The 240,879-nt window shown below is 41.3% G+C and overlaps 2 protein-coding genes across 2 annotated transcripts; both read right to left on the reverse strand.

Annotated features, from left to right (window-relative positions):
* Window positions 1–3,234: 3,234 nt before the first annotated feature.
* COPG1 (COPI coat complex subunit gamma 1) lies at window positions 3,235–28,969 on the reverse strand. The gene is made up of 24 exons (XM_083355339.1): window positions 28,738–28,969; window positions 26,182–26,234; window positions 26,010–26,090; window positions 25,650–25,721; window positions 24,652–24,731; window positions 23,237–23,312; window positions 22,906–22,998; window positions 22,359–22,445; window positions 22,089–22,246; window positions 20,877–21,010; window positions 20,201–20,268; window positions 19,388–19,576; window positions 19,177–19,272; window positions 17,862–18,105; window positions 16,868–16,943; window positions 16,129–16,232; window positions 14,131–14,256; window positions 13,653–13,721; window positions 11,829–11,971; window positions 10,392–10,563; window positions 9,879–9,976; window positions 6,558–6,696; window positions 5,663–5,761; window positions 3,235–4,283 (listed from the first exon to the last, which is right to left on the reverse strand). The coding sequence occupies exons 1-24, from the start codon at window positions 28,772–28,774 to the stop codon at window positions 4,153–4,155; spliced, it is 2,625 nt and encodes an 874-aa protein (XP_083211465.1). The 5' UTR covers window positions 28,775–28,969; the 3' UTR covers window positions 3,235–4,152.
* Window positions 28,970–40,268: 11,299 nt separating this feature from the next.
* On the reverse strand, window positions 40,269–174,792 carry COL7A1 (collagen type VII alpha 1 chain; the record flags this gene model as incomplete). Its single annotated transcript, XM_083353344.1, has 118 exons — window positions 40,269–40,372; window positions 40,489–40,668; window positions 50,590–50,709; window positions 51,978–52,073; window positions 52,574–52,606; window positions 53,584–53,632; window positions 54,700–54,753; window positions 55,253–55,330; window positions 56,516–56,632; window positions 57,837–57,899; window positions 58,635–58,697; window positions 58,789–58,842; window positions 60,306–60,359; window positions 61,106–61,186; window positions 61,270–61,305; window positions 61,401–61,472; window positions 62,454–62,525; window positions 62,952–63,008; window positions 63,588–63,623; window positions 64,657–64,692; window positions 64,775–64,819; window positions 65,604–65,663; window positions 65,979–66,014; window positions 66,171–66,242; window positions 67,370–67,495; window positions 68,190–68,249; window positions 68,633–68,668; window positions 69,168–69,212; window positions 69,344–69,388; window positions 69,484–69,525; window positions 70,640–70,675; window positions 72,339–72,407; window positions 73,055–73,135; window positions 73,270–73,305; window positions 73,391–73,453; window positions 74,830–74,862; window positions 77,065–77,109; window positions 77,390–77,425; window positions 78,766–78,801; window positions 78,989–79,024; window positions 80,671–80,715; window positions 82,670–82,732; window positions 84,221–84,265; window positions 84,752–84,817; window positions 85,673–85,717; window positions 87,399–87,434; window positions 87,883–88,083; window positions 90,327–90,443; window positions 93,307–93,342; window positions 94,425–94,472; window positions 94,816–94,851; window positions 96,804–96,839; window positions 98,360–98,464; window positions 99,579–99,614; window positions 101,467–101,502; window positions 101,685–101,729; window positions 102,738–102,809; window positions 103,052–103,087; window positions 103,746–103,826; window positions 104,177–104,212; window positions 104,353–104,388; window positions 104,942–105,022; window positions 106,772–106,813; window positions 107,758–107,802; window positions 107,888–107,959; window positions 108,794–108,838; window positions 109,125–109,160; window positions 109,755–109,835; window positions 110,313–110,348; window positions 110,905–110,964; window positions 111,603–111,674; window positions 111,948–111,980; window positions 112,557–112,592; window positions 114,770–114,814; window positions 115,378–115,413; window positions 115,895–115,939; window positions 116,360–116,395; window positions 118,936–118,995; window positions 119,643–119,705; window positions 120,000–120,053; window positions 120,737–120,763; window positions 122,019–122,114; window positions 122,466–122,534; window positions 123,884–123,937; window positions 124,896–124,967; window positions 126,621–126,713; window positions 127,793–127,837; window positions 127,945–127,971; window positions 129,614–129,649; window positions 130,433–130,593; window positions 132,701–132,847; window positions 133,090–133,216; window positions 133,875–134,008; window positions 134,705–134,851; window positions 135,579–135,698; window positions 137,843–137,989; window positions 138,103–138,225; window positions 139,236–139,382; window positions 139,852–139,977; window positions 140,086–140,229; window positions 143,656–143,781; window positions 144,322–144,468; window positions 148,763–148,888; window positions 149,213–149,359; window positions 152,123–152,251; window positions 152,357–152,506; window positions 158,590–158,700; window positions 159,226–159,378; window positions 161,418–161,537; window positions 162,539–162,688; window positions 164,547–164,669; window positions 167,505–167,634; window positions 168,864–169,021; window positions 169,392–169,550; window positions 170,999–171,092; window positions 171,587–171,746; window positions 173,351–173,531; window positions 174,708–174,792. The coding sequence occupies 118 exons, from the start codon at window positions 174,790–174,792 to the stop codon at window positions 40,338–40,340; spliced, it is 9,150 nt and encodes a 3,049-aa protein (XP_083209470.1). The 3' UTR covers window positions 40,269–40,337.
* Window positions 174,793–240,879: the final 66,087 nt, after the last annotated feature.

Genomic DNA, 240,879 nt, shown 5'->3' on the forward strand with positions numbered 1-240,879 from the left:
GCATTGGATACATACACACGAATAAACATTTCTAACTTAGTTGACAACCAGTGCTCATCCATATGTCTACAACCAGATATGGTAGCTATAGGTTATAATTAAATGCACGTTGTCAATTTGTTGCCAGCTTTGTCTTGTAATCATTTCTGGAAAAAAATAACCAGCCAGTACATTCAATAAGCGTGCTTCAATGTGTCCTTAGAACCCTTATACTATAGTTTTTACTACAGCTTCCACTCTTAAATCAGAAGGGCTGATTTAAGTGTAAAATATCATATGAAGTGAAATCGTGACTTTTGTTTGCCCAGATAAAAAAGCTCATGGGTTGATGCACAGGAGATCTAACACTTCACCCATTCACTTCTACACTTCCTTAAAATAGACTCACGGTTTCTATTTTGTCTGCGTTCACAGTGTTTTGCAACTTACTATGAGAACACAATTCCTTTCCATACGCTACAAAAGTTATATTTTGTCCATGTCACAGAATATATGAGGCAGCATTCTGAGAGATGTTTTAATATTTGAGATACATGCTTCTAAGATATTTTCTATATAAACTGAATATAGGCCTCTAATAAAAAACTGATGTAATATTACTGATTTAATTTTAATATATGTATTTTATTGATATGTTAGTTGCTTTGAAATCTTAGTAATAGGATTGTCAATAATTGCTTCTTTCAATTTTTGAAAACTCATGCTACATCAGCAATACAATTTAGCCACCTTGAGTGCTATTAATCTCTTTATCTTACGTTGACTTTCACTTTTCCAAGCATTTGAGGGCTTCTCCAATGATTCATATTATGAATCCACCTTTAAACTTCAGTTGCCTGATTATTGCTTCCAGGGAGCAGTCTGATTTTATTCTGATATCAAATGATTTGCTGTTTTTGCTGTCCAAAGTATTTTCAAACCTTGTTATTCAAAGGCGCCAGCTTTTCTTCATTAGCTTTTGGATGATCCAATTTTCAATCATATGGGAAAACCATACTCTTGACTATGTTTTTGTCATCTATGTGAAATCTCTGCATTCTTAATATGTTGTATAGATCTGTCATAATTTTTCTCCCAAGAAACAGATGCATTTTGTTTCATGATATACAGTGAATACCTCAATTTTGGAGCCCAGGAAGATATAATCTACATTACAGGTACTTTTTTTAACTTATGGCTGTAATTGAGACTGCAATTTCTTTCATAAGTTGTGATAGTCATTAAATTAGTTAACATGTGACCATGTCTGATTTTACAAACTTTTTTTGCAGTGGTCATTAAGTGAACACAGCAGTAGTTAAGCAAACCCATTGTTTGCTATGGGAATTTTTTTTTGCTGGAAACTGGAAGTAAAAGTCGGCTTCTAACAAAAATATCATAAATCACAGACACATGACTATGAGGCACTGCAAATAGCTATAAATGTGGGGCAGTTGCTGAACACCCAAAATGCAGTCATGTGACCACGGGGAGTGGGGCAGCCATCAGAATTCGGAATCTAGGTCATATGCAACTTTTGGGGGGTCTGTTATAACTTCAAATAGTTGCTAAGTGAAGGTCAAAGACTACTGTACTACTACTTCTTCACCCATTTGCATTGGGTTGGCATTACCAACCTCAGATGTGATAGTGGTATCAATCAACTTGCTGGAAGCAAAAAAAACTTAAAATAATCTTTTGTTGAAGGTTCTTCTTTCACCTTCAATAAAACAGCTCTTAAGTCTTTCTTGTGTTCAGCAGCCAAAATGGAATTATTTGGATATCTGAGGTTGTCAGTAATGTACAGTATTTCTTTCAACATTTGTAATGCTATTTTTTCTAGTCCCTTTATATATCTGCTTTTACCGGTAAGTTAAATAGGTTAACATATAACTTTGTCATACTCCTTTAATTTTGAACTAATTAATTGCTCCATATTCCATTTTTATTGTTGCTGATTACCATACAAATTCTGCAGTACATAGAGGTAGCTGGAGCATTTTTAACACTGCCTTACTGGATACTAGAATTCAGCTTAATCTTTTTCAGTTTTTTGACCTCAAGTTTTTCCATACCTGTTTACCAATTATAAGCAGTACATTAACAGCATAATTTTGCAAGATTTTAAACTAGGGTTCCCCAGAGTGAATATTGACTCCATAGATTATGGGACTATCCAAGGGGTTGTTGTATCTCTAGTACTATTAGTTAATTTATTAAACTAAAGTAATATTTATTAAATTATTTTCACATAATAAATATTTAGGGATTGATGAACAAATTTCATGAAAGGGTCAACAAGCTGAAAAGTTAGGAGGCTTCTGTTCTAAACAGTTCTGCTGGCATTTCATCAACTCTTGCAGTTTTGTGGTCAGCAATATTTTGTAGAGCCTATTTTACTACACTTTCCAAAATATTTGGGTCTAGCTTTATGTCTATCAGCAATTTGGGGGGGGGGTCTTTTTGTATACGTGAACAGCCTCTCTTCTTTACCTCTGTTGATTATCTTCTTTGTAGTATTGTATTATGTTCATCCCTGTGTAAAGCGGTGTCTCATCCTTCTTTACAGTATTTAGATATATTTCTCTGCCTCTTCCTACTTTTCTCTGTAATTAGACATTGCAAGGCAAATTTTCCTCTGTCCCTGTTGTCTTTTGCTGTTTACTTTTCCTTAGCTATTTTAATGGATCAATAGAAAACTATTTCACATTTTTTTCATAAAGCAGAATACTTTTCATTCTTCATCTTTAATGATATAATGAATTTTGCTTCATAGTTCCTTAGAGATTCTGTCAAATCTAATTAATTCAGCCTAAACTTTATCTTCACTGCATAATCATACGGAATATTGCTCAAGTCATATCTTGTTAATCTGATAGATATTATTTTTTAAAGTTCAAATTTAAATTTTGCAGGACATCCATAAGTAGATTTGCAGTCAACACTGAACAAAACTCTAGTTTTGCTTGCACAGTATATAACCCATTCAACATCAAACTTGTCCATTCAGCAATGAACAAAATATAAGTTTCTTAATTTATATGATTCTATATCTAGTACAAAATTTGTAAAGTCCTTAAACTTTGAGGGGTATCAGGTTGGAGAAGCTGGATTAAAATTTGTTGAACGTATAGTATTAGCATAATAGGTGATTTTATATCTACATCTTAATCTATTTTTTGCTAAAATTATGGAGAACTGAAATCTAGTACATACAACTAATTTTATCACAATGCTGATAATTAGCTATGCAAATACTAAGAAAAACACTGTTTATTCTTTAATTATATGGCACAAATTTTATGTATAAAATCTAGTCAGAATAGAACAAACACAGTACCAGCCTTTACAAAATCAAAATCAACAACACTTAATAGATGCCCACTCATAGAACAATTTAGGCTGTTTTACTGACACAAATGATTTTTAGAAACATGAAGTAATATGAAAATGAGCAATTTCCTTAAATATCCCCTTTTCTAAATATCAATGACATGATTTGAAACAACGGATGCTTTAGCATTTTTTTTCACTCTGGCTTTCTACTCTAGATTACCTGCCAGTTTCTTGTGAAATTCATATTCCTGTTTTTTTTTCCACCCTAGCACTTTTTCAATTCAGTCTGCCTACAAATATTAACAAATTGAAAATGAAGGCAAGTTTGATATAAATCAATCAAATCAACTAGACCTGTGTGTTGTGAATATCTTTTCAGTATCATTTGCCTAAGAGATAAAATGTATTTATTTTCATATTCTTGAGAGTAGCAGTGTTGCTGGCGTGACGTCCGTATTTTTATTTTATAATATATATGTAAGGGTTTAGAAAGGTGGTAAAATATAACAATTGCCCCAGTTGAAAAGGGCCTGGCTAATCACATAATGAATCTGACACATGGTGACCAGAACAGGAGCTAGTGCCAACTACTTTAGTGTTCTTAGGCACCTTGGTATAAAAGGGATGTTCTTTCGAAGTAGCCTGGAAAACATGAAGAAATAACCAATTCAGTATTTCACAGAAACATTCTTGTGGTTATAAACCTACACACTTAGCTTTCATTTCTAATTAGAGTAAAAACTGATGCCAGTGTTCTAGTATTTCTTCCAATGTCCAGAGCAGTAGAAAGAGGTCTCTTTAGCCTTGGGGTCTGAAGCAGACAGCCTTAAAATGAGCTTAGCCAACAGAAGCCATGACAACATCCACAGGAAGTTCTTCTTTACTCCGAGCTGTCACTTGCATTGTCACAATTTCTGTGAGGACAAGGCGAGAACGAACCAAGAGGTCATGACCACCTCGAAATACACCTGTAGCAGATCAAAGACAGGAATACTTTTGTCAGCATGTATGGCTGGAATTATATATTTCCATTCTTGAAGGAATCGAAGTAAATTACCAAACTAAACATGCTTTTTAAAAAGGGAGTTAATTATCCTCCTGCTTTACCATTAAGAATATTTAGTACATTGATGGTGTTTTGGTCAATGGCCAAACAATCTTATAACTGAACTGTAACATAAATCATTTGTAGTGTTTTATCTCTTCAGTGGGATTATAGTGAAAAAGGGGGCAATCCCCTTGCAGAATCTGGGGCAACTATGAACCCTACTATTATCATTAATCAAACAATGGGCTCATATAGTTTAGTTTACAGGTCGCCAACCTTTCTCGGTTGGCGGAATGGAGGGAAAGGAAGGGGGAAGCATTTTACATGCGTGCACCCATGTGCACATGGGGCCGCAAGCACACGTGATGCAAATGGGACTCGACTAGCACCCATGTGATACTCACTAGCCCTGTCCTGTTCTTGTGCGGCACCCATTTTCGCACCCCGAGGTGCAGTAGCATCCCGTTTTCACATCCTGAGGCATGGCGGCATCCCACTTTCGCACCCCATGGTGCGGCGGTGTCCTGTGTTTGCGCCCCAAGGTGCGGCAGCAGCCCGTTTTGATGCCCCGAGGCACAGCGGTATCCCATTTTCGCACCCCAAGGTGCATCATTATCCCATTTTCGCACCCCGAGGCCACAGCGCTAGCGCAAGTGGGTTGTGCACGCAGATGTGCGCACACTGGCCAGCCTGTCCCGTGGCCCAGTGGCCAGGAGGCCATGGCACTCTCCCGGGCTGTGGACCACAGGTTGGGGACCCCTGGTTTAAATATCATTTACGGATAGAGATCATATTCCACCGGGATCTCTGGCATTAGTGTATGTCTTACAAATATCCACATATATGAGAATAATAAAGCTTGAAGAAAATTTATGATACTGCTTCCACATCTGTGGGACTATTAGGATGAACTATCTTTTGTATTAGTGAGAGCATGTGCTACATTCATATTACCAAGGTAGATTGAATGGCTGTATAGTTCACTGAGAAAAAGGAGTGACTTTACATTAAGCTAATATTATTTTTCAGACACTTTAGAATGGATTCAACCAATTAGAAGAATTAGTCTGCTGAAAAGGCACCAGGCTAGAAATTGGGAGACCATGAGTTCTTCCCCTGGGTTAGGCAAGTCACTCTTACTCAGCCTTAGGAAAAAGGCAATGGCAATCTACTTCTGAAATCTTGCCAGGAAAACTGCAGGGATCTGTCCTAGCAGTCGCCAGGAGTCAATACTGATTTAGGCATCGCAAAACAAAAAAACCCCATTGAGATCAGCCAAGAGGGCATACAAAAACTCACCTGCCAGGTACAAAGTGTGAGAGTTCTTGTTATCTGGGACTTTATCTGACCGCTCACATGGTTGCATTCCCAGGAATTTCACAATATTGCCCACTGCCTCTGTGGAAATAAAAATACTGGACCTCATATTTTTTTTGTCCTTTATGCTTGCTTCTGTTTAGTTTGCTTACACAACTAGATTACTATGGTCCCTATTCCCAGAGAAAGTAGATGTCATTTTCTCCAAGAAACAAACAGTAAAGTACAGAGACCAGGTGTCTTCGTTTGTAGCCATTCAACAATCCCTACAATCTGAGTCCCGAGAAAGAGTGAAAATTCAGTGAGAGCTCTTGCAGGCTGGGTCTCACCATCTTCAGCTGTATTAATTTGGTGGAATCGGCAAGAATTTTAAACCTCAATTTGTATGGACATCAAAAACAAAGATTCCGTTTTCTCTCCTGTCAAACACAGTCATTTATTCTTTTCAAAGGGCTAGGGAGGAAATTTTTCAAGCAGCCTATAATTGCTATAATTTTTCAAGCAGCCTATAATTACTGAGATCTTCACTGTGGTTCCTAGAGGTGCTGGTTCTAAAATAATTACTTTCGATCTACTTTTGCAATCATATTAACAGACAATGGAATTTTGAACTATCTTTGTAGATTTTTTTCCACCCTGCCACTAGGAAATCTTCTTCTCAGACTGTTATCAGAATTCAAAGATTTCCACTGAAAAAAGGAATAGGAATGTTTAGTTCATGCTATCCTAAAATACATTTCTATGTGATTATGCCGGGTCTGATTTGAGAAGGCTTCCAAACGCTTACAGGAAATCATGTAACAATCCAGTTTACAACATTAACTTTTCTAAAGCATAGGAATCAAGAGCTGTGCACTAGCGTGTTCTCTTTACCTACCTTCCAGCGTTTTAACAGTGGACAATGTGAAAGTCTCTTCTTTTTCAAATTCATCACCAACTTCTTCCCAGGCTGCTCCAAAATTTGGTTTCAAAACCCTCTGGATGTGATCTGCTACGGTTACTTCCAGATCTTCTAGCTAATGAAGACATTTGACAGTGAATTACCCTGGAGCTTCTCTGTGAGCTCTTTAGAAAACTGACCAGATTTTAAAGCAACAATAGTTATTTGAAGACCTCTATCTTATCTCTCCTGCAACACTGATAAATTTTAAAGGGCAGTAGAATAGGGGTGCAGGGACGCGGTGGCTCAGTGGGTTAGGACGCTGAGCTTGTCAATCGGAAGGTCGGCAGTTTGGCGGGTCGAATCCCAAGTGCCGCGTAACAGAGTGAGCGCCTGTTACTCGTCCCAGCTTCTGCCAACCTAGCAGTTCGAAAGCACGTAAAAATGCAAATAGAAAAATAGGGACCACTACGGTGGGAAGGTAACAGCCTTCCGTGCGCCTTTGGCGTCTAGTCATGCCGGCCACATGACCACGGAGTCGTCCTCGGACAAGCGCTGGCTCTTCGGCTTTGAAACGGAGATGAGCACCGGCCCATAGAGTTAGAAACGACTAGCACGCATGTGCGGGGGAACCTTTACCTTTAGAATAGGTAAAGAATCATGTTGAGAAGAGCAGCACGGCAATGTGAGCTATGCCCACATTCTACAGATACTGTATGTAACACATGTGCCCCAAAAGTACAACTTGGCTTTTGTCATTCTGACAAAAGCGATAAAAACCTGTGGGCATTACTAATAATAGTACTGGGTTTTATTGCTGAGTGGTAGTACAGTAAATTGAGTTTGAAAAACACTCAGTGGAAAGATCTCCCATCCTGAATGTTTGCAGAGATTTAAACTATAGAATTACAATTTTACTTACTGTAGAGTTATAAAATTATATACCCATAATTATATAGTTATAAAAAGATATTACTCAAAACAAAAACAAAAAAGTTTCAGCCGGAGAACCACTTCTAGCCAGCAGAGATTGGTTTGAAATTAATGGAGCAATGGCTTAGCTCAGGAAAGGCAGTTTCAAATGTTACATTTTAAAGTGATCAAAACTGGCTACTTAGTGGAAGTCTGCTGCAGGCTCTTTTCTTCTTTTCCTCTCCAAGCATTAAGTGGGAAATATATTTATTTGCAACGATTTCACCGGGTCCCTCACTAAATGTGGAATTGGACTAGTTTATCTCTCGTGCAGAGTATGGCAGCTTAAGTTTTCATTTCTTTTGAGATGAAGTGTGGGGGAAGAAGCGTAAGATATTTTTAATCCATACTGGGAAGTGTTTAATCAAATATAGCAAATGATGCTCAGGAAGAGGCTTTCAGGGCTTTACAACGTTTGATTTCTACAGTGTTCAGACACTACCTCTTCCCTTTTAGGAATCCCAGAAGTTCAGCATCTGATTACAACACGAGACACTTCAAAAGAAAAAAAAACATACTTTAACCATATTTATTTTTTTTTAAAAAATCTAATTCTTCAGCATTCTTGTGCTAAAGTTTTCATGAATTTGATGATTTGGGTACAAGCTCTAATAAAAGAGAGTATCTGTAGCTTGGAGTTGACATGAGGAATTCTTGGTGCTCTGTGAGCTTGCTTGTTTTCTTGCAGACGTTTCATTACCCAAACTAGGTAACGTCATCAGTACTAGGAAGGAGTGCACTGAAGATGTTACCTTGTTTGGGCAATAAAATGTCTGCAAGAAAACAAGCAAGCTCAGAGAGCACCAAGGACTCCTCGGGTACAAGCTTTAAATCTCCAGAATAAGGAACTTTTCAAACCCCAACTTCATGCACACACACCAAACTTGGATTATGCATTCATTGGAATGGAAATCTGAAACAGCATGGAAAAAGGCAGAGAGGTATGCTTGCTTCCCTGTGCATACAATGTTATTGTCAAGAAGTGCATTTCACAAACCTTGTAATTATAATACACTGATCAGGAAAAGGACAATGGTTCGGCCCTGGCCATTGTGCATCCGAGCCTTCCCATCTTCTTTCCAAAATAGGCTAACTGATAAGTGTTGTTTTTCCACTGACATTTCAGATTGGTGATAGTTCCTGATCACCAATATACTTAGCAGGCACTTTGACTCTAGACAACTCCAATCAGCTTACATAAAGCTGGATTGTTCTTAAGTCACCTATTTTAATTCATTATGGCTTTGCCAGAATCTGCACGGTCCTGAACTTCCATATGCTGTCTGGGAGCAAACCAACACCTGCCTTTCCAATTTAAGAGTTCACAGTAGCAATTCCACTATACTTAAAGCAGACAGCAAATCAATAGCTTCCAACACAGGAATAAATCTAGTGATCATTATTGCTCTACACTCAGCTTGTAAGTTACATTTTCTGGAAAACATATAACGATGTATTCTTATCGCAGACAAAAAGAGAGAGAGAGAGAGAAAGAAAAATATTAGTTTAACGTGTAGCTTAAGTGACAAAGGAATTTCGTTACAAAAGTATTCTGCTCAAACTATTACATGCAAAGACAATTGGAACAAGCCACTTTATTTATGGCTAGCTTAGAGCACATAACCCTTCAAGATTATGTCTGCAAAACCAGCTGGCTACTAGCCAAGTCAGGCAGAGCTCCAGCAAAAAGCTCCAGGGCTGACCCTGAGACATCTGGACATGCTGAGACTTATCCACTTATAAGCTCAGAGTCTTCATTAAGTTCATTCTTTGGCCCAATAAAACCAACTGGTGTGCAAGGTGGACCTGTTTCTTGGTGTAAATAATAAAATCATTCATCAGATCATGTCATGGGGCTCCACTGATGAAATAAGGTAGTCCTCAAGTTATGAGTGTAATGGAGTCCAGCATTTCTGTTGTTAAGTGAGACGGTTAAGTGAATTTTGCCCCATTTTATGACCTTTCCTGTCACAGTTGTTAAGTGAATCCCACAGCTGTTAAGTTAGAGACATGGTTGTTAAGTGTATCTGGCTTCCCCATTGACTTTGCTTGTCAGAATAAAAGGTGCGCCTGGGACACTGCAGCCATCATAAGCATGAGTTGGTTGTCACGAGTCTCAATTTTGATCACGTGACCTTGGGAAGGCCGCCACAGTTCTAAGTGTGAAACACAGTCGTAAGCCATTTTTTCCAGTCCTGCTGTAACTTTGAAAGGTCACTAAAGAAACTGTTGTTATATTTTATCAGTGGCTCACACTGCACCCTATGGTGACATTGAAGTGGATTATCACCTGACTGGTTGACAATGGAAAGAGTTGATATAACCTGCATTGAAGTTCTTTCTTACCACATATTCATCCTCATAGCCCTCTTCCTCAGCTTCACCAGTATTTGGATCACAATCTTTCACAGTGAATTTCATCATGCAGCTGAAAGTGCAAGCCACTGCAAAGAGGACAAAGCAGAGGTCACACAACAGTGAGCCCTGGAAGTGAATGTTCTTCCTTTCTTACCACCTTGGCTTATTCTGTTCCCATTTGGGGTTTTTTTTAAAAAAAACATTGTGCATTGTCAGATTTGCCTGTAAAATTATCTATGTTTTCTTTGGAGGCATAATGATCAGACTGCTACCTCTTTTTGCGTATGCAAGTTTGTTTATTGAAAGGTGTGTACCAATTTGAACAATCTCACTTAGAGTGAGTTTTCTTTTTAAAAGATTAAGCTTTGATTTTTGAAATGAGTTTTTTTTAAAATCCCACATTTATTTTGCACCTATAGAAATGAATCTACCTATGACTCCACCCAATGAGCAGATGAAGTAGGGGTGGATAAATTAAGGAAAAAGATAAAATATTGGCACCTGCTGTGGGATCCTCTTCAGGCAAAGCAATCAATGTGTAGCATGTACCAGGCTGATTGTACAGCAAGCTTTTGGCAGGTATATAAGCAATGACCTCATATCCCTCCGTTGGCTCCATCTGCACTGTGACATTTTCCAGAATCTGATCATTCAGTGTATTTGTGCAGTCAAACTATCAGAAAAAGTAAAAGCGTATCAAGAGCATAAAACAAAACTTTCGGCATTAAGAAACCAAGCATCATTTTTTTTAAAAAAAGAGGCAAGCAACGTTTGTCTGCAGTACTGTATACAGTCTGTGCAACTTACAAAATGATATTTCATGGTTCATACTTTATATATACTGTATATTCAGCTGAAAATCCTCAGTTTACAAGATCTCTCTAGAAGGCAGTTTCCAGTTTCTTCAGTATAACTAATAATTGTGAGTGTTCGATCTGCAGTGCAATTATTTCTGAGCAAGTTGCCCAGTGAAGTTTAATAGTATTTTTGGAATGATGGCTTCTTGGACTATCATGCTTATTACATCCAGTCAGAGCTGAAGAAGCTTCTTGGATGAGAAGCGAAACATCTTGAAAGAAAAACAAAGTCTAGTTGCCGCCTGAAAAAAGCAACTTCGGGACAATCATGACCTAGATGACTGAGAATCTCCATAGATACATACAATATCATTTCAGAGTCCCTATATTTATTAGCTTCACTGATCTACATTTGAATAATGATAAAATGATAAAATTTTCAGTGGCTTTAGTAGAAACATTGCAGTAGAAGAAATTCCATTTATTGAAGCCTCTCTGTATCACAGAACTATAATAAGAACTTCTGCTTGTCAATTGGTTTAATCCTCTAGTCACAGTTTCAATTTATCAAGCTAAAGGAGATCTTCAGACCTCTAGAAAGTGTCATGCTAAACAAGTCCCTTCAGTGAATGTGAATTCACTGAATTCCAGAATTCATACAATACTGGATTGTACAGTCCCTTTGCTTTGAAACAGCAACAAAGATTGACAGCCTTTTGTTTCCATTTTTAATTAACTTTACTCCCCGTTGTTAAAATCTGGGTTTAACAACCCTGGACATGCTGAGGAAATAAATCAAGGTTTAAAAATACGACTTATTTTCCTAAACCCTACACTTGGATGATTCAAGAAACCACATTTAGATGAAAACAAAACAGAATTATTTTCAAACTTCCCTTTAGAGATGCAACTGGAAAATTACTGTGAGGCTCAGTTTTATGCCAATATCATTAGCTGGTTGGGCAACATTGCACTCAGAGAATACAAAAGAATACAAAAGTGCAACTAAAATGCACAAAGTGTAGCTAAAGAAATAATGTATTGATATTACACTGAAAACTATTAGGTACGATACATGTACATATCTTCCATCGTGTCGGTGAGATTAACTATGTGAATGCTTTTTTTCAACACCACCCACCTGGAACACCATATGACTGGAGAAAGTATGCTTTGTACAACGGATCACATATTCTGTTTCCAATTCTGTAAGTGCCTCTGGCTCAGGGGAAGACTTGAACAGTGGCCCAAGTCCCTGGAACTCTGGAATAGCAGCCAATTGCTCTGGAAGAGAGCAAAAAACATTCATGGGTTTCTGTTTAGTGTCATAACTATATTTCTATAGAGTTAAGTGTAAAAGGAGAAAGTTTTCAGATTGCATCTACTGGAAAGTTCAATGTAGACTTTTTCCATACGCATAAGCTGTAACTTCTTTAAAAAATACAGCATTCCCAGGAAAGTATGTTGAAAGTATGTCTCCAACGATGAGCTGATTTTTCTCAGAGGATTCCTTCTGTGCTAATATCATTATTATATACTCCCAAGGTGGTACACACTGTTACTCTGAATATAGTTATTAAAAATTGAAGATCTAGATTTGACTCTTTCAAAGAAAGAAAACAATTAGAAAGCAATTGGAGCAGTTATTAAAAGGTTTTAGGATCTAAGCAGAGTTTGTTGACTGGAATTTTGTTTGGGGTTATTAGACTTTTCTTTCTTTAAATTATTCTTGACTTATGGCAACTACCTGGACAATTCTGTTTTTTCAGAAATGATTTACCTTTGCCTCTTTTTGAGGGTGAGAGAGAATGACTATCCCAAAGTCATCCAACTGGCTCCATTCTTGAGGCAGGACTATAATTCAAAACCTCCCAGTTTCTAGCCCGGTGTCTTCACCAAGCTGGTTCTATTGTTGGAAATTAGTAACATGTAAGGAAAAAAAACCTCCCCCCCCCGGGTGGGCTGAAATCTATATTAAATAAAGAAGTTCTTAACAAAAGAATTTAGATGGAAATTCCTCAATTTAGAAGCTGTTGAGTATTTTGTGTCATCTCCTGCCTTTGAAGTAACCCCCAAGTACAACATATAAACAGAAGTGCTCAGTTGAAATATGTAAATGTGGTCTGGTTTCTAGAGTGCTGGATAATATCCAGATTCAAATTCCTACTCCAACATGATCTTAAAGCAGGGGTGTCAAACTCAATTTCATTGAGGGCCGCATCACCATTGCGGTTGCCCTCAGGGGGCCGGGTGGGTGTGGCCTGGGTGGGCGTGGCCTACTGGGTGGGCATGGCCAGTTGTACATTGTTCGCATCAAGGGTGCCTATGGGGGCCTGGGCAGGAGTGGGACAGATCTGAGGGTCTCTGGCAGGAGGAGGGTCTCTGGGCCAGGGCCAAGGCAGTGGGGGCCGTTCCCTCACTGTTTCCAGGATGGCCTCGCGGGCCACATGAAACCACTTCGCGGGCTGGATCCGGCCCCCAGGCCTTGTGTTTGACATGTCTGTCTTAAAGCATCCTTCTTCAGCCCACACCTTCCAGATCAAGCAAACTACAAGCCCCATCAAATGCAATACTCAAGATGGCAACTAAATTTCATTTTTGATGTGTGCCGTTGTGCCCACAGTAAAAAAAATGACAATAAAGGTTATCTTATCTTATCTTATCTCATCTCATCTTATCTTATCTTGCAATCCATTGAACCTGGAGAGTTCTAGGTTTGGAAAAAGCTGATTCAAGGCTACGGGTTTAGGTTAATTGCTTTCTCTCAGCCTCAGTTCCCTTATCTGTGAACTTGGAATAAAAACCAATCTTTTTATAAGGTGTGGTAGAAGGGGGGGAAAAAGTCTCAGAATTTTACAAGCTTCTGTAAAGGAAGTAAGATTCTAGAAATCAAACAGGCCGAATGTACAACAAAGCAACATCTTGCATTATACTTTGTTTTACACAACAATCAGTGCAAACAAACCTTGGAATATCTCTTGTCGGGTTGTTGCTATTTTCTCCAACTGCTTTACTGCAGAGGTGGGAGTGTTTTCTATGGAAGGGCAAGAAAAGCACAATAATAGTACAAAAATGCAGCAAACAGGACTGAAAGATATGCTATGGTAATTCAAAAGGGATGCAAGTCCACCCACAAGTTTGTTTTTGCAGGCTGTTTAGGAAAAAAAGGGTGGGTGGCAGGAGGAGTGGGAGATAATTGGAGCTAGAAGCAGGTTCATAACAATAATGATGCAAAAGGTTAATGGTAAAATGTAAATTACTTGCCAACAGAAGGGGAAATGAAATACTTTCAGATGTTCAATAAAATGAAGGACAAACAGTTCATAATTTCACAGTTGCTTCTGCCAAAATTTCCCCTCTCGAATCCAACCCGAAACATTTTGATAAGGATTAAAAAGGTGGATTCTATGTTAGACCAGGAAAATGGCTTTCCTTTCTCTTACCTGCTCTTTGTTCAATGATGGGGGCAGTTGCCAAGGGAACAGACTTGAGGTCAAAGGGTTTTTCAGAGGGGTCCAGAGTATACTGATGCAGAGCCCTCTCTAGGCCAGGGATAGATACTGTCAATCCTGGAAAAGAGAAAGGTTGAGCCCCCACAAAATGCAAGAAACCAGACAAGTCTTTGCTAGCTTCTAAATTAAAGCACAGGTAACTGTCTTCTTCTATGACTCTATATGGTTCGTTCTACTGAAAGAGCCTGGGGTTTTACCAGTTGAAACCCCGCCCCACACACACACAGCTTAATTTCTTGTACCCATTTCCAAAAGCAATGGCATCTATTTGTTTAGCCTAATGAATGTGTGTATTTCAAGCATATCCTCAAAAGATTACTTCTGGAAACCTCTAATCCCTAGAGGAGAAGCAGCATCTGGCATACATCTGTTTCCATTTAAGGCTCAAACATATGTGACAAGGGGGCTCTGCCATGCATCACAGTACAGTCTGCTCAGACAGCTAATGTTACTACCAAAGAGGAGCAAAGCTAGAAATTAGGGTGCTCTCTGCCTTTCCTCTTCATGCTGTGTTAGCCGCGTCTGTTGACCCACAGGCGTTCAAAAAGAACCATCAGTGTCATCAACCAAAAGGCTTCCAGCCAGTAGGCAATTGAATTCTGAATGTTGCACTACACCAGGGGTAGGCAACCTCGGCTCTTTTATGACTCATGGACTTCAACTCCCAGAATTCCTGAGTCAGCATAGCTGACTCAGGAATTTTGGGAGTTGAAGTCCATGAGGTTGCCTACCCATGCACTACACCAAAATGTGCCAGTTACTGAGAGATAAGCGGGGATAGGAAATCATGCCTTGTTCCTTTTCCAGCCCTCACATAAAGAAGACATTGATGGCTGTGTCTTAAACGTGTAAATAAAGAACTGAGGCCGCTCAGATGATGAAATGAAGGCATTCGCTCTGCTCAATGACTCTCTCAGCATGTAGACCAACAAAGACATCAGAAAATGAGAACGATGGTCACAACTGAATGCTTATCTCAGCCAGTTCAAACAAAACAGCTGTATAACAGAGAAGAAATGGTGGAAAATGAGGGAAACAGATGCTGCCCCAGCGAGATTTTAGACTCCCCAAAATACACAAGATAGGAGTCCCCCTCAGATCTATTGTAGCGGTATGAGACATCCCTACCTATAACCTGGCTAAATGGCTGACACAATCCTTACACCGTCTGACCCAGTTCTCGAACAGAACTGACTCCAAGGAGAAACATTCTTGCCTACGGCCTTTTCCCTGCTAGTGACTAACAGTATCTTCTACTGTCTCAGTCATCACTGGAGCTGGAAAGAGATGAGAAGGACTGGTTCCCTTGGGTGGTTGGAATTGGTATTCCATAAAAATCCTTCATTAGCTAGAGTGGTCTGGAGCTGGTGACCTGGAAATTTCATTAAATAAATCACCAAATCAACAGAGGTGATTTAAGGCTTGCCCTCATCACTGACACAATAACGGTGGGATGACGAGTAGATACTATGACTTATTAGTGGGGATATGACCTAAGACAAAAAGTGGATGGGATGCATGCAACGTGAAAAGTATTCGAGGTAATGAATAAAAAGAAAGTTATGAGTAAAATTGTGTGCATCATTCCAGGGTTTGGATAGAGGAAAATACACCAGCGTATGCCTTTCTTTCTAGTCTGAATGTAGGCAATTTATAATTTTATGAAGTTTGAGCGAACTACATCAGATCGCTTTCAGTTCTTAAGCAATTTAAAATTTCTGTTTTCAAATGGGCTTAAAAGCTTTATAAAACCACCACCACGCCAAAATATATTGATTTATAAATGTTATTATTCTGAGATCAAATGTTGTAAAACTTGAGGGCATTTAACAATTTTCAACCCTGACTTGTTTTATCACGTGTCAAGTTCCAACAATATGAGTGACTTAATTTTTTTTAAAAAAGCAATGAACAACGAACTTAAGATACCATTCAGAATGTAGCCAGCGTTGAGGGCCTTTTGCTTCTGCTCCAATACACTTAAATAGAAAGTAGCTCTGTCTCTGACTTCATTGTCATCATCCATCACACACCTGAAGGTTTTTGTTTTTTAAAAAAAAGAGGATTCTGGTCAGTTGGAGGAATGTATATTTCCTGAGACCCCCCATCTAGAACATTAAATCAGTGTAACCAATCAGGAAGCATAACATAACACATTACAATAACAGGGTAAGAATTAATTTTGTCTGCTTACATAAAATTGAGAAAAGATACTTGGTACCTGCAATGGAAGGAAGCTAGAGGCTTGCAAGCTACAGCTGATTTGTACCTGCTAGAGCTGGCCTAATCTCTCTTTGGGTGGATGAGTGATTGCGGAGGTGCTGCAGCTGCCATAACTTTGAACCAGGTCACAAGTAGCTTTTGGGGAGTCTGTGGGTAACTTTGAACGGTCACTAAGTCACTGGTCATAAATTGAGGACTGCTTGGATTAACACTTTTTTTTTTTTAGAAATTATGATCAGATACCTATCACTGGCCATTTAGGACAATTGGAAAATGGCTCAAAAATGTGCTCAATGTGCCTAGTGACTATGGAATCTAATCCTCTTAAAGAGACTTATTGTAATTTCAGCACAGACCAAATTTTTCACTAGCTCTACATTTTTACATTGCATGTTTTCGTTTTCCAAATTTGCCACCTGGGCAAGCTGCTACGCCCAAAGCTCACCTTTTCAGTAATACTTGGATGCTTGGTAGCATTTCCTCATTCTGAGCCCCAAATTTCGCCAGAGCACTCACTGCACCTGCAAACAAGTGAAAAAAAGCAGAAGGAGTGAGTAACTGGAAAAGACAGGGAAGATATTTAGACATCTGTCATTTATTTAGCTTTTTTGTATATAATGTTACTGCAGCCAAACGTGATTAGGAAAACACTATTACAATAGTTCCAGGGTTAAATGGATTTAAGTCCTTATCTTTAGGTGCAATTCTTTAAAGCATCTGAACATATTCCTAGCACCCGATTCCCATTAAGCTCAATTAGCACTTCTCTCAACCCATTAAACTATTTTTTACACGTGGACGAAATTCAGAAGAAATTAAGTACAATTTCCTTTTAAGAACGTGCTCATTTCAAAATGTTGTCTATTGTCTGGTGACAAAAGAGCTCAAATGCTACAACAAATTTATTTATTTTTTATTTTAATTCCATTTATATCCCGCCCTTCTCCAAAGACTCAGGGCGGATTACAAGCTTTAGCAGTAGCCTTCATTCTATTTATATGCCTGCTTATTAGGGCTTTCACACACACACACCCCCCCCCCGAAGTGGCATTATTACAAAGTCAGCTTATTGCCCCCAACTATCTGGGTCCTCATTTTACCTACCTCAGAAGGATGGAAGGCTGAGTCAACCTTGAGCCTGGTGGGATGCGAACTTGCACTAATTGCAGGCAGCTGGTGTTACTTAAGGAGGCATTAGCCCACTGCTCCACCAAGGCTACCCAAAAGAGGAAAGCTGTGCCTCAATTTGCTTTGCAAACTGACGGTCTAACATCCAGTTTCAGGATCTCTAAGCATGAACGTAAAAGATCCTTGCTTGGAGATCCCAGAAGGGTACTAGCAGTTAGAAATGATGATGGTGAAAATGGGCAGACCAGTAACCTACCTAAGTTTCCAACGTATCTTATGGCATGGTTTCCCCCCCCCCCCAGTGCACATACCTGCCCTGACTTCTTCATGTTCCAAGACGACTCTGTTGTAAATGAAACGAATATATTTTGAAGGATTGTTGGTCTTTGGCCCTTCCTGGCCCAGCAAGTGGAGAATTCGGGTGGCCAGGACAGTGAACTCACAGTCCTCAATGAACTCGCACAGGTGGGAGAGGCCGGTTTCCTTGCTTTCAGCATTTTCTTCTATGATACCGATGATACATTCAACAATGGCTCGTTTGTATTCAAAGCCACCCTAAGTAGCAAGGAGAACGGATCAGTATGACAGAGTAGGCTTTCCTTTCTTACTCGCCAGATCATTATTTTGTAAAGGAGACACACCTAGGCAAGCCCAGACTAAAATCTGTATGAACTCATGTACTGTTTTTCTTACGTGTTGGTCTTATGATAAAAGGGTACTGCAAGAATTACATAGGAGACATCTGATCAAGCTCCCCTAGGTACCGTGGATCGATTTGTATTTCTGTCCTTGGAAGAATTTACATTTCTAGAAAGAGCCCACACACTATGTGAATTCTTTTGTCTGCAAATGACTGGTGAGAAGTAAAAACCTAATTATGCTGTGAAGTCCCAGAAAACTGGCCTGTTAGTACATAAAATTATAGTTCCTAACAAATTTCCGTTACTAATTTTTAACTCAGGTTTTAATCAGTACGTATACATTGTGTTTTTCTTTGAACAATCTTTGACCATTTCTGACTCCTCTCTGCTTCATGTCTTTATAAATAGGGCATTGATTTATTCTTTTTCTATAGCCTAGGCCTGAGACTGGCCTTCAGTGTGTACAGATATGCTTATCTGTTTCTTAGGAAAATGAAAAGAAATTTCTGGAAATGGGGCCTAATACTTCCGACATATGCATCATCCCTTATGTTCAGGCCGAGACTGTCAATTGTTACTTATCAGAGGATCACTGGCTGGCAGCCTAACTGCCTGTGAACTATACAATGGTGCAGAGGCCACCTAGCTGACTCCACGGCAGGGGTGTCAAATTGCCAGCCCATGGGCCGGATGCATCACACAGAAGCTGCGCCCACCCCAGCTCTGGCAAGGGGAAAAAAGTTACAATACGTCACAACACATCATGTGACGCGGCAAGTTTGACACCCCTGCTCTACAGTATCGGCAAGAAAATTGACTGAAGGAAAGTGGCTTCTGGTTTCGCTATAACCTTCTGAAATTGAAAACTGCTCTGTTACAAGGGGTTTTCATTAGGATTTCAATGCAAGGAAGGAAGGACGGCTCTTGTTTTTCTGCACAGCAAAGAGTCAAGAATAATGACAACATTTCAAGCAGCCAAGCTTACCTCCTCTCGTAGCATTGTGAAGAGGAAATTCATGAGGACTGCATGCTTGCGTGGATATTTTTGACAGAGGGCACTGATAGCCTGAACCACCACAACCTAGACCAAATTGGGAAATTCAACAAGCACTATGAACAGCTAGAATTGTCCCCATCAGCCATTCCATCCCACAACATAAACGTGATGAAGGCCTAACATAAATGATTTTCCATGCCTTGAACTCATCCGAGATTTCAGACATGAAGGAGGAGATCTGCTTCATGAGACGGTCAATGCTACTCTCACTGCCAGTTTTCAGTAGAGTTGTGATGGCCAAAGTAGCAATGCTGCGGTTGGAGTCAGTCACAAGATTCTCCAAGTCAAGATTACAGGCAGTCACAGCAGATGGATGCTTCATGGCAACCTAATAAAGAGAAAACAAAATAGAATTCACCTCACACAGATCAGGTGACCTTGACAGCCTTGACATACAATTAAATGTACACAAATCAAATGTACATCTGGAGAGAGTGAGCCAGATACATCTATTATTCCAGGAATATGCTCCTCGTTCCCCCACCCCTTTGCCTGCCTTCTCGTATACTCAGTCTTCATCTCTTCGATCCTATTCTTTTTAAACCACAATTTCCACTAATCTAGATTCTTCTCTGTTTGGTAAAATTACAGTTTACTCATCAGGATCTTCAACCAAACTTTGATCCAGGGATATGAAATAATCTACATCTCTTATTTTTTATTTGAAATGCAGGCACCATTCTGCCTTTATCTGGAAACGCAAGAAAAGGTAGCAAAGTGTAAGAAAATTAAGCTTTCCTCATGAAGAGAATTTCATAGGTAAACACAAGCCAAGGACTGATCTCCTGATCTACCTACATTGCCACAAGAGTAGAAGTTGGACCTCTCTTGAGGATCTTAAAATACCCAGCAGCTTGAGTGGAGATGCTTGGATTCCAAACTGGGTCTTGGGAAAACAATCACTAACAGATATGCTCTAGATTTCAAATTCAATGTCTTTGATCCATCTTACCTTGTTGAGGGTTCGGACGGCTGCGTAGCGAAGAGCTGCTTTGGGTGAACTACAGAACAACTGCAACACTAGGAAAAATAACATTTATAAGAAGTTAAGCCCACCATTTTATGAAAGGATGATTCAGGTCCATTATCAGCAGCCTCGTTATATAAGAAGATATCAGGGAAATAGGAAAATTATGTGGAAAAGAGCAGCTTATCTCATTCAGAAAGGTCCAAAAGAAGTCCTAAATTTGTGTTTTACTTTAATAATTTATAAACTATCCACTGGAGATTACAAGATAGTCCCTGCTTCAGTTCCTTGTCTGTTTCCCTTATTAAGTTTCTTTCCTCCTTTGGAAAACTGTCTTTTTTAAAAAAAACTGTACTACAAGATCAGGCCCTTTCACCGAGACCATTAGATGAGATACCACATATATGTATTCTTCCATAAAGCAACAATGAGTTTGAATATCACTCTATTGATAGCACCCTGCAATACAGTCTATCATCTTTCAGCCATGTTGCTTTCAGCAACATGGCTGAAAGCAACCTTACATAAAACACAGCAACAATGCTCATTCTGCAGCCAGTAAAGCTTCATTTAAAATGAACCAAACCAAATCAAACCAATACATGTCAAGCAACTCAGCAAACTCAAGCGTGAAATTGTTTAAAAAAAAAGACATAATTACCGGACACAGCAGGAGCTAGTTCCTTAGCTGTGCATTCAGGTAAGTTAACAATGGCAGATGCTGCTTCATAGACCACCATCTCATGCTTGTTCCGTAAGCAGTTTTCAATGAAATCAAACAGAGGACTGTCCCGTCTAGGAGAAGAAACAAACAAACAAGAAATAAGAAAAAGAAATATTAGATTCAAACATTCTTTCACTGGTTCTTTTTTCTGTGATCAAAGTTTAGTTTATAAGTATTGGGTTAAAACTGCTGATCAGATAGTACAAACATCAGCATTCTTTAAATTTAAACGAAGAACTGCACAGATTATAAAACATTACTGTATCATCAATAATTATAATAATAATAAAGTTGGGAGTGACCTTGGAGGTCATTAGTCCAACTCCCTGCTCAGGCAGGAAACTCTATACCATTTCAGACAAATGGCTGTCCAGTCTCTTCTTAAAAGCTTCCAGTGTTGGAGCATTCACAGTTTCTGGAGGCAGGTTGTTCCACTGGTTAATTGTTCTAACTGTCAGGAAGTTTCTCCTTAGCTCTAGGTTGCTTCTCTCTTTGGTTAGTTTCCATCCATTGCTTCTTGTCCTGCCTTCAGGTACTTTGGAGAATAGCTTGACTCCCTCTTCTTTGTGGCAGCCCCTGAGATATTGGAACACTGCTATAATGTCACCCCTCACTCTTCTCTTCATTAAACTACACATACCCAATTCCAGCAACCGTTCCCTATGTTTTAGCCTCCAGTCCCCTGATCATCTTTGTTGCTCTTCTCTGTACTCTTTCTAGAGTTTCAACATCTTTTTTCACATTGTGGTGACCAAAACTGGATGCAGTATTCCAAGTGCTCAATTCATCCTGCTCAATCTTGTTTTATGAGAATAGCGAGTTTAAAAAAATACCAGATTGCTAATTGCTAATATCTCTGTTGATATGTCTATAATATTTTATAGATGTATCAACAGAGACTGCGGATTATGCAATTGTGGCCTTACTGGAGGCCAAAAAAATGCAACATGGTGTAGAATAAATGTTTGGACATGTATTGGTGAGTTGTGGTTTGGATATGTCTTGATGAGGACACGTGTTGGTTGATGAGGACATGTGTTGGACTAGAACTCATACTCTCCCAGTTTCTACCCTGGTGCCTTTAATCACTTATACTGAACTGGCTCTATAGAACTGGCTCTGAAGACAGAAAAAATGTCTTTTTCTCACCCTCCAGCTTCTTCTTCAAGCAGTTTACTGGCGACTCGAATCATCATGCAATAGGCAAAAGGTGACTTCAACCCATGACGCATGAACTTGTTTAGCATCTTGTTGACAGCCAAGCGATCATTCTTGCGGATGTGATACAGCAAGCCAAGAGCATGATACTGGAGCAAGGCAGCAAAGGAAGATAAGACATCAACTTCATTTCCATATTTGTACACATAAATTCATCAGACCACAGCATTACACATTCCAGGTTAGCTTTAAAGCTCTTACTTGGACCATGATATTGTCACTAGATGCTGCCTCCTGGGCTTCATTCACCCAACGTTTTACTATATCAAAACTCGTCTTTAGAAGGTGCTGTAAAGGAAAAAAGCCAGAGAACATATCAAGAAGTGGCTTCAAACGTCAAACAGAAACATTGCAATTGACATATAAGAGCTCCAAAAAAGATTAGAAGTTTTGTTGCCCAGGAGTTGCACTACATCATCATTTTTCTATTCTCTCTTTCTCTCTCATTCGTGATCTAAAAAAGTGACAGCTCATGCCTTTAAAATAATTTAGCAAGAACAAACACAGGGCCACATCCTTGCTTCTTCCAAAGAGGCAAATGGATCCATCAATTAAGAACGGTCACGCACCGCTCCTCACAGAATCGACAAAGAACTATTCATCTGTCAATTCTTTCTGTATCTGGGCCAGCTGAGGTTTTCCGTCATAACTTTCACTTTAAAAAAAAAACAACCAAGAGGTGTCCTGTCAGACAAGGAGCACTCAAAATTTCTTGCCTATTTCATAAATTCTGCAAGCGCTTACTCACCAAAGATGACACCAAAGCAGAGCTGGACACACTGGGAACCTTGTCAACGATCGCCTGCTTCATGTAGCGCTCAATAGACTGGAGCATGGTGCTCTGCAGGGAAGACAGAACATGGGAGGCTGGTTGGAAGGGACATAGGAGAACATCTGCCAAGGCTTCCAAAGAATGGACAAAGACCATAGTGAAGGAGCGAACAATGCAGGAGAAAGACAGGGAAAAACCCACTAAGAACGAAGCAAAGGAAGATGCAGATAATGATGGAAAGATGTAAAAAAATAATAATAATGACAAGGATTGCAAAAAAGAAAAGATGCAAAAGTTTCACACTTACATCTGTAATCTGGCAGAGTGCTCGCACAGCAGGGCCTCTATAGTTGTCATCCTTTCCTGTCATATCTTTGGTTAAACTGGACAAAAATGGAATAGAGATGTTAGTATTATATTTATTGTATCAGGTGTTAGACTACAAGAATTCACTTCCCTCGGCATTTCAGTTGCATGAAAGGAACATAAGGTCTTTCAGTACAAATGTGTATACCACACATACATACACAATGCATATTATTAATGTAGTATTTCATTGTATAAAAACTGAGTGAGACCAGATTCACTCATTGCACTAGATCAGGGGTGTCAAACTGCCGGCCCATGGGCCGGATGCGTCATCCGGAAGCCGCGCCCACCCCATTGCCAATGGCAAAACCGTCCCGATACGCTGCGCGATGTCACGTGACATCACAAGTTTGACATGTCTGCACTAGATCATTAACCCTGCTTTACAGATTTCCAATAGCTGGGTATGCAGCACATGCTAAGACAAGCGAAACAACCCACATGTTCTGTACCAGCCTGCTACCGGCCCTGCAGAAAAGGCAGGGACAACCCCTTTACAAACGGCAAGAGGCTGGAACTAAGCCTGCCAAATTTATTAACATAAAACAGAGCAAAACAAGACACGAACCATGAAACAGGAGCTATTCAAGCGGTTGCCTACAGCAAACCAGCCCTCCCACACATTCCCCTTTTATACAGTTCAGGGCATGGCTTCTCTCTGCCTCCTTCCGAGGTGCCCCATTGCCTTCCTCTGTTTACTCCTGATTGACTGCCTCCTGCGTCGGGCGTCCTTGAACAGGGCCAGCTGTGGGTCATCTTCATCCACGCTGTCAGGCTCACACAGCTGGGTCTGCGTCGTGACCAGGTGGGAGGGGCCTGGCTGAGGGCTCTCATCAGCAAGCTCTCCAACCCCCTCAGCAACCTCTCCAACACCCCCCTCCTCCTCCTCTGAGTCGTCCGACCCAACTGCCGAACCCACAGGCTGACCCTGAATCACAACACCACACAGTGTGTGTAACACACATATACAGGCAGTTATTGTTGACTAACATTGGTAGGCATCACTTTAAAATTTTGAATGTGGTTAACCTTAACCTTACTTCCTTATAATTATTATTAATTATAAATCATATAATTAAAAAGCAAAAACATTTGGGAAGAGAGGAAAGAGAAGGATAGCTTCACATATCAAAACATATCTTGTGTGCTTGGATTACTCAAAACTTGGGCCAGATCAATTAAATGGTGAGGTTTCTTTATATAAGCATTTCAATAATAGCCTTTTAAAGCTACCATTTATTTTTATTTGCTAATGACTCCAGTTTCATCATCTCTTTTTAGTACTGCTCCCCCCCTCCCCCCCGTTACACACTTGGAATGTTATACAGTTCAAATGATTCAAGATAGCATTACCTGCTAGTTACTATAATGACATCTTCTGAAATGCTAGACATCTCTTTGATGGTCAGGTAACACATTCTGCGGAGAGTTGACTGACACAGAGAACAAAAAACAGAGTTAGAATGTACAAATACTGACAGGACGTATAAAGTGGCCAGTATTTCAGGAAAAGATGAGGTCCCTATATATTTTGCATCTGGATATACAAATTGAATCTGAGAAGCCAACATAGGATATAAATAAATAGGAAATATTTTGTCAAGAGAGAGGGTGTGTGCAAATGCAGCCTGGCCATCAAGCAATTGTGAGAGAGAGATGCCAAAGTTGTCATCTCAGCAGTGACATCGATCCCTAGTGAGCTCAGCAAACTACCAAGACCAGCTTTTCAGAGGCCCAGTAGAGCTTTGATTAGAAACAGCCAGTTACCAAAGCCAGACATGGCAGCTGCAATCCCTTTTTGAAGGGACTGTAACACACACAAAAAAAATCATGCAATGGGGAAAGAAAGGGAACAGGTTATTTCCAAAGGAAAATTGGGAGACTGCACACAAAAGGTTCAAATTGGAGTGTAGATGTATGTCTGTAAACAAAGAAGCACATTTAGAAAACAAAGTATGTATAGAAACGTAGGTTCAAGGATATCTAAAAGCTAAAAACAGAACTAGAAACATAGGTGGATGGAAACAAATATAAGAATAGGCATACGATGACAAGGAAATTATTGTTAATAGGTATAACTTAACTGTGAAATAAGAGTAAAACATCACCTATAAGAAGTATAGACAATTCAGATGTACTAGAATATGTTCAAATATACTCAAAATTCAGTTTTCCAAGGAAGTGCTTATTTAGTTTTTAAGTAATAAACACTGATCATTCTTGGGATCAAAAGCTTATCTTGTACGTAATCTTATCCCCAGAAAACCCCCTGACAATGGACCTTCTCAACAGAGGCCCTACATCCTCTTTCCTCCCTAAGTAAATGCCAAAATGCACAATGAAAGACTTACATCATTGGACTGGAAGAGTTTGGTCATGGCAAAGAATGATTCGGTGGCTTCCATCACACCAAGATGCTCTCCCTAGAATGGAAGAAAAAACTCACATTTGCTAGTATTTGTGCAAGTAGCCAAGAGAAGCTCACAACTAGAGTTCACCCAGCTGAGAGGGAAAGTTAGTGAGAAATGATGATCACACTACAAAGAGTCAGCTTTCTCACTGCTTCAGACCATGCAGGAGCACTTTGCTAGCTCCTTCACCACTGAAAAAATAAATGAAGGAATTCCAGCAATTTAGCTTTAATGTTGACAAGCAGAGCAGGATTGTTAGCCAGTACAACAGAATCCTTGTAAATAAAATCTCCCTTTTACCTGGTTTATGAGATACAAAATCTTTGTGAGGATATGAGCACATTTCCGAGGATTTATAGGTGTCTCGTTGAATACTCGGGCCTAGGATAGAGAAGTGTAGACATAAGAATTTGGAGGCATATCCAGGGATTTATTCCTTAGAAGAAAAGACCAGCATTATTTGGAAACTTACTTCTTGCAGCACAGCACTTTTTTCCAAGTGCTGGAATGGGTTGGAACCTCCACCTGCAATACAAGATAGTCAACTTAATTAATGATCAAGACTTTCCTACGGGCAAAATTTCAATTGGGAAAATCCAGGTTCATTTGCCCCTTAATAAAAAATAACATTTCTGAAAGTTAATAACAAAAGTTGGAATGATTAAGAGAGGAAGAAATGCAGTCATTCTAGGCAATTATTAACCTTTTCAAGTGCAAATGGAACTGAAATGTCACAAAATATTAGTTTAGCCTTGCAATTAAGTCAGATCAGTTGCAATTCAGGACAAGTATAATTCTATATTTCTCAACTTCATATTCAGTGCAAATAAATAAGAAAGGATTAATGAAATTCACAAGCATGAAGATCTTTTATTATTGAAAGGCTATTCAATGTTAAAATTAAGGAAAAGAAAAAAAGAATAAAATACAGAGAAGTTTCACATGATGGAGATGAATTTAAAGTTACAACAGCATTGGAAAAAGTAACTTATGACTATTTTTCACATTCATGATCGTTACAGCATCTCTACGATGTGATCAAAATTGGGCAGCTTGGCAACTGGCATGTATTTATGACGCTTGCAGCGTCCCAGGGTCATGTGATCCCTTTTTGTGACCTTCTGACAAGCAAAGTCAATGGGGAAACCACATTCATTTAACAACCGTGTTATTAACTTAACAACTGCAGTGATTCATTTAACAACTGTGGCAAGAAAGATTGTAAAATGAAGCAAAGTTCACTTAACTACTGTGTTGCTTAGCAACAGAAATGTTGGTCCCAATTATGGTCATAAATTGAGAATTACCTATATAGCAATCACAAACAGCTATACTAACAACATTCTTCTCCATGTCTAATTCTTTTAAAACTGTCCAAATGGATACCCATCATCAGATAAATTATCTGATTTAACAAGTCTGTATTAAGTAGTAGTTCCTTTTCCTTATCCTGAGATTCCTTCCATTAATTATCACTCAAGATTTTAATTATCGTGCAAAATTAACACCTTTCTGTTATATTCCTTAGCTTTCTTCCTGCCCCTGCAGCTGAAGATTCTCAAATATTTTAACCCTTAAGTTCTGTTCTATCATCTTAAATAGGTAATCATCTGTCTCTGTGTCTATTCAAGTTATAATATCCTTTTTGATGTACTCAGCAGATTATGATAATTTCACCTTCAGTTTATTTTTGATGCTCACTGTGACTTTTGTATCTTTCTTCAAAGTTATATGGTAAAGTCAACAACTGCATGGAATTACACATTTTTCCTAGTCATTAATTAAATGCTCAGGCCCTATCAACATCAATGCTTTTTATTATATTGTGATTGCTTCTACAATCAGCCAGATGTTTAGATTGGATTTGGCATTTTACCCACTTATTGAATGCCCCCCCCCCCCAGGACCTGGGATAGGCAGATATTATTGATTGGTAGCTTTAAAGCTATTGTTGAAGGATGTAAGTTGTTTTGAGTAAACTTGCCTTTTATAATTGACTGGTGGTGATTTTGTCAATGCCAATGGTGTTCAAGTAGTCTTCAAGTGTTTTGGGATTGCACCCAGGGCACCTATTTCTATTAGTATTATCTTTACTTTACTTTGCCACAGTTATTCTACTTTTATTTGCAGGTTTTTTTTTCTCCAGTTCTTTCCCTTCTATTCTGCTGTCTCTTTAGCTTTTTCATTTTCTATTACTATGTGTAAATTTTGTAAATCCCCTTAGTTCTTGCTTGCACACAGATGGTATTTCTTGCAGATATTCCAATGCACCATTGTTGCTACTTTGTCATGCTCTTGCTTGTAGTCTGTGCAATCTTCAATTATTATTATATCACACCTTTTTAAAAATAAGATTGATAGTCCTGTATTCTTTTTTCCCCACAAAAACAATCCTGTGAACTGGATTGAACTGAGACAGAGAAACTACCCAATAATTTCTAATCTTTGTTTCAGGCCAAAAAGTTGAATTATATTTTAAATTTATATGCCACCTATCTCACTCTGGTAAATGACTCAGGGTGACTTACAATTAAATTTAAATGTTCTTTTGTTTTCAATAGCAATTTAGGAAATAAAAAGTAGATTAAATATTCCTATATTTCTATAGCAAATTCATTCTCTTATAGAGTTATCCATAAAGTAGTTCTTTCTTTTAACGAGAATTGGACTGAGTAGGTACATTCTTATTAATTGCAATAATTTATACCATATACACCTCTGATACAGTAACATTTCATTCATAAAATAGGATGGCTGTATTTTTCTCCCTTCCTAGTATATTACTAATTCCCGATATGATGGATTGCAGCTCCCGTAATTTCAGCCCCTAGATCCTGCAAACAACCTGACGTCCGCTAACTGGAAGCCAAGATATATAGAAAAATCCGAAACGTTTTGCTACTATCCGGATTTTTGCAGCCCAGATGCGGTAGCTCTTTCTCTGCAGCTGGAAACAGCGAGGAGGGAGTAGCCACGCATCAAATCTGGAGGTCGCCCCGTTGGACAACTCTAGAGTTTCTCCACTCACCTGATTCTTCGTCCTTCTTATCAAATTTCTTTAGCATCCTGTCCGGGGATGTGCTGGACCGGGTAAAGAAGGAGCTGCAGAAGATACTAGATTTAACCTAATCCTAGCCCAGGGAAAGGAAAGGGGAGATGCTGTGATAGACAGACAAGAAATTATGGAAAACGGCAGCGCCAGATAGACAGTCCGCATCTGCGTGGAAATCTCGAAGTCGCTACTTCCTGCAGAGGCGCCACTTCCTGCCAGCAAGACAAAGTTGAGACAGCTCAGCAGTCAGTGACGCGCAGCCGCACTCGTCAGCGGATGGGCTGGAGAGGGCTCTACGTAGCTGCCAGGAGAAAGGCGCAACGACGGAACAGGCGGATCGTGACGTCATCGGCGTTATAGCCAATGGTCGAGGCCAAAGCTTCAGGCCGGAAAGGAAGACTGGCAGCCAATCTCGGGCAAAGCGACAAAGGACGGAAGCGCAGAGGCAGGGAAAGCTGTGCTTTGCACCACTCTGTGCAGTGGAGGAAAGAGGGGAAAGCGCATCCCGTTTACTGTTTTCAGATTGCGTCACCGTTGCTTTTTTCTGGAATAAAAGAGATGGAGGTCTCTTTTCAGACAATCTCCCGTTTCCTTTTGGAAATCTCGATTTTTCCCCCTTTTCTTTCCTGTTTTTTGGAACTGTCTAGTTTTCTCCGTATGCTCACTGGAATTATTTTCCAGAAAAAAAATGGAAGGGGGAGGAGTACCCTGATTATTGTTCTGACCCAAACTGGCTTTTTTTTCTTTTTCCTTTTCTGTTGTTACCTATTTTTGTTTTTCTGAAAAAGTTTCAATGTCTGCACAATAAACAAATTCAGTAACAAGATACCATTTTACATTCCGTTACCTGTCAGTGGGTGGGGAATCTCTGGAGGTTTTTAAGAAACAGGCCAGCCACCTTTCCAGGATGGTTTAGTTCAGTGGTTTCCAAACTTTAAAATGTGTGGACTTCAATTCCCAGAATTCCTCAGCCAGCATGATTGATACAAAAGGTGACAGCAAAATTGGAAAATCTACTTTTATGTTAAGCAGAAAATTTTCCCGGCATTGTTTCTGTTCACCCATTGAAAAGTGCATGAAGTGAGAAAGTTTGCTGTGTTTTAAAAATTGCAATAAAAAGGGAGATACGATTAACAATAAAATAGAATAAATGATTGCTAGTTATTCATAAAAATTTTAGGGCAAATTGATGATTTTGAGTGGCTTAGAATGTTTACTAAAGATGGGGAATGGATGAAGAGATGTTCACATGCTGATAGAAAGGTAGTACTTGACATGCAGACTGTTGTAGAGTACTTGGGTTAGGACGCTGAGCTTGTTGATCAGAAGATCGGCAGTTTGGCGGGTCGAATTCCGAGTGCCGTGTAGCAGAGTGAGCGCCTGTTACTTGTCCCAGCTTCTGCCAACCTAGCAGTTCGAAAGCACATAAAAATGCAAGTAGAAAAATAGGGACCACTACGGTGGTGGGAAGGTAACAGCGTTCCGTGCGCCTTTGGCGTCTAGTCATGCCGGCCACATGACCATGGAGACGTCCTCGGACAAGGGCTGGCTCTTTGGCTTTGAAATGGATATGAGCACCGGCCCCTAGAGTTGGAAATGACTAGCATGCATGTGCGGGGGAACCTTTACCTAAGATGTGCTCTGTTCATTTTGTTTTATGAAATTGAAATCTGGTATGTCAGGACAAACTTAAGAGTAAGATGAATGCAGGACATTAGGTACATCAGAAATATGCATAATGAAATGAGAGAATCAAAAATAAAATGGTATTGAATTAATGTGAATTGAATATAAAAGTTGTGTGAGTAAAGAAATACGCTCAGGTGGTTTGAGTATACAAAGATAATGGATATTTATTCATGGAGCAAATATACAAAGAATGAATAGATTGAGAAGAAAAGGCCAAGAAAATTGTGATGGATGAAATTTTAGAACCTCAAAAAGAGAGACATAAGAAATATAAGGAATAAAAGGGAATTCATGAAATAATATATGGATATGATAGAAACAAGCATGGTTTACAAAGATAGAAAATAATAGAGAAAAATAATGAATGGTGGTGTTAACTAAAATAAAACTATGTCTCTTTTTTTAGCTTACACTTTTGATTTTCTTTTTGGTCTTCTTTTCTATATGTTGCTGACACTGATCCTAAAAGGAATAGTGTGTTGGCTATATTCATTGCATATATAAAATTACAATTTGCTTGGAAGTAGCTGGGCTCACAAATTTATAGACCTGCTATACAGGTGTCACCAAAAAGGATAAAAAGCAACACAAATTTCTGTAGAAAATTATTAAGCTTATGTATAAATGCAAAGTTACAAATAAATACTAGGTGAAATAGAAATATATTTCAATAGAACAGGGACATCTAGAGTAGGGCAATTAAATGACCTGACTATTTCACAGTCTGCTAAATCATTGATTCACTGCTAATGGGCAATTTTGAAACCTGCTTGCCATCCTCGTGATTTGAATGAGTTTGGGCCTGAACGTACCATTGACAGAGAATTCCTCTGAAAGCTGTTTAAAGCCAGACACAAAGATAAATCACTTTACACACCAATCAAAACAAACAGTAAATAAAACTAAGAAGGAAACAAAAAGACCATAACACATTATCCAGCAGCCTATGCCCAGATAAACAGGGATTAACACCAGACAAAAATCAAGCAGAAAACAATAATCTAATCAAGGAAACTACAAGAAGGAATACCACAGCCACATTTTCACTGGCAGGACAAGCTACTGTATATAAACAGGGAGAAAATTCCACACTTACTTAGCACTGATGAACGTACCTAGTCAGGCAATGAAATCTTTGCAAGCTCGGGGAGCACCAGACTCCACAATTCTAACCTGAGCTAGATATATATTCTCTTCTATTGGAGTTCTATCCTCAGTTAAATTCTGTGTATTTTCTGTTTTGTTTGAGAGATCACTAATTTTTTTGCCTGGAATCCTAACTGATCTGTCTTCCAAGCCTACTCCACAAGAGTGGAATTTTCCAATTATCACTACCCCTTGCTTAGAACTCTCGGAGTTGAAATCCATATATCTGTAGGAAGTGCTTTTTTTGTAAGAAAAAAGGTGCCAGAACTCACATCATGTTAATCTTTTATTTACCTTTTGCATGTAGTCAATCACTGTTCACACACCCACACGTCAGTTGTGCAATGAAACATAATGGTCACCGCCCACATAAGCACTCAGCACGCGACCACATGACCAATCACAAGCTGAGCAGTGCCACAAGCCGAGCAGCCAGACGAAGTAGGCATGCATTGGACTCAACACACAAGCAGCCCGCATGCACTATTTTAATGATTTTACGACCGACCTGCTAAGCTCCACAGGGCAATTCAAGTCCACGTGGACCAAACATCAAATTTTCAAAAGTTACTTTTAAAACTTGGAAAATCCATCAAGAAAAGGTGCCGGAACTCTGTTCCGGTGAGTTCTATGACAAAAAAAAGCACTGTCTGTAGGACATTAGGGTATTAGGGAAGGCTATTCTAAACTTTTTGCAACTACTCAGCTTTTTAAATAATGAAATATTGATGAGTGACATTATTTGGTATTCAGCTGTTCTGATACATAGGAAAATCAGACTGTAATGCACATAGGAAACAGATCTAGAGTTTGTTTTCAGTTTCAAACTTAAATAGTACCAGAAACAAATTTACTGAGATATGTACTGATAGGTCTTGCCAGTTCTTGTGTGTGTGATTTTTTTTTGAGTCATTGTTGATGCCTGATAACTATCTGGTGTAGTCCTTGCAGTTTTCTTGGCAAGATTTTGGTCATAGTTTGCCATTGCCTGCTTTCTAGAGTGAATGGCCCAGAGTCACCTAACTGGCTTTGTACTTAAGATGGGACAAGAACTCATGGTCTCCCTGTTTCTAGCCTGGTGGCTTAATCACTACACCACCATGCCCAACCTTTTGTCTTGCCTGGGCTGCCTTGAATGAAGAGGAATTCTCTTGGGCCGCATATAAAATGTGTAATATAGTAACTATTGCCAAAAATCACATAATAATGTTAAAAGTTTACAATCTTGTGGGCCACATTACTAGCCATCGAGGGCCACATGTGGTCACGGACTGTGGATTGGATATGCCTGCATTACACCAGACCTTCTTATGTTTAGCATATTGATTAAGATGTGCTGTTTCTTGTGCTAAGCTTAAGGGGCAAACTAAAAGAATTCCTGCAGTTTCTTTTTCTCTGATCAGACAAAATGGTATTGTCAGCTGAAGGAATTAAAAGATGCATTCCATAATATTTTTTTCTAAACCAGCTCAATTAATTCTCAGTACAACTGCTGAAAACATATGCTTAGTATGCTGTGAAAATCCTCATCTAGCCAGCACAATTGCCTGTATCACACAATTTATTTCAGCATTTGCTTTCTGAATAATTATGAAGCAGTCACTAATTTACACGTTCAAAATTTATTATTGTTGCTGTTTTATTATTAGTATTAAATGACATGGCAATAATTCCTTGTGGTTGCCAATTGTTCTCATGGAAACTGATTGGCAACCCTTGTAAACACTCCCTCCACCACTGCTATTTGATGTAAGAGGTATATACCCCAAGAGAAAGACACCTACCATAGCTTAAGTAGTCCTCAAAGAACATGTTCAACTCTGTGAGGAATCGCAGTGGTTATAAGGAGAGCCTTTTCTTACCAACGTGTCCTTTAAACACACAATGTAAATGCTCTGTGTACTTTGCACCAAACTGCCAGCCACCGTTATCTCAAAGTACTTAAAACATTGGAAGCAGGGTTCAGTAAAAGGAGGTGACAATTCTTACTTCTTTGCAACAGTATATATGGTATTACTTCTGCAGCAGATTATCTTAGAGAGGTTGACCAGTTGTTCAAGGGAAAGAATTAAATCAAATTCCCATAGCAACACAAGTGGATTGATGACACTTTTAAAGTTGCTTTTCTGATAGTTTCTTTTCATCTGAAATTCCTGAACCTAATCAGGAAGAATGAAAGGCTGATTCTGTACCCAACAGGAAGCAGTGAAACAAATTTGGTTATATACTACAGTCTTCCCCAGGCTGACAACTTGAGGACTAAAACTCTTGGTTTTAGTATTGCACAGCTCTTTTGTTCTTGTTGTCTTTTGTATTCTGGTACTTTTTTTTTACAAATTTTATTGATTTTCTAGTATTACATTCACATATTTGAAAAGCAACGTGGTTGGCTGGGTAGTAGTAATTCAATTACATGCAGATATCATTAGTACAGATTTCAAATTGCTACCATAAACATTTCCTCTCTTTTCCCCTTCATATACGGTATACTATTTGTGAATTTAAAGACAAGTTTTATCCTATCAATCACATAGAAAATAACTTTCTTACATATATCCATAGTTTTTAGTTTACACATATTCTAATTGTTTTAACATACAATCTTTTAGACAATCAATGACCTAATAGATTTTTCAATTTTAATTTCCACTAACATTTAGATTTAACGTTTGATATTTATCATTCCCAAGATTTTTAGTATACTCCCAATTCATCTATCACCATTCCTCACAAAATCGAATATTCAAAACACACATCCCGTTTACTTAACTTCTCACCCTCTATGTCAACAGATTAATGATACAATGTGATATCCTTCCTTTTTGCTAATTTTCAGGGTTTTTTTAAGTAGTAAGCAAAATTTCTTTTTATTTCAATATTTAATACTTCCTCTCTTCCTCTTTGTATCTGCTATCTCTTGCTTAAACTGATAATTTTCATTTTTAACATTCCATATAGACCTATTTATTACTTTCAACAATGTTTTAGCTTATCTACATTATTCACCTTTACATGACCTTTATGCACAAATCAATATTCAAATTAGCTATTAGTATTTATACCGCTAAATTTTAATGACCAAATTTTTTTCTTTATCTCAGTTCATAACAATGTCTTTTGTTCAACATACACATCTTAACTATTTAAGTACATTCTGTTTCAGATTTCAATAAGATGGTCGAAACTCCATTCTTCTTGAGTCTTATTTTGTCTTTTTTCCGATGCCAAACCATCTTCCATGTCCTTGTTTTTGGGTCATCGAACCAATCTCCTTGTAATATCATGTATATTAATTGATATTGGCAAAACCAACCGGTCGCCATTCTTTTGAGAGGATTTGTAGGTCTAGTGGGTCATCTCTTTATTCTTCTATATCGACATGGTTGTTCTGAATTATTTGTCTTCTCATCCAACTGTTCTTTTTCTAGATCCTCTAGTTCCTTCTGAGTTGAATAAGAAACCTTTTCCTTTTTCCAAGTTATCAATGTCTTTTCTGGATTTTTAAATAATATTTGTTGAATAGTAGATTCTTCTGTTATCGTATTTGAATGCTTCATTTTTTCTATTGTATTTTGTATTTCTTTAGTTGTGGTCAAAGTTTGGGCTTTCATATCTGGGCTGTCTTCTTGTTCCTTCCCATAGCCTCTTAGTATTTCATTGGTTGTGGTAAGAATTTGGATTAGTGTTTTCAACATAGCGAGAGTTTGTTGATCTTCATCCATAAATAAATTTTGTTCCTGGTCTTCTTCCAAATTGGTATTTTAAGCTAAAGGCTTTACATTTAGAAAATCCAAGAGAGATTTTTTTTTCTAGGTAGGGAACACAAAGACTTTCACAGCTGTTGTTTCAAAGTTCTCAAGGTTATGTAGCTTATCTATTTCCCTGGGCAGTCAGCCAGGCCCCTTTTAAAGTTTCCCTTTGAGTCCCAAAGTTGTCTTTTCTTTTTCTTTTTCTTTTCATAAAGAATCCAGATTTCCAACAGAAGTAGACAAAAAAAAAATAAGAAATAAAAAATCTTTCAGCCCACATGCTTTGAGAAATAAAGTTCCAATTGGGATTCAGTTACTTTTTCAACATTTAAAATGCCCCTGGGTATTTAGTCGCCACTCTTTCTGGAGGGAGGACTAAAGTCCCCCTTCCCTCACCACAGGGGGAAAAATGCTTAGCAGCTTAAGGAGGTACAGAAAGTAATTAGGGTGTAAAAGAGGTAGATCTCACCCAGTCTCTTCTGCACTGCTTTAAGAGTTGCCTGGTGGAAAATGTGACTTCAGCTGTTCACAGCCTAGGGATGAGCCATAATGGCCGGTCCTTTCGTCCGCTGGTTTGGAGGGATCGCCAGGTCTAACGGGAGAGTTGCAGCTCTCCCGCAATCCAGTGAGCGCCCCTCCTTGCTGGTCACCTCTTCGGGGTGACTTTCAGCCCTTTTCAGGGGCCCCCAGTGATATGAAACTGGACGGGGGAGAGAGAGCAAATCTCCCAGCCGTCCATAGCAGCTGCGTGGCAAACCGGAAGTCTCTGGTACTCTTTTTTAAAAAAAAATCTTAAAGAAAAGAAAAGAACAAGGGACAACTGTACAGGTCACATAAAGTTTCAAATGTAATGAATATAGAAATATATCCATTTTATAGCTATCAAACTCCAGCTATTGCATTGATGTTAGTAAAACTGTCCCCTAAGTATTCCACTAAAGTGTGCCCACTTTCAGTATCGGGAAATATGGATGGGACCACAGAAAAAGTATTCTGCAGCTTTGTCAGACCAAAGGCTGCAGATCAAACTCTGCAGTCTGATGTATGGGCTTAAAGGCAGGGGAAAATATCAGTGATGGATTTAATAAAGTCACTAAACACACTTGATTGAATGAGGTGCTGTATACTTTTATTTGATTAGCACATTCAGATTTTTGCACCATATTATCATTAATAGAGGAATCTTACATAGAGTAGAAAAAATTCTGCCGTGGTATGTACATTCAATATTTTGAAAATACAATAGTGATAAATAGCTATAGCACCATATATACGTACACCAAGGTTGCTCTCTTTGGCCAACATTTTTTGCTTTCTTAATCATATTGGTGAGAAGAAAATAGACATGACCCATGATAGTTTATTGTAGTTTACCTGGACTTATTATCCACATTTGGGGTAGAATTGCTGCATTTTAACAATGTGAATGAGTAGATAATTTATGTCTAAACTTTAAGGTATCACGGGTAAGACACCAGTTTTTCAGGAGGCTAAATGTAATTGGTCTTCTGGAACTGATACAGTCCTGATGGCATTCAGGAGGGTCTAGAGAACATTCCTGAAACAATATCTTTCCATGCAGAAATCTGTAGAATCACTCTTTGCCATCTCGAGGTAAAAAAGTAATATTCACACGTTCATGCCTTTCCAAAGGAGGGCTGGCTGTAGGTTAAGGCCGAGTAGGTATTGTCCTAGAGGTGTCAAGTTTTAGGAGGCACCAAAATTGAAAAGACTTCTGAACAAAAATTTAAGAGCAGTAACAGTTCACATTGTGAGCCACCATGTTTGCTTGAGGATTAAATATAATTCCACAGTGTAAATAAAATAAAAATGCCAAAGGAAAGAAAAAAATTGTCTGGGGCTGAAAATCATAAAGTGCTCGAAAATCTAAAGAAAGAAAGAAAGAAGCGAGAGGGTGCCTTTTTTTGAAATTCCTAACGACCAGAAGGTGAGCCAGACCATAGAGGGTGCCAGAACAGAACTTTTGCCTATAGCACCAAAATGTCTAGACATGGCCCTGAAAAGAGGGAAAAGAAGCAATAGGCCAGGAGTCCCCAACCTTGGCAACTTTAAGACCTGTGGACTTCAACTCCCAGAATTCCTCAGCTAGCCTGGCTGGGGAATTCTGGGAGTTGAAGTCCACAGGTCTTATCTTAAAGTTGCCAAGGTTGGGGACCCCTGCAATAGACTACAGGTAGTCCTCCACTTACAAAAGTTCGTTTTGTGACCGTTCAAAGTTACTGTACAATGGAACGGAAAAAAAGTGACTGATGACTATTTTTCACAGTTGCAACCCTTTCGGGATCCCCACGGTCATGTGATCATGTGATCAAAATTCAGATGCTTGGCAAGTGGCTCATATTTACAATGGTTGCAGTGTCCCAGGATCATGTGATCCCCTTTTGTGTCCTTCTAAAAGTCAATGGGGAAGCCAGATTCACTTAACAACCGTGTTACTAACTTAACAACTAAAGTGGTTCGCATAACAACTGTGGCAAGAAAGGTCGTAAAATGGCGCGAAACCCATTTAACAAATGTTTCAACTTAGCAACAGAAACTTTGGGCTCAATTGTGGTGGTAACTACCTGTATTTCTGTATTACTAATACTTAGCTACTGTGTCCTTAGTTATCAAAAAAATGTCTCAAAAAACCTTACATGTTTCAGTAGTACATGATTATTGAAATGTCATTCTCTCATTCACAGTGACTTTCCTTTATTGCCAAACATTCAGTGAATTGAATAGCCAGCACCATCCAGTTCTCAGTTTCAACTGGATACAACCATAGTCTCTTGCTAACTGTATTCTACAGCTGGAAATTTCAGGATGAGTGACGGGTGGGTAGGGGAACCCACAATTTATCTTAATAATTGGTTGCTTTGTTGCTCTTCCTAACATTCAACTAGAATCTTTCCTCTTGTAAGTTACTACCTTATTCTTTGTCCTAATCTCTGGGATATTGGAGAAGAAATCTTCATTTCCTCCAGGTACTTAAAAGTGGCATTATATTTTCCAATTGGGTACATTTAACATCTTCTAAAATTAAACATCCAATTTTTCCAGTTTCGTCTTGTCAACTTTTTAAATTTCAAATCCTTGTCTTCCACAGTGTTCTTCAGTAAAACATGTTCCAACTTGTCTGAATTTTTTTTTAAAAATGTGTTTGGATTGTGAAATTTTAAGTCAGTTATAAAAAATGATAGAACGTCTTTTTAAAAACTAAGTGAATTAGTAACAAAGTAGACAATGAGATCCAGCATAAATAAAATATAAAACAGTCAATGTTAGGGCTAAACCTCTGGATTAACACTTACGGCCACTGCAGTATCCCCATGGTCACATGACCAAAATTCAGACACTTGGCAATTGATTCATATTTTTGATGGCCACAGTGTCCTGGGATCATGTAATCCTCTTTTGCAACCTTCTGACAAGCAAGTCAATGGGGAAGCCAGATTCACTTAACAACCACGTTACTAACTTAACGACAGCGGTGATTCACTTAACAACTGTGGCAAGAGAGGTCTTAAAATAAGGGCAAAATTCACTTGAGAAATGTCTCACTTAACAGAAATTTTGGTTTCAATTGTGGTCATAAGTCGAGGACTACCTATAGTAAAGAAAAAGTTCACTGAAAATCTCAACTCAGTATGCAGTGGCAATTCAAAGTAAGTTCAATTCTAAGGAAAAAAATGGGGGGGGGAAATGCTTTTTTATAACTATATAGTGAAGCGATATGTGGAATAGCTCTAGGTGTCCCAGAACTCTTAGTATTTCAAGACATGGAAAATAATATTCTCCAAGGCATATGGCATTCTTTGTCAATGGATAGGATGATCCAGCCTAGCTTCAATTAATTTAGTAAAATATTAGGCATATTCACAGGATGAAACAATTGTTAGTCATATTGTTGAACTTCTACTGCTCCTGTAAATGGACAACAAATTTTTCTCAATATTCAAATTTAAATTTTCAGCTATTTTTTCATAATACAAAATATATGAACCTTTGCAACTTCGAATTTTGCCATCCTTGCCACTCTTATATTTTAATCCATAAAGTCTGGGCACAAAGCAATTCAGAACTAAATCCGACGTGTGACATTATTTTGTTCAAAAGTTGAAAGAGTAAGGGATTCTAATACTCTAAAGGCACTGGAAAACTGATAGTGGGGGAAAAGGAAATGCTTTGGGAAAAATACTCCATTCTGTGACAATTTTATTTTTGACATACAGTATCTCAGGCTCCAAAAAGGCCTGGTATTCCCCAAATTTTATTTGTTAACAATGCAATGTCATAAGTTATGAAAAAAACAGGTTAGGGGATTGCTCAATAATTTATGCTCCTAATAAAATAAATTTATGGAAAGAACTCTAGCATTGACTGTGACTCAGAAGACTTGTATCTTTATGAATGGAAAGACATTTTAGCCTCTCAGGATTAGCCTGAGTGATACTGTCTATTTGGCTTCTTATTAATTTAGTCCCAGACCCAGAGGAATAATATATAAATCTGCATGTTGCTGGCAGAATCAGTTAGGTCAGGCCACAATACATTCCACGTGTCATTAGTTAAGCCAGTATCAAATAACTTAAAGAACTCTAATTAAAAATATGTCTTTTCTTTACATTATACATAAAAGATGATATGCACATATTTCCCATTTGATTAAAAAAGCACCTTAATTTAAAAAATAATAAATCAAGAGCAACAAAACTACTGTAAAAAGAAGAGAATAGCACCATTTCTCTGCTCCAGCTGAAGCAGCCCACACACAAACGATGTACACATACACGCACACATTCGTATGGACATATGCACCCACAAGCACCTGTGTTGCAAGCAGTACAAAGGGCAGCAAGATGATTCTCAGGTCAAATGCTTGCCAGGTGTATATCTAAGACCTTATGCATGATAAGAATGGGAGGAAGCCCAAATGGCTGCAACTCTTCTTTTCTTCAGTACATCAGTTCTCCAAACTTACTTCAACATTTATACAGTTTGGTTTCTATCCACTGTGCTATTAACTGTCAAAAGAAAGAGAGAGAGAGAGAGACGGTGAAATATCATGGAAAACTGCAATATTTAGAACTATAAAGGTGTGAAGAATATGTACTTGGTGGGATGCTTTGCCAGCTCCTACCTGTATCTGCCTGGGGTTTGCAGTAAAGCTCACAGTCCTCTATGGAGTTGAAGCGGTTGGAATTTCCTCCACAGCCACTGTAGAGAAAGGGCCGACATTCCAATACTCTCTGGTTATAGTACCATTTTAGGGTGTATTTGCTGCACTGGCCCTGTTCCAGACGCAAGGTACACAGGTCAGCTGGGGAAAAAATAACAGTGAGGATGCAGTAGGCCAATGCATTAGCTTATCGATACGATACGATAATCTTTATTGTCATTGTCCCATACCGAACAATCTAAGATGCAAGAGTGCTAAGTGCTAGTTTAGGCATTACGCTTAGCTGCAATTCAACAGAAATGTGGCCCATTCTCTCTAATATTCTAGATATAGTTGTACTGTAACTACAAAAATAGGCTGGAAAAAAGACAGAATGCTGGTAGTTACACCCAGTTACACTTTGTATATTCCCATTTAGCTATTTCAGCCTAAAGACCAATGGTGAGCAGTAGAAGTCTAAAGTTAATGAACTTTAACCATCCCAGTTTATGACAGTCTTTACATATTATCTACACACTTTATTTTCCTTCTCAAGAGAGAAACAATATGGTTTAATAAATTTACTGGTAATGAGGATTGCTTCTAATGGCACTGGTACAGAATTAAAGTTCCTAGTAGACCATACCTAGTAGACCACAGCTTATTATTATTGTATAGAATGAACCAATTTTTCACTAGTGCGTTATGGTGGTTGCATTTATTCTGCATGCACAGGGTTATTTGCTTATCAGATGCAACATAAAGTACAAGGGAACAATTCAATGTGAGAAGAGCATAGAGATTGAGCCACAGATCCTTTGTGGAAGGCTTGTACTCTTTTGGGAGCTCTTGTGTAAAATATTACAAAGACATTGAGATCTAATGCACTGGATTACAATTTCTTTCATTGGTTTCTAATGCATTGGAAATAGCTTCCCTTCATGACTATGACTCCCATCAAGGAGGCAATCCATGAATAAAGATTTATCATAGCAACACTTCTCAGTTTAAAAGGGGAAAGGGAAATATATCTGTTGTCTCAGCCTAATTTCACTATCCATTGGTACTTTCAGATGCAAGACTACAAGTTGCAGAACTGAATCTTAACTTGCAAATTTTTTTAAAAAAAAATCCACTTGAGATTTAGGAAAAAAAGTGACAACAGAATCAGACACTTTTAGGTGCCAACCTATTACTGACTTCTTTTATTAATTAAATACTCCCCTGGGGCATGTTATTAACTGATAGTTAATCTGTGGTGTAATTTTGCTCAAAAGATGCCAACTGCATATAAAATACATGCTGGACTTTCAATCATGTGAAAAAAATTGATTAATTATCAGGGACAACAGTTATTCGGCTTAAACCAGGGCTTTTCAACCTTTTCAGAAATTGTACCACTTTTAGGACAAGACAATATTCAAGTACCACTAGTGCTTAACAAGGTGCCAAAAACTTGATGACTAAAAAAAAAGGGGGGGGTATTTTGGGTTTCATTGGTTAGATTCATTAGTTGTTATAAAAATGGCTAGTTTATAATATTATAGAAAAGTAAAAAGTTGAGGTTCAATGTTAATGCTTCCTTCTACTCCTGTAACAGGAAGTCAGAAGTCAGTGCCTTTTTTTTCCCTTCTCCCCCTCACTTTTCCCTTTTTCTCTCACCTCCGCTTGCATAAGCCCCCCCCCCACTCACGCACACTTTGCTCAGAAAAGCCTCCACTCGATCTCACTCAATTCCTCCGTCTCTTTCAAAGGCACCACGCTCAGTCTCTCCCCCACTCACTCCATCTCTTTCAAAGGCCTCTTGCTTGCTCGTTCACTCACTTACTGCCGTGTCACTTCCAAACGCTTCCAAATGCCACTTGCTCATTCACTCCCTCACTTTCTGCCCCATCGCTTCCATACACTTGTTCATTCACTCCCTCACTTTCTGCCCCATCGCTTTCAAACGCTTCCAAACGCCACTTGCTCATTCACTCCCTCACTTTCTGCCCCATCGCTTTCAAACGCTTCCAAATGCCACTTGCTCATTCACTCCCTCACTTTCTGCCCCATCGCTTCCAAACACTTGTTCATTCACTCCCTCACTTTCTGCCCCATCGCTTTCAAACGCTTCCAAACGCCACTTGCTCATTCACTCCCTCACTTTCTGCCCCATCGCTTTCAAACGCTTCCAAATGCCACTTGCTCATTCACTCCCTCACTTTCTGCCCCATCGCTTCCAAACACTTGTTCATTCACTCCCTCACTTTCTGCCCCATCGCTTTCAAACGCTTCCAAATGCCACTTGTTCATTCACTCCCTCACTTTCTGCCCCATCGCTTTCAAACGCTTCCAAATGCCACTTGCTCATTCACTCCCTCACTTTCTGCCCCATCGCTTTCAAACGCTTCCAAATGCCACTTGTTCATTCACTCCCTCACTTTCTGCCCCGTCGCTTCCAAACGCTTCCAAATGCCACTTGCTCATTCACTCCCTCACTTTCTGCCCCGTCGCTTCCAAACACTTGTTCATTCACTCCCTCACTTTCTGCCCCATCGCTTCCAAACGCTTCCAAATGCCACTTGTTCATTCACTCCCTCACTTTCTGCCCCATCGCTTTCAAACGCTTCCAAATGCCACTTGCTCATTCACTCCCTCACTTTCTGCCCCGTCGCTTCCAAACACTTGTTCATTCACTCCCTCACTTTCTGCCCCGTCGCTTCCAAACGCTTCCAAATGCCACTTGCTCATTCACTCCCTCATTTTCTGCCCCATCGCTTTCAAACGCTTCCAAATGCCACTTGCTCATTCACTCCCTCACTTTCTGCCCCATCGCTTTCAAACGCTTCCAAATGCCACTTGCTCATTCACTCCCTCACTTTCTGCCCCATCGCTTTCAAACGCTTCCAAATGCCACTTGCTCATTCACTCCCTCACTTTCTGCCCCATCGCTTTCAAAAGCTTCCAAATGCCACTTGCTCATTCACTCCCTCACTTTCTGCCCCGTCGCTTTCAAACGCTTCCAAATGCCACTTGCTCATTCACTCCCTCACTTTCTGCCCCGTCGCTTCCAAACACTTGTTCATTCACTCCCTCACTTTCTGCCCCATCGCTTTCAAACGCTTCCAAATGCCACTTGTTCATTCACTCCCTCACTTTCTGCCCCATCGCTTTCAAACGCTTCCAAATGCCACTTGCTCATTCACTCCCTCACTTTCTGCCCCATCGCTTCCAAACACTTGTTCATTCACTCCCTCACTTTCTGCCCCATCGCTTTCAAACGCTTCCAAATGCCACTTGTTCATTCACTCCCTCACTTTCTGCCCCATCACTTTCAAACGCTTCCAAATGCCACTTGCTCATTCACTCCCTCACTTTCTGCCCCATCGCTTCCATACACTTGTTCATTCACTCCCTCACTTTCTGCCCCATCGCTTTCAAACGCTTCCAAACGCCACTTGCTCATTCACTCCCTCACTTTCTGCCCCATCGCTTTCAAACGCTTCCAAATGCCACTTGCTCATTCACTCCCTCACTTTCTGCCCCATCGCTTCCAAACACTTGTTCATTCACTCCCTCACTTTCTGCCCCATCGCTTTCAAACGCTTCCAAATGCCACTTGTTCATTCACTCCCTCACTTTCTGCCCCATCGCTTTCAAACGCTTCCAAATGCCACTTGCTCATTCACTCCCTCACTTTCTGCCCCATCGCTTTCAAACGCTTCCAAATGCCACTTGTTCATTCACTCCCTCACTTTCTGCCCCGTCGCTTCCAAACGCTTCCAAATGCCACTTGCTCATTCACTCCCTCACTTTCTGCCCCGTCGCTTCCAAACACTTGTTCATTCACTCCCTCACTTTCTGCCCCATCGCTTCCAAACGCTTCCAAATGCCACTTGTTCATTCACTCCCTCACTTTCTGCCCCATCGCTTTCAAACGCTTCCAAATGCCACTTGCTCATTCACTCCCTCACTTTCTGCCCCGTCGCTTCCAAACACTTGTTCATTCACTCCCTCACTTTCTGCCCCGTCGCTTCCAAACGCTCCCAAATGCCACTTGCTCATTCACTCCCTCATTTTCTGCCCCATCGCTTTCAAACGCTTCCAAATGCCACTTGCTCATTCACTCCCTCACTTTCTGCCCCATCGCTTTCAAACGCTTCCAAATGCCACTTGCTCATTCACTCCCTCACTTTCTGCCCCATCGCTTTCAAACGCTTCCAAATGCCACTTGCTCATTCACTCCCTCACTTTCTGCCCCATCGCTTTCAAAAGCTTCCAAATGCCACTTGCTCATTCACTCCCTCACTTTCTGCCCCGTCGCTTTCAAACGCTTCCAAATGCCACTTGCTCATTCACTCCCTCACTTTCTGCCCCGTCGCTTCCAAACACTTGTTCATTCACTCCCTCACTTTCTGCCCCATCGCTTTCAAACGCTTCCAAATGCCACTTGCTCATTCACTCCCTCACTTTCTGCCCCATCGCTTCCAAACACTTGTTCATTCACTCCCTCACTTTCTGCCCCATCGCTTCCAAACGCTTCCAAATGCCACTTGTTCATTCACTCCCTCACTTTCTGCCCCATCGCTTTCAAACGCTTCCAAATGCCACTTGCTCATTCACTCCCTCACTTTCTGCCCCGTCGCTTCCAAACACTTGTTCATTCACTCCCTCACTTTCTGCCCCGTCGCTTCCAAACGCTTCCAAATGCCACTTGCTCATTCACTCCCTCATTTTCTGCCCCATCGCTTTCAAACGCTTCCAAATGCCACTTGCTCATTCACTCCCTCACTTTCTGCCCCATCGCTTTCAAACGCTTCCAAATGCCACTTGCTCATTCACTCCCTCACTTTCTGCCCCATCGCTTTCAAACGCTTCCAAATGCCACTTGCTCATTCACTCCCTCACTTTCTGCCCCATCGCTTTCAAAAGCTTCCAAATGCCACTTGCTCATTCACTCCCTCACTTTCTGCCCCGTCGCTTTCAAACGCTTCCAAATGCCACTTGCTCATTCACTCCCTCACTTTCTGCCCCGTCGCTTCCAAACACTTGTTCATTCACTCCCTCACTTTCTGCCCCATCGCTTCCAAACGCTTCCAAATGCCACTTGTTCATTCACTCCCTCACTTTCTGCCCCATCGCTTTCAAACGCTTCCAAATGCCACTTGCTCATTCACTCCCTCACTTTCTGCCCCGTCGCTTCCAAACGTTTCCAAATGCCACTTGCTCATTCACTCCCTCACTTTCTGCCCCATCGCTTTCAAACGCTTCCAAATGCCACTTGCTCATTCACTCCCTCACTTTCTGCCCCATCGCTTTCAAAAGCTTCCAAATGCCACTTGCTCATTCACTCCCTCACTTTCTGCCCCGTCGCTTCCAAACACTTGTTCATTCACTCCCTCACTTTCTGCCCCATCGCTTTCAAACGCTTCCAAATGCCACTTGTTCATTCACTCCCTCACTTTCTGCCCCATCGCTTTCAAACGCTTCCAAATGCCACTTGCTCATTCACTCCCTCACTTTCTGCCCCATCGCTTCCAAACACTTGTTCATTCACTCCCTCACTTTCTGCCCCATCGCTTTCAAACGCTTCCAAATGCCACTTGCTCATTCACTCCCTCACTTTCTGCCCCATCGCTTCCAAACACTTGTTCATTCACTCCCTCACTTTCTGCCCCATCGCTTCCAAACGCTTCCAAATGCCACTTGTTCATTCACTCCCTCACTTTCTGCCCCATCGCTTTCAAACGCTTCCAAATGCCACTTGCTCATTCACTCCCTCACTTTCTGCCCCGTCGCTTCCAAACACTTGTTCATTCACTCCCTCACTTTCTGCCCCGTCGCTTCCAAACGCTTCCAAATGCCACTTGCTCATTCACTCCCTCATTTTCTGCCCCATCGCTTTCAAACGCTTCCAAATGCCACTTGCTCATTCACTCCCTCACTTTCTGCCCCATCGCTTTCAAACGCTTCCAAATGCCACTTGCTCATTCACTCCCTCACTTTCTGCCCCATCGCTTTCAAACGCTTCCAAATGCCACTTGCTCATTCACTCCCTCACTTTCTGCCCCATCGCTTTCAAAAGCTTCCAAATGCCACTTGCTCATTCACTCCCTCACTTTCTGCCCCGTCGCTTTCAAACGCTTCCAAATGCCACTTGCTCATTCACTCCCTCACTTTCTGCCCCGTCGCTTCCAAACACTTGTTCATTCACTCCCTCACTTTCTGCCCCATCGCTTCCAAACGCTTCCAAATGCCACTTGTTCATTCACTCCCTCACTTTCTGCCCCATCGCTTTCAAACGCTTCCAAATGCCACTTGCTCATTCACTCCCTCACTTTCTGCCCCGTCGCTTCCAAACGCTTCCAAATGCCACTTGCTCATTCACTCCCTCACTTTCTGCCCCATCGCTTTCAAACGCTTCCAAATGCCACTTGCTCATTCACTCCCTCACTTTCTGCCCCATCGCTTTCAAAAGCTTCCAAATGCCACTTGCTCATTCACTCCCTCACTTTCTGCCCCGTCGCTTTCAAACGCTTCCAAATGCCACTTGCTCATTCACTCCCTCACTTTCTGCCCCGTCGCTTCCAAACACTTGTTCATTCACTCCCTCACTTTCTGCCCCATCGCTTTCAAACGCTTCCAAATGCCACTTGTTCATTCACTCCCTCACTTTCTGCCCCATCGCTTTCAAACGCTTCCAAATGCCACTTGCTCATTCACTCCCTCACTTTCTGCCCCATCGCTTCCAAACACTTGTTCATTCACTCCCTCACTTTCTGCCCCATCGCTTTCAAACGCTTCCAAATGCCACTTGCTCATTCACTCCCTCACTTTCTGCCCCATCGCTTCCAAACACTTGTTCATTCACTCCCTCACTTTCTGCCCCATCGCTTCCAAACGCTTCCAAATGCCACTTGTTCATTCACTCCCTCACTTTCTGCCCCATCGCTTTCAAACGCTTCCAAATGCCACTTGCTCATTCACTCCCTCACTTTCTGCCCCGTCGCTTCCAAACACTTGTTCATTCACTCCCTCACTTTCTGCCCCGTCGCTTCCAAACGCTTCCAAATGCCACTTGCTCATTCACTCCCTCATTTTCTGCCCCATCGCTTTCAAACGCTTCCAAATGCCACTTGCTCATTCACTCCCTCACTTTCTGCCCCATCGCTTTCAAACGCTTCCAAATGCCACTTGCTCATTCACTCCCTCACTTTCTGCCCCATCGCTTTCAAACGCTTCCAAATGCCACTTGCTCATTCACTCCCTCACTTTCTGCCCCATCGCTTTCAAAAGCTTCCAAATGCCACTTGCTCATTCACTCCCTCACTTTCTGCCCCGTCGCTTTCAAACGCTTCCAAATGCCACTTGCTCATTCACTCCCTCACTTTCTGCCCCGTCGCTTCCAAACACTTGTTCATTCACTCCCTCACTTTCTGCCCCATCGCTTCCAAACGCTTCCAAATGCCACTTGTTCATACACTCCCTCACTTTCTGCCCCATCGCTTTCAAACGCTTCCAAATGCCACTTGCTCATTCACTCCCTCACTTTCTGCCCCGTCGCTTCCAAACGCTTCCAAATGCCACTTGCTCATTCACTCCCTCACTTTCTGCCCCATCGCGTTCAAACGCTTCCAAATGCCACTTGCTCATTCACTCCCTCACTTTCTGCCCCATCGTTTTCAAATGCTTCCAAATGCCACTTGCTCATTCACTCCCTCACTTTCTGCACCATCGCTTTCAAACGCTTCCAAATGCCACTTGCTCATTCACTCCCTCACTTTCTGCCCCATCGCTTTCAAACGCTTCCAAATGCCACTTGCTCATTCACTCCCTCACTTTCTGCCCCGTCGCTTCCAAACACTTGTTCATTCACTCCCTCACTTTCTGCCCCATCGCTTCCAAACGCTTCCAAATGCCACTTGTTCATTCACTCCCTCACTTTCTGCCCCATCGCTTTCAAACGCTTCCAAATGCCACTTGCTCATTCACTCCCTCACTTTCTGCCCCGTCGCTTCCAAACGCTTCCAAATGCCACTTGCTCATTCACTCCCTCACTTTCTGCCCCATCGCTTTCAAACGCTTCCAAATGCCACTTGCTCATTCACTCCCTCACTTTCTGCCCCATCGTTTTCAAATGCTTCCAAATGCCACTTGCTCATTCACTCCCTCACTTTCTGCACCATCGCTTTCAAACGCTTCCAAATGCCACTTGCTCATTCACTCCCTCACTTTCTGCCCCATCGCTTTCAAACGCTTCCAAATGCCACTTGCTCATTCACTCCCTCACTTTCTGCCCCGTCGCTTCCAAACACTTGTTCATTCACTCCCTCACTTTCTGCCCCATCGCTTCCAAACGCTTCCAAATGCCACTTGTTCATTCACTCCCTCACTTTCTGCCCCGTCGCTTCCAAACACTTGTTCATTCACTCCCTCACTTTCTGCCCCATCGCTTTCAAACGCTTCCAAATGCCACTTGCTCATTCACTCCCTCACTTTCTGCCCCATCGCTTTCAAACGCTTCCAAATGCCACTTGCTCATTCACTCCCTCACTTTCTGCCCCATCGCTTCCAAACGCTTCCAAATGCCACTTGCTCATTCACTCCCTCACTTTCTGCCCCGTCGCTTCCAAACGCTTCCAAATGCCACTTGCTCATTCACTTCCTCACTTTCTGCCCCGTTGCTTCCAAACGCCACTTGCTCATTCACTCCCTAACTTTCTGCCCTGTCGCTTCCAAATGCCACTTGTTCATTCACTCCCGCACTTACTGCCCCGTCACTTCCAAACACTTCCAAACGCCATTTACTCATTCACTCCCTCACTTACTGCCCCTTTTGGAAGCAATGGGGCAGTAAGTGAGTGAGCGAGCAACAGGCCTTTGAAAGAGATGGAGTGAGTCGGGGAGAGACCAAGCGAGGTTCCTTTGAAAGAGACGGAGGAGTGAGTGAGAGCGAGTGGAGACTGGGGCTGCATAAATAAATAAATTTAGCAAGCAGCATGTTTTCTGCAAGTGAGCTGGGCAGGAGCCCAGGATCAGCGCCAGGCTACAGGTGATACAGCTGCACAGAAGCGCGGATGTGTGTGTGTACTCACCCCTTGTGCCACCATTGCTGCAAGTGTTGTGTGGGCAGCAGCAGTGCCACTAGTATCACACGGGTAGCAGTATTGCCGCGAACCTTGTGCAGGCAGTGTCACGATCCTTGTACCTGGCGGCATTGCTGCGGGCCATGGCATGATACTAGTGCTGGTGGTAGCATCACTGCGAGCCTGGCGGTGGCGGTACCACAAGGCTCACACAGATGCTGCCGTCACTGAGAGCCTTGTGCGCGTGCTCGCAGATCCGTTTTGCCCCATTTTACGTATTTCTCTTGCCATATTTGTTCGGTGAATCCCTGCAGTTGTTAAGTTAGTCCCAGAGTTGTTTAACTGAATCTGGCTTGACTTTGCTTCTCAGAAGGTCAGAAAAGGGGATCATGTGAACTCCCTGTGACAATGCAACTTGAAAGCAGCATGTTTTCCGCAAGCGAGCTGGGGAGGAGCCCAGGATCGGCGTGTGCAGCTACAGCTGATCCTTGCTTCTGGGTGGCTCCGCAGAAGCACGGCTCAGCTGTAGCTGCAGACCCTGATCCTGGGCTCCTGCCTAGCTCACTTGCTTGCACTTCTGGAAAACATGCTGCTTGCTTACTGAAGCTCCAGGATCAGTGCCGGGCTACAGCTGATCCATGCTTCTTGGTGGCTGTATCAGCTGTAGCCCCCACTACAATTAGCTAGGGTTCGCGTACCACCAGCCAGATGTTTGTGTACCACTGGTGGTACGTGTACCACCGGTTGAAAAGCTCTGGCTTAAAGTGCCTGATGTGTCCCAGATCTGACCTGCTTAACTTTTTCATATTCAGCCAAGGTCAACGAGGTAGGGTAGATTTAAAGCCATTACTTATTTCATAGAGGTTACCAAGTAGCCTATGAATGATTGCACTCTTACTAATCACTTCCACAAGTTTCAAAAGGAGTTCAGGCTTTCAACCTTTCACTATCCACAGAGTAAACCACAGGCACGCACCAATCCTTCAAAGACACATCAAAGACTAATGTAACTCACCATCCCTCAACATAGGAGTTTCAGTCCCATCTGCTACCAGGCCCTCTTCATAGTCTTCCTCTGTGTAGACATACTCATACTCAGGCTCACTTGCTTTCAATATGTTTCGTTCCTGGCTCCCTACAAAATAGAGATAGTGGATTCAAAAGATCTCACGTAAGGAAGATTTGATGGCAATGAAGGAACAACAATTATGTTGAGTCCAATGAGGTAGGGCATACTTAACAGCTGTATTCCTAGAAAGGAAAATTTATTTATTTATGAAGGTATTAAATTTGTAGGCCACCCAATATCAAAATGAGTTTACAGATTAAAACAAAAAAGGAAAACAACATTTTAAAAAGTGCAGCAATTACTATGGGGAACAAATCCTTCCCAGCCTAAATACTCTAACACAAGATCTGGGAAAAGAGCAGATTTTCAATGCTGTTTAAATACAACCACAATGGAAGGCAAACAAACCTCAGCAGGGATGATTTTCCAGAGGGCTGGTGCTGCAACAGAGAAGACATGCTCTATGGGTCCCATCAAGTGACATTACAATGGAAGAGACATGGAGCATGCCAACATTGCTTGATCGTATGGGCCAGGCAGAAACCATGAAAGCCAAATGGCCTTTTAGATAACCTGGCACTCTGCCATGAAGGCTTTGTAGGTGATAACCAGCACCTTGAATTGTAGCTAGAAGCCTATTGCAGTAACTACTGCAGCTCACAGAGCAAAGGTGTTATATGGGCATAAGAAAACATGTTCAATATTGCCCATGCTGCTGCATTATGGACCAGCCACAGCTTCTGAGTGATTTTCAAAGGCACTCCCAGATGATTCTAGGGCAGTATAAATTGTGAATGTCAATTGGCTTGATGGCTATTTTTTCTACATTTTTATGTTTCTTTTTCATTTTATATAATTGTATCTGACATATTATTATGAATTGAGCAATATTACATTACCACTACTTATTCTTATTTCTCCTGGCTTTTATCTATAGAATGGTATTTGCAACCCACCTTCCTTTTCATAAGCTATTATAGCAATAGCACTTAGACTTATACACCACTTCATAGTGCTTTACAGTACTCCCTAAGTGGTTTACAGAGTCAGCATAGTGTCTCCACCAACCTGAGTCCTCATTTTGTTCCAAGTGGAACAAAACTAATCATATCCTGCCTCTTGCTTCCAATAGAAGAATAGATTGTCAGTGTGATAATGCCTGGCTTGCAAAGTGCACTCTACTTTGGAATTCCAAAGTGGACTGAAAGGAAAAGGTGAAAATACTTAATTCTTCTCGGGAGAACATGACAGGAAACATTTTATGCATGATAATATCAAGAAGCCCACAATGTGTGCAAGAAAAAAAAGGAACAATACTAAGAAACAAGACTCACCTTCTTCTTCCTCAGCATGGGACAGTTTAAGCACAGGGATAATTTGAGCTTTAACAGATGAGTATGGCTGGGTGGATGGATCATTGGGGATATTACCTGGGAAGAAGCCACAATGCAAACCTAAATAGACACATAACTGCCATAAAAATAATTAGCACATGTTTACCTCCCCACTTCAAGAGAAGAAACCTCCAGCCAAAGTTCAAGAACCTTGACCTATCTCCTTTTGACTTTTTCTATAAAAGTTAGTGAGTAATAAATTATGTATGTAGAGAGGAGACAATTCTCAAATAAAGCTGATGTAATGAGTAATAAAAAACAACTTATTCTCCAAGGTTTGCATCTATTGTCATTACTGATTGAAAGAATACTGATTTCATCCATACTTGTGGGTGCTAAATGTTTGTAAACTGTACACAGTTCACACCTTCCTTTACAGTAGATCAGCTCTGTCTGCTCTGTTGAATCTGTATTAATCAAATGTTGTGCATATCTGGGTATATTTATCAGTGATATATTGGACACCTATTTATTAATGTCTCAGATTACAAGTACTGCAGAAAGGAAGACAGTTCATAATAATCCAAAATACTTACGCCATTCAGAAACAGAGAACTGGCTTCCACAAGCTGAAATGAAAAACAGAAACAATCCACGTCTATGGAGATTCTCAGTCACCCAGGTCATAGTTGTCCCAAAGATACTTTTTCCGGAGGCAACTGGACTTCCTTGTTTTTCTTTGAAGATGCTTTGCTTCTCATCCAAGAAGCTTCTTCAGCTCTTTCCCCGCCATCCATTCTCCACCATCCATTCCCCACCATTCAGTCGGAGCTGAAGAAGCTTCTTGGATGAGAAGCAAAAGCATCTTCAAAGAAAAACAAGGAAGTTCATGTCATAGTTTCTTTTGTCTTTGATCTGTGCAGTTCAAGTTCTCAATAATTTGTTCTTTCTCCATAACGGTGGGGTCAAACAAAAAGAACTTAGTTATAGATAGATTTTGATAACTTATGTATCATGAAGTTAGTTCCTAAATAAAGCCTATCATTTTCTTTCACATAAGTATCATTCTCAACAGTACTTTCTTACAAGTTACTCTTTGAGGATTTTTCTTTACAAACACTGCTTGTCCTGTGAAAAACTTCATGTCTGATTTCCCATTTTCCCCCCTACAGAAATTGTCTCTAGCTGCCTCTTGTGTGTATAAAAAACAAGGTAGGAGTATCAGATTTGTTTTCCTCAAGAACAACTAGATATGGTACAGGATTTTGAACAGCCCTGGAGGAAACAGTACATCCAAAATCCTCCCCACTGCTGCAAACACGTCTGCAATTTCCCCAGTAAGCACACATCCAGTTTTTAAAAAATAAAATGGATTCTAATCCCAGATTTTTAACCTACTGAGTGATTTGCATCAAACAGCACACTCCTAAAAAGAGCATTTGAAAAACACAAGGCATAGCCATCCCATTGAACAACTATGCTTCAGCATTGTCCAGGGCAGCTATAAGCTAAACTGTTTACAAGAAAATGAGAATATGGATATGAAGAGTCTACAGAGGGGAAATGACAGGGTTGAAGAGTCCAGTTAGCCTTAGGGGGGCCTTACCACAATGTTGACTCATCTCTTGCCTGACAAATTGTCGGACCTCTTCTTCCTGCAAAAAGCACAAAGCAAATATTAACAAGCTAAACTGCTCTTCATTCATTTATTTATTTATTGAGTGCACAGATACCCCACCACAATCCAAATGGACTCTTGAAAGTTTATCATAAAGCAATAATACATTTATTTCTTAAAGTGTAATGTGTTTACGTTATGACTGTTTACTTATATTATGCACCATTACCCAAGCAAAAACAGCAATAAAAACTGCAAAAAAGACCCACATAAAATAATAATAAACACTCCCTATATCCCCCTCAACTACACCGCCACATCATCAATATACAACTTTACTGTACCCGAAAGCATGTGGGGGGAACCAGCACTCTGAGGCTTTCTAGAAGGAGAGAAGGATAGGGGCCTGCTAAATCTCAAAGGGAAGGATATTTCAAAGGGCAAGGTCTGCTCCCAAGGCGGTACTCTGTCTAGTCCTCCATAAATGTGGGGAATAATCCCTTCCATTTCCTTCATCAAAACCTTTCAAAGCAGCCTCCATGTCAAAGCAAAGAACAGATGAGAGACTTCGAAAATGTGAGCAATCAAGAAGAGTGCTTAATTAAATGTAACTTTTGTCAAAGAAAGAACAAACTGCTACTGCAGCCACCTAAAATGAATTTAAAGGTAAAGGTAAAGGTTACCCCGCACATGCGTGCTAGTCGTTTCCAACTCTAGGGGCCGGTGCTCATCTCCGTTTCAAAGCCGAAGAGGCAGCGCTTGTCCGAGGACGTCTCCGTGGTCATGTGGCCGGCATGACTAGATGCCAAAGGCGCACGGAACACTGTTACCTTCCCACCGTAGTGGTCCCTATTTTTCTACTTGCATTTTTACGTGCTTTCGAACTGCTAGGTTGGCAGAAGCTGGGACGAGCAACAGGCGCTCACTCTGTTACATGGCACTCGGGATTCGACCCGCCAAACTGCCGACCTTCTGAATGACAAGCTTAGCATCCCAATTCTGATTTAGCATCCCAATTCTGGCCTTCAATTTCATTCACTAATAGAAAACTGGCCAAAACAATAAACAAATGTTCTTTTCTATTGGAAAAGCCTTTTCCTTTACCGTCATGCCAGGTACTCCTTTTTCTCCTCTTAAGCCATCAGGCCCTGGACTTCCCTGTCAACATACAAACAAACCAACGAAGTTATTAAGTCAAGAGCATTTGGAGCTTAAAAATATGCTCATTGAGATATACATTTTCATTTGTTTAAAAAAATATAATGAAGCCTATAGGTAAAATAACAACAAAGACAAATGAGCTTGACATCATTCCAATTTTGACTGGTTTTACAGATAAGGCCACACCATGGATTATTAAAGAAATCACAGTAGGTTTAAATAGCATGCCCAACCACATTAAATCTTCTGTCAAACTGGATGGACATCAATGAATAGGTGAACCTAAGAGTTTCTGGTCAATCTATTTGGAACAGACAAACTTCACAATTATATATGGCATAGCCAGGACATATTTGGAAAAATATTCAAGAATATCCAAGTAGCTGTTGAGTTAGAGTTTGCTCATCCCCCCCTCCTCCCTTAATTCAGAGATAGGGATGGAGCGAAAGCGAAAGTATTCTGGTAAGTAAAGATAGTTCACAATGTATTTACAAACCTGGTCTCCCCTTTCTCCAGTCATGCCTGGTGGTCCTGGCGCTCCTACAACTCTCTCACCTGCAGGGCCTCTTTCACCCTACAACAGGAAACCAAGCACATCTATCATCTCATCACATAGGACCCTCAAAGTGGGGTCATTTCATAGGGCCAGACACCCTCTCTAGCCTTCCTTACTTTCTCTCTCCCTCTCTCCCTCCCTCCCCTCCCAGAAACGGTATTTGAAGGGGTAAATTTTATCAACCTGTATCACTGTGCACCACTTAAATAATACTAATGATGTTAGTGATGATAAATCATAATACTAATGGTCTCTGGGCTATTTTGGACACTTTTAATGGTTTAATTTTAGGTTTTATTGCTTTCAATACAGCGATCTGCCTTGTTTTTATTTCTTGGAAGAAATGGAAAAAGAAGAAGAGAAGGAAAATAGGTTTAAAGCTAGGGACTCTACTTTTTAAAAAGAACTGAGATTAGCATATCATTTGTCTTTGTGTGGAACCGATTCATACATTCAGAGTGCTTTGGACTCACAGCACCTATTCAAGGAGCAGGTGATACAGCTGCAGCTCACATGGCTTTGCAGCTATGTCTTGTGCACCAGTTATAACCAGTTCTAAACTGGGGGGCTCTTCATAAAGCTGCTCATGTCTCAATCATCTCCCATTTGGATGACTCCAGTTCATCCTATGCAGGCTGCGCTTGATGACCCCTTGGAAGCCTCATCTGATCCAGAATGCGATGGCTCAAGCACTGGTGGACTTCTATGTAGCACCTATATTTTGAGAGCTGCACCTTGCCCAGGATATCATTAGCCAAGAGCCTAAGAATCTACTTCCTGCTAAAGGTTGGCATAGGAGTAAGCTACTAAAGGTTGGACTTAGAGTTAGTTGGTTTATGTCCACCCCTAGAGTGGAAAGGAATGAGCAAAAGAGGAAAAGGCAAAGTGTAGTCCAGCCACATTGTTCTTTCGTTGAGATTAAAATGCAATACTTGCTTATCATTTGTATTAAAAGGAGTACCAGGACATAAAAGCTTCTATCAGGCATTTTTGCAGATGATAACATACAACAGGGTTTCCCAACCTTAACAACTTTAAGACACATGGATTTCAATTCCCAGAATTCCCCAGCTAGCTAGTCTAGCTATTCTAGCTGGGGAATTCTGGAAGTTGAAGTCCACACTCTTCAAGTTGCCAAGGTTGGGAAACCTTGACCTAGAATTTTGACAATAACAATCAAATAGTGTAATGGCAAATACTTACTTTCTGCCCTTGAATTCCTTCTGGGCCTTTCGGGCCAATGTTGCCAGGTGGACCAGGAGGCCCAGGGGGTCCATCATTTCCTACAGGGCCTGGGGAACCTATAATGCCTGGAGTACCCTACCAATAGAGATTTGAAGAATTCTTATATACAGATTTTGCTTGCAAAGAAATTTAATCCTGCTTCTGTGTGGATCAATATTCTGCTAACTAGGTTAGTGTTTGTATGGAATCAGAACAGAATTTCTATTTAAACATTTGATTAATTTTTGCAGAATGGAGTATTTCAATCTTGTTACAATTGTTTATAAATATTTAAAAAGAGCAAATTTCTTTTTATTATATCATATTTTTGGGGAAAAAAATTTGAAGGCAATGTTCAAGACAATTTTGGCTTTGTCAATCCTGTTGATTGTTTCTGATTTCATGCAGAAGATTATACATAAGGAAAAGTAATCTCAATTTAAGATCTCTATGAATCAAGTAAGGATTATACTATAAAAACTCATTTAAGACTTCTAACTTTGAGTGATATCCCCTTATTTGTATAATTCAATAAACCAGGTTTATTGAACCATATAAGCATTACTGATTGTATTATCCTCATTATGCACATAATTGCACAATGACTCCAGAAGATAAGATATAACCACAAGTAATTTAATGTATCACAAGTAAACTCTGATACAAAGATTTATTTTTAAGACTAAAGCTAATAAAAGTGATCATGAAAAGAATTCCAGCAACTGCTGTGTATCAAATACAAGCCCTAGTTATAATGAAATCAAGGTTTCAAACTACTATTTTTTGGGTAGGAATTGTTTCATCTGTTGTTTTAATGTGGGACAAGTTTGGTTTCAAACAGTTCTCCTATTGTGAGAACTGGCTCTCAAAGGGATTGAAATCTAGGCAGTTTGAAATAGAAAACCAAAAGATTACTTTGTGAATTTCTATTGCTTTGATAGCAAATTAAATAGATGAATTCATCCAAAGTAAGGATTTTATGTATTCATTTATACATACCCATATCTATCTATATCAGCTATATCATGGGTGTCAAACTCGCAACGTCACGTGACATGTTGCAATGTATTGCGAATTTTTTTTCCATTGCTGGCAAAGGGGTGGCCACGGTTTCACCATACGCATTTGGCCCGTGGGCCAGCAGTTTGACACCACTGATCTATATCTATTTATCTCCAAGTACAGCTTTTAAAAGCATGGCATTTCTTTTGTTTCTGGATTTTAAAAGTATGCAGATTTTATTGTATTGATTCCCCCCCCCCTCCCCGCCCAATTATTTGTAAGTGAAAGAATAACACACCCTTTCACCCTTTTCTCCCTGATCGCCTCTGGATCCTTTCTGGCCGTCAAATCCTCTGTCACCCTATAAGGAAAATAAATAAATAAATATAAAAATGGTTTGATTTGTATAGAAGCAAATTATCTAGTCATATCCCACTCCCCCAAGTATATGTGTGTGTGTGTACGTGTGTGTGTGTGTGTGTGTGTGTGTGTGTTTATGTATGCATATCGGTGTATGTATCTTACATATGCAAAAAAGTTTACTTCATGATAACAAAAATTATAAAGGCTGATTTATTGGTGATTGGTTGAACCAATCAAAATGGAGGCAGCACCATTTCCAACCAAAATGGAGACAGCACCGTTCTCAACTTACATTTGAACTATGTAAGTTCAAATCTTACACAGACAACAATATTATAAGGCAACCTCAATCTCTGAATTGTGGGTGCGAACCCTCTCTGGGATGTGGGGCAAGATATTCACAACCTTTCCCCCCGATCAATACTTCAGTACTGATCTACTGACACCTTAGCATATACAGCAAATGTGGGCTACCTCTATTCCCAGAACTCCATAGTATTGGCATCTTTGACAGCAGCCATTAAGCTCCTTAGAGTCATATACCTTTCGTTTGCAGAGCTAGCATTTACTTTTCTTCCCATATAATCTCATTACTCTATACCAATGTTTCTCAACCTTGGCAACGTGAAGAGGTGCAGACTTCAGCTCTCAGAATTCTCCAACCAGGTCTGCCCTATACCATTCTATGCTGTATTTCTACATATTATTATATCATGTTTTCATTATTCTATACCTTTGGACCAATAAGGCCTTCCTTTCCAGGGATTCCTGGGGCCCCAGGCATGCCAATCTCTCCCTAGGGAAAAAAAAAGCAAAAGGTATAGGCTGTTCTGTCCAAATATATGACCGGCTCTACTTCCACATTGAAAGACACTTGAAACACTTACAGGATCACCCTTCCTTCCAAGAAGGCCCGTTCGGCCTGGTAACCCTGGCTCTCCCTAGAACAGAAGGGAACAAAGTTTTAGCTGGAAAGGGAAAGGCAAAAGGAAATGTGGACACCAAAACTGCAACAGGCTTATTCTATTTAGTGAGGGGCTTCACTATGATAAAGATCCCCCAAGTTATTATTTACATAATAATTATTGTATACAGATTCTGCGTATACAGAAACAATGCTTTGAAAACGTCCACAATTTTCCACTTAAGAAGGAAAGCCTTGTATGTACCCTGAGGGTAGCCGAAGTAGAAGGAAAAAAATAATTTATTTTTTACTGTTAATTTCAATTCTCTCTTCAGAGGGCTGTATATTTTCAATTCCCATTTTCCATTTTCTTACAATATTCCAAATTATCATTATACACCTTAAAAACAAATCTTTTTTAGTTTTTTGCTTAATGTCTCATAATGCAAAGCAATCAAAGAGTATGCTGATGATACCCAGCTTTTCATTTCGACCCCAAACCACCCCAGTGATGCCCTTGACGTGATGTCCCGTTGCCTGGAGGCGGTCCGGGTCTGTATGGGGAGGAACAGGCTTCGGCTCAACCCTGACAAGACTGAGTGGCTGTTCGTGCCGGCATCCCGGGAAATTCAGTTTACTCCATCTCTTGCCATGGGGGGTGAGTTATTGCCCCCCGTAGATAGGGCGCGCAACCTGGGGGTCCTCCTAGACTCACAGCTCTCTTTAGAAAATCATATTGGAGCTGTGACTAGGGGGGCCTTTGCCCAGGTTCGCCTGGTGCGCCAGTTGCGGCCCTATCTGGACCAGGATGCCTTGCGTACAGTCACTCATGCGCTCGTGTCCTCTCATTTGGACTACTGTAATGCTCTCTACATGGGGCTGCCCTTGAAGACCACTCGGAGGCTCCAACTGGTGCAGAATGCAGTCGCGCGAGTTGTGTTGGGAATCTCCCAATACTCCCGTGTTATACCTCTGCTCTGCGAGCTGCATTGGCTGCCGGTTGCCGGTGAGATTCAAGGTGTTGGTAATGACTTACAAAGCCCTACATGGCATGGGTCCGGATTACCTACGGCAACACCTGCGGCTGGTGTCAACTTCCCTCCGTCCAGTGCGCTCCCACAGAGAGGGCCTCCTCAGGGTGCCTCCGATCAAAGAATGTCGACTGGTGGCCCCCAGGGGGAGGGCGTTCTCTGTGGGCGCGCCAGACCTGTGGAACCGCTTGCCGGTTGAGCTCCGGATGGCCCCCGACCTTCGCTCCTTCCGGCGGGTTCTAAAAACTTACTTATTTGAGCAATCTGGCCTGGTTTGATGGGTTTGGGGGTTGGGGTTTTAACATGGTTTTTTAATTATTGTATATATCGGGCATAATATTTCATTGTTTTTTAACTTTTGTATTTTGTCTTTTAGTATTTATTGCCCTGTACCCCACCCTGAGTCCTTCGGGAGAAGGGCGGTATAAAAATTTAATAAATATAAATATAATATAAATCTGGCAATCACCTTCTCACCCTTATCTCCATCTTGGCCACAGGCTCCTTTCATTCCTCGATCACCCTGAAACAGAAATAAAATGAGCATCGCAAATAAAGATAACATTGATGCACTTCTCCAATAATTGATTGTACATATTTTTAGAATGTTTTTCTAAAAACAAGAAGAGAGGAAAAGAAAAGAAACAAAAATCCTGTATCAAATATAATACAAACATTAAAGAAGCTACAAATCCTACCATGACAATTTATAAAACAATACTTTGAAATCTACAAGAAATCAGTAAAATAAAAGCCTGATTAAAAAAAACCCTGAACCTCTGTCCAAGGTTTTATCTCCTGTGAAACATGATGCAAACTGGCATGCAGAGGTTAGACCTCCTTGTCAGTAAAAGGGCTAGACTGCTCTTTTTGCAGTTAAACCTAATAGCAATAGCACTTAAGACTTATATACTGCTTCACAGTGCCCACTCTAAGCAGTTACAGACTCAGCTTATTGCCTCCAACAATCTGGGTCCTCATTTTACTGACCTTGGAAGGATGGAAGGCTGAGTCAACTTTGAGTCCGTGAGAATCGAACTGCTGGCGGTTGGCAGAATTAGCCTGCAGTATTGCATTCTAAGCACTGTGCCACCATAGCATGAATAGGTAGCTTCTGACTCCATTGTACAGGTACAGGTAGCTCTTTTCTGAGCTAATATGCTCCTCTCCTTGCATCAGCTTTACAAATCTTTGTGATCAGCTCTATATGACCTGGAGAGAATCTCTTAAACTTATAAGAAGATAAAAAATAACCATGGTAGATCGCACCTTTGGGCCTCGCATTCCAATAGGTCCCATTTCTCCTTTCTCCCCTCTGGTTCCAGGAATACCATCCTTTCCAGACTGACCCTGGAGAAATAAAGATGAAGGCAAAGTGATACATGGAACTGTACAATTGTAGGCAGAAGCGGCAACACATAAAGAGCACTCACCGGCTCTCCTGGTTCTCCTGATTTACCAATTTCTCCCTGTGTAAAGGAAAACAGCCAGTATGTAGACACCTGATCGGAAAATGAAACCATCCAGTAGATACGCAACCATGAATGAAGAAATAATCTCTTACCTTTTGCCCACTGGGTCCTCGTGCACCAGGGAAGCCTGTGGATCCTTTCTCACCTTGCTCACCCTTTACTCCCTAAGTTAAAATTGCAAATCACAGACAAACATGAGTGTCAGATCAAGAGAGAGAGAGAGAGAGAAAAATGCCTATCTAATTCCTGTGCTCAAGAAAAAAGAAAGTATTCATAATTCTTCTTCATATGAAACTTGGCATAATGCTTTTAATGGATTCTCTATTGAATTGTGCTCTTGTACAGTATTCCAGAAAGTCCTTATTGTTTTGGTAGATAGATGGACGAGATACACTTAAATATACAGACTGCCTTTTTCAGTAGCGATCTACACATATTCATGTAGATTAATAAATATCTGGCAACATGCAGAGTTTCATAACTCGGAGACACAATGAGCAAACAGAAAACTCTGCAGCAGCACCAGAACTGTCGGGAACTACAAAGAGTGGGTGTGAGCTTTGAAAAGACCTAATTTTGCCTTTTGACTATGCCCCACCCCTTCCAATGAAAAAAGTTACAAAATTCAGCTAGGACATTTGAAACCTGCAGGATGAAAAGGTTCTGTATGGAATGCTTTCAGGTGATGCACAGAGATGTCATTGACCTTACCAATTCCTTCACTCTAACTCATCTTCTGCACTCTAATACAGGCACTGGTCCCTTTAGCCCTCAGTGCCTCTACAGCAGAGGTCCCCAACCTTTTGGGCACCAGGGATCGGTTTCGTGGAGAGAGGTTTTTTCCATGGACCGGAGGTTTTGTGTGCTGCCTGCATCTCACGGATGGGACTTTGCTTGTTTGTGTGGACCGGTTGCTGGCATGCCGCGGCCCGGTACTAGCCCACGGACTGGGGGTTGGGGACCCCTGCCCTAGAGTGTGCAGGATTTTTAGGAAGAATTTTAGCACTTTTGAGGAGCCAGCCTCTTGCCGTATCTGTGTGGGATACAGCTAAAGATGGGCCCTTTGCCTGCTCTCTTACCTGCTTGACACAATCTGCATGCCTTGCCTATGGTGATAAATGCAGCCCAAAGATCTGACCCAGTACCTTCTCTCCAATGATTCCGTGATCTCCTTTGTCACCCTTGTCCCCTTCCATTCCTTTTAGGCCACGTTCTCCCTAGGAAAGTGCAAAAGAAAAAAAATATACCTTTTAAATCATTAATGAGAGCCAGTTTGATATAGTGGTTAAGGTTCCAGGATAGACACTGGGAGAGTGTGGATTCTAATCTTGCCTTGGGCATGGAGCCAGATAGGTAGCCTTGGGCCAGTCACTTTCTCTCAGCCCTCAAAAAAAGCAACAGGCAAACAACTTTAGAAAAACCTTGCCAAGAAAACTGCAAGGACTTGTCCAGGCAGAATCAGACACAATTGAATGGAAGGGGGGAAAAAAACCATTGGCAAGAGAATTAATAACAAAGTTGAAGTGCTATTATGGAAGAGCATACAGATTGATTTTTAAAAAGAGAATTTTTTTAAAAAAAAAAACAAGTGATGCCATTTAACTACAGCAGAAATTAGAGTTTTTGTTTGCCATATTACTTACTGGTTCTCCTTTGTTCCCTCTCAGACCTGGTGGGCCTTCCACAATGACAGTATCTCCCTATAATTGAGAAAATATGACAATCAAGAAGATTCTAAATACTTCAATTGTTCTGTTTTCATTTCTGCTCTGAACTAATACAATTTTTCTGTAGTACAAATATCAACTGTTCCATAATAAAATATTTTGTTTGAAACATGGCAAAAACCAACCCATAAATAAATTCTGGGAAAAGTAATCAATTACCTCACAGCTAGGAAATGATCAGGGATTCATGTCATAATTTCTGCTAGTCCTACCTGGAGAAACCCAAGACTCAACCTTGCAACTTTTGCCTGCAAAATCTCTGTGTGATTGAGTTTGAATGCCTTCTCCCTTCAAATAATGCAATTTGGTAAAAGTAGGGACTTGGAGATTTCTTGCATCTTTTTCAAGGTTAGGCTAATGTCTATCAGATGAAAATATTTTTTTGCTATAACTTTGTCAGTGGGCTTGTATAGATGCTGGCTTGCTTTGAAGAGTTTGTTTGTTCAGTCATGTATTTTCTAAGGCTGCCCACTTGCCAAAAAAGTTTATTTTGGCACTGCACAGGTATCACCACTAATCACAACTTAATCTTTCCAAAACTGTGATACTTACTTTGTCTCCTTTCAACCCCATAAGTCCAATGTCACCCTAAGAGAAAAAAAGTATAATTATAAATTAATTTACATAATTATTGTCAATGATCTAGCACTCTTAGATCAGTTGGATTATAAATATATAGATGGTTGGTATTAAGGCTAATAATTATAATACATGGTACTTCACAGCAGAAACTAAGATAATAAGCCCTTGCCTCCAGGAATCTAAAGAGTTAGACTTCGGTAGGGATATTTTGAAAACTCACTGTGGCCCGGGTCCTTGCTTAAAAAGCAGCCAACTTATTATGAGGACTAGATAAGCAATGTAAGGGAAAGGGGACACTGTAATTATGCATGTTTTACAGGCTGATTCTTTGTCTATCCAAAAGGTGTTTTCTTTTGACATAATTCAGATTTGCAGCATACAGGTGCTTGGGAACAGGAAATGCCAGATGTTTAGTTACTTTTCTTCACTCATTCCAAAGCTAAAATTGTATTAATAAAGTTGTTAAGGATTGTTGCGCAGAGGTCTCCTTGTGTTACCAAAGAGTTGCACAGACAAGGAAGGGTACTGAGAGCAGTAAGAGTCACACAGTAACCACAAGAGTACACTGAGTTGTGAAGAACAAAAAGTATTTTACTTTTGAGGTGGTGTAAGAACAAAAATGCACAGTCAAAAATAAACAGTCCAGGTCATACACAATAGCAATAGTCCAAGGAATAATCTAAAATACAAAGTCTTCTTACCAGTCCAGAGGTCAATACACAGTTGTACAGGTTTATCACAGTAGTAAACCAACAGTACAGCAAAACAGAGCAAAAACAGTAACAGTAGAGAGCAGTGAATTCAGAGAGAGAGAAGCTACGTTCCTAGCTCCCTCTTATGGCCATGAGAACACTTACACACCCATTGGCCAATTAACATCTTAAAGTCACAACATCATGGTTTAATATATTTTCAACCCAACATTGTAGGCTATCACCATATGCCTAACAAAAGTGATTTTATTTTTCAGCATTAGAAATAGGACAGAGCAGGAACATTCTACTCCTCCTAACAACTGCCCCACCCCACTCTTACTTACTTTGTCACCTCTCTCTCCTCTGTTTCCTGGAGGGCCCTAAAGACAAAAGAATGCTTAAATGCAAAATGTTTATGCTTAGGACCAGATAAAACAGAGGAAAGAAGACTGAGATATTTACAGCAGGCCCCCGATCTCCCTCCAGACCTGGGCGCCCATCTTCACCCTGAGGAAAGACAAATAAAACATTCATAATAGAACAAAAGAATAACCGGGGTAAAGGAGGGGGACAACTGTACATCAAGACAAAGCTGGGAATTTCCCATAAAACTCAGACAGCTGATAAACCCCAAAATGACACACTGAAATTCATATTTTATTCCAACATTTTAAACTTCACAGTCCTTTTCTGAATGGAGAAATGCTTTTATAAAGTATGGCTTTTGAATATTTTAATAATATTTGTTTTCACCCAAAATTATATTGGGATAGAATCTCTAACCAATTTTAGTTTACAGAGTCTAAATATCCATCCTTTGCCTCAATAGGAGGAAAAACTAGATATTACAGTACTGTTAGTAAATATTTTCTGCTTCAGACCATGCAATATCTAGCACAGTTAGTTCTGTGCACTCATCTTTTGTTTTTGGTCAAATATGATTAGAATTCCAGCATAAGAGTAGGCAACACACATCATGTTTCAAACTTCTGGGCTCTGAGTTGTCAAAATTTCTCTGTTTTCCAGTTTGAAACTGTTCTTTTGATTGAGAAACAGACTGCCTTCGAAAACTTAAGAAATCTTCAGAGCTGAAAAGAGTGCGAACTTTGGAATACTCCATCTCAATCTCAAAAAAGAAAAAGAAGCCTATCTTGCTTCTCTTGAATAAATTTAATTTTGAAATGAGGAGTTTCGTCAAGTTTTGCACTCAAATTATTCAAAATATTTTACACACCCATACAATATCACCATGCCTGGATCATGATGTTAAGAGTCAGGGTAAAATACCTACCCGAGATCCTGGATCTCCTCGTTCTCCTCTAGGTCCTGGTTGTCCAATACCTGTATCCCCCTAAAAAAGCAGAATATGACAAAAGGAAAGACCTATCAGTGGATTCTGTTGCTATTTCCAGCATCTTTCTTGAATTATTTTTAGGCACGTAAGCTTTATCAGAACTGAATGATTTAAAAAAAAGAAAAGAAAAGAAAAAAGAAAAAGGTCTCTAGAAATAGTAGCTATGCAGGAAGTAGAGGCTCCTTCTAATTCCTTTAATCTCTATATTTTGAAGGTTAACACCTCATTTATTAATGGTAAATCCAAGAAATGACTGATTGCAGAATGCGCAAAAATTAGAATAAGTTATCTTGGAGAAGCAGATGTGATTACCTTGTCACCTTTTACTCCTGGAGTGCCTGAAGTACCCTACAATAAAGCGATCATAAGAAAAGGGAATAATAAAAATAATTAATATTTCAGACAGCAAAGAACATGTGCGTGTAGCAATGCAACACAGAGGATATGATTCAGACTGTACATACAGTCCTCATTAAACTGCTTTCCAACCCCCTCATTACTTACTGGTGGTCCTGGGGGTCCTGGAGGACCTGGTGACCCTGCAGTACCATCTCTCCCTGGGAAGCCAGTCAAACCCTAATAAGGAAAATATCTTTCAATCCAGAGGCTTAAGTCCAAACAGGAGAAGCCTGGTTCATGTTACTCCTAATGAAATCTATTGGAATCTGCATTCCAGTTGTATGAGCAGAGTTACACACTGGTGGCCTATACTTAAATATGGGGAAGATATAAATGTACATTATGGGGAAAAAATCATTGACACAAGGCATTCTCTTTCTATCAGTTATACACGATTAGTTTCTTCAACTTTAAAGTGGAGGACAGAATTTTAATTTAATTTAATTTAATTTAATAATATTTCTATACCGCCCTTCTCCCTGAGGACTCAGGGCGGTTCACGGGCAAGAATAAAATACAAAGTTACAAATATTAAAAGGAAATTAAATAATTGCCCGATTTTAAAACAATTGATATGCTACAATTATAAAACCCCAAAGATACAACGATAAAAATACAAGAATAAAAAACCCCACCAATCCCCCATCAGGCTAGGCCGGCTTGTGCAAACAAAAACGTCTTCAGATCGCGGCGAAAGGAGCGAAGATCGGGCGCCATCCGGAGCTCAACCGGTAACTGATTCCATAGTTCCGGAGCGCCCACAGAGAAGGATCTCCCCCTGGGGGCCACCAATCGACATTCTCTGATCGGTGGCACCCTGAGGAGACCCTCTCTGTGGGAACGCACAGGGCGCAGGGAGATTGATGCCGGCAGCAGGTGTTCCCTAAGGTACTCCGGACCCCTGCCATGTAGGGCCTTAAACACCATTACTAGTACCTTGAATGGGATGAGGATTGGAGGAACAGAATAACATTGAGGACAGAATGGGAGGAAGATTGGGGGAACAGAGTTCAGCATTTGGGCCAAGGACCCAGAATTTTCCATCTGCATAAAACCTAGTGAATCAGTTAAAGTAATGTGACATTTGTCTTTAGGCATAGGTTGAGTGCTGAGACAAAGAACAAATCTAAAGACTACTCATCATTATGGAGAAATCCAGAACAAGAGAGCAATCCTCATGAAAAAGAGGAATGATCAGTGATGGAATACTAATTCAATGTGGATTCTAGAGAGGTTGTTATTCCTTTATTCAGAGAACACACCAGGCCATGGGATTGGATGACAACAGCAATTATCAACCTTACCCTCTCTCCTGGGGGTCCAGGTTGGCCAGTCATTCCATTTTCTCCTCTCAGACCAGCCTGGCCAGGAGTTCCAACTGCACCTGGTGAACCAGGTGGGCCTGGTAGGCCAGGTAAACCAGGATCTCCCTGAAAATAAAGCACAATACATGGTGTTAGGCGTCAGAATAAGCTAAGAAGCTGCAAGACTTTTGTGTCGCTGTTCTTCAAACATTTGAGAAGAAAGAATTATAAATACACGAATATACTTCCCCATTTTGAGCATTTTCAAATTTAAGTGATTTGAAAATGTTTCTTGACTTGACCAAAACTCCAAGTGAAGAATGATAAGAATGATATATAGGATATAGCATGCAGAAACAAGACATTCTAACTTTTAAAGGTTAATCTGAGAAATTAAATCTCCAATCTACTGTTGTAGGTTTTAAGAAAATTACTCTCCAGAATCTTTTACTGCAGTGGTTCTCAACCTGTGGTCCGTGGACCCTTGGGAGTCTGTGATGTCGTCACAGGGGGTACATGAAGGTTTGAAGAAATGTTATGATTTAAATCTTCAGTTAAGTCTTGGTGGTCCGTGGCTGTAGCCACAAAAGGTATTTATAGGGGGTTCGTGGTGAAGAAAAGGTTGAGAACCACTGTCTTACTATATAGAATCACCAATTTAATTTCGCAGGAGCTGTCCACAAACAACAGTTCTGAAAAAGTTGAAAATGAGGAGTCCTTAGAAGTGTATCATGAAATAAGAAGTTAGAAGTGTATCATGAAATAAGGGGAAGAAAAGAATGGAGTCATTTTGGGACAGTAGCATAGAAAAAGAAATTACCTTTAAGCCTTGAGGTCCATCCTGTCCAGGGGGTCCCTGGATGCCAATTCCAACTGAACCCTAAATGGTACAGTGAAAGAAAAAAAAAATAATGTAATGCACAGATACATAAATTATGTGAATAAACCATGCTGGTGGAGCATTCCTCACAGACTGCACTCCCTGAGAACTCTCATAGTTCTTCCTAAAACACAATAGGTTCATGCTGTACTTCTGAAGAAACACAGCGATTCCTGGGTGCTCTTTTGTAGGCATTCCTCTCTATGCTGTGATCTCCTACCCATACTTTGAAAGACATGATTTGAGAATTTCTCAGAATGCTACGCTGGAATTAATGACTAAAATAAACACTCTAGTATTTTGTGTATTATTTAAACTTCTTAAAAATTAAGCACATATCTTCTATAGAATCAGGAACAAAATATATGACAATCACCATATACCTTTTCTCCTTTGATCCCAGGTGATCCTTTGACTCCCTATTAAAATTCAGAAATATATCATAGATTACTGTTTCCATGGTTGATAATAACGCAAAGGTAGAAGGAGGCACACGAAATCTTTCAGAATCAGAACAGAAAAGAAGACAAGTAGCCAACATATCTCCTGAGAAAACAGTCTATTAAAAGTATTTGAGATCAAATTTTAATATGTAAAAACTCTTGAACACAAGAAGTTATTTAGTGTTGGGAATACGTTGTCTCAGTATATTGCAGTCTAGATTCTATTTTGAAATTTAAAAAAACAACAACAGTAAAAGTCCTCTTCAGGAAGGGATTTAATATTAGGCATATTTTAGTGTATTTGACTAAATTAGGATATCTTCCTTTAAAAATAATTATTCATTTTCAGATCATAACTCTTCACAACTGAGTCTTTTCATCTGGCCAAAACCCACATGGGGTATTATATTTCTACTAAGCCATTGCAGATTCTGCAATCATACAATTACTATATTGTACATTCCAAAACACTTACATCTTCTCCAGGATCTCCAGGTATCCCCGGACTTCCAGGATTACCCTATTATAAAAATATAGAAATAATCTAGATAGGTCAACATTGAGAATGAATTAAAGACAAATATTTCTGTGAAGCTCACAGATGCTGGAGAATGAGAGCTGAAGTTCCTGTCTGGAAAACTGTTTTCTTACCTTCTCTCCACGAGGACCTGGTATGCCTCGATCACCTTTGAGACCCTGCAAAGAAGAAAGATCAGTACCTGCCCCGGGAACCAGTTGCCTGGAAATGGAGGAAATAAGCATGGGGGAAAAAATATGAAAAGCCAACTTACTGGCCTCTTCAAAAGTTCCTCGTCAAAATCGCCTGCTTCACCCTAAAACAGACCATGAATATAATTTATCAATATATTAATGTCCATTCAGATGGGCTTAAGCTTGCTTTTCTAGAAAGTGTACAAAAATTTACCACCTTATTTAGCAAAATTCAGGTATTTGCCAGACATTCATAGAATGTAAGTTCTTCCCATAGAAACCTGCCTGAATAAGACATACTAGCAAAATTTTCTTATATCATAAAATCAGATTTTCATTCAAGGGCTACTATTTGGTGTCTTCTGGAGGAAGAAATGGCAGAAGGAAGACAGCTTTGAAATGTGGAGCTGACCCTGTGATTTATTTGATGAAGATTAAAACAGATATGTTGTTATCTTTGTTAAGCCTTACTGGAGTTTTGCTGACATAATAATAATGATAACAATAATAAGTTGGAAGGGACCTTGGAGGTCATCTAGTCCAACCCCCTGCTCAGGCAGGAAACCCTATACCATTTTGGACAAATGGCTGTCCAGTCTCTTCTTAAAAACCTCCAGTGTTGGAGCATTCACCACCTCTGGAGGCAGGTTGTTCCACTGGTTAATTGTTCTAACTGTCAGGAAGTTTCTCCTTAGTTCTAGGTTGCTTCTCTCCTTGACTAGTTTCCATCCGTTGCTTCTTGTCCTGCTTTCAGGTGCTTTGGAGAATAGCTTGGCTCCCTCTTCTTTGTGGCAGCCCCTGAGATATTGGAACACGGCTATCATTGAAATAATGAGGCTTCATTAAGTTGTTCATAGATAACAGATGGGAAATGGGAAGAAAATAATATAGTATTTGTTATATTTTAAGAGATAAGTTACTAAAACTCTTTATACTTGTGATGAAGGTGAGAAATCACTTCTTCATATATTTCTTTTCTTTTTCTTTAATATATTCTTTTTTCTTTTCTTTCTCTTCTTTTTCATCCTTCTATCTTTTTTCAGTTTGTACTATTGTAATTATAATCTTTAATAAAATTACTATAAATATCAAGAACTAATCCTTGCAAAATGTTGTGAGCCAAAATTTGAAAATTTTGAAGCTACCAAAGAATATTTAACTGATTTTTTTTCTAAGTTCTTATGCCCCAAATAATAATATATTAATTTTCTCTATTTATCTGGATTTTTAGCTTACCTTCTCACCTTTCATTCCAGGAGGCCCCACTATAGTCTATAATAATCAGATTAAGAAGAAACATTAAAAGGAATAAATAAATGGTATCAAAACAATGTTTGCTATAAAGTTTTTTTTTTCTAAAAATGAATGCAGAAATTACATGTAGCTAAGAAAAGCAAAATAACAGTTTCTGAGACAATGGAAAAAGGATGAATCACTTTTTCTACTTTCTTCTGCAATTAATAACAAAGGACTGTCCTTTTAATTATATCATTACGTTAATAATGGAAGGAAGAGCTACATAATAATAAAAAAGAAATCCTAGGATGCTATCATGTTTTCCATACTTCAAACAATGATCTGAAAAACAAAGGATCAAAATTTTACTGTTAACAAAAAATACACTCCACATAGTTGTTCCCAAAATGTAATGGTTCTATAATCTCTCCTAAAGAATGCCAAACACTGGAAATAAAGAAGCATATATCTCTTCCATTCTAAAAACCATTTGCATCATATTTAGCCCTAAATAAATTTCAACATTCACCATTAAAAAAAACCTCCCAGGTTATTTATTTACTGAAAAAATGTATTTTGTCAACATGAAAAACCTGAAACATGGTCTAGTACCTTCTTAGTTCATATAACCTCCTGACAAATGATGGAAAAGAACAAAGAATCTCATTATTGTTTCAGAGATTTGTTTTGATAATATGATGTCAACATATTTTATAATGTCCATACTAAATAACATATTTTAAGATTAATCAAAGTAGCACACAACATAGCTAATATTAAAAATGTTTAAGAGGTCTATATTGTTTGACATAATTAATATATAGTACATATCAAAAGAAAAAATTAAGAGGACTTTGATTATATTATTATGTAATTTGACTATTGCAAAAATCAGTTTTTTAAGTGCATGATGCCCATGAAATCTGTCTTAGAAGACAACTAATAAAATATAGAGGATAACAACTATTGTGATATTTACAGTATGTCACCTCTATTAGATGAGATGTCATATTACCTCTAAGTAGCCAGTATTGGGAAACATTAGTAGGAGGATACTATTGCACTTATCTCCTACTGGAAATGTTCTACAAGGATTTAACTGGTCAAGCAATGGCTTTGGTTCGAAAAACAAAATTTAACTGCAGGTGGTCCTTGACTTACAACCATTCATTTAATGACCATTTGAAGTTACAATGACACTGAAAAAAGTGACTTATGACTGATTTTCACACAATTGTTGCAGCATTTCTGCGGTCACGTAATCAAACTTGGGCAGTTAGAAACTAGCATGTACTTATGATGGCTGCAGTGTTTTGGGGTCACGTGATCACCATCTGTAACCTTCCCAGACAGCTTCTGACAAGCAAAGTCAAGGGGGACGGGGGAAGCTCGATTGACTTAATGGCCATATAATTCACTTAACTGCAATGATTCCCTTAACGAATATGGCAAAAAGGTTGTAAAACAGGGGCACACTAACTTAACAACCGCCCTGCTTAGCAACGGAAATTTTGGGCTCAACTGTGATCAAAAGTAGAGGACTACATGTATTGTTTTGACAGGCCATCAGGTTTTTAAATAATCTGAAACTAAAGCAAAAAAAATTATTTTTTAAAAAACTTACTAACCAGAGAAGGGAGCAAAAAGAAAACATGCAAGCTGTCCATCAAGGATAAAGAAAGGAAAGGTTGCCTCTCACCTGACCTGGGGACCCAGCATCTCCAGGCTCCCCTTTAGGACCGGCAGGTCCTGAAGACCCTGAAATACCCTACAAAGCAATTAACAAGAACATTTTTCCCCTTTATAACAGAAGCAGAGATTACGCTAGGTTGCTGCATCCCACACAGGCGATGCAGTCCTGTCCATGTTTGTTTAGAGACAAGCCCCATTATATTCAGTTCATTTATTTATCAAATGTATATGCTACCCTTGTCTCTAACCTGTGACTTTGGTTGACGTATGAGATCATCTCTGTGATTTAGTGTCACTCTTGTTTTAAAAGTCAAGTTGCAAGACTGCTTACGTCTAATACAGTATTTTCTGCCTATCTTGTATGATCAAGCAGAGTGGATGTAGTCTTCCTCCCTCAAACAATGTAATATATTGACACCCAGGAGGTTTGCCTTTTCCATTGGATGCCTGTTCTGTGGAATAGTATTTCCACTGCCGAGATTTGCGCGCTCCCAATGTGCTGATGTTAGAGATCTCTGAAAACCTAGTTCTTTTCTCAGGTCTTGGAGAAGAATGGTTGTGCCCCTGTAGAATGTTATTTGTGTGAGGAATTGTCTTTTTCCCCCCCCAGATGGGCGTGGTTTGTATTTTTCACTGCTCACCACCCTAATTAAGGGAGTTAGGTGGCCTCCAATCTGCTTAAATGCATGGAGAAGAATTGTGCAGTTTCGCACAGTGACATACCATTTTCCCTGGCATTCCAGGCTCCCCTTCTTTTCCAGGCACTCCATCTCTTCCTGGTACACCTGGTTTCCCCGGCTCACCCTAGTGAATAGTTACAGTTCATATAAACATCAAAGCCTGGTTCATTAAGAAGAAACAGTAATTTGACACAAGAGTACGAAATGATGGCCCATGGAAAAGTGAAGAGCCAAGAAGAAGGAGCAGAAGCAACTTACCACTTGTCCTGGTAACCCTGGAGGGCCCTGTGGACCCTAAAAAAGAAACCCAACAAGAAACGTGGATCAGCTCAGGAATTTAATAGTTCTCTCAAACTAAAGCAGGATATTTGTAACCTACCACAGGCCCAGAGGATCCTGCTGGTCCTGGGAGTCCCACAATTCCTGGCGGGCCTGTCATACCCTACAAGGAAAAAATATATATCACTTTGATCAAAGTTATCAACAGGCATCCAATCAGATCTATTGCATAGCTTTCCCATCCTGATCCTTTCCCAGAACTTGGAAACATCAATTGTTAGAAGGGAGACCCACAAAATTTACCTGTACAGGTAGTCCTTGACTTATTTATTTATTAATTAAATTTATTTATTAAATTTTTATACCGCCCTTCTCCCGAAGGACTCAGGGTGGTGTACAGGGCAATAAATATAAAAACAAAGTACAAAAGTTAAAAAACAATTAAATATTATGCCCGATATAAACAGCAATTAAAAACCATGTTAAAACCCCAACCCTAAACCCATCAAGGGTTTGTCTAATGATGGTCCAATAATATAATGGCTCAGAAAGAGTGCTGGCCATCAAAGAGCGCTGCAAAATCACACATCTGGTCAGGTGATTGCGATGTGGGTGATTGGTAACCTGTTCACAAAACTGGATGCCAAAGCGCCTCACAATCGCATGATCACTATTTGCATTCTTCTTTGCTTGGTTCCCCAGAAAGTCAATGGGTTAGGGAAGGTTGCAAGCTGCTCTTGCCTGCTGAGAGACACCGTCTCATCTCGGGGGACTGGCTGAGGGAGCTGCTTGTCATGAGTGAGCTGCACAGCACTGATGGAGTGCAGAAATAGAGCTCAAACCCCGAAGCTCCTGCAGCCTGTTACAGCCCCCTTCCGCACATGAAAGGAGCAGAACTCCTTCAGCAGGCAACTCTTTCAGGCAGCCCCTAGAGATGAGAGGGAGTCAAAATCCAAGTAGAAAGTGGAGAGGCAGTGCTAAGAAGCACAGGGTGCATCAGGCAGGTAGGGGATGCCGAGTGCGGGCTGCATGTGAGTCTCTCTTTGCTCAGAGGCTGAAAATCTTCCTTGGATTTCAGCAGGGAGGATTTTCAGCTCCTGAGCAAAGAAAATGCACAGTAAGGAAAAGAGCATGGGGTGCCTCAGGGAATGGGGGAGGTTGTGTGCAATTGTATTTGAGGTCAAGGGTTAAAAATCCTGCTTGGATTTCAGCAGGGAGGCTTTTCAGCTCTTGAGTAGAGACTCACAGGGTCTTCCTCATCTCTTCTGAGGCACCCCAGAATCCTTAATGCTTAATGACTTGCACAATCACTTAATGAGGACAATTGGGAGTGCTGGGATTGTGCTTGTTGTGTGAAGCAGTCATGTAATGTTCCACTTAACAACTGCTTTGCTTAACGACTGAAGTTCCTATCCTAATTGTGGTTGTAGCTACATATCTGTAGTTTTTTGACAATGAAAAAATCCTTGAAATAGCAGTAGGCCACAACATTTTTGAGTTACTATAATGTGTATTTGGGAAACCTAAAAAGATACTTACTCGTATGCTGGACCCAGGTTCTCCTACATCTCCCTGTAAATAACAAATAAAAACTGAAAAATTCACATTATTATTTGTGTTTGAGAGAAAATTGAGTTTTGAATGCTTCAATTTCTGCAGAAGATAATGTAGGTTAATTACATAGCATAACACTGGAAGTTCTGTGCTAAATTTTAGAAACCATATTGTTCATAGGATAACATAGGTATGTATGCTGTGTTTCCAAAAATAGGTTCCTCCAAACAAAAATACAGAACTATTCTATTTTCAGAATATTAAGCATGTAAAACTTTGACCATATGGAGCAACTAAAGATCAACCAGGCAACATGAGAACACACACACACACACACACACACACACAGAGAGAGAGAGAGAGAGAGAGAGAGAGAGAGAGAGAGAGAGAGAGAGAGAGAGAGAGAGAGAGAGACTATTGTTCTGGTAAAGAGAACAGAGTTGGGAGGCAAGAAGACAGAAATTGAAGAAAGAAATAATGGACAGTGATAGGTGACTCAAAATGGATTCTAGGCAACTGTGACTGCTAAAGAGTTGGTTCCACAGTTGGTCACAACAAAGATCCTGAAGCAGAGTTAAGAGGGATGTGGAGACTACCAAAGAAAGAAAATGAGCAGTGATGGGATATGTCTTCCTTACACAGAGGGTATCCATGTTTTATGGGCTTCACTGATTCTGAAGCTGAAGAAGCAGACCCTTAGCCTGCACCTGGAGAGTCAACAGGTTGTTAGCCACCTGAGAATAATGACTCTCACTCTAACAATAAAACACACCATTAGGAGATACAGTGGCAATCTGTGCATCTCCTGAATGGAAAGGGATTAACCCCTCTAATTAGACAAAGCCTCACATTCCTGTTCAACTTACTTTGGGTTGGTTATTGTGGAATTCTCTGGCATCTTATCTATAAAATGTATTGGACTTCCATTAGAATTCCATCTTCCAAACATTCCAAGCTACTGTGTTTCCCCAAAAATAAGACCGGGTCTTGTAATTTTTTTTTAGACCAAAAGACCCATTAAGTCTTATTTTGGGGGGATCTTTTATTTTTCCCCCAACACCTACCTCACCCTGTGGCGGCCCCATCCAGCAGGACCCCACCTGGCCGTGGGCCCACTTCTTCAGCCCCTCGTGGCTGTTCGCAGCAGGAGGCTGCGTGGCCCGCTGTGCCGTGCCACCGCCATGAGGCAAGGCAGGAGGGGGAGGGGGTGGAGCTGTCCCAAGTGCCCCATAGGCACCCAAACACGTTTTGCCCAAAGAGAGATTGGAAGCTTTGTCTGCTTGCAGATTGGGCGCTTGGAAACAGAGCAATTAGCCCTGTTCCAAATGCCCCATATGCAAGCAGATGAAGTTTCCAGTCTCCCTCTGGAGCGCGTCCGGATTGCCTGCCTCCCCCCTGCCTCTGCCTCCATGCTCAGGCTTACCTGCGCCGTGCCTAGGGGCTGCGGCTGCTGCCAGACACTGTTGGCCCCCGTGCGCTTACAGGCACTTGTGTTGAACACACCCACTCCACGGCCTTATTTTTGGGGTAGGCCCACCCCCAAAAATCAGGCTAAGGTTTATTTTCGGGGTGGGTCTTATTTTGGGGAAAACACGATAGCTGCTTGCAGCATTGGCATAATTTACAAGGTAAACAACCTCTCTTTGCACTCTCCAAGCCTTTGTTATTCTCTCCTGATCTTTATCTTTACCTGGGCTATGGGTAGAAGATTTTTACCATGCAAATAAAGCTCTCAGGCTTGCATAGGACATTAGGAGAGGATAAAAATAGGAAAATACATTTGCCAGCCCGGGATTCTAAGTGGGGAATCTTGAAGAAATTGACACACACATAAGAGGGTAAACTATGAGAAGCAGGAAGCTTCACTTTGCTATTAGAAAAAGAGCTTAGTTATTACTGAACAGGCCAATGTAAATCAAGTCTCACGTTACTGTTTTATTGCCACTTTTCAGAAGGGTTATATGAAAGGTGGGAAGGGGATATAAATACTATTATAAATGCCTTAGGTAAATTTTGTTTGGCTTGAAATAAAAATAGTTTAACTATTTTTACAAGGCAGTTAGTTAACAGGCTAGAGAGACATGCTGTCTTTCCAGTGCTACTAATCTGAAGGAAGATTCCATAAACTTTAGAGCAGGGAGGTCCAATCTTGGCAACTTTAAGACTTGTGGACTTCAATTCCCAGAATCTCCCAGCCAGCAATCAAATCAGGTTACATACCTTTATTCCAGGTACACCTTGAGTTCCAGGTGGGCCAACAGGACCCTGAAGGACAACGAAGGACAATTATTTCCAGTAGTCAAAGCACAAGTATGACCAAGTTAATTCAACTATTGTATACAGCATGCTAGTGTATCTTTACTGTGTTGTTGGCATTTCCTGAGAAGATAAGGTTGCTTTTATTAAAAAAAAAAATCCAACGTCTTGTAAGATTATCCCAATACACTGGGAGGCAGACATTTTTCTATAAATGTTCTTATATTTACTCAATTAGGTGGATATAGTGGTGTAATATTTTTAAAATAAAAGAACCAGGTTTACTTACAGGAGAGCCTGGTGATCCAGGATCCCCTTGATTTCCCTGTTGAAATGAAAGACATTATCAGTGATAATGTGGTAAACGTCTGAGTTAGCTTTTTTTTAGAACTGAAGGACCCTAAAATAGATTTTTCAAAATACTTGACTTCAAATGAGATCTTTACCCATTCCGTACAATCCAGATTTTCACACAGACTCCAGATCACTGAAAAAACAAATGTTGCTTATCCTAGAATTTTAAATAGTATTGACTATTAAAGTCTATTACTGACAGTGTCAGCTTCTAATAATATCAGCTGATAACGGCTCTGGAATAATTAATTACTTGAGCCTCCTTACATCTGGTGAACTCCCCCATTAAGAGGAAGTTCAAAGTCATTTTTATCAACTCATTTTTGTTGTGACCCTCTTTCTTTCTCTCTATATAGAGAAAATATCATGGGAAATTAGGGTACATACATATCTGTCATGATGATTTGCATACATGACAGCAATATTTTTTGTCCAAATGTCAGTTTTCTGGGTAAAATAGGATGCTGGAGAGAGCTAGTCGAACCACTGGGCAAATAAGTGACTGCCATTTCCTTGTTGCTCTATAGTCCTTCAATTTTAAATTCTAAAATAATAAACCAGTATCAAATATTGTGAAATAAATGTACACGCATGCACACATATTATACTGCATTATTGCTATTATTAAATATTTTTATTTTTATTTTATTTTAATTCCATTTATATCCCGCCCTTCTCCGAAGACTCAGGGCGGCTTACAAGCTTAGCAGTAGCCTTCATTCTATGTATATGCCTGCTTATTAGGGCTTTCACACACACCCCAAGCGGCATTATTACAAAGTCAGCTTAATTGCCCCCAACAATCTGGGTCCTCATTTTACCTACCTCGGAAGGATGGAAGGCTGAGTCAACCTTGAGCTTGGTGGGATGCGAACCTGCACTAATTGCAGGCAGCTGGTGTTACTTAAGGAGGCGTTAGCCCACTGCTCCACCAAGGCTCTTTTACTGGTATGTAAATACTGGTATGTAATTCATAATATTTTATTACTAGTGAGACTATGCATTCATTCTGTTCACAAAGTGATTTAAAAACATCACAAGAGCTTCATTATTACATCTTGCATTTGACAAATGAAAAAAAAAAGAACTTTAAGTGGTTTGCTTTGCTCCCCTCTGTGGGAACCCAGGTTTGGTCACCGTGCCAAGGTCTCCTTCTTCCTTTAGCAAAGCGGACTGTGCTAATTAGCCCTGCAAGGGAACCTCGTCTTCCCACCCCCACCCCCCATGATTAGTAGTAAGACGCCTTGTGCCACATGCAAGGTGGGATGTGGGTGAGATACAGGGGAGGGAAAACGGAGAGGAGGCACCTACCGGTCTGCCCAAAACTCCAGGGAAACCTGGCAAGCCCTGCAAAGATCCAAAGCAAAGACCCAAAGAGTTAGTGAGACCCAGAGCAATTTCTGAAGCAAGCGTGGGATGGCTTCCATAAAACAAGAAGGCAGGGCAGTTCCTAAAAAGAGAGCGAGCAGGCAGAGAAAGCCAACCACAGCCAGGGGCTCAGGACTGCTGCAGCCTAGGTATAAAGGTTACTTACAGCTGGGCCGGGAGGCCCTCTAATACCCTGTAGGCCCTAGATGGAGGCAAGAACATATACAGACACATGTATATACAGCTATGTAAAAAAGCTGTATATACAGCTATGTAAAAAAACAACCACAAGGATGGGTGATGGACTGTTGTCATCTGAAAGAACTCTCTTAGGGAGGGTCTCTCCTCATTGCTGCATCCACCAGCATCTCCTGGTGGAAGCTGTGCAGGCTAGCAATGGGATCTCAGAAAAATGCATGTTTAGGATGAGGAGGCACCAACAATAGTGCAACAAGGTGCTTCAGACCAGCATGCACACCTGTTGGCAAACTGAGCCTACTGCAGCTATTTGGATGCTCTGTACAAGTTCTGCAGAAATTTCCAACTTTTATCTGTTTAATAGCTGCCATTCATTATACTACCCCAACTTCTCTCTCTGAAAGGATGGAAACTCAAGATAACCAAACGTTGTTCTTGCATGGAAGGATTTTAAGCTGATTCCGATACCTAAAATAAATTCACAAACTCTTAATTCCAATGTTATGATGATAGTAAGCCTAACATTTTCATTCTATAATTTCAGCCGATTATTTATTTCATGCCTTTATTATTTTTACAAATAACTCAAGGTGGCAAACATATCCAATGCAAATTCCTCCTACTATTTCCCCCCACAACAACAGTGGGTTGGGCTGAGTATTGTTTGCTTTCTAGTGCCTTGGTAGACCATATTCAGCTTAGGGAGGCCTCAACAGAAGGGTTTAGCTTACTCTTCATCACTTATAATTATGGTTGTTTCTTACTTATGTCCAGTACATCTATAAACAGACATGTGAGTCGTTGTTCAAAGTATACAGAAATATTCAAGCATCTGAACAAAAGACATGAATATATTAGAATCAATCAAGTAATCTGTGATGACACTTTTTCTTTTGTATGACCTTTTTTTTTAGCCAGTTTGGTCTAATGGTTAAGGTACCAGACTAAGAAGCAGGAGGCCCTGAATTCAAGTCTCACCTTAAAACGAATCATCATCATCATCATCATCATCATCATCATCATCATCATCATCATTATTATTATTATTATTATTATTATTATTATTAAACACGGGAAAACTAATTTCAAACCTGATTCGTAAAGAAAATGTATCCTGGATTCTCAGTGCTACTAAGACAGGGGTCCCCAACCCGCAGTCCGTGGACCAGTAATAGGCTGTGGCATACCAGCAACCAGTCCACACAAACAAGCAAAGCCCCACTCGTGGGATGCAGGCAGCACACAAAACCACATACCCTCCGGTCCACGGAAAAAACTCTCTCCATGGAACCGGTCCCTGGTGCCCAAAAGGTTGGGGACCTCTGTACTAAGACATTGCTGTTCCAATAAACAGAATGATCTTCATTGAGAGACAACTTGTTTGCAGCTCTTTCTGCCCACCCAGTGACCTTACAGCAGAGTGGGTGGGTGTGCTCCAGGTCACCCCCATTAAATACTGTCATTTTGTGAGATATAGGAAGGGTACCTTCTCTTTGGGACTTGTGGGTTTCACTGAGCTCCCTGTCATATTCTCTCATTTAGAATTCCAATGATACTCCTTTTCTTTTGCTGTGTTTTTTGTTCTTCTCCTGTCTCTCTTTTCCCCTGCACCATAGGATTTGCTCTGCCAATGCTGAACTTTTCACTTACCGCTTTCCCTTCTGACCCAGGAAGGCCTCTCTCTCCTGGAAGTCCCTGCAGAAGATAAAGAATAAGTAGCAGCCAAAAAAGGCACAGTGTAATGCAAGAATGACTGTACAAGGTGGAGAACCATTTAGCGAACAACGATCCGAGGCACGTATGGCAGGGACTGCAGCACTTAACCAACTATAAGGGCAGCACGAGGAGCATGGCAAACACTGATGCCTCGTTGGCTGAGGAGCTGAATATCTTCTTCGCCCGCTACGAGGTTAAAAGACCAGACCCCGTAGCCTCTGCTGGCCGGCCTTCTGACTCTCAGCCACTCACCCTGTGTGAACACCAAGTGAGAGCTGTATTGAAGGCTGTGAATCCCAGCAAAGCCGCAGGCCCAGATGGGGTGCTGGGGATAGTGGTCAGGAATTGTGCCGATCAATTAGCAGGGGTCCTGACAAGGATTTTTAACATCTCCTTACAAACGGCATGTGTACCATCATGCTTGAAGGCAGCTAGCATTGTCCCAGTCCCCAAGAAAACTGCAGTTGAGTGCCTGAATGACTACAGACCTATTGCATTAATGTCTGTAGTCATGAAATGCTTCAAAAGATTGGTTTTCCAACATCTTAGGACATGCCTCCCACTGGACTTTGATAAACATCAATTTGCCTACAGGGGAAATAGGTCGACAGATGATGCCATAGCTACTGCTTTACACTCTGTAGCAAGTCATCTCGAGAAACCTGGAAGTTACGTCAGGATGCTTTTTGTTGACTACAGCTCGGCTTTCAACACCATTTTGCCGAGCATTCTCATGGAGAAGCTGACTGACTTGAAATTCTCCCCCGCTATCTGCGATTGGATTCAAGACTTTCTTAGGGATCGGGTACAAACAGTGAGGGTCGGGTCTGCTTTGTCCACCCCCCTGAAGCTTTGCACTGGCACGACACAGGGCTGTGTGCTTAGCCCCTACCTGTACTCTTTATACAGTTATGATTGTGTATCATCTGACCCATCCACTGCGATAATCAAGTTCGCAGATGATACAACTGTGGTGGGTCTTATTACAGGTGGGGATGAAACAGCATATAGGGCGGAGGTACAAAAACTATCCATATGGTGTAGTAACAACAACTTGCACCTAAACATCGGCAAGACGAAAGAGATGGTGTTAGACTTCCGGAGAAAAAAGGAGGAACCTGCCCCACTTTACATCGGGGAGGACTGTGTAGAGAGAGTTCCCTCCTTTAAATTTCTGGGAGTCTACCTCTGTGAAGATCTGACCTGGAAAGTTAACACAACCCAGGTGGCTAGAAAGGCCCAACAGAGGCTTCACTTTCTTAGGATCTTGCGGAAGAACAGGGTAGAACAACAGCTAATGACCCTCTTTTACCGGTCTACCATAGAGAGCGTCCTCTCGTATGGTATTGTGGTTTGGTATGCCGGTCTGACAGCCGCGGATAGGAAAGTATTACAGAGGGTAGTGAGCACAGCACAAGACATTGTGGGCTGTTCCCTGACACCACTGGATGACATCGCCAGGGCTCGTTGCCTTGGAAGAGTGAGGAAGATTCTCAGGGATGACTCACACCCTGGACGGTATCTCTTTACTCTCCTACCATCCGGTAGGAGATATAGGAATATAGCCAGCCGTACCAACAGGCTGAAAAATAGATTTTATCCGTGGGCTGTTAGGCTTTTAAATGGGACATAATCTTATGCAGAATTGACTTGGGAGGCCGGTGTGTGGTGTAGTTGGTTCACATGGTGTGGTGGGATGGAGGGTTTGTTGTCACTGTGTGTTGGGGGGAGAGAGCACAGGGGGAGGCTCAGCTAATCTCAATGTACACATGTTGTACTTTGACAATAAAGGTTTATTTATTTATTTATTTAGTACCGGCCCATTCTGAAAGTAAGACATTCATTGTTAAGAGGCAGAATAAATGTTGATGTCAGCATTGCTTTGTTTCAATAACTGTCATCATTTTGACAATGATCCACCATTAATACTCACTGGAGTGCCATCCCTGCCCTTTTCACCAGCTTCACCTCTCTCCCCTTTTTGACCATCTTCACCCTGTAATGCAAGATGGCATGACATCACAAAGGAAAACTGACAGCTCTATGGTGTCAACTCTCCATCACAAAAGCCAGAATCACTGGTTGCATCACAATGGTCAGTTAAATTTCTGCTGGTTAGCTCAGATCCACCAAAAGTAGAAAGCCTGTCAAAACCAGGAGAGCTCTGCCTTTCTCCTCTGACTTCTACAAAGGCCACTGAAAGGCTGAGATCTGCTGTATACTCATTGGAAGCAAGTCTGAAAAAGGTACTGTATGTGTCCTAGGCAATGGTTTTGATACTTTTAACTGCCTACTTAGGTTTATGGCTGCCCAACTCAAACAATTGTGAATATGGAAGAGATACAAGCAACAAGTAAATAATACTGTTAACAACCACAAAATTTAATAAGTGATTGTCATTGTCCCTCTTCCTCTGGGTTTTTCCACAAAATATCACCCAACTGTTCCTCAACTCCTTCCTCAATACCTTGACATAACCATTTCATAGCATTTTAAATGTTTCAGACTGAAATGGAGTCAATGCATAGTTTCTAGTCTGATTCCAAAAAATTGGCTTGTAACTATAAACAACAAACAAGAAACCCCCCCCACAAAACTTTCAGTCTCAGCTCCAAAAGAAAGCATAATGTACCCGATAGCAAAAGATTCTTGCAGAAAATTCATGGTCACTAATAGAAATGCTAATACAGTCAACGGAGATTTGGGTGGACAAAGCTACTTACTTACTGCACCATTGCTCTGATGGTGAAAAATTAGAGCTGTGGAAATCATTGCATGAGATAGTGGAGAGGTTAGGCAGGTTAGTCAGATATAGTGTAATGAATTCAATGGCAGTAATAGCAATAGCAATAGCACTTATACTTATATACCTATATACTTATAAAGCACTTCACAGTGCTTTACAGCCCTCTCTCTAAGAGGTTTACAGAGTCAGCCTATTGCCCCCAATAATCTGGGTCCTCATTTTACTGATCTGAGAAGGATGAAAGGCTGAGTCAACCTCAAGCCGGTCAGATTGAAGGAATTGAACTCCTGGCAATGTGAACAGAATTAGCCTGCAACACTCCATTCTAACCACTGCACCACCATGGCCCAGTGTTAACTGGGAACAGGGAAAGGAAAGGACTGAGAAGATTGGTAGGTGGGCTGGTGATCAGGCCATGTGGAGAAGAAAGAGAGAAAGGACAATTTGCACCAGCCTTTCTATTCCTGCCCCATAACACCCTGTCTGAAACTGGGTTTCAAATAGGCTGAACCTCTGAGCCACATGTCTGTTTTTTATTCACTTTTGTGAATAAAAGACCCCTGGGGGCTGCTGAATTATTCTTTAAGACAGTGAAAGAGACAGAGGCAAAAAAATATTAAAGGAAGATCAGGTCAAGCACTTGCAGGAAAGAAGAGTTCCCTCTCGCAAGTGGAGGCATAGAACAGACACAAGGACAGCTGGAGAAGTGCAAAGATGAGAAACTTACTACATTCAGACCTTATCGCCTCTGGAGCCCTTTGCACCATCTTCTCCTGGGTCTCCCTGTGCAAGGATTAAAAAAAGGAATGATTATTCTGCCAAGCCTTTACTAAAATAGAAGCATGGGGAAAATGTCCTGCTATCAAAACAATCATCAATCGACTCTCACTAGTTGGGACACCATGTTAGTAAATCCATTTACATTTTCTGACTTGTAATGCTTACTTCAAACCAAAAGAGTTTCTGCTCACAGAAGAGAATATCTCTTGTTAAAAGTACAACTCCTGCTTTTTTTTCTCAACAATAAGCATAGTCCATCAAATGTTAAGGGCAAACTGGACATGCAGTTAATTAGTGAATATGGTTTATATACAGAAGTTTTAAAACAAAAACAGCAACTAAAAGGTGATGTACTGTATGATTGCAAGATCACAGATGTTGAATCCTTCCATTGCAATCCTATATAGACTAAACAAATGATGCTTCTCAAGCTGCACACTATGTAGGAAGATATTAAATTGAAAAAATAACAAGGGGACATTCACTAACCTTGCTTCCCTTGGGTCCTATAGGTCCACGTTCTCCAGGAAGTCCAGAGTCTATTGTTGTATCTACCTGAAAGCACATAAATATGTCAGTCTTGTCATCAGTCTGTCTGACAGCCTCTGCCTCTCTCTCATACAAACGTCTATAGATTCCTGTTTGGGACCACAATACTATCAACAGAAGTCACATTCTCAACACAGCTATAGAACCTCTCAGATTTAATGATGTTTCAACTCTACCCCCAGAAACTACATGATTATCACATACAAAGGGCTTTCACATACATATACAGTAATTGAAGCAGTGACTTTCATATTTAAACAATAAATATTGAAAGATCCATGTGCCTGATGAAATCTATCAATTTTCCTAGGCGGCAACCCAAATTTCAGTTCAGTCCCATAGAGATGAAAAAGATTGCTCATACTAGCATATGAAGCTTAGACTATTCCACAAATGCCCTCCTTAACTAAAATGCGCAGAACCCTTAGACTCAGCCATTAAATACTAGATTGGCAGTGTTCAGTATGATATCAAATACAGAGGCATCACTCTGGGCACCTCCTTTTTTCTATTTCATGTTGACAACTGAATGGCTTGCAAAAAGCATTTTCTGCGTGAATTTTATCAGTTTAGGAAAATGCTTATTACAGTAAAGTAAAATATGTTTCAAGCTGAGCTCAATTCATGAGCTCTTTTCCAGGGGAAAGAAACACAAAAGAATAACTGTCTCATGGTTCCTTGGTCTGGTCAAGGCACTCAGATATACCTCGAATGTCCCCCAGTTTCCTTTCATAGAATTATACAATATAAGGATTGGAAAATATCTAGTAAGTCATGTAGATCTCTTCTTAAAGATTAAAAGATTAACTTCTTAATCTTTTGTAATTTGGTAGCCAGGGTGTAATTTTAAATCCAACCGACCTTGGATCCTGGTGGGCCTGGAGGACCTGGTGGGCCATCTCTACCCTGTGGACAAGAAATAGCAGGTAAAGATCAACAAAATGCACCATTGCTAGAGGTCACTTCTCTTTTGCCCTTCCATAGGTTGCAGCTACAAACCTATGTTGACTTTAAAGATAAGTGATCAGAGATCGTGAGTTCTTTTTCAGACTAACCGCAGTTTACTTACAAAAAACTGTAACAGAATCTAGACACCTTAAAAAAACAAGACAAAAGATCAAGGCAAGTGATTTCTAGGTCAATGGATTTTAGATTAGAAAAGCAATGATAGGAGGGGCTTCACAGTTTCCAATTTCCTCAAACTAAGTTTGTTTTGAGCAGGGCTCTAAATGTCAATTTGTGGTTTGGACAGACACACACACACATAAACTGTATGTCAGGGGTGTCAAACTGCCAGCCCGTGGGCCGGATGCGTCACGTGGAAGCCGTGCCCACCCCATTGCCGGCAATGGAGAAAAAGCTCCGATACGTCGCGCGATGTCACATGACATCACAAGTTGGACATGTTTGTTGTATGTGTTGTATGTGGGGGCATACATATGTAGAGGACTGTGATTACTTGAAATCTGACGATAAACACCTGCGTGGGAATCTGTGTGAAAACTAAATGAGGGTAATGCAAAGCAGACACATAGAAGATCTACAGACATATATGCAATTCATTTTCCCACTGATTGTTCACTCAATTTCTAAAATATTATTGGTATCACATGAACTTTTAAGTGATGTGGCTGAATCTAGGACAGCATGTCTGGAATACTGGGATCAACATGATCTAGAGCAGGAATAGAATATTCCTAAATTCTCCCCATTGTTCCATTTCAAGAAAGTTGTAAGTTTGTATATTTAAAGAGACCACTAGAGAACATGGTTTAGCTGCAGGTAACATGAGGGATGCAACACCCAGTGATGACAGTTCAAGAATTAGTTGGATGAAAGTGTGCATCAAGTTGCCAGTACAAACAGCCAGATAAACATTATGCATGTACTTGAACATGGAGTTGCCAGCTTCGATAGCAATGGACAGGAGAGCATTGTGTGTGCTTTTAGAGTTCTTCTGATGATGAAAGGGGAGATGTGAAGCATGGCTCAGGTCTGTGAAATACAGAAAATGATATTCTCTATAATTAACACTGAGCTGCAGCTGGAACAAACCAGAGCAAGCTGTGACCAGTCTAAATCAAGTGTACAGGGTAGGAGTCAGATGTCAAAGTTGCTTCCAGCAAGTGGTGGGTTAATTTAAGTACTCTCCTAGCTATGTGTATGCAGTTGTAGAGCTTTAATTCCGGCTGCTGGAATTGATAATAAAGCTCGTAAATGTGGCAGGTCCCAGCAGGACTTATAGCCTTCTGCATAGAGCAAGGCATTTCTAATGAGGCCAGGGTGACCCTCTAAGCAGCCTAGCATTAATATCTGTGGGTGGGATGGTGATTGTCCATAAAGAAGGAGGATAGCCTTGTCAATGCAACCTCAGGAACTAGTGAAGTGCAGAGCACTCAAGCAACCTTGGCATCTCAATTTGCCAGAATCTCTTTCTACTATGCACTAGACAGGGGCATCTAAAAATATAGTGGAAGACAATAGCAAACCAATTTTATATCATTGCCAAAACAACTACACAGGTCCATAAAGTGACCAGGAGCTGAGCTTTAATCCTACTCTAAAAGGAGTTTTTAGCCCTACTTACCTGTTCTCCTTTTGTACCTTGCTCACCCCTGTCACCCTGAAATACAAAAATAACATTTTAAAAAGAGATAAGCAATCAATATAGTCACATCACTTCTAACATTCCCTTATCTCAACTTAAGTTTAGAAATGTAAAGTGGGTTCTTTTCTGGGGAAAAAAAATCACGAAGCATAGCAGGGAACTTGAGATTATCCTATGACTTTTTCTTCATTGTGGTGGGGAAATATTATGGGTATTTTTTTAACTGTTATTATGTATTTGTTCAGTTGCAGAACTGAACAGTGACATAAATAGATGCAGTTCTGTGATGAATAAATAAGCATTCAGATGTGTTTACAATAGACAATACGATTTAAGAGGCTCTCTTTAAAGCCAAGATCATCAAAATGTATAGCATCAAAGCATACATTCACATGAAGAGCAAGCCAGGACTATTTTTCTTGTCCTGATGACTTTTTCAGTTGGGGCTCATAGTTCTACTTACTTTCTCTCCAGGCCTCCCTGCTTCTCCAACTTCTCCTGCCCGGCCTGGCAGCCCTGGAATTCCAGGTTTCCCAGGATCCCCTGGCTGCCCGGGTGATCCTCTTGGCCCCTGTTCTCCGATGGCACGTCCTGGTGGTCCTTGTGGTCCTTCATTTCCTTTATCTCCTTTTGCTCCTCTTTCTCCAGGAAAGCCTATGAGGCCCTACAAGAAATGGTCAGGCTTTACTTAGGCTGCTTCTGGAATAGAAAGCTTGCAGGCAGAGATTCAAGGATATAGCTTTGATAAGACTACTTTATTGCAGATACTGGAAAAATTCTTCAGGTCCACAAAAGCAGCAGCTGGTAACTGTAAGACTCAAACTATATACACATTAGCTTCAAATCATTCTTGCCCTATGAGTGAGAAGCCACTGAAGGCCATTCATTCTGGGAGGAGACCAGTTTACAAATATAGCAAATCAGTCTGGTCTCTGCCAATCTAGCTCTTACTTCAGTACAAAGCACAACCTAGGCCAGGGGTCGTCAACCTTGGCAACTTTAAGACTTGTGGACTTCAACTCCAAGAATTCCTCAGCTTTGCTGGCTGAGGAATTCTGGGAATTGAAGTCCGCAAGTCTTAAAAGTTGCCAAGGTTGAGGACCCCTGGCCTAGGCAAATCAACTTTCTTATTATAAAGGGTACTCTGAGGAGTGTATTAGAGGTGTCTCAATCCAATGCTTCGTCTTATTTGACTTGAGAAAATTAGCACATCCAGTGGGCTCCCAAGTATGATTCAGTGGGGTCTAGGACAACTCACCACAGAACAAGAGTTATACTACTATGCTACAAGAGGGCAAAAGCCATGGTCCTTGGATACCAGCAAGTAGTCATACCAAGGGCATAATTTGGAGCTGTTCCTAAGGTTCTGGGCAGTTGTAATTCTGAAAATGGTAGCAATTTGCTTCCTAGAAAGCTCCCATTTCCACCCTTTAAAGCCCAAGAAAGAAAAGGTGGAGCAGATCTGGGGCTCTTTTTCAGTTATGGAGGCATGTAAAGAAAGGGGCTGGAAGCAGTTCATTTCTAAGAAACTCCTAACTTCCTATACTGGTCATCTTTGAAAAGCCTGAAAAGGAGGTGGGGAAAATCAAAAACATTACAAATTATTTCCTCACCTAGTAAATTTTAGCTACATCTGTTTACCAAAGAGCGATTGACAAGAAAATGAAAAAAGCCTTACTCAGAGATAAAAGGGAAAGTATTTATTTATTATGTACAGCAACATTTATGTCAGTTTTCCCTTGCAATAAAGTGGTCCAAGCACCATCTATGAGAAAATGGCTGCTGGGATGCAACAAATACTTAAATGTTTCATTTTTGTATTCCTTAACACTACCCAAGCCAGGGAAACTTTCAGATGCACCCACCTGGTGAGGTCACTATGTCATGAGAAAGCTTTGCTGCCTTCCACAGAGTTGCAAAGCTGAGTTACACTCCACAGACGTAAACTCAGGTCTGCTGTACTACAATTTACTATTTCATATTTTATTCTTCAAGTTTAACAAACATTGTAATTCACATCTGAGACCCACAATTCAAAACTTGGTATCTTCCTCCAAGTCTACTTCTTGAACTCAAATCACTGGATGCTATACCACCAGGGATTATGAAACCAAAACCAATACCTTTTGTCTAGACCAAAGGTAGGCAACCTTGGCTCTTTTATGACTCATGGACTTTAACTCCCAGAATTCCTGAGCCACCCCTGCCCTAGAGATAGGTCACTGCCCTTGGATGGTGGTAAAATTCAAAGTGATGGATGTTAGCCATGCTGAGTCGGCTATGCTGACATGAGTCATAAAAGAGCTGAGGTTGCCTACCCCTGGTCTAGACCCAAGGAGCAGCATAGACCACTGTTTCTCAACCTTAGCATCTTTAAGATGTGTGGCTTTCAACTTCCAGAATTCCCCAGCCAGCATGGGGAAACACTAGCATGGACTACATTCCCATCAGAGTCTGACGGTGCAGGTAAGCATTTGCAGAATGAGGAAATGTTTTGGCCCTGCAGATCTCAAAAAAGGGAGGAGGCGCGCAAGAAGTAAATTGATGACAGAAGAAAAAGGGGCAGTTTTAATAATTAAAGGCCTGGAGACACACGAAGAATGGATGCAGGAATTTAGACATTTAGAAAAGCAGCGAATCAGTTGCCTGTGGTCTCTGCCCCACTTTTAGCAAACTTTTTCTAAACAATACTGTAGGAATACTAACGTATAAAAATTAATCAACACTGAATCCATTTTTCTACATCGTCACCATGATATTTGGATTTAGGGCACAATATTCAGGAAAAGAACATGTATGCTGTGTTTGGAATTTTGTTTGTGTATGTGTGAAGAACTTTCCCCAGCTAGATTAAAAGGAAAAAGAAAATATGCACTTAATATTTATGTATGAAGAACTCAACCTTACCTCCTTCCCTGGTGGCCCTCTGTCTCCTGGATCTCCTCTCTCACCCTTCATTCCTCTCCGGCGGTCAGGGACTGAGCTGCCGTCATAAGTATCAGTGACCTCTCTGAGTAGGGAAATCTATGAGGAAGCAAAGAAGAATCACTGAAGCATGGTGAGAATCACAATCTAAAATGCAAACATTTATAAACTAATATTCCTTTAACTTATTTAAAGGTGAGAGAGAATGGTGGCTCTAACCTAATTCAACTTCATTATGCACTGAGGGAATTGGCTCAGACATAAACAAGAGACCCATTGTTGTTGTTGTTGTTAGCTGCAAAGTCGTGTCCGACCCATCGCGACCCCATGGACAAGGTTCCTCCAGGCCTTCCTGCCCTCTACCATCTTCTGGAGTCCATTTAAGCTCACACCTACTGCTTCAGTGACTCCATCCAGCCACCTCATTCTCTGTCGTCCCCTTCTTCTCTTGCCCTCAATCTTTCCCAGCATTAGGCTCTTCTCCAGTGAGTCCGTCCTTCTCATTAGGTGCCCAAAGTATTTGAGTTTCAAAGAGACCCATGCTTTACTTTAAACTCTATATAAGTTATGTTACCTGGGCTATCAGAATTCCAAAAAAAATTGTTAAAATGGATATTCCTCTGTCCTAGTCCTATTAGACCTCTCGGCGGCTTTCGATACCATCGACCATGGTATCTTGCTGCGGCGTCTCAGGGGATTGGGAGTGGGAGGCACAGTTCTTCGGTGGTTCTCCTCCTATCTCCTGGGACGTTCGCAGTCGGTGTTGGCAGGGGGGCAGAGATCGGCCCCTAGGTCTCTCGTTTGTGGAGTTCCTCAGGGGTCGGTTCTCTCGCCTCTCCTGTTCAACATCTATATGAAACCGCTGGGTGAGATCATTCGTGGTTTTGGAGTTGGGTATCATCAATATGCCGATGATACCCAACTTTTCTTTTCGACCCCAAGCCACCCCAGTGATGCCCTCGCTGTGATGTCCCGTTGCCTGGAGGCGGTTCGGGTCTGGATGGGGAGGAACAGACTTCAACTCAACCCTGACAAGACTGAGTGGCTGTGCATTCCGGCATCCCGGGACATTCAAAATGTTCCATCTCTTTCTATGGGGGGGTGAGCTCTTACCCCCTGTGGATAGGGCTCGCAACTTGGGAGTCCTCCTAGATTCACAGCTTACCCTGGAAGATCATGTGGTGGCCGTGACTAGGGGGGCTTTCGCCCTGGTTCGCCTGGTGCGCCAGTTGCGGCCCTATCTGGACCGGGATGCCCTGTGCACGGTCACTCATGCGCTCGTGACCTCTCGCCTTGACTACTGTAATGCTCTCTACATGGGGCTTCCCTTGAAGACCACTCGGAGGCTCCAACTGGTACAGAATGCGGCCGCGAGAGTTGTCTTGGGAGTTTCCCGGTACTCCCATGTTACACCTTTGCTCCGCGAGCTGCATTGGTTACCAGTTGTCTTCCGGGTGAGGTTCAAGGTCTTAGTTATGATCTTTAAGTCCCTACATGGCATGGGTCCGGGCTACCTCGGGGACCACCTGCTGCCGGCTTCAACTCCCCTCCGCCCTGTGCGTTCCCACAGAGAGGGCCTCCTCAGGGTGCCTCCGGTCAGGGAATGCCGACTGGCGGCCCCCAGGGGGAGAGCCTTCTCTGTGGGTGCCCCGGCTTTGTGGAACCAACTGCCGGTGGAGCTCCGGATGGCATCAGACCTCCGAACTTTCCGTCGTGGCCTGAAGACCCATTTATTTGAATTAGCCGGTCTGGCCTGACGGGGGAGCTGGGTTTTAAATTGTTGTTTTAGAATTGTAGTACTGTTTTTTAACTGGGCATTGATTTAATCTTTGTTTTAACTTTTGTATTGTATTGTATTGTTATTTATATGCCCTGTGAACCGCCCTGAGTCCCTAGGGAGAAGGGCGGTATACAAATTAAATAAAACATAAACATAAACATAAACACATAAGCACCAAAAGATAAATAATTAAAAGTATTTCCTGGGGCAGAATGTTCCACTATTTAGAAGCTAATGTTAAAAAGTTTGCTTTCCTGGTCCATCATCCTTATGTCTATCTGCACTGAGATAGATATCAAGCAGATCCTTCCAAGGTCCATCTAGAGATTCAGATATTTTCAGAGAAGATATATATATTTCCCCTGAGGCTGGAAGCACTTTTCTCCTTCTAGATCAGGGGTGTCAAACTGCTAGCCCACGGGACGGATGCATCATAGCAAAACCACGCCCACCCCATTGCCGGCAACCGAAAAAAAGTCACAATACATCATGACACATCACGTGACGTCGCAACTTTGACACCCCTGTTCTGGATGTTCACTTAGAGTCAGCCAGAAGCCTTGAGGGAAGGACAGTGATACAGCAGAGATTCCCAAACTATGGGCCGTGGCCCATTACTGGGCCGTGGCATCTTGGCCAGTGGGCTGCAGGCCACTGTTGCCGCAAATGTTGTCTGGGCAGCAGCAGCACTGCTAATATTGCATGGATGGTGGCAGTTCCACAAGCGGCAGGTGGGCTGCAGCATGACCTTGCATGGGGTGACATCACTGCAGGCCGCGGCATGAGCCTTGCATGGGGTGTCGGCGCGAGCCTCATGCTGGAGGTAGCATCACTGCAGGCCGCAGCGCAATCCTTGTGCAGGGGCAGCGGTGTGAGCCTCATGCTGGAGGTGGTATTGCTGCAGGCCATGGTGCAATCCTTGCACTGGTGGTAGCATCACCACAAGCCTAACACAGGTGCTGCCATTGCTGAGAGCCTCACGCACATACTTACAGTCCCTTTTGCGTGGTACACATGCTCGCATCCTGTTTGTACATGCGCGCACACATGTGGCCACATTCATGTTTGCACATGCACGCGTAAGGCACCTGCCCGTCTCTCTCCCACCGGGCCACCAAAACAAAAAGGTTAGAGACCCCTGCGATACAGAGATAAGATGGAGGATGTAAACTGAATTCCTACCTTAACACCAAGTGCTTCTAGGGCTCGTTCAACATTCTAGGCAAACAAAAATAGAAAACCATGAGCAAAAAAAAAAAAAAGAAAATAGACCATTGGGAATAAACATCAAACATAATGAAGTAAGATGGTAGTCGCTTTATGCAGGCTAGAATCCTTCCTCGTATGCAGCCCAAATTTAAGAAATCACTTTAATGTCTGCAAAGATTCTCAGTCATCCAGGTCATGGTTGTCCCAAAGATGCAACTCAATCATCCAAGACAACCATGATCTGCATGACTGAGAATCTCCATAGACATTTAGCTATGCAGTTTGGGATAAATACTCTTTGAATGGTACGGGAGTATAAACGGACTTCCAAAAAAATGCAGACTACAGGAACCATTTCTGCTTCAGTTTGAGATGCAGACAACACAGAGTCATACCCAACACCCTGTGCGTGTTCAACAGTGAAGGGACACGGCAGAAAACGTCCTGCAGAAAGCACAACTCCACAACACACTTCTTTCAGCAGTTCCAAGAAGTCCACACCCATTTGCACTACTCAAATTACCTTGAGGGCACAGATAAACCTCCAAGTGGCCTCAATGACTCTCTAAAAACATGCGAATGAACAGCTGTCTGCTGCAAGGAATATAAATCCTTCCATTCCCTACCATCCAGTCAGAGCTGAAGAAGCTTCTTGGATGAGAAGTGAAACGTCTTCAAAGAAAGACAAGAAAGTCCAGTTGCCTCCCAAAAAAAGCACCTTTGGGAAGATCACTTTAATGTCATGCCCATGTGTGTGAACTGCTTTTTGAGAAAGAAAACTCCCGATTGGCGAGCTCTTGACAGGTCTGTTACTCCAACAACTTTTAACTCAACAATTTCCATGGCTTATAAGTCCCTTAAATATTTTAATACAATCCTGATCAGACACTCAGCAGTAGGAATTATTCTCATCCATGAGTCAAGCCATGTTCTCAGGATAAAATTGTTCACTCTTCTCAGTTTAAACTTTTACAGGGATTGCTGGTCTGTGACTGTAATAAAATTGATTGATTGATAAACTTTTACAGGAGGAATTCCCCCTTCCTAGGCTTTCAAGGTGAAATGAGGAAATAATACTCTTGCTCACTCACTGATGCTGTCCCGGGTTCCCCTCGTGGTCCAGTTTCACCATTTCTCCCCTGAAATAAATTTTTTAAAAAATATATAGAATGAGTGAAAGATGTTGGATGATAACTTCAAAATGCATGGTATACCTGGCATAAACTGTGGATGATCCATATCAGTGACCATTGATCTGCCAATAATTGTGCCACACAATATTACCCGATTCCACTGATGAAGATCTCATTGTTAAATGACTAAAAAGGGGGCAGAGGGGCTCAGTGAAAGTCATATTCATATTCAGTAAAATGGGATTCCTGTTAACCCAAATTTTGGGTCATGAAGAAAGCCTTCATAATGTTTCAAAACTCTAGAAATAATTGATTTTGAATTATTAAATGCCTGGGGAAAAATGCCCACCTGCTCTCCTTTGGATCCTGGTTCCCCTCTGTCTCCCTGCAAGAGAATGGGATGAGAAGTCACCGGGCAGAGAACTATAAAGAAATTCCCATTCTGCTCTAGGTGATAGTAGAGCCTAAGGAAGCGCTCACAAGATATGCAAGCTGTAAATCAATATATCTGCTTCATGTGGATGCCAAAATATTCAGGTTTTCTAGGAAACCACAGAAAGTGTACCATATACTGTATACTTGTTAATGAGACCATCCATGCATAAACCAACCCCAAAATTTTTAATCAAAATACATGAAAAATGCCCCACCTATGGGTAAGCCAACCCTCAATTTTTTTTGTATATATATTCTGGAGCTCTTCATTTGTTTTCATATTTTGTAACGATAAATAATCTTTTCAAGAACAAATTCCATTTAAAATTTTTACAATGGGCTTACCCGCAATAGCACATTTTTCATAATACTTTGGTTTGGCTTATTATGAGTATACAATATATGGATACTTTTGAAACGTATTACTTTTTATGTATATTTGTGAATAAGTTGAACACAATTCTGGAGTTTATTTTGGGATGTAAAATTCTCAAATTATCGGCAAGTAGGTAATATTACTATAATTCAGATATCTTAATCTGGATTTATAAAAAATAGGTAAGAATTGGGGTTGGAGAAGAGATAAAATCTGCTAGATGCTTGTGTTGATGCCTATATATTTTTTGAACTGGCTGCTAATATGTATTTATAGTGATATTTTATGTTTTTATCTCTTGCTTATTGAGGTCAAGCTCAACATTCTTATAAACAGAAATAAATAAATAATAAATAAATAAATAAATAAATAAATAAATAAATAAATAAGCAAGCAAGCACCTGTTAACATTTATCTTGTAATTTCTATTTTAGGTATTGCCACAGATAAATTTAAGTCAATTGTTTTAATTTTGTTGGTTGTTAAACAGATTTTAATATAGTCCAGTCTGAATTTATCAAGTGCATTCTATGAAAATATGGGTTATTATTGTCATTTGTTGAATTACAATTCTTCATTCAGTGACTAGACTTATCGCAAATGATTTTGTCTCTCAACTTATGGAGTCGTATTGTGAAGCCTGATAAGGATGCTCCTGTTCTTTCCAGTTATAATCCTGTTCGTTTTCAAATTACTATATACATCAGTGCAATTTTGGGAACAAATATTATATTAAAGGATCTCAATGCGATATTGACCAATATTTCTAAAATATGGAGATTATCACCTCCCAAATAACATGGAGCATGTCAAAAAGAATAATTTTACAGAAGTGGGAAGAAATTTACTCTTCTAATTTTAGGTAATCAATGTAGGGTATAGCTACTATTTTTCAAAAATCTTTATGTTCTAAAGTAATAACATAATGCTACTTGGTCTAGATTTGATAAGCTTAATGATTGAATAAATGTTATATTGTTATCTTTAGTTATTGTATAGTTCTTTTTTTGGTTATTTTTTGTCACATTTTAATCACTATCATATATCTAGGGTTTCTTTTTCCACTATAATTGCTATTTTTTCCTCTCTTAGTGATGTATTTTTCTGTGTGTTTTACCATTGAAATGAAATGAAATGTCCTGCTCTCTAGAGGAAAGATACTTTGGATGCCTGATCTAGATGAAAAATTATTTATGTCCCAGATTCTGATATCATGTGTGATATGTGAAAGGCAGGATAACATACTATGATTGGAAGTCTGAGACCGTCAATCTATAATATACTTCCTTCACATGCCATGTGAAAAAAGGCATAGAAGGACACACCTATATATTGTGTTGTTCCCAAAACAATAACAATACCCTTCACGTGTGGGCTTGAAACTACATTTTTTAAAAAAAATCTGCAAAGTCATAGAGGGAATTCAGCTGCCATTGAGACCGAAGGGAGAACTGCAGTGTCATCTGACTTTTTTTTTTTTTACAACTCTACTGATGTGATGCAAAGTGTAGTAGATCTTTGCTTACCTTTTGGCCAGATATTCCAGGGAGGCCGGGCAAGCTCTGAAAATAGCAAAATGTACTACCAGTATTAGAGAACTAGAAAGAGACATTTATCTATTGAGTCCAACCAACATGTTCCCTAAAGAGCCACTAAGCAAGGATAGAAAACTCAAGATAACAAACAAACCACATGAACAATATCAGGACATTTAGAATAAACGTTCTCTATGAGCATTTCAGGTAAATTCTTTGACCCAGCCAAAGCAAAATTCACCAATAATTGTTTCAAAATGATTTTTTGGAAATCTTAATTCTTCCTGTTTAATCCAATGCATATTTATTTACTATCAATTCCCACAAAAAATTGTTTTTAAGCACATATCTCTTGAAAAGATATGAAATTTTGATCTTGACTCCCATGAGATCTAATGGGATTTTTTTTGGGGGGGGGGCATATTTTTATACCAAGTCAACAGGAACTGATCATGAAGAGAAGGGATGGGATTACAATCTATATAAATTGCATATTAACTGCAAACTTGGTAAATTATATTGCTGACCGTAAAATATATTGTATTCATTACCACCTTCACTGGCGATGCCCAATTAATTAGTCTGATTGAGTGTTTTTTGAAAATATTGGGAGATCCAGCTTGTTGGCTTATTGCCCCTTTGTTCCTAATAAATAAATATTGATGCAATATAAAGATTCATTCATTTCCTGTTCTTATGTGATAAACTTGCTATTGCAGAACACTTCAAAGGTAACTTATTTTAGTGGATTAGTGATATTGACAGTGTTGAAAATTGCTCTGCTTAAAAAAACTAATTCAGCAGTAAAAAGGTTTGAAAAGCTCTTGGTGGAGCAGTGGGCTAATGCCTCCTTAAGTAACACCAGCTGCCTGCAATTAGTGCAGGTTCGAGTCCCACCAGGCTCAAGGTTGACTCAGCCTTCCATCCTTCCGAGGTAGGTAAAATGAGGACCCAGATTGTTGGGGGCAATAAGCTGACTTTGTAATAATGCCGCTTGGGGAGGGGGGCGAAAGCCCTAATAAGCAGGCATATACATAGAATGAAGGCTATTGCTAAGCACATTGATTTGTGCTTTAGATTGTAAGCCTCCCTGAATCTTCGGAGAAGGGCAGGATATACCGGTAAATGGGATTAAAAAAAATGAAAATACAAGTCTATTCAATATACTAATTACTGATTATATCAGCAATATTTTAATACACTGTCCTTAACTACATAAATATGATTCTGAACATAAATGTTAAAATTCATATTTAAAATGTTTATGTTTTTCTTTACTTATATATGTGTGAATGTACATGCAAACTATTCTGCTCCCAAGTTTGTTTTCTTCTTTCTGTTTTTTTTCTGCTTCTCTTATCGGCTCCTCAATATCAGTTCTGTGTTTTTCTTTTCTTTTTGCATAGGCATGCACGCATGCTCCCCATGATGAATTTCAGCCTTTATCCATCTTCATGCGAGTTTCTGCTGAGGCTTAATTTTCATTTCCTATTGTAATTTATCACTGCCTATTGTAGATTCTGCGGGGGGGGGGGAAAGGAAATTACCTGGCCTGGTGGGCCAACTTGTCCAGGCATACCAGGAACACCTGATGGTCCTGGAGGCCCTGGAGGCCCACTCGTTCCTCTCTCTCCTTTAACGCCCTCAGGACCCTGTAAAAAACAAAAAAGACAAATGCAGTTAGATATCATGCGTAGGGAGCTTTCCTGTGACCTTTTTAAAACTGGCAACAGCTTTGCAGTATCTGAGCCAAGGATCTTATCCAACCTTGTTTTCTGAAGTGCCTTTTAACAGGAGACATCAAGGACTTTGTTGTAAATTCTTCTCTGTAGACAACTTGTGGGCTCTAATAACCTGCTACCAATCTCCCCATTTCTTTCTAAACATTAGCCGTTTTCATTTTCTTGGTATCCTACACACTTACGACTTTATTAAAAAAAAACCTATAGCTTAAATCTAATTCTCTTTTTTCCAAAATGTTTGCCTAAAGGTAAGGTAAAGGTAAAGGTAAAGGTTCCCCCGCACATGCGTGCTAGTCGTTTCCGACTCTAGGGGCCGGTGCTCATCTCCGTTTCAAAGCCGAAGAGCCAGCGCTTGTCCAAGGACGTCTCCGTGGTCATGTGGCTGGCATGACTAGACGCCAAAGGCGCACGGAACGCTGTTACCTTCCCACCGTAGTGGTCCCTATTTTTCTACTTGCATTTTTTACGTGCTTTCGAACTGCTAGGTTGGCAGAAGCTGGGACGAGTAACAGGCGCTCACTCTGTTACGCGGCACTCGGGATTCGACCCGCCAAACTGCCGACCTTCTGATCGACAAGCTCAGCGTCCTAACCCACTGAGCCACCGCGTCCCTAAAGGTAGAACAATTTAAAAACCAGGCAAGCTGACCAGAAACTTTTTACCTTAAACTTTACCCATGTGTCAGAAGAGGATACAATTTGGGAAGGGGCAAGCTGTGAGAATTGAAGGGGTGAAGATCAGTCTCTCCTTGCTTACAACCTACGTGGGGCTATTCTGAATGATCAGCATCTAGCACGCTTCTTTGCATGCATAGCATTTACTCTGCACACACACAGACACACTCCATATGTTTTACTGTGAAGCAACATATTGGCCAGATCACTGTGATTTGGAATGCTCTGATTACCTACTTTTCCAGGCAGATCACCCTGGCAGTGCCTTTGCTTAAAAACAAAAAAGATGGAATAAAGACAAAAACAAACTTGTGAAGAAAATTCAGACATTATTATGGAAAAGTACTTACTTCTTTGCCAGATGCTCCAGGTTCACCTTTCTCTCCCTAGACACATACAAAAAATCAGAAATGTATTTGTATACATCCTGGAGTTTTCTTATAGGGAAACAGCAAAGCTTTCTTGGATCCTAACATCCATCACTTTGAATTTTACCACCATCCAAGGGCAGTGACCTATCTCTAGGGCAGGGGTAGCTCAGGAATTCTGAGAGTTGAAGTCCACAAGTCATAAAAGAGCCAAGGTTGCCTACCCCTGCCCTAGGGGAACTATGGACCTGAAAGGAAAATGCTGAGAGAACTTTTCTGTTGCACTCCTCTACTGAGATGGAAATCAACAAAATGGACTACTTTCTGGATATTGCCGAGGGCCAAAATGGCCTAGATGTGTGCTGAGCCAATTCCTTAATGTTTCATTACCCAAGAAAACACTGTATTACATCTCCTAATGACCACTTATAAAGTGAAGAAATCATCAACAATGATCTGCTGTTCAACTTAAGTTGTATTAGAGGCCAGAATCAGGTTTCTCTTACATTTGCTTGTTCTTGGCTCTCAAAAGAACCTTCCTCCTATAAGACTAGACTATGGTGGACATGTCCGGAAGTGGTTAGATATTGGATGAGGATCCAAAAATGGATAGAGGAAATCACAGGGTGCTTAGTTGATCTTAAACCAGAGACGTATCTGCTTGGCTCCAGGCCTGGAAATATTAAGAAGGAAATATGGTATTTGGTTTTACATATCTTAACGGCGGCAAGGATGGGGTATGCTCAATTTTGGAAGGCAAATCATACCCCGCCGGATGAAGTTGTAATTAGGAGAATACTTGATTGTGCAGAAGCAGACACATTGACCAAGAAGTTGAAGGGTAAAGAAGAGACACCAGCATTTCTATCATGGAATAAATGGTATATTTGGTTGGATAAAAGATTAAAGAAATGAGGGTGGCTTGGAGGTTGGTCAAAAATGAAGTGATATAGTCTTTGTTAATGAATAAGCTTTGGAGTTGAATGGTTATAAGAGACTTAATGAGTGGAATATAATTGTTAGTTTAGAAGTAGATATAATGTGAAATTTTTGAAATGGTTTTCAATTTTTTGATTTCTTCGTTTTTTGTATATTGTAAATGTTTTTTTTGTCTTTGTTGGTGTATGGTGTGTTTTTAACACGAAATGTAAATAAAGATTCATTTATAATAGGAAAAAAAGACTAGACTAGACTAGACTAGACTAGACTACAATACAATACAAAAGAATAGAATAGAACAGAACAGAATAAAATACAAAAGAATAGGTAGAATAGAATAGAATAGAATAGAATAGAATAGAATAGAATAGAATAGAATAGAATAGAATAGAATAGAATAGAATAGAATAGAATAGAATAGAATATCAGAGTTGGAAGAGACCTTGGAGGTCTTCTAGTCCAACCACCTGCTTAGGCAGGAAACCCTATAACATGTCAGACAAATGATTGTATCTAAGCTTATTCCTTGGCCTGTCTAGCACTTGCAAAAATATTTATTTATTTTTTGGAAAGGGCAACAAATACTGAATATGCCAGGTATAAAACGCTGGCTTGGAAGGAAAATGGAGTAAGACAGGGAATGAAATTGAAAATGGCATCTCTAAAGAATATTCTTACTTTCTTTTTTAGTGGTGGTGGAATTAAAAGCAGTTTTCCTGGGGAAAGTCTTATTTGGATTGATATGTAGCTCTCAGAAAAATAAGGATTATAGCTGGTGCCTCTGATGGCGTTTTCTCAATTTAAATATATCCCAAAGCTGTTACTGAAATAGGGAGGGGAAAGGGGGACCCTCCTGAGGAATTTGGTTCTAATCTCTGGTTAACAGACAGAAGTTTGTCTGAAATGCTGGAAGTATGTAAGGGGAAATTACCTTTCTCCCATCTTCTCCCGGGATCCCATCTTCTCCCTGGAAAGTAAACATCTTGTTCATATTTGTGTTCCAGATTGGTTTAGAAGCATATGCCATGATACTCCTTACTAGCTCATCTTATTCCCTATGCTTTCTCCCCACCCTAACACAGTTCTTGCCTGTCAGACCTGAAGCCCCACTTCTAGCAGGAGGTCAGAGGGATCAGGCCCCACACTCACATTCTTTCCATTCAGCCCAGGTTTGCCATCTTCACCAGGCTTGCCCTGGAAAAGAAATGCAGGAAGTCAGCCAGCTAAAAGAGCTTTCACCAGCTTGACTGCAACAGGCCCATAGAATTGTTATCTAGCACAAGGAGCAAGGATGGATGAGGGTGGATGAATCCATACAGAATATATGACTTTGTTGCAACCAATGGTTAGTGAAGTAAACTCAAGAGAGGAGAAATTCAGTTAGATTCTTGTTGAGAAGGCACCTTCATCAGGTTTTGTACTTCCCCAAAATTCTCATCCAGCAGCCATTTCATGAGACCACAACAAAGAGTGGGACAGAAAACAGAATTATTCCACTAGTCTGGTGGACAGTGAGCAATTTTTGACTTCTCCTCTTCAAATTTGTTGCATTCTAGTTGACAAGACAGCTATAAATTTCCATCTGTCTAATAACCCACAGTTATAAAATCTATGTAGTATTAATAATTAGTGCTAGAGTCTTTTTTATTTTCTCCCTCCTTATCCTACATTTTCTTTGTGTGTGTTGTGTGTGTGTATGTGTGTTGCATTCTTTTAAATTGTAAGCCTAAATTTGTAGATGAGAATTCAGTCGCCAATATCACCACAGGAATCCAGTATTGAACAGAATTTAATTACCAATCACTTTAGCCCAAGCTCACTCTCTACTAAGTAAGCTTGCTCCAGTTGTCAACCTAAGTATTTTTTTTAATTTAAAAAGCAGAAGTGGAAAACTGAACAAATACATATCTTAAGTTTCTATATGGGCCTAGATAGCAAGGAAAGAGCAAGAACATTTTTTTCTCTCTACATTTTATGGCTGAGGTGTACTGTATACAGTTGCGGGCTAGTCAATTGAGAAGTCAACAATGAGTGTTGATTCACTAGATCTGTGCAATCTGCCCAATAGCAGAGGCCAGCTGTGGTGATGAATACAGAAGATGACCACCCCCTTAACAAAGGCTCCTACTGGAAAATATGCATATTGGCTTTCAGCCCCATATGTTACATATAGGCAGTGGATGCCGATCAGTGTTTACTTACAGGCATTCCTGGAGATCCCAGCGGGCCCAGTGCTCCAGGAGGACCTTGCTCTCCACGCTGACCTGGCAAGCCCTGTTTTTTTTATTAAAAAAGCAGACTGTTGTGGATATGCAGAATAGAGACCCTCCTCTTCTAAAGATATAGACGGTAGCCAAATTTAGTAGTCTAGGATAGAAAATGTACCAGCTCCTCAATATGACAAAGAATGCTAACTAAGCTCCACACAGATTACCCAGAAATCAATTAAACAAGAGGAAAATATCTATTCATCTTATAGGCTTGTCAGAGGTCAGTGGCTTTTTTTAAATACTTACATCTCGACCAGGGTCACCCTGCTTTCCTGGATCACCCTGAGAAAATAAAGCAAGGATGTAATCAGAAGTCACACATTGAACTACGCCTTGTGCTCATGTCATTGTTTTTTACCTGCAGTTCCCCAAAATATTTGTTTAAACCTATTTGCTAAATTTGTGCAACTCGCCAACCCAACCCAACCCAATCCATCCCATCCAACCCAACTCAATGCACCTCACATTATGGTGCAGTGTGATATATGAGGCCGGTTGCAATCTCCTAAATGAGGTTATTTTACTTCCCTTTTTTTTCTAGGTGATAAATGGTGACAAATGGCTACAGTGATGATCCCATAAAATCTACATAACATTTGTACAGTAGATTCAACACATCAAAAACATCCCTTTTTTATATTGTTCTGCTTAACAAATAAGGCCATGAAAATAAAACTTGCATATATAAAATCAATTAATATGCTCCAGTAAAAACCAATGATAATTAGCTTCTACTGTATATTTTGGAACTAATGATCCTCAGTATGACTCCTTTATTATGAACATTGGTATCAATACAAAATGTTCAAAATACTCTTTTGGACTTAGCGGCAGCTTCCCATAAATGGCTGACTTCGCTAAGAGTAATGCAGCATCATTGTGGCTTTACAGCTGCTAAATCCAAGAGCTGTAGTCTGAAGGTATCAAGTATCAGACTTACTCTTTGGCCTGAAGGACCTATTTGTCCAGGTTTTCCATCCAAGCCATTCCGACCATCCAGGCCTGGAGGACCTCGATCACCCTGAAGAAAAAAATGAATGAATAAGTGAATGAAAAAGCAACCATGGCAACTAGTAGAAACTGTGGGAGTTAATGAAATTGTTGCTCATGAGACCATGGACATGGGCCATTCAATAATTCTTACACAATCCACTTTTCCTGCAGTAATAAAGGCTACTTTGCTTATTTTTTTAAAAAAAAAAAGGAAAGGGAAAAAAAACGAACGTTCTTTCCAAATTCTGTACGAAATATCAGGTCTTGCATTTACAGAAGTGTAGCTTTATAAAAATATTTGGTGGGCTTTCATGGCTTTTGCCAGCGTCTTTTCTTTCATCATCTCTTCTAGTGAATGACAAAATCGGAACTCTTTACCTTCTCTCCCACTGGGCCTCGATCTCCGGGGTCACCCTGCAAAAGGAGACAATTGACATACCATGTAAGCAAAAAAATGATTGTGCAGACTGGGCCCTCTGTTATTCCACAATCCCCGAGGAAGCAACAGCATTACGTTCCCCTCTGAAGCACATGAAAAGAAAAAAAAGACTTACACGAACTCCAGGGACCCCTCTGGGACCTTCAATTCCCTGGAAGAGACGGGGAAAAGATCTCTCTGCAATTCTCTTGTGGAAAAGGAATGGCCGACACCAGTTTCTCAGACTGTAGGCCCTCCCCAAGCCTCTTCCCATTTCCCCTTACTACTGTTGACATTGCAAAGGACTTGGTCAAGCCATTCTTTCATCTTGGGCTCTTCCTATTTCATTCTCTCACTGCAGGAGGGAGTGACCGACTGCATTAGGAGTGTACTGACACTTACCAGCATATCCACTTTTCCTAATTAGTGAATTCTTTTCTGGGAGCTTTAGAAGCAGAGGACTTTTTCTCTTCCTATATGAGTCTGAAGCCCGATTATGATTATTTTCAATTGCAAGAAAATATTTCAGTATTGGAGAAGATTATATCTATTTCAAAAGCTTAACTCTGTCTGAAATCTTGGAGTGATGCTAGAAAAGGGGAAGGATTAAAAGTGCCAATGTGCCTCCACATTCCTTTCCTCGATGTTTAACTGTATGATTAGAATAGCTGAAGCAGGCGCCAGATTTCCTTGTTTAAACATGCCATGCAACACCTGGAACCTACCCGTTCTCCTGGCAGGCCAGGTAAACCAACTTCTCCTTTTGTTCCTTTTGTTCCATCCTCTCCAGGGTCACCTGGCTCCCCCTAAAATGGAAAAAGACAACTATCAGGCAAGTAGTTTTGCTTCTCATAAACTGAAGTACACAGACTAATTTTGAGGTATGCAAAGAATCCCAGTTTCTCTGAGGCCCAAACTAGATATGACATTAAATGCATTTTTACACAAATGGGCAGATTTTATTAAATTCCTTCAGCAGGTGAAGGAAAATACCTAACAAATATCATAAATTAAGCAGAAGGGCAGAGAAAGAATTAAAATATTTTCTAATGCTGTGACATTTTAAATTCAGAAAAATGGTATATAAAGTGAGTTATGATAGTAGTATGTAAAAATGTCTAGGCTGAGAAAATGAGTAATATTTTCTCAGAATAGTAGACCAGAGATATTGAAAAGGTCACTCCACACTGAGGTATTTCCCTCCCATTAGCTGTAAAGGTAGGAAGCAATTAGCTGCAACCCCAAATTTCAGAATCAAATCAGAGATGAGAGAGAAACAGCAAGAAAAAAGTGCTTGAAAAAGGTAGGAATGAATTGTACATTTATACACACACACACACACACACACACACACGCACACACACACACGATATATACAATACAGCTAGTTATTGGTATTCAGGGGACAACTGATGTTTTGTTTTGTCTTTTTTGTAAAAATTCTGTGAAGTACTGAATGGGCTGCAAAAATACCTAATTATGTTGTGAAGCTAAGAGGAATAGTGTAATAAAACCGAATGAAAGTGATCTGATCTTGTGGAGTTGATCGCTACATACAGGGAAGCAAAGATAAATAAACAATTAAAAAGAAGGTGAGAAATGGTGAAATGGTGTCATATAGATTAGTATGAGTATGCATGAAAGTAGGAATCTATGGTCAGTAGCAGTTACACATTATACTCAGATGAACAGGGTATATGGAAGAACTTTGGATTAATTTTAGAAAAAAATCATGCAGTGTTCTGAATAAATATGATCTAGAGCAGGGGTGTCAAAGTCAATTTCATTGAGGGTCTCATCAGCATTGTGGCTGCCCTCAGGGGGCCCGGGGGGGGGCATGGCCAACTGGGTGGGCATGGCCGGGTATTTGTTTTCTTCATATTTTATTTTACTTTGCTAGCCAACTTTGACTATTTTACTGCCCTCTAAACATAATTAAGCAATCATGACATTCGAAGCATCATAGCATTTAACTCAAGCTACTTAAGAACAGAAGACATAGGGATGAAAAGGAAAAAATTGTAACAAAACAAGTCCAGGTCCTACTTAGATTTCAAAAGTGCTAAACATGACAAACAGGACAAGTCAAGAAAACAAATCCTATATACTCTATTTAGAAAACAAAGCAAGAGGCATGGATCTGAGAATTCGTGTCACTAAAGACTGAGATTGTTTTTTGCAAGAAAAACAGAATGAGTAGTTGCAAGTGATATATGGGAAATGATAAACAAGGCACAGTGGATGAATTTATATACCCTCTTGGAAGGTTTATTCAAGAAAGGCCAGTGGATGAAGGCACTGTAAGATGTACAAAACTGATAGGAAGATAATGGGCAATATGTGGGCTGTCGTGTGGAATGAAAGTGTATTGAAAGAAGCAAAAATAGCTGTGTTTCTGCTGATGCTATTACAGTCAGTTCTGAGATGGGATGATGGGATGAGCACTTTGTCAGGAGAATTGTCAAAGTAAATTCAGTGCTGTAAAAATCACTTACTTAACAAGTGATAAAACAAGATGAAATACAGTCCACATTGGGACTTCATAGCAGGGTTACCTTTTCACCTTTTTGCCCTCCTTCTGCAGGCCCCACACCAACCTGCAGACCAGAAATGAAATAGTACATCAGACATATGCAGAATCAAGATTTAAAACAACATACTGGAAATAAAAATACGACACTCACAGTTTGGCCTGGAGGGCCCGGCACTCCCTGCAGAGAAAAGAGGACAAGAAAGTAGCAATAATTAAAATAAAAAGAGGCAATTTTAATGTGCTTGTAATATGTTTCTTTTTTCCTTATGGGTGAGATTATACACATTTAAGGGACGCGGTGGCTCAGTGGGTTAGGACGCTGAGCTTGTCGATCAGAAGGTCGGCAGTTTGGCGGGTCGAATCCCGAGTGCCGCGTAACAGAGTGAGCGCCTGTTACTCGTCCCAGCTTCTGCCAACCTAGCAGTTCGAAAGCATGTAAAAATGCAAGTAGAAAAATAGGGACCATTACGGTGGGAAGGTAACAGCGTTCCGTGCGCCTTTGGTGTCTAGTCATGCCGGCCACATGACCACGGAGACGTCCTCGGACAAGCGCTGGCTCTTCGGCTTTGAAACGGAGATGAGCACCGGCCCCTAGAGTCGGAAACGACTAGCACGCATGTGCGGGGGAACCTTTACCTTTTATACACATTTAATAGGTTGAAAGATAGTTCTTATTTGGCATCCACAAATCACTGGAGGCAATCCTCAAGTATTTCTTTTCTGCAATGTATAGTGATTGCCTAGATATTTCTAATTCAGACATAGTAAACCAAGTTCAGGAACCCAAGAGAAGACACAGAAGAAGAACAGCATGGAGGGAGAGCTTCTGTCCTTGCAACCTGGTTAAGAGGAAAACAGAGGCCTACTGCTGTCCCCCCAAAATAGGCTGGTTCTATATTTGTGGACAATTTCAATATATAGCAATCCAGAGACCAAATAGTAGATTTAGACTCGGAAGAACAAACACCAGTAAGAAAAAGATTCCTTAAAAGTAGCATGATGACTTACGGGATTGCCTCGATCACCCTTTGACCCTGGTGGTCCAGGGCTGCCCTGTAAAAGAAAACATTTTTGTAAACTGGACAATCTCGGCAATCAAATTCTGCAATGGCATTTGAAAATGGGAATGAGTTCTTACATTTCTCCCATCTTCACCAGGCTCTCCCTGGTCTCCCTTCTCACCAAGAAGGCCTCTGATGCCTGGTGGACCCTGTGAAATAAAAATAGAAATGAAGAATCTGTAGAATCTGATAATTTCATACATGGAGACATCTTTTTTTGGAACTGGCTAGTCAAGGATGGGACTTGAAAAAATAATGCTAGAAAATACATATCAGTCAAAAGGGAGGTGGGATTCTCCAACTTTATACAAGATTGTGGGACCTGCAGATTATAAACTTTCAATCTATGTAGGAGAAGAAGAAGCAGAGCCAGGTGGTGGAGTTAAAAGAGCAATCAGTCTGGAGTCATTACATTGCCACAAACAATCCAATTTCAGCGGCCCCTGAATTCCATTAACTCTTATGTAGTGCCAATTTAGTATTGACTGTTAGTTGACTGAATTCTTGTGCATAGGCTTAAGCAATAACTATGTTTTGAACTGCAACTTAAGTTATGGCCCTGATCCTTTGCACCTGACAATCTATAGGTTTAACCCCTGTAAGCAATGCCAATCCACACTGCTGATGCAAACCAGCTTTTCAAGCTAGATGCAGACAAGAACTTTAGAGGAGAAAAGTATTCTTTAGTTTCTGGCATAGGCTAAGGCAACAACAACAAAAAATCATTCATTTACTTAACTGCCAAACTGAAAAGATGCCTGGCAGTTTAATACATAAAAATATTAAGTGTGATATTTGAACTTATAAACTCAGCATCCATAATCAGTTCAAAAATACCATTCCCAAATGGCCTCCAAAGGCAGCCCAATGCACTGCAGTGGTGCAATGCCATCCAACCTCTGTGTATCTACTGTACAACACTGCTTACAATTCCTTTTCTCATTTTAACAGAAACCCTTGGGTTGTGCTTCTGCAATACTTACCCGTGGACCTTTCTCTCCAGGTTTCCCAGGTAGGCCTGGCTCACCCTATGGGAAAAAGAAAAAGCAGTAAATGCAATGCAATGCAATGCAATGCAATGCAATGCAATACAGTAAAATAAAATAAAATAATAAAATAAAATAAAATAATAAAATAAAATAAAATAAAATAAAATAAAATAAAATAAAATAAAATAAAATAAAATAAAATAAAATAAAATAAAATAAAATAATAAAATAAAATAAATAAAATAAAATAAAATAAATATTAAATTAAATTAAATTAAAATGGAGCATCAGAGTGAATAATAAATAAATTGAGACAATTACTTACAGGGATTCCTTCCTCTCCTTTGTCACCCCTTTCACCCTAAAATCCACAGCAGAAAGATTACATTCTACCATTGCTACTATAATGCACTCTGTGTTTGAATATACCTAGTGCCCTAGCCATTGCAATCTAACAGGTTAGCATATCAAAAGAAAAATACTTGCTACAAATTCACCTTTGGCATCTCTTTCTGCAGGTCTGTGGGATGGAAATTATTTCATGCAATCTTTTCAGTGCAGGATGTACCCTGCAGGATGCAGCTACAGCAGGAAATAGGTTCTGCTAAATAAGTTAGATTGGAAGAGGATATCTTCCAGTGATTAATCCAGTTTTGAGATCACTAGGGATGGGATGCTCAAAAGATGATGTGCTAATATGGTGATGGCACTCTCTTAAAGGTTTCTATGGAAGTCATGTCCATGCAGCAGAACCAGGCACGATCGAGGCACTCTCAATCCGTTACCTTAGTCGATAGGATTTATGATGGAATCCATTGGATCGCCATTCTAACTGAAGATTGTACTACTGACATAACAGTTAAAAAAATATAGAGGACAGTGTGAGTTTATAAGTGAATATTTATGTTACCTATATCCCAAATCCAAGGTCAGGCAGGGTTGTTCCTTTTCTTACCTCCTTTCCTCGTGGGCCAGTTGGTCCTGCAGGGCCTGGTCTTCCTGACTCTCCCCTCTCCCCTGGCTCTCCTGGGTCACCCTAAGGAAGTGGATCACCCCAAGGTGTGTGGGGGGAAATAAACTAAGTACAGCAAAATTCTGAAGCAGACTAAATCTAATGACTAACATTCAGGGACATAAGCTGGGAAACCTACTCCCACTTCGATTACTATCTAATTACTGATAAACAGTAGCTCGATTACTATCTAATTACTGATAAACAGTAGCAGCCCCACCAAAACACCTTCCAATAGTCTATCGAAAGTCTAAGCTGAAGGTAACCCAGTGCATACAACCAGACCTACACCTGAAACAGAAGCTAGACAGTGTACTGTGTCTGGTTGCTGCTAAAATCTGTGCCTCTCCATTAGCAACATCTTGAAGAACACTCCCAAACTGTCCACCTACCCAAGACTGGTTATGTATCATTACCATACCCACGTAAGACCCACCCACCTAGCCCAGAGCCCGAATCAACATCCTTTTGCTCCCTCTTCATCCAATGCACAATAGTCACCTGTGGGCCAGTTTTGCCAGCCAGTCCTGTGAGTCCCTGAAAGAAAAAAGGAAACCAATAATTGTTAAGGTTCAAATGACTAAGTCAGGAAAACTGCATAAGGAAGGTTGCTGCACAATCATGCTTGGGCGAGGACTAAGAAATACTCCATGAAAAAAAAAGCAGAGCTTTATTACCCGTTAGTGGCTGCAAGGATATATACATTGCTCTGCATTCTGTAGTGAATGCAGAGACAGACTAGGCTCATATCTAATATTTGTACAAAGAGAAAAGGATACTTGAGCCTTCTTTTATGAGATGTGATAGAGCTAGGAGCCAAAGCATTGCACTAATGTCAGCTCATTAAGCTGAAATGCAACTAAGGCAGGTGTAGGCAACCTCGGCTCTTTTATGACTCATGGACTTCAACTCCCAGAATTCCTGAGTCAGCTGACTCAGGAATTCTGGGAGTTGAAGTCCATGAGTCATAAAAGAGCCGAGGTTGCCTACACCTGAACTAGGGAGTTTATTGGGATCCCTTCCCTTTATGAATGAAAAAGGGGAGAATAACAGAGCCTTAAAGATGTACATTTGGCATGAATTTAGGACTCACATTTTCTCCTTGTTCTCCTTTTGGGCCAGGTGGGCCAGGGACACTAAGACCAGGAGGCCCCTGAATAAAAAAGTAAAAAAAACATGGAATAGAAACACTTTAAAGGATGTCATATATTCACATAAGTATATCCATATCCATCATTATTACTAAGGTGTCATCTTTAAGATCAGTTTCACAAATATTGAGAGGCTCTGGAAAATGTTCTGTAATGAATAGAAATTGAATCACAAAGAGTATTTTGGGGATATTCCTTAGTGAACTGAAATATGTCTGATGAAAGCTCTGATGAAATGGTGTTAGAGATATTTTTTTTAAGCAGGTGAATCTGAAGGGACGTATTTGGAAAGAAGAAATATATTCCCCACTCTATCAAAGAAGAACCATCATCCCATTCTAATAATAAAGCCAACAGTAACTTTCACAACCCTCAGATAGTACTCCTGTAAGGTTATATATACCAGGCAATATCTAAAACTGGAAAAAAAAAAACCTTGACAAAAATCGAAGCAGTCAACATCCCAGTTTGCTGTTCAGCAGGAAAAATTCAAATGTATTTATTTAGTTTATTTATTTATAAAGTTTATTGGCTGCCCACCTTACCTTAAGGTAACAGTAAGCAGTTTACAATCATTTTATCAGGCTGCATTATCATAATCAATGTATTATGATATCTCACCATAACCTTGAGTACTCACACGTTCTCCTTTGTCCCCAGCATCTCCTCTTGGTCCAGGTGGACCTTCGGGTCCTATAATGCCTCTTTCTCCCTGAAAAGAGGAAAACAGAATCACAATGTCAACGTTCCATAGTGGCATAACAGCATTCTTACTTCCCATGTGATACATTTAAGTTGAGCATTGCTTTTTCCTATTAAATCAAATAACAAAATGAAACTACTGGAAAAGAGAGAGCCACAATAGTCTCGTGAAATAGTTTCTTTAAGCCAACTTCCCTGCTACAACTAATATAAATTAAAATAGGATATGCTACACTTTGTATTCCTTACATCTGTAACAAGAGATTTGTTCCTGTGCAGTTACCTTATCTCCTTTAATTCCAGAAATGCTGGATGCCTAGAAGAAATATAAAAAAGATAACTGCTGAGACCTTTTCAGATCATATTCCAGAAATGCAAACTTGTAGAAAGGCACTTCCTATGCATTGTTACAGGTGATGTACAAATAATTGTATGAACGTAACTATGCCAGGAGAGATAAATAATGAAGTCTTTCATAGCTAACTAACTTGGCCAGATGAAGAAGAAATTATGGTACAATAGCCTTTGGTCATTCAATAATGATCATGTCTCTTAAGGAAGAGTTAGTGGATTTCAAATTAACACCACTGTACTTATAGCCTAACCAGTAAGCCCAATGTTATGGAAAACTGTAAACCGTGGACTGGTGAATTCTGAATGGCCACAAATTCCTCATCTTTGATATACAACTAAGCTATTGGCTATATGATGTACATGCCCAAGTGAAGTCTAGGTAAAACTCCTTTACAAAACAATAACAGGTTATACAGTCTTTTCTAGACCAGGCATTAAGCAACCAGAAAAAGAGAAAACTAGGATGAAGATTAAAGGTGTTTTACCCACTCTAGCTGTTTATGATATTTATGATGGCTGATTACATTGGGACACTTACCGGCAGACCGGGTATACCAGGCTCTCCTCTCTCTCCCTATGGCAGAAAGTGAAAGTGTTACGGCAGTCCAAATAGTTTAAGTCTTACCATAAGGATATACCACAACTGATCCCCACTGATGACTTTATAAGCTCATTGCATCAGGCAAAGCACTGTACTTTCACTCCCATGTCTCATTGTAAGACCACATCTTAGTTTTACTGGGAGTTATGATCAATAAATGACCCTCTTTTACCGGTCTACTATAGAGAGTGTCCTCTCGTATGGTATTGTGGTTTGGTATGCTGGTCTGATAGCCGCGGACAGGAAAGTATTACAGAGGGTAGTGAGCACAGCACAAGACATTGTGGGCTGTTCCCTGACACCACTGGATGACATCGCCAGGGCTCGTTGCCTTGGAAGAATGAGGAAGATTCTCAGGGATGACTCACATCCTGGACGGTATCTCTTTACTCTCCTACCATCTGGTAGGAGATATAGGAATATAGCCAGCCATACCAACAGGCTGAAAAATAGCTTTTATCCGTGGGCTGTTAGACTTTTAAATGGGACATAATCTCTGTGAACTTATGCAGCATTGATTTGGGAGGCTGGTGTGCGGTGTAGTTGGTTCACATGGTGTGGTAGGATGGAGGGTTTGTTGTCATTGTGTGTTGGGGGGGAGAGCACGGGGGGAGGCTCAGCTAATCTCAATGTACACATGTTGTACTTTGACAATAAAGGTTTATTATTATTATTATTATTATTATTATTATTATTATTAATAATAATAATAATAATAATAATAATAATAATAATAATAATAATAATAATAATAAACTGGACTCCCAAGAATCTGAGAGTAGAATTTCATTCAGCCCACAGTATTTGACGTTGTGTGGGAACAGGACATTTTCATGTTAATTTGCATTTCAGTAAGCTCTGAATACAGGAATACATTGTCGACGGTTTTCACCAGAGATACTCGCCAGCCATTCAGAACACTACAGGTTAGACCTGCACAGTTTGTGGCTCACCAGATAAGCTTGCCAGTATTCCAAATGACTGATAAATCTGAGTCAGCTTCGTAGTAATAGGAACTGGGAATTAGTATTATGGTAGTATAAACGGAAATGGTCAAAAGCAACACAAGCGTTCAACTTTTAGTATTGTTCCTACATAAATGGGAATGACAGGTTACATTACTAATTCCTTTCGGATTCAAGAGCCCTGCTGAGTAAGCATATTTCCAATAAAAATTAGAGTATTTGCCGTAGTTCTAAGAATCCTTACTTGTTCTCCTCGAGGCCCAGGTGCTCCTTGTAAGCCCTATTTCAAAAATTAAAGTGGGGGAGGGGGAGAAAATATTATTCAGAATAATCATGGATCTCATACTGGGCAGCATTAACAGGAAGAGTTCTTGAAGTAAGGATGAATCATTGACCAACATGGAAGAGTCTTTATTGAGGGATAATAGAGGCAGCAAAAGTGTACTTGAGCAATAATAGGATTCAAAGTGAATCATATTTTTTATTACTGAACAACTGAACTGTAGCATTAAGATTACTTTTTGGATGCCATTTATGATGGGCAATAATTCCCTTGGAATTGGCTTTGAATGTTCAGGTTTCAGATGAACCTACATTTAGAAACCCAAGTCTCTATCAAGAAACTGCACCGGATGGAAAATAGAAAATGTAATTTGAAGTTGAGAAATATAAAGTAGGAAGTTTATCAACCCTCCCTACAATCACTGGTTATTTTTTGGAAATCATTCTGGATCCCCACATGTTTTTTTCTCTGAAACATCAAAACATGTTTGAAGTATCTGGGAGAAAAAAATAACTTTACAAAAGAAAACAATGTTTGTCTTTTACTTCTATATTACAACTCACGATATCTCATCATCATTTGCAGTTGTTTAATAGATCCTCTCATTCCAAAGCAATAGATTCAATTTTTAGTGTAGCAAATCAAAATGCAGGTCAACATGTTTTATCTTTTCTCTAATCTTTCCTCCAGTTGCTTCTTTTTCGACTCGCCAAATCACCTTTGAACTGTTGCACTCAAAAAGAGAGACAGGAGGAGTAGAATTGTTCCCAGATAGACAATGTTTGACCAACAAGACCCAAACTCAGTCAACGCTTCTATCTCCTAGCAACAGAAACTGTTGATTTATGCCCAGATTTTACAGCATTATGAAATATTGAGATTAAGAAAAATCCCACACTCACATCACTGCCAGATGGACCAGGACGGCCAGAGGGACCTTGTTCTCCCTAAAATGAAAAAGTACTATAAGCATGTAGTTTATGTGAAATATTCCTAATTTTATCATCTGAACAAACCTGTCAGATAATTTAGACTTGGAAGCAAAACTTTCTTAGTCCAAATCTTAATTTTTAGCCACTAGACCATGCTGGGTTTTCCCCCCCCCAGAGAAACCTATCCAAATTACTATTGGATTTTAAGTTATTTCTTGATATAATATGGGGCAGTGCAGTGGCTCAGTGGTTTGTCTGGAAAGCTGGCAGTCCGGGTTCAAGACCTGAACGCCATGCGATGCGATGGGGTGAGCTCTCATCCTCGCCCCAGCTCTTGCCAACCTAGCAGGTCCAAAGCATGAAAATGCAAGGAGATAAATAGGTACCACTTCAGTGGGAAGGTAACAGCACTCTGTGATGTCATGTTGGCCACAGGACCACGTAAATATCAATGGCCTTGAAACAGAGATCAGCACTACCCCCTATAGTTAGCAATGACTAGGGGAGTAAAATCTGCAGGGACTCCTTTGCCTTTTTCGTTTGACATAATATGGTCAATTCAGAATAAATATATATACCTTCTCTCCTTCAGGACCAGGCAATCCATGCTCTCCCTAGAAGAGAAAAGATTTTTTTTTTGCAAAAGGTACATTTCAGGCAAAATGCATCTTGTTTCCATAGGAAACATACCATAGCAATAACATTACTGAGCTTTATACTTATTCCTGTTTTGATCATTCAGTAAAACTTATGAATCCAAATGAAATCCTTTTTTTTTTACTTTAAGGATGGATCTGAAGATAAATCCTAAATTACCGTACATTCTAGGCACTCCAGTTCATTAAAAATTCAGAGAACACAAAATCTCACTGGATGTCATCAGTGCATTTGACTCCATCGTAAAATGAAGGTAGCTAATTAACAGGTCATGAATTGTTATGTAAGGAATTATGAAAAATCAAATTATACAATTCACACAGCACACATAATTTGTACGTTAGCTCTTGATTTGAAAACGTGATCCAAACCACTTGCATGCAATCTTCCACCATGTACAGGAATTTAGTTCACAGCACTGCTCCACCCAAATCTCACCTTTTCTCCTGATGGTCCAAGTGCACCAGGAAGTCCACGGTCTCCCTGTTACAGGGGGAAAAAAAATCCAAATCAGATATTAGAAGCACCAATGGATATACATAATTCATGAATGGACAAAAGGACAAAAACTATAGCTGTAAATTCAAGGTTTATTTGTAAGGGCTCTCTAATTGCGCCCGCAGGAGAAGGAACCAAATCAGTTTCCTATGAAGAAACAAGTAAACAGATCTCCGTCTCAGTGCATTAGGCCGAGCCATTTGCAGAAAATTTCCCAAAATTTTTCAAAAGGAAAAGTGAAATAAACACAACTGCCCACTCCATACAGCTAGAAGATCTTTATGAATAATGCTTATCTCATTCAGTATAGACATTAATGTCATCGGTACTTATGGTCACCTTTCATATTTAGAAGGCTTAGTCTTCCAAGTGTAAATGCAGCGCTGACATTTGAGCAACACCTACCTTGATCCCAGGTTCACCTGGCGGTCCTCTGGGGCCCTAAAGACAAGAGTAGCAACATTTTTGTTTGAGGATTAGTGAGCAAACTAACACGTATTTTTCTCTTGGGACCAGTTTAGCTATTCCTTTTAAATTCAGTTAATAAAGAAATTGGAAAAACAAGGTACAGTAACAATGAATTTTAGTGCTGGTTTACTGTCCATATTATTATTTAATTAGTTTAATACGTTTATATAGCCACCTGCCTACCAATGGAATTTCAGGCAGCAAACAAAAGATAAAAGATAATACATAATCAACCAATTAATATTCCTTAATTCAGACAAATGAATACAACATAAGGAAATGACTCCTGTTGTTTGCTGCTATATTATCAGCCATGGAAAAACACTGAAAAATTAAAGTGCATCTTTGATTGGATTAGTGATATTTTAAAAGGTGGGAAATTGCTTTTGCTGAAAAATTACCAGAACAACAAAAAGTTGAAAGTACCCTAGGATTAAGGATAATTACATTGTTTGTAATCTATATTAGATTACAATTGATTATGTAATCTGTATTACATCTGAGTAGAACAATTGACCCCAGGGACGCGGTGGCTCAGTGGGTTAGGACGCTGAGCTTGTTGAACAGAAGGTCAGCAGTTTGGCAGGTCGAATTCCGAGTGCCGTGTAACAGAGTGAGCGCCTGTTACTCATCCCAGCTTCTGCTAACCTAGCAGTTTGAAAGCACGTAAAAATGCAAGTAGAAAAATTGGGACCACTATGGTGGGAAGGTAACAGCGCTCCGTGCGCCTTTGGCATCTAGTCATGCCGGCCACATGACCATGGAGACGTCCTCGGACAAGCGCTGGCTCTTCGGCTTTGAAATGGAGATGAGCACCGGCCCCTAGAGTTGGAAACAACTAGCACACATGTGCGGGGGAACCTTTACCTTTACTAGAACAATTGAATACATAGTTAGCAGGCACTTACACTGGGTAGCAGTGATACAGAAAGTTGCTGGAGGCAGATGGTCACTTTTGTGACATTGCAAATACATCAATTTACACTGTGCAGGAGTATGTTAACCACACCTGTACTTTTACTAAGAAAACCACCACATGGATAGAAAATCTGTGTGGCCATTAGGACTCAACTTGATGGTACATATTCAATCACTCAATCTCCAAGAATATTCCAATGATTTGCTGTATTTCATCCACCCATCTTATCTTTTGTCTTCCCTTCCCTCTACTTACTTCAGTCTTACCAAACCTAGCTCTTTTTTATAACCCATCACCTATTTGTACCACTTGCTCAAAGAAGAGCCAAATGCAAGTACCAAAGGAGAATATATGGATGTATCATGGTCTCAGTCTTCCCATCACTGCTCATCAGAGCATTCCTTTTAGCAAAGGACATGTACAAATCAAAACCTAAATGAATCCATGACCCAGGACCATTTTCTGTTGTTCAGTCCTATACTGAATATGTACTGCTAGAATAACCTATAAGATACTGACTGTTAATTCATTCAAGTTATTGATTTTGAATTAAAGCATAAGGGACTTTAATTTCTGTCCTTGGAAATTCTCTCCATTCCCCCCTTAAAAAAATCCTGTTGAGTAAGCCTTCTTTGTCTCCAAGTAGCTGTGGTTTGGCTATGTGGAAAAAAGGTTGTCCTACATTGTTACTATGATTATGTACTATTATCATCTAGGGAGCATCCCACATAGCCAAACAGCTGGGCTCCTCAAAACAGAGGATATCCTTAAGAAAGTTTTTCAAGGAAGATTTTAAGAGCAAGACAAATTCATAACACAAAAGGTATCTCTCAGTTATTTAGGTCAGGAATATTTTTGGATTTTAGAGATTAGACTCAATAACTTAATTTAACTTTTAATGAATGAATGAATGAGCACATGCACATAAACATCCCTCACTCTCTCACTCTCTCTCTCTCTCTCTCTCTCTCACACACACACACACACACACACCACGTGTATATGTATATGTGTGTATAACATACAGATCTTTAACCTAAGCATAATATTTTTCTGATATCCAACAACAAGAAATTTTAGGTTAGTCCCATTTACAATGCCTGGAAGTGTTTTAATCTTGATCTATGACATGAGACATGAATACTTAAGGCCTATTCTAATGTGTTCAGAAATAGTCATGAATACCACAATTGTGCAAGTTGAGGATCAAAGAGCACTCCCACACGGTACACTTATTTTCAGGGCTTGAAATCACATTTGGACAGGATTAACTTTCCATCCTTTAATATATTTTTTTCTATTACTGTGGCTGGTCTTAGTTTCTGCTTATTATAATATACTTAGACAACCCATAAGGACCCCAGCAGCTTTCTTGAACTTAAATAGCAAGAAGCAATATTACTGAGTGTCATGCACATAGTGATGAAACTTCATTTCAAAGTTTCTGACGACAACCAGTAGTTTTTCACATAAATATTAGATATTAGGCAGTTCAAGGCTGGCCCAGCTAACTTCATTAAGTTTACTCATTTAAGTTTAAGTTGGATAGGATCTTAAGAACATTAAGAGAAAATGTTTTTCTCTAAAAACTCACCCGATCTCCAGGGTCTCCAGTACGTCCAGGAGGTCCAGGAAAACCTTCTTCTCCATCTCCCTTCAACATAAAGGAAAGCAGTGACCCCCATAATAAACTTAAACAACTTTTCTGGTTAAAAGCAGGAAGTGAAATCTACGGAATTTCCAGCTCAAATTAATTTGCATCAGCACAAGTCTGGATTCATACACTCAGATACACAGCCTCTGCTGGCAATCCTTGACTTATGCCCAAATGCTTAACAAGTCAACCGGTCAAAGTTACAGTGGACTCTCCAGAGCTACTTACAAACTGTTTTCGACATTGTAACAGCCACCCACCCCTATCATAACATGATCGCGTTTTGGGCACTTTGCAACTGGGTCACCTTTACGGCTATTTCCAGTGTCACTGACTTGCAATGTTTTTTTTGCAGGTTTCCAGCATTTACTTCCAGTTTTGGCAATGGATAAAAAAAAAAGTTGAAAAATTGGGTCTGATCTCATGATGCTTCAACGTATGACCACAACAACTTACAACCACAATTCCAGGCTCAATTCTGATCGTAAGTTGAGGACTACTTCTACTCAGAAGCAGCACTATGGAAGGCTTCTATCTAGAATTTTGAATGGGAGACAAAAAAACCTTCCCCCAAACCAATGGAGTGCTCATTTGATTAATCTAGGCTCCATTCATCCTTTTAGTCAGTGAACAGATCCTTATCTTACCTTATCGCCTTTTTGTCCTGGAGGTCCAGAGGGTCCCCTGGGCCCAGGATCTCCAGGAATACCCTGGGAAGTAGGGAAACAGAGGTAAAAACAAAAGACCAAATTTTAATTCTTTGCAATTAAGCAATCATTTACTGGTTTTGTTCATTTTTCTAGGAGACTCCGATGTCATCTCTTATGGCAATACTTTTGTTTCAGACATATTACAATTTTCTAGACTTTAAGTTTTACAAATGTTCTCCAACAAATACTTTCAGCTGTCACTCTTGTTCCTCATCATATAGTCATTCAGTGTTTCTCAAGTGTATCTACATTTATAAATCCCACCTTTATAAACATGGCAAAGAATGTACTCACTGGAATACCAGGTTCTCCTCTGACCACACCTCCATCACCTGGTCCAGGAGGGCCCTAGGAAGAAGGTAAAGGTGAGCTCTGGATCTCTGCGTTTCTCCAATTTCACATTAGGAAAATAAAGCACATTTTAAAAAAAGGTACAGGGACACAAAGAAAGAAGGAACCAAATCCTAAAGGGATGGAGGAAAAAAGTAGCAGGAGAGAAACATCTATTAGAAAGGGGGAAAATAGCCAGAGAGAGAGAGAGAACCACAGAAGATAGAAGAAGCAGATCCAAAGAGCTGGGTGGGTGGAGCAGAGTGAAAAGGGTAAAGCATCCAGAGTAGAAGGAAAAGCATACTTACACAAAGAGGACTATGAGCAGAATTTTTATATGTTTTGTGCCCGGCCACATCCCTCACAGCTGCTAATTTGGGAACTTTTCACCAATCCAAATGTGTTCACAGACACCCCAAAGCTAAAGTACTACAACTCTTTGTCCTTTCGTTGCTTTCCTGAAACACACTACATTCTTCATGCTCACTTTCACTTAAAGTAGCTCTCTTCTATCACGTTTACTTAGAAGTAACATTTCCAGATTTTAGGGGAGCTTCCTCCAAGGAAGTCAGGATGGAGAAATGAATCTTACATTCTGATTAAAAGTTCTTGTTTGTCTATCATGGGTCTCTTCAGCAACTGAATCATTGACAGATTTCTCAGCAAAAGCAGAGAGGCAGGGAAAAAGAAGGATCACTTACTTGCTCACCTCGGTTGCCCTTCTCACCCTGTAAATAAAATAAAATGTTTGTATATGTAAGCATATGCATTAGGCTCAGCAGGGAAAATAATTGTGGAAAAGCACAAATAAATACTGGTTAAGAGGAAATAGTGACTATGTATACAGTTAATATGTAATTCTAGAGCCTATTCAAAAAAAGTATGGCAAAATGATATAGAATTAAGGTTTATTATTATTTTCTTCAGTTTCCAAAATTATTGACACTTGATTGTTCAACTGTCTCACCTTACACATGAGGATAATGGATATGGGTGTAGTGAAAAGCAATGTATGGGATAGGGAGACATATGAAGCAGTTCCAAATTTACTGAAAGTATCCTGACATAGCAGAAATGTTCCGGTTTCAAACGTTAGGTCAGAACACCTGTTTCAAAAACAAACAGTGTAACTCTATGAATCACATGGGGCCAATTCCACAGAAAGTATACCTGTGCAAGGAGGAGAAGGAAGGATAAAGACAAGTGTGATAGCTGCTGTTTTGCAGTTTGCTAACAGGGCACTATTAATGGACTTGAAGACAGGTGTCCAAGGGGACCTTTATAAGCATACAGATGGGCTACGTAGTTTGATTTCATATTCCACTGTTGTGATTCAGTGTCAGCCTGTGCTCCCAGTAGCTGAGTCCGATGAATCTGAGGAGGAGGAGGAGGAGGGGTTTGGAGAGCCTTTGGTGTCAGAGGGAGGCTCTGATGCACTGCAGGACTCTCAGCCTGGCCCCTCCAGTCATGTTTCTCATGAGGCTCAGCTGTGTGAGTATGAGGTGTTGGACTCAGAAGAGTCACAGCTGAATCTGTTCAGAGACACTAGAAGCAGAAGGCAATCCAGCAGAGCAGAGCAGAGAAAAATCAATGAGGCAACTCAGTGAGAGGAGGAGAAGGCAGTGAGAAGCCACGCCTTGGGACTGATAATAAAAGGGGAAGGTGTGGGCAGGGCTGGTTGCTGAAGGCAACCGTTTGGAGACATTCTAAGAGAATCCTGGTCTGTTCTTGATATTTCTGTTTAACTCTTGTTTGTTGACTCTTGTTTGATATTTTGATTCATTGAAGGAAATATTCTGTTGCTTTTTTGTTTGAACTGTAAATAAATTTGGGTTGAGTTTTTCCAGCCTATTGACTGTAAAAAGGAAAAAAAGGTTGTCCCTGACACACAAACAGTCGTAGGCTGGAACAGAATATCCATAATAAGTGTGCATGGTTTCAATTGCTAAAGTAGAAAATTACTGCAAGGAGAGGAACTTGTACCTTGATAGAAATGCCAGGAGGCCCTGCTGGCCCACGAAGTCCTGCTAGCCCAGGATCCCCTACAGGACCCCTGAGGCCTGGAATTCCTGGGTTTCCCTTCAGACAGAAAGAAAAAGACATTTAGCAAGAACTGGGTTCCCATCTGTTACTCAGCAAAAGGAGTAGGTATAAAGTTAGGCCTGCAATTCAAGATCTTTGGAAGTGAAAGATGAAGGATTTATGACCAAGTAAATATCCTTAGGATTCCTGTGTATGTTTCAAAGTGAGACCGGAAGTGGTGAAATAGCCATAGGACGTGGCAAAGAAATATTTCTATGTGGCAAGTGACACATACATGAGGACCTCATGAAGGATACGATATTTCCTCTCCCTCCACTTCCTTGGGTATCCTGCTTTCAGTGTTTTTTCTTCCTTCTCCCTCCCATTTGTCTGTAAGTTGTTACTTACTGGATTGCCAGGCTCTCCCTTTTGGCCAGGAAGGCCTCTTCCTCCATTCAATGGTATTCCAGGCTCCCCCTGATTAAGAAAAAAGTTTAACGTTATCTTATCATAGTAGAGTTTAGGAATTAAACAAGAACCTATCTCAGCTTCTCTGGATGGAAGCACAGTCCATTATTCTATAGCATATCTTATATTATACAAAATTAAGAGAAGCATGGAAATATTTTTCTAAGCATAAACTAAAGAGATCACAAAGTGTGAGTCACAATTGATATTTACCAAAACTTTTCCTTATGCTAAATGTTAAGAAGATCCCCATGAAAAAGAATAATTAGATGGGATCGTGCATAAACTCTAGCAGCCTGCCACTGTTGATCGCTTTACAATGAAATTAAGATTTATTTCCCCACCCTAATATACTGTAAGTGGGTTGGAACTGCAATAAATAGGTGCACTCTATGTTTTGGACTGGTAGAGGACAGGAAGGCCTGGAGGAATGTTGTCCATGGGGTCGTGATGGGTCGGACACGACTTCGCAACTAACAACAACAACAAATGTTTTGGACAACTCCCAAATGAGGGATCACAGTCCCACAGTGTTGTTTCAATTAAATATGCTTATTTGTATGAAAATCGATATCAATAAAATATCATTTTATAAACAGAGATGTGTTGATAAAAGCAAAGCTTTCTATTTGCATTATGATCACGCCTTTCTGATGGCGGATTTCAGCTGAGAGCATGAAGTATTCTCGGCTTTCTTTCTTCTGCCTATCCACATTTTTTCCCATTTTATTGTGATCATTGCCAGATAATTATCTCCATTCGGTACTTATGATGCCAGAACAACTGTTACTTTTGGACATATAGTACAAGGATGCTCCCTTTTTATCATTGGGATTCCCTATCAGCAATTCTGATGCTGTAGTACTGCTTAGGAGGAGTGACCAGAGAAGCTAGGGCATACATTACATACATTACATGGAAATGATACATATCCTACCACAACAAATTACCTCTATATCAGGGGTGTCAAACTCAATTTCATCGAGGGCCGCATCATCATCGTGGTGGCCCTCAGGGGGCCGGGTGGGCGTGGCCTACTGGGTGGGCATGGCCTACTGGGTGGGCGTGGCCGGAGTGCGTATGGCCTACTGGGTGGGCGTGGCCAGCTCTACATTGTTCGCATCAAGGGTGCCTATGGGGGCCTGGGCAGGAGTGGGACAGATCTGAGGGTCTCTGGCAGAAGGAGGGTCTCTGGGCCAGGGCCAAGGCAGTGGGGGCCGTTCCCTCACTGTTTCCAGGATGGCTTCGCGGGCCGCATGAAACCACTTTGCGGGCCGGATCCGGCCCCCGGGCCTTGTGTTTGACATGTCTGCTCTATATGATCCTTTTCCCAGTTCAACTCTCAAAGATCCACTTACCGGCTCACCTTTCTCTCCTCTTGGCCCACTTGGGCCAATCAGTCCACGCTCCCCCTGAAAGGCAAAAAATAAGGAGTAAATGGCTCTTCAGTTGGTAACAAGGAGTTTAATGGCCAATATTATTTTTACTTACTTGGATACCTCTGAGACCAGGAAGGCCAGGACTGCCCTATGAAGAGGGGGAAAAAAAAGGGGGGGAGTGAATAGGACTTATTTTCCTATTGTGGGAATAAGAAAAGAGAGGTGAGGAACAAGATGAAGCAATATATTTGAAAATAAATCCTAGATCTAAATAAAGTAGGATAGCATTAGACATGGTTAGAACATGAACTTAGTACTGGGTACATGGAGTATCTCTGTTATAGATAAGTAACCAGATCTTCATTGTGATCTTGGGGAATCACACACATGGGGGACCAATGTAGTATATAGATGTAGGGCAGAAACAGTCACAAAATCAGAGGCCTTTTTATTCAGTATATTTTTCTATCCCAAGCAGAGCTCCATATCCTTTTCCCCCCTTTTTGACACTCAGTCCATCAACCTGAGCCTTGGATTTTTGTACTTGCAACACCTTTAAAATAGTATAGAGTTGTAGTGGTGGAGAAATCGCAATACCAGGGCTTTTTTTGTCATAGAACGCTCAGAACGGAGTTCCGGCACCTTTTTTGGATGGAACCTTGTAGGGTAGGCAAGGCGGGTTGTATGACATGTGTGAGTTCCGGCACCTTTTTCTTTTACAAAAAAAGCACTGCGCAATACTATTGTCAAACCGAAATGCTTAACTACATAAGGTTTCACAAAAACCTTTCTGTTCTAGAAAGTTTTATTTCTGCTTAAGAACAAAAATACATGCTTCACTGTGACCATGAAGAAAAATAAATGTTCAGTAAAAAAGTATTTAATTCAAAGGTTCCAACTTATGATGGCGGACACTATCTCAATACAGCAAAGCATTAGGAATGTGTTTGCATGCAACTATACATGGCAAAAAGACAAAAAGGTTAATTACCGGCTGACCAGGAGAACCTGGACTACCAGGTCGACCAGGATTCCCTGGTGCTCCATCTGCTCCTGAAAATCCCTAGAAAATAGAAACATTAAGGACATATCTTTGCAGAAATTATTTTCACTTAAGAATCAAAAGCATAGCCATGAGAACACAGATAGTATTTCAGCTTTCTCTAAATTCCAAGTGTGATCTGAAGATAAGAGTTGAACAAATCCAGAATGGGCCAGATAGGAGAAGGTTGCAAAGGTATCTAATGAAAATTATGATGACGCCAAAATGTCAAGTGCATCAATGTAGTTGAGCATGCAACACAAATTATTTACTGGTGCCATTTTGTATCAGTATAGAAAATATTAGTGTAAATATTAAATTTACATTATTTGCACAGTGCATTCTCATGGAAGGCTGGCAAACTGGGTTCACAATTCAGAACTTGACAACTATCCATTATCAAATGATGGCTTGCAGGTCTAAACAAATCTTTACAGAGTTATAACTTTCCTCCAACCTATTGGAAGGTCCCTATGTATTCAATATTTATAGATATGCTTACCAAATTTGGTTTAATGTCATCAGGTGTTGAATAACCAAGAAAGGAGAGATTAGATTGTGTATCTGGACATTAATGGTTCCTTGACAGGCACAAAACCAAGACCAAGTATTCCACCACATAATTATTATTATTTGATTGCTCTCTACATGGCTAATGGATTCTAATTCCCATAAAACTACTCCTGTTTCATTGCTATATACTGTAACTTCACACTTTGGGTAGGGACTCACAATTGAAGGCTTCCTTATATAAAAGCTATCTTACAAACAGAAAGTTAACACATCTGTTGCAGCTTGGTCTCATTTTCCTCTAAAAGTTTACTGAAGTTAATGTACATTTAGTCATGTAAGCCTTCAATTGTAATCAGAAGTATTCAAGACACAGACACGAAGCCTTAGGTTACAGTAGATTCAAAACTGTTTTGTTTATGGATCATATCTATTAATCCAGAATTTCTTGTTTCAGAGAAATATAGAGAGATGTTAGAAGATTTACAACAGGCATAACCAACACCTTTCATTCCAATAATGATTTAGTTCAGGGGTGTCAGGCCCGTGGGCCGGATGCGTCATGCTGAAACCGTGCCCACCCCAGCTCCGGCAATGGGAAAAAAGTTGTGATACGTTGCAACACGTCACATGACACAGCGAGTTTGACACCCCTGGTTTAGTTCTTAGGACCCACAAACAAAGGACAAAGATTTTATAGCATACCAATCTGAATCAGGTCCCAGATTTACAGCAAATCTGCAAAATAAACCTGATTGCAACTGGAGTTCCTCGAAGAAAATTAATCTATGGCTGCAACCAAAAATGCCACTCTTCACATAATGGAACACCTGCTACTCACCAAGGCACCTATGAGTTCCAAACCACATTGTCCCCAAACAGACACAGATGAATAGCAAAGAGAAAGAGAATTGCAGAAGAGAGAGTTCCAGATGACTCAGGCAAGAGAACTAAACCACACATTATAAGAGAAGGCAGAAAACGTCAAAAATGGTTTATCAGTAGAAGCACTCTTTAGCTTAAAAGATGCATATAATGGAATTCACTGATTGTTGATGCAGAATTTGGTAAGTTCCTCCTTTTAAAGAGGAAAGTCTGTTAACATTCAGCTCTTGGTTTTGTCTTTCATTTAGACTACCATACATTCATCCTGTGAGAACTCACCCTCTCTCCTTTTTCACCTTGCCTCTCAACAGTGTCACCTGGGGGACCCCGAGGTCCCGTCGGACCTGGAGGGCCTGGCATCCCATTGCGTCCCTGGAGGGAAAAAAAGAATATTTTTGTTTTATAATTGGGTACACTCTGTTTCTTATAGCTAGATTCCTATGCTTAGTTCCCAATATCCTTCATGGATATACCCTTTTGTAAAATGAAAGAACAGAAGGCGTTTCATCCTCAGAACAAAATATATACATAAGGATTTAACATTACCTAAAATGCAACAGACCTGAAACATATATGAACATTCCAAGCTTTTGAGCTCTTGATTATAGTAAGAGAGACATAATTCCAGCAGTGTATCCTATAGGAAGTCGATCTCTTGATATACGATGTATGATATATGATAATCATATATCAAGAGATTGACTTCCTATAGGAGACACTGCTTAAATTATGTCTCTCTTACTATAATCGAGAGCTCAAAAGCTTGGAATGTTCATATATGTTTCAGGTCTGTTCCATTTTAGGTAATGTTAAATCCTATTTTACCAATTTATAAATCCTATTAGTAAAAACAAGTGGACGAGACAATTTTTCCATTTTTTTTAAAGAAATTGTACAACATAATGTACCAACATTATACATAATGTATAACTTACAAGTGCTATTGTCTCCTAATAGAATGTAACAAACACTCTGTCTAATGAACAGTTTTAAATTCCTTTTTGATGGTACAAAATGGAACTACAAAAATCTCTCCTCGGATGGCAACACAATCAACTCAAAAATCCTCCTTGGAAAATCTTGTATTGCAAAGGAGTTTGAGGGAAATGGAGTGGGCCAGAAATTTCTAGAAAGCTATCTATTTGAAGAGCTCTTTCCGGTTCTATCTTCTGTAATGTTCTGGAGTCTTCAAATCTTTTTTTCTGTGATAAACTTTGAACCAGTGAGACTAAATAAATTATTAAATCATTGAACTAATCTCAAACCTAAAAAGTTTACATTATTTAAGGCTTCTAGTGATTTGAATGGAGTAAAAACTCTTTGAAATTCTGAGAGAAGTTCTGCCAATGATTTTAAATATATTTGTTCAAAAAAGAGGAGCTGAATCAAACTAATAGAGTTCAAGAAATACTCCACCTCACAGAATTGTTCTCAAGAAGGCCAAACATTACCGGAGTTCCAGAAGGGCCAGGATTTCCCACTTGTCCTTTCTGTCCCTGCAAAATCATTGATAGATAAATGGTCAGTTCCCATGGAATTATCTATACTTTTCCCTTTAAAGAATCCAAAATACCTCCTTCTACAATAAATCTCAGATACTCACAGGCTCACCTTGCTCACCCTTCTCACCCTGTCGGAAAAGAGACAATAGTAGGCTTGATTGATTTTATATGATCTTCAGGAAACTACAGATACCTCAAATATATTTAATTAATTGTTTTAAATTAGGAATTTGTAGGAAATCCATATCCCTCTTCCCTAGCTACCAAAGAGAGTTTAATGATCATCTATAGAAGAAGACAGTGCTGAACCAATTTAGAAAAGAAATCTTCCCACTAAATCTCCTGATGTCCTTCTCTTTTCCTCTTTAATCTAGATTGGCCAGTTTAAGTCTCCTTGGTTGAGTAGCTACGTTTTCCTTTAGCTCTTTTTGAATACCTCTTAGAATTGGATTCTGCTCCATCCACTAAACTAATTAATAAAGAAAAGCACATTAACATCTCACCATCCCCTTAAGAGCCCTAAAGGGTCAGATGATGTCAACATCCAGGCTGTGAAACATTTTTGAGGCAATAGGACACCAAAAGGGGAGATGCAATAGAGCAGGGGTGTCAAACTCGCAACCTCACGTAACGTGTTGCAACGTATCACGACTTTTTCCCCCCATTGCCGGCAATGGGGTGGGCGCAGTTTCGGCATGACACATCCAGCACGCAGGCTGGCAGTTTGACACCTCTGCAATGGAGGGTTGCATTTGTGGAAAACCATTATGGATTTTAATGAGGACAAAGACCAGTTTATTCTCTGCTTCACGTTTAAGTTTATGCGCTTTCAATAATCTTCATATAATGCCATAGGGAGGAATTGTGAATAACTGTTACAAGTACTTTTTCTCTTCAGGCATGTATATATTTTAGAACAAATATTTAGTGCTTCTATTTTATATTGGGAATTTGAAACAGATTGGAGATTTTATTGATGCTGTGGCCCTAAAAGCTAATTCAAAGTCCTAGTATTCATTTCTAAAGCCATATATAGTTCAGGATTTGCAATATCCGGTGGAATATGTTTTCCTGTTCCTGCGCATAACCTGAGATCATCTTTGGAGGCCTTATTCCAGGTGCTTTCTCAGGGTGAGTTGTGGCAAATGGCACGTGTCAATTTTGAATGGATATTCTGTTTTACGGCCTCTTTTATTACATTATAGGTTTTGTTGTGTCTGTAGATTAATTAAATGGGCCTTCCTTGAAGCGGGAAACTCTGAGTGCAATTATTGGTCGGTGCATTTTAGGCGGGAGTTTCTGGGCTGGGGATTGGCCACTGTTTTGAACGTATCTGACTATATAAGTGGGAGTTAAACGGTTAATTGCCAGTTGACTTATGTGTGTGTTAATAAACGTTCTTGCAATAAACCTCACTGTGTCGATCGTCCATTCGAACCTAACAGGTTTAATGTCATGTTTTAATTACTATGTTTGATATGTTAATTATTTAGAATGTTATTTGGTCATTTTAATCTATTACAAGTCACCCTGGGAAATCCTGGGAGTTTACCCATTTTTGAAAAGTAAGTGTTCAGTAAATAGTCTTAACCATAGAATATTCTTTTTTTTAAAGGCCTAAAAATATGACATAAATCAAGTTGGGGCAACCTTGCCATAACAGGAATATCTCCCATTTTTACAAATGACCCTGACTTTTTTTCTTGGTTTTTAATCTTTATCTTTCCTTGCCAGTAGAAAACTTGTGCAGGGTAATTGTCAGTGACTTACCTTAGGGCACTGCACAGCACAGGGCTCAGGTCTAGGCTGAAAAACCCCCCAAAGAATAAAAAGGTGAGTATTAAGTTAACTACAATGCAAACACTTACACATTAGAAACTTGGCTTTAGACTCAGGTCATGCACTAAGTAATATTGTATTTTGGAGTTCATGGAAATAAAGGAGAAAGGGTTTTTTTTTTTGGAGGGGGGGGAAAATACTACATAGTCTCTTGCAGAACCCTGTAAGTGCTCCAACACAAAACAGACACATCTACCAATTCCTTTCTCTCACACATGGATCCTCAGGATCCTGTCTCCACATACCACTACCCTGACCACTATGTTTGCTTTTGAAAGTCCCTGCTAATCTGAAGATGACCGATCAGATGAGTGGATCAGAGTGGTCAGCAAGCCTTGATAAGTGACCTTGATAAGCCACTTTTTAAATGCAGTTGTGAAGAGATGACGAGAAAGTTGCTTCATCAGAAATTACAGGGAACAGGACAGTGATAAAGTAATTTTTACACTTTGGCAGGACATGATATGTACAGTAACTGGATAAAAGGTAAAGGTAAAGGTTAATTATACACAGCAGAAATTCCACCGGTTGCATATCTATCTATTTTCATCTTGTGGTGGAAATTCTGCACGTAATGCTAATCATAGAAGGCATTTTCCTTCAGCATTTCTTCTATAGCATGATTGCTACCTGAATGCCAGAGGCAAGTGCTTTTCCATATTGATTGTCTCATTCACATCCTCCACCACTGGATGTATAGCTAGGAAAACTGTAGGCAATCTCTCCTCTGGTACATGAGCAGTGCCTTACCCCATCTATGATGCAGAGGGCACTGGCAAGCCCCATTTCCACCTCCGGCAGACTGTTTGAGTCACGCACAAAGAAAACGTTACGTGATTCTTCACTGGTCACAAGGCGACGCAGTTGTTCACGATCAGCTCCTTCCATCCCCACTGCTACAATCTGGATTCCTGCGAGGTCCACAAAAGGGAAACTTAGAAGAGATACTCCAGGTTAACTATTCATTGGAGATCATGCAGTCCAGGTGACGAAATTAAGGGAACAAGTAACTTAGCTGATCTTCTAAAGATAAATTTCAGCCAAGGCTACCCAAACTGTATCAAAGCAACTTAAAAGATACCTGGGGGGGGGGGGGAAATCCTATTTTTTCAGCACAGTCAAGTGACAGGTTGCTCAGTAAGAAATATTTAGATCCACTCATGACATTAAGTACAAAGCCATATGGGAGTTTCCTTTAAAATCTCTCTTAAAATTTGTAGCATTAATGAAAAACAAGAAGTCATCCTCCTCCACAGTGAACATATAAAGCTATTCCTAGATAAAATTTAAGTTAAAAAAATACTAAGAAGAAATTGCTGAACTCAGTGAGTTGTTGGAGATGAAGTGTTCAAAAAGGATCATTGGTTCATGTGAAGTAGTTGTGTATTAAAGGTGCTCCCTTAAGGCCGGTGTAAATTACTTCCATTCTATTTTTCTTTTGGAAGATTCATTGATTTTTAATACTTCTCATTCGTAGTGTGCAAAATGTTCCAAATTCAGTATGTTTCAAAACTGAGAAGTAACATGCTGAGTTTAAAAAAAAAGCTTTTCTCACCTGAGTGGAAATGTTCTGACTATGCTGCAAACATATTGAGTAAAAAATAACTTTATCTGTTTTGAATTCAACACTTCCAATATGATCAGAACAGCAATAAAACATTTTATTATGGGTAGTCCTCAGCTTATGACTCCCCCAGCAGAATTGATGTGTAATCTGAAGGACTTCTATGAGGAGCAGGCAGAACCAAGGACTATAAGAGACAATTATAACTTATGCACCAATTGTATCCATTCCTAGATCAGAAGGCAAATGTTCATGGTCACTCATGTCTTTGTCACCTCCCAACTGGACAACTGCCATTCATTCTATATGGGGCTGCTCTTGAAGAGCATCTGGAAATTTCAGCTGCTCCAGAATACAGTGGCAAATGCAATATTGGTCACAACAATAATCACAATCAAAATTATAATAGTAAAGTTGGAAGGGACCTTGGAGGTATGCCTATATAATGCTGATTTTGGGGGTGGGGGGAGGTTTGAGTGTAATTCAAGTGCTGGTTGTCACTTTTAAAGCCTACATGGCATATGGCCAGGTTACTTGTAGTGCCACCTCTCCCCAATGACTTCGGCCATTGAACCAGATCAGGAAGTGTGGCGTGTTCCATTATTTACTAGGTCCTAAGAAGTAAGTTTTCTCTGTTGTGGCACCTGCCTTGAGGAACAGTCTCACCCCAAGACATGGACAGCCTTGACCCAGCTGGCCTTGCAGAAGACTCTGAACACCTGTCCCTTTCTTTAGGCATTGGGGCTGGGATATTAATGGAGCCCTAATGTGGATGCAGATGCACTTGTTATTTTGCTACTGAGAATTTGAGGGACCTCAAATGATTTTTCTTGAATGGATTATGAATACAGTTATGTTTTTATCTCTCTGCACCACATTGACAGTCTTGTCAGAGAGATGAACATATAAAAACATAAGTAAATGCTAAATTTAAATGTTTTCTGCATTCCAATGCTTAGATTCTTCTGATTTACATATGCCAGTAGTATGGAACAGAAGTATAGAAAAGATACTACCGTATATATTTTTATGTATAAACAAATAAATTGGAAATACACCTAGACTCTGTCAGTCTTACAATGCTCTGAAGAACTTTCGACGTTTGAACTAATATTGTATCACAGAGAGACTTTTACTAAATCAAGTGTAAATAATTCAATATATGACATGAACCTATGAGTTAAGTTTAAAAATAAGTATACAGTTAAATGAAGCTGCTGGTCACTAAAATGCCTTGAAAAACTTTGCTGCCCAGCCCAAGCTGAAAGGAGAAAGCCCTCGTCAGGATATGTTGACTGGGAACAAGTAGGACAGTAATTTATCTTCTACTGTTAAAAAGAAAGACAAAGAGATGTTTGGAAGAAAATTATAAGAAGATTCTTATTAGAAAGCAGCAGCTACAAATGCTTCTCTCATGTTTGCTGCATTCCAGACGTGAAGGACTGGCGACTTACCGGCAGCTTTGATTTCGCTGGCTGGTCCAGTGGCATCGTCATCACTGGATGACGCATCAGCCAATATCACTAAGGTTCCGGGTACACCAGGTCTTCGCCCTGCGGTGGGGCTCAGCATGTAGCTCTTCACAAAATTAATGGCTGCTCCTTCACAGAAAAAGTAACAACAGTTATGCACCCAGAGAAACACACACTTTAGTAAGAGCACTAGTGACACATTGCTCACTTCACGTTTTCACTAGCAATTCCCGTGAACACTGACATCATGATCACAGGCAGACTTTCCAAAGAAACAGGATTGCTTCTTTCTCTTCCTGCTGAGTCCTTTGAACAAGGAACTAGCAACTCCCTCCCTGTTCCTTGAATCAAAGGAATGGGCGACCCCTTACCAATGGCATTGCCACTAGGCTCTTCATAGCGCAGTGAGCGAATGTGCTGCAGGACAGTTGCTAAGTCATTGGAACGATTAAGCAGGAGTAAAGGGAGGCCTCGGTAGCTGTACATTGCAATGCCCACCTGGAGCAGGCAGAAAAGAAAAGAGAAAATAAATGTGATAAAAGCCGAATCTAAAGATGAAAGAGCATGCAGCCAAATTCCCCATCTTAGGAGCAGAGACAAACCAGGAGTGATATTCATTTACTTCTCAGCCTTCTAAAATAGGCAGGATTAGGAAACAAGAGTTGCTAGTAGCTTTGAAATGTATTTTAATGCAGACAGGCTATTGCAACAGAAACTGGAAAGTCCACCAAATCCCCAATCTACTTCAAGTTATACTATTACAATGAAGGTGGTGCTGTTTTGAGTTTCTCATGCTTACTACTTTCCCAGAACTCAAGTATCTTTTCTGTAATTGCTCAGTATTTTTCTCTCCGAATCCCAACATTTCACCACAGAACTAGATCCCACCCCGTCATATCCCTGCAGGGTCAAAATTTTGATTCACAGCTATTTGGATGGTCAAATAAAACACCACCACATGGAGGTTACGAAACATATCTTTATCAAATTTTACCTTTTGTCACCTTACTGACAAACTATAGCTTGCAATGATAGAATGAAAATCAACAAGGTTATAACTGGGTTCACTTCACCCAAGTAAACTAATTTCCAATGACTTTGTGCATGTGAATCAAACAAGACGGAAGAACTTCAAAATCTTGATGATGTAGGTTACCCGGGTAGTTTCAGGCCCCGGACGAAGAGTGGATATAATGTTGGAGAGTAAGCTTCGCACCACCTCTGCATTGTAGGCTTTGTCTCGAGTTGTATGTATAAGAAAAATGACATCACGCTGGGCATCTGGACAGACTGCAGAGGGGAATGTTTCAGAAAGAGTCAGAATAGCCTCAAATGGATTGGGGACATAAGCTAAAGGACTGATTTTCCCTTCCCCAGCCCACCCCAAATACAAATAAGAACTGAAGAGATTTAATTTCCTGCGAAGGTGCTTCTAATTCTCACCCGGAACATTTTTGAATCAAGTTTATTTTTAAACACTACACCATTTTAAAACATTTTTTCCAAATGGCTTGCCACATGAATCTGAAAGATCTAGCTAAATCTACTTAAACAATATTGAACCAAAGGAGTGTCATATGATCTCTCTTTAATAGGGTAAGGAAGAGACAAACCAGGATGTCCAAAGTGTAAGTTCTAAAATAGGATCATCATTGTTAAAAACAAACAACCCAGGATTCCCTCTCAAAAGTAGGACTTCACTCTTCTTCTCCCACCAAATATGGGAAGCCATTGCCATCAAGGTAATTGATCAACATCTTGCAACCATGAAGCTCTAGAGACCCAGCAGTGTCCGTGCCAAACTACAATGACACCAAAATGACAGCATGCTGTGATGACCTTCAACAAATGTTATTATTTACTTGCGGTTGAGCTTCTGACACAAGTGTGTAATTTATAGCGGCTGGTTGATCATACCTGCTTTGTTATTTGTCCTCTTGAATGGATATCCAGGTAAAGGCATCCCTCCATGAAAGAAAACCTCACCTGTCTGGCCAGTAATAGAAACCTCAGCACCAGAGATGCTCCCAAACAGCGGGCGAATCATAAAGGTGTATCGCTCCCCCAGATGCAACCCAGACACTTGATGGGATGTTTCTGATCCAGGCAATGTTCTTTGTACCTCTCCTCCCTCTGAAACAAAGGAGGAAAATGACAGAGGATTAGACAGATAATTTCACACAGATGTAATAATGCAGATAGTGAGTCTCATGATATACTGGCTTGTATGCTCATTAATTGGTCATAATACTGCTATATCACACTGCTGCTGTGGGAGCCTCTGTTCTCATGGTCTTTTGGAAGCTGGTAAAAATCTGGCTCTTCTGGATCTTTGGGGATTGACTGCAGAGTCATTGGAACCAGGGATTTTTGTGTGATTTATTAACATTCTTTATTTAATATTAATACATGCAAACTACCTAGAGTCTGAATGGATTGAGGAATTGAAAGAAAGTGTATAAATAAAGAAACCAAGTATTTTTTATTTTTTATTTTTTATTTTAATCCCATTTATATCCCACCCTTCTCCGAAGACTCAGGGCGGCTTACAATCTAAGCACAAATCAAATGTGCTTAGAGTATGAATAATTTTATTTGATATGTGCTTATATCTAAGCATGGGACAAGATCTTTTACCTCACAACAACAGTCCTTAAGGATAGATTAGGCTGATAAAGAGTGACATGTGTAAAGTCACCTGGCGAGCTTCCATTACTGTGTGAACTAAAACCTGAGTTTCCCCATTCGTAGGCCAATACATTGACTACTACCCCACAAAACATTGTGAAGGGAAATCAGAGCTCCTTGATGACTGAACTCCTGGAGGAAAAATGTGATGTACATCAAATACGGGACCAACCTCTTAGAGATTTCCATGTGAGAAGATAGCCAGAAGCCCCAGGAACTGGAGTCCAGGACAATGTTACAGAATCCTTTTGAGTATCTGTCACCTGGAAATTGGCCACCCGGCCCCCAGCTGCTGAAGAAATAAAGATAAATATGGGAGAAGTAGTTTGGTCCTTGACAGTGAAAGAAAAATCTAGAGAAGCTCTTCACAGGAAGTCACACTGACAACCACACATAGTAGATGTCACACTTGTGATCTATTGTAGAACTATGGTAGTTCCTATCATAGTTAGAACTGGTATGTACAAATGGGATACTATTTTCAACACAGGAAACATTTGTTATGAAGTTAAATGGGATAATTTCATTTGAAGGTAAATGGCCTAAATCACCCATAGTAGTTACTTTCAGAAAAAACCCTGAGATTTTTAGTTAATCCTTTCAGAAAAAACCCTGAGATTTTTAGTTAATCCTTGACTTACAAACATAATTGGGACCAGAATTTCCATAGCTAAGCAAGGCAATTATTAAGTGACTTGCACTTGATTTTATGATCTTTTTTGCCATAACTGTGAAACGAATCACTGCAGTTAAGTGAATCACATGGTTGTTAAACAAATCTGGCTTTTCCGATTTGAGTTTGTTTACTGGAAGCTGGCTGGGAAATGGTGATCACATGAATCAGGACATGGCAACCATCATAAATAAATGCTAGTTGCCAAGCACCCAAATTGTGATCACATGACTGTGGGGGATACTGCAATGGTTTACGTATGACAACTGATTATAACTCAGTTTTTTAGTGCCTTCTAACACTAATAGTTGCAAGTTGAGGACTACCTGTATTTATTGCTCTGCTTTTGCTGTTTCTTTGACCCTTTGAAGGGTCTTTTGTGCATGCACAATGTAGAAGCCATTTATTTAGAAGCAGACTGGCCTGTCTTGATGCTTGGGAGGCGGACTACATTTCTGCCAAAATAAAAGATCCCATCCTTTCCGATGCTGAAAGCAGAGCACTGAGGTGGAGGGCATGAGCTTTTTTCAAATCTGGTATCTACACACCAGAGATAGGTAGTATAGCACAATTATATACAAAACTAATGTTACTATCTGTTACACATTGGCTTGAATATTATGCTAAAAAAAGTGGAACTGTACATCAAAATTAAGTTAATATGATATAAAGGTAAAGGTAAAGGTTCCCCCGCACATGCGTGCTAGTCATTTCCAACTGTAGGGGCTGGTGCTCATCTCCGTTTCAAAGCCGAAGAGCCAGCGCTTGTCCGAGGACGTCTCCGTGGTCATGTGGCCGGCATGACTAGACGCCAAAGGCACACGGAACGCTGTTACCTTCCCACCGTAGTGGTCCCTATTTTTCTACTTGCATCTTTACGTGCTTTCTAACTGCTAGGTTGGCAGAAGCTGGGACGAGTAACAGGCACTCACTCTGTTACGCGGCACTTGGGATTTGACCCGCCAAACTGCCGACCTTCTGATCGACAAGCTCAGCGTCCTAACCCACTGAGCCACCACGTCCCTTTGTAATATGATATACAGAATAATATATACTGTTATAGGTGAACAAAGTATCCACAGCTGAAGCTCTGCTTCTTAAATTACCTTCTTATGTGTTCTACCAACAAGAGTGTGAGAGAAACCACCTAACAGCAACATTCCTGGAGTAGCAGTCGATTTGGGAGTTTTCCCTTTAAAAGCTTAGACTAATATCTAGACAAGGTTACACTATTATTTGTTCGTCACTTCATTTTAGGTGATACATCTTTAAAGAAAAATATATTTTTCTTTGTTTTTTTTAAAAAAGGACAGTATAAAAACTGTTCTTTAAAAACTGTTTTAAAAGGGAGATGCAACAGCCAATGGAATTAAATATCATGAAAGAAATGAGAGACCCAAGAATCCACTGATCTCTGGAAATACTGCAGAAGCATCTTGCCATTATATATTAGATAAAAATATAATTTCTTTAATCTGCATGAAAGAACAACAAAGCTCTAAAGCAGGGCTCTTAGCTTCAAGAAAACACAACAATGATTTCCCCCCAGAATTTGGAGGAATTGATAGATGAAAATGAACATATGCTGTGTTAAGCGATAAGTAAATTAAAACATTCCAGAGGCAGAACCTCAGAACTGATTTATCTTTGTGGTCTCTAATTCTTCTTACAAATCAAATTTACAGCCCATATATAAAAAGGAGCTACTCTAGCAACTTTTGTGCTGTAGACTTTTATTTCTGGACAGCAAGAGGGCGGGTTACCAGTGGTGGCAACAATGGCCACAGCTTCACTCTCCCGGTTGCCAATCAGACTCGTGATGCGGATATTGTAGCGCCCTCCTGGCTGCAGATCTTCAATGACATAGGTGCTGATACGGGCTGGCAACAGCTGACTCCTCTCGGGCCCACCTGTCCCATGTAAGAAAGCCAGTTAACTTCTTGGACAACGGGTGGCAAAGATAGAGGAGATATATATAGGAAAATATATATAGAGAAAGGTATATAGAGGAAGTGTTGATCACCTGCAGGCCGCCAGGTGAGTCGGTAGCCTGTGCTCCCTGGTGCTGGGTTCCATTCTAGTCGAATACGGGTTTCTGAGGATTCAGTCACACGCAGGTTTCCAATCGGTTGAATTGGGATTGCCGCTAAAAGGAAAAATATGAGGATTAACAGTGGAAAAGAAGCCAGGTAGTCTGATCTTTAACAAAGATAAAAAGATACTAAAGAACTAATCCTCTTAAGAAACATAGATGTACATCTTCAGTATGAGGTAAAAATAAACTTTTCTTCACTTTAAAATTGCTATCTATATCCTTCATGAATAATAACTGAAATATTGCCTTCTTAGTCAATAGCCTGAATAACCAACTTACGTGATGAGACCATGTATGGCAGCCTATCTTCATATATCTGGTCAGTATTTTCATTAAATAAATTATTTCTTTAGAAAATCTCTATGGGGTTCTTTGATTCTGAGGATATCTTTAAAGAAAATGCAACTTATCAATTAATGAGGGAGAATTCGGTTTTCTGAATCTGGAACCACATATTACGGTATTAAATATTAAATATTGGAAGCCAAACCATTGGTGTTAATTTTCCAATTTGGGCAAGTTTGGAATATACATATATAGCACCATTGGTTAAATGGATAGTATTAGGATCTAAACACACTAAAACTCTAGCATGCCTGGAAACAACTATGTCAATTGAAAAATTATGGAATATCTAATAAAAGAGATTTGAGCCTTTTCCCATGCTAATCTGACATTATGGAGAAACTGAACTTTAAAAATTGGGAAAAAGAGGGCGATATGAAAAAAAACTGAATGGAAGCCAAGATACTGACTTTGGAGCAATCCATAGATGAAAATGAATTTTTAACATATGCTGGGTTAAGAAATAAATAAATTAAAACATTCCAGAGGCAGAACCCCCTTTATTCATAGTTTGTGCCCTCAGAGAATTTCTCTAAGGATGACAAGTGCAGCAACAATATAATGCAGGGTGTCAAATACCATTAGGAAGTGCCACATAATTTCCCTCCAAATCTTAGCAAAGAAACCAAAGCATAATATGGCTAAAATTCCACCTACAACTTCAAAAAGCAGACTAGTAGTAATCTGACACATAAATATGGACGAATAAGTCTTACGTGTTGTGACAGTAATAGACACAGGATTCCCTTCACGATTCCCAATCAGTGCTGTGACTTTTACAGTGTAGCTGACTCCTCCTTCCAGGTTTTCTAAGTCAAAGGAATTGACGTTTCCCAAGACCAGTTTGCTGCTTTCAGGTCCCCCTTTAAAAGAAGAGAATGTGACCTTGCTAGTGAATGAAGAGGACCAAAGCCATGCAAGGTTATTATACACAAATAAGTATAAAGCTTGATCACAGCAACAGGAAGCCTTTCTTTTCTCTAATTCTACATTTCCTTTCGGCAGACAGCCTGAAAATCTCCAACTTTGGCCTCAAAATCATCTGTATTTTTGATTTATGACTGCTTTGTTTTTCTACTCCTAGAACTAAGATGCACAAATTAAGACTGCCCTGTAATAGGCATTCAGAATATGTGTGTGTGTGTGTGTGTGTGTGTGTGTGTGTGTGTGTATTCAGGTTGCTTTTAACATTCATAGGGTTTTTTTTTAAAAAAAAAACCTTAAATCTTCATTTTCTTAATAAAGCAACGATGTCAATTATTAACTTTTCAAGTCCAATTATTGCGAGGAAACCAGAAACAGAAGATCAATAAACTTCGGCAGCTTCCTTACCACTACGCTGGCTCCACACCACTCGATATGCTGTAGCCCCTGGAACACCAACCCAAGAGATGCGTACCACATTGCCCCTGGACTCAAGGACTCTGAGGCTGGTGACTGTTCCCACTGGATCAAAGCCTTCAAGGCAAAGAACAAAAAGGGATGATTGGTAATAGGATTCTCAAGGTGTAGCAAAAAGGGCAGAGAGGTATGCATTGTCTCATCCATCACCAGAACTGGTCTCACCTGTTGTAACTGTGGTGGTAGCTGAGGTTCCTTCTCTGCTGCCAACTAAGGCTGAAACCTCAATTAAATAGACAGTTCCAGGCCTCAGACCATCAATGGTATAGGAGTTTATATCAGCTGGTAGGACTCGAGAGATCTTTTGACCTGGAGGAGAAAAGGTGTGTTCAGGATGGAGGAAACAGATTACTCATACAAGGAAGAAAGCAGTGAATGCTCACATCTTAAAACCACCAGAGAGCACAAATCAGCCAATACATGCTTCCAAGCTAATAAACAATCTGGAACTCAATCACCCTTTTGCATTTCACCACATTTTGTACTCTCATTCTTTGATTAGAATTTGTACTCACAAAAATGAATATTCTTAAGAAAATGTGCACTAAAATCCCTTGATTAGCAGAACTTACAGCAACAGTTGTTTTACATATGCTGACATACAGTATGCTGCCTTGAGCTTCTGAAGAATAGGTGGAATATAACAAGTAAAATAAATAATATGTATACTTTACTAACCCATTACTTCCTTTATCTGAGTTTGTAGGAATAGAAAAACATGCATGTTGCAGAAATGAAAATTTCTGCAACATGCATGTTTCTGGAAAATTTACTGAAATGTTTGCCAAGAATAAACTTGCATTCCAAAAATTCAAAAGTTAAAACAAAACAAAACAAAACAAGTGCATTCTTGTTGTGGGTATCTGGTTACTCAAATCTGGCATCTAGGAAACCAGGATTTTCACATCTAACCAGCAGTCTATGCATGCTACAAAAACATTCTATGACAGGATAAAAGTAAATAATTATGTTTGCAATATAATGAAGTATTGTATTTCATTGTGCAAACACGAGTTCCATGTGCATAGAAGGAGAAACAAGGAAGGAAACACTGTTGTCTTAAAGAATGCAAAAAAAAAAAAAAACAGAATGGAAAGCAAAAGAATCAACAGATGGCCAGCAACAGGGTGATAGATAGTATATTACATAATACATTCCCTAATCTGAAAGGTGAAATCACAGCTAATATACTCCAGTCCCCAGAGTTTCCTGTTAGCTAATTAATTTTATTCCTGACAGATTCAATAATGAAAATCAGATTACAAGAAGATATAAAACACAGATGCCTAACTTTTAATTTCTTTTCTGCTATCATACACAACAGGAAATCAATATTAGAAAATTTTGTTCATGAGATTCAATGCTCTGTGATTGTTTTTATCAGTAGGTTAACTTTATTTTCAAACTGTCAACTGAAAGTGAAATATTGACTTTATCTGATACAAACATACCAACTAGGTGGACTACATCAAGACACAAAGTCATTTCTTCATTGGTTATTACAACAAAGACAAGAAGGCTTGGAAGGGATATAAACTACTATATTGTACTTCAGGGGTCTTCAAACCTGGCCCTTTTATGATTTGTGGACTTCAACTCCCAGAATTCCTCAGCCAGCATGGCTGGCTGAGGAATTCTGGGAGTTGAAGTCCACAAATCATAAAAGGGCCAGGTTTGAAGACCCCTGTTGTACTTCAATTGTACATGTACAATTAAAGACTTCAAGAGGCCTCTTTATAATAAAACGTATTCCACAGATTGCTAGACGACAACTAACCTCTGAGGATAAAATATCCAATTTAATTTTTCTATCTGAACTTTTGTTGCATTTTATAATCCCCCAATTTACTCAGAACTGACAGGGAGATGAAGCAAAACTTATCTACATATCATCTAAATTTCTTGGATGCAATTTCTCAGGTTGTGGAGAAGGAGGACGGCGAAAGGGACTGATGAAATCTTTCAGTTTTTAAATCTTCTAAGAAACAATGAGAAAATGTCAAAATATGCCACACACACTGCGCAAGAAACAGATTTTTTTGGCATCCAGGAAAGTAGAAAGCTGAAACTGAGCTAGCCTTCTCTAACAGCAGTGCAAGTTTCTCTTAGAAAGAAAGTTATTTTTTTTGTAATTATTCATCTTGCAAGTAAAATATATATTTAGTCTTATGTATATTAAGGCTGTGTAGTATTTGGAATCATTTGAAGCAGAAAAGATGCTTTGGAGCATATAGCACCTATTAGCAGCTCCTTAAACCAAAAATATCTTCATTGGGGTGGCCTACAGCTATGGAGAAAAGATGTGTGGTCCCAGGAAAAGATGCAGCTTTTTTGAGAAGCTGATGACATGTCCTATATAAGCATCCCTGCTCATTCTAGAACACACACATACACACAAACACACACAAGAAAAATAACTCCCAAATTCAATTTGACTTATTTTTGTGCATATATGATAGTATCTGTATATTCCTTGTCTATTTGTGAATAAGCCCATTTGCAGATAAGCTGCTTTCGGATCTTTAACCACCTGTACCCCCCATGGAAAATTGTGAAACTTAAAAAAAAATGAAAATTTTGAGGGTTGCACATTTTTCATGGTATTTTGATTAAAAATGTGAGTTGAGTTGGCTTATCTTCAAATGGGATTATACACAATAATAATGTAGACCGTATGTATGTGTGTTTATAAAATTTGTTATATAATTAAAATTTTCTCAAAGGGGAAAATCACTAATCCTGTTTTAACATGTTTCGCTTTGGGATAAAAATCCAGTCTGTGCTAATGAATGCTTGGAAATATTTTAATATTAAGAAGAGCCTTTTGCTTAGAACTGACAACTAACTGCCTAAATAGTTCTGACCTGCAAAGAGATTAGCTTGCTCAGAGACACAGGTAAGCTCTAGCATCTTATCAGATTACTAGTGTTTCCTGTTCTAAAATTATTTGGCTATGGCAAAGTTTTAAAAGCTTATTGGCTTTATCTCTTGAGTCCATTGATTTGCCTCAGTTGCAAATGATCTGTTTTGTTTTGTTTTTTTAACAGGAAGCCAAAAAACAAAAACAAAAACCCACAGAATATTTTTAATTCATAGGCAAGTGCCAAATTCTGCCCCAATGCAAAATCAATTTGAAGTGAATTTTCACTGAAGTCCTTAGAGAAGCTTAAGGTCAAATTAAAGACAACTCCCAGTGTCAGCACTGGGGGAAAACATCTATCTTTCAGAAGGATCCAGTAGGAAGGCTGTAAATTTCAGAACCAAGCTTGACTGGGTTTTATAGATATTTCAAGTTGCTTCAAAGTCACACGGTCTGCTTGCCACCAAATTGGTATTTATTAAAACAACTCTGTAGCATTAGAAGAGGCTTTCAGAGAAGGCCTTTCTCATCAAGACAGCCCTGTCTCATTTATGGAATGAAATGCAGATAAGGACATCTTCTATTTGTTACTTTTCAGTGTTTTATCCCAATTTCTTCCATATATTTTTTTCTTTCCAAGAAAAAGCCACTTAGGAGGAAAAGCTAAGCACACTATGATTTGGAAAAAAAGATGGTAAAAAGCCCTCCAATAAGAAGCATCCAAATATCTCAGGATCTGCATTTTGTTTTCTTCCATACATGTATTGCCTTGACATCATGCTGCCATCCACACTTCAATACTTAGATGGAATGAAATCCAAGTACGAACAATTTTGCAGTTAGAATGCCTTATTTTGTGACCTGTCAATACTCACCCTCTCTCAATTGCCATGTCACTTTATAGCCCGTGGCCCCAGGTACCCGATTCCAGGTAACACGCAACTGATTGGGCCCGGATGGAGCTGCCTCTAACTTGGTGATGCTGCCTACAGATGGAAGTTCTACAAGGTCAAGCATGTAGAAGACAGAATGATGAGTACAAACCATTCAAAAATAATGACAGTTACAATTATTTAGTATACATTATTTCACATATAGCATTTAGAGTTGTTCTTCTTGAAGACTTCCTCAAGAACCTGTGCAACCAACCTGTCAGAGAAGGAGGAATTCTTTACACTCTCTAGTGAGGAGCTGAGGCTGGAACATCCTACTTTACTTATAATCCTCAGCTGCTTTTATCTGCTTCTCCCATCCTGATCTTTCTGAAGAACCAGGATAGGAATAAATGCCAAAGACTAATATTTCACAATTTCGAGAATTTAACAAGAAGCTCAGAGATGCACAGTTGAAGCAACCTAAGTTTTAAAAGACATCAGAAGGAGCACAATCCTGTCTTGTTACTGCTGCATCAAATCTTACTAAGGTTTACTGCTAGGCCTTTACCAGCCATAATGACTGTGCTGTGCTGAAGAGGTTAAAAAAAAAGTTACAATACAGTTGTCAGGAGAAGGAGGTAGCATTGGCTTCAGAACAGAACGCACCAACTTGGAAAGTAAGGGTGGCAGGAATGCTTTCTTGGGTGCCCAACTGTGTTATTATTTGTACCAAGTACGTGACACCCTCCTTCAGATCTTGCAGTTCAAAGAAACTCTGGTCTCCAGGAATTCTTCTCGTTTCCTCCGATTGATCTGAAACAAGATGCAAAGGAAGCAAAATCAACCTGTGATAATACGCAAAACTTTAGTTAATGCCACAACCCCATATCTCTGTGTAAGTCGGACAAAAACATTATTTTTCAATACTGGGTTACACATTCATCTTCAGAGCTTTCATATCATTATTATTTTTAAAATTTTATTATTACCATATTTTTATTTTATTTGGGGGGTTTGGGTATTGTTTTAATTACAAGCCACCTAGAGTCATAAATATGAGAGGCAAAGTTATATATATCAAGTAAAATGTAAGTGTGTGTGTGTGTGTGTGTGTGTGTACATCTGTCAGAATCCATTTATATCATATTCATAAATGGAATGTTTCAAACATTATTCCATGGATTCAGCCATCTCCTGAAGAGAAGAGAATAAATGTGTATTGAACCGGCAATAGGCATTTCAAAGGAAAGGAGAAGCCTTTTGAACTGGGGAAACAAAAGGGGGGGCTAGCATCTGGCTTTTGTCACGGAAGACAGCAATAAACATGAAGGGTCCTAAGTTCCTTTTTCCCACGAGATGGATGATACGAGAGGAAGGATGGGGGACTGACCAAATGGGGATTAAGGGGGGTTAAACCGGGAACTCTTTATAAGGGTTTACTTCATGGAATAATATTAAGTCCTGCCTCGTTCCTACAACCAAGCATGTCATAGTAAAGATTCTTTTTGGGATAGATTTGACTCCAAGAATTTTGTCTTCCTAAGACGTGGTTTGGGGTGGGTCCTGACAGCATCTATGAGTTTGTATGTCCCTGAAGCACTTTCATTATTTCACACCCAAAGGTGCTTTTTCCAGGAGGCAACTGGACTTTCTTGTTTTTGTTTTAGTTTTTCCCCAGTTTTCTCCTGGAAAAAGCACCTTTGAGACAACCATGACCTGGATGACTGAAAATCTCCACAGACACTATTTCACGCTATTTTCACTTGGACATCCAGTTGATCCCTGTTTCTCTCCACCCTACTGTCCCTCAAACCTCGGGCCGTTTCCTCCCACATTCATAAATGTAAGGGTCGCAGTTAAAACGATGCTCAGCACTAAAGTGAATTGCTCTTTTATGTGAAAATGACTGCAGACATACATTCATACCCCGGAGTTCTGTTACAGTACTAGGAAGTGGAGAGATACATTGCATTTGTTTATTGGATAAATGTAAAAATTGTGAGAATTACTAAGTATCGAGGTTTTCAGAAATTGTGCTTTTTTATATAACGGGAAACCAAGAACCAACAGTGGCTTGTTATTGCAAAGCCCAAAACAAAGAAACTAAATCATACTGTGGCTAAGTGCAAACCTGACCACTGAGCTACTATAAATTAAATAAAGGATATACAGTTATATCCAAGCTAAATATAACTACTGCTGGACTGAAAGCACAAATAATTAATGGTAGCGCTTAAAACAGTAAGCACTGTTTTCACAGATCCAGAGATCATGGTCAGTGGCCACTAATGCCATTTCCGCCATTCCTTACTGGATGAAAGCTATACCCCAGAGGTCTTCAAACTTGGCCCTTTTATGACTTGTGGACTTCAACTCCCAGAATTCCTCAGCCAGGCACGCTGGCTGAGGAATTCTGGGAGTTGAAGTCCACAAGTCATAAAAGGGCCAAGTTTGAAGACCCCTGCTATACCCAGTAATCACTCATCTAACCTTTGACTTCATCCCCCCCCGCCTTTCCTCTTAGACTTAGACCTTTAAAGAACTCCAATTAACTCTGCTGTTTCCTCTCATTTTGCTTCTTCTCCAAGTGACTCCCTGTTTCAAATTCCTTTTATCAACTGCTTTTCTTCTTGGGGCCAGTTACTCTGTTCAGTTCAGCCTGTCTCACAGAGTTAACAACCTGCCTCCAGAAGCTGTGGATTCTTCAACACTGGAAGTTTTTAAGAAGAGACTGGACAGCCATTTGCCTGAAATGGTATAGGGTTTCCTGCCTGAGCAGGGGGTTGGGCTAGATGACCTCCAAGGTCCCTTCCAACTACTACTACTACTACTACTACTACTACTATTATTATTATTTGCTGTTTTGGGGAAAATAGGAGAAGGGAGCATTTATGTATGCATCCTCAAGTGATACAGAATAAAGCAGGATATGAAAGAGGGAGGGAGAGAGGAAGAAACCAGCATGGCTGCATAAAGAACTCTCTGACAAATTGAAAGATAAAAAGGGCAAGTATAGAAAGTGGAAAGAAGGGCACATAACTAAGTCAGAATATCAGCAAATAGCCCGAGCCTGCAAAGAGGAAGTGAGGAAAGCTAAGGCTCAAAATGAACTAAGGCTTGCGACCAAAGTCAACAATAACAAAAAAAGCTTCTTTCAACATGTAAAAAACAAGAAAAAAGTGAAGGAAATGATTGGTCCATTAGTGGGTGAAAGTGGCATGAAGGTGACAAGCAACAGGGAGAAAGCAGAACTATTTAACTCATTTTTTGCATCTGTCTTTACACAAAGGGAAAAAACAGACCAACCTATCAAAAATAGTGCCATAAAAAACAGAATAGAAACACAAGTTAAGATAGGCAAGAAAATGGCAAGGGAGCACCTATCTACCCTAAATGAGTTCAAATCACCAGGACCAGATGGATTACACCCCAAGGTTTTGAAGGAACTGGCGGATGCGATCTCAGAACCACTGAACTATATTTTTCAAAGATCCTGGAGCACTGGGGAACTACCAGAGGACTGGAAAAGAGCTGATGTAGTTCCCATCTTCAAAAAAGGGCAAAAAATGGATCCAGGAAATTACAGACCTATCAGCCTGACCTCAATACCTGGGAAGATTCTGAAAAAGATAATCAAACAACGAATCAGTGAGCACCTAGAGGCAAACAAAGTCATTATTAAAAGCCAACATGGGTTTGTCAAAAACAGATCATGCCAGACAAATCTTATTGCATTCTTTGACCAAGTGACAAAATTAGTGGATCAGAGGAATGCTGTGGATAATTTACTTGGACTCCAGTAAGGCATTTGATAAAGTAGATCACAACCTACTACTTGATAAGACAGAAAAATGTGGGTTAGACAGCATCACCACCAGATGGATTCATAGCTGGCTGACCGGCCGTACTCAGTGAGTGGTCCTCAATGGAACTTCCTTTACATGGAGGAAAGTGTGTAGTGGGGTGACCCAGGGCTCTGTTCTAGCCCAGTGCTCTTCAACATCTTCATCAATGATTTGGACGAGGGGATAGATGGGGAACTCATCAAATTTACAGATGACACCAAGCTGGCAGAAATAGCCAACACTCCAGAACACAGGCTTAAGATTTGAACAAACTGGAACATTGGGCGCTATCTAACAAAATGAAATTCAACAGTGAAAAAAGTAAAGTTCTACATTTAGGCAAGAAAAATCAAATGCACAGGTATAGTATAGGTGGTACCCTGCTCAATAGTAGCAACTGTGAGAGGGATCTCGGAGTCCTAGTGGACAATCACTTAGATATGAGCCAGCAGTGTGCTGCAGCTGCCAAAAAAGCCAACACAATGTTAAGCTGCATAACAGAGGGATAGAATCAAGATCACGTGAAGTACTAATACCACTTTACAATGCCTTGGTAAGGCCACACTTGGAATACTGCATCCAGTTTTGATCACCATGATGTAAAAAAGATGTTGAGACTCTGGAAAGAGTACAGAGAAGAGCAACAAAGATGATTAGAGGTCCGGAGGCCAAAACATATGAGGAACGGTTGCTGGAATTGGATATGTCTAGTTTAATGAAGAGAAGGGTGAGGGGTGACATGATAGCAGTGTTCCAATATCTCAGGGGCTGCCACAAAGAAGAGGGAGTCAAGCTATTCTCCAGAGCGCCTGAAGGCAGGACAAGCAGCAATGGATGGAAACTAATCAAGGAGAGAAGCAACCTAGAACTAAGGAGAAACTTCCTGACAGAACAATAAATCAGTGGAACAACCTACCTCCAGAAGCGGTGAATGCTCCAACACTGGAAGTTTTTAAGAAGAGACTGGACAGCCATTTGTCTGAAATGGTATAGGGTTTCCTGCCTGAGCAGGGGGTTGGACTAGATGACCTCCAAGGTCCCTTCCAACTTTATTATTATTATTATTATTATTATTATTATTATTATTATTATTATTATTATTATTATTATTATTTTGTTATTGTTATCAGACTCTTCTATATTTCACCTCCGACTTGAAAAATGAGATCTCCCCCCTTTTTCCTTCACTAGATCCTTTTCTGATCTAGTGAAGCTTGACTCCTCTTCAATCAGAATTATCCAGACATGCAGAAGGTCCTTACCCTGAGTGTTGATAATCACCAGTTTATAAGCTGTAGCCCTGGGAACAGGAGTCCATAGCAGCCGAATGCGACCCACTCCCACTGGTACCATGCGCAGGTTTGTTACGCTGACCACTAATGGTGGTCCTGCCACAGATGGGAGAGAAAGTAGGATTAACTGGAAGCATGTAATAGATGGCTTGGGCTTATAGGGAGAAACAGTTGAATAAGTTCTTGAAACAAAGAGACAAATCTCTGGCTCTTTTTTTTAACATACCAACTCAAATAATTGTAATAAGAATGTCTCCTTGTTTTACTCCCCTATAGTGTTGCTCAAGTACATTATCTGAGGACAAAAATTATTCTCTTTATTATAAAATCAGAAGGTAAATAATTCCAAAAGTGATTCTGTGTGGGGAACAAGACAGCAAAAGAGGCAGTGGAGCATAGAGATAGGGTTAACATGCTTACGGATCCGGATGTTGAGAGGAACAGCACTACCCTCCTGACTGCCAATAAGAGTTGACACACGAACCACGTAGGAGACGTTCTCTTTCAGATCCACTAAGTCCTCTGTGGTCTGGGAGCCTGGGATACGTCGAACCCTCTCAGTGCCATCTACAGCAGAAACCACAATAGTTGTGAACATGAACTCATAATTCAAATAAAAACAAATCTTAGATTTTGTGATCACAGCATCAGGCTACAAAGACGATATGACACTGGATAAGGAGAGAAGAAGAGTAAATTAATAGTTTAATTTCTCACAAACAAATCACTTCAGCTTTCAACAGAACATTTATTTTGCTATACTCTTCTAGTTCTACTTAGGTGTGAATCATCTCAGTGTTGTCACCTATCTCCACCATCCCCATCTCAGATGCACCAACAACAGCCAAACCTCCTACAACTGACCCCATCCCCTTGGGGCCCCCACCTCTGGTGATCATAGAAAATTATATGCAAGGTCTGTTTCACAGACAAAAGCCTAGAAAAGCACCAGGCCCAGAGAAGATAACTCCTTCTTGCTTGAAAACCTGTGCTGACCAATTGGCTCCCATCTTCACCCGCATCTTTAATAAATCACTAGAGATGTGCTATGTTTCTTCTTGCTTCAAATGCTCTACTATCATCCCAGTGCCAAAGAAACCCTCCATCAAAAAATTGAATGACTAAAGACCAGTTGCTCTGACATCCATAGTTATGAAAACCTTTGAAAGGTTAGTGTTGGCCCACCTGAAAACCATCACGGATCTGCAGATCAGCAGATGATGCTGTTTTTATGGCTCTGCACTACATCCTACAACATCTTGAATCTCCAAAGACCTTTTTGTAGACTTCAGCTCGGCATTTAATACTATCATTCCAGATATTCTTCTCACTAAACTAAATCAGCTAGCTGTGCCTGACCATACCTGTAAGTGGATTATAAGCTTTCTAATAGACAGGAAGAGCAAGTGAAGCTAGGCAAAATCACATCAGATACCTGTATAATTAGTATAGCCCCCTCCCAGGGCTGTGTGTTCTCTCCACTTCTTTTCTCACCCTATACCAATGACTGCATCTCAAAAGATCCCTCGGTTAAAGTACTGAAGTTTGCAGACGATACAACAGTGATTGGTCTCGTTCGAGATAACGACAAATCTGCATACAGACAGCAGATTGAACAACTAGCCTTGTGGTGCAGCCAGAACAATCTTGAACAGAAGACTCTCAAAACTGTAGAAATGTTAGTAGATTTTAGAAGAAACCCTACTATTCTATTTTACAATACTAGACAACACAGTATCAAAGTAGAGACCTTCAAGTTTCTAGGTCCATTTAAAATGGACACTTAGCATCAAAAATGTCATCAAAAAAAGCACAACAACAAATGTTCTTCCTGCGCCAACTCAGAAAGCTCAGTCTGCCCAGGGAGCTGCTGATACTGTTCTACAAAGGAATTATTGAATCTGTCATTTGCACCTCTATAAGTGTCTGGTTTGGCACTGCAACAAAACAAGACAGGCACAGACTTCAACGAATAGTTAGAACTGCAGAAAAAACAATTGCTACCAGCCTGCCTTCCATTGACGACCTATATACTGCACAAGCAAGAAAGAGGGCTGTGAAAAGATCTACAGACCTCTCACATCTGGACATAAACTGTTTCAACTTCTTCCATCAAGATGACACTGTAGGGCATTACACATCAGAACAACTAGACGTAAGGACAGTTTTCCCCCCTGGCCATCACTCTGCTAAACAACTAATTCCTAGAACACTGTCAAACTACTTAGTAAAGCTGTATTGCTATTAGTCTCCTCATCTTTCCTATTATCTATCCTTACCTTTTTATGACTATAACTTTGTTGCTTGTATCTTACAATTCATATTGTTTTATTTATTATCCTAGTATGATTTATGTTGTTTGCTTAGCTAGTATCCTATGACTATCACTAAGTGTTGCATCTTATGTGATGAAGTGTTATATTTTATGATTTATGATGAATGTATTTTTATGTTGTCTATAATCATGATTTATGACTATTACTTGTATGTACAGAGAGCTTATGCACCGGAGACAAATTTCTGGTGTGTCCAACCACACTTGGCCAATAAAGTATTCTATTTCTATTCCTATTCCTATTCTCACCCAGGTACCATCTCTACACTCTCAATGCTGATAACTTGAATACGTTTTGAGGGTGCTTGCATTAATGTTCTTTAGAACATCATTAAAACTATTTAGATCAGTGGTTTCCAAACCTGAGTAAAATACCTAAAATTGGTAAAAGTGGTTTCTCTTTACGTAACACATGAACCCATTATCTAATGACAATAGGGACATTTAAATTGACTTAAAATGCTTTACTTACATGGGATAAAAAAGGCTTTTTGATAAGTGGTTTTGAGTAAAAGGAAAAAGTTTGAGAAGCACTACTGAAATGATTAGAGATGATGTTTTATCAAGGTTCTGTAACTTTCAAGAAAATCTCCCTTCAGAACATGCTGTTCAACCCAGAAAAAAAGAGAAAAAAAGAGGGATGCTCTATTTATTGCTTGGAAAGGCTTTGCCCCAAAGGTGTTTTTTGAAGAGGCAATGAATGGGCTTTCTTGTCTTTCTTTGAAGACGTTTGCTTCTCATCCAAGAAGCTTCTTCAGAGCTGAGAAGCGAAATGTCTTCAAAGAAAAACAAGAAAGTCCAGTTGCCTCTTGAAAAAAGCACCTTTGGGACAACCATGACCTGGATGACGGAGAATCTCCACAGACATTTGGAAAGGCTTTGTTCTTCTGCTCCTTTTAGTACACTTCTGTTCTTCCACGTGCTCCCATCAATGGATACTTCTGGATTTTCAGCAAGCCGCCACTCCTATCAACTAGCTGCTCCTGTGTGCTCACCTTGCATATTGCGTACTACAATCTTATATTCTGTGGCTCCTTGGACTCCTAGCCATGATAGCCGGACTCTGTTTCCTATGGTCTCGATGATCCTCAAGTTGGAGATGACTCCCACTGAAGGGGCCACCCCTAAAAGAGAAATTTTGAATTCAGCAAAGATGATGTGAGAATCAAAGGCTCAGCCAGGAATGTGACTAGCAGAATTAAAGGGAGCATGAATTTCCTCTTACTCACCTGTCTCTGAAATAGTAACCGGGGTGGCTACTTCTTTTCCATCATACAAAGTGTAGAGGGTGATATGATATTCTGTGCTTGGCTGCAGGTCACTCAGAGTGTAGCTGTTCTCATTGGTGGGAAGAGAGGCAGTCTTGGGAGAATCCACTCCTTGAAATCAATACAAGATAGAAATTAGCACTGATCTTTATAGATTTGAAAACAAATGGGTAACAGCAACAGCAACAAAGATGATTGGGGGACTGGAGGCTAAAACATATAGGGAACGGTTGCTGGAATTGGGTATGTGTAGTTTAATGAAGAGAAGGGTGAGGGGTGACATGATAGCAGTGTTCCAATATCTCAGGGGCTGCCACAAAGAAGAAGGAGCCAAGCTATTCTCCAAAGCACCTGAAAGCAGGACAAGAAGCAACGGATGGAAACTAGTCAAGGAGAGAAGCAACCTAGAACTAAGGAGAAACTTCCTGACAGTTAGAACAATTAACCAGTGGAACAACCTGCCTCCAGAGGTGGTGAATGCTCCAACACTGGAGGTTTTTAAGAAGAGACTGAAGTAGCCGAAGGACCACTCGGGACGACAGGCTAGTAACAACAGGTTTATTTAAGAGCAAGGCAAACATAGAATAACTTGTCCGGCTTTTATAGCCGGCAGCTGGTAGCGAGGACCAATCAGCGGTGTTTATTTTGGCGCCGTGTCAGGCAGGGACCAATCCGCGTCGTCTTCCGTTGACAGCTCCGGCTTCCGCGTGGCTTGGTGTTTTGACAGCCGCGAGCTGTCAGTGGTGGCGCCTGCGCTGTGCGGGGAACTTTGACAGCTGTCAAAGTTCCCGCGTGTTTTTCTGTCAGGAGGCTTTTTAGTTATACACTTTGCTGCAGTAGTATTGTTTGAACTGTTAACATATATACATATCTATTACGGGATTGTTTACATATATAACACACCCCTTACCCCTCCCCTGGTGCGTTTCTTTCCTCTTGGATGTTTGAACCTGCCCACTGATAGTCTTTTAGGTAGGTGGGTGGTCTCCGATTCCTGGTTGAGCGGCGAAGGGGTGGAGGGTGGTCTGGTTCTGGATCCTCGTTTTGGTGTTCTTCTTCCTGGTTTGGGATAGGCAGCATTTCCGGTGGGGGTTGTATGTCGGCATTGGTTGGTTGCTCAGAATTGTGTGGTGGTTGTCTGGGTCTGAGCTGATCAATATGGCGGCGTATGATGCCTTGTGTTTGCGTAGCTATAAGGTATGAGATGGGCCCTGTTTGTTTTATTACTGTCCCTTGGACCCACTTGTTTTTATCTGTGTATGATCGAGCCCAAATCAATTGACCTGGGTTGAGTGTGCGGGAGGGGTGGGGGTGCTGTTTTTCTTCTGGATATGTATCGGGGTGTAGTCTGTCCAGACGTGTTATTAGCCTTCTCCCCCATCTCAATTCAGCTGGTGATTTGCCGGTTGTAGCGCATGGAGTTGTGTGCTGTGCTAATAGGAACTGGCTGAGGCGCCTCTGCCAGTTCCCTTTAACGAATTTTTTTAACGCTTCTTTTGTGGATCGTACCATAATTTCAGCCATTCCGTTTGACGATGGGTGGAACGGCGCCGACGTGACCAGCCTAATACAATTCTTCATAGCGAAGATCTGAAATTCACGAGAGGTGAATTGAGGTCCGTTGTCAGAAACTATGGTATCAGGTAGGCCGTGTGTAGCGAATATTTTTCGTAAAGCTTGAATAGTGGCTTGGGACGTTGTTTTTCTAAGGGGTGTGACTTCCAGCCATTTAGAGTGGCTGTCTACTACAATTAAGAAACTTTGGCCCTGGATGGGTCCAGCAAAATCTATATGTATACGTGACCAAGGGTTCCTTGTAGTCTCCCATTTATGGATTGGTGCCTGGGGTGGTTCATTCCTGGTCTCTTGACAGGTATAACACCCACCCACATACTTTTCTATTTGTTTATCTATGCCTGGCCACCACACATAACTTCTAGCCATCGCCTTCATTTTTACAATTCCAGGGTGGCCTTCGTGTAAAATTTGTAATGTTTGGTCAATGTTTTTCTCGGGTATGATGACCCTATTTCCCCACAGCAGGCATCCTCTATGTGTTGAGATCTCATTTTTCCTGTTATAGTAAGGTTGGAATTGAGGTTGTGGATTTTGAGCTGGCCATCCTGTTGTGGCCCATTTGAGGATTCTGGCAAGTATTTTATCTTTAGCTGAATTATTAGCTATAATGTTTGCAGTCAGGGGGCATTCTGGAAGTTGGGAGATTGCTAAAATCTGGCTGGCTGGGGCTGGGTCTGAGTCCCTGGTTTGTATGGGTAGTCTACTGAGGCAGTCAGCATGTCCCAGTTCTTTACCAGGTTTATGTATTAGTTGATAGGAATAGGCTGCTAAGAAGGTTGACCATCTTAGCATTCTCGGAGAGAGAATTTGTGGAGTAGGTTTGTTCCACGTGAAAATGCCTAGCAGGGGTTTGTGATCTGTAATTATAGTAAATGGTCTTCCATATAGGTAATCATGAAATTTTTTGACCCCTGCTACTATTGCTAGGGCTTCCCTGTCAATTTGTGCATAGTTTCTTTCAGCTTTGGTTAGAGTGCGTGAATAGAAGGCTATGGGTCTTTGTGTACCGTCCTTGAATATGTGACTTAAGACAGCCCCGATTCCATAGGGAGAGGCATCGCAAGCGATGCATATTGGGGTGTCCTCTCTGAAAAGAGTGATAGTTGAACTGTGACAGATAATCTTTTTTAACGATTGGAAGCTACTCTCATGTTCTTTGGTCCAGGACCAAGTTGTACCCTTGTCTAGGAGTCTATGCAGAGGCTCCGCAATAGTGGCTTTATGGGGGATGAAGGCGTGGTAAAAGTTTAACAATCCTAAAAAGGATTGAAGCTCTTGTTTATTCCTAGGGCTGGGTGCGGTCTGGATAGCCTGAAGTTTTTCTGAGGTGGGGTGAATGCCCTGGCTATCTATTTTGTACCCTAGGAATTCAGTGGATGTGACTCCAATAGAGCACTTTTCCCGCTTAAGTTTAAGGCCGGCTTCTCTGAGCCGGCTCAGCACAGCTGACAGCCTGTCAGCTAAGTTCGCTTCGTTTTCTCCGGCGATGAGAACATCGTCGAAATAGGGGCAGACCCCGGGTATTCCCTTCAGGGTCTTCTCCATGATACCCTGAAATATACCCGGGGCCGCCGATATGCCAAATTGGAGCCTCTTTACCTTAAAGGCACCGCGGTGGGTGACAATTGTCTGGGCCTCCGCAGTGTCCTCAGTGACAGGCAGCTGCAAATACGCCTGTGTGAGATCAAGCTTGGCGAAAAGGGCGCCAGAGCGGATGGAAGCAAATACGTCCCTTACCGCTGGCACCGGGTAGGCATGGGGGCTGAGGGCTAGGTTGACTGTCGCCTTATAATCAGCGCACAGTCTCACTTCACCATTAGGTTTGATTGGGGTAACAATAGGGGTCTCCCAGGTTCCCCCTTCTGTTGGCTCAAGCACCCCTAGTCCTACGAGGCGATCAAGTTCGTTTTCGATTTTTTCCTTAAGGGCAAAAGGTACCCTCCTGGCTCTTATCTTAATTGGTTGGATTGCAGGGTTTAGCTGTAAGGAGATGGGGGGACCCGTGTATTTCCCTAAAGTGCCATCGAAAACGTCGGCGAACTTATCGCAAACGGCTTCTAGGCTGGGTGTTAGAATGGTGTTAACCCCTGTTAAAGCGATGCCTAGTGGACTGAACCAGTCTAGCCCTATCAAATTGGTGCGGTTCCCTGGTGTAACTAAAACCTCCAGGGGACCCTTGAACCCCTTGTACTGCACTACGACCTTGGCTTTCCCTTCCAATGGAATGGGGGTCTTCTGGAAGTCAGCTAGGTGTACCTGAGTTTGTTTCAGGGGAATTTGTCCTCGGCCTTTCTGACAGATCTCCTGATAGGTTGTCAGCGAAATTAAGGAAACTGCTGACCCAGAATCTACTTCCATGTGGCAGGGCACCCCCTGAATTCTGACCCAAATCTTAACCTTGGAGCTTATGCTGTTTACTCTGTCCACTGTCTCTACCAGGGGGCCTGGGTGGGGTTCTCTGCTGGCTTGGGCAGCCGGCCTACCTGGGGGGTTTGCCTCCACCTCATTGATGTTGTCCTGGCCCTTGCTGCGGCACACCGGCTTGATGTGGCCAGTCTTCCCGCAATTGTGGCATTTCGCGTTCCTAAAGCGGCAGCTTCCTCGGGCATGATTGCCCCCGCAGCTGGCACAGGCGGCTCGTTGCTCGTAACGCGGTGGTGGCGGTGGAGGGTTCCTGGACCCCCGGCGGTCCGACGTTCTGCCCCTTCTCGGCTGTCGGTGCTCCATTCGGTGCTGTAGGGCTTCTCCGTCGGTGAAATCTACCGACTCTCCACTGTCGCTGAAGGCTGCGCTTTCCTGGTAGACGGTCGCGGGGGTCTCTGGGGTCGTGTTGGTTGGCTTCTTCTTGTGGCTGTGTTCGTATGCCATGATCTCCCTGGTCAGCTCGGCCAGGTTCATGTCGGGTTTGGACGTCAGTTTTTTCTGTAGCTTCTCGTCCCTCAGACCGATCACCACCTGGTCTCTGATGCGGTCTTCCAGGTCGGGGAAGCAGCAGTTCCTTGCGGCGTGTCTGACCCCGGCGATGAACTCGTTGGCGGGCTCGTCCTGCCGTTGTTTCTTTTGTGCGAATTGCACCCGCCAGTACAGTTCTGATCGAGCCGGCATGTAGTATTTGCTCAGCTGGTCCACCAAGTCTGCGTAGGAGACTTCAGTGATGGGCGCTGGGCTGAACAACCCGACGGCTGCATCGTACACCGGGGGCCCGCTGATGTACAGCAGAGCGGCGGCCTTTGCTCGGTCGTCAGTGATTTTACTGACGAGGAGGAATCCCTCGACTTGGCCGAGGTGTGATTGCCATCTCTCGGGATGGCGGGTATCAAACTCCCTCACACGGCCGAAGTTTGCCATGTCGTCCGGTCCTGGGTTGCTCCGATGGAAGTTAAAACTTCCGTGACAGCTCTTGCCGGGAACTTCCTTCCTCGGCCGTGACTTCAGCTCCGGAGCGATCCCACCTTCGTCGCCAGTGAAGTAGCCGAAGGACCACTCGGGACGACAGGCTAGTAACAACAGGTTTATTTAAGAGCAAGGCAAACATAGAATAACTTGTCCGGCTTTTATAGCCGGCAGCTGGTAGCGAGGACCAATCAGCGGTGTTTATTTTGGCGCCGTGTCAGGCAGGGACCAATCCGCGTCGTCTTCCGTTGACAGCTCCGGCTTCCGCGTGGCTTGGTGTTTTGACAGCCGCGAGCTGTCAGTGGTGGCGCCTGCGCTGTGCGGGGAACTTTGACAGCTGTCAAAGTTCCCGCGTGTTTTTCTGTCAGGAGGCTTTTTAGTTATACACTTTGCTGCAGTAGTATTGTTTGAACTGTTAACATATATACATATCTATTACGGGATTGTTTACATATATAACACAGAGACTGGACAGCCACTTGTCTGAAATGGTATAGGGTTTCCTGCCTGAGCAGGGGGTTGGACTAGATGACCTCCAAGGTCCTTTCCTCCTCCTCCTCCTCCTCCTCCTCCTCCTTCTTCTTCTTCTTCTTCTTCTTCTTCTTCTTCTTCTTCTTCTTCTTCTTCTTCTTCTTCTTCTTCTTCTTATTATTATTATTATTATTATTATTATTATTATTATTATTATTATTATTATTTTATTATTATTATTTTATATTATTATTATTATTTTATTATATTATTATTATTATTATTATTATTATTATTATTATTATTATTATTATTATTATTATTATCCCTACCTCTCACTATTCTGACATAAATACTGGAACTAAGTCATTGCCTAACTTTCAGTTCCCTTCAACATTAAGGCATAATCATACTTCATTCCCCCCAATGTATCAAAAGCCATAATGATACATATTTTGAGAGGCAATTATTTTAAAATGTGCATCTTAAAGCCAACATTCCCATCACCTCTTGCTTTCTTAGATAAGGTATGGAATTATAATAGTACATGCTGGAGGATACCAGGTCAGAGAAGCTTATTCTAAAACTTACCTTAAAAGAAAAGGAAACTACATAGAAACTTTTCCAAAAGGATATCCTGGAAATATTTGGAACTGACTGGGAAAGGAACAGATTCTCAACATTACATTTATAAGTGTCCACAATCCCTGTAACTTTTCCTACTACTCATTGCAGAAATTTAGCCAGCCTACCTGTTGCTTTTCTCCACTCCAGACGATACCCACGAGCATTAGGAATGATATTCCAGGCAACTTTAATTGATGTTGGGTCAACAGCAATAGTCCTAAGAAGCTGGGCTATTTCTAAGAGCAACAAAAATAAATTGTAAAATTGTGAATGATTAGGAAATTGACTAATAGCCCCTCAGTTATTACAATCTTTGGCTCCAAGCCTAATTACTATGGGACAAGTTTATTCAAAGAAGAAAAAAAGTAACAATCTATATCAAAATTTACTATTATACGAAGTCCCAGCACTTTTTCTAAAGATGGGCTGCATAAATAGCATTCATATATTGACTTGAACATACCTAGACATCGGTTTCAACTATAATTACCATATAATATCTGTTGCATTTTTTCCTCCCAACTTGAATACTTGATAAAGAGTACACCATCTTTAAACTTGAATCAGAAAACTTCTCTAAACCAATGTTCATGTTTGATATCTTCATATTTAACTGAATTATTATACTATAAACTAGCTCATAAATGAAATGCTAACAGTGGACCTATTTTACCTGCAGTGGTGGTGATTGTAATAGCAGCACAAGCAATATTAATTGTGGTATCACTAGTAACATAACAAAAATAATCATCAGCAAGTACGCATACCTGTTTTCCTTCTAATAGAGGCCTTGGGACCTTCTACCTGTCCATAGAGTGGCGCAACAGATACCAGGTAATCAGTGTTAGGCTGCAACCTAGTTAACAAATATGAATTCTTGCTGGCATCCACATCAGCTGTTTGACGACCCTGACCTAAGAAATTTCAAAATATAAAGCAAAATGCAACAAAGCTGTTAGCTATTATCCATACAAAACATGCATTTGTGAATTACATGACCACATGCTGAATTGCAGCAAACCACCTTTATTACTTTCCTTTCCCATTCAGCAAGAGATCCTCAATTCTTCACTTATGTCATTCGAAGTGATATTTCCTGTAGACATTGAAATTACCACAAATATACAACATCTTTTTAGATACAGTAGACTTTTAATACTACTCCCAACTTCTTAATCTATTAATGAAGTGGAAAACTAATTGTAGTAACTGTTAAGTTGTGAGCTCTGGACCGCATGGCCAAGATGGACGATGCAGGACAACAGGGTTCAGCATAACATTCTTTATTGATGAAGCACAGACTTGGCAAACAAAGGGGCAACTGCCCCTCTTATGTACCTAGCCAGGTATACTTGGAACCAATCCCATTGTCCGGATTTCCCGCCAAAGACTGCCCTGCCAATCCTGACAGGGCACCCTGCCACCTGGTGGTGTCAGTGGCTATCTCTGTGTAACATCCCCTATATACATATATACTGTACATAACAGTAACTTGAAAGTATTCTAAATAAGGAGCATAGGAGTTAATTAATAGATTTCTTACAAAAAGAAAAATCACAGGGGTTTGGACCTTTTATTGAAACACTTAAAGAGTGCAAGTCTGCCACTTTCAAGTTTTGAATTGTGGATAGGTGTCATCATTCCATCTAAGACTCATAATCAGTTCTTAATGGACATTACATTGCTTGGGTGGGAAAAAGATAACTTCTCCCTAGAAGTTCTCAATGTATAATGATGCAATGTTGCTTTAATTTTGCAATATTTCTATCTATAGGTGAGGAGCTATAAAGGAAATTGCTTAGAAATAACTATGTGTGTCTTTCTTGAGTTTTGGAGCCTGACTTGTAGTGATTTCTGGATAAACCTATAACTAAATTACACAGCAGCCTATAAAATTATTGTAAAAGTGTACTTAGATTGGAAAATCATGCATATCAGGACTACCTCCCTTCTAGAAGATATATTAATTTATCACACATGGATAGATTGTGTAGGTGTATTTTTTAATATTAAATATTATAAGAATATAATGTTAAATACATTTTTAAAAAGAAACTCTTGCTTCATACTTTGTGCCTTTCTATATTCGTTTGCATTTGTGTGTTTGTGTGTGTGAATACACACACACACACACACACAGAGTACCTATTTGTGTAATATTATAATGCTATTTAGAGCCTAGTCAAATTATTTTCAGGTCTTGTTCAGGTCTGCAAGATTTATATTTGCCATCAAGTGCTCCTGTTTCCATTGATTTTTCACTGTAACAATTAGGGGGGGAAAACCATATAGATGCCTAATTAGAAAACAGTCTCATTTGTTATTTAGAATGGAAGTGTCAGAATCCATTTATATCACATTTCATAAATGTATAGGTAGAACAATGTGCTTATTCTGGGGATTCTGCCATCTCTCTGAAGGGGGGGGAAAGGATAGACTTAAGGTGATCTTCTAACAACAGGGAACATTTGAACTGGGGGAGGGAGGGGGAGAGACAGATCTGGATTGCATCTTCATTTACAACTGAAAAAGGAAAGCAATAACCATAAAACCAAGGAGAGTTCCCTTTCCCACGGAAGGGCCTGACACCTAAGCAAATGATGAGAGCCTGACCAAATGGATGAGGGGAGGGGCTGAAATGGGAATGCTTTATATAGGATTGAAATGTAACTTTGTTAGATTCCATCTTGTATTGCCACAATCGATTCCATCCTAGTAAACACTTTCCTTTTGGACTAAACTTGCATCCAAGAGTTCTTATTTCCTAAGATGTGGATTGAGGTGGGTCCTGACAGGAAGTTTTGATATCTTGAAAATCATTTTCAGTCTGTCAACTGCATAGTATAATTAATGCAAAATTGTCATTCAGTGTCTAAATGGAGAACAGGGTCTTACTCGATATGTGAGAAGAAATATTTATATAACATGAAAAAGTACCAGTGAACAGATATACCTGAGGGGAGTTCCCAGGTAACACGATATGCAGTAACTCCACTCACACCCCTCCAGATCACCAGCATCCCTTGAGAGGAGATGTCCTGGGCACTCAGTTGTTGTATTCCTGCCAAATTCACTAGAAAGAGAGAGAGAGGAAAAATCAAACAAGATGAGCAGAAGGATGGTTCAGCTATCTAATTATCAATAATTCTAGAACCCAAATTTTCGTGAGCTTTATTTCCTCACCGAATTCACGGTTATGCTTCAAGATTATGAAAGGCAAAGACATGATTTTCCTATTTAAGTTATGAAGTTAAGGATGTTTTTATGGTTGTACTAGCTGATAATACCCACAATCAGTATCTTTATAGTAGTAGACTATAAAGACTACTAAAAGAGTTCCAGATAAAGACAAGAAAGTCCCAATCCTGGCACCTCGCATTTCTCAAAGCCTACTTCATGTATAAACTAAACACTGGAAAGCCTATAGTTCCTTATGTACCTAATCAGGGCTGGATTAACAACAGGCAAATCAGATAGTCCTTGGGTTACAGCCACTCGTTCAGTGACCAAAGTTATGATGGTGCTGAATAAGGGGGGACTTGAGAACAGTCCTCAAAGTTGAGGTTGTTGCAGAGTCCCAACAGACAAATGATTGTGAGTCAGACACTTGGCAACTGGCTTGCAAAACAGTTGCAGCATCCTACAGTCATGTGATCACTATTCGCTGGCTTCCCACAAGCAAAGTCAATGGGGAAGCGAGTAGGAGGTTGCAAGTCATTCCTATAAGTCTCTCCCATGCCCCCTTTTTCACCTGCCTGCCACCTACGCTCTATAATGCCTAGTGTGGCACTGCCTGCCTGCACTCTGTAGTGGCCATCCATGGTACCTATCCACCTCTGCTCCACTGCTTTTGCCCACAGTACTCATCCGTTGGCACTCCATAGTGTCTGCCTGAAGCAGCTGTCCAGCCATCCATTCTCTGTAGTACCCGCCCATTCATAGTCCGCAGTGCTTGCTGTGGCACCCACCCCACCCTCTTTAGTACCTGCTCATGGCACCCAGGCACCCTCCTGCACTCCGTAACACCTATTCCAGGAACAAAGCTCTGCTTCCCTTAATTTAGGCGACACTTACATGTTCGACTACGAACTACAGCAGGCACTATTGTATGATGTAGGAAGATTGGATGCAATGTTATCACATAGTCAGTGTTAGGTCGAAGGTTGCTGAGCAAGAACGAAGTAGAACTGGCATCAAGATTCACTTCTTCAGCCTGAGCTTCACCTTTCAGAAGGAAAAACAAAGGTAATTTTAGAAATGTACATAAAAAACGTACGAGAAATATATAGGATCACTGGCTAGTGCTACTTCTTTAAAAATGTTGATAAAATTACAACTCAAATTCTTATTGGAACTTCATTCTTCATTTCTTAACATTGAAATTTAAAGACTGAACTATATCACTAATTCAGGAAAGTAGAATTATTGATAAATGAGGGTTGTTTCCTTTTAAAATAGTCTTCCCCAACCTTGTATCTTCCACAGGTTTTCCAGCTATTCCAGCATTCTGGGAAATGCAAGTTGAGAGTGCCTGCAGTGGTTAAAGCATCAGGCTAGAAACCAAGTGACTGGGAGACTGTGAGTTCTAGTCCAGCCTCTGAGTGATCTTGGGACGGTTACTCTCAGCTCTAGGAAAAGGCAATGGCAAATAACTTCCAAAAAAAATCTTGCCAAGAAAACTAGAGACCTTGGCCAGGCAGTTACCAGAAGTCAAAAGTGATTTGAAGGAACATATACACAGTTGGCCAGCAGCCACATGCTGGACTCAAAGAAAATACTTAATAAAGTCAGAGCCAAAAGTAAGGGAGAATATTACTGTAAGTATCTCACTGGACCTTGTCTTAATCTCTCTAATCCATTTTTCCTCTTTTTCTTACTTTCTTTACTCTCTTCTGTCTTCCCCCGATAGCGGATTGAAGGGATGAGACAGATACTTAACAGAAATCGGAACTGACCCTTTCTGAGAGCTTTGAAAATTAAGCCACATGCTATACGGAACTAGGCTGAAGTCTGTAGGACTGAAAGTCACCCACACTTCCTTGTAATACAGCAGCTACAGAAGTCCAGCTTACATGTATCTCCGGACTGGGCTCATTTGTTTTCTACTTGATCCCATGTATATCTCCACCCTCTATTTCAGAGTATTTAGTATTGCGTGGAACATGAATCTTTAGCTGCTGAACAAGGAACGGAGACCATTTTAACATAAACCATTTTTACTCTAAAGTGGATTAGAACAAATATCTAGAGAGCATTGATAGACAAATGACAGTGACAGTTACTACAGGACCCTTTTTTTGCACAGGCTTTCTTTCTGATTGAGTCACACCAAGCAAAGCCGCAAGCAAAAGGAACAGTTGGCGGTGATCTCATCAACATTCATTTTGGTGCCCACAGGGCCAGCATTCTCTGCTAGGCAGATGAATTCCCTTGGCAGCAGGTGTGGCCAGACACTGGGTGAGGCACTGGGAGACTTGCCAGGGCTATAAGCACCAGCATGGCTGCAGGCTGAGGTGAGGCAGCTCCAGGTGCAGCTTCTGACAAGCACATCACAACAAGTCATGGGGGAATATTCCAGTAGGGTCCACTTTCCCAAGCCTGGATTTTCTTACCCAGGAAACCATGAGTTCTGACCCTTGCTGCATTTGGTAGTTAGAACTGATGCTTGGGAGCAGTTGGGACTGGACATAAAGTTACCCTCTCTCCAACTCAATTTGTTCTTTTTAAAGTCTGCAATCCTCAACAAACAAGAGCTGTTACAGGACAGGGATGTACAGTACAGATGTCTCCATCCCAGACAAAGTGCTCCATTCTGATGAAGGACTCACTTTTCTGCTAGAGCACAAGCCCATTATAACCTAAAGAAACACAGCAATTCCTGTTCTCCCCTCATCCCTGTAAATCAGGAGATGAAGAACTACCAATCAGGTTAAAAGGAAGCTGCAGCCATGTACTGTACTTCCTGTTCCACTTCAGCTCCAGTACTCCCTGAAGCAACTGAATTAATTGCTGATACAGAAGCCTTCTGAGGCTTAGCACTTCTAACCCCAAAAACCACCCCTGTGATTTTTTTTGCACTGACCTCTAGCCACATAAGTGAGCCTGTAGCCTTGTAGGGCTTCATTCAGATCAGCTGTCCAGGACAGCCTGAGGAAAAATGGCCCTGTTTCCAACACCCGAAAATTTGTCACTCCAGACAGGATCTCTGTAAGGAAAACAAAGTATTGGGATCTCTATCAGGAAAATAAAGAATCGTTGGGGTGGGTCCTTCACATTCACATTTTACTTGAGTCCCAGACACGTTGTGTTATGAGAGAATTTATACTAATAGGATGGAGTCATTTTCACTCATAGTGGAATGAACTGCATGAGCAAAATGGCAAAGCCATCTCCAGCCAGGGTCCCTTCAGAATACCAGGAATACAATACCAGTACCCCAACCATTAGGCTGCCTGGAACAAATGAAAGCTGGCAGGATCATCATTGCAGAAAACCTGGCATTGTAAGGTTATGCTGGCAACTCATTTGAAAATTATACAGGATAATGACAGCAGACAGTGGAAGTTATAAAAATGGTGCAGACAATACACATGTGAGAAAAGACAGTCCTTAAGCACAAAGTCCAAAAGCTGCATAGGGCTCTAAAGATCAATCCCAGGACTTTGACTAATACTTAAAATGGCCTTGTAGTCAGTGCAGTAGTTTCAAAACACACATGAAGTATTTTCTGGGGTTTAGCCCAATAGCAGCCTAGCTGTGATAATGTGTGATAGCTATAGTGCATTCAGAAAGTATTCAGACCCCTTCACTTTGGTTAATTTTGTTACGCTGCAGCCTGATTCTACAGTTGTTCAAATTCAGTTTTTTTTCTCATTAGTCTATACTCACTAATGACAAAGCGAAAACCGAATTTTAGAAATGTCTACAAATTTATTAAAAAGGAAAAACTGAAATGTCACATTGGCATATGTATGCAGACCCTTGCAACAACACGTGAAATTTAGCTCTGGTGCCTCTCATTTCTCTTGATCATTGCTGACATTTTTCTACACCTTGATTGGAGTCCACCAGTGGTAAATTAAATTGATTGGACATGATTTGGAAAGGCACACACCTCTCTATAGAAGGCCTCACAGCTAACAATGCATACTGTGGCAGAGTAAAAGCCATGAGGTCAAAGGAACTGCCTGCAGAGCTCAGACAGGATTATTGCAAGGCAATGATCAGGAGAAGGCTACAATAAAATTTCTGCTGCACTGAAGGTTCCTAAGAGCACAGTAGCCTCCATAATTCTCAAATGGAAGAAGTTTGTCACAACCAGGTCTCTTCCAAGAGCTGCTCACCCAGTCAAACTGAACAATTGGGGGAGAAGGAATTTAGTAAGAGAGGTGACCAAGAACCCAATAATCATTGAGCTACAGAGATCCTATGTGGAGATGGGACAGAGTTCTAGAAGGACAACCATCACTGCAGCCCTCCATCTATCTGGGCTTTATGGCAGAGTGGCTAGATGAACGCCTCTCCTCAGTGCAAAAGACATGAAAGTGTGCTTGGAGTTTGCAAAAAAGCATCTAAAGGACTCTCAGACTGTGAAGAACAAGATTCTCTGGTCTGATGAAACCAAGATAGATCTGTTTGGCCTCAATTCTAAAACTTATGTCTGGAGGAAACCAGGCACTGCTCATCACCTGCCCAATGTCATCCCAACAGTGAAGCATGGTGGTGGTGGCAGCATCATGGTGTGGGGGTGTTTTTCAGCAGCAGGAACTGGGAGACTGCTCAGGGATGAGGGAAAGCTGAATGGAGAAAAGTACATGGATATCCTCAATGAAAACCAGTTCCACAGACTGGGCCGGAGGTTCACTTTTCAACAAGACAAATCCTAAGCACACAGCCAAGACAACACAGGAGTGGCTCAGGGACAACTCTGTCCTAGAGTGGCCCAGCCAGAGCCCTGACTTGAACCCTACTGAACATCTCTGGAAGGACCTGAAAATGGTTGTCCACCAATGTTCGTCATCCAGCTTGACTGAGCTTGAGAGGATTTACAAGGAAGACAGGCAGAAAATCCTCTAATTCAGGTGTGCAAAGCTTGTTGCTTCATAGCCAAAAAGACTCGAAGCTGCCAAAGGTGCTTCAACAAAGTACTGATTTGAATACTTATGCCAATGTGATATTTCATTTTTTCCCCTTTTTACTAAATTTACAGATATTTCCAAATTGCTGTTTTCACTTTGTCATTGTGAGGTACTGAGTGTAGATTAATGAGGAAAAAAAATGAATTGCAACAACTATAGAATCTGGCTGCAGCATAACAAAATTGACAAAAGTGAAGGGGTCTGAATACTTTCTGAATGCAGTCTATATTGGGGGAAAATATTCTGATGGGTATAGCACACATTGTATGATGAATTATTACATTAATTTTTAATATGAAGTTAAGTTTTGAGTACAGCACAACTCCTGATGACATACATGGACATATACATTCAGTTGCTTGTCATGATAACTAAATAAAGACATCTTCAAAAGCAATATAATGCCCTGTAAGAATGTATGAGTCAGGTACCCAGGATTAGCCAAAGAATTAGCCAAAGGCTAGGAAAAAAGATGGTGGATGCATACTTGCCCTGGAGGCTATTTAGGACTCCAATGCCACAATGGAAAAGGCTTTAAATTCCTGTATTAGCAGGGTTTCTCAGACATAAATTCAGGACAATATCAGACTTTTCATTATGGCTTTTACTTGCTTCCCAGAAGATAGCCATCAACTTATTCACCAGCTCTCTGACTCTGCAATCAAAAAACTGTGGCTATGTCCTGAACTATTACACATAAACTTCCTAACTGTAAATTCTAAATATTATACATGATAAGGCTACACAAACACCCAAAGAACCACAAATGGGAGTTTATACCCGAGAAATCTGAAGGCACCAAATTCTGGAATTATTTGGGAGGAATTTTAAAAGGAAATATATCAAGAAATGTCAAAGAAATTACAGAATTTCAGTACATCAAAGATGGGCTTATTACTCACGTGTCCGTCCTTTGCCAGAAACTGATTCTCCAATGCGATTGGCATACTGAGCTATAATAGTGACCTGGTAATCTGTCCCACTTTTCAAGCCACGAAGTACAGTGCTTGTCTCACCAGATCCCACACTGATCTGTTTAGTATCCAGAATGAATCTGTTACTACTCATTAATTGCCACCATATCTAATCATATATGCAAATACCATCTGTATGAATTTACATTCTACTATTTCTGGTATTTCTCAAATAAAAATGGCTTGAGGAAGGACAAGTAGTACTTAACTCCTACCTCTATACTATTAACCTGATAAAAATTTATCACTACAATACTAAAGCTAATTAGTTTTACTAGGAATAAATAAAAAATGTCCTTTTTTCAAAACTGCGTTGTTTTATGTAAAAATAAAAATCTCCTCTTCTAGGCAAATAAAAAAAGAAAAATACTTTACAAGTCTTGTGTTTACTGCACATTGCTTACAAAACCTCTAACATGTTTAATGTTCATTTTATACTACTTGCAAACCATGTCACATGTTCACCTCACATTCCTTGCACCAAAGAGTTGACCGCAATTTATTAGATGGAGTTATTGCTTAAAACAACTTTAGACAGAATAACAGAGTGATCAAAGCTGGCCAACCCCCTGCTTCATTATTATCTAAATTCGTCAAAATAACACTCCCCAAGTTTCTCTTCTATTATCAAATACTATAATATTTGATAATAGAAGGGAGGGACTTTAAGTAAATAAGAACTGGGTGATGGTCACAAGAAACTGATGGGGTAACTAGTTGAAGAAATAAGCTACATTCTGTGATGAGACAACTCCCTTAGAATGCAGGGCGGACACTGGACCTTTCATCCTTTTTTATAAACAAAAAGTCAATATTATTATGTCAACTATAACAATGTGTATCAACTAAAAGAGCACTCTGGAACATGGGCTGGTCTGAAAACAGACAAAGCCAGTTAGTGTTTATGTTGTTGTTTTAATTTGGAGGGGGAAGGCCATTAATATAGCATGACCTTGATAATGTACCTTCAACCTCTTTTCAGACCAATAAGGGCCTTACTCCCACATTAGTTGTATGCATAATATTTTATCCTGAGAAATGCCACCCCCAGAACACCGCAAACCACTTCTTATTCCAGAAGTTTCACTTTTAGAAAACTGCTATGTTAGCCACAGAATGGGTTGACTAATGTGGTCTTGGATGAAAAATAGGACAATTCAGATTTCCCCAATAGTGAATGTTTTGCACATATGTATCTGCCACACTAAAACTGCCCTGTTTTATAGCTGAATTTTGCTAAATTTACTTCTGAGAAAGCATGACGATTGCACTATAAAAAGTACTCACCTCCTGCCTTTCTGACAGGATTTGTTGCCCCAGGCCAGTCAAAGGTACATACTGGACTTTATATCCAATTACAGGACCACCAGCTGCTGTCCAACGGATCCTTAGCATGTCTGTTCCTTGTTCCACAAAGGCCAGGTTGGAAGGACCATTGTAGGCACCTTAAGGAATAATAGCAGAGAGGACAACATAAATCAGGTTTACTGTTGACATAGACCACTTTAGAAAGTTGTAGACATAGAAAAGAAAGGCTAAGCATTTCAGAAAAGCTGAAAGGATCTATGAAATGAAGAGTGACAGCGTCGACATCAGTGGGGGCTGGGACCTCTAATGGAAGAATGGAATGCTATCCACTTGCTGGGTCAAATCAAATCATCAATAAGATGGGATCAGTGGCCCTGACCTAAGCTTCCTTCAATATTGTTTCCATGGAAAGAAGAAAAGAACAAAATTCAGATGTTCACTGAAGGGAAAGTTCCAAAGGTTATATAGCATATCAAACTGAACACCAAAGTCCTCCAAATCCTTTACCTATTGTTTGGAGGATGCCTCCTGTGCTGGCACACACCTTCTGTGACACCAGCGGCAGGAGGGATGCCAGGATTTTAAAATCAGTAACATAGAAGGAATAATCTTCTGTGGGTGTGGAAGCCACTCGGTCAAGCTCCTTCCGGTCTGCATTTTTGATACCTGGGTGAAGGAGAGAAAAAAAGAAACACTCTGCTTCAGCTCCGATCCTCCATTAAACAATTGCTATATTATTGTGGCACTCAGTCTTTTTCACACTGGGAGCAACTCTCGGAATAAACTGAGCTTTGATCGCTAAGGTAAGTTTTGCCATTATTTAAACTGAGATTGAGAAACTGGCATCCTTAGACATTTTGGGTTCCACTCCCATCAGCCCCCTGGCCAACTTGACCAAAGGGAAGAAACATGGAAGCCTTAAACCAAAACATATGGAGGCCTCCTGAAACTATAAACCTGATTTAACCCTTGTAATTTGGAAAGCTACTATAACCTGAGCTCCCTGGAAGGGCACATCTTTTGAATGCACTTCAGTACCCAACATCTTAAGATAGGGCTGAGAAAAACTCCAGTCTATTGCCCTAAAGAACAGTTGAGACCAGTTAAGCTCTGCCAGTTCTTGTCCTAGTTGTTTTTAATCCAAAGTTGCAAAATTTCCACCACAGTAATAGTTGCTCCAAGCTCTCTAGGGATATATTTTGTCCTCCTTCAAAAAAATGCTTGGAAAGTACTAGAAGTCTTCTATGGTTTTGCTAAGAAAAACATGCTTCCACACATATATTACACACAAACATTTGTAATTTGAAATCCATATTAGGACTATGCTTTTCTTAGGCAAATGCCAAAAATGCATGTAACTTTCTTGCCCTGCCCTTTGAGATTTCTTCAGCGGGCAATACATTAAAAAAAGAATGGGGAAAGATAGGAGAAGAAGCATTATTAAAGACATTAAAATGGCAATGTCTTCATAATCGGGTGGTGAGATGAATATCTTGCTTGATGAAGAAATGTGGAGATTTTGAAAGCCTGTACATTTTTGTGGCTTTGGAGTTGATTTAATAAAAGCAATGATCTTCAAGGGATTTCTCCTGCCAAAATAGTACTTGTGTTTCTGTATAACAGAAATTGACATGGCCATCTTTTTTAAGCACTTCACTTGCTTTTATTTTTTTTAATTTTAAATTCTAATCTGGAAAAATATTTATCTATGCATCAAGAACAATGCACCGATAAACAATTATTTTCTGCAACAATTAGCCTGGGAGCTGTATTATAGTCGTAGAACTGAATTCTCAGTTTGCAAGTGCAGACTTCCCCAGGCTTATTGGAGACATAAGCAAAGTCAGGGGGGTGGGGTGGAGAGGGGGTTCCAGGATTAATAAACCTAGAGGGCCCATCCCGTGCTTGCAATGTTCTCAATCTCACCTATCCCTAATCTGGCAAGTAGGAACTGGTTTATGCATTTCACGTACCACCCATCCAATATGTTTTTCTTTCAGCAAACAGTTAACAACAAGCAGGAGATAATGGGACCTAGTGGCTGGTGCGGAGGGAGAACGTCCCATTAAATTTGTCCTTATTTGATACCCATCCTACACTGCAAGATCACTCACCCACAGCAAAGACTTTAATGCCTTGATTCTTCAGTTTTAAGGCTGTCTGCTCAACCTCATCCTGAGACTTTCCATCAGTAATGAGAATACAGATCTAAGGGAAAAGAAAATGCAATAATAAGTAACACAAATGACTTAAGGTCAATTCTTTTTGAAGAACAGCTCAGTGTATGCTCAGCCTGACCAGCTGCCATTAAATGACTGAGGCAGAAATAAAGATCAAGACTGCTAAACGTGTTTCTAGGAACCAATACCCTTATTTCAGAACACCAGTAAGAGTTATTTTTTAATGTCGGTCTATTAACAATATGTAGCGTTTAAATGTTCCTTGTGGGGTGTTTTGCTTACTAGAATAGGACAGATATTGCTCATACAGCCCTTTAAGTTCAAAAAAGTTGAGGTTTAAGTGCTACATCCATTCAGCATTCAGGAAGCAACAGGTCATACTTCCACTGAAAAACATGAGTTTGCAATATTATAAGAGACCAAAAATGGCTGTAAGAATTGGCAAAACCTGTAGGATTATGCCCAGGACTCTCTGGCCATTCCCTTCTCTTTCTGTTGGGGCAGAAAACGTTTTCACCGTACCTTTGGAATGTTAGGCCGGAGCTGACTGGCCCCAAATAAATTATCTGCTACATAACGCAGGCCTGCTCCTGTGCGAGTATTTCCACCCTTGAAGGCTATCTCTTGGACAGCCCGTATCACTTCCGTTCCATTGAGAAAGTCAGAGAATTCGAACTCAGTCCTGGAATCGGAACAAAATTAAAAGTAATACTATTATTTGAAAGTCCATCAGGTGACAGGAAGTATTTCTCAGATTACTGCTCTGTAACTGATTTTTGTAGTTGTTTTTTTTAAATCAATCTCTGCGAGGTTTTTTTGGGAGCTTTTCAATGTTATAAATAGAGCACTTGGCTCCTCTAACAAGTAACAGGCAATTATATGTCATGAATGCAGTTTTGTTTGTCTTTAGAGCGAATACGAATCTCAAGAATATGTGCAAGATATACACAAACAGACATAGACACAAACAGCAGCCCCTTTTGTGCCCAATACGTTACTCAATGCACATTTTCTAATCAAATAGATTTACTCTGCAAATAGAATAAAAGAGAAGATTAATATTTTTCCTTCTCTTGAAAATTGCAGGCTGGTTATTTTGAGGGTCATCCTTCAGGAATAAGGGACGGGGGTCAAGAGGCTAAACCAGAGATCTCCAACCTTTCTCGGTTGGCAGACCGGAGGAAAAGGGAGAGAGAAGCATTTTACGTGTGTGCGCACACACACAAACGGGCCGCGAGCACGTGTGATGCAAATGGGGCAGTGCTAGAAGCCGCGTGACACTCACTAGCACTTTTGCCACGCAGCACCTTGTTTTTGCCTTGTAGTGGCATTTTCGACAGACAGCATCCCGTTTTCACCATGCAGTGCCCCATTTTTGCCACGCAGTGCCTGTTTGCATGGCGGCAGTGCTAGCGCGAGTGAGGTGAGTGTGTGCACTGGGCAGCCTGTTCTGTGGCCCGGTGGCTAGCAGGCCACGGCCCGGTAGTGGGCCACGGACCACAAGTTGGTGATCCCTGGGCTAAATCATAAAAAGAACAGTTGCTGGAATTGGGTATATCTAGTTTAATGAAGGCAAGGATGAGGGCTGACATGGTAGCAGTGTTCTAATATCTCAGGGGTTGCCACAAAGAAGGGGGAGTCAAGCTATTCTCCAAAGCATCTGAGGGCAGGACAAGAAGCAACAGATGGAAACTAACCAAGGAAAGAAGCAACCAAAACTAAGGAGAAATTTCCTGACAGTGAGAACAATAAACCAGTGGAACAGCTTGCCTTAGAAGTTGTGGATGGAGGTTTTTAACAAGCAATTGGACAGTCATTTGTCTGAAATGGTATAAGGTTTCCTGCCTGAGCAGGGGATTGGACTAGAAGACTTCCAAGGTCCCTTCCAACTCTGTTATTCTGTTATTTTGGATGGTTAGAAGTAAATAGAGTTTTAACTGCAAATGAAACCAGTAACAGTTCCTTGGAATGTGACATCTCAATTTTCCCCAGACCAGTATCTTTCAGGGAGCATTGAATTCAACTCCCAGCTTGCATGGCACCAGTCTTGGGGAAGGCAGGCTATCTAATATATTGAACATCATGTTCCCAATTGTGGCCATCTAGAAAACTCAAAGAATTCTACATGCCATGAAGGCAAACTGATTGATCCCAGCATCTAGCATTTAGTGAAATTATGTCTTGGAATACAGCAGCCCCATTTAATTATCCAAGTCAGTAACACAGATGTTCTCCAAGAATTCATCTAAAGTGAGTAAAACTAAAAGCAAGAAGACTAGGACTCACCTGGGGTCATCACTGTACTGCACAGCTGCATAACGTACCCCATTCACACCCACCACATTGACAAAAGGAACAACCAGTCCTTCCATGAAGGATCGAATCATGCGGAAATTTCCCCTGCCAATGCTAGAGGATCCATCTACTAGGAATACAATGTCAGCCAGGTACACGTTGGTGCAGATCACTGCAAGGCAATATCAACTGATCAGAAAGCTTATCTTCATCAGTGGATCCCCTCCATCCATTTATATTACAAGGCAAAAGAACAGCACAAGCTGGGCTTGGTCTACACACAGTTACATACTAGCTTGAACCTTTAATCCCACAGAGCCAGACTGAATCATTCCTATTCAAAAAGGTCTACAGCTTTTGTGCACTTCATACAATGAGTCCATAACTTGATTTGACCATTGAAGTCATTACACTAGAGAAGAGGTAGAAAAAGCCTTGGCTTAATAACTAGTGTGAGAAGACTACAGATAGTCTTTGATTTACAATCACAATATCATGATTCAGTTTGGAAGTAGTGAGTCATGACTAAGCCTTGGCAAATAAAATTTTAGAGTCATCAATTCATAGCCCCTACTCCATAAATGCATAGCTTTTTTCTATTGTGAGCTGCATTCCTTCAGATGAGATCTCTTCAGAAGACTACATGTATGGCACAGTTAAAGCTAGGTACACTCTTTCTTATTACACCCTCTGTTCTCTCTTTCAAGCAGCAGGTTGCAAGGAAGGGAGGAAAACGTTTATCAAGGCTTCTGAAATTAGGTCCAGGAGCAGAGGTTTCCTATCCCTAAATTACCCACCATCACCCCCCACAGTCAAAGGAATTATTAGTATTATATGGCTAGAAAATTTGTAATGTTGAGGAGAAAAAAAATAGCAGTGTTCCTTTCCTCTCATTGCACAGCTGTTATGAAATTATAATTAAGAACTGTGTGCCAGGTATGTTCTGTAACTGGTTGTTTTTTTTTTAAATGAAAATGCTTTCAAATACACAAAGTTGTGAAAAATAAACCTGGCCATGTTCAACTCCACACGTGAACTCTCATCCCCCTGTAGTTGCTGGGGACTCCCAAATGAACTCCAGCATCTAATCTTTGCTCTCCTATTACACCAGGTGTGCTAGAAGAGAAATCGTAACATATGGCGCTTTGTGCAGCTCTCCAAGATTTTAAGTGGTGTTTTGACAAACCCTTCTCTCCAGGGGCCTTCTCTAACAGATGGACAGCTTTACCTCTTAGCTTTCCTGAAGTTATAGCTTCCTGCTATAACTCCTCTAGCCAATGCAAAAAGACAGAAGTTGGTGTTCCAATCTATAGGGCTGCCATGCAGGGTTAAATTAACCGTGACTCACCTCTCTCCCTTTTTTGAGCCATGACTTGTATGGAAGCAAAGAGTACAGCATGGAGTGCTGCGAGGAACAGCGTTTCCCTTCTCATTATGAGAGTCTGAAATAAAGAATATGAGATGGAAGCATGCTCGGTTTTTCAGATAATACTGAAGTATTACCCTAGTCTCCAACCCAAGAAAACAGATTAGGGGAAAAAAGGATCTCCACAGTCCTTGCTTATTTATATACTACTTTTATATCTCATTGTTTCTCTGGAAATTCAAATAGGCTTCCTATAATTTTATGTTGTTTGCTTACCCATGGCCAAAGAGATGAAGATGACTGCAAAGACCCGAGTGCAGTGCATTTAATAACAGGAAAAATCAGGCAGTACAGAACAGAATATTTAAGAGTTCATATACTACTCTCAGCTATATATCAGCTTCTATATATCTCTATATACTTCTCCAAATCAGTAGCCTTCAGAAATTCAGGACTGCCGTCTCCAGCAGCTCTAGCCAGTATGCCCCCAAATTTTCAGGAACAATAGATATTATAATGCAAAATTTCTGAGAGACATGAAGTTGAGGAACTGCTCTTTAGTAACTTACTGATGGAAGAAGGCAGTTGGCTACAAGACCAAAACTAGAAAGGAAGGATGAAGACATATGCTTATGAAACCTAGTGCCTTAGTTAAAATGCCCACTGTTTCCTGGGAAATTATCAGCATGAGAATTTGGTTTCCACCTGCATTTTGGGAAAGAATAGTCAAGCTGTTATTAGCCCACATGCATTTATATTGTACATTGGTACATTCCATCTCTTTTGCACACTAAAAAATATTTAAGCCACACAAATATTGATATTTAAATAAATGTATTTTATTAGAACTATACAGGTCTAAATATATTTCATTCAAAATCTCTCCTTTTAAATGGGTAGTTAACTGAGAACTACCAGATGAGGCCGAAATGCAAAGAATGATAGATGTATCTTCCCTTTAATGCATTAATCTTCCTTTATCAGATCACTTCATTATGGAATTTTTAATGTTTGAATTCTTAAAGCATTTATACATCTTCATTTACTATTCATAGAAGCACAAATCCACACATGCGCATAATAAATGATACTTGATCCTTTTGGATCAATGAAATTGGAAGCTCCAGATATAATAGATGGATTAATCTGGAAGCTCCAGATATAAGTGATTGACTTTACATGCAGCAATAAATCATGCGATTTTTTTTTGGACTAGGCTTAACACATATGTGTACCTGGCCATTGTGGTTTATAAACCATGGCTTATGGCTCAGCACAATGTGTAAATCAGGTCACTATAATCTATTTCATACATACTGTCATTCCAGTTTGCATATCATAGCTTATTGAACAAATCACTGTTAACTTGTTGACATCTTTCCTCAGAGAGAGTAAGGAAGAGAACAGGATGTTAAACTCTCAGTTTGTATTATACAAGAGGAAAGTCTTAGTTGACAAAACAGAATACCCATGCTTAAACAAATCATTGTTTAGCATAATGGGTGAACCCACAACCATCACTTATATAAGCCTTTATTATGGGCCAAACCAGATGATTAGGTGAAAAAGGAAGAAATCCATTCTAGTGGAAACAAACCTTCACCTTAATCATCTAGATACTTAGTGGTTAGATCACACCGCGTACATATTTTCTCTTTGTAATGATCTCCTTTCTTAAAAAAACAACAAAACAGGATTCCCCCCCCTTTTTTAAAAAAAAAGGAATTATGCAAAACTCTTGGCTTAGTTTCATCAATTCCACTGAATGGAAACTTTTGAAACTTCTAAAATTAAATAGCACAGATCATTTAAATATATACTATATATAGGACACTTAAGTATTCATCGTTCTTATAATTTAAGTTCAGACTCTAGCTGGATTTTTCATGTGGCATTGTCTCTCAACCTGAAGTAACGGAAATAATAATGAAGTACCTTGCTGGGTTTATTCTACTAGACAAATAATTCAGAACTATATTTATTTATTTATTAAATGTATTTGCCACCCATCTCATTTCAAAACAACTCTGGGCAGCTGACTGTTAAAAGTACTGCACAGGCAGTCCTCGATTTACAACAGTTCATTTAGTGACCATTTTCAAAATTACAACGGCACTGAAAAAAGTGACTTATGACAATTTTTCACACTTATGACCATCACAGCATCCCCATGGTCATGTGATCAAAATTTCAGACACTTGGCTGACTCATATTTATGATGGCTACAGTGTCCCGGTGTCATGTGATCACCTTTTGCGAACTTCTGACAAGCTAAGTCAACGGGAAAGCCAGATTAACTTCACAACAGTATTACTAACTTACCCTCTGCAGTGATTCACTTAACAACTGTGGCAAGAAAAGTCGTAAAAGGGAGCAAAACTCTCTTAACAAATGTCTCACTTAGCAACATAAATTTTGAGCTCAACTGTGGCTGAAAGTCGAGGACTACCTGTAATCATAAAAGATAAATATTTCTAAAACAATGAAAATAAAAATTACAGTCCAAATAGAACTATAGTTAAGAGAGGGGATGGAGGGAACAGGATGTGTGGGGTGGGCAGGAGGGATTGCTTTTTATTTCATCAACCGCCTCCAGGGCCATGCTCCCACACCAGAGCCCCATCTGTCTGTCAGACCCAGGTATTCAGGCTCTTGGGGCAGGTCAGAAGGGCGGAAGCCAATCTCACCTCAGGGGTAAAATGTTCCAAAGGGCAGAAGCCATGCAGAGGCGGCCATTTTCCTAGACCCCGCCAGCCAGAAATCCTTGACCAACGGAGCCTGCAACATGCCTCCTCTGACGGCACGGTTGGGGTGGGCCAGTCCAAGTTGGATGGGATGGTTCCTCAGGTCATCTGGACCCACGTTACGTAGGGTAATAACCAACACCTTGAATTGGCCACTAAAAGGCCACCAATGCAATGGCTAATTTAGAGTGCAGGGGTAATACATTGTGACTTTCACAATGAAAACTTCCTAGCCACTTAGATCTTTGCATCATCTGCCTTCCGAAGTTTCTCTTGTCTTTTTATAGCACACACATCCTTGGGTTAAATCAGGGAATTCACAGGAAAGGCATTTTGGATCACGTCAAGAGCATTCTCCCTTTCTTACTATCCTAGAACAAGATCAGGTCTTTTAATAGGAAGTGGCAGAGTTGGAGAGCACAATCTGTGAATCAGGTAATTAAATGTGTATGTACATTTTCTCGTATTTTACCCTAGCAGCTTCAGGGAAACAGACGAATCTCTATTCAGTACAATAATGGACAAAACAGCAAATGGTAAACAGTCTGCAGCCTGCGGGTGTTCCCTCCGTTGTCCTAGATTATGCCACTGAAATGTAGCAGAATGTCTTTTACCCCTTTAAAAAGAGGGGTGGAAACCTCTTTAATTTCTCGCACTCGTTCCTCAAACTTGAATTTATAGCCAGAGTGCTTACTGAAACAGATTATAAATGCAATATTATGGGCATGCATGCAATACTTTGTCAGATAAATAGGCATTCAATATAAACTTCATGCATATATGAAGTCTCTTGTAGTTGAATTGGAGAATTCACTAGAAATGAATTGTGCAAGTTCCCACATGCACATAGGAAAAATATGAGTTCATAAATTGTATAGAGCCTAAAGAGCAATTGCAGCCATTGGAGGAAAATGACTGTCTCCTACATTTAGGTCCTATTTGTTCACACTTCATAATAAAATCAAAATAAGGAAACCACATTACACTTTGATGCAAAGTACAACCAGGCATGTCTTACAAGTAGCATAATTAGAATGAGGTGGGAAAACTGAGACCTTGCTGAAGTGTAGCTCAAAACAATGTAAAACAACATGGTCTGTGATGCTAAGGGTAAATTCACACAATATGCTAAGCCATGGGTTAACTAATCATAGCTTGCTGAACAAGCCGCAATTGCCTGCGTTCATGCACCACCTATCAGTCATAAATGTTCTAGACTGAAAATCAAATTTGAATTCACTGTTCTTGTGTACAGAGCTTTCCTCAAGGATAATTATTTCTGGGCTCTTTTTGGTCCCAAGGAAAGTGTAATTTCTTCTTGCCCCCAAGTTACTAAAAACAGTTTCTATCCTGGTGAACTCCAGCCAAGCTACTACCTCCCTGCCCAGCAGCTATGAGGAAGGAGATAAGATAGTTCAGCATGTGCAGGTACTTCAGAAATATTTATAAAATGGAGGGAGGAGCCCCAAAGGTTGCATGAGGCTTTATATACCCTAATCTTTAAATATCCAGCCTGTCTTTCAAAAGTCCAAAGGTCTTCCTCAATTATGATGGGACCACCTATTATTGCCTTTTAAAGCGTTACTAGCAAAATCAGCCTGCAAAAACAAAATGTAGCATTATTTTTTATTATTCATTTATGGATCACCTACAGTATTTATGGATCAGGGAAGCCAGCATTTGAATCTATACCAGTTATAATCCTCACTAGGTAACCTGACCAGGTCTTCATCTCAGTCCAATCTATCATACAAGCAGGGTTTTTTTTTGTAAAAGAAAAAGGTGCCGGAACTCACACATGTCATACAACCCACCTTGCCTACCCTACAAGGTTCCATCCAAAAAAGGTTCGGGAACTCCATTCTGAGCGTTCTATGACAAAAAAAGCCCTGCATACAAGACTGTTGTAAAGTTTTCTGCTACCCTCGGTTTGCTCCTTTTAGAATAAAAATATGATTCTGGGCTAGTAATCTTTTTTCAGTGAATCCTTCTCCCCTAGTTGAGCAGTCTATGGCAATGGTACCAAATCTAGAGTTGGCTGATGTTTTTGCACTACAGGTCCCAACGGTCAACCTGCTGCTTAGGGTGATGGGAATTAAAGTCCAACAACCGGGGGAGGAGCGAATCAAGGTTCTATGATTAAGTTTCTTTGAACTGTCAAAAGCTGATTTAAGGCAGTGAGTCATCAAAGAACAGGAGGAAGAGAACAGTCACCCCGTTCATGGAAAGCCACTGAGCACGGCCAACAACGTGTCAGTGGCTGCTGCCCAAGTCCCAGAAACAGGAGAACCTTCCTGGAGAGGGCTTCCAGATGACAAGACGCATAGAAAGGAAAGCTGATTTCTGAATGATTAGACAAGTGGAAACAAGAGTTAGAAGCAGCGCAGGGCAGAAGAAGAAGAAGAAGAAGAAGAAATATAGGACTTAGTTAGAACTTGTCCAGGCGGCACCTGGTTAGCCGTTTTCCTTTTAGCACCAGGGAGCAAAACCCCCAAGGTGTCTCTGAGCATGTGCAAAGTAAGGCTTCCTCCCCACTGAACGTAACTCCACGCGCGTACAGTGCAGGATTTTAAGGCCACGGCGCAGGTGTTACTCAGAAGTCAGTCCCCTCGAAGTTTACCGGCCGAGACGCCCTCTATAGCTATTTTTTTAAATTTTATTTTAATCCCATTTATATCCCGCCCTTCTCCGAAGACTCAGGGCGGCTTACAAGCTTAGCAGTAGCCTTCATTCTATGTATATGCCTGCTTATTAGGGCTTTCACACACACCCCCAAGCGGCATTATTACAAAGTCAGCTTAATTGCCCCCAGCAATCTGGGTCCTCATTTTACCTACCTCGGAAGGATGGAAGGCTGAGTCAACCTTGAGCCTGGTGGGACGCGAACCTGCACTAATTGCAGGCAGCTGGTGTTACTTAAGGAGGCATTAGCCCACTGCTCCACCAAGGCTTTGTAGCCAAGGGGTTTGGGCTACAATCCCAGCGAATTCCGCGCTCCTGACTTTTGAGTAACGACGGGGAGGGAAAGGCGGCGGGGATGGGGGGGGTTCAGCTACGGCGTGGCTCCCCTCCCCTAGCGCGCCTTCCTTCGGATGTCCGTGTGTGTGTGTGTGTGTGTGTGTGTGTGTGTGTGTGTGTTGTTGTGTTGTGTGTGTGTGTGTGTGTGTGCGCGCGCGCAGACCTGACCCCCCCTCCCGGGCTCCGCACCGCATCTCTCGAAGCCGAAGGAGGCGGGCGGCGGCGCTGCCTCCCCTGCCGGGAGCGCCCTTCTTTCGCCGCTGGCCGGAGACCTGCCCGCTCCTGGAAAGGAGGGGAGTTTTACCTGCCGCTGCCCGCGCGCATAGCCCGCCGAAGACCTCGGACCTCTCTCCGCCTGCCTCTCTTCCCCTCAGCCGGAGCTCCCCGGAGCGTCTCCCGCGCTGCTCATCGGGGAAAATAAGCGAGAAACAGCCGGCTGCCTTCCGAAAAGCAGCAGAGAAAAAACAAAACAAAAAAGCAACCACGAGAAAGTCCCGCGACGCCGTTGCCAAAGGATGGGAAGAGGGGAGGGGGCGTTGTCTGTGGACGCGGTTCGCCCCTCCTCCGTGGCTGCGCCCTGCTGCCGCTCCGGCTCTGCCCACCCGTCCCCCCTTTTCTTTCTCCCCCCCTCCCCACGGAGTCCAAGCGCGCCTCGCTTCTTTGCAGAAAATGGGAGGCGGGGAGGGAGTGTCGGTGGGCTGCCCCTCCAGCTCAGCCCCGGCAGCGGGCGTCGGGCGATGGCCGCCTCAGGTACTTTCCTGCCTGAAGGGATGGGAATAGCGTGGAGGAGCCCTTGCCTAGTTCTGCGAGGGACGGATAGTCCTCGACTTAGCGACAGTCCGTTTAGTGACTGCTGGAAGTTAACGACGGCACTGACAAAAGGGACTTATGACCGTTTCTCACACTTAACGACCGTTGCAGTGTCACATGATTGACATTTGGATGCTTGATCCGTGGTTCATAACAGTTGCAGGGTGGTCCGAGGGCTACCTGACAACCTTTTTCCCACCTTCTTAAGATTCACTTAACCGTGTTACTAATTGTAACAACTGTTGAGATTCACTTAACAAACTTGGCAAGAAAAGTCGTAAAATGGGGCAAAACTTACTTAACAAGTTTCTCACTTGGCAACATAAATTTTTGGGCTCGGTTGTGGTCGTAAGTCGAGGACTACCTGCCTTAGTGTTGTTTAGGGAGGGTTTTTTCCTTCCCTATTCCTTATAGGACAGCCCTTTAAAAAAAGGGGGGGGCTACCTATTCTGTGAAAGTTGGACCATAAAAAAGGCTGAGCGCCAAAGACCGCCCTGAGTCCTTCGGGAATAGGGTGGTATAAAAATTTAATTAATTAAATAAATAAAGAAAGAAAGAATTGAGGCCTTTGAACTATGGTGCTGGAGAAGACTCCTGCGAGTCCCTTGGACTGCAGGGCGATCAAACCGGTCAGTCCTAGAGGAGATCAACACTGACTGCTCTTTAGAAGGCCAGATCCTGAAGTTGAAACTCAAATACTTTGGCCACCTAATGAGAAGGAAGGACTCACTGGAGAAGAGCCTAATGCTGGGAAAGGTTAAGGGCAAGAGACGAAGGGGACGACAGAGAATGAGGTGGCTGGATGGAGTCACTGAAGCAGTAGGTGTGAGCTTAATGGACTCCAGAAGATGGTAGAGGACAGGAAGGCCTGGAGGAACATTGTCCATAGGGTCGTGATGGGTCAGACACAACTTCGCAGCTAACAACGACACCTATTCTGTGTACCAAGCTCCGTCAGTACACTCTTATGTTTTCACGGCAATCCCTTAAAAATAGTGCCATCAGCATTGCAAAGTAAATTTGTACCTTGAACTTGACCTTTTATATAAGTGGGCATGGATTCCCTACTAGACCATTCATTCTGTGCAAAAATTGCAAGTGTTGTCTGTTGCTTTGAATGGGAAGTTGGTGGATGGGACAACCAACCTGGACAAAATTATATTCAGAATTCATTTGGAACCTAAAGGAAAAAAATGTTAATGTTTTTGCAGCATTTTAATTCAATCCTAGAATTAAAAAGAACAGCTAATACAAACCAAAAAAATAAAAGAAAAAAAAGTGCAGAAAAACAAAAGAACAGAAGAAAACCCCTTTGTCAAAGCTGTAAACAATTTTAGTAATTACTGCCTTGTAAAACAACAAATCCTCTTTTTCCCCCATACCTTATCCCTTATCTATAAACAAAACTTTAAAATATTCTCCTTATCCTGGTTAACAAAAATCCATTAAGGGTTACCAGAGACAGCAGCCTATCTATTTTAACCTTGATCAAATAAACTAATGTTGTATTCCTTCTCTTTATTTTTAACAGTCTTGGTATTTAATCCCATCAAATAAGGTCCTAGAACTTGATTTGTTTTCCTTTTTTTATTTATTCACATAAAAACTTTCAAAGCCTTTTTTTGTAAAGGCAACATAAGGAAGTTATCCAAGTCACTGTCTGGTTTGTTATTTGTGTAGGATCTACTGAGGGCTCAGTTTCTCTACTGAATGCTCTCTAGTTGGCATCTCTTCCCCTCATCTTCCAAGGCCAGCCACACATTCCATTACACCCTATAGCAGACATGTCAAACACAAGGCCCGGGGGCCAGATCTGGCCCATGAAGTGGTTTCATGTGGCCCGTGAAGCCATCCTGGAAACAGTGAGGGAATGGCCCCCGCTGCCTTGGCCCTGGCCCAGAGACCCTCCTTCTGCCAGAGACCCTCAGATCTGTCCCACTCCTGCCTAGGCCCCCATAGGCACCCTTGATGGGAACGATGTAGAGCTGGCCACGCCCACCCAGTAGGCCACACCCACCCTGGCCACACCCACCCGGCCCCCTGAGGCAACCGCAATGCTGATGCGGCCCTCAATGAAATTGAGTTCGACACCCCTGCCCTATAGGGTACATTGTGACTGTGAGCTTAAATGGAATCTCTCGACTCCCAGCTGCTTAGCAAACCAGCCAGCCAAAACCACCCCCGTACCTGCAATCTACTTATAAGGAGCAGCTGCCTGGAGTACAAACTGCATGTCTGATCTTACAATCTCTCCTTTCTCCAAAGAGATTTTGGCAACCAGAATCCTCCCTCCGGCTGCCAATCATTGCCATAATGTTGTCCCTACTCTTTCAAGGGCGTCTGTCTTAACTGTGTTCTTATGAGAAGTCTCTGACACTACAAAATTTTTCATAAACCGCACACAAGAAACTTGGTGTGAAATGATTTGTCTCCCATTTTGATCCCTGAAACTTTGCCCACTTTTTCTCGGAGACTAGTTCAAACTAAATAACAAATTGAATAATTATAGATTTAAGGTACACAATTAAATTTCAAAAATACATCAATACAAGAATCCTGACAAGGAGCCTCAGAAAACAATTGAAGTATGGCTAGGAACACTGAAACTAAACACTCGCCAAAGAACAGAAAAAAAAGAATCCTCGCAAAGAGCTTGGATAAAAAACAGCAAGGTCTTACTTAAAAGCAGGAATTCCACAGGCTTTTTAGTGCAAAATTCTGAGAATTAGGGCACTTCTCTTATCCCAGTCCTTTCAAAGCAGTGGTGGAGTTTTTCAAGGCATCACTGAGCAGAAATTGGTTTTCTAAGATTTTTTTTCTTGATTGAACATCTTAGAGCAGGGGTGTCAAACTCAATTTCACTGAGGGCTGCATCAACATTGCGGTAGCCCTTAGGGGGCCGGGTGGGTATGGCCTGGGTGGGCGTGGCCTACTGGGTGGGCGTGGCTAGAGTGCGTATGGCCTACTGGGTGGGCGTGGCCAGCTCCACATCGTTCGCATCAAGGGTGCCTATGGGGGCCTGGGCAGGAGTGGGACAGATCTGAGGGTCTCTGGCAGGAGGAGGGTCTCTGGGCCAGGGCCAAGGCAGTGCGGGCCGTTCCCTCACTGTTTCCAGGATGGCTTCACGGGCCACATGAAACCATTTCGCAGGCCGGATCCGGCCCCCGGGCCTTGTGTTTGACATGTCTGTCTTAGAGAACCCTCAACATAAAAAAGGTAAAGACATTGTGGGACTGAATTTGTCTCTTTCTAGTGCCTACAAGGATACCTGCATGCAATTTTCTTGGCAACAGTTTTGGACTAATCTAGTCCACAGGCCAGTGTTCCTGTTATTCCCTATCCAAGCACTAACCAAGGCTATCTCTGCCTAGTTTTCAAGCTCCTTAGAATCCTCCACCTTTATTTATTTTAAAGCTTGGGTGCCCATCCTTCTGGTTTGCATGGGCTGCATTACGTGAAGAGGAATTGTCTTGGGCTGCTTATGTGATATAATTAATGTATATAAATGACAGAATAATGTTTAAAAAATTATAATTTTATGGGGCCACATTACTAGCTGTCCAGGGCCATGTGCAGCCCATGGCCCATGGGTTGGAAACAACTGTTTTAAAGGAATTGATTTTTTCCTAAAAGAATAATGCACATTCTCCTATTTATGAACTTCAATTCTACTGAAATTCATCTGAACACCTAAAAACTGGTTCCAGATTTCCTGGAAATATGTGTTAAGTAGAAAAAAAATGTTTAAATAAGCAATATCAACAAAGTTTACACTACATCATCTGAAATAATTACTGTCTCTTTCATAATCACTATTGTGCTTTGGGGAAAATATCACCTTTACTTATAATCATGGCCAATTAAAGATGTGCACAAAAATTACCTTGAATTCAGAAGACAGCCCAATTTTACTCAGAGGCCACCCAATTCAATCTGGGGACATAGCCATTAGCCAAGGTGAAATCTGTCAATCGGAAGTTTCATATATCCCATTGCATCAAAGGAAAACTATAACATACAGTAGCTATAACTTGATTATTTTTTTAGATTGGACAGACTTTGCAAATATAGTAGAACTTAAGGGATGAATCTGCTTACATTTCAGAAAATAGGCTTTGGTGCTAGGTTCCTTTTGATTTATGTAAAAAAAATCTCTATATTGTTCCTTTTTGACAGAAATAGATTATACTTGCTGTTTTCATTGTTCTGTGCTGATAATTGATAGTATATAGATAGATATATATAGGGCAGGGGTGTCAAACTCGCAACGTCACGTCGCATGTCGTGACATATCGCGGCTTTTTTGCCATTGCAGGCAATGGTGTGGGCACAGTTTCGCTATGATGCATTCAGCCCGTGGGCTGGCAGTTTGACACCCCTACTATAGGGGGATTTTATGGACAAGAGACCTTTTTGATGTTAAGTTTAACTTTTCTATCATTTCAGTGACCAATTTCTATAAAATAAGCATAGAGATTCATCTTGGTAAGACTCTCACCAGATCAGTAGGAGTTTTCCAGTTGAAGATTGGTAAGGTCTTTATGGTAAAGACCATTAAAGCCTGCTTTGACATTAGCAGAAAATAGAGCTACTGTATCTATTAAAAACACTTGAAGAATCAGTTTGGGGACAGACCTTCCTGGAGAAAATCTCTCCATACCAAAAAAGTTAACTCTTCATTTCTGTGCATGTATTCCAGATGCAGTGGTTGAAGTGAGAACTCTGAACAACTTGCTTCCTGCATATGTGTGCACGCACATACACCTCTGTGTGACTGGTGACCACACATGTATATGTAGTATTTTTATATCATGCTAAAGGCATAGCTTGTTTTATTCATTTACATAAAAATAAGAGGAAGTCTTACTGACAAACTTTATAAACTAAAGTAGCTTTAACCACTTCCTAATCAATTTCCCACCTTTTCAGCTGCTTTTGTGTAGGTCTCCAGAACTGATTAAAAAGTTTGATCACCAGCTGTTTTTGCTGCCTGGTTGCAATCCCCTCAGGTGACCCACAAGTTGGGGACCCCTGCTACAGTATACTTGTTGGAGCCTGTGATGGTGATATTGGTGTAGATGTGAAGGGTTGTTCTTACCTTTGTCTTTAAGGTGCCAGGGTTAACAAAGCACTAGATGGCAGCAGAATTATATATAACTCTTTACTGCCTCTAGTGGTCATGTAGATATTGCAGTACAGCTCTGATCAACTCTTTTGTGGGATCCTTGGTGTTCTCTGAGCTTGGTGATTCTCTTGCAGATGTTTCGTTCCAAAATAGGTAATATCCTCAGTGCACTAGTTGGTACTAAAATGTCTCCAAGCATCCAAAGGGAGCATCAAGGACCCTGAGCTACAAATATTCTCATGTAATGGCGCATTGCTTTTACTGCCACAGCTAACAAACAAAAGTACCTGTTAAAATGGTTTTAGAGCTGTTGCTTGCTAGTCAAGTAAATTTTAGTTGCATTATTCAAAAATCAGTCATATAAACTTAGTCATGCAATTTTATGGCAAACCTGGTTGCCTTGGAACCTAGCAAACTATTGCTTGTGATCCAAATGCAACAACATTCCAGATCTGATCAGCTGTCATGGGCTCTTATTCAGCACAGTTGGTCACAGTGTCAAATTGTAGCTACCAAAGGACAAACATTCATCCCAGAAAATGGAGGGAGCATTTTAACTGGTGAAAGATATGAATACCTACCAATTCTGAGGCATACATAAGAAAGCCTGACCTTTTGCAACCAATAGAGGGTGTAAGGGTCTGTTACCTGTAGCCAGAACATTATTCTTCTTCATATTACTTAACATTTACCTATTTTCTAAGAGAATCTTAATATTGTTAGTTTTCAAGAGAGGTCTCTATTTCTATTGAAGCATTGCTTTTACAGTATTTTATTTTGTTGTTGTTACATAATTGTAACTTATATATTACCATATAAGTAAAGGTTCCCCCGCACATGCGTGCTAGTCGTTTCCGGCTCTAGGGCCCGGTGCTCATCTCCGTTTCAAAGCCGAAGAGCCAGCGCTCATCTGAGGACATCTCCGTGGTCATGTGGCCGGCATGACTAGACACCAAAGGCGCACGGAACGCTGTTACCTTCCCACCGTAGTGGTCCCTATTTTTCTACTTGCATTTTTACATGCTTTCGAACCGCTAGATTGGCAGAAGCTGGGACGAGTAACAGGCGCTCACTCTGCTACGTGGCACTCGGGATTCGACCCGCCAAACTGCCAATCTTCTGATCGACAAGCTCAGCGTCCTAACCCACTGAGCCACTGCGTCCCAATATTACCATATACTGCCAGCTATTTCACCTCCAGTTGTATGAATTGTACACTGTTTGTGTTATTGTTTGGGAAAATCTATTGTAATGATGAAAATGATCTTATTTCAGCAGGTAATATTTTCAGTTCAGCTTTTTGTCCCACAGTAAGTGTTCCTGGTGAATTATTATGAAGTAAGTGGTTATTATATGTACAATAAGCAACAAGAATGTATCTTTCTTAGTGGCATCTGTAACAGGCTACAATGATGTTCAGATTTTGACATGTGATATCATGATATCATCACACAATTCACAGATTTAAATGTGGCATGATGCCTGATGAAACTCATGACATGTGTTATCATTTGTTACTGCAGATATCCAGTGTCCCTCTCCATCTCCTATGTATCCTACTACAACTGCTAAGCTTGGGTTATTTTATTATACTACTTTTATTCTGTACTTAATTTTTGTATCTCAGATGCTTTCCTGGGTTAGTATATACTTGAGCGCTAATAAAATAGCAGAGGAGAAAACATGGCACATGAGATGTTGCTTCAAATTCCATCAGCCTTGACCTTGATCATGCTAGTAAAAGTTAATTTGTGGGGCCCTAGATAATATGGGCATCCTCAGCTCAAGCCCTGGAACAAGATGGAACAGTGGAAATAAGGGAGACATTTTCATTAAACATATGGAAGCAATTCCAAAGTTTGTTGAAGAATTTTAACTTTTTTTATTTTTTCCAAATTAACCACCAGACAAAAGACAAACAAGAAAAAGCCATAAGGATTCTTCAGTTTGATTGCTTGTTCACCAGCCTGGCATGAAAGAAAAGAAATATGTACAAAGGGGAAAACTTATTTTCCCACTTTTTTAATATAGGAAAAGCAGCAGTAAAACAACCCAGAAGCTTGATTATAAAAGTATAACTTGTGCAAAACCATTTTTTTCTCAGGCAATAATAAAACTAGGGAATATGTAACAAAATATAAAGCTAAAGACAAATTCTAGAAAACAGTGTTATAGGGTCACTGTTCATTAAGCTATAGCATAAATTGCTTAGCTATAATTAATTGAAGAAATCATGACTGTTTTCATTTACAACATAGTGGGTCAGAATCATGGTTTCTAGACTAAAGTGCCTGGAATCATAGGACTTCATTAACTACTATGAAGACAAAATACCAAAGGTATGCTGTGATGCTCTTAGACTTTGCTTGTTTAATTATAGTCACTAACATCCTTGAAATGAATTCCCTTCAATTTGATATCCAGAATGGTGGATCATTATCATATTTTTCTTAGCTAAACACATAAGTAATACCTTTGTGTTCTGCCAGGAAGTATAAATTAAAAAAAATGAGTATTATACAAAGAACATGTGTGCTTAAAAATAATGCGTTTAACAATTATATTTGCATATGAGTAGAACAATTTTGATGCAAGAAATGCACTTTAATTGTATTTATAGATTCTATTTTTTATTTGTTTTATCATAAAAGGTAAAATACAAAACAGAAAAACAAGCAAACAAAATGAAACAAAACAAAAGCATATTTTCAGCACTAACAACAACAAAAAAGAAAAAAATGGCATACAAAAAAAGAGAAAAAGGTCATCCAAATACCCAATAAATTTAACATTTAACATATAGAATCCACCCCAGCTGGGCACAGAAAAAAATGTGTGTATATGTATATTTGTGTTGGCAATCCAAATTTAATACACACACACACACACACACACACATATTGAAAAAGCAGCTTAGCAGGTTAAACTAAACATTACATCAGGGGTCCCCTGGGCCATGTCCCACTACCAGGCCATGCCCATTTGAAATTGGGGCCCCATAGAGATGGGCAAGCAGAACCTCCCCCGGCTCCGGGCTGGGATGCCCAGCTGGAAAAGTTGGGGACCGCTGCCTTATCCCAATCTTCAAATCCCTCTTTTAACCATCTGTTGTTGTATTTAGCCTGTATAAAGTCCACAAATGGTTTCCAGTCTCTTATAAAACTCTTTAGTCCATTATCTCTAATCCAAGCAGTTAATTTCATCATCTCTGCTTAGTCAATTTCAAAATCCGTTCTTCAAAAGTCGGCATCCCTTTTTCTTTCCAGTGTTTCCAGTGTTTGGCAAGTACAATCCTCATGGCTATCGCCACGTGAAGGAATTTTACTCCTGCCTTCTCAATCTATCTTTCCATTCCTGCTATTGTATGTCCTTTTCACCTCAATGATTGTATCAATTCATTCCACTTAAATTCTAAAAAAAACTGTATTATTCAGCCAAATTTCTGGTGGAACCTGATCCAAAGACATCCTACCGTTCACTCCAGGAATCTTGAAATGGGGAATCCATGATTGTAAGATATGCTCACTAGCATAATGCAATTGCTAGAACAGTTTTATTTTTAAATCGGAACTCTTACTTTACCATTTACCACCCATTTCTTCATTCCTGATCATTCTTGGCAACCTTTAACCAAAATATTCTTTATTTGTATGTGGGTTAATTCCTTTACCTTGTCCTTGCTATTAAAAAATTATCTTATTTTTGACTATGAGAGGTTTTGGGATGGGATGAATTAAATTGTCAGTTTTTTTATTTTATTTTAATTCCATTTATATCCCGCCCTTCTCCGAAGACTCAGGGCGGCTTACAAGCTTAGCAGTAGCCTTCATTCTATGTATATGCCTTCTTATTAGGGCTTTCATACACCCCCAAGCGGCATTATTACAAAGTCAGCTTATTGCCCCCAACAATCTGGGTCTTCATTTTACCTACCTCGGAAGGATGGAAGGCTGAGTCAACCTTGAGCCTGGTGGGATGCGAACCTGCACTAATTGCAGGCAGCTGGTGTTACTTAAGGAGGCATTAACCCACTGCTCCACCAAGGCTCTTTTTAAAGAGTTAAATGGGATTCAGATATATTTTTCTCATAAGATCAGAACAATGTGGAATGTTTTTTCGTCAGCATCTAGTATTACCAAACTCTAATATGTCTTTAATTTCCTTTTCTCCAGCAGTATGCTTAAAGAACACAGAATAGCACATCCCTATTTAGATCAGTATCTAGTCTATTGTAGGCATGAATCCTAGCTGCTTGCATAAATATAGTGGCTAGTTTCATATATGATATATAATTTGATTTGGTTTTGGCTTAATGCAGTGCATGTATCCAGCTCTTGGGTTTGCAGGATGTCTGAACCCAACCAGCTGTGGATTATTCAAAGCATGGTAAATTAAACCTTGACAGCATCATATGTAAACCTAGCAATAAGTTTGAAGATAGAAGCAAATATAAAGGTAAGTTCTTATTACAAATTCCAGCAAATACTGCTTTCTAAGCATCTTACACTTTGGTCCTAGGCCTGAAGCCATATCCAACTCTCTTAGCAAATTCATCAGTCTCTTGTTTAATGAAGTTGTTTTGTTTAATTGGTACAAGCTTCTCAAATGCCTTCCTTCATTAATTATTTTTCTAACATGAAAACCATTTCAGTTGGATGACCTATCAAATGATGATGAGAGGACTGTGTTCATTACAGAACTGAAAGTAAGATTGATTAACAGTGTAGGAATAGTGATTTTTAAATCCTCTGAAGCATGATCCCAATCTTGGGGGGAAAAAATTAATCTGAGCAGCATAAGTTCCTTGCAAGAGGTAGCACGTTTTAAGCAAGCAATCCAAGCAGGACACTTTATATGTTGTTTACAAGTGCAGAATTCTTTGGAGCTTGAGATGGTTGGTATTTTGGAGAATATTTAGAATATATCAGAGATCTAACATGAGCAGCACTATTCAGTGTTTAGCTCTTGTTAATTGCAAGCCACAATTTTTTTTGCTAGAACCAGCACCTCTATATGTCTTCAGACATTAATCTGTGTTTTCAAAAAGGGACTCAAGAACTTACACTTCACAGATATGCTACATTCACTGCTTGGTAGTGTAGCTGGAAAGAATTCAAGATAAAAGATTATTAGCATCAAAAAAGGCACTATCAAATTTGCTTTCTAGATTGTACTGTAATTGGGAAATAAATCACTCTGTTTTTCACTGTAACAGATGAAAAGGAGATAGAAATGTATTTATTTTTGTATTTAGAAATATGGAAATTTTTCTATCAAATCCTTTAAATAATTTTCTTTCTATATATATAATTAAAACAAAAACTTTAATAACTGTTTTATGCCAACATACTCTTATTATATATTTATTGTTACTGGAATCTTACAAGAAAAGAATTTTATAAAGCAGAAGCTTTTATCAATCCACCTGGAAATAAATAAGGTCAACAATACCTTGCAATTTCTTTTTCCAGTACTTAATTTATCTTGCTTCCACTGCTGAATATACTTTTAGGAACAATGTGATTTGGTTCACTCACTGGGCAGGTTTTGCAATCTTTCTAATGCTATTTTGCCTATTCTCTGCAAAATAAATTTAAATCAAACCGTTTTAATCTATTCTAACCCTTCCTGATTTTCTGCAAGATCAACAATGTTTTCCAAGGCTTCTCATGCAGCAGCCGTAAGTCCAAGAAGACACCCAAATTATGAACCAGTTATGAACTCTTCCAGCCAAAGATAGCACTTGAATTGAAATTAAGCAGGTCAGTCACCAACAAACAAGAACTCCGTCTTCCAGAAATTTATTTTGAATTGTTTTAACACATCGTAGCCTTTATAACCTTCATGCACTTGGCCATCATTTTGATAGCATTGCTACTTCACATTGGGTGAAGTATATCACTAATGTGTAGTTGATGCCTCACCTGAAATTAATGAATGAACTTTCCTAGACCTTTCTGCACTTGCAAAAAGAGTATCTTCTATGGGGAGAATAAGTCACTCACAAGCCCCCCCTTCCTCATTCTTATTTATTGAAAACTCAAGGACATAAAAATGGGATAAGTATATACCATTTTATATATTTTTAACATTTTAATTAAGCTTTCCCAAGCTGATGTTTCCTAGGACTTTTAATAATGCATCTTGAGGATTTTCAATTTGCAGGACTATTAGCTAGTAATTTTGAAAGTTGTAGTCCGAAAATGTGGGAACCACCAGGCCGAGGAAGGCTACTTCTTTAGATACTTCTAGTGTCCATACTAATAGACTGAAGCACAATTTTAACATATTCTAATATGTTCCTCCCTATCAGCAGATCTGAGAACTTATCACTGAAACATCAACATGTATAGCAATGCAAGAAAGTTCTGGGATATAGAATTACAGAGCGAGGAAGTCTTAACTGCTGAACATGAATAGGAGGCCATCATTCAGGAAGCATGAATAGAATATCAGTATCAGGGAAGCTGATTGGATAGCTATAACTCTGAACAGAAATACATGATTTGCAGGTCCCACAGTATTGTGAGATCTTTAGCCAAAACTTCAATTATATTTGATAGCCTTCCTGGAGGTAATTCCTTTCAGATGTGCTCAAAGAGGACAATTGTATTTGGGATGCAAAACTCCAGGGGACCAATAAATAGAGAAAACTCTTTTTGCTTCCAATTACTTGCCATCCAGAGTTTTGCACCCCAAATATTATTAGCCTACTGAACTACAGTTCCTCTTGCTTCCAGCAGTAAACAATCCACACATCTGGGGAAACCAATTTTGAAAAGGCAGATCAGGTGTTTAAGAGTATGATCTGTGAGCCAGAAAAAAACTTTGATTAAGTCCGAACTGCCAAAAAAGTAGCAGAAGATTTTGGCAAACTTATATTTTCTTAATTTAATATCTCCAGAGCACAATCTAATTGACTAGCAGAGGTTTACAGTGTTATGGAGATAATGTACTCTATATGAAACACTTGGAATAATCAACATCTTAAATAAAACAATATTTTTCTAATGTTAAGTACATAAAGCTATATCACCAAGCTGTTCTTTGTTTTAATCATAGTTTGTAAACCCACCACAACTACAGAGCTCACACCAAAGGCTAAGTAAAACGAAATAAGCCACATAGTATACAGACTTTACTTTTCATTACACATTTAAGTTAAAGGCTCTGATGATTGAGAATCCAAGTTTGCTCCAGATGTTTTGAACCACCACTCCCACAATTCCTGACCATTGGTCACAAGGCTGATGAAAGCTTTATTCCAAAACATTTGGAGGAAAACCACTTGTGGGGAAGTGATGAAGACAATAGAAATGCCATTTTGTCTGTAGGCCCCAATCACAGTTTTGGCCCCCCAGTATGTTGAGTCAGCATTGGCAGGCATTTGCTGAATGATTGACTTCTACCAAAGTCACTATGGACAACAGCGGATGTGTATGTGTGTGTGTGTGACAGAGAGAGAGAGAAAGAACATAAACTAGGAGGGAAAACTCTGATTTACAAAGTGGGCTTGCTGCTATTAGAGCTTAATTAAATATCTAGTAGCATCCTTCATGACAAAGATTATGGCTGTTCTAAGAAAAAAAGAGCCCAGAAATATCTTTTTAATTTTGTTTTAATATCCTGTGCTAAACACATAAGCACTTTTTAAATAGGATTACTTTATGACCAATTTTTCACAAAAAGGTCTTTAAGAAGCTCTTGCTTACTGTCCTGAGAGTTTATTTTCATATTGATGTCTTTTTTTCTTTTGCAAGAAATTTTGTAGTCAATGAGATATAAGTTGGAAGACACACATTCATTTCCCTATGAAAATGTCAGTTCCAAAGACCGGAACATCTGATTCTGAATATCACAATGAAGCAGGCTTATTCCTTCTTTACCTACCATTGGCTTTTTCCTGGTGCTGCATCCTTCTTCCCAAAATTGATAGTTGCAGCAGAAATATTTTCATTTCAGTCTAATGAGGAAGTAAGGTTCTTGGAAGAGGGTTCCAATGCTACAGTCAAAGGGGTGTGTGTGAGAGAATATGTTCATTACTCCTAATTCTCTGCTTTTGGTTTTCCTTCAGCAGAATGCCCCGTTCCCTGAAATTGAACTGGGGAAAAAAAACTCAGGATTTGGCAAAAACACTATGTTGTATGAATTTAAATAGTTCTGCTGGCATTTCATCAACCCCTACAGCTTTGTTGCTAATAATATTTTCTGGGTCCTACTTTACTTTCCAGAATGCCTGGCTCTCTCCTGTGATCAAAACTTTGTATGCATCATTGATTTGGGGATATTTTTTGTATAACTGTTCTGTGACATCTTTTCATTTTATTTCTCCAGTAGATCCTTGTGTATTTTGTCTTTTATCAATAACAATAACAGCAACTTTTATAAAATCTGCCAAGATCAGATTTTTAATAAATAAAATTGACTTCACAAAATATAGCAGGAAAAATTACACTATTACCATAATATAAAAAAATTCGTTGCTACCATTTTAGTCATATTAAATATTTTATGGGAACCTTATTACTTATGAATATGTTTCTTCCTTATATCACATAGGGCAGACATGTCAAACACAAGGCCCGGGGGCCAGATCTGGCCCGTGAAGTGGTTTCATGTGGCCTGTGAAGCCATCGTGGAAACAGTGAGGGAACGGCCCCCACTGCCTTGGCCCTCGCCCAGAGACCCTCCTTCTGCCAGAGACCCTCAGATCTGTCCCACTCCTGCCCAGGCCCCCATAGGCACCCTTGATGCGAACGATGTAGAGCTGGCCACGCCCACCCAATAGGCCATACGCACTCTAGCCATGCCCACCCAGTAGGCCACACCCACCCTGGCCACACCCACCCGGCCCCTTGAGGCAACCGCAATGCTGATGCGGCCCTCAATGAAATTGAGTTTGACACCCCTGACATAGAGAGATTGCAGTCTGTCATGGTTTTCAAGGCACCAGAATCATAGGGGAAAATACCACTGGATTCTTTGAGAATCTCTTTTGTGTGTGTGTGTTTTTTATCAGGCTTTGTATTAAAAGTTTCCCTTGCTTTAATTTTTAAAGGTCATAAAACTCTTTCCCATTTGATTGTTATCCACAGTTTCCTGCATTGCTTATTTATATATAATGCCCAGTCTGTTCTTCTCTGGAATTTAGAGTTTTGTTGGGTAAATTAGCAAACACCCATTTTGCCTCCTTTTGCTTTTTGCACTTGGGTATATTTTTGATTCATCTTTAATAATGCTATGCATTTCAATTCAGACTTATTCAGGCACTCTATTGATCAAATCTAACTCTTTAAAATATACTTTATCTTCACAGCGTATGTAATGCTGCTCAGATTATAACTTGCTAGTCTGACAATTTTATCTTCTTTCATTTAGACCATAATTCTGCAAAATCTGAGCCGCACTCAACATCAGGTCACATTTTTGTAGACTGAATAGAATTCACTATTTTGGCATGCAAATTATGCAGTCAACTTGAGTTTGGTCTTCAGTGATGTCCATATGTAGAGTTTTCTTTTAAGTTGTCGGAAGCTGGTATTTATTATAAGCATTGGTTTTTCTTGGTAGAACTCTGTGTCCTCTTTGTTTTGTACATCAAGGCCAAACCTTTGCATTATTCCAGATGCATCCTATTCTCCTACAATTAATAAAATGCCTTTTTTTTGATGTTGTGTCAACAAAGTGTCAAGTTCTTAAAGAGATGGGTGTACCAGACCATCTTATTTGTCTCTTGAGAAATCTATATGTGGGCCAAGAAGCAACAGTGAGAACTGGACATGGAACCACTGATCGGTTCAAAATTGGGAAAGGAGTCCGGCAAGGCTGTATACTGTCGCCTTGCCTATTTAACTTATATGCAGAGCACATCATGAGAAAGGCAGGGCTAGATGAATCAAAAGTTGGAATTAAGATTGTCAGAAGAAATATCAACAACCTAAGATATGCAGATGATACCATTCTAATGGCAGAAAGTGAAGAGGAACTGAAGAGCCTCTTGTTGCGAGTGAAGAAGGAGAGTGCAAAACTTGGGTTGAAACTTAACATTAAGAAAACCAAGATCATGGCATCCGGCCCCTGGCAAATAGATGGGGAAAAAATGGAGGTAGTAACAGATTTTATTTTCCTGGGCTCCAAGATCACTGCAGATGGGGACTGTAGCCAAGAAATTAAAAGACGCTTGCTCCTGGGGAGGAAAGCCATGGCAAATCTAGACAGCACACTAGGTGGCTGGATGGAGTCACTGAAGCAGTAGGCGTGAGCTTAAATGGACTCCAGAAGATGGTAGAGGACAGGAAGGCCTGGAGGAACGTTGTCCATAGGGTCGCGATGGGTCGGACACGACTTCGCAGCTAACAACAACAACAAAGTATTCTGAGTTCACCAAGAACAACTCAACTTCTGCTTTATGTGCAAATTTGGAGTAGATATGCATCATAAGCCAGTTGGCTTGCTGTGAGCTTGAATTAAAATAATTTGGGGAGTTGCATGTGACCAGTGACTTCATCGCCACTTTGAGAATGATGACAACTACTGTGTTTCCCCCAAAATAAGACCCAACTGGAAAATAAGCCCTAGCATGATTTTTCAGGACGCTTGTAATATAAGCCCCCCCCCCAAAATAAGCCCCAGTTAAGATCGCCAACCAGATGGATGCATTTAGTACCGTATTTCTCAGAATATAAGCTCTAACTGAGAAATAAGCTCTAATGCATCTTTTGGAGCAAAAATTAATATAAGACCCGGTCTTATTATCAGTGTTCGCTGATATGAAGTGACTCATTTCAATCATTTTCAGTTGACAGATTCCCAGAGTGTCAGTGGTAAGTTTTGATATTTCTAATATTGAGTTTGTGATTCTGATATTCCATATAACAACGGAATGCATATTTTTACAGTTTTGATCTTTCCTTTTGTCTCTAGATAGCTCAACAGACTTTTGGCTTTAATCCAACCATATCATAAGTACTTGTGTGCTACTTGTATTTGTTTTTTTGGCCTTTCTTTACTACCCACTGGATACCTTCTAACTTGAGGGGTGTTCATTGTCTAGTACAGGGGTAGGCAACCTTGGCTCTTTTATGACTCATGGACTTCAACTCCCAGAATTCCTGAGCCAGCCAAGCTGGCTCAGGAATTCTGGGAGTTGAAGTCCATAAGCCATAAAAGAGCCGAGGTTGCCTACCCCTGGTCTAGTACATGTAGTCCTCACCTATAAGAGTTCATTTAGTAACCATTCAAAGTTGCATAGCATTTCTGACCATTTTTTCATACTTACGACTGTTGTAGCATCTTATGGTCACATGATCAAAATTGGCAACTCATATTTATGACGATTGCAGTGTCCCAGGGTCATGTAGTCACCTTTTGCAACCTTCTGACAAACAAAGTCAATGGGGAAGCCAGATACACTTAACAACCATGTTATTAACTTAACAACTGTAGTGATTCACTTAATAACTGTGGCAAGAAAGGTTATAAAATTGGGCAAAACTCACTTAACAAATGTCTCTCTTACCAACAGAAATTTAGGGCTCACCTGTGATCATAAGTCAAGAACCACCTGTATTATGTTGCCATTTTTCTGGTTGTGAATTCCCTTAGCAGAATAATTGGAATGAGTTGCCATTCTTCCGCCAATGAATTCTATTTAGTCTGATTCCTCTGATTGTCAGTCATGGGTGATGCTTCTGGGAATCTGCTCACCTACAGCTATGTTCATAGCAAGACTCTTCATCACTACAGGGCATGATCCCTGAAAAGAGTAAAATAATTAGGTGAAGATTTTTGCTTCAAGCATATCAAATAGTGAAATATGGCAAATGAACCTCTGTGTATGGGAGATATAATCAATTGTACAATTCATGTAACTTAAAATGGATTTAGAATGTTGTTGTTGTTCAACAAAAATAGAAAAAGGTAATTTCACCTTTATTCACACTACCTGTTTGGTTCACTCTGTCTTCATTCAGTCTTTAGAGGGAATCCAGATGAGATCACTGCCAAATCGCTGCATTCCTATGCTGTCTCTGTGGTCTTATCTTTCCCCACCCCCAGACCTAATTTGTGGCAATTTTGAAATGATAGCCTGCTATGCTATGCGATGCTGTGCAATGCAATGCGATGCGATGATATGGTGTGGATTGGCAAAGTGTTCTTCAGTCTTGTTTATGTAAATTATTTCATTAGTAGAAAAGCAGGACACTCTAGTCTAAACAGTACTTATTTTGGATTCCAAATAAAGATATTGCTCATGGAATGAGCATTTTATAATGGAGAATTCATTATGAATTTTTTAAAAAATCCTCCCTCCCTCTGATTGGGAACCTGACTTTTAAGTTTTTGATGTAAAGCAAGTAAAAATTGTTGGTGATCCCAGACTTACTCATAGGAGTTTTTCAGACATCTTTTCTAGTTTATTAACAAAGTATTTGACCCTGCCTCCTGCAAATTTTCGTGATGCAAAAATCATCCCAGATCTAATGTAATATATGCTCCACAGATAGTAAAAAGGGGAAAGCATTTTTACCTTTAAAATCAGCAATTTACTATCCTAGCTAATACATGAAGTTTTCAGCTGCATCTTTGCAATCTATGGGATCAGTCTGGTTTACATAGAAGAAATTCTCACAATATTCTCCCACTGTCCTTGGATTCACGAAAGCAGAATAATTGGCCCAGAATATCTTGGTATTTATAAATTTATTCATTAGAGAGATTTTATTTCTCTCAAGCCTGCCCCACCCCACACCCCCTTTCAATAAGAAGATGCTATGGTTAACTGTTATTCAGAAAGACAAGGCTTTTGAATATACATTTGCCAGCATACTGGCTGCACACAATTCAGGCTTTGCAACTATTTAATATGGGCTTGCAGCTATGGCAACAACACAGCCATTGAAAAATGCAGCCATTTACATTTTTACATTCAATTTCACCCACTCCTGTACTCTTTTGGGAGAGATTCTTTTTCAAACCATTAGACAAACTCATTGATGATTGCAATCCACAATATAAGCAACAATAAAACTATGCAAAAGAAATAATTTATTTTTTTTTCATACCACTACCACCACCACTACTACTACTACTACTACTACTACTACTACTACTACTACTACTACTAATAATAATAATAATAATAATAATAATAATAATAAACCTTAAAGAACAAAGGGAACAATCAGGCTATAAGATACTGTCCTATTTGTGCCAGTAAAACAATAGTTTTTCACTTACACCCAAGGACTGACTAATGTCAGTGCGTGACTAAGTAACCTGTGGTGAAACCATATATAAAAAAAATCCTCTTCTTAATGTAAAAAGGAGTACTGTATAGCTGGCTGAGGAATTCTGGGGGTTGAAGTCCACAACTCTTAAAATTGCCAAGTTTGAAGTCCCCTGCCTTAAAGGAAAGAGTTCACAGTACAGTACTTCAAAATAATCCAAGCAGAAGTTACTAGAGCATAGGCTACTAGTCCATTCAAATGCTGGATCAGGCACAGATGTAGAGAGTTTGTTGGAAACTTTAGGGTCATTAAATCCCATACCGTGTCTCCAGTATGCATTGACTATGACCTTTACATATGCCTTTAGATGAAAATAAAGGCAAAATAAGATGCTTTCTTGAGGCATACCTGTAGGGCAAACAAGATGGTAGTATTTTGTTCACAACAGACTGGATGATTCTGGGCTAAGACTTTAAATACAAAGAACTAAAAGCAATGAATAAATCCTCTAGGCAGACAGGGAACATAGCTCAATGTGGGTGTATGGGTGTGGGGAGCAGAAGTGAATAGGTGGTTGTATGTGCTAAATGCTAGGAGCCCTGACGGAGTGACTCCACAGTGGTGCCACACGCAAAGCCTGAGTGGCAGCACTAATTACTTAAAGTTAGGAGGAAGGAAGCAAAATTAAAGGGGGCATCTCAGACAGTGACATCTTTTTTTTTACAAAGATGGCTCCCCTAATTACATCTCTGCTGAGCATCAACAGTACCTCACATTCCTGCAGGCCCTGGCAGTCTCCCAGGAGACACTGTGCCCAATGGAGCCCCTCCATCTGAGAGAAAGAGAGACGGGGTGGTGGGAAACTCTTCATTCTGTGCATGAAAAATTAGGACACAGCTCCAGCATAGGGAATCTGGCAAGATCAGGAGACAGTCATTTTCAGTCATCTCATTGCTCCTTTCAAACAGTTGCCAACACATCTCATCTGACCTCCTGTGCAGATTATAATTTAAATCATACCCCAAAACTGAAGGAAACAAAACACAACAAAACACTGTTTTGAAAAGATATTTGTTCACTGCCCACCAACCCACACTGGAAGTTTCTGTAACTTGGTTAGTTTATGGAGAAATGTTTTTTCCCAATTTTGGTACATGATATCCACATTGGGATTTTGTACTAATGTAAGGGCAAGAGATAGGCACAACTCATAGCAATAACAAAATCTAACCTATTGCGTGTGCTCTAACAATATTTCCATTTGACTCTGAAATTTGGAATTATATTTAACTGCAGCATGTGTGTTTTGTTTCTTTAGCTCTGTTTGCACAACACAGATGACTACATAAGTCAGACACCGCCACAGTATAAAGACTTGCAGTACATGAATCAGTCTTCCAGAAAGGAGGTTAGGAGACTTATCTCTTGGTTGTTACGACATCCAGATTAGGAAAAAGAGGGTAAAATGTACAGAAATACACAAAATTCATGCCAGTGCACCTAAGGGCAGAGTTGGAAGAGTTCCTCTTCTCATTCCTTTCTATCTCTCACCTTTGGTCCCATAAGGTTCCAAAGTAAAATGAGCACAAATATCTAGTACTTGAACCTGAGTGTATGTCAGTAGACTGCATGCAGCTCTTGGTTGTTGTGTTGTGAGTCACAGTATGTTGGTTTTCAAGATATATTTGGAGATTGTAACTTAAATAGAATTGTGTGCATGCTTGGAATGGTACAACTATAGCTGAATCTTGCGTTCTATGAAAACCTTGATTGACCAAAACCAAGAGATCAACCACTATGGACCCACCTGCTCATAACAAGGCATGCTGAAGATTGTGATTTCAAATGTATGAGGAGTCAATAGTAACAGCAAATAAAAGAAAATAGATATGGTAGGTCTCTGTGAAAGTAAAAGGGTAAGATGTCCTTCTGAATGAAGGCAGTCTATCTTCTGGAGAGGTGATGATTACTGTAAAAGCACAAAAATGAAGTATAAGTTTAATTATTAATAACACAAAAAACTATGTCAGAAAGTAGGAATTAGTCTCATTTAGATTCCTGGGAGAGTATATGAAAGAAAAAATAATAATTCAAAGGCTCATGATTGTTGCATGTGAATGATGATAATGAAAGAACCAGAGTTATGTTTGGGGGGGGAGGAATTGTGCAATTTTATGTATAAATTGGAAGGAGGGATTGCTAAATATCATGAATGTATGGATGAGAATCGGAACAGAGAGTAAAGAAGGAATTGAGAGAGCCCGAAACAGTGACTGGTGAATGCTGATTTGGAAAAATATGCAGTATTTAGGGACGTGGTGGCTCAGTGGGTTAGGATGCTGAGCTTGTCGATCAGAAGGTCGGCAGTTTGGCGGGTTGAATCCCGAGTGCCGCATAACAGAGTGAGCGCCTGTTACTCGGCCCAGCTTCTGCCAACCTAGCAGTTCGAAAGCACGTAAAAATGCAAGTAGAAAAATAGGGACCACTACGGTGGGAAGGTAACAGCGTTCCGTGCACCTTTGGCATCTAGTCATTTATTTATTTATTTATTGATGGGATTTATATCCCGCCCTATCTCCCGAAGGACTCAGGGCAGCTAACAATAAAACATATAATAAGTACATAAATCAAGATAAAATGAAATTGAGAACATCAGTGCAATAAAAAATTAGAGAATTTAAAAATGAATTAAAAATACTAAATATAAATTAATTAAAATGCCTGTCAGTCTAGGTCAGCTTGGTGGAACAGGTGTGTTTTGAGGCCGCGGCGAAAGGATTGGAGGTTTTGGGCTATCCGAAGCTCAGGGGGGAGCTGATTCCATAGGGTTGGTGCTCCCACAGAGAAGGCCCTCCCCCTGGGGGTCGCCAGCCGACATTGCCTAGCTGACGGTATCCTGAGGAGGCCTTCTCTGTGTGAGCGTACTGGACGATGGGAATTTGTTCCCGGCAGCAGATGGTCCTGCAAGTATCCCGGACCTAAGCCATGTAGGGCTTTAAAGGTAAGTACCAGCACCTTAAATCTCACCCGGAGGGCAACTGGTAGCCAATGCAGCTCACGCAGGAGGGGTGTAATATGGGAGTATCGGGGAGCTCCCATCACAACCCGTGCAGCTGCATTCTGCACCAGCTGAAGCCTCCGGGTGGTCTTCAAGGGCAGCCCCATGTAGAGAGCATTACAGTAATCAATACGGGAGGTAACGAGTGCATGGGTGACTGTACGTAGGGCATCTCGGTCCAAAAAGGGGCGCAATTGGTATATAAGACGAATCTGTGCAAATGCCCCCCTAGCCACGGTTCCAATGTGATCTTCAAAACTGAGTCGTGAATCTAGGAGGACGCCCAGATTGCGTGCTTTATCAATGGGAGGTAACATCTCTCCTCCTATAGTCAGAGATGGAACCTCTTGGACTAAACGAGATGACGGTATGTACAGCCACTCAGTCTTGGCCGGGTTGAGTCGAAGCCTGTTTTCTCCCATCCAAATCTGTACCGCTTCCAGGCAACGGGACATCACATCGAGGGCATCACTGGGTTGGTTCGGGGTGGAGATGAATAGCTGGGTATCATCAGCATATTGATGATATTTCACCCCGAAGCTACGGATGATCTCTCCCAGCGGCTTCATATAGATGTTGAACAGGAGGGGCGAGAGCACCGAACCCTGAGGCACTCCACAATTAAGAGGCCTAGGGCTTGACCTCTGCCCTCCTGCCAACACCGTCTGTGAACGGTCCGAGAGGTAGGAGGAGAACCAACGCAGAACGGTGCCTCCCACTCCCAGCCCCTCAAGACGACGCAGTAAGATACCATGGTCGACGGTATCAAAAGCCGCTGATAGATCTAATAGGACCAGGACAGAAGAATAACCTCTATCTCGGGCCCGCCAGAGATCATTCACCAGTGCGACCAATGCCGTCTCCGTGCTGTGCCCTGGTCTGAAACCCAATTGGTACGGATCTAGATATTCAGCTTCCTCCAGGTTCAAAGGGAGCTGTCGTGCCACCACGCTCTCAACGACCTTCGCAAGGAAGCGAAGGTTGGAGACAGGACAGAAGTTGTTTAAAACAGCTGGGTCCAGTGCCGGTTTCTTGAGGAGGGGCCTTACCACCGCCTCTTTCAAGGCAGCAGGGAAGTACCCTTCACTCAGTGAGGCATTGATAACTGCTAGGAGCCAGCCTCGTGTAACCTCCCGAGAAGCATAGACTAGCCAGGAGGGACACGGGTCCAACAAACATGTGGCGGCACTTAGTTTCCCCATGATCTTGTCCACTTCATCCGGAGTCACAGGATTGAACTCTTCCCAAATGTACTTGGCCAACTTCATCGTTTTCCTCTCGTTAGATATTGCCCAGTCAGAGTCCAGACCAGCCCGAATCTGAGCAATTTTGTCCACCAGATATTTACTAAATTCCTCAGCCCATCCATGTAGGGGGTCCTCTCCCATCTCTTGACTTAAAAGGGAGCGGACCACTCTAAATAGGGCGGCCGGGCGATTATCTGCGGACGCAATGAGGGTGGTGAAGTAGGCGCGCTTTGCCACCCTCATTGCCACAAGATAGGATCTAGAAAAGGATCTTAACTGTGTTTGGTCAGACTCAGACCGACTGGCTCTCCAAATGCTCTCTAGGCCCCTTCTCTGGCGCTTCATCTCCCGCAGGTCCTTGGAGAACCAAGGAGTGAGTCGGGACTTGCGCCGGGTCAGAGGCCGCAAAGGGACAACGCGGTCGAGCGCCTCCGAAGCAGCCTGTCGCCAGGCAATAACTAAGGACTCAACCGGGTTGTGGGAGAGGGAGGTGGGAATCGGTCCAAGCGCCATCTGGAATTTATCTGGGTCCATCAGGCGCCTGGGGCGGAACCACCTGGTCGGTTCCGCCTCCTGACATCGGGGGTGACGTGACGGAGGCCCAACCGCAGGAGGTAGTGGTCTGTCCATGAAAGGGGTTGTGATGTTGGAGTAACCCCACCCAGCCCATTTAGCCACTGCCCAGAGACAAAAATTAGATCCGGCATGTTTCCTCACTCGTGAGTTGGGTCCTGAGTAATTTGAGTAAGGTCCATGGCCGTCATGGAGGCCATGAACTCTCGGGCCACTTCTGATGCACTGCCCAGGGAAGGTAGATTAAAGTCTCCCAGTACCATAAGCTTTGGAAATTCGACCGCCAATCCTGAGATGGCGTCAGGTAGCTTGGGTAGAACCGTTGCTGTGCAGCTTGGAGAGAGGTATACCAGAAGTAGGCCCAACTGACCACCAGGACCCCATCTTAAGAGGAGGGATTCACATCCGTCTATCTGAGGGGCAGTGGCCTCCCGCGGATGGAGGGTCTCTCTGATAACGACCGCCACGCCACCTCCCCTACCCTGAGCTCGAGGTTGATGTAGCACACAGAAACCTGGAGGGGATAAATCAGTCAGAGGGACCACTCCCTCTGGGCCCAGCCAGGTTTCCGTGATGCATGCCAGGTCCTCCTCGATCAAGTCATGTATGAGGGGAGCTTTATTCACAAGAGACCTGGCATTAAAATAGATCAGCTTGAGCTCAGGAGTCAGACCTCCCTCTTCCCCAGGGCAGCAAGTGAGAGCCAGAGGGTCAGAGCGCGCCACAGCAAGAAGATAGCGTGGGCGTGATCTCAGAATACGATATGGCCCTCTGCTCCTCCATCTGCTGCCATTCCCAATTACTGTGGGGATCGGTATCCCTGTCCCATCCCCCTAGTTTACAAGACTCTCCTCGGCCCTCATATTGCCGCGACCATTGGCCAACTTAGGCTGAGACAGGTCCGGTGGGATCTTCCCCTCGATTTGCTGGGCCTGACCCTCCCCCCTCCCTAACCCTTCAAAAAATTTTAAAAGAAAACCCAAGAGCCTCTTCTTGGCGCCATGCCATGGAGTTGTCCTCGGACAAGTGCTGGTTCTTTGGCTTTGAAACGGAGATGAGCACCGGCCCCTAGAGTTGGAAATGACTAGCACGCAGAGTCTCTGGAAGTCAGGCTGCCTAAAAATTAACAACAATGACAACAACAGGTATGTAGTCCTCCAAAGATGGCGGACGCGCTGGGGAGAGCTCCGTGAGCCCCAGCGGTAAGGCGTCCCCCAGGAGCCCCCCAGGGATGTCGCTGGACCCCTGTGGTGGGGGCAGAGGTTTGGGCAACTGAGTTGGGCAATGTGCCGCCCGCTGCCTCCCCGGACCAGCCGTAGGGGCGCTGGGGCATCTCCGGCCCGCCCCCTGGGCCGCTGCAGCCGTTTTGAGTGGGGCCAGCGTCTCTGCTCTGCCTCGTCCGCCTTGGTCTGCTCCTGGGCGGCGGCGGCGTCTCCAAGCAGATTGACATCAAAGGAGACGCCGCGGATCAGCTGTGCGGCGGAAGCGGTAGCAGCGAGGGTGACGGCGGCGGTGACAGCTTCTCCGGGCCCCGGTCGACCGTTTTTCCCAGGGGCCTTGACAGCGGCGGTAGCGGCGGCGGCGTGGTGTCTCCGGCCCGCCCCCTGAACCGCTGCAGCTGTTTTGAGTGGGGCCGGCGTCTCTGCTCTGCCTCGTCCACCTTGGTCTGCTCCTGGGCGGCATCGGCATCTCCAAGCGGATCGACATCAAAGGAGACGCCACGGATCAGCTGTGCAGCGGAAGCGGAGGCAGCGTGGGCGACGGCTGCGGTGACAGCTTCTCCGGGCCCTGGTCGATCGTTTCTCCCAGGAGCCTTTGACAGCGGCGGTAGCGGCGGCGGCGTGGCGTCTCCGGCCTGCCCCCTGAACCGCTGCAGCCATTTTGAGTGGGGCCGGCGTCTCTGCTCTGCCTCGTCCACCTGGTCTGCTCCTGGGCGGCGTCGGCATCTCCAAGTGGATCGACATCAAAGGAGACGCCGCAGACCCGCGGAACAGCTGTGCAACGGAGGCGGCGGCGGCGAGGGCGGCGGCAGCGGCGACAGCTTCTCCGGGCCCCGGTCGACCGTTTTTCCAGGGGCCTTCGACGGCGGAGGTGGCGGAGGCAGCGTGGCGTCTCCGGACCGCACCCTGAGCCGTTTGCAGCTGTTTCGAGTGGGTGCCGACGTCTCCTCTATGCCTCGGCCGCCTCAACCTTTTCCTGGGCGGCGTCGGCGTCTCCGTGCGGATCTTCATCAAAGGAGATGCCGCGGACCAGCTAATCAGTGGAGACAGCAGCGGCGACGGCGGCGACGGCGGCAACAGCATCTCCGAGCTCCTGGGCCGCGGCACGGACCACGTTCTTCTTCGAGGCACTTTGAACGGAGCCGGCGACGGCGGCGACATGGCATCTGGGACTCCCGTACCTCTGGGAGGCCGCGCTCTGGATGGTCCCCAACCAGTAGGGGCCTATGGAGCTGCGGCCGGGAACAACACCCAGAGTATCAGTACGGTGAGGGAAGTGTAAGGGCGACTGAACCACCGAAGCCGACGCCAGTTGAAGAACCTCACCACCTTTCCTTCTGCCCACTCTCAACCTTCCTTGCCCACCCTCTCCCCACAGGACATGATGGGCCTGGGTGCAAGCCAGAGTGGCTTGGCCTTACACCTGCAGCCCCATAGAGGTGGGAGCTCTATGGGGTATGCTTCACCCAGAGTGCGTTCTGGACCACCCCCGGAAACAGAGTCACAACCCATCGTGAGAGGATGAGGAGTGGCCTGCTTCTGGGGTTCACCCGGCCAAGTGGCAGTGGCTGGGTGACGGTCCAGATACCCACCTACCTGACTCGACCCTCCTGCTAATCACCATCTAGGGGACTGCCTTCCCGGAATCCTTGTGACTCTATGCTCCTTTACTACTCCAGCACAGAACTGCACGCCCTCAGGGGTTCCCCCCTCTCCTGGGTGCGACCCGCCTTCGCTACCACCTCCAATCTTGATGAAGGGCCCGACCATTGGGCCTCTGAGAGATGGCCGGGCAGGGTCAGGGGCCTCCAGCATAAATCCAACAAGAGGCCCCTGGTTAAGTTCTTAGTTAAATTTTTTGTGGGGTTAGGGAGGTGGTTGGGGGCGGACTATGGTTGTTCGACGAAGGGAGGCCTTCCAACAACCATAGCGTAGGCCAGGCCTACGATCATTCGCGAAGGGGAGGAGCGGGGTTCGGTCGCCGACGAAGCCCAGTGGCGAGCCGACGGACTACCAATTCCCAGGACGGTGGGAAAGGGCAGAAGGTGCACAAGCAGAGGGCCGTATCGACACCGGGAGGGTCATCTCCGCTTTCTACAAGCGGTGAGACGCTCCGACCCTCTGTCCCTTCCCCGAGGACCCGGGAGCGAAGATGTGCAGCCTCCTGAGCTCAGGCTGGTCTACCTAAATGCCAGGTCCGTTGCTAATAAGGCTCCCCTTATTCGAGATCTAGTTGAGGGTGAGCACGTGGACCTGGCTTGCATCACGGAGACCTGGCTGGGCCCAGAGGGTGGTGTCCCTCTGGTTGACCTCTGCCTGCCTGGTTTCTGGGTGCTGCACCAGCCTCAGCCTCATGGTAGGGGCGGAGGAGTGGCAGTAATTATCAGGGAGACCCTTAGCCCGCGGGAGACCACCGTTCCTCAGATAGTCGGGTGTGAGTCTCTCTTTCTGAGATACGGTCCTGGGGCGCAGTTGGGCCTGCTGCTGGCGTACCTTCCACCTAATCGCGCAGCGGCAGCCCTGCCTAAGCTACTCGATGTCCTCTCGGGGTTGGTGGTTGAATTCCCCAAACTCATAGTTTTGGGCGACTTCAACCTACTGTCCCTAGGTGTATCGTCCGAACTAGCTCGGGAGTTCATGGCTTCCATGACGGCCATGTACCTGTCGCAAATAATTTCAGGACCGACTCATGAGGGAGGCCACACCCCCGACTTGGTTTTCTCATCTGGACGGTGGCGTGATGATCTTGGTGGGGGCTCCCCAACCGTTATGCCCCTGTCATGGACCGATCATCACCTCCTATGGCTAGACTTCCACTTTGCCATCCCCCGCCGTGGGTGCGCAGAGCCAACCAGATGGTACCGCCCCAGGCGCCTAATGGACCCTGATAGGTTCCAGGCAGCGCTTGGGAACCCACCTGCACTCCCTGCTCACAGCTCGGCGGATGCCTTAGTGGAAGCCTGGGAAAGGGCAGCCACAGAGGCACTTGACCGAGTTGTACCCTTGCGGCCCTTGACCCGGCGCAGATCCCAGCGAGCCCCATGGTTCACCACGGAGCTCCGGGAGATGAAGCGTCAGAGACGGGGCCTAGAGAGCCGTTGGAGATCCAGTCGATCCGAATCCGACCGGTTGCGACTAAGAATCCACACCAGGTCTTATCTCGCAGCGATAAGGGCGGCGAGAACCAATTACTTTTCCACCCTCATCGCGTCCACAGATAATTGCCCGGCTGCCCTGTTTAGAGTGACTCGCTCCCTTCTGAACCAAGAGGTGAGGGAGGAGCCCTTACAGGGTCGAGCCGAGGAATTTGGTCAATATCTGTTGGATAAAATCGCTCGGATTCGAACCGGCCTGGACTCCAACTGGGCAGAGTCTGAGGAACAGGACATGGGCAGTCTTGTCGACGTCATCTGGGAGGAGTTTGATCCTGTGACTCCAAAGGAAGTGGACAGGATTATGAGGAGGTTGAGCTCCTCCACATGCTTATTGGACCCGTGCCCTTCCTGGCTGGCTTATGCAGCTCGGGAGGGGACACGAGGCTGGTTTCAGGTGGTCATCTCTGCTTCTCTGAGTGAGGGTCACTTCCCCGCCTCCCTGAAGGAGGCGGTGGTGAGACCTCTCCTCAAGAAGCCCACCTTGGACCCAGCTACATTGAATAACTTTCGTCCGGTCTCCAACCTTCGCTTCCTTGCGAAGGTTGTTGAGAGTGTGGTGGCGCATCAGCTTCCTCAGGTCCTGGATGAAGCGGATTATCTAGACCCGTGCCAATCGGGCTTCAGGCCGGGCTACAGCACGGAGACGGCATTGGTCGCTCTGATGAATGATCTCTGGAGGGCCCGGGACAGGGGCCATTCCTCTGTCCTAGTCTTATTAGACCTTTCGGCAGCTTTCGATACCATCGACCATGGTATCTTGCTGCGGCGCCTCAGGGGATTGGGAGTGGGAGGCACGGTTCTGCGGTGGTTCTCCTCCTTTCTCCTGGGATGCTCGCAGTCGGTGTTGGCAGGGGGACAGAGGTCGACTCCGAGGCCTCTCGTTTGTGGAGTCCCTCAGGGGTCGGTCCTCTCGCCTCTCCTGTTCAACATCTACATGAAACCGCTAGGTGAGATCATTCGTGGTTTTGGAGTAGGGTACCATCACTATGCTGATGACACCCAGCTTTTCATCTCGACTCCAAACTGCATCAGTGATGCCCTCGACGTGATGTCCCATTGCCTGGAAGCGGTTCGGGAATGGATGGGGAGGAACAGGCTTCAACTCAACCCGGACAAGACTGAATGGCTGTACATACCGGCATGCCAGGATACTCAGAGCATTCCATCCCTTAACATCGGGGGTGAGTTATTACCCCCTGTTGATAGGGCCCGCAACCTGGGTGTCCTCCTAGATTCACAACTATCCTTGGAAGATCACATAGGAGCTGTGACCAGGGGGGCCTTCACTCGGGTTCGACTGGTGCACCAACTACGACCCTATCTGGACCTGGATGCCTTACGTACAGTCACCCATGCACTTGTGACCTCTCGCCTTGACTACTGCAACGCTCTCTACATGGGGCTGCCCTTGAGAGCCACTCAGAAGCTTCAGCTGGTGCAGAGTGCAGCTGCACGAACACTTTTGGGGGCTTCCCGATACTCCCATATCACACCTCTCCTCCGTGAGCTGCACTGGCTTCCAGTTGCCTTCCGAGTGAAATTCAAGGTGCTAGTGATGACATACAAAGCCCTACATGGCATGGGTCCGGATTACCTACGGGAGCACCTACTGCCAGCATCAACACCCCTCCGTCCTGTGCGCTCCCACAGAGAAGGCCTCCTCAGGGTGCCACCGGTCAGAGAATGCCGGCTGGTGGCCCCCAGGGGGAGAGCATTCTCAGTGGGTGCGCCAACCCTCTGGAACTGCTTGCCTACAGAAATCCGGATGGCCCCCGACCTTCGCACCTTCCGGCGTGACTTAAAAACCTACCTGTTCCAGCAGTCCGGCCTGGCCTGATAGCTCTTGGGGTTTCATTTGTTTTTTACTATTGTTTAACTGTATACCTACCTTGCTCTGTACACCGCCCCGAGTCCCTCGGGAGAAGGGCGGTATATAAAAACAAACAAACAAACAAATAAATAAATAAATAAATAAATAAATAAATAAATAAACAACAGCAATAATAGTTCAAATCCAGTATGGACATGTCTGTGTGACAGACCATAATAATTCCATTCAAATGTATCCATGGTAAAGAAATGAATATCAGTCTAAAAGCAGAATGCATTTGATTCTTTACGATGAACCAGTGAAGGATACAAGGCTGAAGAGGAGATTTCTAAAGTTGGACAAATAAATCATTTTTTTCCTGAGTAGATGTTGAGTAAAATTGAATATGAAAGAAAAAAGTGAAATAAATGTGAGTGAAAATAGAACAACTGCAGGAAAAATAAGTACAAATGTTGTATGAAAAAGAATTTGGAGACAGATTAATTTTTCACAGAATTGATGGAGAAAGAGGAAGTAGTAGCAAAGAAAGAGGAAGTAGTAGCTTCTGCAACAGTTTGAATGTAACCCTCACTGTTAACTAAAGACCAACTTAGTGCCTGCCTAACACCTTTCCATATTGTGTTGGAACTTTTCTTTTAGGTCATCCTGCTCTTTTCAGCTGACATAGCCCATGTCTCTCTCATCTCTAAGTCAGAAGCAATCTCTTCCTACAGTTCTTACAAGCAAAACAAGCTGTAGTTCTCCCTGAAAAGCCATCTGCCCCTCCGGGTGAACCAGGCTATATAAAACTAACTAAAATGATAATTTGCTAGAAAACTAGGTGCCAAAAAATAACCACCTCTATTGGAGTCACAGCTTGGCTACAGTTCAATTTCCCATCATCCTTTTCCCCTATCTTAAATAAAACAATCATTATAGACTCTCTGTGATTTTCTGTAGTCTCTTGGAATGAGCAGTAAAATAAATCATACCTTCCATTTAGTCAGTGGGTGAAAAAAAATTGAAATGCCTAATCCAATGTATACATTTTTAAGCAAACATCTTGTCATTTGAATATACGCACATGGATTAAGCAAGTCCATCTGTACATAAGCACATTTGCTATCTGCTGGCACCAGGGCTTTTTTTTCTCATAGAACGCTCAGAACGGAGTTCCAGCACCTTTTTGGATGGAACCTTGTAGGGTAGGCAAGGCGGGTTGTATGACATGTGTGAGTTCCGGCACCTTTTTCTTTTACAAAAAAAGCACTGGCTGGCACAAATCCTGTATTTTAGGTCGAGGGCAACCTAATATGTATAAATAACTCTCCATATTTTACTACTCAGTGTTTTACTGAAGCCATCAAAAGAAAGATGCTGTAGTTTTGAAATGAAAAACAAATGCCAACGCCGTAGTCAGTATTACGTGTTGTTCTGGCTGTTTTTGCTTTGTTAATATAGGAACAGTAGTTCTGGTAGAACTGCAACCTTCTGTAAAGAAGCTAACCAAAATAGAATTCAGAGATGACAGAAATAATGATGCTTCTGAATTTCAGGAATCTTGATGAATTATTTATCATTTTCCATTTGCTTAACTGTGCAGCCTACATGTGCTAAACCCAGTATTGGATGGTTATAGATGGAAGTTACGGCTAGAAGTAAAAAGGTAAAGATTTCCCTGCCCAATCGTATCAAACTCTAGGTCACAGTGCTCATCTCCATTTCTTGGCTGAGGGAGCCAGCGTTGTCCAAAGACAATTTCTGTGGTCATGTGGCCAGCATGGCTATACGCCAAAGGTGCATGGAACACTGTTACCTTCCCACTGAAGTGGTACCTATTAATTTATTTACATTTGCATGCTTTTGAACTGCTAGGCAGGCAGGAGAATGGAGATAGATAGATAGATAGATAGATAGATAGATAGATAGATAGATAGATAGATAGATAGATAGATAGATAGATAGATATAGATAGATAATGATGATGATGATGATGATGATGATGATGATGATTTTATTTGTATACCGCCCTTCTCCCGAAGGACTCAGGGCGGTGAATGAATAGATAGATAGATAGATAGAAAATTAGATGATAGATAGATAGATAGATAGATAGATAGATAGATAGATAGATAGATAGATAGATAGATAGATAGAGCTAGGAGTACCTTTATTCAAAATAATGATGATGATGATAATGATGATGTTGTTGGAAGGGACCTTGGAGGTCATCTAGTCCAACCCCCTGCTCAGGCAGGAAACCCTATACCATTTTGGACAAATGGCTGTCCAGTCTCTTCTTAAAAACTTCCAGTATTGGAGCATTCACAGCTTCTGGAGGCAGGTTGTTCCACTGGTTAGTTGTTCTAACTGTCAGGAAGTTTTTCCTTAGTTCTAGGTTGCTTCTCTCAATTAGTTTCCATCCATTGCTTCTTGTCCTGCCTTTGGGCGCTTTGGAGAATAGCTTGACTCCCTCCTGTTTGTGGCAGCCCCTGAGATATTGGAACACTGCTATCATGTCCCCCCTCGTCCTTCTCTTCATTAAACTAGACATATCCAATTCCAGCAACCGTTCCTCATGTTTTAGCCTCCAGTCCCCTGATCATCTTTGTTGCTCTTCTCTCTACCCTTTCTAGAGTCTCAACATCTTTTTTACATCGTGGTGACCAAAACTGGATGCAGTATTCCAAGTGTGGCCTTACCATTGTAAAGTGGTATTAATACTTCACGTGATCTTGATTCTATCCCTCTGTTAATGCACCCTAGCACTGTGTTGGCTTTTTTGGCAGCTGCAGCACACAGCTGGCTCATATTTAAGTGACTGTCCACTAGGACTCCGAGATCCCTCTCACAGTTACTACTATTAATGATTGCAGCTCTCCTTGGAGAATCAACATTTGACGATGATCAGTTATTTAATAAATTCAAGAATGGATTATGCAAGCTCTTTTGCAATTTTGTGCCCTCTAGAAGAGTTGGACTACAATTTCCTTCATGGCTGCCAGCTGAGAATTAGAGGGAGTGGAGTTAGAATGGAGAAGACTATTTGCTCATTGTATTCAGGGGTTAAGGTTAGGGTTAGGATCATGCTAAATGACATGCTAAAAAGCCTTCCTTTTTTTACATGATAGCATGTGTTTGAAGCTCTCATAACTAAATAACACAGATCCCTGTATGTCTTTTCTGTGTTCCTGAAATAATTAAGAATTGCAAATATAAGGAACCTCTTTTCCACAGAAAGAGGCTGCCTTGAATATGAAAATAAGACTCCCAGGAGCCAGACTCCAAGTCAACCCTGCTTTCACATAGGCTGTTAAATTGTAATGTCAATATTTTGGTATTGCTTTAGAGAATACTGTGCAAAACTAGTCTTTGTGGTTTATAAACCATAATTTAATGGTTAACTATTAGCATGAATCGTCCAGAGGTGCCTTATTCAGTCAACCATGGTGCATTATCATGGTGAATCAGGTGTGGGTCTCTCAGCCCTCTCATATTCTTCCATTGCACAGCTGAGGTTGCCTGCCATTTGTTTTAATCCTTTGGAGGCCTTTCCTCACTTGCTCCACAAGAAAAGAAGTCAGTTGAGGGCTGAACTATTGTTTGTACTTTTATTTGGGAGCGCAAGAGATTAGCACCCAGAGGCACGGGCTGGGGCTTGGCAGTGACTCATGCTTAGAAGTAGGACCATGGATTGATGTTGCTACAGTGGCAGCCCAGTGGATTCCCCACCATAAGGGCAATTTGATTGACATATCTGCTGAATAGGTGCAGATCAATTAAGGCAGGAATTCCCCAAGCAGACCTTCCCTTGAACAGGAATGAACTTCATTACCCTTGCACAGGGCATAAATCATTGATTTGTGGGCAGCCATACATTTTACACCAGGGGGAAAAAATGTAATTCGTTGAACTGCTAAGCTTGTAAGCCTCCCTGAGTCTTCGGAGAAGGGCGGGATATAAATGGAATTAAAATAAATAAAAAAATAAAAATAAACTCTGTAACCGATTTTAAATATCACAGAGTCCCTGGTATTGTTCTGCCTTGCCATAGCCTATTTTTCTGTTGGCCTCCATATCTACGTATCTTTAAATGAGTATAAACTCCAAAATTCAAGGTCATATACCAGACTACGAACTGGTGCAAGGGGATACCCCACTTCTCTATGAAGGTTAGTGAGGATTCGTGGGGATCAAAGATCCTCAGTCATTGGAATGTAATCAATTTTTCAATATGGGGAGCTTGCAGAACCATGTAGAAAAACACAGAAAACCAAGTCTGAAAGTTTTAATGGGGAAGGGAGAACCTGACTAGCATATTTAGTGATGCAATTGTCCATCTACAACCCAAAATGGTTCTGTTCAAGAACAAATTTATCTCCTTATCAGGTTATTATGAGACTTAGGTTTTAGAGTCATCTATCAGGACACTGAAGAATGCTTTGGGAAGGGATATCTATGCTAAACTACTTTAAGTCTTTTCTCACTCAAAACACACAGACTGCTTAGCAAAGTAGATGAAGCAGATGAAGAGCTATTGGCCAGTCTTGATGTGGAATTTCTCCTTTGGGTGAAGTGTAGGCTTCCAGCCAGCCAGCCAAGTCCATTAACGTGGAAAGGGGATATTCCTGAGAAGAGGTCAGCAGCCAGAGGAGGTAGACAGGAAGTGCCTCTGGGCCCTGGATAGAGACAGACAAATGAGGGCCCTGAAATTTCAGCTCTGTCCCAGACCTGCTGAAACATGCTGCAGGAATGTTCTTAGAGTGCCAGCAACCAGCAGGACCTCAGTGCCGGATCGTTCCTATTCCTGCTCCAATTGCTCTCACGTCAGACTGATGAAGACCAGCAGTCAAAGGAAGAAGCCACATCAACTAAAGTAAGAAGTGTGACTACTATTCTTGCTCTAGTCTGTCCTCTTTACTAAAGCCTAGTGGCAGGGAGGGTTGGGTTGCTTTTTTTTTGTCTTGTAGGATATTTGTAGGAAGAAAGGAATTCATGTTGGAATTCATGAGGTAAACATTTGTCTTTTGGCCTCAAAGTCTCCTAAGATGAAATTCATGCTTGTAAAGACATCAGGGGATTAAAAGTTTCCAAGACAATCCACTTCCCTCCTTGGAGGCTTTTGGTCTAAAGCCAAACCATTCTCCCAGACAACACCGGTCTGCTGTAATGGTTCCAGACCCATTATATCCCCTGACATCTAAAACATAAAGCTTCCATTCTACATGGCTTGGACTCTCTCCTCCTCCACACCAGATGTGAACATTTCCAAGATCACTGTATATAATTGAACAAGATGTAATTGAGAGATAGTCATCACAAGGGTAGTGTTCCATCCAGTAGTTTCCGAGATGTGATAAAACCTGGATTGGCTAAGATTATCACAGTATAACAAATCTAGGGCTACTCAACTTGGCCTACATCACCCCAGTTGATCACTACGTGGCAGCAAAGAGATACAGAACTCTCTCTTTGCTGCCATCTACTTTCTTTGCTCCAATCTTAATATTTCTGTCTTCCAGATGTATAATAGCCCCAACTATGGCTCCTCACATGGCAAACAGAAATGGAGTGAGCAACTACAATTGGCTCATCATCGCTTTACACTATGATAAATGGTCTAGCACAGTGCCTTTTGATCTGGATATAGTCCAAACAGATGAGAAGAAAATTAGACTTCAGATCAGCCCAGCCTAATATGTGGATTTCAAGTTTTGAAATTTTGAACAATGGCCACGCTGACTGGGCAAATCTAGGAAACTGAGTCAATACATCTGGAGGCCAGATTGTGAAAGGCTCTTTTAGATTTCCTGCTGTCTGTTTTGAGCTGCTCCAAAGGAACAAATTAATTGTCTCCTTGATGCAGTAAGCACTGAAGTTCTGGATCGAAACATGTTGTGATCGTGATTTAATTCCTTGTTGCAGATCTTTGGAAGGTGTGCTACAAAAAACATTTCTTTGCAGTCCACAGCTGGAAAGTAGCTTCTGGATTAGATGGATGCCCATCGCTCAGACCCAAGAAGACTCTTTTGCAGAAGAAAGGCGCCCCTTTAATAATTTTCTGGCTTTTAAAGAGCAAAAGAAACGATCTTCCAAAATCTGCCAAAGTTTCCGATTGCTTAATGATCAGGCTCAGTCTGCAGAGTTCAGATTTCCAACAGAAGGCGGTTCTTTGTTCGGATGCCAGTGGTTCAGAGCCGCCGCACAGTTAGGGTGCCATTTGCTCCGAGTATACATAGAAATGAAGTTCTCACTTGAGCAATCGGTTTCCGAGCAATTCCTCGACGTGACCTAAGTGCAGGCGAATGCCCTGGGCAGCAGCTCCTGGAAAGTTAATGCTTTGTCCGTCGTAAGGATTACGTGGGACAGCTGGTTCAAAGTAATACTTTATTGGTGAGGAACCGGGCAGGGAACAGAATCACAGCGCCTCTATTTATACCCCAGCTGGCAGGCTGGCGACCAATCCGAGCCGCGCCGGTTTCCCGCTGTCAGCACGGACCAATCAGCGGTGGTGAGCTCTGACAGCCCTGAGCTGTCAAACTGTGTCACGCCTGCGCAGTTACCTGCGTCTTTGACAGCTGAGAGCTGTCAAGCGGTTGCGCTTGCGCAGTGGCTACCGGCAGCTTTTGACAGCTGTCAAAAGCTGCCGTTTGTGCTCGGTTGGTTTTACCTCATAACTATTTACATGTAATACATAACCGTTAACCATAACATATTAATAGACAACACCCCTTACCCCTCCCCCTGAACTGGTGGGTTGATCATCCTGGTTGCTTTTAAGTTGTGTGCCCCATTTGTAGTCTTTTAAGTAGGCCGAGGGTTTCCTGGTTCTCTTAGAACGGCGGAGGGGTGTTGCTGCTATAGGCTCCCCTTCTCCTGGTTCTGGATGCGTCATTTCTTGACTAGGGTCTGGATCTGGAGCTTCGAGGGTTCCCTCGCTAGAAGTGCTTGTTGGGGTGTGTGTGTTTGTTTCTGGCATGGTGCAAGACATCGAATTTGCCTCGCTTCCCCTTTCCCCCATGTTTTGCGGGCTGCGTTGTCGTAATTGGTCAATGTGTCGACGTATGTGGTGGTTATTTCTGGTATCTATTATGTATGATAAGGGTCCAGTTTGCTCGATTACAACCCCCTGAATCCATTTGTTCCCTCCCCCATAGTTTCTTGCCCAGACGGTTTGTCCGTTAGCCAAGGTTCTGTGATAAAGGGGTTTTTCCGGTTCTGCAGTTATCCTGTCGGGGTGTAACCTGTCAAGCCTACTCACCAGTCATCTCCCCCAACGTAGTTCTGCTGGCGACTTCCCCACAGTCGTGCAGGGGGTGGTGTGTTGTGCTAGTAAGAATTGAGCTAACCTGCGGTGCCAGTTTCCCGTGACGATTTTCCATAGTGCGTCTTTAATGGATTTCACCATAACCTCAGCCAAGCCATTCGACGATGGGTGGAACGGAGCCGTCGTGATGTGTCAAATAGAGTTCTCCGTGGTGAAAGTCTGGAATTCACGGGAAGTAAATTGGGGGCCGTTATCGGAGACCAAGACATCCGGCAGGCTGTGTGTGGCAAAAAGCCCCCTTAGTACCTGTACAGTGGCAGCCGTAGTTATGCTACTGACCAGCATGACCTCCAGCCACCTGGAGTAACTGTCTACTTCTATTAAAAATACCTGTCCTTGAAAGGGTCCCGCAAAGTCTAAGTGCACCCGGGACCATGGATTTTTGGTTGTCTTCCATTTGTGGACGGGGGCTTGCGGTTGTGTGGGTCTGACAGCTTGGCAGGGGTAGCAGCCGGCTACATGTGTCTCGATATCTTTATCTATGCCCAGCCACCAAACGTAGCTTCTTGCCAATGCCTTCATTTTTACTGTCCCCGGGTGCCCTTCATGTAGTGTGTTCAAAACCTTGGGTCTATGTTTTTCAGGGACCACGACCCTATTACCCCACAGTATGCACCCCAGATGGGATGAAATTCCATTCTCCTGGAGAAATATGCCTGGAACTCAGGACCGGGGGATTTTGATTGCCAACCAGAGGCAATCCAGTTTAGTATCCTGCTAAGGGTCTTATCCGTAGTTGTGGCGGCGGCGGCGATGTCTTTAGCTGATAGGGGGCATTCTGGTAATTCTAAAATTGCTAGGATGTTGCCGGCTGGCGCGGGGTCGGGGTCTATTATCGGTAGGGGAAGTCTACTTAGCCTATTGGCATGCCCCATTTCCTTCCCTGGCTTGTGGATTATTCTGAACGAATAAGCAGATAAAAAGGTAGACCATCTTAAAATTCGGGGGGACAGAATTTGGGGCGTCTGCTTATCCCATGTTAATATTCCTAATAGTAGTTTGTGGTCTGTGAAGATAGTGAATTGCCGTCCGTAGAGGTAGTCGTGAAATTTTTTCACGCCAGCAACTATTGCTAAAGCCTCCCTGTCAATTTGGGCATAATTGCGCTCCGGTTTTGAAAGTGTTCTGGAGTAAAATGCTATTGGCTTTTGGGGCATTTCTTCCTTGAAAAGCGTTACAGTGGAATTATTGGTGAGTAGGTTCTTTAGGAGCTGGAAACTGGTGTCATGCTGAGACCAGGACCAGGGGGTACCCTTGTCGAGCAGTCTGTGCAGGGGTTCAGCAATCATTGCCTTGTGGGGCAAGAATGCATGATAAAAATTTAGCAGTCCCAAAAAGGCTTGCAGTTCCTGCTTGTTTTTTGGAGTGGGTGCCATTTTGATGGCTTTGATTTTAGAGTCAGTGGGGTGAATTCCTCGAGAGTCGATTTTATATCCCAAGAACTCGGTAGAGGGTACCCCTATAGAGCACTTATCTCTTTTTAGTTTGAGCCCCGCTGCTCTAAACCTGCTTAGAACTTTCAGCAATTTGTCTGCTAAATCCCCTTCTGACTCGCCAGCTATAAGTACATCGTCAAAGTAAGGGCAGACCCCGGGAATTCCTTTAAGGGTTTTTTCCATAATTTCCTGGAAAATTCCCGGGGCTGCAGATATGCCGAATTGCAGGCGCTTCACTTTGAAAGCCCCGCGGTGCGTGACAATGGTCTGCGCATTTGCGGTTTCCTGGGTGACGGGTAGTTGCAAATATGCCTGCGCCAAGTCCAGTTTCGCAAAAATGGCGCCAGACCTTATGGCCGCGAGGACGTCTTTCACTGCTGGGACAGGGTAAGCGTGTGAATTCAACGCTCTGTTTAGGGTGGCCTTATAGTCGGCGCAAATTCTAATTTGGCCATTAGGTTTAATTGGGATTACAATTGGTGTTTCCCACTCGCCCCCCTCGACCAGTTCTAAAACTCCTAGATTAATGAGTCGGTCCAGTTCGTTCTCAATTTTACTTTTGAGTGCGAACGGGACTCTCCTAGCTTTTATTCTAACCAGTAAAATTTCAGGGTTTAATTTTAGTGATACTGGGGGCCCTGTATATCTTCCCAATGAGCCATCAAAGACGTCTGCAAACTGATGGCAGACGGCTTCGAGGCTTGCGGCCTGGGTTGTGTTAATTCCTGTTAATGCAATTCCTAATGCCTCGAACCAGTCAAGACCTAATAGACTGGTTCAATTTCCCTGCGTTACTAAAATTGTTAGGAATCCCCGGAATTGCCTAAATTCCACCGGAATCTTGGCTTTTCCCCTGAGTATGATCAGGGTTTTTTGGAAATCGGCAAGGTGTATACTGGTGGGTTGTAAAGGAATTTGCTGCTTGCTGCGGCGGCAAATATCCCTATAGGTCTTCCACAAAATGAGGGAGACCGAAGATCCCGAGTCAACTTCCATTTCACAGGGAACCCCGTGCAGCTGGACATTGATTTTAACTTTTGGTCTTAACACTTGATGGACCGCTCCCGCCCCCTTATTCCTCCCTACAGCTAGTACTAGGGACCTAGGGGGCTTTTTCCCATTGGCCATGGTCGGATTCGTACCTGCGGATGTCACTTCCAGCTCGTGCAGGTTCTCCCGGTTCTGGCTACAGCATATGGCTCTGAGGTGTCCGATTTTGCCACAGCCGTGGCATTTGGCACTGCGAAAACGGCAGGAAGCTCTTGGGTGGTTTCCTCCGCAGCTGGCGCATTTGACCCGATTTCCTTGAGGGCTGCCACCTTGGTAATTGGTGTTTTTGCTGTTTGGTGGGCCCCCGCGGCTGTCACGGCGGGTCTGGAGTTTTTCAAACCTACGTTGGACGGCGTCTATATCGGTTGAAACGTCGTTTTCCCCAAAGTCGCTGGGGCCGATGTCCTCCTGGTGTACGGACCCGTATGGTCCGTTTCCTAGTGGTCCAGTTTTCTCGCAGTGACTATCCTCGTAAGCCATGACTTCCATGGTGACCTCGGCCAAACCCATGGTGGGCTTCGCAACCAGCTTCTTCTGTAGGCGCTCGTCCTTCAGCCCGATGACTACCTGGTTGCGGATGCGGTCCTCCGGATCCAGGAACCGGCATCTTCGTGCGGCATGTCGGACCCCCGCTATGAAGTCAGAGGCTGATTCGTCTGGGAGTTGACAACGCCGCGCGAAGTTTACGCGCCAGAATAGTTCTGATTTGGTCGGCATGAAATGCTTTCTGAGTCCTTCTGTGAGTTCCGCATATGGTATGGAGGCAATGGGTTCTGGGCTGAAAAGTCCTACGGCCACGTCGTACACGGCTGGCCCACTGAGGCAAAGGAGTGCCGCTGCCTTGGACCGGTCGTCCGTGATCTTGTTGACCAGCAGGAACCCTTCGACCTGGCCCCAGTGTGACTCCCAGCACTCTGGGTGGCGTATATCGAACTCGCAGATGTGGCCGAGGTTGGCCATACTGTCCCGGTCCTGGGTACTGCTTCGCGGGCGTTGAGGAAGTTGTACTTCCCGCCCAGTGACTTCAGCTGTGACTAGCTCTGAGTCGCGGAAAAAAAATTCTCTTTCCTTCCTTTCCCGCTAGTGACTTCAGCTATGCGAAGCAGTGAATCCCACCTTTGTCGCCAGTGCTTTGTCCATTGTAAGGATTACGCGGGACAGCTGGTTCAAAGTAACACTTTATTGGTGAGGAACCGGGCAGGGAACAGAATCACAGCGCCTCTATTTATACCCCAGCTGGCAGGCTGGCGACCAATCCTAGCCGCGCCGGTTTCCCGCTGTCAGCACGGACCAATCGGCAGTGGTGAGCTCTGACAGCCCTGAGCTGTCAAGCTGTGTCGCACCTGCGCAGTTACCTGCATCTTTGACAGCTGAGAGCTGTCAAGCGGTTGCGCTTGCGCAGTGGCTACCGGCAGCTTTTGACAGCTGCCAAAAGCTGCCGTTTGTGCTCGGTTGGTTTTACCTCATAACTATTTACATGTAATACATAACCGTTAACTATAACATATTAATACACAACAGTTAAGTCGCCTTTTGATTTCCAACCGCTAAAGGCATCGTAATCCTCCTCCCTTGTGTCCTCCACAAAAGTTCTTTTAAGCAACCGGTCGGCCGAGGGAAGAGAGAGAGAGAGCGCATGCGAAATCCACAAGGGCGGGAAAGGAAGGCAGCTGCTTCGGTGCCGGGTCCAAGAGGGTGGCCGCGCGGAGTGAGTCACTTTTGCCCAGGGTGGCCCCTCACGCGTCTGAGCAGAGGCCTCCTGCATCCCAAAACGCAGACTCAATTAACAGCCGAAAGCAAGCCAGGCCGCCGCCTCCTCCTCCTCCCCCCCCCAGCATTCCAGCTTCTCTCGTGTTTTTGTTTCTCCACATCTTCCTGCATCAGATGGGCCTCCTCCTCACTGGCCCCTGCAGCAACCAAAGAGAAGGCGCAAACAGTGGCGGAGGGGAACGTTTCACCGAGGCGGCCCTCTGTGTGGAACTGAAGAGGTGGATGTTGGGAAAGAGGGAGAGCGACGGAGAAAAGCGAGTTGGGTCAAGGATGCTTCTTTCCTCCCGCACCTCAGGCTCAAGGACAGTATGAAACTCTCGGTAGGCAGTTTCCCAGCTGTACACAGATCCCGAAAATAGGCGGCAAGTGCGCGTCCCACTGCAGGTAGTCCTCGACTTATGACCCAATTTTTTGTTTCCTGAGACGTTTGTTACCGGAATTGTGCCCTGACTTTTCTTTGCCACAGCTGTTAAGTGAATCACTGCTGCTGTTAAGTTAGTAACAGTGTTGTTAACTGAATCTGGCTTTCCCATTGGCTTTGCTTGTCGGAAGGTCGCAAAAAGTGATCACGTGACCCCAGGACACTGCAATGGTCATACATATGAGTCAGTTGCCAATCCTCTGAGATTTGATCACGTGACCATGGGGGATGCTGCAACAGTCGTTAAGTGTGAAAAACAGTCATAAGTCACTTTTTCCGGTGGCGTTGTAACTTCAGTCAGTCACTAAATGAACTACCTGTACTGTATATTGAAGCAGGAAACACAGGTTAATTTCCCCCTCCTGTTATGTGTCCCAAAATATTCCCCCTCTCTCTAATATGCAGTCACCCGATGTTATGTACAATATGTTGCCTTGCAGAAGCACTTCAGCCAATCAATGTAGGAGACTAACATTTGTAAATTGTCCTTGCTTGGTAATTGTAAATAAGGCTGAATGGGCAGAGGTAGGGTGGCTGTTGCAGGCAGGATCACAGAGGTGAGGGAAGTGAGTGTTTGACTCTTAATCTCTTCACTGAAAGTGAAGAGTCTATAACAGGGATCCCCAACCTTGGCAACTTTAAGACCTGTGGACTTCAACGCCCAAAATTGGGAAATCTGGACTTTGAAGTCCACAGATCTTAAAGATGCCAAGGTTGGGGACCCCCGGTCTATAACACACATCTTTTTTTTCTTTTTTTTACTCAGATTAGTGCTAGCAGGAGTGGATAGGAAGCAAAATCATTATTTTCATTTCAGCATTTTGTTCAAGGATGAAGAACTTACAGCCCTCCAGATGTTGTTGAATAACACCTTCCACCAATGTATGTTGCTGAATAATGACTTCCTCCAGTAATATCTGGAGGACAGTGTATTTGGCATATGATGAGATGGCCCTACACTACTTCACTACAGGGCGCCTGTTAAGTTCTGCAAAGCTGCCAAGTTGAACTGCATGTCTGCATTCAGGAAATCCTGATTGTTTACTGAGCCAAGTGAAGGCTGAGATGACCCCACAGCCCCTGCAGGAGGTCCCCTGTCTCACGGGGCAGGCTATTTTGGTCCTCAGAGTGGATTCTGGGGGCAAATCTTTGTGCCTGGGGTAGAGGAAGGAGAGCTACAGGTCCCTCTGACCCACCCATTCTCAATGCACTCTGCAAGTTGACAAGTTCTGGTGAGCCACCTCTGACTAACTATGCTGTCTACGTGCTGTACTTGACAAGGTGGCTCAGGCTCAGCAGGTGGAGTCAGGTCTGCCGTGGGTGGGAGGCAGGCTGGTTGCTGAACTGCTGGGTCTTATGAGAGCAGGAGCAGCTGGGCAAAATGCCAGCAGATGCTTCTGGACCTGTTGTGAAGATGACTAATGCAGTTCTTATCAAAATGTGTAACACGGGAACTCCATACTTCTTCAGGAAGACAGCTTAATTATTCGCATCCTGGATTGTTACTCTGGCCCACTTGGAGTGTGAGGGGCTGCCTAGATCTAGATTAACCACTGACTCATTGCTAGGCATGCTCCCTAGAGCTGATTTATAGGCAGCCCACAGTGCCAGGATTCCACCTTCAAAGCCACACAGTAAAGCAATTAGATCATTTCACCCTGTTTGTGTTTTATTTATTTTTTATTTTTTTGGTGGCCAGGGGTCTTAAATGGTGGTTTGCACCTTTTTTTCTGAAAGAAAGAAAACTTCAAATTTAAGATGGCAGCTTTATATGTAGGTATCTGCCTTATGTAGCATCCCTTGCTATACTGAACGTGAGATTAGTAGAGTTGTATGTTGTCCTTGTGCATGATCCATATAAAACTTTCTTTGTACTGCTCCAATTTATTATTATTATTATTATTATTATTATTATTATTATTATTATTATTATTATTATTATTATTATTATTTATTAGACTTATATACCGCCCTTCTCCCGTAGGACTCAGGGCGGTTCACAAGGTTTTTTAAAAAAACAATACAACAATTTCAAAAATTAAAAACAATTAAAATGATTACATTAACCTTGAATAAATAAAAATCCCAATAGAATCCAATTAAAACCCCAATTAATACTCTCAGTCCAGGCCAGAAAGCTCAAAGAGCCAGGTCTTCAGGTCCCGGCGGAATGAGCGAAGGTCAGGGGCAGTCCTAAGCTCTACAGGCAGCTGGTTCCAAAGGGCAGGCACACCTACAGAGAAGGCCCTCCCCCTGGGTATTGTCCGCCGGCAATCTTTTACCAGCGGTACCCTGAGAAGACCCTCCCTGTGGAAGCGCACAGGACGAAGGGAGCTTGATGCTGGCAGCAGGTGCTCCCTCAGATATCCCGGATCCAAGCCATTTAGGGCTTTATAGGCCATCACCAGCACCTTGAATCTCACCCGGAGGGCAACCGGAAGCCAATGCAGCTCGCGGAGCAGAGGTGTTATGTGGGAGTATCAGGAAACCCCCATCACAACCCGCTTAACTATATAAGCCACCAAAGCAATCTGCCATGGAAGGGTTGATTCATATGATCTGTCTTAACTAGGCTGAGAGGGGGTGTCATCTTCCTTTCTCACTGCTCCATGTGCATCCCTCACAAATGTCATGCTTGGTAGAAGAGAATGACCAGCTGGAGCTTCTTGTTCTTGAGCTATAAGTATATGAACAATATGGTCTTAAGTTGTAAAGGGCAAGTATGTTCCATCTTTAAGTTGAACCTACTTATTGGACAAATCCATTTAGTTTTCTTGGCACCATGAAAATTCAGCCTTTCGTTTTGGCATTTCTGGTCATCTCTCATCCAGGTACTACTATTGGATCCAACTATGTTGGCTTTTGAGAACAGCCAAGGTATGTAAACTGTTGCTACTTACCAGATATACAAAGAGATTAAAAAAAGTCACACATAGGCTGTGAATTTGATGACCTATAGTGCATTTTTTTCTAAAATAAACACCCTCACCAAAAAAAGAGAGAAAGTTTTGAATGTGAGCATGAGTGCATACAAGCATATCCTGTAGATACATTTATCTAGCCACTGTGGGGAATTGCCTTTCATATGTCTTTGAAGAAATTGTCAGCTGTTAAAGAATACAGGGGATACACATTCTACTGGATCTTATTCTAATTAGTTTGGGACAAAGTTAAAATGGCACTTAAACTGCCAAAGATGAGGAGCTATGGCATCAAAATGAGGTTTAAAAAAAGCAAGCAAAGTATGTACCTGTCAAATGTGTATGTAGAGATGCTCATTTAGAAGCAATTACTCATAGCATCATCCAAGCCATCCATATATCAGTGTAATAGTAATGAGGACAGACTTTATAGCACAGGTTGGGCAATGCTGTGAAGGCACTATTAAGTTGCTAGGAGGATATCATTGTATATAATATTAGTGCACAAGAAGCATGTAGATCACAGTTGTCCAACCTTTTGGCTTGCCTGGGCTACATTGAGTGAAGAGGCGTTGTCTTGGGTTGCATATAAAATATACAGTATAATTAGGTAACAATACTATATATAAATAACAAATTTCTTTTTATATGTATGTTTTTTATTATCTTGTAGGGTCTCATTACTAGCTGTCCAAGATCATGTGTGGCCCACAGGGCGTGGGTTGGACATGCCTGATGTAGAGTCAGAGGCTCCAGGCTTGCAAGAAATCTAAAAGTTTTCCCAAAGTAGTTGTTTTTTTTTCATTCAAGCATGAAATTTCCATCCTATCTTAATTTGGTTGGACTTGGGTGATATATAATAAAATACAGTAATACTGTATTTTCCCGAAAGTAAGGGCTACACCAACAATAAGCCCTAGCTTGATTTTGGGGGGTAGGCCTAATATAAGCCCTATCCCAAAAATAGGCCCTAGTTTTGGGGTGAGGAACAAACTTAAAAATCAAGCTAGGGTGGGGGTGGGGGGATGGAGCTGCCCCACCCACCCTGTACCCACTTACCTTGCAGCCAGGCCTCTCCTTGCCGGCGTCTTCTGCAGCCAGATCTGCATTTCTTAGTCACAGGGCTTTCCAGAAGGCCTATGCAGCCAAGAGCCGAGCTATGGATTCAATTGGCTGCTTAGCTTCTGGAAAGGCCTGACTGCAAAATGCAGGCCTGAATGCACCTGCCGAACTTCAGCCCCAGAAGAAGTGGACTGGCTGGCTGGGGCTGCTGGTGTGGGAGGCGAGGTAAGGCCTACCCCAAAAATAAGACCTGGTGCCTCTTTTGGAGGCAAAAAAATAAGAGAAAAACCGGTCTTATTTTCGGTAGCTATAGAGTATGAAATCATAGAACAGAAAAGAACCTCACAATAAAACCCATTCAAGAGTCCCTGTCTCTACAATCAGCCCTCAAGGACCTTCCGAAAAAACCAGGTCTTTACAAATTCACGGAGGGCTATGAGAGTTGGACCTCTTCTCACCACGATAGGGGAGACCCTTAGCAAGATCTCCGAGGCAAGTGGGCAGGTTCTATCTTACCTACCTTGATCTCAAGCCTGATTACCACCAAGTTGTAATTATTATGTGACCAATGGGGAACGTTATTAATTATGGTGTTTTAAATAATAAAAATATATAAATAAAAAAGAGCCACTTTGCTTGCTGTAGTGGAAACCAGGAGATGGTGAGTTTTAGGTCTCCCTTAGGCATGAAAATCAACTGGATAGCAACCTGCTCTTAAAAAATTGTTTCATTTGCTACAAAAAATGAATTTCTTGGTAAGTTTTTATTATGTCTTCATTACTTAAGGATTGTCTGATTTTAAAATATGGGACATCAGATTCCTATTTTTAAATAAGGAAGGAAAAGCAAGTACTGTAGATGGAAAACCTAAAACACTGAAGAGAACCTGAAGAGAATACAATATTGTTGCCTTTTTTGTTTGCAACCTAAGAGTGATTCACTGGGCTGCAAGAAGAATGACTCAAAATTTGTCCCTTGCTCTGGATTTTATTGGGATCACTTTCTGATGGCACATTGATCAATGACCATGCATGAGGTTTTTCAGTTTTGATGCCCTCTTGGTGAATCCCCATCAGTCTTAACCAAAATGACTAATAGTTATGCTATGCTGGAATTAATGAAAGCTGTAATTCACCCCATCAGATTACCATCAGAAAATTAACAAGAGGAAAGGAAGACAGATATAATCGCTGAATTGCTTCAGAGTTGCTGCATTCGGTTTCTTTAATCTCTTTCCAGATGAAATCCTTTCATTGTTCATTCAGGTTTGGGTGGGCTGTGACTGGGCATCTGCAAGCGATGATTCAAAAGCTTCTCAGATTTTAAGTCAGAGCACCAGTGTCCCAACAGCAGCCGGTCTATGAAGCTGACTTAGCAGAGTCCTCTGAGCCAGCTGTGCATTTTGAGGTGGGCTTGTTCTTTTCACTCCATTACATTTTGCGGGCCATTCTTCCTGTAAATGCTCGCTGACCTGGTTTGGACCTCATAATGAGACTACAGTTCAGTGCAAGCTTCTTTCTGTACTAAAATCTAACTAGATTTCACATGAGGAAATTGAAATCCTACACATTTTGAGTGATTCAATGAGATGTTGCCTTTTTTTTAATGAAAGTAATACACATATTTACATTTTTATTTAACCTGGAAATTACACATCACTACTGGGACCACTGCTGTGGCTAGACCTGAGAAATTACCATTAATTTTATTGTTTTTGACTTCTTTTCACCAAAGATAGATAACATTAGCTACAACCTAACCTTGGACAATGCACAATAGTGTTGTTAATGTAAAAGTAGATACTTCTATTTTTATTTTTTTATTTTTTTTGTAAACATTGTAGAGTCTTAATACTTGCCAAGTCTCACTGAAACTTGTTCTCATTATTCACGTGAAATCTGAATTTGGCCTTCCTGGAAGATTAACAAAAAGCAGAACTCACATGGAACAATTAGAAAAACCTCATTTGCAGATATCTGAGCATGATTGCAGCTCTTTCACTTTCAAGAAACAACAAAACACAGAAGTAAAAAGGAAAGTATGATAACACATTCTTTAAAAAAAATGTAGGTCTAAGTGGTGAAAGATGGCAACAGGTCCAGCCCTACCAACATGCAGAAGTAAGAGGAGATTTCAGAGAGTGGATGCCACGTAGCTGTTGGAAGCAGTATTGTGGTGAATAAAACTGCACCATGCAGTTCGCCTGGAACTCTACGTTATGATAGGTAATGTTGAAGTTAACATTTGGATCAGATGGTGCACAGTATGAGGAATGAAGATATGGGGATCGACACGATCTTGATTTTCTCCTTTCTGACAAAATCTCATAGGGTAATTTGGGGAGGGTGGGCATCATTTTCTCAGCTCTGTTTGAAAAAATGCCATAATTTCTTACCAGTAGTCCATATCTGTTGGTCTTCCATATTAGTGTCTATATTTCAATCCTCTTTATTTTTCTTCCCAGGATGCCTCATTTTACCAATAAAGAGAATATTTGTAGCTCAGGGTTGAACTGCGGAGTCCTTGGTGTTCTCTGAGCTTGGTTGTGTTCTTGCAGACGTTTCATTAGCTGGCCAGGTAAAATCATTAGTGCTAGAAGGCAGTTAACACCCACAACTTTAGAAACCCCATTTCCTTCTAGCACTGAAGGTGTTACTTAGCCGGGTAATGAAACATCTGCAAGAAAACAAGATTAGAGAGGACTAAGGACTCCACCTGCCTTATTTTTTGTTGTTGTTAGTTGCGAAGTTGTGTCTGACCCATCGCAACCCATCGCAACCCCTCCAGGCCTTCCTGTCCTCTACCATCTTCTGGAGTCCATTTAGGCTCACGCCTACTGCTTCAGTGACTCCATCCAGCCACCTCATTCTCTGTCGTCCCCTTCTTCTCTTGCCCTCAATCTTTCCCAGCATTAGGCTCCTCTCCAGTGAGTCCTTCCTTCTCATTAGGTGGCCAAAGTATTTGAGTGTCAACTTCAGGATCTGGCCTTCTAAAGAGCAGTCAAGGTCGATGTCCTCTAGGACTGACCGGTTTGATCGCCTTGCAGTCCAAGGGACTCGCAGGAGTCTTCTCCAGCACCAGAGTTCAAAGGCCTCAATTCTTTGGCGTTCAGCCTTTCTTATGGTCCAACTTTCACAGCCATACATTGCAACTGGAAAGACCATAGCCTTGACTATACGCACTTTTGTTGGCAGGGTGATGTCTCTGCTTTTTAGTGTGCTGTCTAGATTTGCCATAGCTTTCCTCCCCAGGAGCAAGCGTCTTTTAATTTCTTGGCTACAGTCCCCGTCTGCAGTGATCTTGGAGCCCAGGAAAATAAAATCTATTACTACCTCCATTTCTTCCCCATCTATTTGCCAGGAATTGAGAGGGCCGGATGCCATGATCTTGGTTTTCTTAATGTTAAGTTTCAACCCAACTTTTGCACTCTCCTTCACCCGCAACAAGAGGCTCTTTAGTTCTTCTTCACTTTCTGCCATTAGAGTGGTATCATCTGCAGACTTATTTTTATCATGGTGTAAATGCAAATATCTTTAATAGCTATACTCTGTTGAAGATGTCCTTCCTTCTGAACCCCATGAATAGTTAGCCCGTATTGGCAAGAAGATCATGTGCAATAAGCAGAACATGCAAGCAGGGATCATCCGCAACAGATGTTTGTTAGACAACGCTAACACATTTTGTAAAGCAGATCCAGATGGTTCAAGCACAGGAGCCAGCCAAGTATTACAAGGAGGGAAATAAAGCTGTAGTCGGTTTTGCCAGCTACTTAGTTAGTTTGCAAAAACTTTATTTCTGGTCCACAATATAGTAATTCCCTCTAAGCTTTGGAACCATTCGATGCCGCTCCTGATTAGCTTTATCTCAGAGGTGCTCACTTTTTACTTTACCCCTTCAGTCTCCAGGGAATATGCAAACAAGAGTTCTTTCTCTGGCACCAGACAAAATCCTTTCCTTACCCAGATTTGTAATTAAAGTGGGCTGAACTGGAGGTTGCTTTTGGCAATTGCAACATTAGTAGCAGTGGAGATCACAAATAAATGGAGAAGAGAGTTGCACTGTATTAAGACAGCAGTTAAGCTGTGTCAGAGAGGAGGGCTTCTTTATTTGGGGCCCAGGAGACTACCTGAGGGGGCTGTGGGGTGTGAAGACCTTGGCAAACAGTTCAAGAACTCCTGCTCTGAACAGGCAGGCAGGAAGGATTTTGCATCTGGCTGTGGGGTGACTCAAGATTTCTCTGTCTTTAAAGTTATGAGCAGCAGGTCAGCTTGTATTTATGCTGCGTGAGTCAAATCTGCATCCTTGTCTCCAAGATCACTTCACCATATGGTAGTGTTATAAACTCAGCTACAGCTAAAATCAAACAGAAACAGACCTCCCTGCGTGGAGATCCACACATACGTAGCTCTAGACAGGCACTCTTCTTGCTTTTCTGCCTATCCTGATCCTCATAAATTCTTCTCCATGAGATTCTTGGGCTTTTACCTGTTGTTAAACTTTCCCCAAACCCTTATAAACTCCCTTGTTCCCAACCTGCTAATCATGATGGATCCTGCCCTCTAACAACTTCAGCAGAGCCAGATCAGAAGGTTCATAGCTATTCAACTGTTGAAGTTTCTGTAGTATCGGTATAGGTCAGCCCAACTTGCATTTTTCCCTGGGAGAGAATGGAAAGCTAATTATTGGCTAGGAAATGTGCATAGATGTTTCAACTTTATTCTATGTTTCTGTTCTGTCCCAGCCTACCTGAGTCCTTGTTATGCTCTTCCAAGAAACAGGCAGGAACCGCAAGAAAAAAAACAACAACTCCTTTTATTCTCACAGACCTGAGTCAATGTCCAAGACAAACAAACACAGCTCACAGAAACTCCATCCTTTGGGAATCAGCACCTCCCACACCTTCCCTTTTATTATTCAGCCAAGGCGTGGCTTCCTATTGCCTTCTCCTTTGCCTTTGGAGCTGCCCCATTGCATTCCTCTGTCCTACTCGCTTCTCTTGCCGGCACTTTCATGCATCCTATATACTTCCCAACTGTTCTTCATCACTGTCCAACTCAGGCTCCCAGCACAGCTGTGTCTCAGCCTGAGTGTGAGTAGAGGGGCCAGCCTTCTCGTCCGACTGTAAGTCTTGGAGCTCTTCAAAACCTTCTTCTGACTCTAATGATACTCTAGGCTGCTCCTCCTCATCTGATTCCTCAGAGTTAGCTGCTGGATCCACTGGTTGGCAAGGAATCATAACAGTTTCCTTTGAGAGTTCAAAATACCATACCTAGCTCAAAGTTCTCCCCTTTGTTCTCCCACAAACAACCCTGTGAGGTAGGCACAGCTGAGAAACAGTGATTGACCAAAGGAAGGTAGAGGGCTGTTAATGTTCTTTCTTTCATTGTTTCTGACAGATTTTCTGCTTCTTTTCCTTCCATTTAGACATGTAGGCAGTGTGATAAAAAAGTAATAATAAAAGAAGTAAAGACTGGGAAAGCCCTGAATTCAGAGAATTAACACCCTTTCGTAACCCTTTTTACACAACCCAGCTGAGCCCAGGGCAATTGCAGGCCAGGATTAAGTGCTCTTGCTTAATTTTCACAGTTGTGTGTGTTCTGGTCATCATAGCCTTGCTTGACTCAGTTAAAAATATTGTATGAATTTTGGTGGCTTGCAATCTGGATTGCGGCGATCCAAGTCCAATATTTGAACCACTACAACTCCTTGGCTCTCTTGGTAAAGACCCCAAATCCAAATGCCCTAAATAAATGTGTGACTGTGGAGGTGGCAGAGGAGGGCAGGAGGAGTAGAGAGGCATTAATAGGCTGACAAAAGGCACAAGGAAGTCCTCCCAGAGGAAGGGAACTAGAGGGTCTTACAACGAAATGGGATGAAGGTGGTTTGCAGTACTTTATCTGCTCAGCAATCTTTCATCTATACTGTGGATCTGAAGAGTTCCTCAAATCGCACTCATTTCCTTATTTGAATAAAATGATCTCGGGCTATTTATGCCTGCTGCCATGACCTAGCCTGCTTTTCAGATGCCATGGCTATGCCCTGGCATATCCCTATGCTGGAATGGAAAATTATGCTATGATTCATGTTTTATTTATAGATTTTAGCATCTAGTCTGCTCACCATTGACTTTCTTGTTGGCTCCACTATGAGGAAATGGGCTGCAGGAGGGTGCCTAAGTTAAAGCCCTGATGCCAGCCATCCTCTTAGTACCGATGTCATCTAGGTTTCCTCTTCATGAACGCAGAGTTAACTGGGGGAGGGGGGCGTACCATTTTTTTGCAGGTCTTACTCAAGCCTCAGCTCCTCCACTGATTCATCTGAAAATGTCACTTTTTGAGACACAAGATGGAAAATCCAGTTTTCTTCTCTGCAGCTGTGGGAAACATATATTTCACATCTCAAAATTTTCCAGTGAGTTACACATAAATGTTTTAAATGTCACTACTACAACCCAGATGTCCTGTATGCAACTTGTTATCCAACATTGGAAAGAAAGAGAAAGACAATCCAGATCCCGCCCCCTTTATCGGATGTTTCTACTTGTATAGTTTGAACTTACTAATTTTCAGCATCAGGATATTTTAGTTCTTTGGGAACAACGCATGACTCATGCCTGGTCTGGTTTCCTACAGTTTTATTTATTATTTTCTTTGCTTACTGTAGGCATATACATCTCTCTTTTTGAAACTTTCTCAGGGCATCTAGCAAAAATGATTAAATGATTGTAAAAAAATGTGTTTTTTAAAAAGATTCTCTGTAATTAGAAACATTCTTACCAATTAGTTTAAATGCAGCAAATCCTGGGCTTGTCTACTCAAAACTTAGAATTCAATGGGACCTATTTCTACGCAACCATGGATAGTAGTTTTTTCCGCAACATAACAATAGTGACTCCACAGTCTGTGACCTGAGAATTATTTGGGCTGAAATATAGGGACCCAGTAGTGATTTAATTGGTAGAACATCCTTCTAGAGCTGAACAGGCTCATTACAGGAAATCTCCATGGCAGTTGAGGCCGGAATTTCCTTAAGTGATGCATTTGTAAAACATGATGCCACATCACCGAGCTATGGCAATTGTAGCAGTCCCTAGTTACCATCGTCAAGTGAATCACTATGGGTCATTAAACAAGGAGCTCACGTGGCCGCAACTTGCAACCTTCCCTGCTGGCTGCCCCATTGATTTTGCTAATGGGAAGCTGGCAGGGAAGACCATAAGTTGCAGTCACCAAATGACCAAGGATTCTGCAACGGTCAGAACCTTGTTAAGTTTGGTCGTAAGTGCCAATCTTTAATTGCCATGGTATGTTTCAATGGTCACGGTGGTTGTTAACTGAGGTCTACCTGTATTAGTCTGAGTCTTCTTCCCCGTAAAATCTCTTGTATGTGCTATGCTGATCTGTTCTGTAAGGTTGGGAGAGCCTCCAGAACTGATTTCAGGGGCATCAGTTGGAGGAAGGAAGGTAAAGATAAGCTTCCTTCTTGGAACAGAAACTCTGCTTGCCTAAAGCTGGAGGTGTGTAACGTTATCCCTACCCCAAACCCAGGTATTACTTATCTTGGAACTCTTATATTTCCTTCCTGGCAGGCAAAACATTTTCTTCCCCCCCCCCCTTTTAAATGTGTAAAGGGGACTTATCTCAGTTCAATTTAGTATAACATGTAACATAACTTGGATCCTGTAACCTGCAAGCTTCTACATGCTACATCTGATAGCAAAAGTAAGTAAATAGGGAGTTGTTAAGGCAGTAAGACATTTATTTGTTTGTTGATTCCATGCATAAAGAAGGTATAAAGAACATATGAGAAGTAACTAGAATACAATCAAGGAAAGCAAGCAAGATGTCTCACAGCTATTTTGTTTTGCTTCATAGCTCGGGTTGGCAGGAATTTTCTCTTAATCTTCCAAAGTAGAGGCAGAGACTGGCAAGTGGGTCAGTTGCTGTAATTTGGAGTATAATATCATGGCTGGCTACGGCTTTCTCTCTTGCCCTTGGTGCCAAGTATTTGTCGCAGGCAACCCTTTCTGCTAAGTAAGGACAATGCTGACACATACTGTAGATTCCTTTCTTGCAGAACAATTTTGCCAGGTCCAGGTGGCAGCTCTCTGCTTCACTTTTACAAACCAATTTTTTTTTATTTGCTTGCCTAGCAATGTTCAGGAGTCCCCTCATTATGATGCCATTTTCCACACCAGCCCACAGCCCTGTGCTCCAGACTCTGTGTCTGCTCATGACCAAAATATTACCTGGCCAATCTGGACATAACTTGATACATAAAAGCCAACTAAAGACACCATCTTTTAACAGCATAGGAAACTAAATGCAAAAACTCTTGCAGGAGGTTTTGTGTGTGTGTGTGTGTGTGTGTGTGTGTAGCTGGCATGATACAGCTCGTCTTGGGTGTTTTCTTTAATTTGGCATGGTTTGGATGAAAGCCCGCTCTAGAAAGACAACAGGCCAGATATAGTACCCACCCTGCCCCTCCAAGGTGAATTATTACCTGTTACCATGGGAACCCCTTCCCTATAAAGTCCCTCGCATGCTGACTTCGTACCTCTCCAAAATAGGTAGACTGCGCCACCCTGTTTTGACAGTTTCAGCTGCCACCCATTTGCTTTCATAGCTTGGATGAAAGCATTTGGGATGTGTTTTTCTTATTCTTGTGAAATGCAATGACATTTGCCAAGGTAAGCTGTTCACATTATCTTAACTTCCTAGTTTCTCACACAGAACTTACCTCTCCAGCAAACAAATATTTTGGCTTTGGCAGGTCTTAATTTATGTTTGTTTAAACAAATGCAAGTGAAGAGTCTTTTTGGTGGTAGCTCCACTTTGTTGTTGAGTCCACCCTGTGGAAATAGGCACAGCACCAACTTTGCTAGCCATTGGGAAACTTGCAGAGACGTCTTTGTTCTAGACTACATAATTGGGGTTTATGTGCTCTGCTTTTCATTATACTTTAGCCTGCTTTTCCTTTTGATGTTTTAAAAATTTGTATTTTGAAAATTGCTTTTGTTTTATGTACTGTTAAACTACAATCTCTGTGACAGATGGCATGGCAACATTCTGGCATGCTTTTAACCCTGCAAGAAAGCTATAAATACATTAAAGTTATGTAAAGGGATGTTTAGATTCTGCATATTTCATTGCCAGATCATGCACAGTTTAGACTACAGACACACACAAACACACGAAAAACAAGCAAGAGTGACTATTTCTTTGTCAAGACAGAAGAATATGCACCATCAGTAAGAAGCCTAGGTTGGTTTTCCTCTCTGTTACAAAGCTGTCATCACATTAATATTGATGCGTATTTTGGCATTAGTAACAGAAAAACCATCCAAAAGTGAAGTATATGGCCAAGCTCATAGACCTGCCTTTAAAAACAAAGCACCCATGTATTACTGTAGCACTTTGGGGGTGAGGAAAAATAAGTTCAACAAGTCTTAACTGCTCAGAATATTTTGAGAAAATGGGATCTGGAAATTCCTCTGTGCATAAAATGCAGAGACAGAACTTTCTACCTAGTTAGCATAACTTATGTTCAGTTTTTTCAACAGATTCTTCAGAGTTTTCAAGAATAATTTAAACACGGTGAATAACATCATATTAGTGATAAAAACAGCACAACCCAAACACAGAAATAAATCACATTCAGTTGAATATTCTGGAAAATGATTGATCCTTAATTATATGCAAATAATAATAAAGTTGGCACCAGGAGAACTTCTCTGGAGAATGTTTTCCATGCACAGGAAACAATAAATAAAGCATAAATGTAGGAGAACTCTGTTAGTTCAGGGTTTTCAGCCCCGAAACCTATTAAGAGCTGAAATTAGGTCTATAAATGGAATTGTCCTCATCTTTAAGGAAAGGTCATTTAAAAACAAGCAAGCAAACAAAAAATAATCCCAGTAGATCTTCTTGACTTCTAGCAGCTCTCTAAAGACGACTGAGCTTTCTGAAGATTGCTGTGACCACATAACAGTGGGAAATGATGGTGTGCAGCTATGCTTTCTTCTTAGCTTTATGGATTTAATGATAAACGTAGAAGTGAATGGCAGTGCCTTAAAATGCCACAAGTGTTTGCTGATGGAATAGAGGGGAAGGGAGGAAGGGATGCAAAGTAGCATCGTTAACCACCTCCTTGTATGGTGCTTTTATTGATTTTTCTTTATAAAAGGCAGTAAAGCAATGGATTTAAAAATAAAATATCACAATGCATATTTCCTTGTTACAAAATTGTTCCTGCTGAGAATTACGGCCCAGTGTTCCATTCTGTCTTCTTGTTCCGGTTTTCCCATATTTCCTTTGCCATTGTTAACTTTTTTCATTTTTGGTGCTAAGCACAAATGTTTTTCCATGTTGAGTATACCTAAGATTAATAGGCCACAAATTAATGTACTTATTTTGTACATTAATTTGTAGCATATCAATCGTGGGTATACTCAATATCTACATTTTAAGTACAGTACCTAAGTTTCATAATTGATTCATCTTTCTTGATTGCCTGTCTTTTGTCAATTCTACAAAAGAATTTGGCTGAAGCCATTTTCCCTTCGTTTTCGGTTGTCACAGAATTGGGAATTGATTGTTTTTTAGTTAGTCAAAACAATGTGGTTCTGTGGGAACCAAGGTCATTGCTGATTGCAATTTGGTGGGCTAAATCTTCTGTTAGAAAGCTGGCGCAAGTAGTCAATTGGGGAATGTAATTCATGACACTTTACTGGGCTGGAATCCTAGATGTAGGCAGGGCTCAGAGCCAGGCGAAGCTCCCTGGTCTCATTCCAAAATGAACCTATAGAAATTAAGAAGGAACATTGACATCTTTTCTGGTTGAAAGGTTCTTTGAGGACAAGCAGAGCTTTGTACCTCCTCTGGTGAGCATCGAGAACAATCCCAAAGTCGGGAGGGGGCAGTAATTTAGTGCAGGTGAGGCAATTACAGTCAATTGTCTGCTGCAGCATGTCCCTTGGCAAGAGATGAAAATTCCAGCCAAGTGCTTCTCATATATCAAAGGAGTTAGCTTGTTCCAAAAGTAAAATACTCCCTGCTTCACAAGGCTGACAACCTCTAGGCTGGGAGCAGAGAATAATTCAGTTCCAATGGAGAACCATTTACTTTGAAACAAGTTGAAACAAAAGCTTCTTTTGAGCGTTCCACCGTGCCCAGATGGCCACGTTTCTTTTCCTGTCTTTTACCGGGTCCTTTGCTCTTGGCAGAGAGGAGATAGGACAGCCAACTGCTGCCATAGAGCCACCCAGGAGGTAATGAAGGAACCTGATTGTATAAGAGGCCAAAGGGTTCACATGTAGAGGGGTGGTGGGAAAAGCCGTTGCTAGATGTACGCAAATGACTGGTCATCTGTTGGGAGTTGTGCAAACATTGAACAACAAAAAAAAAGTCTGAACTATAATTCAATTAGAAAGTCTTTGTTTAGAGAAATCAGCTCAAGCTAGGAAAGTAGCTAAATTCAGCACTCCACTAACTTTAGGGCAAAACGGTAGAACTAGTAAATAAAAGAGCTCGTTGTAAGTGAAATGTGCCTTCTGTTGTGGCTTTACCACTGATACACTGTAGGTGAGAAACAAAGAAAAAGTGGGCAACAGAGAGCAGGTGGACTCATGTTTTCGGAGTAGCAATGTGCAAGACAACGTAGTCATTGCAAGGATATGTCATTTTCCAGATGGAAGATTTTCTCAGATAAAAGCTGCCCCTGAATGAATGGCAGAGCTGATCTGGGCTGCTAATTTAGCGGTGGCTTTGTGCCAGCTGGTTTCATCTTTCATGTCCTCCAGGCAGTGAGTTCTTGAGCCAGCCTAGCAAGTACATGGCAACCCAGTGACTCAGCAGCCCACTAAAATATTATCAAACTACAAGCTCCTTGTAAAGCTCCAGGCAGAATTCCATTACAGTTCCATTTCTATACCTTTAGCAACTCCTCCATGGCCCTAACTCAGATTCCAGTTTATATATGCAGTTTCTAGAAGAATTCCTGAAATGTTACTTCCACATGCTCTCAATATATCAATATATTGTGATGGGCTGTCTGCTAAAAGGAAGCAAGACTATGGCATGGACTTGAAAGAAAACTGGAATGCCTGTAAATGTGGAGTCTGTCTGGCAAGAACAAAGAACGTTTATTCACAGAGAATATGCATGTGTAACACTTGTAACAATTCTAGGTGATTAGAGTACTGAAAACAGTAACGAAGTGTTAGACATCCTGCAGCTAGAAGTTAGGAATAGGGATGGCTTGGAGGAAATAGAATGTGTATTAGGTAACTCCTGGAGCATTCATTAGCCAAGGCTTAGGTATAGGTATGGCTAGAGACCAATAGGATAATTGTTTGCTCATTATTAAAATGTTTATTAGATGATTTGTTTTATATATCCCGCCTTATCCTGCCTTCCGCTTTAGTGAAAGTGTAATAAATCTTTCTTAATTCTATTGTTCGAGGTTCCTTGGCATTTTCTAGCCAGGACCCCTTTTCTTGGAGCGCTTCAATAAAAGGAAACAAAACCTGTACCTTGTATCTGGTATTCTTCATCAGCGGCAATAATTGCACATATTCCAAGTTGATGGAATATGGCCAACAATATGTTGTCTTGCAAATTAGTCACTGAATTAGAGATCCCAGCTTGAAAGAACAGGGCAAGCAAGTTTGGGGCAAAATTGGGGTATGGTTGCACTAGGGCATGTTAGCTTCAATGTTCCAAAGACCGACTAGCTTTGTTTCCCTACCATTAGCAGGGACTGAGGACAGGAAGGCCTGGAGGAACATTGTCCAAAGGGTCGCGATGGGTCGGACATGACTTCGCAACTAACAGCAGCAGCAGGGACTAAGGCTGGTAATCTAATTATTTTGTCCACATCTTATTAAAATATTAAATGAAGGAGTTGGCACCAAAGCCATGCTGGGTGATGGAGGTTAATATTCAGGGCCATCTATTGACCATCATGGTATATGAAAGATATAAGGCATTCTTTTCCACTGTCCAGCCATCAATTTCCATGCAATAGCAATGCATTTTAAAAGAAAAATGTACGTCTGAAATATTAAGCCCTGTCCGAAAGCCAAAATAATATATGTTTAATTAATTAATTAATGTTTATGGCTCCCATCTCAAATGCATGGCTTTGGATGGCTAACAATGAAAACAGAACAAAAACCTAGTAAAAGCAACCAAAATTAAAAAGAACAGAAATAACAAAATAATGTATCAGCTGAGAACACCTATTCGACACAATCATTACTGGGAAATGGGCTTACTCATGCTATCCGGGCCCCAGGCTTGATGGGAAAAAATGGGTTTTCAATGCCTTACAAAAGGCCAGCAGGGCTCAGGAAAGTTGAATCTCTTGAGGGGAATGCCAGAGGGTAAGTATCATGGCAGAAAAGGCTGTTCCTGGACCCACCAGATGAAGCCCTCTTGTGAACAGGACCCCCGGAGCATGTTCCTCCTGCTAGATGTAACAGGATGGGTAGAGACCAGAGGGGACAGCTGATTCTGTAGGTTAATAATACTTCTTCCCAGCAGTTAACATCTTTAGGACATTACAAAACATATGCTTTAATGAAGCATTATTGTTGTGTCTAATAACATAGATTTACTTGTTTTGTATGCAAACAGGACCGGATGCAGTAAGTTTGAAATATGGATATAGTGTGATATTATAGAATGAAGCTGATGAAGGTAATCACAGGAAACGAAGGTCTAGGTGTAATTTGGAACAAAAAGGCTAAAAATCAGCAGATACAAATTTGTGTCATTTAGGTTGTTTGGGAGAATTGTTACATGAAAACGACAGAATTAGCAGAGATGGCAAAATTGACTTCCTTGATTAGAGAAAAGATCATTGTATTTATTAGGGACTAGAAATTCCTTATGGACTTTTGCTGAAAAAAAGAAGAAAATGAGCATGATTTATGGCTTTGATGATTACAAAGGGTGGACTATAGAAAGGCGGATTCTAGAAAGAAGGAAATGATGTTATAATCTTGGAAAGTGCAATTGAAAGGAACTGTTTGTAACTGCTGTTAAGATTGGAAGTTGCTACAGTTTTTTTTTCTATTTTCTTTTCCCCATTTCTTTTCTTCCCTATTCACTATTTTTATCTGTTTTATTTCTTTTTCTAAAATTTGCTTTGTTATTTATCTTGATAAAAGACCTT

This window comes from Vipera ursinii, assembly GCF_947247035.1.
Source record: "Vipera ursinii genome assembly, chromosome: 2".
Taxonomy (NCBI): domain Eukaryota; kingdom Metazoa; phylum Chordata; class Lepidosauria; order Squamata; family Viperidae; genus Vipera; species Vipera ursinii.

Coding starts and splice junctions, on each gene's coding strand:
- COPG1 (XM_083355339.1), bottom strand. CDS start 28,774: ATGCTAAAGAAATTTGATAAGAAGGACGAAGAATCAG. Junction 26,091..26,181: donor AAAGTGCTGTGCTGCAAGAA/GTAAGTTTCCAA, acceptor TCTCTATCCTAG/GCCCGAGTATTCAACGAGAC. Junction 19,577..20,200: donor CCGTCCGAACCCTCAACAAG/GTAAGATGGATC, acceptor TCTCTTTATTAG/GTTGCCATGAAGCATCCATC.